Source organism: Hibiscus syriacus, unplaced genomic scaffold (assembly GCF_006381635.1).
Source record: "Hibiscus syriacus cultivar Baekdansim isolate YM2019G1 unplaced genomic scaffold, ASM638163v2 tig00110187_pilon, whole genome shotgun sequence".
NCBI lineage: Eukaryota > Viridiplantae > Streptophyta > Magnoliopsida > Malvales > Malvaceae > Hibiscus > Hibiscus syriacus.
In genome coordinates this window covers 150,414-376,721 of record NW_024062618.1, presented here as the reverse complement: position 1 = coordinate 376,721, position 226,308 = coordinate 150,414, and the positions used below count along the sequence as shown (strand labels likewise).

General features: G+C 34.3%; 30 protein-coding genes, 1 non-coding gene and 5 pseudogenes across 41 annotated transcripts; 17 read left to right on the top strand and 19 right to left on the bottom strand.

The window, feature by feature from the left end:
• Positions 1-9,063: 9,063 nt before the first annotated feature.
• Positions 9,064-11,430, top strand: LOC120217523 (elongation factor 1-alpha-like). The gene is made up of 3 exons (XM_039214610.1): positions 9,064-9,155; positions 9,680-10,161; positions 10,272-11,430. Exons 2-3 carry the CDS (start codon positions 9,700-9,702, stop codon positions 11,151-11,153), a joined length of 1,344 nt encoding a protein of 447 aa, XP_039070541.1. The 5' UTR covers positions 9,064-9,155; positions 9,680-9,699; the 3' UTR covers positions 11,154-11,430.
• A 705-nt stretch (positions 11,431-12,135) lies between these two features.
• On the bottom strand, positions 12,136-14,360 carry LOC120217522 (annotated as a pseudogene).
• A 526-nt stretch (positions 14,361-14,886) lies between these two features.
• On the top strand, positions 14,887-17,222 carry LOC120217320 (MLO-like protein 6). Its single transcript, XM_039214475.1, has 7 exons — positions 14,887-15,182; positions 16,024-16,087; positions 16,222-16,392; positions 16,467-16,502; positions 16,590-16,657; positions 16,765-16,825; positions 17,013-17,222. The coding sequence occupies exons 1-7, from the start codon at positions 14,887-14,889 to the stop codon at positions 17,220-17,222; spliced, it is 906 nt and encodes a 301-aa protein (XP_039070406.1).
• LOC120217319 (MLO-like protein 6) lies at positions 17,219-22,142 on the top strand. Its single transcript, XM_039214474.1, has 6 exons — positions 17,219-17,306; positions 20,955-20,995; positions 21,111-21,276; positions 21,393-21,435; positions 21,524-21,592; positions 21,860-22,142. Exons 1-6 carry the CDS (start codon positions 17,219-17,221, stop codon positions 22,140-22,142), a joined length of 690 nt encoding a protein of 229 aa, XP_039070405.1.
• TRNAP-AGG lies at positions 18,891-18,962 on the top strand. The gene has a single exon. It is a non-coding gene; the product is annotated as a tRNA-Pro (tRNA).
• Positions 22,143-22,762: 620 nt separating the features above from the next.
• LOC120217318 lies at positions 22,763-26,416 on the bottom strand. The gene is made up of 4 exons (XM_039214473.1): positions 23,701-26,416; positions 23,271-23,397; positions 22,892-22,993; positions 22,763-22,810 (listed from the first exon to the last, which is right to left on the bottom strand). The coding sequence occupies exons 1-4, from the start codon at positions 26,370-26,372 to the stop codon at positions 22,763-22,765; spliced, it is 2,949 nt and encodes a 982-aa protein (XP_039070404.1). The 5' UTR covers positions 26,373-26,416.
• Positions 26,417-27,226: 810 nt separating this feature from the next.
• LOC120217434 (ubiquitin-like protein 5) lies at positions 27,227-27,704 on the top strand. Its single transcript, XM_039214525.1, has one exon. It carries the CDS (start codon positions 27,317-27,319, stop codon positions 27,536-27,538), a length of 222 nt encoding a protein of 73 aa, XP_039070456.1. The 5' UTR covers positions 27,227-27,316; the 3' UTR covers positions 27,539-27,704.
• A 208-nt stretch (positions 27,705-27,912) lies between these two features.
• Positions 27,913-33,562, bottom strand: LOC120217518 (protein ENHANCED DISEASE RESISTANCE 2-like). The gene is made up of 21 exons (XM_039214604.1): positions 33,322-33,562; positions 32,256-32,330; positions 32,111-32,164; positions 31,864-31,929; positions 31,711-31,769; positions 31,503-31,633; positions 31,378-31,424; positions 31,203-31,303; positions 31,036-31,131; positions 30,896-30,960; positions 30,739-30,810; positions 30,470-30,616; positions 30,111-30,391; positions 29,944-30,007; positions 29,686-29,861; positions 29,295-29,396; positions 29,155-29,205; positions 28,923-29,066; positions 28,739-28,834; positions 28,443-28,544; positions 27,913-28,154 (listed from the first exon to the last, which is right to left on the bottom strand). The coding sequence occupies exons 1-21, from the start codon at positions 33,472-33,474 to the stop codon at positions 28,062-28,064; spliced, it is 2,175 nt and encodes a 724-aa protein (XP_039070535.1). The 5' UTR covers positions 33,475-33,562; the 3' UTR covers positions 27,913-28,061.
• Positions 33,563-37,082: 3,520 nt separating this feature from the next.
• Positions 37,083-38,204, bottom strand: LOC120217521 (molybdopterin synthase sulfur carrier subunit-like). Of its 3 annotated transcripts, none has more exons than XM_039214607.1 (2): positions 38,107-38,204; positions 37,083-37,529 (listed from the first exon to the last, which is right to left on the bottom strand). In XM_039214607.1, the coding sequence occupies exon 2, from the start codon at positions 37,481-37,483 to the stop codon at positions 37,169-37,171; it is 315 nt and encodes a 104-aa protein (XP_039070538.1). In that variant the 5' UTR covers positions 37,484-37,529; positions 38,107-38,204; the 3' UTR covers positions 37,083-37,168. The 3 variants fall into 3 exon arrangements, with proteins under 3 accessions (XP_039070538.1, XP_039070540.1, XP_039070539.1); XM_039214609.1 differs by having other exon boundaries at positions 37,083-37,526; positions 38,107-38,190; XM_039214608.1 differs by having other exon boundaries at positions 37,083-37,665; positions 38,107-38,179.
• A 1,560-nt stretch (positions 38,205-39,764) lies between these two features.
• On the bottom strand, positions 39,765-42,767 carry LOC120217520. The gene is made up of 3 exons (XM_039214606.1): positions 42,615-42,767; positions 41,297-41,301; positions 39,765-40,701 (listed from the first exon to the last, which is right to left on the bottom strand). The coding sequence occupies exon 3, from the start codon at positions 40,666-40,668 to the stop codon at positions 39,880-39,882; it is 789 nt and encodes a 262-aa protein (XP_039070537.1). The 5' UTR covers positions 40,669-40,701; positions 41,297-41,301; positions 42,615-42,767; the 3' UTR covers positions 39,765-39,879.
• A 10,569-nt stretch (positions 42,768-53,336) lies between these two features.
• LOC120217519 (tRNA pseudouridine synthase A-like) lies at positions 53,337-55,575 on the top strand. The gene is made up of 2 exons (XM_039214605.1): positions 53,337-54,832; positions 55,039-55,575. Exons 1-2 carry the CDS (start codon positions 53,409-53,411, stop codon positions 55,406-55,408), a joined length of 1,794 nt encoding a protein of 597 aa, XP_039070536.1. The 5' UTR covers positions 53,337-53,408; the 3' UTR covers positions 55,409-55,575.
• A 3,992-nt stretch (positions 55,576-59,567) lies between these two features.
• Positions 59,568-64,300, bottom strand: LOC120217517 (probable pectate lyase 13). The gene is made up of 5 exons (XM_039214602.1): positions 64,025-64,300; positions 63,028-63,708; positions 61,896-62,112; positions 60,825-61,027; positions 59,568-59,847 (listed from the first exon to the last, which is right to left on the bottom strand). The coding sequence occupies exons 1-5, from the start codon at positions 64,153-64,155 to the stop codon at positions 59,625-59,627; spliced, it is 1,455 nt and encodes a 484-aa protein (XP_039070533.1). The 5' UTR covers positions 64,156-64,300; the 3' UTR covers positions 59,568-59,624.
• Positions 64,301-66,917: 2,617 nt separating this feature from the next.
• On the top strand, positions 66,918-69,589 carry LOC120217516 (SHUGOSHIN 2-like). Its single transcript, XM_039214601.1, has 11 exons — positions 66,918-67,047; positions 67,243-67,421; positions 67,491-67,528; positions 67,647-67,755; positions 67,872-67,895; positions 68,000-68,062; positions 68,246-68,411; positions 68,496-68,547; positions 68,657-68,839; positions 68,953-69,132; positions 69,259-69,589. The coding sequence occupies exons 1-11, from the start codon at positions 66,996-66,998 to the stop codon at positions 69,572-69,574; spliced, it is 1,362 nt and encodes a 453-aa protein (XP_039070532.1). The 5' UTR covers positions 66,918-66,995; the 3' UTR covers positions 69,575-69,589.
• Positions 69,590-70,868: 1,279 nt separating this feature from the next.
• On the top strand, positions 70,869-91,449 carry LOC120217514 (annotated as a pseudogene).
• Positions 73,993-77,972, bottom strand: LOC120217515 (protein BTR1-like). The gene is made up of 8 exons (XM_039214600.1): positions 77,782-77,972; positions 76,586-76,824; positions 76,399-76,505; positions 75,145-75,338; positions 74,918-74,979; positions 74,549-74,644; positions 74,406-74,467; positions 73,993-74,311 (listed from the first exon to the last, which is right to left on the bottom strand). Exons 1-8 carry the CDS (start codon positions 77,864-77,866, stop codon positions 74,215-74,217), a joined length of 942 nt encoding a protein of 313 aa, XP_039070531.1. The 5' UTR covers positions 77,867-77,972; the 3' UTR covers positions 73,993-74,214.
• On the bottom strand, positions 79,804-81,214 carry LOC120217512 (pentatricopeptide repeat-containing protein At5g66520-like). The gene has a single exon (XM_039214598.1). It carries the CDS (start codon positions 81,124-81,126, stop codon positions 79,843-79,845), a length of 1,284 nt encoding a protein of 427 aa, XP_039070529.1. The 5' UTR covers positions 81,127-81,214; the 3' UTR covers positions 79,804-79,842.
• Positions 87,194-88,912, top strand: LOC120217511. Its single transcript, XM_039214597.1, has one exon. The coding sequence runs from the start codon at positions 87,372-87,374 to the stop codon at positions 88,839-88,841; it is 1,470 nt and encodes a 489-aa protein (XP_039070528.1). The 5' UTR covers positions 87,194-87,371; the 3' UTR covers positions 88,842-88,912.
• A 2,165-nt stretch (positions 91,450-93,614) lies between the features above and the next one.
• Positions 93,615-96,129, top strand: LOC120217513 (dnaJ protein homolog). The gene is made up of 7 exons (XM_039214599.1): positions 93,615-93,774; positions 93,862-94,048; positions 94,246-94,411; positions 94,508-94,649; positions 94,754-95,030; positions 95,135-95,333; positions 95,542-96,129. Exons 2-7 carry the CDS (start codon positions 93,899-93,901, stop codon positions 95,859-95,861), a joined length of 1,254 nt encoding a protein of 417 aa, XP_039070530.1. The 5' UTR covers positions 93,615-93,774; positions 93,862-93,898; the 3' UTR covers positions 95,862-96,129.
• Positions 96,130-96,343: 214 nt separating this feature from the next.
• Positions 96,344-97,471, bottom strand: LOC120217509 (serine/threonine-protein kinase ATM-like). Its single transcript, XM_039214596.1, has one exon. It carries the CDS (start codon positions 97,371-97,373, stop codon positions 96,564-96,566), a length of 810 nt encoding a protein of 269 aa, XP_039070527.1. The 5' UTR covers positions 97,374-97,471; the 3' UTR covers positions 96,344-96,563.
• Positions 97,472-98,077: 606 nt separating this feature from the next.
• Positions 98,078-99,584, bottom strand: LOC120217508 (serine/threonine-protein kinase ATM-like). The gene is made up of 2 exons (XM_039214595.1): positions 99,501-99,584; positions 98,078-99,402 (listed from the first exon to the last, which is right to left on the bottom strand). The coding sequence occupies exon 2, from the start codon at positions 99,201-99,203 to the stop codon at positions 98,094-98,096; it is 1,110 nt and encodes a 369-aa protein (XP_039070526.1). The 5' UTR covers positions 99,204-99,402; positions 99,501-99,584; the 3' UTR covers positions 98,078-98,093.
• Positions 99,585-101,201: 1,617 nt separating this feature from the next.
• On the bottom strand, positions 101,202-113,613 carry LOC120217507 (mitochondrial arginine transporter BAC2-like). Its single transcript, XM_039214594.1, has 7 exons — positions 113,500-113,613; positions 113,117-113,239; positions 112,926-113,001; positions 111,587-111,682; positions 103,030-103,546; positions 101,947-102,082; positions 101,202-101,440 (listed from the first exon to the last, which is right to left on the bottom strand). Exons 2-7 carry the CDS (start codon positions 113,231-113,233, stop codon positions 101,243-101,245), a joined length of 1,140 nt encoding a protein of 379 aa, XP_039070525.1. The 5' UTR covers positions 113,234-113,239; positions 113,500-113,613; the 3' UTR covers positions 101,202-101,242.
• A 1,343-nt stretch (positions 113,614-114,956) lies between these two features.
• On the bottom strand, positions 114,957-116,506 carry LOC120217471 (alpha carbonic anhydrase 7-like). Its single transcript, XM_039214558.1, has 7 exons — positions 116,427-116,506; positions 116,142-116,347; positions 115,942-116,048; positions 115,736-115,844; positions 115,484-115,642; positions 115,295-115,348; positions 114,957-115,157 (listed from the first exon to the last, which is right to left on the bottom strand). Exons 1-7 carry the CDS (start codon positions 116,500-116,502, stop codon positions 115,077-115,079), a joined length of 792 nt encoding a protein of 263 aa, XP_039070489.1. The 5' UTR covers positions 116,503-116,506; the 3' UTR covers positions 114,957-115,076.
• A 6,994-nt stretch (positions 116,507-123,500) lies between these two features.
• Positions 123,501-128,339, top strand: LOC120217506 (probable inactive leucine-rich repeat receptor-like protein kinase At3g03770). Its single transcript, XM_039214593.1, has 7 exons — positions 123,501-124,857; positions 126,511-126,641; positions 126,781-127,021; positions 127,231-127,433; positions 127,585-127,622; positions 127,758-127,869; positions 128,020-128,339. Exons 1-7 carry the CDS (start codon positions 123,501-123,503, stop codon positions 128,269-128,271), a joined length of 2,334 nt encoding a protein of 777 aa, XP_039070524.1. The 3' UTR covers positions 128,272-128,339.
• A 2,441-nt stretch (positions 128,340-130,780) lies between these two features.
• On the top strand, positions 130,781-142,860 carry LOC120217503 (pentatricopeptide repeat-containing protein At2g19280). 8 transcript variants are annotated; one of them, XM_039214586.1, is made up of 6 exons: positions 130,781-130,798; positions 130,937-133,037; positions 133,187-133,369; positions 134,172-134,284; positions 140,451-140,454; positions 142,850-142,860. In XM_039214586.1, the coding sequence occupies exon 2, from the start codon at positions 130,976-130,978 to the stop codon at positions 132,980-132,982; it is 2,007 nt and encodes a 668-aa protein (XP_039070517.1). In that variant the 5' UTR covers positions 130,781-130,798; positions 130,937-130,975; the 3' UTR covers positions 132,983-133,037; positions 133,187-133,369; positions 134,172-134,284; positions 140,451-140,454; positions 142,850-142,860. The 8 variants fall into 8 exon arrangements, with proteins under 8 accessions (XP_039070517.1, XP_039070515.1, XP_039070522.1 ...); XM_039214584.1 differs by having other exon boundaries at positions 134,140-134,284; XM_039214591.1 differs by lacking the exons at positions 140,451-140,454; positions 142,850-142,860 and adding an exon at positions 134,859-135,379 and having other exon boundaries at positions 133,187-133,235; positions 133,313-133,369.
• LOC120217505 (protein NCA1-like) lies at positions 135,972-146,432 on the top strand. The gene is made up of 7 exons (XM_039214592.1): positions 135,972-136,245; positions 136,745-136,988; positions 137,075-137,220; positions 145,421-145,508; positions 145,597-145,743; positions 146,095-146,244; positions 146,329-146,432. The coding sequence occupies exons 1-7, from the start codon at positions 135,998-136,000 to the stop codon at positions 146,407-146,409; spliced, it is 1,104 nt and encodes a 367-aa protein (XP_039070523.1). The 5' UTR covers positions 135,972-135,997; the 3' UTR covers positions 146,410-146,432.
• An 891-nt stretch (positions 146,433-147,323) lies between these two features.
• On the bottom strand, positions 147,324-148,516 carry LOC120217502 (ribonuclease 1-like). The gene is made up of 3 exons (XM_039214582.1): positions 148,164-148,516; positions 147,840-148,032; positions 147,324-147,730 (listed from the first exon to the last, which is right to left on the bottom strand). The coding sequence occupies exons 1-3, from the start codon at positions 148,434-148,436 to the stop codon at positions 147,423-147,425; spliced, it is 774 nt and encodes a 257-aa protein (XP_039070513.1). The 5' UTR covers positions 148,437-148,516; the 3' UTR covers positions 147,324-147,422.
• Positions 148,517-151,999: 3,483 nt separating this feature from the next.
• Positions 152,000-153,112, bottom strand: LOC120217501 (ribonuclease 1-like). The gene is made up of 3 exons (XM_039214581.1): positions 152,787-153,112; positions 152,499-152,691; positions 152,000-152,343 (listed from the first exon to the last, which is right to left on the bottom strand). Exons 1-3 carry the CDS (start codon positions 153,051-153,053, stop codon positions 152,030-152,032), a joined length of 774 nt encoding a protein of 257 aa, XP_039070512.1. The 5' UTR covers positions 153,054-153,112; the 3' UTR covers positions 152,000-152,029.
• A 1,784-nt stretch (positions 153,113-154,896) lies between these two features.
• Positions 154,897-159,982, bottom strand: LOC120217500. Of its 2 annotated transcripts, none has more exons than XM_039214579.1 (8): positions 159,853-159,982; positions 159,153-159,776; positions 158,693-158,766; positions 158,506-158,597; positions 157,402-157,471; positions 156,427-156,517; positions 156,288-156,341; positions 154,897-155,751 (listed from the first exon to the last, which is right to left on the bottom strand). In XM_039214579.1, exons 1-8 carry the CDS (start codon positions 159,892-159,894, stop codon positions 155,200-155,202), a joined length of 1,599 nt encoding a protein of 532 aa, XP_039070510.1. In that variant the 5' UTR covers positions 159,895-159,982; the 3' UTR covers positions 154,897-155,199. The 2 variants fall into 2 exon arrangements, with proteins under 2 accessions (XP_039070510.1, XP_039070511.1); XM_039214580.1 differs by having other exon boundaries at positions 156,288-156,338.
• A 12,168-nt stretch (positions 159,983-172,150) lies between these two features.
• On the bottom strand, positions 172,151-184,792 carry LOC120217499 (annotated as a pseudogene).
• Positions 184,793-187,867: 3,075 nt separating this feature from the next.
• LOC120217316 (clumping factor A-like) lies at positions 187,868-190,922 on the top strand. Its single transcript, XM_039214472.1, has 4 exons — positions 187,868-188,065; positions 188,505-188,930; positions 189,341-190,235; positions 190,546-190,922. The coding sequence occupies exons 1-4, from the start codon at positions 187,868-187,870 to the stop codon at positions 190,905-190,907; spliced, it is 1,881 nt and encodes a 626-aa protein (XP_039070403.1). The 3' UTR covers positions 190,908-190,922.
• Positions 190,923-194,151: 3,229 nt separating this feature from the next.
• LOC120217495 (heat shock 70 kDa protein 17-like) lies at positions 194,152-200,635 on the bottom strand. Its single transcript, XM_039214577.1, has 14 exons — positions 199,789-200,635; positions 198,801-199,033; positions 197,987-198,146; positions 197,536-197,781; positions 197,295-197,431; positions 196,626-196,965; positions 196,335-196,496; positions 195,964-196,038; positions 195,788-195,888; positions 195,606-195,675; positions 195,348-195,404; positions 195,189-195,250; positions 194,709-194,781; positions 194,152-194,624 (listed from the first exon to the last, which is right to left on the bottom strand). Exons 1-14 carry the CDS (start codon positions 200,536-200,538, stop codon positions 194,418-194,420), a joined length of 2,673 nt encoding a protein of 890 aa, XP_039070508.1. The 5' UTR covers positions 200,539-200,635; the 3' UTR covers positions 194,152-194,417.
• A 2,169-nt stretch (positions 200,636-202,804) lies between these two features.
• LOC120217496 lies at positions 202,805-205,744 on the top strand (annotated as a pseudogene).
• Positions 205,745-208,249: 2,505 nt separating this feature from the next.
• On the top strand, positions 208,250-212,080 carry LOC120217498 (annotated as a pseudogene).
• Positions 212,081-212,238: 158 nt separating this feature from the next.
• On the bottom strand, positions 212,239-215,339 carry LOC120217497. Its single transcript, XM_039214578.1, has 8 exons — positions 215,267-215,339; positions 214,363-214,485; positions 214,179-214,258; positions 214,022-214,092; positions 213,295-213,365; positions 213,122-213,203; positions 212,835-212,884; positions 212,239-212,442 (listed from the first exon to the last, which is right to left on the bottom strand). The coding sequence occupies exons 2-8, from the start codon at positions 214,471-214,473 to the stop codon at positions 212,377-212,379; spliced, it is 531 nt and encodes a 176-aa protein (XP_039070509.1). The 5' UTR covers positions 214,474-214,485; positions 215,267-215,339; the 3' UTR covers positions 212,239-212,376.
• Positions 215,340-216,681: 1,342 nt separating this feature from the next.
• Positions 216,682-221,185, top strand: LOC120217493 (transcription factor MYB33-like). The gene is made up of 4 exons (XM_039214576.1): positions 216,682-216,773; positions 217,614-218,028; positions 219,236-220,232; positions 220,578-221,185. The coding sequence occupies exons 2-4, from the start codon at positions 217,666-217,668 to the stop codon at positions 220,880-220,882; spliced, it is 1,665 nt and encodes a 554-aa protein (XP_039070507.1). The 5' UTR covers positions 216,682-216,773; positions 217,614-217,665; the 3' UTR covers positions 220,883-221,185.
• A 670-nt stretch (positions 221,186-221,855) lies between these two features.
• Positions 221,856-226,087, bottom strand: LOC120217492 (dnaJ homolog subfamily C member 2-like). Its single transcript, XM_039214575.1, has 2 exons — positions 226,023-226,087; positions 221,856-224,176 (listed from the first exon to the last, which is right to left on the bottom strand). Exon 2 carries the CDS (start codon positions 224,059-224,061, stop codon positions 222,118-222,120), a length of 1,944 nt encoding a protein of 647 aa, XP_039070506.1. The 5' UTR covers positions 224,062-224,176; positions 226,023-226,087; the 3' UTR covers positions 221,856-222,117.
• Positions 226,088-226,308: the final 221 nt, after the last annotated feature.

Below are 226,308 nucleotides of genomic sequence, written 5' to 3'. Positions count from 1 at the left end.
TTTTAATAACTAATTTTTAAATTGTTGTTGTATTTTCAGGTTTCGGATTCAAATATCATAAATATTAAGGGTTTGAGCATTTAATATCAATATACTATATTGTACTTACCTCATAAATCGGTACCAAGTCTATTAATTAATGTATTTGTAATGAACCTTAAACCCTAAAACCTAAACCCTAAACCCTAAATCCGATTATGTTATAGAGATTAAATTATGCACATGAAGGTAACATACAAATTATGCAAAATGATGTTATGTGACTCCTAAATAAATCATTCACGTACTTATACATAAACATATCAACATGCAAAATAAATATACACAACTTGTTGATTAAGACATGATTTTATCATATCTTAATGATGATTATCGACACCGTCATTGCTTTCAAACATTGACTCACCAACACAATATTTTAAGAGCTGACTTGACGACATAATGTAAACGGAGATTTGATGTACAAATACAACTAAAACGATGGTGTAACATCCGCAATACCGGGTTAGTGACCAAATTGTAAAGTTTCAGAATTTGGTGACTAAAGTAGAAGAATGAAAGAATTCAATGATTATTTGAATATATATTGAAGGTTATTTGGTAATTATTAAAGGAAATTAAGGGTATTATGGTCATTTGACCAGAAAGATTTTTTTTAAGGGTAATAAGCACGTATGAAGAAGAGTCCAGAGCATTCTTCAGTCTTCTTCTTCCTCCTCTCCACCGTGAAGCTTGGTATAAGGTAAGTGAGTCTTTAGTTGGTTAATTCTTTCGTTTTAAAGCTTGTTGATTCTTGGGATATTAAGAAAGATTAAGGAAAGCTTTAGGGGGCTTAAACCTCAAAGATTAACAAGTTATGAGAAATTAAGAAAAATGAGTTTTTAAGTGAATTTTTGATATGGAAGGAGTTAATAGATTGTGAAGTTGAATTTGACTTGTCAAGGATTAAATTAAGAGGTAGGAAGTGTTAGAATTGGAATTAGAACACTTGGAATTTGGTATGATTTTTGAATCTTATATGGAAGATAGAATTTTGAGGTTTAAGATGAAATAATGAAATAGGTTTAAGTATGTGTACTAGAGTTAAGGATGAAAAGGGGATGATATATGAAGTGTTTGAGAGGAAATGAAGTAATTTTCGGGTTGAAAATATGATTTCTGGGCAAGGGGAATCGGTACCCATTCAAGGGGAACCGATACCCCTTCAAACGAAAAGAATTTCCAGTATGTCATAGGGGAACCGATACCCCCATGGGGGGGAACGATTCCCCCTAAAGGAAAATTGGGGATATAGATTTAATAAGTTCGTTTAAATTGATAGTATCCAATTACAAGGTGTAGGTATCTAATGATGGTCTCGAAATGTACATTTATGTAGATTCTACGCATAAAGCAATTCCGAACGTTTAGCAAGTAAGATCGATCAAGGGAAAGATAAGAGATTGGATTTGGCTAGTGAGGCCAGGTGAGTGCATTAGTTTATGGTGCTAAATGGAAACAAGAGCGACAAGTCTATTTCCTATGTTAGAATGCATGAATATATGATTATACGTATATGAATGACATGAATTGTATGTATGCATGAATATATGTGTTGACATGCTTTTGAATGTAATGTTATGAGAAGTATGTGCTATAAGGTATATATATATACATATGTGAAACTGAACTATGTGACTGCATGAGAAAGATATGAGCCATATGACATGATATAGGTGAACATGAGAAAGCAAAGTATGAGATATAAACTATGTGATCATAGTAAAATATAATTATATTATTATATGATAAGTGAAATAAGCTGGATAATATTGATCTATAGGATGAAGTGAAAATAGTACACCAACTAGGGGATTGGAACATAAATGATAAGATGAACGTATAGATAAGCTAGATGGGAAAGATTCATAGGTTTAAATAAAACTATAACACATGGGTTGAATGATAGAAATTTGTGAAGTTATATGAGAAGATTATAAGAGCTATAAGAAATTGAATTAAGTAACAGATTAGATTATATATAGAAATAATAGAAGTGAGATATGTTTATAAGTCTGCCCTAGATGAATACGAAATATAAGAGTGCTATATGATTTATATTAGGATAATCTTGAGGATATATATATATATATGGATAGATATGAAATGAAATGAAATGAGTTATATGAATACCCATTATGTGATGAAATGGTGAATTACCTGAACATGTGAATATATATGTTTAAGAGAAGGCATACGATTAAGATATAAGAAATGTGACTATAAGTATATGTGTTTAAGTGATATGACTTATAAGTATTTCTATTATAATGTTACATGATATGTTATGTATGTTAAAGGAATTATGTGATGGTATAAGAATTGATAGGAAATATATATGTGAAAACAAGTATGATACGAGACAAAACTTATGACTATAAGCTACGTGAAAGTGTTCTAGGTGTTTCGATATATATATGAAGTATATGTCTTATGTGAACAAGATATGATAAGTATGTTTATATGAATAAAGGTGATTGGGTGAGAAATGATAGAAATTATATGAAAACATGACATATGTGACATGTGAATTATATGGAAATGATCTACGTGCAAGTGACTACGGGACTATGTGATCATATGAAAAGAAGCTATGTGATACGTGATATGTGAAGTGAATTACAAGTTTATGTGAATATTTGAAATGAAATAAATGATAACGCCCATGTTATGTGTCATGAGAGCTAGGGGTATAGTTGGCATGCCAAGAGTCGAGGGTTTATTCGTTCTTTAGGACATATGTATCCTTTGGAACCTGTGTGAAGTCTTGAAAGACATACTTGATCCATAGTATATGTATATGATTCTTAAGGAATTCTACGTGGTCCTTATGGACATCTTCTACGGGCACTACGGTGCAATTCTACGGGCACTTCGGTGCAATTCTACGGGCACTTCGGTGCATTTATACGAGCTGTGGTGACAGCATAGTGCACAACCTCTATAGACTCACATATCGATAGTTCTCACATATATACATGGGCTAATCCAGAGATATGAACAAATATAAGTTAGTGGTATGATAAATGCTATAGAAATTATATGATGTTGTGTGTATAGTGTTTGATTGAAAAAGTATGTGATTATATGATAACATGTGAATGATGAATTATGTGTATGTATGAATTTACTGCGATTAATCTGATATGATTCTATACGATATGAAAAATGCCTGGAATTGCTATAACATGATAGAACAGAACATGCATGTATCAATATATGTTTTAAAGTGCATTATAAGTGGTTATGCCTCACTAAGTCTTCGACTTAGCGTGTGATTGTTTCACACGTAGGTTTCGAGAAGAGTAAGGAGTGATGCGGAGCAAGACAGGTCAGTTTTCCTTACCAAAAGATCAGATCAGAAATATTTGATAAAGTATTTTTGGTTATGATAAAGTGTTGGCATGTAATAAGTCATTAAGTACGAGCACTCTGATAAAGTCTGTATTTTGTTTTAAATAAAGTTTTAAATTTCCCGGGATTTTTCTTAAGAGTCAAGGTTTGAAAAGTCAATGTGACACTTCGGACTCGTATCAGGGTCGGATACGGGTTCGGAGCAAGACAGGCCAGTTTTCCTTACCAAAAGATCAGATCAGAAATATTTGATAAAGTATGTTTTTGGTTATGTATAAAGTGTTGGCATGTAATAAGTCATTAAGTACGAGCACTCTGATAAAGTCTGTATTTTGTTTTAAATAAAGTTTTAAATTTCCCGGGATTTTTCTTAAGAGTCAAGGTTTGAAAAGTCAATGTGACACTTCGGACTCGTATCAGGGTCGGATACGGGTTGGGGGTGTTACAGATGGGATCATATTTTATCATACCCTAGTCAAGAGGTTAACATCAATATCATACAATCACCATCAGTGTCAAAATATTCGTATTTTACTCTTCTTTATTCTCATGGAAATATTTTCTTTGAAATTCACTCAAAATCGATGAAAATTCATTTAAAATTTTGATATACTAATACTTCGATCCATTCTAACGATTTTCCAACAATACTAATTTTGATAATTTCAAATTTTTAAGACTCGGTTCATTATTATCCTACTTTGGTTCATCTTTGTTATCTCCCGAAGAATATATATTGATATCTAAGTGAAGAGAATGGGAAAAGAAGAAGAAGCTTGTTATTCAGCTCATCAAGTAAAGAAGAAGAAGAAGAAGAAGAAGAAGAAGAAGAGCAAGGGGAAAGAGGGGTCATTTACATAATTTCAGGTCAAAACCCCTCAAAAACCTCTTGAAGCTAAATAGCTATGGCGGAAAATCCAAATATAGCCAAGCCAAGTAGGGAAAAATTAAACGTGGTGAGCTCCACGAAAAAAATATAGTTACTAAACACATGGAAACCCTCCTTTGCTTCAAAACCTTGATCCTCCGAGCTATTGAATATAATTGCAGGTCACTGGTTATTGTTTCTCTCTTTAAGGTTTGAGGAAAAAAACACCAACAAATATAAACTATATAAAATCATCACTGATCCAAAAAAAATATGTAAAAATCTTGTTTTGCAGTTGTTCATATCAGATGAACTTAAGCAAAGCCAGTTGTAGGCATTTCACGAGATCCTTCACTGTCATCGAAAACTCAGCTTCCATCTGCAGACGACGAGTCGACGATAATAAGTTAATTACCATGGAATATTTGAGGTTTAAGTCAAGGGTTTTAACATGTAAATCGTACAATACCTGAGCAACAATGGTTATGTCAAGAGTGGCTTGTCCGAAAGGCAATACATTGGTATTGAGCACAGAGAGATGAAGCTTTTCGACTTCGTTTAGGGGGATGCAGTTGGTCATGTGAGTTGATATCCCACATCGGTGGTGTTTGGGGAATAAGGGGTAAAGTGTGTGTATAAAAGGGGATGAGTTTCAGCAAATGAAAATTAACTCATTTTCGAGCTTGAATCGAGCTTGAAATCGAGCTTTTTAATCGAGCTTCTCAATCGAGCTTGCATCGAGTTTTTCAATCGAGCTCAAAATCGAGCTTTAATCGAGCTTGAGTCTCGAGCTTTAATCGAGCTCTTAAATTTTTTTTGAGTTCGAGCATTTTCGAGTTCGAGTCGAGTTTCAATATTTTTTTTCGAGTTCGAGTCGAGCTTGAAAATTTTAGGCTCGCGAGTTTTCGAGTCGAGTCGAGCTTACATATAAAGTTTTCGAGTTCGAGTCGAGCTCGGCAATACTCGAGCTCGACTCGGCTCGTTTACACCCCTAGTCCCAGAACTCATTTGAACGGTCATTGTCCATCACGAGATCGCAGAGAGAAAGTGTTTCTTCATAAGATTCATCACCAAAATCTTTCCAGGAATCTTTGATCTGTTGCATGGTTTTCCCAGGCTTATGATTCAACTTCCCAGCAGCTATTGAGAAAAGTACTAACAAAATCAAGAAAGATGAACATCAAAGTATAATATCACGAAAACAACGGTTGCTTTCATGAAAAAAGAAGTTATAATGGAAGAATAAGTTGAAATACACGCACATATATACACACATACACATAATGTATATATATATATTTTACTGTAATATAGTGTATATTTAGACGGCATCTAGAGAAATAAAAATAAACTAAATTTTAAAAAATAATAATAGGATGATACGCATGTATAGTATAATATAAATACAATATAAAGAGTTAATCAATATATATATATATATATATATAATATAAAGACAGGAGATAAATATTTGATAGCTTGATATTAGAGTTTTTAATCATAAAATGAATTTGAATTTCTGTTTTGTGACTGAAATATTTTTTAACGATTCCTATTTATGGGAGAGAAAGGAGAATTAAATAAATTGGATTGGAAGAGTCGTACTCGTATTAAGTCTTTATAATATCTAATATGGATTAATTAATTAATAGATCAAATATTATCGTATTGATGGTTAAAAACATTTAACAATTATATAATTTTACTTGTGGTCCGTTATTAGTAGGTATAAACAATTTATCTGAAATCGATGAGTTTTGACTCGATACGATTTTATAGGGTTTATTTTTTTTTTGTTGAAAATTTGGGTTCGAGTTGTGTTGAGTACAAGTTCTGGGTGAAAAATATCCAATCAATTCAACTTGGAAATAATAGTATAATAAGATAATTGCAATAACATCTCTCTCTATATTTTTAAGTCTATGTTTTACCTAATAAAAATGAGAATTATGTATATAAGGTCGGTTAGATCGAGTGTGAGTTTTTATCTAAAAAATTATATCAATTTTAGTAAGGTGAAACTTTCTTAAATCTGAATCGTGTCAGAGGATAAGTATAATGATATTATACTCGGATCGAATTTGGTCAAAAATCCGATCCATAATCATTCCCAATGGTTAATGAATTAAAAACTAATTTATGTATGTGTAGACATATTGTTTAGACTTCTGGAAGGTGGCTTTTTGTAGGTGAATTTTTTCCTTTCATGGGATTGAATTTCAACTTTCAAACATCAGCATTCGTCCTTTTCTTTATCTAATTTATAAAGGAAAAGGGGCTTTCCGCTTTAATATGAAAAAACAAGATGTTAATTAAGAAGATACAAGAGCAGAAAAGAAGGAATTGTTGCCTAATTTATACTAGTAATTGTTGTCTAATCAATTCGAAAGTTAGTATGTCCAAGTTCTACCATGTGTAAAATATTTTTTGTGATTTCGGATCCACATTATTATGATTTACATTTTGTCGTTGTCTAGGTTTATTTTCGTTTAAATTCAGTTATCAATCTATTCGTGTGGTGTAATGATTGATTCTAGTTGTAATCCGTCGACTGTTTTACGACTATTTTTTTGCAAGAAGTCCAAACATTTTATAACCCTTAAAAGAAGAAATGAATATGGTCAATTCAAAGTAAATTGTGAAATTCATAGTGTAATTGATGGAATTGGATGCAACATTAGAAGAGACTATTACTTCTTTGTTGATAACATGAAATGACAATGAAAGCAAATGAGTCCAAATTTCTACATTCCTAAATTTATAGACATTTTTAAGTTTGTTCCAATTTGGATATCCTTTTACCTAATATAATACGGAATAATAATTTCATGATGTAAATATAATAATACGAATCAAGTGTACTCTGTGGAAAAAGAATTGTAGTTATTCTTTGAGGACCTGAGTTCGAGCACCATAGATGTCAGGGGTGTGAGTGTTCAATGTCGAGAGGTTGAGAGCTATCTTTGAACATCTATTTTTGTGATTAAGGAATTCATCGTATGACTTGTCCATATACTTTAGAGCAAAATGGTATGATTGAACGCAAACACATACATATAGTAGAAAAATATGATTAACACTTCTCTCAAGCTTTAATACCCCTCTAATATTAGTTTTATGTTTATTTTCATTGCATTGTATATTATAAATTGGTTGCTAACTTTAGTCTTAAGAAATATCTCACCAAATGAGAGATTGTATAATCAAGTAATGACATATGACTTCTTAAAAGTATATGAATGTTTATGCTTACTATATTTACGATCGTTCAATCACCGTAAATTATAATTTCACTCAACTGTATATTTTTACGATATAATCCAATGCATCATGTATCTTGATGAGAATAATCAAATACTTATCTCTCAGAATATTATGTTTGGAAAAATATTTTCCTTTTTATATCCGTAATCATCAATCAAGAGAATTTCTCAATCAACTTTCAAATCACTAAAAATAGCGACCTTTCCTAAACCTTGCCTCTACAATGACGATATATACTATCAACACAAGTTTGATAGGCACTAGTTCTTCAAATGATAATCTTATGGCTCAACATCATGTGGCATCAAAAGCGTTTTCTTTTATACAATACGATAATTATCATCCGAATATCATAGGAAATATTCATCCTACAATCACTAATGGTAAAGTTAGGATTTTTAAATGATGTAACACTGTAACACTCATTGTCTAATCTAATTATAAATTGGGTCGAAGATATCACATTAATCGTATAAAGATATGACTTAGCCAAATCAAAACAAAATGAAGTATTCACACAGCTATATATACATGCATCATTATCATTTAAGGGGTTAATTTGCATAAGTTAACAAATATATAGGCCTAAGGACATTAAACAAACATCTAAGCACCAAAAAAGAGGGTTTTCAAGTTTTTAGAGGATGAGGATCGATATAACAAACTAAAAAATATATATCTAAACTATCCAATCCAAAAATTAAAATATATTCCCAATTACTCGTAAAATAAGACATTCAACTACCTAAATAATTAAATATCGAAATCAAAATATTTGAATACCATTATATATTGGACCATTATTTAAAGAGAATTGAAATGGGGAGCTGAAAAGAAAAAGAATACATGTTCAATCTTAAAAAATGGACAAATAAATTTGAAAAAAAAACGGAAAAAAGTACCAAACATGAACAAAAAGTTTCGAAATTAATTATTAGTTGACCATATTCCCATATATAATGGAGTAAGGGGAGGTAGGGTAGTAGGCTGCCCCTAACGTCAGGTTGAGAGCAGCTTCCGTGGAAGACCTCCGACAGTCAGAATTTATGAATTGCCCACAATTTTCCTTTAATTATAACGTAAAACCATCACCAAATGGATTGTAAAGGATCTGAGATTGGGATAATATCACATGATTATATTTGACATTTGTCAAAGTAGAGATACCAATTGTGGCAATATCCCTTTGGGATCTAATCAAACAATATTATCTAATTTATCTTATAATTTTATAATTACAATGTTATTTTTCCCTTTTTCTTTTATAAATAAAATTTAAAGATTGAACAAAACCGAATATTATTTTAATTTAGATAATAAAATCAATCAATTTAATTACTAATGTGTAAAAATTGGACCGACCGAATCCTTTGGCCTTGCAAATGATTATGAACCACAAAGAAAGGACATAACTGTCATGGAACCACAAAGAAAGGACATAACTGTCATGGAACCAAAAAGAATGGATATAACTGTCAAAATAAAATCTTAAACGAGGGTATTTTAGGAAATATGAAGATGTGCGAAACTCTGCGATTATAAAAATGAAACACCTGGCCAAATCGAAACCCTAATCAGCCGCTAGGGTTTTAGCTCCAAAGTTCAAGTCCATCTCACTTGTTTCTCAAAGGTTCGATTCTGGTATCTCAAAGCTTTCTCAATTTATTTTTACCTCTCTTTTATCTTTCAGCTCATGTTTTTGATTTCCTGATTTTGTTTGTTTCTGTTTCCTTTTTTCTAATTTGATGTATAATGATTTAATTTGAATTAAGACAACATTTTTGGTTGCTTCAGTTCGTTTGTGATTTGGATCTGTTGTATTATTGTTAGATTTATTGTAATCATTAGTAATCGAAGATCTATTTGATTATTTTCTAGAATTGTTTTGCCTTTTTCTTTAAGAACGTTGTATTGACTTTCTGATTTATGTGATATTTGCTTTTAGTATGAATAAGTGATTAATATTCTATGAAGTGGATTTTTATGAGATTTTGTTGAGATTTAATGATTTCTGATAGTCAGCCTGTATTTCAATCATTCTGTCTTTTTTAGATGTTAAACTGTGAAACTGAACTCATTGTTTTGCTGCCTAATCTATTTGTTTATTGTTTATAGAGGAGTTAGGTTTAATTTTGTTTAATAATGTTGGTGCAGATCCTAGCTGATACTGCATAATGGGTAAAGAAAAGATTCACATTAACATTGTTGTTATCGGACATGTCGACTCTGGAAAGTCAACAACCACTGGTCACTTGATCTACAAGCTTGGAGGTATTGACAAGCGTGTGATCGAAAGGTTCGAGAAGGAAGCTGCTGAAATGAACAAGAGGTCATTCAAGTATGCTTGGGTGCTCGACAAGTTGAAGGCTGAGCGCGAGCGTGGTATTACCATTGATATTGCCTTGTGGAAGTTTGAGACCAACAAATACTACTGCACCGTCATTGATGCCCCCGGACATCGTGACTTTATCAAGAACATGATCACTGGTACCTCTCAGGCTGACTGTGCTGTCCTTATCATTGACTCCACCACTGGAGGTTTTGAGGCTGGTATTTCTAAGGACGGGCAGACCCGTGAACATGCTCTGCTTGCCTTCACTCTCGGTGTGAAGCAAATGATTTGCTGTTGCAACAAGGTAGATTTTCATCTTCTTTTTAGTACAGTCTCTCATATAAGCTCATGAGTTTTTGCTTGGTTATTATTTGGTTCATTTCATTGCTAACTATTCTGTTAGCTTCCATACAGATGGATGCCACAACTCCCAAATACTCAAAGGCAAGGTATGATGAAATCGTGAAGGAAGTTTCTTCCTACTTGAAGAAGGTTGGTTATAATCCTGACAAGATTCCTTTTGTCCCCATCTCCGGATTTGAGGGTGACAACATGATTGAAAGGTCAACCAATCTTGATTGGTACAAAGGCCCGACTCTTCTTGAGGCTCTTGACCAGGTCAACGAGCCCAAAAGGCCTTTTGATAAGCCCCTTCGTCTCCCACTTCAGGATGTTTACAAGATTGGAGGTATTGGAACTGTCCCAGTGGGTCGTGTTGAAACTGGTATCCTCAAGCCTGGTATGGTTGTTACTTTTGGTCCCTCGGGATTGACCACTGAAGTCAAGTCTGTGGAAATGCACCATGAGGCACTCCAAGAGGCTCTTCCTGGAGACAATGTTGGCTTCAATGTTAAGAATGTTGCTGTCAAGGATATCAAGCGAGGATTTGTTGCCTCGAACTCGAAGGATGATCCGGCAAAGGAAGCAGCCAACTTCACCTCCCAAGTCATCATCATGAACCACCCAGGCCAAATTGGAAACGGATATGCTCCTGTCCTTGATTGCCACACTTCCCACATTGCTGTCAAGTTTTCGGAGCTCTTGACCAAAGTTGACAGACGATCTGGTAAGGAGCTCGAGAAGGAGCCGAAGTTCTTGAAGAATGGTGATGCTGGATTCGTTAAGATGATTCCCACCAAGCCCATGGTTGTGGAAACCTTTTCCGAGTACCCACCGCTCGGTCGTTTTGCTGTGAGGGACATGAGGCAGACTGTTGCAGTTGGTGTCATCAAGAGCGTGGAGAAAAAGGATCCAACTGGAGCCAAGGTGACCAAGTCCGCTGCCAAGAAGAAATGAACCGTTTGTGTTTTGGTTGATTCAACAAGCCCGCGTCATGATCACTACTGTAGAACTTTGGTTGTGTCGTTCATCAGACTTATAGTTGCGTGTTTTGATGGTGGTTGTCGTTTGAAGTCGTCACCGTCTTCTCAAGGATATTGTTCTCAGAACTGGGTTCTTGATAGGCGGTGGTGCGGCTTTAGTTTCGGAGTCTGCAGTGTGTTTTGCGTACTTTAAAAGGCGTCTTTTATGTATTGTTGTTTTCCATTATAATCATCTCAGAACTTTTAGGTTAGTCCTGGGTTCTTCCCGAATGGTTTATCTGCATTTTATATCATCTAAACTTGTTTTTCGTTTTATTAATTATTTGCATGATCCTTCTACCGTTTTACCATATTTAAGTACGCTGCTATCAATTATATATACGAAATTTCCTAGGGTGAAATCGAGTTGAGCCTAAGCTGAAGTTTTAGGCTTTTTTACGAGTTAGCCTGATTAGAGTTGTAAATTGAGATAAGAGATGATTGGGTTAAGGTTATGTTAATATTTAATTTAAATAAATTTGACTCAGTTTCAATTTAACTTGACTTTTTAGAGTCGAAATGAGATATTAAATATCTAATTTAAAAAAATAATATATATATATATATATATATATATGTATTTAAAATTTGAATTCGAATTTTAACTTCAGTTGAATTAAATATCTAATTTTAAAAAATAATATATTAAATTTATATGTATTTAAAATTTGAATTCAAATTTTCTTAAATTCGAGTTGAATTTTATCTTTTATTTTAGGTCTGAGTCAAGCTTTATAATTTGAAACTCACAAATTTTCAAGTTGAACTTAATTTTAAATTTTTTGAGTTAAGTCGGGTTTATCAATACTCAAACTACAGCCCTAAGCTTAATTGCGGTGAATATTGTAAAAGAAAAACTTTAATCATTTATAATCAAGTTTCAAGCAAATAGAACTTGAATTTGGACTACATCAAAATTAGCAAGCAGCAATAAACTGAAATTTCAACTAAAATCCATGAAGAATGTGTTTCTGTAACCAACAGGCTTATTATCCACGGACTTATCATAATCCTAAACTATATAGATCATTCGTTGTAACCATGGAACTTTCCCAAACTCCCGAGTCCTGATCCCGACCTTCTGAATGATCGACTAGAATCATAAGTTCTTCAGAGCCGACTCGTGAGTTACTTTCTGGGGTGTGAGTCTAGCCAACAAAGCCTTGTTATGGCAGTGCTCAGCATCAACGAAGTAGAAGTTCCCATTGGCTTTAAACGTCACAAATGGCCTGTTGGTCTCAGGTGGACGGATGTCGGCGATTTTGATGGTTCGTGGGACATATGTTGATAGCAAGACATCATCTCCACCTCAAAGCTGTCCGAACCGGGCTGCCACCGGATCTTGTGGATGTAAGGACTCACGAACCAGTGAAGAGCAGCCGTCGTCGTAGTACTCAGGAATATCACAAAGGATGCCACTGCACCTTTCAAAATCACATTCATATCTGGAGAAGTCATGAATGTAATGACAGGGCCTAACGATACCGAGAGGCAGCAGGTCGAAAGAGAGAGCATCTTTACTTTCTTGATTGTAGATGAAATCGGACCGTAGTAAACAACCTTGGCATCCTTCTCATCTCCGTCGTCTGTTCTCCCTTTTTGAGGACTGATGCTGATTTTACTGTCGTCCTCAGTCGTCTTAGCTTGAGAAGCCCATCTTTTTTGGACATCGAAAATGGTCGCTGCATAGTTGAGGTTCGGCTTGGCATATTGGGTGACAGACTGTGTTGCAAACCTATACGGATAAGCTACAGAAACGGAGAGAAGAATGAACAAAAGAACATGAGATTGTTGGTTTATACAATAATTGCAGAGGAAATAGCATCCGCAACAACAACGTTAACAACAAGCATGAATGAAACGTAATTTCATGAAAAAACTTGGATTCATCGAGTTACGGACGGTAACATATTATTCACAGTCCAACATCTGTTTTCCGTTCAAGTGAAATCAAGATTATTTTCTTTCTCGCAATAAAAGCCAAGTGCCGGGTTAGAAAGTTTAACCTCGAGTTGTAAAATTCTAAGCAGTAAAGAGTCCTATATGCTTAGTAGTTTACTGGTTTGGGTTTGAACAAAGAACAAAGGAAATTAAGGAAATCAAGAAACACCAAATCCCCCATCTTTTCTGATATCCGAAAAGATCGGGGATTAGATCGGACACTAGTTAAAGTGATATGGTAAGGAACATGCTACTGAAGTAGAATCCGGAAATTATAACAGGATTCAACCGTCAATGAGAGGCAAACAATCCACAGAAACAGATTCTAAACGACGTCCTGGTAGATCAAATGCCTTGGTGATGGAAAAACTAGTCATCTAATATCACGCAAGAGAATTACAAGCAAAGCACAAGTAGCTGCAAATCAGAACCGATCTCAAGCAAAGATTTTCAAGCATGGACGTATGAACGGATACGGATTTTCATGATGTGCTACATTTTCGTGTAATCATGCGAATATGCGACATTATAAGGATTCAATGATGTAAGACATTTTCGTGATATCATGCACCAGCAAGCAGATATACACAAACATAATAAGAATATACAAATATGTCAAAATCAATATATATTGTTAATCGTTGATCATATCAAAATTTATATAAATATATGATATTTAGAACACAATAATGACAAAAGAAATAACACAAACACTTGTGATGCATGTTCCATTAGATAAGCAAATCTCAGCTTCAACCCACTTCCTTTGGCCAAAAACTCATCGTGGTTTCTGAGTATTATTAACACTTAAATTGCAAATAAAAACCCAGGAAAGTTCAACAAAAAAAAAAAAGATGGCAAACCTCAACGACAACATAAAAACCCAATCTTTTTCCATTTATGTATGTGTAATTTGTTAATAAAACCCAATTCCCAAATTTCAAACAATAAAATCAGAAATAGGATTAACAAATATGGGCTTTAAGCTTTTAGACGAATGGGGATATTAGAATTAAATATTCAAACTCGACATCTAAAGGAGATGGACAAGAAACACAAAAGGGGGGGTTTCCCAAAATAAAGATAGAAAAAGAACTTGAATGGATGTTTCTCGAAATGAGTTGCTTGGATTGAGATTTTAGCAGGAGTAAGAGAGCAGTTCTCGCCATTTTCTCCAAGTTTTTGCAGAGACTGACACTGTGAAAAATCAAAAATCTAAAAGTATTCAGTTTATGAGGGATTTAGATAGTTTTATTTTATATAAAATTAAACAATATTCTGAGGCTCGAAACCATCCAGGGCACTTGGTCTAGTGGTATGTTTCTGGCGTAGGGAGCGAGAGGTCCCGAGTTCAATTCTTGGAATGCCCCCTTTCTTCTCTTTCTTGTTTTACCCTTTTAGGGTACAATTCTGTTCTCAGTCCCTCTATTTTAAAATCCATAAATTTAGTCCCCTAATTCTTTTAATTTAATAATTGAAGTCTAGTAGATAAGTGCTAAAAAAGGATAGGCTCTTTTGATGCAGAAACTGCTTCAAATTAACTAGAAGAATGTGTTAAAACACAATCAACTCATACAGACCAGTAGTTTACTACAATAAAGAAGTAATTTGATAGTATATTGCGGATGATTTTACCGCATTCACATTCCGTTCTGGTGTGTTGATAATTGTTTCGATGTGATTTGATCATGTTGACTCGATATATGTAGTCTTGGAGTTTATTGTTGATGAAACACTATCTGTTTGACTACACCTTGTCTTTGCTTTCCGGGACGAGGCTTTCTGCTGCTGCTGCTCCCCTTGCAGGGGTGGTCCGCGATGTTGCCGGTGACAACACTTCTTTAAGTCATCGACATATAGCAAATCGTCGATCCGTGCCACGTTATTATGTGCCCGGGCATCATTGCTTCGATCAAAGCAGGAGAGTTTCTGCTCTTTCTGCTAGATATTCTCTCTTATCTCCATCAACCATCATATCTTTTACCATTTCCCATGTAGTAGATCGGTTCGGATTGATCGGGAGGTTTCGAGTAAGATCTTCGATGTCACTCGAATATTGAGGCCTCAACACCGTTTGTGATCCCAAGAGCAACGTGTTCCGATGATAGGTCGAGGAAATCGAGCAAGCACTACGCCGAGAATCGATCGGACATTATATACCTATAAATCAAATATCCTAGACAAGCTCTTCCATTTTGCAACAAAAGTTTAGGAAACTGTCACTTATGGCATGTTTAGCAAAATTAATCCCAATTCCCAAATAAAACTTATTATTTGATTTAAGTGAAAGAGGAATTTATTATGTTTGATTGTTGGGATTATTTTCATATGAATTCAAAATCAAACTTTTATTTGACTACAAAATAGCAAAAAGACCCCCAACAAAAGAGTACCCAACGTCATTATCCATTACCACAAAAACCGAGAGTGTTCATGACAGAGTAGAGAAGAAAAAATAACGAAATCCTGCGCAGAGCCTTAATACATGCACAAGGACCAGCAACCATATCATTTGGATGCTACAGCCGAAGCATTCGAATAGGACAGAAAAACATGACACCAGCGCCAGAGAAAACGACACCAACACCCAGAAAATCTGCAGCAACATACAGGCGAAAACCAACCATCTCAAACCATTAGCAATGAGCAGAATCACGTCATGAAGTTTTAATGATTCGAACAACTTGAGAGTTCCGAGTGAAATCTAGTACAGAACCGCATGAACGGAGTCATTTGCTTTTAACCCAAAATCCGATCCGAAAAAAATAAGTAAACATTGAGGATTTTTAAAATAAATATTGGAAACCGGAATCTAAATATTTTATTCATTTATTTATTTTTGCTTATTGATATCTAATAAATAGATTTCTTTTCTTTTTATGGACAGGATTGAAATCTTATTTTTGGCTTCCTTTTATCCCCTTAGTTGTAGGTATAACACATATTTCATTTTATTAATTATACATATATATTTTTTATATCTGTTTTTTTTTATAAATTACGAATTCGTATAATATTAAAATTCAATAATACTTCCTTAATCGGAGCTTATTATTTCCCAGATAATTTTAATGGTGGGAACCAAGCAGCAAGTAATCATAACAAAAATGGGACTAAAGATTCAAGGAGGGAATGTGGTGAAGGGTGCACCATTGGTTGAACCGGGCGACGATCTTTTCTGGTTTGGTCGCCCGAGTTTCCTTCTTTTTCTTATTCATGTTGTTCTTTTTACGGTAATTAGAGTATCAGATTATAACATTAAAAATATATATGTAAACACAATATGTACATTGATTTTGTTGTGCAGAATGCATTTCAATTGGCCTTTCTCGTGTGGAGCACGGCAAGCTAAAAGTATAAATCCAATATTTATTTCTCAAGAAAATATTTAATTAGATTATCTAACAAGTTTCTTTCTGTTCTTTGTCAGTATGAATTTACCATAAAATCTTGTTATCATGAGAAAATCGAAGATATTATAATCATAATCTCTATGGGGTGAGTTTTTTTACTGGAAAAAAAATTACCGATAAAAATGATAAAATAACTATTGATGATTTGGAAAATAAATGAAAAATTGCCGACCCCTCCCCACCAATTTTCAGGGTAATTATACAGGTACTTTGTAGCTACGTGACTCTTCCACTCTATGCTTTGGTGAACCAGGTAAGAAATTAGATCAGTTTAACAGTTGAACAATTCATCCATTCAGAAACAGAATTAGAACCAACTATTGGGAAAGATAAATTGTTTAAGTTCATAATAAAAGAACTCGTTAATCTAAAAAATTAGAGAGATAATTAACTATTCCCACTCTATACACATCAATTTATATATTTGTAGTTGTGTGCAGATGGGAACCAACATGAGACCAACAATCTTCGATGAAAAAGTTGCTGATGCACTTAAAAACTGGCATCAAACAGCAAAGGAACAAATTAAACAAGGCAAGAATTCAGAGAATACTACCCCATTTTCGAGCAGGCCAGCAACTCCGGCACGAGGGTTGTCTCCGGTTCATCTCCTCCAATGGGACTTCGAGGCATTCCGACTTCGAGAATGACCAATGGGACCCGGCCGATTCATTTGCCAACTCTCCCACCCACCGTGATATCAATGTTCCTTCTGTCAATCGTGGTAGATTGCGGTTGGAAACGAGGGAAGTTGTGGACACGACGGTTCAAGAATCAAGCGGTTCCGAATTTGTGTTGAGGTCACCCGGCTCGGTCCGAACACAACACACGATAGACATTAGTCCATCAAATTTCTCCTTTACGAACAGATGATCGAGATCATAGATTTAAATCGATTTTAACAAGGTTCCGAATATCGAAAACAGGGAACCGGATTTTAGATAATATATAGTTTATATTAATTTATTTATTCTTTTGCTCTTTCATGTCCATCTAGTTAGAGTCAACTTTACATCATAATATGTTGAATTTGATACCATTTTTACTTGTAATATTGGAAACTTCTTTTGAAATAAAAATACAAAATATTTTTTTATTAAAAAACTATAAATAAAAATATACAATCATACTACTAAATCCAAGGGTTAGTTTGTTAAATATAAACTATATAAAAATTTATGAAAGCATAAAATTTTTATATTAATATAAATAAATCTAAAAATATAAAAAATAAAGTAAAGACATAGTTATCATATTCCTCCTACATATTTCAACAGATTTCGATCAGAGAAAGAAACTATGGAGAAGTTTTGTGTCTTAAAGTGAAACGTTAGAGTCTAGATATTCAAGAAAAAGAAAGAATAAGGACTAAAATGCTCCGAGAAGATCCATCTATTTCTCAAACATGAAATAAATAGATACATAAAAGTATATCAATATTTGTTAGAAAGGGCTTTAGAGCATTTAAAATTGCATTATGAATTTTCGGTTGTATCGTGTTTTTGATTTTGTTTAAATTTTTAGATATAGTATTTTTAACATAAATAGAAATAATTAATTCTGTTAAAAAATTTAAAAAAATATCTAAAATTACAATAAGGGTTTATAATTAGAATCGTAAACTAAACATATAATTAGGATAATACCAAATAATGTTTAACACAAAAACTAACCATTTAAGATCGTATAAGGACTAAACAAGGAAAAGAGAAAAACTCATATAAAAAAAACTTGAACAATAGGTAGACACGAAAAGATCTGACTGGTATGACAAACAAACAATGATAGGGGATTAAATTATTGAAAAACCACCTAAAAAACGTAAATCAAAGCCAAACATCGTGAGAAAACTATATACGAACACAGATTGCGTATCTAAATCTAATTCGAGAGTCCAAAACAAGGAAGATCAAAGGGATAACAAATAAGTGTCATCTTGATCAATTCTGGTGATGTCAAATCCAACCCTTAAAAAATAAACGACAGGAACGGTCAAACGAACAAAAAAATGTGAAAAAAACATATAAAAATATATTATAAAAGCGGAGAAAATCGTGCCAAAAATATAGAATTTATTAAAATTTAATAGAGATGCAATATAAAAAAATAAAGAAATACTATAGGAGAAAACTAGTATTAAGATTGGCGTCACCACTTATCAACTAAAAATAAAAAAAGAAAAATCGATCTAATACTTACCCGACCCATCCAATTCAGAGATTTAACTCTTATTTTTCTTTTCTACACCTTAGAAGCTGATGTCATTTAATCTATTATTTAAAATACTTTTATAATAATTACGTTGGCCAAAACAACAAGGGCATTTGGTCTAGTGGTATGATTCTCGCTTAGGGTGCGAGAGGTCCCGAGCTCAATTCTCGGAATGCCCCTTTAACGTTTTTTGGGTACAATTATGTTTCCAGTCCCTCTGCTTTAAATCCCATAACTTTAGTACCTTTACTCTTTTAATTTAACAATTGGGCATAAAAATTAGGTTAGGAGTATCTCCCATAATAAGTCTCTATACGGCTTGGTCTATTAGTTGGTTAATAGATCAAATAAAACAAAAATCCAATTGAACAAAACTATCAAAGGACTGAAAACATAATTAAACCTTAGAATGAATGTCTAATAGTAAACCCTTTAAAATTCCACACACTGGGTCGAAGTTAGACTTGTCTTGAAAAATCTTACTTGTTAGTATGTGAATACAAACACTTACGTTTACGAAGAATGTCTTAATTTTCAAATATATTTTCGTGTTGGTTTAGTAAAACATTGACACGTATGCTGATATTTTATTATCATGTTTATAAAATTAACAAGCTTTTCATTATTTTAAAAATATCTAATTTAATATTTAAAATATTATTTTGTCTATTAATAGATTGAACACGGTTGAAATATTTTACGATAATAACTTTTTTAATTCAATTTATTCCGTTCATAATATCAAGATTCAAATCTTTAATATTGTTTAAGAAATTTAATGTATCATCTTACTAAACTAATTAATATTAATAACAATATTATTTTAATAACAAATGTCCAATGATGCCACTTCGTATTTAATGTGTGTTCGAGACATGTACTATTTTAATATATAGACTGAAACTTTTAAATATCAAAACAGACATTTTATATGGACCACATTCGAAGATTTACTATAATTTAGGGACCATTTGCGCCATTTTCCTTTTATTTTAGAACGGGAATTACCTTGGACATGATGAACCATTTTTTCTAATTGTTTGACAAAAGCAAAGTAATTATTTTATTTAAAAATGGAAATCAACTTCACATAAATTATTGTTATTATTAATAATAATAATATTAGTTAATTGCATCATATGTCCTCAACCTATGGTCCTTATCTTAAATCAATCATTATTAATTTTTTGAATATTCTAATTTCATCCCCAAAATATGCCTCTCATTTTAAATAGTCCTCGAACTTTTGAATGTTTCAATTTCATCCTCAAACTATAAACCTCTTTCTAAATTGACCCTCAAACTTTTGAATCTTCCAATATCATCTTCAAATTCATCCAAATATGTAATTAGTTTCAACCATAGTTTAATCTAAATTTCATTTATTTTTCAAACACATAATAAGGGATTCGATTAGAATATACTGATAATTTGAGATGAAATTAAAATGTTAAAAATTTGGAGACCGTTTTATAATAAGGGCCATATATAGTATGAGAATGAAGTTAGAATGCTCAAAAGTTTGAGGACTAAATTAGAACGAGAGTTATACTTGGAGATGAAATTGAAATGTCAAAAGCTTAATGATTAATTTAGAACGTGAATCATAATTCAAGAATGTGTGATGCAATTAACTCGCATTTTATTATTTTGTGAAGCTTGTATGGGTGAGGCAAGATGGTGATGGAGGAGGTCTCACTTCCAAAGTGAGAGTGACTTTGGAAGAGTCAATCAACTCTTTTGGGAATCATTCTATGATTTTATCTTCCATATTTGAAAGAAATTCAAACTCTATAAATAACCCATTTTAGATATATAATTCTAAATACAACAATAATCTATTAAGGACTGCAAGCCAAACAACCACCAAAAGCTTCGAAATATGCATAAAAAATCAAATCAATTTATACCATGCCACCTTATCACCCTTCGCCCTAATCCCAGCTCAAATCTCTCTCTTAGACACAATCTTCGGGACGACAACAACACTTGAACTTCGCTTCTCAATGGATTTTTTTTCAAGCTCCAACTCAAAGGACCATTCATCTTAATTTATTTTATGTAGATAATGAATATTATTATGACAAATTAAAAACAAAAAATAAAAATAATTTGTTTATCTGTTTATTCTTACTGACAGCTAATAAATATTTTTCTCTTTTTATGGATAGGATCTAAATCTTATTTTTGGCTTCCTTTTATCCCCTTAATTGTAAGTACATACGTATTTTCCAATATTCGTTGTTTTTTTTCCTTTTTCAAATGGCAAATTGAAATACTATTAAATTTCTATGATACATCCTTAATCGAAGCTTATTATTTTCCAGATAATTTTAATGGTGGGAACCAAGCTGCAAGTGATCATAACAAAAATGGGCCTAAAGATTCAAGAACGAGGGAATGTGGTGAAGGGTACACCGTTGGTTGAACCGGGCGATGACCTCTTCTGGTTCGATCATCCGCGTTTTCTTCTTTTTCTCATTCACGTCGTTCTTTTACGGTAATCATGTTTTAATTTAAAAACAATTTTTATATTAAATAATAACATAAATATATATAAATACGATACAAGTATCGAATATATTTTTATTAAAATATGTAACATTTCATTATGCAGAATGCATTTCAACTGGCATTTTTCGTGTGGGGCACGGTAAACCAAAAACATAAGCCCAATGTTTGTTTCATGAGAAAATGTTTAATTAGCTCATCTAACAAACTTTTTCTTCTTTTTTTCTCGGTATGTATTTACCATAAATTCTTGCTACCATAAGAAAATCGAAGATATCATAATTAGAATCTCTATTGGGTGAGTTTCTTTTTACTGTTAAAAATTACTGATGAAACTGATCAAATAAATATTGGTGATTTGAAAAATAAATGAAAAAAATACCTATAAAATGTTTTTTCTTCAATTTTCAGCATAATTGAAAAAAGATAAGATATCATATTCAATTTTATCTTTATAAATTATTAGGTCAAAATTTTAAAAAAGTTATGAACTATTCTCACTCTCTATATAACTATGTTTCTAATGCGATCCGATCCAATCTTTATAGATCAGATTTTCGTTCAGACCGACCCGAACTTGTCCAAAAATATTATACATTAATTTATGTACTTTTAATTGTGTGCAGATGGGAACCAACATGAGACCAACAATCTTCGATGAAAAAGTTGATGATGCACTTAAAAACTGGCACCAAACAGCCAAGGAACAAACTAAACAAGGCAAGAACTCGGAGAATACAACGCCGTTTTCGAGCAGACCAGTAACTACAATGCGTGGGACGTCTCCGGTTGTCATGTCCATGGATGAGGAATTAGGGATTTCAGAAGAGCGGCATCAACCAATATGATCCTCAGCAATGGTCAAGACCCTGAAGGCAGAACCAATTCTGTTAGTACAGTCATCTGTCATATAAATAAATTCTCTAATACAACAATTATCCAACCTATATATTGCACGTGACAGACAAAGTATGACTTTTAATGAATGAATTATCAGTTTTCCGAATTGGAATCGATATCACCCGACTCGATCCGAACACAACACTCGATCGACATTAGTCCGTCAACTTTCTCCTTTACAGAAAGATGATCAAGATCATAAATTTAAATTGATTTAAACAAGGATTTCGGTGTTGACAACGAAAAATCAAATTTTAGATGATATATAATTTATATTTATTTATTCTATTGTTCTTTCTTCTCCATCTAATTAGTTTCAACTTTACATCATAATAGGTTGAATTTGAGAGCATTTTTACTTGTAATATAGGAAATTGCTTTTGAAATATTTAATTAAAACGTTATAAATAAAAAAAAATATACAACTATACTATTAACGAGTTTCAATAAAATCTAATTTTTGATACCCTGAACGAAGAAAATTGATAAAGAAAATTACCTTCATAACGAGATTCAACAAAATTCAATCCAGATTAATAAATTGAATAGCAGTGGTGCTATCAAAAAATCATATACCTCCTGTTTCTTTCTCTATTAACTTCAATATTTCCGAGATCTGTTAGGAAAAAAAAGTATGTACATAAATAAAAATAGAAAAAAGAAATTTCAAAAGGAGTTTTGAATAATGAAAATTAACCTCAAAATAGTGGTGCAAAACTGGAGAATGTTGATGAATTTTCACATAGATCTTCTTAAGTAGTTCTTTAAGATGTTCTACTTGATCACCGAGAAGATCCACCTATTTCAAATATATAAACAAATAAAAGTATATCAACTCTAGTTAGAGAGTATTTAAATTTATATAAATGTGTTTTCGGTCGTATTTTCGATTTGGTCTAATTTTATAAGTATCGATTGCTAATTGAATAGGTTAAGAATAAATTTTTATAGGTAGAGTTGTTCATGAGTTGAATGAATCGAATAGGATCAATCAAATTCTTTAGATTCGGACTAATAATTCGATCCTATTCGAGAAGATAAAAGAAAGAGGATAAAGTGAAGTTTAGGTAAATCACCTCAGCTTCAGCCATTTGTAGATTCTCACATCTCCTAATGAAAGCTTTCTTGTAAAGTGATTCCTTTTGGACATGTGAGACAGCGATTTTAGCAACTTTGTCTAGCTGACCCTTCATTTCATCCAACCTGCAAATCCAAATCGAATCGTATATTATTCGGATTCTGAGTGTGATTTTTTCTTATACGAGTTTACACCTAACACAAGTATGTTTAATTATACACTCCATGCTTCAAAGTATTACTTAAAAAAAATTGAACATACTCGTACAGGATACGTATACTGACACTCGTCCGATTCCGAGTAATGTATTATCTCAGTACGCATTGATCAGTTGATTATACTCCATATTCAAGTGATAATCAAAGATCAACAAGATTTTTGAACTAAAATATAGGAAGGAACTGCAGTTCATAGGCAAATTTAAGTACCTCAAGGCATGCCTTCCTAATCTCGTAAATGATTCGAACTCGAAACTCTGCAATGTTTGCGATGAGTCTTGAATGAAGGTTTCAAGAGATTCCTCAATGGAGGGCTTCCTGCAATCTCTGGTAGCATCGAGTGAATCTAAATTGTCTACTGTTATGCCTAACTCGGACCCTAACTCACTCAATAATGCCTTGCCATAATCCAATTGCAGCAAAGCTTTCTCAAGCTTGATACCTGTCGAATTAGTACTGTTATCTTCATAGGTAAAGAACCCGGGACGATGGTTGTGTTGATTGAACTCGAATCCGGATGCAACGTGTTGACAGCATGTACTCTGTTGCTTTGTTTCGGAATAGGCAGTTAGTATCAGGGCTTCTTCGTCTTCAAAAAACTTCACTAGGCTATCTAATATATGTGCCAAATTATCGACTGAGATCATCGAGTTGCGCGGACTTTGTTCTCGTTTTATCCGGTCGTTGGTTTTGTCTAGAGTGCAACCGTGTTTCACTGACTCAACAAGGACAAATTGGAAAATATCCTCCTTGATGAGACTCTCAAGACTAAATAAATATATTTCCATCTGATGTTCCTTGATCATATCAGCTAGGAAAGCCTTCAAAACATCATCCTTGATCGACATTGCTGCAGTTTCGAAGAATTTATCATCAGACTCAAAGTCGTGATTCGAACTCTCATCGACTTTGATCTGTTGCAGTTCGATTAATGCAGAATTGGAAGTGTTTATAATACCTCTAACAATCTCACCAAAGACAATCAAGCACAGTTCCTCACCTAAACAACTTCTAGACTTGAAAGTTTCTATGTTCTCCCTCCATTCGCCGATGATTTTCCGTAAAAGGAACGCGTATATGTCATCCCAAAGTGCTCGAAAGAAGTAATCAGGTTGTGTTGATTGCTCTAGGCTTGTGTTTTCCAAATAGAGTAATGTTTGATGATTTGCAGGTATAGAATTATGAGCAGAATCGAGATCCCATACCGTTGGCTTGGCGAACAAGGTATCATATTTCTCACTTCTGGTTTTCTCGTTCCACTCGGTTTTCATTTCCTCGATCAAGTTTTCATACATATTTTCTTTGACTGGGAAATGTATGTGATGATTGAGCATCTCCATATGAAATTCATCAACAAAACTTCGTAAAAGAGTTAAATAAGTCTCTTCCATTAGCCTGTTTTGCAGATTTGAATCCTCCATTTCTTGTTTCAGAAGCCTTATTTCACTCCATGGATCTTCATTTCTTTCTTCAGAAACTGGGGTTTTTGTAGTCACTTTTTCCCATATTTCTTCCATACTGTGAACGCCGGGATTCTCGATTTCAATTCGACCATCCATAAATGGCCTCGCCTCGGGAGGCTTTTGCATTTCATAGTCATACCTATTGTCACTAAAACAATCACCAATCCCAGGGTTCAGGTTGATTAAATTCTCCAATCTCACAATAATTTCTCGAATGCATCGTTTCAGATCGGCGATATCTTTTCCTTTCCTTGGTGGTAGCGGGCTTGATTTATCTCGAAGAATTTCTTTCGTCAACAGATTGAGCTCGTCGCTTTTTCTTCGGATTGTGGACCCGTGATTCTTTATCATCTTTGTAACAAGGCTTCCATCATCATCCTTGGTTGTAGTGGGCTTAGTCGTACTCAATTTCCTGAGATCGTGACCTCCCGAGAAACATCGTCCTCTCGGTAAACCCTTTGATTTCGAACTCTTGACTTGAGCATCATCTGGGTTACTAATGAACCGAAGCTCCTGGTTAAGGCAATTAATCTCTCGAATCACATCGGCCAAGTGTTTCTGCGACGCCAATGAGGCCTGCACCTCTTGTTTCTTCATTTCGTCTTCGAAACTCTCCCGCGAACCTTTAATCACGATTGCAGATACAGATCTTTCAATGTCCGACATCCATTGATGCTCAATGGGCCCGAGTTCGGATAAGAAAATTGCATTCTGCATCTTAGTAAAGGCAAGATCTAGTGTCTCCTTCAAAATCCCGAGATCCGATCCCATCTGCTCAATTTTCTTGTGGTTGATCACTTGATTTCTTTCTTCATCTTGGATTTGATAATTCGGCTCGAGCTGTTGTTGAATGTTCCATACCTGCTGATCAACCGAATGCTTCAACTCGCAAAATTCGTCTTCCCGGTCCCTAGTTTCGATGCTGGCTTGGCTCCCAAGAAACAACTCATTGGAACCCTCGATTTTCCTATGTTCCTTAAGATCAGCATACAATGAATCCATTCTCTTTTCACTCATCTTCAATGCCTTCTTGAGCTTCATTTCGTTGCCTGATCTCTCCGATAACTCGTTATCCTTATCCGAGATTGCCAATTCGACTTCCTTAAGTCGACGTTGAAGCCGATCCTTGATCTCCGTCAAGTCCTTGAGCAAAAATTCGTGACTGGTTTCGAAATCATAGTTACCCCTTTCTTCTTGAACAAAATTCAAACAACCTTCTAATTGCAGCACCGCGAGTTCGTAGAATTTCGATATCTCGTTCAAACATTCAAGAACACCTTTTTTTGATTTTACTTTCTGATAAGCTTTGTCCATTGATCTGTGAAGAATCTGCATCATTGTTGATTCGGTTATGGAAACTTTGATCTTATTATCAGAACTATCAACTTCAATCATATTCAAAATATGTTCCATTTCCATTGTTTTCCTAGAAAACGCTAGTTTTCCTATTTTCCCCTGGAAAATCTAACAGAAAGTAGAATTAGAAGTTGAGGATGGGATTAGTATGATACATACAAAAGATATTTAAAGGGTTACTACTAAATTGATCCCTGAATTCCACATCTTTTTGCAATTTAGTATATAAAGGATATAAAATCCCAATCAGACGTGTTAATAAGCATAGCAATTATATTATTCGAACTCGGATCATTTCGGGATCGAATTTATATATTTACCCATTTTGAAATGTTGGTTCTAAAATTTAGCTTTGGATTTATTCTTTCCATGGAATATGGATGATATAAGATCTAATGACTAATTCTGTAATGTCACACCTCACACACAAATGTACAACTTAAAATTTAGTATCTATACGTTCACTTTTTTATTTAATTTTGGTTCTTGTGAGTGTAGTCGAATGAATCGATCTAAAGTAATCTTAATCAATTAATTCAATTCATGAATATAAATATTATTTTAATTATTTTTATTTTGTTATTTTTGTTTATTAATGTTAACAGATCTGTTTTCAATAACATTGTTAAACAAATATAAATAAATATAGTTTTCAACATATATAAAAATAAAAAAAATAATTGAGCTATTTTTAACATATAATATCTGAAAGCCAACGGGACATACGAGAATGAAAGTTGAAGGGTCAAACTGATAGAAAAAAATAATGAAGGATCCTAAGTGAAAGTTTTCCTAAGTAGATGTGGTAAAGTAGGTATTAATCCATTTTTAAAATGTTAAACTAGTAAAACGCACGAAACGGCATCGTTTGCGAAACCAAAAGTCAATAATAGCGAGCGGGTAAATTATTCTCCACTAAATGCTTCGATTCTCTCATTATTTATCCAGTGTTAGCGAATTTGGGAAATAGGGTTTTCTCTTAGTTTTTCTTTCGACAAAAACCGAAGATGATCGAGGTGGTATTGAACGATCGTCTAGGCAAGAAGGTGCGCGTGAAGTGCAACGACGACGACACCATCGGAGACCTCAAGAAGCTTGTTGCGGCGCAAACCGGAACCCGAGCCGACAAGATCCGTATCCAGAAGTGGTACACGGTTTACAAGGACCATATCACCCTCAAGGATTACGAGATCCATGATGGCATGGGGCTCGAACTATACTACAATTAAAAAACTATGATTATCAGGGTTTCTATTTTATGTTATCTTTATGGTCTTTGATTGAACAAAGCTTTGATTTTCATGTATGGATGTAATATAATCGTGGATGGTGGGTTCACCTTTTTTAAGTACTGTTAATGGAATAATAAGTTTATGAATTCTGGGTTTTCTTTAGGAAAAAAATGGTGTTGAATTCAGTATGTATATATTATGAAACGCTTTTTACCGTCGAAATATTTCTTTAGAAACTGTCGGTAAAGTATTTTTACCGGCGGGTTTTCATGATTTCAAAATCCAAAGTGATTTTGGTAGGAGTACTTGTAATAAAAATAGAATTTTTATTCAGATTATAATAGATGTGAAAGAATTACATTACAAGGCTTAAAATACATGGAACGAATTATATAAACCCTACTAAACAATCAAACCAATGGATTCATATTTTCACTTTCAATTTGATTGAATGGTAAGGTAAATCAAAATTTAAAAGAATTTATACAATGGTTCGTGTTCGATTCAACCTCTTGATTAATCATGGCAACGCAACGTGAGCCTTTGATAGATCGAGATGATTAAGCCGGCATGTTCCAAGTAGGGATTCCGGTAACTCCTCCTGTGTATTACCCTGAAGAAGTTCGTGATCAACACCATCAAACAAATCTGTTACTCGGATTCGAGTGTGTAATCAATGCAATCAAACAAGTCTATGTTACTCGACACTCGTCTATGTTACTCGAACTTGAGTGAGTGTTAAATTTCATGAGAAAACAATGAGTCGAAGCAACAGAGAAATAAATTAATCAGAATAATAGCAATCTGCGAACTAATTATCTCATTGTTCTTTCGTTGCTTGCTACTCAAGTAAAGTTCACATTCTCAGATATGGAGGAAACTTCGGCCAGAGAAGCCTTACCTGTATTATGAACGCCATTTCTACAACCAAATTGTTCAGATATCCGAGAACAAGATTAGCTACGCCCCGTGCCACCGTAGAAGACCCGATATCGATTTCTGCCTGAAATTTAAATGTGTTTCAGTACGGTAATAACAAATCGAAGACTTAAGAAAACAGAAAAGAACGGAAAAAATGCATCAGTTTTTACAGAGTACAATAATTTGCAATAACATATCAGCAACTAAGACAATAACACAATCATCATTCATGTTCTATTGTACTTGATTCGAGGATTTGCCGATTCGGAAATTCACCTCCAAGTAATTTTTTCCACGAAAGTATCGAGTATCGAGAGCTTGACCAAGTAAGCAAGCTTTCTTTCCAACACTTTGTTTGACTATCCATGATCCCTGGAGAAGAAGATTATTCATTAAAACAGAGTAAAACCCCAAGGGGAATATAGGAGACTTGAAAGCTTAAATTTGAAGTTTTGCATACCTTAGAAATATATGGTATGAGCTTAAATCTCGTGTTTCTATAGACATCATCTCCATTGACAAACTTGCACAGCAATGGGTGATCTTCAATGGGGGTTTTTATCATGTAGTACAGTGCTAGTGTATACGTCGGCGATCCGGGAATCTGATGCATAATGAACGGGAGCATACAATATGATTGTAGATAAAAACCGTACTAAGTAATTGAAAAAAAATGTAAAAATCGAACGAACCTGCATGTTGATGATAAAGAAAAACTCTGGTCCACCACGTTCTGCGTATTTCTGCATGAAAATATTTCAACGAAGCTTATTTCCATCATAGATGTTTAATAACATGAAATCGGGCATTAGAAATCGGGAAATAAACCGACCTGAACGATGCCACCGACTCGGTTGCCCAGATCATCTTCTCGTTTGTCGGATATTAACCAGTCTGCCCCAACCATTTGCATCAGCGTTCCATTTGCCTTGATCTACCACGAAGAGTACAAGTTCAGAATGAAGACAGAACAAGCCAACTTTCTAGCTATGTTACTCAGATTCGAGTACTAGTATCGAATACTAATATGTGTTGACATGGATATGTTCAATGTTTTCCAAGAATTTTCATGTATTTGGAGGCGAAGAGGGTCATATCTTCATACTCGTGTCTAAATATGTATCGAACATTGTACTTCAAGAAAAAATGAAGAGCTGGACAGATGCATGCATGGATGTATATATGCATTCTTGGTGGCATATGATATGTACGTGAATGAATACCTTTCTGTTGTCTTGCAGGTAAGTTTTACCACGTATCAAAAACGAAGAAGGGTCGCCGGCTGACCAACTGCATGGTAAAGTACACGTCGGGTCCTTTTGGAGAGAGGTTCCGTAGGAGAAGACTCTGCCGTCGTCCCGAGCCACCTCTTGATACTCCGTGTAACCCTTCTTTTGATCTGCAGCATGAATAATAGTTTAGAAACATCTAAGATGCATTTGATCCATTAACTCAACTTTGGTTAGTCTAGTCGAACTCACTTGCAAAATTCTGCAATTTTCTCACTAGATGGCTTGCTGATGTTAATTTCGGCAGTGATTTGCTCTGCATGTTCGATTATGATGAAATAAAAAAACAGTTAACGAACTGTTCGAACTCGGTATGAATCGGGAAACTGAAAACTTAATATTGGGGATCAAGAAAGTACCGGAGAACTTGGTCCAGGAGACCACTCACTGTCCAAGCGATCGTAGTCTGTGAATTCATCTGCTTCAGGAACATCAAAGAACTCATCCGCTTCTTCGTTGAGGCCTAATAGACTTACGTGCCCGGGCGTTGTTTTCTCCGCCTTGTCATCTGTTAGAGCATCGTCCTCAATCTTAACATCCTCTTTTTTTGTTTGAGCCAAATGTTTATCACTTGTCCACTCCATAGACAAGCATTCAGGAAAATAGTTTCCTTGTTTCGCTTTGAACAGCTCTCGTAAGGCTGCGAATTCGAAAGTGCAATAAAACATTTTTACACCAATGAAAAAAGGAAAACTAGCGGGATCAATTAGAGGTGTACCTGCAACTCTCTCGAGCATACGAATTGTCCACGATCTAGTGGTCGGTGTTCGGAGATATATTTTCCAGAACTTCCAATCGATAGCAAGCATGTGCTTCACAAGTGACTGTTTTCCATTGTTCACCGGAGAGATAACATACCCCCCACCTATGTAATCGTCAGAGAAAACGTTAAAACCAGATAATTACAGTCATGTTTTATCATCCAAATGAAGTCTCCATAGGTTCGATTGGAAAACTTTTAAGTTCCTAATGTGAAGTATACATTACTTTTTAGATGAGCACGGACATAGCCGTTTTTAGGTGGACGCTTCTTGTGAGATGCAGAGTGGTAAAGAATCACTGCAATAACAACAACAAAACAGATATGTTAAAGCTCGAAACGAACATTTCGAATACTTCATGTGTTTTGTTTAGGATATAGTACCATATGTTCCATCATCTTCTCGTCTCCAATAGCGTTGAAGTAATAAATCTCTTCGTTTCATTCCCCTGTAACAACTGTGATCAATTCGAAATTGAAAATGTGAAATTATGTTCCAAGAAGGCATAGAAATGGAATCTAACCATGGTAGCCAATCACTATGCAACTTCTTGTGAATGATATCGGTATGACCGTCGAGGTGCTCGACGACGCTGCCGTAATAGAGGCAGAAATCCCATCTGCAAGACAGTCGGGTTAACATCTGGTTCATATATACATATAATGGAAATTAGATTTGTAGCAATCTTACTCTGATCTTGAAGGGCCAAGAGACATGATCACACGGAAAATGGCCTCTGAGGTCCCATCGACCACACCGACAGCCATTATTGCCGGAATATCATCCAAACGCTGAGAACAAGAAGTTTCTTCAGCCAAACAAAAACGAGTACAACATTCATGAATAATGTCCGAGAGCAACCTACCCTTCCACGAGAACTCACGTCTTTCGCTTCTTTGAAAAGCCGTAACCCTGCGTTAACGACATATTTCGTCAACGATGCATCGCGCTTGTGAACATGAAAATGTGATTATGAACTTAAATCCGTACCATTCTGACAACCAAATATCTTCCAAGGTGAGGGTGCAACAACATCGGATGTCATTGAATCGGCATTAACGGATGAGTGGAATGGCCAATGGACAGAGACTTTGTTGATTGTGTTCTTCGGATTAACCGATCTGTTCGTACAGGAATATCAATCATTAACGCAAACTAGCATTTCAGAACAAATCAGGAGATTATCAACTGTAATTACCTCAAAGATGACCATATCTTAGGAGAAGGCGAGACATTCTTTGAACGACATGGAGAATCCTAAAGAAAACATTGTATATTATAAGATAAGGCTTTCATCCTGAGATTCTGAGAATAACCATTGAAGTCAAATTTTAAGTTAATTGTGGTATACCGTTAATGCAGCATCCTTCAAGCAATGAATCCACCTTGCTGCTTCCTCTGAACTAGTTGCACCTAACTGTAATGTTTTGATATTAGAGAATTGCTTGCTAATAAAATATGTTACTTGTACTCGATTGTGAATGTCTGATACGGAGCCGGAGCTTTTGAATATGGTTACTTAAAGAAAAATGAAGAACCGGAGTAACATAAACAATATGTTCGACATGAAAATCGACACAGTTCATAGTTTTACTTGCCTTAAGCTGATCCTTATCATCTGAAGTACTGTAAAGGGTGAAAACGAAGCAAACCTGCATGTGGTGAACATATCATATGCGTTAAATATCGACATTGCAGCATAGAAAGGAAACATCATTTATCCTGGAAAAATACTAATCATACCTTTCTGTTAATGCTCGCCCTTCCATTGTCCGTAACCCGAATGCTCGAATTGATTACAGCACTTCGAACAGACTCCTGCACAAGAACGGTTTCGGGTTATTACACTTTGATACAATTGCTGTTACTAACTAAATGGGACCGTAATTGGTAGATTTATAGCATTTAAATTATAGAAGTCTAGTTAATCTATATAGGAAGTTACATAATCACGATTGTGGTGAAAAATGTTAGGCAGTGGTACTTGAAATTGAGCATTAATCATTTCACTATGTTATCTGGAAACTTTCTGCTCCTTCATCCATGAATCCTTTGTTATAGCTATGTTGTTTGGATTCAAGTGTCGGAAACAAGTGCCGGAGTGGACACTTCAAACAAAATGAATCGCTTCTAAGACGTACGACACGATTATTTATTACTGATATTTATTATTTATTTAATTTGTTCAGGTCATGATAACGGAAAGAATTAAAGAGAAAGGTCCTAAATTCAGTTACCAAATGAACTCAAAGCCATCTACCTTATTACAACTCCATCAGTGATCACCAAAAAACCAGTAACAGGATGAAAATTAGATTCATATGGTCACCAAAAAACCAGCCATGACATATAAAAATCCGATTTTCTTCTTCTTTTCCAACTACTAGAATGAAACTTTGATAATAAGAAAAACCATTAATAGAAATATTGGCTATGATAACAAAAAACCAACCATTTAAACAAACAAGAAACCCAGAAAATTATATTTACAAACATATATGTATATGTATATGTATAAATATGATCAAATGAACATTGGGTTCAACTTGGTTTTCAAAACCAATCACTTAAAGTTGAAATCCAGAAAGTTATACACGCAGACATACAAACATATGCGTACATGCAATTGTATAAACATGATCAAATGAACATCATGTTGCTACGTTGTGTAAAAACAATTAATCAAATTCACATGCATTTGCCTCAGTCAATCCATGAAAACCATGATTCTCATAAAACCAAGAACATAACATAATAAATAAAAATGAACAATAAAAGGGAACAATTTTTTCTTTAAAAAAAAGGTTACCTGTTTCTCATAATTGGGGATTTCTTTATAGCTCTTGAGAACATTGTTACGAAGAATGAAGTAACGTTTGCGAGAGAACTGTAAGCCAATACGATTAGAACGTATTGTATATAACCAACCCTCCATTGTTGCTTGATTCTGAGAAACACCCATTGCTTTAAATCACTAAAAAAACCAAAAAATTAAAAGAATATAATCTTCAAGAAGTCGGTTCTTCAACTTCAATGAAGAACTTTTATTGCATGGCAATTATTTTCTTTCCATTTATTTTATTTTATTTTATTTTGAATTTTTGAATGAAGAATTTGGGGAAGATGATCCTCTGATCCCAATAAATGGAATCAGAGAATCAAATTGGGAGAAAACCAGAGGGGCTTCTGAAATCTGCGAGCAATTCAATCTTTTTTATATCATTAGTTTCCGCCTGGTTTGTTAGTTTTATTTCCGAGTTTTCCCTACAATGTTGAAACTCTATTTTTAGAATGTTAACAGATCTCTTCACAATTATTAGAATATGATTATCGACATATTAATTCGAGCTTAATGCATCATCTTACTAACTTTATTATATTTTAAAAATATGATTAGTAGGTAATTTTAAATAAGCCATAATTGATAAAATTTTGTTTATTCTGTTATAATTCTATTTATATAATTTTTAAAATAATGACAATTTTAATCATAAACTTTATGCATTCAATCAATTTTATCCTAATTCAAAATAATTTAATAAATATTTAATATTTAAGAATCTTATCGATTTGATTCTCATTTTACTTTAAAATAATTTAATAAAAACCTATCAATCCAACCTCTATCAATCATTCTTCAGGAACGAGATCACAAACAGTAATGCCAATTACTCATAAAGATAAATGTGAGTCGGATTAAATTGGATTGAATATAATTTTAATTTCGTGACTTAGGAGGTCGTGTGCATCATCATTTAGCATCTATTACTGCATGTATTCAATGTGTCAACGTGATCTTCGGTTAAATATAATTTTGTAAGGATATTGAGAAATTACTTTGAGAATCACTAAATATTTGAATGTATTAAAATTTAGAAAATAAAAAAATATATAGATATTTATGCTCTTTGTGATAAGAGACGGACTCAGGATTTTAGTTCAAGAGATAAAATAAAATTAACAATAAAAAATAAAAGGGGAAAAATCAAAATAAACTAAAACTTGAAGGTTTAAGTACAATTTATCCATATACATAGTTTTGTCTCTATTTGTGATCTTTATGTTACTAATAAATTATTGTTTCTCTCATTTGTAAAGGTAGGCGAAATTAAATTGCGTTAAAGATCGTTTTTTTTGCATGTTATCTATTTCATGTTGATCTCATTTTTTATTCTTTTCTCTCTCTCAAATTCTTAATAAGTATTATCATAGTCATGATCCGAATTATTCAATTTTGAAAGACTAACATTTTTATATAAATTTTGTTAGCAATATTGGAGATAACGAAGGTGAGTTTTACTTCAACAAGTGTTCATTTAAAGAATAATTCTTAATCAATCAACAGCATTTCAACAAATATTACATAAGAATCAAAGTTGTTTAAGACTTTACCATTATACTTCAATTAATATTAGATTTTTTTTCGTAAGGTAAATATTTATTTACAATTTTTATTGACAAATTATATATGTAATCTTAGTCTTACTTAGAGGGAAGAAGAAGAATACTCCACAAAATCATATTTAAAACTTCACAAAACAATAACAAAACCCTAGGACCAACGTCTAAAACTCCATAACAATGACATACCAACTTTCGAATATAAAATAAAATAAATAAAATAAAAAAACATGAACTAACACCGCTAGAGATGGACTTGAGAGGGACGAGTGGGGTTAATCGTTCCCTAAAATTTTTAAATTCCTATATATTTTAATTCTTTTGGGATAATCTATATATTTTAGATATTATTTTTGTATTTTCTAGGTTTGTTTATTCCTAAAATTTTATAAATTTGTTCTCTTAATATAAAATCGTTCATCCGTCCTTAGAAACCATCGTATCTCTCACTAAACACAACTCCATTAATACTAAAATCCAACTTCTTTTAAATTTCGATGCTTAATTTTTATTCTTCAAAATCACTTTCTTTTAATTATTAAATTTCGAGTTCGAGAAAGATTTTGGAACTCACATCCAACTCCATCAACTATGTATAACCTTATCTCGCTAAAAGAAAGATAAAACCATTGTGTGCTACGTAGCATATGAGCTCTTGAGCTTTATAGAGGGTTAAGTTCGTATGAGCTCTTAGGCCTCTCTTGAGCTTTATTTAGATTTAAGTCCATTTTATGTGGCTATAATAAATATATAATACGTCAAAGATAATATAATACGGCGACAAAGTTATTATTTACATTCAATATTCAAATCCTATAAATAAATAAAAAGTCATATTAATTATAAATTTAGAAGATTGTTTCTTCCTTCTTAAATTTAGAACATATACTTAAATCTATTTAATTATTTATCGGATCATAAGATCTTATTTTTAAATCTAATTTTAGTAATTAAATGTATGGAGGGAAAGAACACTTTCTAAAAATTAAATATTTTCAGTCAAATCTCTCTCTTTTTTCCTCCAATTTTTACTATTTTTACACCGAAAATGCCTTAATTCGAGCTTATTCAAACACTTTAACCCCAAACGTTTTTATATATTGTATCAGAAATCAATCCAAAAAAGGGGGAAAGCATTGAAAATTCAATAAAGAAAAAGAGATGGCCTCCGAGAAAAATATGACAGTAATAGTGATTTTTGGCATAATTTTAATGGGTGGAATTTGTTCAAGTCAAAAACTTGCTGATTGTGTGAAGAACTGCATGCCTGTTTGCATGGAGGAAAAAACTGCTGTCAAAAGAGGATGCTTCAATGATTGTGAGGCTCATTGCAAAGCTAGTAAAGGAAAAGAGGAAGAACTTATCTTAATTGGCAACTCACCCGATTGATTTCCTTCTTTAATTTTTTTTAAATTATTATTGTGAGATATATTAGCAACAAATTTATCTTTTATGTTTAGAGGTCAAATTCATTCTTAATGTTTGTTTTATTTTTAATTTGATCATTTTTATGAAAAAGCTTACGTGATCGTTAGTTGATTAACGATCAACAAATATCACTTATGTGATACTCCGAGTATTTATAATTATTAACATGACAAAAAAGTAAAATATATATTCTTTGTTAATATTTAAATTCTTTGCCTCTCTCTCCTTTATAAGAAAAATATGAACATCCGTCATAATCTTCATATTTTCATAATCCGACCATTACTCGCCATGGTAGTCGTCGTGTAAAAAAGACCCTCTCTTAAATGATTTTATCTTAATCTATCTAGATATCACTGTCAAAATGAACTAATTTAGGGGTCATATATGTATAAAGATCGGGTCCAAGTCCAACTGAAATCGACGATGACGAAAACGAATGAATTTCAACAATGATCTAAAATTCAGTGTTGAAAGGGACTTCAAAAGACTTGGGGATTAGGGTTCCGTCGAAAGGAGAACAGGGTTCAATAGAAAACAATCGTTTATGATTTAAGATTTAATCGGATTTGAAGTTTATAAAAGAGTTTTAGCAACACATATTTATGTTGGCCACATTCTCATATCTAAACACTCACACACGAGTTCAAATAACATAAATATTTTAAAGAAAACGAACATCCAAGTAACATAGATTACAGTAACATCGAAAACGTTAACACAAAGACTCGAAATATTGCAGATTGAAGTGCTCCACCAAACATTATACAGTTGAAGTTTGTGTTTTTATTCTTCGAGTGCCTTTGAAAACATGAAACAGAAACTGCTTACCCGCCGCTTATAGGAGGAATAATGGCCAATTCATCTTTGTCTTTAACAACAGCCGAATCAGTTGTATATTCCTCGTTGAGAGCAAGAACAATGCAGTGGCGAATCTCGTCCAAGTTTGGGAACTTCGAAACAAGCTTGTTTAGACAATCTTGTGCAGTACTACCGGATGGAACCTCCACCGATAGCTCTGTCAACCCGGTTAAATCTCGAGCTTTGGCGAAGAACAGCACCTTTATCTGAATAGACGATCCGTCTTTGCCGACCGTTGTGGCGGCGGGAAGATTATCTTCCTTAGTTTTCACCTCCATCATGTTATCAAATGGAAGGCAGCACTCAATTTATCACAAACTGAACCTGCTGATACATCAGAAGTTTCGAACCACCATCAGTATCCGATTTTGATTTGAGGAATGGCGAATTCGAATCTAGTTCTTTGAGCACGGTTCGTAGACCAGATACTGAAGTTCAGCTAGTAACCTTGATTCATGTAATTCTAGAACATGATTACAAGTACATAAATCAGTTGAACACGTCAGATCAGAGATTCAAATTAGGTCAAAACGCATCAATATTTCCCCGATTTCGGCTTCTCTGCTGTCTGTTTTCAAATCAATTGACGATAATAACATGCTTGAGCATGGTTCATGCACCCAACAATCGATTCAAATGCTCGAGTACAGCATTAATATCTACTAGAAACGAGGAATCATGAAACACTAGAACAGAAATTACAATTACATAAATCAGATGAACATTAAAGATCAGAAATCTGAATTAACGGGTTGAAAGTGACAAGAGTAACAAGCAGTAGAATCGAAAAGAGAAAATCAATTTGTAGCAGAGTACCAGATAACACAGCGAGTCAAAACTAAGAATCCCATGAACCGAAGTAGAAATTAATCCTCAAATTAAGTTTAGGTTTTCAAGATTTTACCTTGCTTTACTGGCGCGTCGGGAAATTGAAGGAAAGAAAGAGCTGGGTCGGGCACCGGAGGAGGAGAGGGATAAAATATAGAACTTCTTCGGTGAATAAATGAGAGTACAGATAATAAAAAGCGTGACGATAATATTCGAATTGAAACTAACAATTAAAAAAAATCGTAATAATTAAATTTGAATTATTATTCAAGTTAGATTCAAGTATCAAAATATTCAATTCAAATGATAAATGAGTTTAATCCAATTTTATGTGCATGTCCTACAAAGGAAGCAATAACATTATTGATACATTTTTTTTAAAAAAACTTTTCTTTTCTGTGTGGCTCAATTTAATTGCAATTGGCAACTTTTTGGGTTTCTCTCGTCTTATGTGAGTATTGTATAAAGAAAGGGAGGGCAAAGTGTGATGTGGTTTGAATCAATCAAGTGAACGTAATTAGTACTAGTGCATAGAGCTTTGTGTCTGGGTTCTTCAAAAGGTGGTTGTATCAGCTACTATCAAATATTCTATCTCCACCATTACAGAACTGTGTTATTTGGATAAGCTCTCGGCTCGATCGGCATTACTGTAAACTTGTCTTTCCACTTATCCTATATCTGGACAGTTAACAACGCTATGGCTAGGTATACATGGAGCAAGAATGGTTTTGGGATGCATTTATCGATCGTTCCATGTTGAAGACCAGTGCCTGGGGAGGTGCGAACCACTATAGATGAACCTATTGTGACGTTTTTCAAAAATAAAACGTCACTATTGTTGCGGTTTTATTGAACGTTTTTCAAAAAAACGCCACTATTATTACCCAAAATCGAATATATCTAAAAAAATAAGGATCTTTTTATAAGAATTTGTACAGACCCCCCTGAAAACCTAGCCACGGCCTCACCAACCTGATCTTCCAAATCACTTCTCTGCAACATTGATGGCGAAGCTTGCGATCACAATTTGGCTATGATGCCAAACTGTTAAATATTTCATGAAGCCAGTTGTGAACAGGTTCGAGGGAGAAAAATTTTCTGCCATGGCTAATGTTTTCCGGGAAGATACAGTGTGAAGCATAACATGCATCGGCTCTTTAATAGGGTTCATGGTCAACTTCAACCCCATCAAACAAACTGAGAAAATCAACCCCGATCTCAATGCAGCCATTAAACCATTTCCGAGTATGCTTGCTGCTTACTATATAACCTCAGAGACTTGAACGATTAGCAGCATTGGGATTTCTTATCTACGATTAGCAGCATGTGAGAATATATGTCCAATGCGGATATATTCATTTAGAAAAACTCATCTATTTTGTGGATCTTTCAAATGTTGTACCACCACACCCATGTTCGAGGAATGAGTATCGAACATGGGTTTTGTAACTAGATTTGTTCATGGATCAAGTCAGGTCTGATTGTAACTAAAAGATTTTATACATTGTCCAAAGGTTGACTTTTGAACAAGTTTTGTAATAACAAGGGATAGGGTAAAGGTGTTGCAAATGTCAAAATTCGAATTTCATAATTGTTTGTAGCTCTCAATTTGAGATTTTAGAATAAGCATAGTTTATTTCCTCTAACGGGATGAGACACTACATCTTTTAAACTATGCTTAGAATTTGAATCTTTAACATTACAAATATTATCTCATAATGAATCTTTGCACAATTCAATCGTATTTCAAAACAAAATTAAGTTAGGACCTAACATAGGTGAATCATACCAATCCATATTAGTAAAACAGTATTTCCAAAGCTCACTTGTGTCACTACCTCCCTTGCTTTCATCCATTTTTGCCTTCAGTACCTTGCAACCATTGTTCTAATTTAGCCTCTTTGTCAGCCTTGAAATCTTCATAGTTTTCAGGCAAGAATGATAATTTTTGATGCGGAGGTTCGATGTCGTCTTTGGTTTCTTCCATTTTGTCTTCTTCGTTGACTTCATCAGCCATTTGACTCGATACAGGTAGCTCATCAGCTTCTGTATCTGGAATTGTACTGGTGCTGGTAGATGCAACCGATAACGGTGGATCTGGTTGCAGAGGCGGCTTATGGGGTTCGGTTTCCACCTGTTCCTTGGAATCAATTTGCGACCACTTAAGATTGCTTGCTTTTTGTTTTGCGGACTTGATTACAGTCGAAAAATAAGTACTGCCACCAAACTGTGCATTTCCGGAACCGGGACCCCATGACATTGGTCCCCAAGAGTTTGTTCTTCCCATCTGAAAGCTTGAAGCAGAACTTTGGATCAAACCTCTCTTTGGTTGTTTTGCGGACATTAATGTTAACGAACTCTTAATGTCTTTAATCATCTCATCTGCAATTGGGAAACCGCATTCCTTCATCGATCTCACCATGGTGATAGAATCTTCCAAGTCCTCAGTGTGTAATGTTGCTTCATGAGACTTCTCTACAACATGATCACGGAGATGGACTACATTTGGAATGGCATTCTCGGTGTGCTGTTGAATGTAGAAAAGTCCAACTGATGGTTCATTCGCTGCGAACTTGATCATATCTGCTAGGGATTCAGTTATCTTCACAAAGCCATCTACGGCGGAGAAACCATTCATCTTGTTGAAGGTGAATGGCGGTTCATCACTGAAGTTTTTCAAAAATCACAAATTGAAATGCATGTCAAGAAAGGGATGTTTTAAAAGAGAAAAACTAGGCTATCTGATCATGTCTAATATTAATATCCAACACATACCGAACATATATACGAGTATGATCCTCTGAATGAAGAAACTTAGAAAAACTCAAATCGTGTCGGATACATACCATATTTGACACTCATCCAAATTTCGTATAACAACAACAACAACAACAACAAAACACAATTCTCATATGTATGGGGTAAGGGGGAGGTAGGGTAGTAGGCTGCCCCCAACGCCAGGTTGAGAATAGCTTCCGTGAAAGACCTCCGGCAGTCAGAAAATTAAAAATATAGATAAAATGCAATGCATGTATAAATAATTACATAAATACATAGCTAAACAGTATTCATATGCAGTCATTAATATCATATGTGCTTCTGTAATGGGGAGTAATCCCTGCAAAATAATCCCTGCGAAAGAGTCTCTGCATATAGACAGAAACCTAAGACCCGGCTAAAATTAACAGAGGAAACATGATGAGAATGATACACATGAGACAACGATAGCAAGCCCAGTTCTAATCTTTCATAAATACCAATAACAGAAAAGTATAAAAAAGTAAAAGTCAAGGAAATAACTACAAATGCATTTAAAAGAAGACAAAGATGATACACCCTATAGATGTGACCCACACTACTCGACTACCCTAGTCTTAAGCCTCCATAATTTCCTATCATAGGTCATGTCTTCGGTAAGGCCTAAATCCCTCAAATCAGATCTCAAGCAGTCATCCCACTTCCGCCTTGGTCGTCCTTTCCTTCTGGCACCGTCGACTGTAATCGACTCTACCCTCCTGACCGCATCCGACGGTAGTCGCCTAAGGACGTGCCCAAACCACCGTAGTCTTCCCTCCCTCATTTTTTCGGAAACAGACATCACCCCTAAGGACATCCTAATAGCAGAGTTTGTCGTCATATCCCACAGAGTCCTACCACATGTCCATCGAAGCATTCTCATTTCTGCGGCCTCTATCCTCCTTACGTGATCCTTCTTGGGTGCCCAACATTCTGATCCATACAACAGTGCTGGTCTTATTGTCATTCTATAAAATTTTCCCTTAAGTTTTAGAGGCACCTTCTTGTCACACAAAACTCCAGTAGCAGCCCTCCACTTTAGCCATCCCGCATTTATACGGTGTGTAACGTCATCATCTACACCTCATCTTTATGTATCATAGACCCTAAGTACTTGAAACAATCCTTTGAGGGAAGAACGTGTCCTTCTATGCATACTTCTACATTTTCATCATTTTGGTTCCCACTGAAGTTTGAACATAAATACTCTGTCTTTTCAATATTGATCCTTAAACCTTTTTCTTCCAAAGCAGTCTTCCAGGTAGCCAGTCTGCTATTCAACTCAGATTTTGTTTCAGCCACTAAGACAATGTCGTCAGCGAAAAGTGATGTAAACAGAAACAGTTAGAAAAAAGTTGATCCCAAATTTGCACAATAATCATCACCACACACCTTATTCATTTAACCCTAGAACCCTAATCCCCAAACCTAATTTTGACCACAAAGTGCAGAATTTGATTTCTCAAAAGGCCCATCACTAAGCTCCTGTGGCTTCTGACTCTATGAACAAACCTTCAAATTATATCAAATCATTTCCACATAATATTTCCAGGATAATTCAATGAATTCTAGGGTTCATTTTCTTAGTAAAAGAAGAAAAATCAAATAATCAAGCACAAATATCTGCAATTTAACCAAAACAAAAACAACCCATTGAACTACAGAGACAAAAGATTTAAAAAAATCATTATAATATATACCCAAATTAAAACATCAGAAAATAACAATATCCCAGAAATCAAAACTTTAATTTCTTCAATTAAAAAGAAGGAAATTTACTTACCAGACAAAACGATTAGAAGAAAAAAAAGGAACAATCTTCAGGTTTTGATCAAAAGGAGAAAGATTAAAGTTTCAAGCTTGGAGAGTAAAGCCTCTTCTTTTTAATTATGTTATCTCTGTCCCTTACCAGTGGAGCTCTGTTGGAATTTATTTATTTTTCTTTTACTGTATAAATCCACAACGTTGTCTGAAATGAAATGAACTAACGGCATGTAAAGACATAGTTAATACATATTTTAGTCCCTGAATTTGATTATAGCCTATAGGTATCTAATTATAATTTTATTTTTTATACTAATTTATTATCTAATTAATCGAATTATGTTATTTAATTTTAATTATTAATAATTCATCAAGTGATTTTAATAATAATATAAAATGTCTAAAAAGCTTGAATTATAACAGTTATGTTTGTAGAATTATATACATTGTCAATAATTAAGAAATATTTATCTTGTAATCACCTCATATTATTCATATAAATATAATTAATTAATTAAATTTTTATATTAATATTGTCGCAACCGTCTTTCGGTTGGGCCCCGGAATTGGGCTTCGACTTAGGAAAATGGATTGGAGTCGCCACCGACCACTTTAAAACGAACTTAGGTGGGTCGGACACCATCTTACCTGATCTGCGTTGTACCAGAAATGTGTCGGGTTTGGGAGTCGGTTACGGTCAAGGAAGGATTAGCACCCTTGAACCGCCCTTTCGGTACTACGTAATTTGTCGGCTGTCTTAATTATGAAAATTTAAACTTTAAATTAAAATTTAAAAGCATTCAATTTAAATTATTTACCTTTGATCAGTTGGAATTTATCTACAAAGTTAAAAATGTTGGAGAAAATAAATAAATAAATAATAAATCAAAAGAAAGAGAAATTAATTTTTTTTAAAAAAAAAGCAAAATAAAGTAGAAATAGATAAACAAATAAAACAAATCAAATAAATGATATGGATTTAATAACACTAATTATCCATATAAAAACTGATTAATTAATTCACAAATTATAAAAAAAATATTACTCAATTGCGGAAATTAACCAGATCAATTAACACCTCAATTACCTCAATCAACACCGTAATCGTTACAACAATCATCTCAAACCATGGAATCTTAATCACATTAATTAATCAATTAAAAGCCACTTTCATTCCAAATTAACCAACCATGCACTAAAAGAATTAAGCAACGATTTTAGGCAAATTTGATTTGATAAGGAGAATCAATATTTTAATTATATTAATTCATGCCATAAAAAAACAAAGCCTTCGCATGGGAACTAATTAAGTCACATTCACTCCAAGCAAATTAGTCATGAACGGAAAAACATTAAGCCATGATTATTTAGGGCATAATTAATTAAATCAAGCCTAAATTAGGGACCTAATCGAGGCCACTCTACAGTGGAAAGATATAATTCATAGTTTACCCAAAGAAGCAAAAACATTGAATATAACTAAGAACTAAACCCTGATTTCATTTTATTCATTTTTCATTTTGGCAGCCTCCACTCTCTCAAAGTTCTCTATGATCTTCGGCCAGAACTAAAAACAACCATCATAAAATGGCATCGTCCGTCGTCACCGACCACCGCCGGCGGTGACTGCCCCAAAATCCAACTTTAAAACGTTTTTAAGCTCTGAGTGCAAATCCGAGGTTAGTTTTCAAATAAATCACACAAATACGTGTAAATCTACAAACGAAAAATTTCAACTTTTACCTTCTTCAAGCTACAAAATCATCCGTCGAACGCTGGTTTGCTTTGAGTTTTGATGTCTCGGTATTCCTTTCTCCAGATTAAAGAAAAAAAAAACTCTCTTTTCTTCTTGTTGATTCACGATCATATATTTTCTTTTTTCCAGAATTTTTGTGTGTTCTAGGTTTACTCTCTGTTGATACTCCTGATTTTCGTGTGCGATTTTCTCTTGATGCTTGTGTTCTTTCCTCTCTGAAAAAAGGCCCTCTTTTCGTATGTAACGGATGTATTTCCCTCTAATCATTCCCCCCTTTTCTTGTGATGTTTCATGCATATTTATAATGTTTAGAAGCCTTGTTCCGTTTGATTTTAGACTTCTAACGATGCCAAACTACTTGCTTGTTTGTTGGTGATATTGGTGTCGAGAAATCCGCTGCATGGGTTGTTGGATGCGTGAGGGGTCGTCGGCGGGAGATACGGCTCTTGAGGAGAGGCGACTGACCACTTCGCAACAACCCCTAATCTGTTCAGGTCTTAAATCGGGTCGGTCGAGCTTTGGACCCGATTCGCGGGTCTATTTGGCAGCTGAGCTATTGGGTCCCCAAGATGTCATCGGGTTGGATTACCCTTGTAATGAAATTGGCTTTGAGCCTGCTGCTTGTACTGTTGGACCTATAAAAGGAAAAAAAATATAAAATAAGTATAATATATTAATAATAAAAATGAAATATTAATATATTAATATATTAAGTCAGACGAAAATTAGTGTCCACAGCTGCCCCTCTTTGTCATTTTTCGTGGAACGAAAAATAGGACAAAGACAAAATAGGACAAAGACAAAGACAAAAAAAACAAATTTTCGTTCGTCGTAGAAGTTGACAAAGTTGAAATTGGCTCTGAAATTGAGAAGTTTTTGTTGACAACCAGCGGTCCCTTCGTCGTGAAGTTGAACTTGCGTTGTCTTGAGTCCAATATCATTCGCTGGGAATTTGAAATTGGCTCTGAAATTGGGAAGTTGTTTATTGACAACCAGCGGTCCCTTCGTCGTGAAGTTGAACTTGCGTTGTCATGAGTCCAATATCCTTCGCTGTGAAGTTGAAATTGGCTCTGAAATTGAGAAGTTGTTTGTTGACAACCAGCGGTCCCTTCGTCGTGAAGTTGAACTTGCGTTGTCTGGAGTCCAATATCCTTCGCTGTGAAGTTGAAATTGGCTCTGAAATTGGGAAATTGTTTATTGACAACCATCGGTCCTTCGTCGTGAAGTTGAACTTGCGTTGTCTGGAGTCCAATATTCTTCGTTGTGAAGTTGAAATTGGCTCTGAAATTGGGAAGTCGTTTGTTGACAACCAGCGGTCCCTTCGCCGTGAAGTTGAACTTGCGTTGTCTGGAGTCCAATATCCTTCGTTGTGAAGTTGAAATTGGCTCTGAAATTGAGAAGTTGTTTGTTGACAACCAGCGGTCCCTTCGTCGTGAAGTTGAACTTGCGTTGTCTTGAGTCCAATATCATTCACTGGGAATTTGAAATTGGCTCTAAAATTGGGAAGTTGTTTATTGACAGCCAGCGGTCCCTTCGTCGTGAAGTTGAACTTGCGTTGTCAGGAGTCCAATATCCTTCGCTGTGAAGTTGAAATTGGCTCTGAAATTGAGAAGTTGTTTGTTGACAACCAGCGGTCCCTTCGTCGTAAAGTTGAACTTGCGTTGTCTGGAGTCCAATATCCTTCGCTGTGAAGTTGAAATTGGCTCTGAAATTGGGAAATTGTTTATTGACAACCAGCGGTCCCTTCGTCGTGAAGTTGAACTTGAGTTGTCTGGAGTCCAATATTCTTCGTTGTGAAGTTGAAATTGGCTCTGAAATTGGGAAGTTGTTTATTGACAACCAGCGGTCCCTTCGTCGTGAAGTTGAACTTGCGTTCTCGAGCAAATTGTGTTGTTTCGAGAGAAACTTTCAATCTGTCGAGTTGGTCGAAGTGTAGCTTCTTGATGCTGAGTTAAGCAACCAACATCAATCTTTAATGGTGCTTTTGAATCGAGTATCCTTCGTCTTGAAGTTGAAACTTGACTCTAAAAGCTGCAAAAATTATGTATGTGGGAAAAAATGATGCTCTAAAATGTATGCATAAGATGCATATAACATGAATTGGTTTATATTTTATCTCTGAAAAGGCCTGGTAATTCGCATTAGGATTGAATCCCCAAAGATGCCCAAAAAAATGCCCCAATATTTCATGTTGAATCTTCAAAGATGCCCTAAATGTTCCTTATTTCTTGCTTCAGCATTGATTCTGAGCATGAGTTTTGTGTCTAAGAGTCACATGTCATTTACCAAGATCCACTCTAGAGAGAATGTCTTGTTTGAAAAAAATGTTTTTCTTTCTCTTTTAATATCAATTAAAAGAGTTCCAAAAAATGTTTAATCCCAAGTTTTAAAAATATTGCCCCTTTCACAGTTTTATAATTGAGACGAATCATAAAACTAGAGTTCATTGGATATCAAAGAATTAATTACAATGTTAATTCTTCAATAAATTATAGCTATTTGACAAGTGTCAAGATCAAAGCTATCTTTGGGAGATGGTCAAGTAAGGAAAGGATAAAAAGTCTCAGGTCATTGTGTTTGGTCAAAGGTTTTGCATTTGATGTTCAAAGGTTTGGTATTTGATGCTCAAAGGATTGATGTGGTAGCTTGCATGCTTCTCTACTAGAAGTGTTCTCTGACTCCCAACCTTCGTTGTTACACTCGGATTGTGCGATGCCTTATCAAGGAATTTGTGTGATCGCCTCAGTTGCACAATTTTTATATTCGAGCCGCCTTTTCAGGTTTTCAACTCGAATACTCCTTTGGTTTCAAGACGTTATTCAGGATTTACGTCTTGAACCCCCTTTTGTTATTTTTCTCTACCATGCATTAATTACATTGTTTTTTACAAACAAAGATTAATCCTGATGGGCAGGATGAAATCTGAAGATAGTCTCTTCTGTTTAGAAATCCATGTATGATTAGAAGGGACTTTTAAGGCACGTAATGTAGGCCAGGGTTTTTGGTTATGAAAGAAAATGATAAATAGGCCCAAACAAGTGTTTCAGGGTGTTGAACCAAGGATCAATTCATTCTGATGCCTTCAATCATGTCTTGCTCAATTTGGATTTGCTCATATGTGTTTCTCTAGATTTTCTCTGGATGTTCCATGATCTTCGAGTGAAGTGATTCAGAGATTCGAGAATGACTGTGCTTGATCAATCTCATAGTTTGAAGCTTGATGTGCCATTTGTCTTTAAGGAATCTTTGCATGTGCTTTTTTGTCCTTTTTTCTTTTTTCTTTTTGTTCTTTCTTTTTTCTTCTGTTTTCTTTTTTTTTTGCTTATTTTCTTTTTTCTTTTTTTCCTTTTTGTTCTGATTGAATCTTCGCACTTGGCATTTGGTTCACCTTTCGGTATCTCATCTGAATCAATGCCTTCACTCATGCGAGCAGATTTTCTCCACCTGGCCCCTAATGTGGAGGGTGATCCTTGGTTAGGGTTGAATCAGAAGAAAAACACTATAGGCTCAAAAGGGGACACAAGGGATATATATTTTCTCTTGTTGTGAAGGGATAAAGAAATAAAGCCGTTCATCATTTCATATATGGAAGTCCTCACAGAAGAGGTATCCCCAAGGGGATAGGTTTTTAGGATTAATTTCATTCACATGAAAACAATGTAGTTAATGCGTGAGAGAATTATTTCGAATGAATTGTTTTTTCTGCTCCTTGCTCCCAACATATCTCAATGTTCAGGCTCCCGACGAGATGCCCCAAATTGTGTCTTAGAAGAATGCTCATGTTCAAATGAACAACTCAATGCCTTGGGTTTTAATGGTAAAAAAGGGTTAATTTTGAGTCTAAAAAAAGACAGTGGTGTGATCTTATTGACTCAAAGAAAGATATGGGTGTATCAAAAAGATAAATGTAATGTTCAAGAATTTCAAAAGGAGGTAATGTCAAAATTTGGTTTTTTTTGGTAATGACCATGAGTTATTTTGGGTAAAGAATCGAGGTATTTTATTTTGGGGTTTGAGACATGATAAGAAAGGTCTAATCTTGTCACATGTCAAAAATCTATAATTCTTGAAGAATTAAAAGAATCCTTAATTCATTTAATATTCGAAGAACTAAAGATTAAAGCTCGTTCCATTGCTCCACTTTAGAAAGTAGCATAAATTCAATCGTTTAAAATATTAAGCAAACATGAAAGATCAAAGATGTTTTCTCTAAGTGCAAATGGTATATGCCATGCCCCCTTCTTCGGCAAGCGCCTTACAGTTTTCAGAGGAATGTTTGGGTCTTCTTATGTGGTAACAGCTAAGAGCTTCAACATCGTAAACCTTAGGATATGGGGACTCTTTTCTCAGATCATCCCGGCAGGCTTAGTCATACAACCAACTGATCGGGCTCACACTGTACTGATTTCAGTTTTTTTCCTTTTGATGTTACAATCTTGCTTCCATGTGGTGTCATGTGGTTAAAACCACTTCATTGAATCCTCCATGAAGAAATTTAATGTTTATGAAAATACTTTAAAATGAAATGTAGATGTAAAATGCAAAAATGCATGAAATGTTCGAGGCATTGATCCGAAAACGTGTCTGTTATTATAAATAATCTTTATTTGGACAAAAGTGTTTTATCTTTTAAGAGACAATAAACATATTTAAAGGTACATCCGGACTAAATCCTCTAGACCCCAAAACAAGTTGACTAGTCTTCTGTCTTCGTTTGTCACACCGGTCGAATACCCTGCCGAACCGCTCCGGCTTTTCTGGCTAAACCGTGCAAGTGACGAACTGTTTTTCGTACTTGTTCCAAAAGTATCGAATGACTGCATCTCTGGCTTTCATCCTTTGCTGAATCAGAAACTCCATTGAAATCCTCCATCAAATGGATTATCCGAAGTTCCTTTGCTTGTTTCTTGAATTTGTCGACAATGACTTCCAATTCAGCTATCGTTTTGCCATCTTGTTCTTCTTGTCTTTGAATGGACTCTCGAGATTAGTAACCTTTTTCTTGTCTTGCCCCTGCCACCTTTGTCAACCCATTTTTGAAAAGTTAACTTTTGATGTACTTGATTGTGGGCACCACGTCTTCTTGATAGAATGTGACACATAGTTGCCTTGCAGATTGTCCTCCTTTTCTTTTTGAGTCTTTTCTTACCATAGTCGGACCCCTACGTTCTTATCTCTTGTATTACAACCCCTTTGTCCATTAATGCAAATTATTTATGGTTAACGAACATGTTTTTTGGGGATCAACACCTCTTTTGAAATGATGCAAATGGTGAAAATAAAATAAAAGAGAACAAAAAAGGAAAAAAAAAGTTAGTGAGGTGAAAATAATAAAAACGATAAAAATGAAGTTCTACCCCACATGATATCTACCCCACATGCTTATTATTCCTACCCGGACATGATCTCTATCCCACATGCTAAACAAATCCTAACCGCATATTTGTCTAGTTCGCATGCTTTGAACAAAAGGTAAAACATGAAATAATTCAAGCAGTCTAGGGTTTGGAATGAGTTTTGGGGTAGACTCTAATTCTTCAAAGTCTCCCAGTTTAGGTTCTAAAAAACGGTACCCGAGTTCTCCTTGCTGGTGCCCCCTTGGGCTTGCCAGACCCTTAGTCCTAAACCCATCACAGGCTTGTATGGACTAAGTTGAACTCGAGAGGAAACATTCCCTTATGCCCACACGGAGAATAAATTCACACGAAGGCATAAGGTATATGTATCCCGAAGGCTACTTGCTAGGCCCGCACGGTGAATAAATTCACACGAAGGCGTCGCTTTCACCCCCACTTAAATAGGGTTTGGAGCTCGGGTATAGAGCCTTTAGATGAACAACAAGTTTGGGAAGCTGAAATCATTAGAAAACGGTCAGTACAACTATTTACTCGAAAAATAAAATCAAAGATAAATAATTGAAATCGAATAAATAAATTAAAATTTAAACTTGTAATTTTCGCTAAAAAGGACAACCAGAAATTAATTTCGGCCTGACTCACTTACCTGTCCCCAGTGGAGTCGCCAAGCTGTCACAACCGTCTTTCGGTTGGGCCCCGGAATTGGGCTTCGACTTAGGAAAATGGATTGGAGTCGCCACCGACCACTTTAAAACGAACTTAGGTGGGTCGGACACCATCTTACCTGATCTGCGTTGTACCAGAAATGTGTCGGGTTCGGGAGTCGGTTACGGTCAAGGAAGGATTAGCACCCTTGAACCGCCCTTTCGGTACTACGTAATTTGTCGGCTGTCTTAATTATGAAAATTTAAACTTTAAATTAAAATTTAAAAGCATTCAATTCAAATTATTTACCTTTGATCAGTAGGAATTTATCTACAAAGTTAAAAATGTTGGAGAAAATAAATAAATAAATAATAAATCAAAAGAAAGAGAAATTAATTTTTTTTTAAAAAAAAGCAAAATAAAGTATAAATAGATAAACAATTAAAACAAATCAAATAAATGATATGGATTTAATAACACTAATTATCCATATAAAAACTGATTAATTAATTCACAAATTATAAAAAAAATATTACTCAATTGCGGAAATTAACCAGATCAATTAACACCTCAATTACCTCAATCAACACCGTAATCGTTACAACAATCATCTCAAACCATGGAATCTTAATCACATTAATTAATCAATTAAAAGCCACTTTCATTCCAAATTAACCAACCATGCACTAAAAGAATTAAGCAACGATTTTAGGCAAATTTGATTTGATAAGGAGAATCAATATTTTAATTATATTAATTCATGCCATAAAAAAACAAAGCCTTCGCATGGGAACTAATTAAGCCACATTCACTCCAAGCAAATTAGTCATGAACGGAAAAACATTAAGCCATGATTATTTAGGGCATAATTAATTAAATCAAGCCTAAATTAGGGACCTAATCGAGGCCACTCTACAGTGGAAAGATATAATTCATAGTTTACCCAAAGAAGCAAAAACATTGAATATAACTAAGAACTAAACCCTGATTTTATTTTATTCATTTTTCATTTTGGCAGCCTCCACTCTCTCAAAGTTCTCTATGATCTTCGGCCAGAACTAAAAACAACCATCATAAAATGGCATCGTCCGTCGTCACCGACCACCGCCGGCGGTGACTGCCCCAAAATCCAACTTTAAAACGTTTTTAAGCTCTGAGTGCAAATCCGAGGTTAGTTTTCAAATAAATCACACAAATACGTGTAAATCTACAAACGAAAAATTTCAACTTTTACCTTCTTCAAGCTACAAAATCATCCGTCGAACGCTGGTTTGCTTTGAGTTTTGATGTCTCGGTATTCCTTTCTCCAGATTAAAGAAAAAAAAAAACTCTCTTTTCTTCTTGTTGATTCACGATCATATATTTTCTTTTTTCCAGAATTTTTGTGTGTTCTAGGTTTACTCTCTGTTGATACTCCTGATTTTCGTGTGCGATTTTCTCTTGATGCTTGTGTTCTTTCCTCTCTGAAAAAAGGCCCTCTTTTCGTATGTAACGGATGTATTTCCCTCTAATCATTCCCCCCTTTTCTTGTGATGTTTCATGCATATTTATAATGTTTAGAAGCCTTGTTCCGTTTGATTTTAGACTTCTAACGATGCCAAACTACTTGCTTGTTTGTTGGTGATATTGGTGTCGAGAAATCTGCTGCATGGGTCGTTGGATGCGTGAGGGGTCGTCGGCGGGAGATGCGGCTCTTGAGGAGATGCGACTGACCACTTCGCAACAACCCCTAATCTGTTCAGGTCTTAAATCGGGTCGGTCGAGCTTTGGACCCGATTCGCGGGTCTATTTGGCAGCTGAGCTATTGGGTCCCCAAGATGTCATCGGGTTGGATTACCCTTGTAATGAAATTGGCTTTGAGCCTGCTGCTTGTACTGTTGGACCTATAAAAGGAAAAAAAATATAAAATAAGTATAATATATTAATAATAAAAATGAAATATTAATATATTAATATATTAAGTCAGACGAAAATTAGTGTCCACAAATATTATTAAACTAATTAACATAAAATTTAAAGCAACTCTTTTACTGACATTTTTATCTGTTAACAAATAAATATCTAATTGATATTCACCACTCTCACTCTAAACTAATAGCATTCTTAAGAAACTTTTTAATATAAAATATGTATAAAATTTATTTGTATAATTTATCTATTTTAATATTGAGTAATTATAATATAGTATTTATTTAGAATTTTCATAATATATTGATAATATATGATTTACGGATACAATTGCTAGAATATAAATCTTTTAAGGAAAACAACATTCAATAATTATTAATGAAACCCCTTAATAAGTTTATTTTAAATTTTATAAATATATATATATATATATTATTAATTACTGAAAATTTATTAAATTTTCAAATTAATCTTTTATATTATTACAAGGAAAAAAGCTTATTAGGATTAGAAAATAAACAAAACAACCACCTTTATATAATTTATCTATTTTAATATTAAATCATTATAAGGTAAATATTTATTTAGAAATTTTTTAATCAATTGATAATATATGCTTTATAAACACAAATACTCGGATTTAAATCCTTTTAGATATCTATATTAATTACTGAAGATTAATACATTTTCAAATTAATCTTTTATGTTATTATAAGAAAAAAGTTTATTAGGGTTAGAAAATGAAACAAAACAACCACCTTTATATAATTTATCTATTTTAATATCGAATGATTATAATATAATATTTATTTAAAAATTTCTTAAACAATTAATAATGTATGCTTTATAGACATAATTATTCAAATTTAAATCATTTAAGGAATACAACCTTCATTTAACTAATGAAGCTCCTTATAAGTTTATTTTAAATTTTATCAATATATATATTATTAATTACTGAAAATTTAATAAAATTTCAAATTAATCTTTTATGTTATTATAAGGAAAAAAAGTTAATTAGGGTTAGAAAATGAAACAAAACAACCACCTTTGAGGGACTCTTAAAAAATACCATAACTTGGTGGCTCGAGTACCCCCAATAGTTGAATTGCGGCAAGTGGGGAGCTCCATCACATTAAGAACCCTATATACATGGACGCTTCGGATACCCTCGTCACCAAAATCATTTCTTCGCCGCCGCAGCAGCAGGAACCTGACCCTAAAAAGCTCAAAATGTCTACCACCAACACGTCTGACGACGAAGACGCCGTCGCCACGACAACCGACACCAAAAAACGGAGATACAAACGCCGCAAAATCGCCATGTTCTTTGCCTACTGCGGTGTCGGTTATCAAGGAATGCAAAAAAACCCAGGAGCCAAAACCATCGAAGGTGACCTCGAAGAAGCACTGTTACAATGCGGCGCTGTCCCCGAGCAAGATCGTGGTAACCCAAAACATTACGACTGGGCTCGATCGGCCCGAACCGATAAGGGCGTTAGCGCCGTGGGCCAAGTCATTTCTGGGCGGTTCTACATAGACCCGCCTGGCCTCGTTGAGCGCCTTAATCAAATACTTCCGACCCAGATTCGGATATTCGGGTATAAGCGTGCGACGGCATCTTTTAATGCAAAGAAGTTTTGTGATCGACGGCGGTATGTTTATCTTATCCCTATTTTTGCTCTTGATCCTTGTTGTCATCGAGATAGGGAAAGTGTTATGGCTACTGTAGGGTCCGGTAATGAGCTTGTTAAGTGCTTGGAATGTTCTGAAAGAGGTCGTAAAGTCATAGGTGTTATGGGCAAGCGTAGTTTTGAAACTAAGTCGACTGTAGTTCAGTCCGGCATTTCATCGAACAGTGAAGATGCAGAAAATGCAACCAAGGAAGATAACCTCATGTCCGATCTTAAAGTGGAAGTTACTGAAATGGATGATTCTGGGGTTGAGGAAGATAAGGTTTATGTAGTCAAGTCGACAGTAGTTCAATCTGACATTTCATCGAACATTGCAGATGCAGAAAACGCAATTATGGGAGATAAACTAACATCTGAGCTGAAGGAGGAGGTTACTGAAATGGATGATTCTGGGGTAGTGGGAAATGAAGTTATTGCAGCCAAGTCGACTATTGTTCAGCCTGACATTTCGTCGAACATTGGAGATGGTGAAAATACAATTAAGGAAGATAACCTGACTTCTGAACTGAATGAGGAAGTTGCCGAAATGGATGATTCTGGGTTTGTGGAAGATAAAGTTGATGTAGAAAAGAAAGAGGAAAGAAAGTTATGTTACGGTGAGGAAGAGAAGGAGAGGTTCAATAAAATATTGAATCACTATGTTGGGTCTCACAACTTCCATAACTTCACTACAAGGATGAAAGCTGAAGATCCTGCTGCACATCGATATATTGTTTCATTTCATGCGAACAAAGTTGTTACCGTGGAGGGCATTGATTTTGTCAAGTGTGAGGTTGTGGGTCAGAGCTTCATGCTTCATCAGATCCGAAAGATGATTGGTATGGCAGTTGCTGTCATGAGGAATTGCGCTCCCGAGTCTCTGATTGAAACTGCATTGCGAAAGTAAGTACCTGTCTCTCATTGCATTGCTATGCCATCCGGATTTGGGATGCTTGTTGAATTGGTATGTGTTTAGCATGATATACTCGATATTTCCTCCATAAGTGTTAAACATAGATACTTTAGAGAAAACGAGAGTCCGGATAATATAGATTATGGTTGTAAATGAATTTTCGTTTGAGGCCAATATATATCTTAATGAATTTCAGGGATGTACACATCAACGTACCGACTGCACCTGAGGTTGGTTTGTACTTGGATGAGTGCCTGTTTTCGTCTTATAACCAAAAATGGAAAGATAGTCATGCAGAATTGTCTATGAAAGCATATGAAGAAGAGGCAGAGGAATTCAAAATGAAGTTTATATACTCTCATATCGCCTCCACGGAGCGTGAGGAAGGAACCGTTGGCCTATGGTTGCATTCTCTAAACCACAGAAACAATCCCGATTTACGGGCCTGCAGCGGAGACACAATCGAAGAGAAGAAGAGTTCAAAGGTTGATGACGGTGCAGATACCATTGAAGAGAAAAGTAACATGGGGGAGAAAAGCGGAGACATACAGAGTGTGAGAGAGTAGAATCTTTACGATACGCATAGTCTCGATGAAAATCTAACTATTTTACATAATTTTTATCAAGTTATAGTTGAATGATGTTTCTGTTTCATTTGGAACTCGGTGTTTTGATTTTTTTAACTACCAACGTTTAGCGAGATCAGGTTTAAATTTGGAGATTTTCCGATCATAATTACAAGGCTGTTAAGTGTTTTGGAAGGACATGGCATAGATTCATGACATGCTGCTAACATTTGGATGGTTTTTCTGGTTTCTGGACAGCCACCCAATGAGCCGACTTGGTTTCGAGGGCACACTTTTGGTTTTTGTCGACCGCCCGTAATCCGGGTCTGTATTTTCTTCACTTGCGATCATCCATAGCAGCTTTTCAACTGAGTTACTGGACAAGTACACTTCTACCATTCTTCACCTTGCTTGGCACTTATAGTGTATACGAGAGAGAGCTATCTTTATGAAGAGAGAGGTATTTAGGATTTTGGGTGTTAGTATTGGAGATGAATATATAATTAACACGATCATGATCGGGTTTTTTCATATATTTAGAGAACCCTAAGAGTTTATATTTTTCATAATGTGTCGGACGTTAGTACTTCATAGAAGAAAAAAGTTACTCCAATTTTATCACCCATTCATTCTGCAACAGTTGTAAAAGTCGTCAACACATGAAGATGACCTTAACAATTAGGGGACGTTTGGATGGGGGAATGTGGGATTCTCCCGGGAATGGAATCCACATTTCCCCGTTTGGTTTGGCCGGGAATGTCATTCCCGGTAATGTTTTATTACCAATAGTGGATTTTTTGGGGTATATTATCGGGAATGTCATTACCTCCCTTCCCTTAGGTATTGTAACATTACCGGCGTTTTGAACTAAAATGCCCTTAAATTTTTATTTTTTTTCAAAATATCATTATTCTGTCATTGAATAATAAAAATTCTACGAAGGTTAAATTACAAATTTATCCTTAAATTATTTTAGATTTACAAAAAAAATCTATAATTAAAATTTTATATGAAGTTCAGGGGTTAAAATAAAATTTTACCCTTTCATTAAACATTTTTTTATATTTTTAATTTTGTAAAAAATTATATAAATATTATGAATTTAATTTTTTAAAGAAAATATATAAATATTTTACAACTTGTAACATTATACAAATATATAATAAGGACAATTTGGTCAAATATACATTCCAATAATCTTTTATTCATTTAACCAAACACAGTAATCTTACATTCGTGCTAAACCAACCAAACACAAAATACAACATTCCCAGTAATCCTATTCTCTGGTAATCTTTTATTCCCACTGGTAATCCTACATTCCGTAAACCAAACGCACCATTAGGGTAAAATTTATTCTAAATCCTAAAACAATGTTCTCGCATCAATATTTCTCTAATTTTTTAGAGAGAAAAAACGCAACAGAACCCTAAAAAAACGTATAATAATTGAGCCTAAATTATTTATTTCCTTCACATTGGCATGATTGAGAATTGGACTTTAGGTTATCGGCCGAAATTGAGGAAAGATATAATTGGGTCCACTTGACAACCCAAGAAAGGTTGTTTTTACCACCAACTACTTTTAGGGTGCGTTTGGTTCACGGAATGTAAGATTATCAGCGGGAATAAAAGATTATCAGTTAATAGGATTACTGGGAATGTTGTATTTTGTGTTTGGTTGGTTTAGCAAGAATGTAAGATTACCGTATTTGGTTAAAGGAATAAAAGATTATTGGAATGTATATTTGACCAAATTATCCTTATTATATATTTGTATAATATTACAAATTGTAAAATATTTATATATTTTCTTTAAAAAATTAAATTCATAATATTTATATAATTTTTTTTACAAAATTAAAAATATAAAAAAGATTTAATGAAAGGGTAAAAAAAATTAACCCATGAACTTCACATAAAATTTTAATTATATGTATTTTTTTGTAAATTTAAAATAATTTAAGGATAAATTTGTAATTTAACCTTCGTAGAATTTTTATTATTCAATGACAGAAAAATGATATTTTTGAAAAAAAAATAAAAATTTAAGGTATTTTAGTCCAAAACGCCGGTAATGTTACAATACCTAAGGGAAGGGAGGTAATGACATTCCTGATAATATACCCCAAAAAATCTACTATTGGTAATAAAACATTACCGGGAATGAGATTCTCGGCCAACCAAACATGGGAATGTGGGATTCACATCCCATGGGAATCCACAATCCTTGAACCAAACACCCCCTTAGGGGCGTTTGGATGGGGGAATGTGAGATTCCCTGGGAATTGAATCCACATTATCCCGTTTGGTTTGGCAAGGAATGTTATTTTCGGTAATGTTTTATTACTAATAGTGGATTTTTTGGAGTATATTACCGGGAATGTCATTACCTCCCTTTCCTTAGGTATTGTTGGATTACTGGCGTTTTAGACTAAAATGCCCTTAATTTTTTATTTTTTTCAAAAATATTATTCTTCTGTCATTGAATAATAAAAATTCTACAAAGGTTAAATTACAAATTTATCCTTAAATTATTTTAGATTTACAAAAAAAATCTATAATTAAAATTTTATATGAAGTTCAGGGGTTAAAATAAAATTTTACCCTTTCATTAAACATTTTTTATATTTTTAATTTTGTAAAAGAATTATATAAATATTATGAATTTAATTTTTTAAAGAAAATATATAAATACTTTATAACTTGTAATATTATACAAATATATAATTAGAATAATTTGGTCAAATATACATTTAAATAATCTTTTATTCCTTTAACCAAACACGGTAATCTTACATTCCTGCTAAATCAACCAAACTCAAAATACAACATTCTAAGTAATCTTATTCCCTGATAATCTTACATTCCCACTGATAATATTTAATTCCGTTAATTAAAGTCACCCTTAGTGGTCTATGATTGGATCCTTTTTACCCCGAAAAGGAAAACCCCATCACAATCTCCATCTTCACTCAATGCCATGCACTTCTCCACCGAAACTTTTAACAATCAAGTAAAAGGAGCCATAAGACCTCCGATATATATGAACATAAGCTAAAATTAAATCATGTCAAAAAGGTATAAGTTACTTAGTTTCGAAATTATACAAACCGAGTCTTAATTTTCCAATTTTTTTTGGTCAAATTACATTATAGATCACTTTTAATTTTGAAACTAGGTGGATTAAGCTGTGACCCGTATTTTTTTTCATTTAAATACTTCTTAAATCCTATCAATTTCAGAATTAAACGAATTATAACATGACGTCCTAGTTTTTAATTAAAAATTAAACCAGTACTCTCATTTTATTACTACTTATATTTATCTCTAAAATTTCATCGTAATTATATCCATGTACTTTTACTTGATATGAGTCTCATACCATAACCAATCCTTTCTTAGCAACTAAAGTGACAATAACAGTCTAGTAATTTTCCAACAAGGAGACATGTGCCTGTGCCTGTGCATGTGCAAAGTGTACACTACCATGATAAAACGATTAGCCAAACAAAAATCAATAAAAAGAGATGGAGTAGATATTATGAAAAAGTGCAAAGAAAATGGGATGCTACCGACTTTGATGTGGGCCCCATATCAGCCGCCCTTATGAATTCCAAATCAACCAACTCAATCTGTATAATCAATTAAATAATTTTTATATTAAAGATAATGATTAATTAATGAACTAAACTTTTTACTTATCTCAATGATATGATTAAGATGTTAAAATCTAAACCCGCATTTCTTCTTGCTCAACTATGGACGATATATGGAATTACAATTCACGTTCAAAGACTCAATATCCAGAAACTTGAAATAGAAATTGACAATGTTGAAATTGTAAAAATAGTTAATAAAATATCGAACGTTTTATAGGGTCAACCATGAAAGTCGAGAAATTAAATTTAGATTGATCAATAGAGTTCAGAATAACATCGCTAATACTTTTAACTAAGATGAGCCGTGACAAACCATTCAGAGGAACTTGGCTCCATACACCTCCTATGGCAATACTTGATATAATCCAACAAGAAGCCAGCCCTCTTACGTAATGTATCTACATGTTCTTTGCTTAAAAATAAAAATTCAATTATACGTTTTTAACAAAATTGATTTTATAAATTGATTTTAAAAAAAACTAACTAAATGAGAGAACATTTTCTTTCATTTCTTATCTTAATAATCATTGATTCCTTTTCTAGTGTGAATTTATACTACAATAATAATAATGGCAGAGCACCTTGGTTGGTGATCGAATGCAATAACAGAATAATTAGAAAAGACCAAAACATTGAAACCATTGATCGGGATGGTGGGGGCGGTGGTGCTCCACTCCCGAATATCATTCCGAAGAAGTTGCCATCACTGTCGGACCCGCCATTGCCAGTGTTGGTTGTGCCGGAGTACCCCGGAGAAGAAAAGCTCCCAGTCTCTTCCCTGTGAAAACAATTCAACATCGATAAACAAAGGTATGCATCAGATCTTTAAAGGGCGTGTCCTCGTAGTATTTGGATATAGATATTTTAGGAAAAATGAAGAATTGGAACAACGAAAAGGTAGAAGTGCATGACAGAAGCAAAGAGGGTCCACCTAGTTGTCCATATGGTCAAGCATCATACAGTAGTGCCCACACTGTCACTGTAACACATTTAAAACTAACCCACCCTACACATCTTTGCTAGCTGGAAACATCAACTTACTCACCTAAGATCAACTCTCTCCCTTTACAACTCTTCTTTATACTCGAAAACTCTCAATATCCGATAATCATACCAGTTCTTATACCAACTTTTTATATTTTCAAAGATACTTCTTGAAGTACATTGACATCGAATTTTTTATCCCTCAATCCGCATAGAGGCACTTTTGACCAAAAATGAGAAGTTAGGTTAATGTGTTCCAGAAAAAAAAATGAATAATTTATCCAACGTTAAGAGTTTTTTTTATCATTTATGGCTAGCGTGAATGGGTAACAACCTATGTGGTTAGTGAAGGCAAAAAAGACACGGGTTCCAATGGGAATCAAATGGCGAAGAAGAAAACAAAGAATGAAAGGGATACAGCCTTTGAAAAGGGAAATGAGTACCATAAAAAGAGGGACGACCTTCCCCATGCAAAGGCACACGGATTTGGACAACTGAGTATGTAATAAAGCTATGTGATTCGTTGAATGCTAGTCCTATACTCTCACAATTGGATTCACCAAACACACGCGCCATAGTGTAACTTAAATTAACACAAAGGTAGTTAAAAGTGACAGGTAATTCGGTTCAAATGGGCAAAACGATTAGTATTTTATTCAAATGGAGATTCTGATTACGATTATTTTACGATTAGTAACTTAAAAGTGACAGGTAATTCGGTTCAAATGGGCAAAAGGATTAGTATTTTATTCAAATGGAGATTCTGATTACCTGGATTCACCAAAAACGCCAGCCTTTGAAGTGAGCTGTTCAACGAGGACGGCCGATTTAGGGTCCACACTGGAAGCTTTAATGTACTGAGTCATTTTGCCAGCACCAGACGGCACAAAGTACGCTCCATTTACCATTATGTCCCCATCTGTTCTCCAGTTCCAGTCTGCCCAGTCCTCGTCTGTATCCACTCGCTTCGTCACCTGTTCATATGAAAATATACTCTTAGACTCGGGGTGTTTTCGTCAAATGTCTTCCGATTTTAATTCAAGTGTCGAGTATATGTTCCTTATAAGATACCATATTGCTGGGTTATTTTCAAGTGTCCAGTCCTTTTTAGGATCATATCTCATATCGTTCATCGTAAGCAAATATCAAACACCAATACTTTTCAATTCTATGGCATGCACAGCACAACTATTCTCAGATTGCTCTTTGTGAACTATGTTAAAATAATCATTTTTATAGATAAAATATAGTCTTAATTGAAAAAATAGAGAGATATATTATTATAATTATCTTTAAATACATAAAGAAACTTATACTATAATACTCAAATCGTAAAATTTTTACTTTAAATCCGAACTCGACCAGACTATATCCTTAAAATAACCCGATCAAACTTGATTTGAATTCAAATTAAAAAAAAATCCAATTCTATAGGATCGTATCAAAACTTGTAGAGACCGGATCACATGCTAACTTTACTCGAACCCACAAATCCTACACAATCATCAACATCCACGCGCCATCGTGGAGTGTAGACAATTACACAAGAGTGCACTTGCAGAAAAAAAAAATATAAAAAGGGTTTCACGAGACACCCACCATAAACACATTCTAAACACAAGAATAAAAAAACAATTAAAAATATTGGCCCAAAATAATATTTAAAAAACCTTAAAATCTTCTAATAAACCCTCAACTTGATATTTATACCAAAACAAATAAAGGTGTATATAGAGGTAAAATAAATGTAGGGACTTGATTTGAATAAAGTAGTGAAGTTGGAGGATATATTTAGTAATTTAGCCAAAAATGAAGCTAATGGAAAATTAAGAAAACGGATACCTCTTTAGCACTGGCGTCCCCCGGCGCAGTGTAACGATTCCCTTGGCTGTTGATGGTGGGATTACCGCTACCGCCGATGGCATACATTTTCCATGATGTGAAATCATTGTTGACCACGTGTATATACCCTCTCCTACACCTCGGCATTCTTTGCACCAGTGCTTCTCCGAACACATTGAAAGCTATCGTCACTTGCATCCCTGAATCTGGCAAATACCTAAACCAAAATGCAAAAGGAATTTAGTTTTCGATTAAGAGAAACTAGATTCGATTCCAACTCTTTAGAATCAGAAAATGACATAATTAAACTCTTTAGAGTCGGGAGGACAAAACCTCAATGTGTGCCCCTCGTTTACGGTCCCTATTTAATGCAAATTTAGACGGTGTATCATGTATACAATTGAACTTTCGGTTGCTCAAATTATAACATTATATTTAGGTTTCGACTTCAATATTCATTAGGCCATCAGATTTTAACGGCACAACGAGTGAAAAGATCTTCTCATCAAAATGATGACGTGGACAAAACAATACTGTTTTGGTGCGGCCATTGATACTCTAAACGATGTCGTTTTAGGCAACAAGTGAAAAATCAATCCTATTAAAAGAAAAAAGAGTGAAATGCAAACGTTTTCAAACCGATTTTATCCCAAAAGACGATCAATGATAGATGAAGATTCATTGTCATCGGAAGGCGAAAAAGAGCATTGTCAAAAAAAAATTGTTTTAAAGTTTAGTGGCAAAAGCTATACACCCATGAAGTTTTGTGCCTAAAACATCATTTTAGACAAAACGACGTTGTTTTTCCCATGTGATCATATAGTTCGTATTTTAACAACTCAACTGAAGTCAAAATCAAAATTTAATACTATAACTGAAACAATTGAAAATTTAATAATATATACGAACACCGGCTAAAATTCAATGGTATATGATATAATTTACCCTATTTATAAATATCTAAATCTACATTATCTATTGCAAGTTGATTCGGAACTAGATCTAACTAAATGTAGAATGGCTGCAGACTAATCATGGAGTTTTCGGTTGAAATTGATTTGATTCTAGGAAAACCTGCTCTGTGTAAAAGAAAATTTGAAAATGTATGTGCATGTGTTGAAATGGAGAGTACCTGTCATCATGTCCCAAGAGCATAACTTCATCATGATGAGAAAAATAGCTATTGCTAATGGTAATCCCAGTGGAACCCATAACAGCATCAACCAATCCATCGGTGCAGTAACTCAACGAGCAATGATCCACCCAGATTTTCTGAGACCCGAAAATTGAGATCCCATCGCCGTCCGATCTACCTCTCCGCCCCACATGCGTCGGCGACGAAGAGATGTCGGTGTTCCCCGAAGGCCTACAATGGTGGACATGGATGTTATGTATGATGACATGCGAAACATACTGCAACGTCAAACACCCGTTCCCGGTTATATGAACATTGGCGCCCCGACCATCGATGGTCTTGTAAGAGTTGAAGATGAGCTCGTGTTTCAGCTTGATGACCATGTTGGTCGAGAAAACGATCCAAAGCGGCTCGTCTTGGATGACGGCGTGCCGGAGCGTGCCCGGTTTGGGGTTAACGGTGTCGTGATCGGACGAGTCGGTGACGGTGTAGATCCGACCGTCTTTCCCGCCGAGCGTGCCTCGGGCGAAGCCGATGGAGCAGTCGGCTAAGCGTTGGCGGTTGTTGTACCAATCTGGGTCGCATCTCCAGCAATCGTCGATGGGGTTTCCGGTCTGGCATTGGTCTTTTTCGTGTACGGACAAGGCTCGTTTTCTAGATAAGGATGCATTTAAGCTCCTACAAGCAAAAATAGTGAAGATTTTTAGTAAAAACAAGGGTAAAAAACAGATTTCCCCCTAGAATCCTCAAGAAACACAATATTTTGAGCTGAAAAATCCAATTGGCAAGAACAAGAAAACACTAAAAAAGGTGGGTATTTTCCCTTCTCTTTCTGTGAAGAACACACACTGGGGAGAAGCCATTGCAGGCCAAAAGCAAAGATCTTCGATATATCCAAAAACAAAACAAAAAAAGGGTAAAGATTTGGGGTTATAAAACACTAAAATGGGTGTTTGTTTCTAAAGAAAAGCCATTTGAAATGAAATTAGCTTACCATTGAACATCAAGAGCAACAGATTCAGGGTCAGGGTGCTGATGAGGGAGGGTGAGATTGAAGGCAGCTCTTGAAAATGAAGGAATTGAAGCCAAGATGCATATCCAGAGAATGCAGGTGAAAGGGAGCATCTTGGAAGTGAAATGGAGCACCACAAATGGCAAGGAAAGTTGGAATTTTCCTTCCAGTTTTGTTTATTCTGTATAAAAGGGTACTCTTGTTTATACAATATATGCAAATTGGCTTTGCTTAGCTGATTTCTGTTCAAAAGCACGAAAACACAACTTAGGAGACTGCAAATTGTTGGAAAATGTGAAGTGATTTATAGAATAAAATAAAAGGTATAACATATTAAAAGTCATTGAATTATTCTCCAATGAAAATTTTGATCATTAAACTTTCAAAAGTTATAAAATAATTATTAAATTTATTAAAATATTACAAAATATTCACTGTAATGTTAAAATAAATGTAAAATTTAGATAAATTTAATTATAATTTTGTAATAGTTCAATAAATTTTCATATATATATTTATAATCTTTTAATAAATTTAATGATCATTTTATAATTTTAAAAAGTTTGATGGTTAAAATAATTCATTTAAACCTAATTCAGTAACCTTTGTTGTACTTCACCTCAAAATAAAGAATAATTTAAGCAAAAAGTAAAAAAAAAGATCCTTTTCTTATTTACTTTTACTGTTTTGTGTAATAGGAAAAGTTTAAACTAGCAAGAAAGGAAAAGGGAAGCTAAGCAATATGCATGCGCTGGGTGACATCTAAATTTATTTATTTATTAATCAAAGGATCATGCAATGTATTTTCTATGAGGTAAACTACACGTTTAGTACTCTAATTGTTACTTTTATTCTATTTTGATCATTTAAATATTTTTTAAAATTAATTTATAACGTTACGTTTTGATTTTATTTTAGTCACTCAAAATTAAAAACTAACAAAACTACTAACATGACATTTTTAAAAAATTAATGATGATGTGACATTATCTTATGGTAACACATCAACATCAATGTTAGTTTTTTAAAGATGAATTATTAAAAAACTAAAATATAATGTTAGCTATGGTTTTGAAATAAAAATAGTTGAGTGATTAGTACATAATAAAAGTGATAGTTGGGATACTAAATGTTTAGTTTACCCTTTTTTATAAGCTTATTCAATCGACTATTTCGTCTATTATTAGATATTAAGTTATTATATTTGATTTATTCAAATAAAATATTAGTTATAATATTATTTAAAAATATAGTTTATGAAATTGTTTTATAATATGAAGTTCTTACATTTACATATTTTTTATCAATTAGATTTTATTCATCATATTTGACATTCAACTTATGAGAATTTTTTTTACAGAACTCTATATCATCAATGTTTTATTTTGATTAAAACATTTTTTTCAAATGAAAATCATTAGTCGATCAACATATCTTATTGATTAAGACAGTTCACATATGATAAAATATCAAATTTATTGTATATTATTATTTTTTAAAATAAATCTTAACTAATCGGATACCAACATATGAAATCATTTGATTGGTATAAAATAAAAGAAATAGAAATTTGACTTTTATGAGGACTTAAACATAGACGTGTTAAGGGAAAAAAAGAAAAAAAGATTAAAATTTTTGCATACCCATTATTTTTAAGATTTTTTTTAAAATTTTGGACCCCATTCTTAACTATCTCGATCCACCACTGACCCCAAATGTGTAAGCTTCACTACTAAACCAATAGATCAAGCAATAAACTTGGTTATTTAGTTATAAGGTATAGTATATAACTCATACTAGGGTATCATTAATTAAAAAAATCAAATTATGAGTTAAAAAATAATAGTTAGAATGAAAGAAATAAAAATTTGAAGACAATAATGAAAGAAATAAAAAATGATTATGAAACATGTTCACAATGAAGAAACGTGTATAAACTTTATACATAAATCATTTAACGAATACATATTTAAAGTTTTATATAAACAAAGAGAGAATAATAATTTTTTTACGGGACAAACAAAGAAATTAAAAAGTGTGCTAAATATAAAATAGAGAAATGTAAATAATATATTAAAACTCAGCTTAAATTTCGTGAACTTATATAACAATAAATGCAAGTGAGGCGACCTTGATCCTCTAATTGTATTTGCTCGAGGCAAGACAGGCCAGGGCGGTGGCTCTTGCAATATTCTAATATTGTATGTATAAAATCAACTATCTATTTTATCCAGTTGCATGTTCTAGGAATTGTATGCACACTTCATTTATCCAAACTAGAGATGGGCCTGGTCGGTTAGATATTTTTCCTACCCGCCCGATTATTGTTTTATTTATCATTCAATTTGATTCGAGCTTAAAAGAAATTTATTCAACTCAAAATTTAACGCGACTTTTAAAGTAAAAATTTGAATTCGATCCAACAGTATATATATATATATATTTCAGGCCTAGTTAAAGAAATGGAGAAAACATATTATTGTAATTAATTTTAAATATTTAAATATATTGTACTACTATCTCGAGTCGAATTATGTATTTTTCATTCTAAATAATATAAAGACATATCACTAATATTTGAATGATCATATTTTATTTTATACACATAAATTATATATATATATATATATATATATATATATATATATATATATTAAATTTTTAATAATTTTAAAATGTTAAATTATTTTATTGATTTAAAAGTATTTTTTAACAATTAAAGCTTTATTTTCTATGGATATAATTTGGGATAACAAATAAAATATTGTATTAGATAAAGAGTTTTGAGACAGGTTCGGCTTTAGGCTCGGAAAGCCGTTGAGTGACTTGACTCTGAATTTAAACCACCACGCACTTTTACTATTTTACCCTTTATATCCCTTCCCCATTTTCTCTTCCATTTTCAATCGAGAGAGAGAGACAGCGAGAGAGGAATAGGGTTTTAGCTCGGTCTATGCAAATGGAAAATTTGACGATACTCGACACCGGAACCGCCGCCGTTGCAGGTACTTGGAAGATTGAGGGAAATCCCTTTATTCAGTTTATTTGAATGCTGGCGAAATGCTGGAATGCTGGAATTTGATTTGATACAGAGTCACCTGTTTAGCTTGATTTCCATGAACTCATGTAGAGGTTAAGAAGTTCATTTTTATGGCTTCCACCATGTAGTGGAAGATTGAGTTTGTTGAATTTCATTTCAGGTAATAAATTGAAAGGGGAGATTATGGAAAATGGGTGTTCAATGGGTAATGCATCGAGGAAAGGGCTTACTGACATTTCCAACTTAAAGCAGCAGCCTGAAGTGTTGAATCAATGTGCAAAGCTGCTGCTGCAACCTGATTCTCTTGGGACTAAAGAATTCATCGACAAGCTTCAACAGGTATAATTTGAACAGCTTATTGAATTTGTCTTTAGCTTATTGATTTTTTTTATTGAATTTGTCTTTCAGGAAAATATGATCCTGATGAAAGTTATTGCAGATCGAAAGCATCCTCTATGATTGATTGTATTTGTTTCTTTTCCTTCCCCTTCTAACCATTGCTTGCTATTATTTGTGTTTGATGACTTTCCTTTTTATGTTGTTTTTTACCTTAATTTTGGCTAGTAAAGTTATCAAATTGAGTGGGATTGAGTTACAGAAACTGAGAATCAATTTGGAGAAGTTTCAGCAACAGAACCTAAAACTTGCACAAGCAAACAGCCAGATGTTAGCGGTATCTTAGTACTTTTTTTCTGTAACTGTCTGTTTCTCAGTTTAAAACTCTTAGGGGCATATTTTGATAACATTATGATCTTCTGGTGAGGTTGATGTCCTACATTGGTTTTGCAGGAACTTAATTTAAGCAAAGATATGGTAAGTTTTCAGGACATTAAAGTTTCTTGAACTTCATCTTGCGTTGTCCTTTTGTGCTTTTGTATATTTTTGGGACTTGACCATTGAGTTCATTTTGTTTTCAGCTAAAAGCCCTTAAGCATGAGCTGGGATGTAAAAATGCTGTGCTCGAAGCAATTAAATCAGAGGTACTTTTTGTAATATCAACTCCATTTCGCTGATTATTGGTTCCTTTGTGTTTGCCACCTGAAGAAAGCTAAAAATGGGGGTTGCCCAACACCTTGAAATGAAGCATTAAATAGAAATACGTCTATATTGATTTTTCTAATCCACATCACAAGTTATTAACACATCTTTTCCATGGTTTGAAGTTTGGAACAAACAAGGGTGGCATGGAAGTTGAATCACATAAAGAAGATGGAGACGGTAAACCTTGTAATGTGAACAGGTGTAGCAAGGCAGATGAATCGCATGAAGAAGATCAAGGAGAAGATAAACATTGTAATATGAACAGGAAGCGGCAATCATACTGTCTTGGTAATTTGCTTGACAGAAACTTTAGTTGAAAGTTATTAACCGTTCATTGTGCCATCGTAATTTATCATTTTCATGCTGCTTCAGGCCCTTCTAATGTTGAACCAGTCCAAGTCAAGGAATTGGTCAAGAACAAAAGGCTTGTGTACATTTTAATTGCTTTTCGCAAATTAGTTTTCTAATAGAAGTGTATTTCTTATTCGTCAAAACTTATAAGGAAATTTATGGGTTCTTTTATGTTTTCTTAGCAGGGTGTGTTTAAGAAGGCAATCTGCTAGGAGTAAAACACAAGAACCAGAAACAACTGAAGACGTATTCGAGGTAGATGATCCAAAATTTCTTGCTTCTTCTACCAGTGATGATAAGGTTCTTGAGTGTGGCCCTTCTAATATCAAACCAGTCAAAGCCAAGGAGGGGATCGAAAACAAAAGGTTTTTGTACATTTTTTATTGCTCAGTACAAATCATTTCGTCTTCGTTAGTTTTTTAATTTGAAAACTTCATAATGACAAGGGAAATTTATGGTTTCCTTTATGTTTATCCAGCAAGTTATGTTCAAGAAGACAATCTGTTAGGCATAAATCCCAAGAACCAGAAGCAACTGAATACGTATTTGAGGTAGATAAAACGAGATTTCTTGTTTCTTCAACCAGTGATGATAAGGTGTATGAGAGTGGCCCTGATATCAAACCAGTCCAATCCAAGGAGGGGATTGGCAACAAAAGGTTTTTTTGCACATTTCTAATTGCTCAGTGCAAATCATTCTCAATCATCTTTAGTTTTATTATTATGTGAAAACTTCACAATGACAAAGGAAAAATATGTGGTTTCTTTTTTTGTTTTGATTGCAGGGCGTGTTTAAGAAGACAATCTGTTAGGTTTAAAGCACAAGAACCAGAAACGAATAAAGATGTGTTTGAGGTAGACCATACGAGATTTCTCGTTTCTTCGACCAATGATGATAAGGTGAACGAAAGTGGCCAACTGTCATCTGATGATTCATCAATCAAAAGTGAACACAACGAAGGAAATATGACAGTTTCATCTAGAACTGAAGCTCAAGAACTCAGAAGGATATCTGGGGGAAGGCCTTTACGAAGAGCAGTCGAGAAGGTCCAGTCCTACAAGGAAACGAAGCTTAATGTGAAGATGCGCAGGGAAGAGTGAGTGAGTTCATTCTCTTTGCTCTTAGTCTGAGTTTGCATCTAATTTCTGTGTACCAAAACGCGGTTGTTTCTGTATAATACGTTCATTTAAAACTGCCCTTTTTTTTTGTTGTTGTTCTGCCCACATGCCTCAAATTGTGTAACTTTTTGATACATTTGCAGGTTGAATGTGTAATAAAAACTGGGTAGGTCTTAAAAGAAATGTCCTCAAAGTAACATTGAAATCAAATCCAAACAAATCTTGGACAAATTTTCCTCAAAGTAACATTGAAATCAAATCACACAAATCCAAACAAATCTTAAACAAACCCTGTAATGACATTGAAATCTAATCACACAAAACCATTAATCATACAACGCACACAATAATAACTTAGAATCATAGATAAAGCTCACTGAAGGTTTTCGAGTATCCTTTTCCTCGAAGTAGTAGAAACGAAATGTGAAATCGTTCTCGTTTGTGAACTCCCTGAATTCGATAAGACCTCTAAACCTTTCATTTCGAGCGAAACACATATACAATCAATGAAGACAATTGAAATTAATGTTAATAAATGAAAACAAAATCATGCAATGTTAGCAATCAATGGTAATTAACGAGAATAATGGTTCATTAATTATTTAAACTACTTACTTGAATATTTTAGATCCAATTACCGACATTTGCAGTGAATAATATAGTTGCATGTAGACTCTATACACTTGAGAATTTCTTCTCGGCAACGCTGACTACAGTACGAGCAGTTAAGGTAGTCCTCAGCCTTCCTAAGAAACTGAAGATCATGATGATGTCTGTGACGATTAAAAGGCAATGTGATCCCATCCTTGATAAATGAAAATTCTCCAAAAATACAATTGGGATGAGCAGAATTATCACAGATTGAACAATAATAATACCAGAGACTTGGATCTCTTTTCCCTTCACAAATGTTACAATAACGATGCTTTGAATAATCATTATCATCATGATAGGTAAGCATAGCTGGTGTTGATCAAATTTGTGAAGAACTGAATGTAGTAATGATAAGCATTTGAAATCCAAAGTAAAACTGCACTTCCCACATCTGAATGCACCATACGAACCTGAGTAAGCGCCACAACCATTACATCGCTCGCTGCATTTGAAATCATGATATCAGCAACTTTAGCACACCTTAAGCAAACGTCGAATCCTCCAATATCGTAGAAGAAACCACTACATAATCGTTTGCACAAGTCACATAATTTGAAGATTGAGGAGTTGAGAGTGGCAGTATATCGACGAGACCAGTGGTGCTTTACTCTTGGCAACTCAGAGCAGTTTTTGTGAAGACAAAAATTACATTCTGATTCTGAACAACAATAAAGCAGAGAGACAGGTAGCATGCACCCATCACATTTTCTATCAGTTTCCTCCTCCATCTTATCTGCTAACACCAAGCAATAACCTTCATGGCTGAAATGTTCAATCTTTGTGGCTTCCCCTTCTTCACTCACCTCAATAACACGATTGATGGAAGACAGCATATATTTAGATGAACTTCCATAAAGCTCCTCACATTGGCTTTCTCGCTCAACCACCTCGTAAAATCTGTAATCCTCTAAGGCACAATTCACATGGACAATGTAATTGCAACCGGCCTTCACACAAGAGTAACTCCGACCCTCAAGTTTCACTTCATTGAAACAAATCTTGCAATATTTTCTTGTATGCTCTTGAGAACATGTATAAGACATATAGTTTCCCTCCGTGTCACAGGCATCACAAATGAATGAGCCTCGTCTCCAAAGTAAGGTAAATGGGTGCTGGTTGCGGCTTTTATCTTCAACAATGGGAATTGACCAAGCACAGAAAATATTGATCGTAAAATCGCAAAGCGAATAACAATAAAAGAATCCACAATGTTGCTTTTGGCATAGTTTGCAAAAGAGGAAACTCTCATTAGACACAAGAAAAAGAGGGTGTGTGCGATGGGAAGGGTGTTTAAATTTATTGGATCCATCAATGCATGTCTTATGAAAGATGAGAGGACAATCAACACAAATATATAATGCACCAACTAAGGGTTCATAGCAACAAGGGCAACACAAGCTTTTGTGTTCATCCATGGGATTTTGAATGAAGATCAATGGATGTGGGTGGAAAACATGTTTGGACTCTTGGTTGACCTTACTATATGAAGAAGATAAATCAGCACATTTGATGTCAAGGGAAGAGTAACAATTATCACATTCATAAAAGAACATATTACGTTTCTCCTTGCATAATGCACAACCATATACCTTATTACTAGGATTTGGCCTCTCTCGGAGAAGGAAATGTAAGTGCTTGGGATAGAGAGGGTGATTGAAAATTGACTTGGGCGCAAAGGCACTGGAGGTGATATTTGCAGAGTACACAACTATAACATGGATCTGAAATCACATCCCCACATGCTGAGCAGTAAGCTTTCCCCTCACCTTCATTGATTTGCTTTTCCACAAACACCAAGGGATGCTCATGAAAATTATGCTTAATAATCTTGCGCAGATTTCAATTCTTCCACTTCGAATTTTAACCCAAAATCATCTAAATCTTTTACTTTTAACTCCAATCATTTCCTCAAACTCACTAATACTAATAATAATCACTTATCTTCACTAATCCTCTTATAACATCCGAATTTCTCAATAATATACTTAAAACTAAAATTCATATCATTTAATCAAACATGTTATAAGTGATTTCTAACACTTCAAATCTCTTAGCTAGGATTTTGACAAATCAATTCTATCTTTAAAAATCCATTTATCAACCAATTTACAATTTCACTTCAAGACCCAAATAATTCATTCCCTAATAACTCCTTATTTAACTTAGTTTTTCTTCATTTTCAAGCTTCCTTGATCTTCTCTATCCCTTAAAACTTTAATATACCCCATAATTTAAGAAAATCAACAACTTAAAAGAAATTCACCTTAACCCCAAGAAGGCACGAACAAAGAGAAGAAGAAGAAAGTAAATCAAGTATCCAGAATTTTCCCTTCCTAATCCCCAAGAAAGGAAGGGAAAAGGGTTTTACAATATTAACTTTTGGGTAAATTAAGATATTATTCCCTTTACTTTTGAGATCTTGCAAAAAGTCATATAAATTTTGAATGCCTTACAATTTAGTCCAATAAATTTGAGATGTCACATGAATGATGACTAGTTGTTCAAACAATATATAATAATTTCTTACAACAAAGAAATTAAAGAAAAGAAAAAATAATAAAGCATTTTAACATTAATCCTAGCATGTAAGGTACCAACAAAGAGTGACTTGAACCGAAATATAAACTTGGCACTTTGGTTAAAGCATGTTGAAAATTCTCTTTTCCCTTGGTTAAAGCATTGTGTTTTGCTTATTTGCAAGGATAACCATTTTTCTTTTGTTAGAACTCTCGACACTAGGGGTGCTAATCAAGCGAGTCGGTTGCGAGTCGGTTGCGAGTCGGGTAGTGCTCAACTCATGCTTGTTAAAAAAAATTGTTACTCGACTTGACTGGTTGTTCGTTAAGCTAGTAAGATTATACAAGTAATTAATTAAGAATAAGTCTTACCAAATTTCCTAACCAATAAGAAGTTTGATATGCTAAAATATTTTAAGAATACTTTATTAAAGTCTGCTTTACTTAATTGTAAGGGTAAAGTAATCATTTTTACTTTTTTTTATTTTCTATGACTGGAGATTTTTGAAGAAGCAGATTCTCTTTTATTATTTTTTAAATTTTATAAAATATATTTTTTATATATTATATAAATATTTTGAAGAGCAATCGATGAGAAAATAAGGGTTCAATATGTTTTTAGTAATATATATATATATGTACACTCGATTATTACTATTGTTATGATGCATATATGATACAATAAGACATGGTAACCCTCACTATGTGTATGACAAACAAGATACATAGCTGTTTGTATGATTCCGAGTAATATTGCTATTGCTAATTTTGTACAATATAGATATGTATCATTAAATTTCATAAAACTCCACGTCTTAATTATTCTTTTACATAAATTCATAATTTTTATGTTCGAGTCGAGACAACGACATCATTGAAAGAAATTCAACATCAATATTACATAGTGCAACAGCTTTACTTCTTTAATGAGAGTATATACCAGTAGACCCCTTTATTAGTATTATATTTGATATGTAAACTCTATTTATTACTTATCAAATTCATGTTTTGTTTTATATAAATGCTACTTTTAGATACAAGTGAAAAATATTATTCGTTTAAGTTATTGATCGCTTCACTAACTCATTTTAGTAATTTGGATTCTCTGAATTTTTTCAAGTTAAATTTGGAGTGTTACATTAATATTTATAAATGAAGAAAGAATACAATCATCGATAAATAAACAAGCATATAATCCGATCCAATTCGAACTTGAATAAAAGGATGCTAATTCGATTTCTTGGTCAACAAAATTTTTCTTTCCCTTAAATCAGCAAATTTAGTCTGTAGTTTATGAAGAATAACTAATACGAGCTCTGCTTGATCACTAACTTTCTTGCTGCCTACGACAATACACTCAACTTTGTCGACTCATGGCATGTCAATGAATGCATATATGTTTCGGTCCGTCGGAAGACTTAACAAGAATTGTTGGTTTTTATTACTGGAAAACTAATCCATCGACCTCTCGGTGGCATTTGCTACCTTTTGCATGATCATAGACTCGGCTTGACGGATGGATCGTTGTGATCCTGTGATCGTGACTTTCCTGTAACACAAGGAAGAAGATAGAAGAGGGTACTTTTAAGAAAATGATGCTTAGCTAGTAGATTAACGCAGGACCCCCCCCCCTTTTTTTTTACCTATCTGTTGTTCCAGACATCAATTCGCCCCGATCCGATATTTTTATCATGGCCCCGCTTACCTGTAATGACAAAGTGTGCTCAAATTCAGAACATGAGCAAAATTATTGAATCAAAAAGCTATATACTTATCATTTACAGACCTGACCAATTTCCATTATATTCCTTCCACCACGACCAAGAACCAGTCCAATATGCTCGTCCGGAACACCGATCGTGATGGAGTTGTTATGATCCTCCTGAATAGACATATGAAAAATTCAGTCAAGTAAGATGTGTTTAACTACAGTGTACACATATAGCACGAGACCTTAATTTAGAACAGCAATCATCAATTGTTAAATGAACAATTCTACAAAAAGTATTATAATGATTTTGGCATAAATCATTCAAAACGAGCATTCGACTATAATCTATATTGATACCAAACTAAAACAATAAATCTATTTATGTTTTGCTTAGTAGTAAACAGTGTAAAAAGTATGGATAAAGCAAAACCGAAAGAGATGAACCTTGTGATTCGGAAACTTCCCGCCAGTCCCATTTGGTGCATAGTTCATTGAATAGTAAGTCACTGTTGAAACAGAAGGAATTATGATACATGAAAGAGAAAGATGGAATACTTAAAAAAATATGGAATAAAAGAAAACAATAGTGTTCACAGTTCATAAAACAGAGACAATTAATGCAACCGCAGGAGTCTGTTTAGACTCGGCAGCCAGATACTAAGAGAACACACCTGCATATGAAAATGGAGCATGCATAGCTTGAGAGTAATGGGGGTCTTCGCAAAGTTTGGAAAGCAACAATTCAATTGCTCGCATCTGCTCATCTAGTGTGCCAATAAGTGTCACTAGCCTATCATTCAAGCCATAAAAATTATTATCAAGTGGAGATATCTTAATGCCAGCTTGGGAGTCTTCGATAAATGACCTACAACAAAGCAAAAATAACAATAAGAACTTGCCTTATCTGTTTAAGGAAGCCAATACTCAAATAAGGGACCTATAATACTTTACTTACCATATCTTTAGGTGTTATAATGAAACAAAAAGGCAATGACAAGAGAAGCTTCTCCAAAAAAACGACGGAGAATTTATATTTATTATTTATTTATCTTTTACGCTGACATGCTTTTATCTTCATTGGGACTCTGATCAAAGTCAATTCCAGGGAAGACTTCACCATGATATAGATTTGACCTTGGTCAGGTCTTTGACAAATTAAATCTCCTGTAACTTACCACGTTTTGCCATATATGCCTGAACTACTTAGAGCATAAGCTGGTTATTAATAGGCTCATCCAAGAAATAATTAACTACGAATCTATGATGCATAAAAATTATTACTATGTCAATTACTAAACTCATTCCTATTGTCAATAATTTATCATTCCCAATGCCATCACCCCAAGTTAGCTCACAAATTTATTGTACCAACTCTTTGATTGTGAAGTTCGCAGATCATCCCCAACTTGGTCAAGTATAAGTTTTATTGTACACATTCTCACACATGACTCAATTCCAAACTGAGTGGTTTGTTCACCACTAAAGCCTACATGAATATACTATAAATCAAACACAGGTTAAATTTTTTATAAAGTTTATCCCCTGAAAATTATCAGTACAACGAAAGAATAAACTTGCATTCTTCATAAATAAGTCTGTTCAGCACGCTTCAATTTTGTAACACTACTAAAAACAATAAATTCAAGTTTCGCTGATTTCAAACTGTGAGAAGTAAAATATTAAATCAACCACAGGTTAAATTTTTTATAAAGTTTATCCCCTGAAAATTATCAGTACAACGAAAGAATAAACTTGCATTCTTCATAAATAAGTCTGTTCAGCACGCTTCAATTTTGTAACACTACTAAAAACAATAAATTCAAGTTTCGCTGATTTCAAACTGTGAGAAGTAAAATATTTCACTGGTAAATCAAAATCATGGCGATAAAAACATGAACATTAATCAGAGCAAGTAGACTTCTTACTTTATGGTAGACCCTCCCTTCCCAATTATGCTGCCACAAGAGCTATTAGGAACAATTAGCCTCACTTTTGTTCTTGGTCCAACATCATCATTATCTTCAATATTAAACTGACCACGGAAAGACAAACCTAGGTTATTATCAGAAAGAGAATTTAATAGTCAAAACTTGAAAGTCATAATAAGATCACCTCATGCAATAATTTTGCAAGGATAAGCTCCATAGCTTTGATTATGTCGTCAACTGTTCCAGAGACCATAATGATCCTGTCTGATGTTCCTGGGAAAGTTTCATGATTGCGTGACAACTGAATTCGAGCTCCTGATTTTGACTGAAATTCAGTAATTGTTGAACCACCCTTTCCAATTACAGAGCCAGCCGCTGCATTGGAGACAAGAAACCTTATATGTGCAGGCTTCTCCTCATTTCCTGACAGAAAACGAATGGGAAAAAATCATCAGTTGATTTATGGATCATAAATGCATTTTAGTTGATAATTTTTCGAAACAAACATGAATGTTTCAACAATCAGAGCAATCTCTCCCTTATAGCCAAGAAAACAAATAAGAAGAAAAACTACAATAAAAATAACAGAGATACTACACAATAGCAACTACATATCACTCCAGACAATAAGCAATTACTAATAAACAAAGAATTGCAGTAAAAGCATTAAATGCAATACACATATTGTAGCTTCAAAGCAACAGTATTGCTTATTAAGCACACCACCTTGCATTTCTGATGATATTTCAGTTAGTAATATTGTTGATCTCACATATGAAAACGTAGAAAATCAGATCTTTGCCATATTTCGAGAAGCAGAATACTAAACAAACTAGTGTAATAGGACGACCAAAGAGGGGCCAAGGTCCCTGTCTCCCCCTTTTGGCAAGTCCATAACAACTCGGATCCCTTTCACCTCATCACTTAATGTTTAAAAGCCGAAAGAGAATACAGGATGTATTATTGATGTTGTACATTTCATACCAAAATTAACTTGATGCTCTCCAAATATAAGGATACACATCAAAATAGAAATTCGAAACTCATCCCTGGTCAAGTTAAGAAAGCATTCAAGCTTAAGCTAAATACTCAGAACACATTCTTCTTCCTCTCGCTCTCCATTTTCCATTTCACACCAACCAAACATAATGCTACGGTTAGGATTTAAAATTCTATAGTAAACAACAGATATAAACTAATAAATGAAACAAAAACTCGAAATTCAAACAATTCCACAAATTAACCTTTACATTAGAAGAAAATAAATAAAAACAGAAAAATACAACTCCATGAACTCAAAAGCAGAAAAAAAATAAACAAAAAACACAGAAATGAGACAGTTCAATGAAAAGATAGAAAAAGGATCCGATCAGAAATTACCACAAGTCGGCGATTTAGGCGGCGGTGGATATCTATTTCTCGCTGCCTCCGGTGATGACACGTAAGAAGATTCCGTCGACTCCATTTCTCTCTTCCTGTTCTATTCTTTTCAGTTCGCAGCTATCTTCTTCTTTTTCGATCTGAGCTGAAAATTACCGATGTCTTCGTTATCTATATCCATGGCTCGCTGACTTTAGGCTTCTTTGATTTTAAAAAAAATAAAATTAATTAAACCATTTACGCCTAATTTGTAAAAATAATAATATTTAGATTTTTTACACAACAATATTGAATTAATTAAAATAATTATTTATGAATTTATATGAATTTATTTTAATTATATAAATATTAAATATATCAATTAAATTTTAATTTAATTATTATTTTATAAAAATTGTGATACGTAAATTTAAATATAATTATTTTTTATTTATAGATTTAGATGATTCAGATATTGTATTAAAAATATTAAAGAACTATTTGTTGGTCTAAATAGGATGAGGAGTTAAATTTTATAAATAACCTTCAAAATTAAATTTATGATACTATGAATGAAATAAACTAATTGAAAGAATCATTCCTATAACAAATCTTTGTATTATGCTATTCACTTATTCAATCATTAAATCAAATATAATAATTATATAAAATATATAAAAAAATACATAAAAAACTCAAAATAATATAATTGTCACACACATTATGAGATATAAAGTTCAATTTTAAAAGATTATTAATATATATATATATATAATAAAAGTATTGTTGTTTAAATATGAGTGATTAAATGAGTTTTAATTTAATTTAATTTAAATTCATATATAAGAAACTTAAATTTACTCTAATTATGTATTTATTATTTTACATGATGATTTTTTTTAATTTCATAATTTGACTGAAGCAAATATTTGATATTAGTGTAACTAAAAATCATAGATCTAATGCATAAACTATATTTTTAACATTTAATATAATATTTATACTATTCAAATTTTTTACAACCTATAAATTAAAAAATATTTAATTTTATGTCTTTTCACAAATGTATTTAAAATATACAATAGAATTAAACTCAATTGATATTAAACGAGTTGATTTATAAAATATTGATTGCATATTGTATTAATAGTTTATCATGACGTTTGTGAATGGAGTAAACTGGGTCAGAAGAGTCTCCCTTACTTCTACAGTACCCGATCCTGATTAACTGGTCAATAGATCGAATATTCGTGATTATACCAAAAACGTCTAATCCTCCCTATTAAATCTTATTATTATTCTCTTGTAAAATATGTCCTTACATAGGACTTTTCAATCATAAACATATACAATATGGTATATTTTATAGTATAATGTTTTTATAACATGTAAGACTATTGTAAAATAAAAATTTAATAATGATAATTAAATAATATTATATAAAAATTATTAATTTAAAAGTAATTTTATTCTAATGGATGTAATTAAAACAATGGAAATCACCTTCAAAGTTAACACAGAATTCTCACATTTGCAGACGCAAATAATAGATATAGAATAAACAACAATAATGCACGTACCTCCAATCACCCAATAAAATCAAGAGACGAAATTGTATTTATTTTATTAAAAAGACTAAAACTTCATCAATATCTAAAATTTATTAAATAAAGAATTGAAATTGATAATTAATCTCATATTAGAAACCGCAATAATCTAACAATTGATCCTAATACCTCAAGATGTTTACTATTGTTCTAGAAAGACAACACAATATCTTTGGAGACTATCCCTTCACTTCCATGTAGCTAATTTCATCTAATGTATCGCAATATAAACTATCCGAATCGGGATATTAAAATCATTAAGAGTACCAGTGATCTACATTATCATCACTCATGAAATGAGGCATCGTTTTGCTCTGTAAATGCAACTTTTAACTGTTGTCAACTCTCAAAAATGCGCTCAGGGGACGAAAACCACAGACCTCTCCTCCATTCATGATTGGTTCAACCAATGGATTAGTTTGTTTCAAGTCCGACTAACATAAATCTTAAGAAGAAACTAATTGCTTTCCAGAATTCAAGAACTCCTAATAAAACTGGAGCCCCTAGTCTTCCTCACATTTTGATTAACCATTAGTTTCCTGACTCTTTCTGCATCATCCCATTTCTCATTCAGAACATATAAATCGGATATAAGCGAATAAACGCCGCCATCGCTCTTTGGCTTTACCGTTTCCATGACTTGCTTGATCACTCGGTCAGCCATCTGAAACTGCTTATGATCCTTACAAGCAGACAGAAAGGAGCTCCAGATAACGACATTGGGTTCAATTTTCATTGTTCTGATAACCCGATAGGCTTCTTCTAGAAAACCTGCCTTGCCATACAAGTCAACCATGCAACCGTAGTGGTGAATCCTAAGCTCCAAACCATATTGTTCGATCATATTGAAATACTTGTGGCCTTCCTCTACTAAACCTTTACGCGCACATGCATTGAGAACGCCCGTGAATGTCATCTCGTTTGGCTTCACTCCCATGTCTTGCATTGCTTCGAAGATCGACAGTGCCTCGTCGCTGTAGCCATGTTGTGCGGATCCACAAATCAATGCCGTCCAAGTCATTATATTCCTTTGTTGCATAGCATTGAAAACTATACAAGCATACTTCAAAAAACCACACTTAGCATACATATTTACCAAAACCGTGCCGATTTCGACAGTCAAGTTCCACCCATTTTTAGCTACAAATGCATGGACCGATCTTCCCAACAACAATCCAAGAGAACCCATGTGAGCACAACCCGATAGAACCGATCCCACGGAAACTTCATCAGGTTGGCACCTCCCATTTGCCACCATTTCTCGAAAACAACCGAACCCACATCTCCTTTCCCTGTTATTCATAAAACCCGCAATCATTGCAGACCAAGAAGCAACATCCCTCAAAGGCATCGCCTTGAACAAGGCATACGCTTTATTCACATCCCCAGACCGCGAATACCCAGTTATCATGGTATTCCAGGTAATGATGTTTCGGTCAGGAATTTCATCGAACAATTTGCACGCGTCATCAAAACAATAAACAACGTACGCATTCAGCAAAGAAGTGGCAACATATACATGGGAAACGAAACCCAATTTCAATATATGACAATGGAGGTGGGAAATGAGGCTGGGGTTCTTCAAAGGAGCACATGACTTGAGAGTGAAGAGAATTGAGAAACTATTGAAAGGAACCGATTGGCGATGCATTCGAGTGTAAAGGTCCAAGGCTTGATGAGGAGAGGAAGCATTTTTTATGGCTAAAGTCCAAGTGTTGACAGCTCTGATGATAAGCTTTCGTGGGATTGGTTTGTGCATTGCTTTTGTTTCTTCTCACTTCCATTGATTCAGAGATTCAGGTTTCATAATCACAGTTCATGCACCACAATACAGGTAACGTTAGAATAATACAGAAGTATTAATGAAAAGATTATATTTTTTTTTATTTTTTAATATGTTTATATTTAATTTGTATTCCTTTAAAATTTTAATATTATATTTATGTTCATGTATGGTACATATAATATTTATGAATATATTCGTTTATATGTTTGTCAACATATTTATTTAGTGTTCGTCAAGATGCTTGTTTATATTTTACTGTTTATTTATATGTTCAAAAATTATACCACTAGTCTTTAAATTTATTAGGTTTCACAGTTTGAACTTTAAATTTCACCACATATTCATTTTAGTTCATACTTTCATCAAATATTTAAAATGTAAACAAAAAAAAGGAAAAAGAGAATCGGATAAATGAGTTTGTTTATGAGCATAAATGAACCGAACACATATATTTTCATGTTCGTTTGTTTATTAAATGAACATATTTTTTTTGTTTAAATTCGTTTATTTAACGTAATAAACGAATGTCATACAAATAGTTCATCGAACGCTCTATTCATTACACCCCTAAATAAATTTTTCTGATGTATGCTATGTACTTATTACTTGTATAAACCTCTATAATATTCAATTTAAATTAATTGAGTAATCAAAACAATATCCTAAAACATGTATATTTTGTAAGTAAAAAACATATCTCATAAATTTTAATTATTTAATGCAATTAAATAGACATTTCATTCAAAATAAAGAGAATATATTATCAAAATACATACCCTTTTTATAGGTTTAGGGGACAAACAACATAACACAAAATACAAACCAACAATACGAACAAATTACCTATTAAATTGACTCGGTTTGATCATCAAACGACTACATTTTACAGCAGCTTCGTCGACGAAGAAAATGCTGACCAAAGATAGAGCCGTCATGACTACAAGCATGGCTGCCATGGCAACTAAAAGTAAAGCAAACTTGTTGGGTTCTATTTGTTGTAGTAAGATTTTGAATCATTATCTAAAATTGATCTTTCTTTTTTTGTCTATGTGGACGCAGTAAAATAAAAATAACGTTAAGACACTCAATAACCTAATAAAAACACCTAAAAAATTTAATGAAACCAACATACTTGTAATTTACTTTAGAAAATTTATCATGAATCCAATAAGTTTGCTTTACTTTTGGTTGCACTGGTTGTGGTTCTTTTTAACTGCACCCACTCCAACTGTTACGGCTGCTCGTAACGAAGTTATGCCGTTATCGATCATCGTCGACGCCAATATCAGGAACCCTTTGGCCAACATTTTCTTCGTACGCAACCTGCACAAAAAACAGTGATTATTGCAGCAGCAATTGTGAAAAAGCTTACGCTTTATTTACGGTCATTCATCTTTGCGCCTAAAAGACTAAGTTGTAATGTGGGATAGTCAGCTAAATAGATGATTTGTTTGTATGTTTACGTTGGTTTTGTTATAGTAAGAGTACTTGTTTTAGTTTTATGTTGATTTGTATTATGTTTTTTCCTTTGATCATCGTTATGTGTTCTTTTTTCTCTTCTGCCTATCATAAATTTTGTAACATTGATCATCATTATACGTTTTTTTCTCCTTTTATTTGAAAGAGTTCTTTTTAATGAGGTATAAGGTGATTTTATATGATCATCTCCCTTCAATAAAAATTATATATTGTTGAGCGAAAAAATAAAATAAAATTCTTAGAGGCAATATCAAGGACATTGTTAAAATTTTTAGCAAAAAATATTACAAATTGAAGAAGTTAACATTAATGATCATAAATAATAATAAATAATAATAGTGATATAATTATTGTGTCATGATAAAATTTATTGTCTTAGATGTAATTTTACCTAAGATTTGTGTAATCATGGAAGCGAACGTTTTCGAACATCGTACAAATAAAGTGAGAAAGTAGAACTCATTTGGCATTGCTCTTTTCCTATACAGAAGGGAGAAATTGGTGTGCAAATTTTCTTATTTTTTTCACTTTTATTAATAAATTAAATTAAATTAAATCTAATTGTTTTCCAAAATAATTGGTGTGCAATTGTTTTCTTAAGGAGTCACGTACATCCGTCTTGATTGTTAGACTATTTTTTCCATTAAAAAATATTGTTATTGTTTGTGAGTTATTAAGTATGGGTAGTAAATCTAGTAGTTAATATTTTACTGTTTAAAAGTAGAGGGACTAAACAAGTAGTTTTGGGCATAAAGTTTTATTGAAGACTCGAGGGACCAATAAAGTGATTCAACCTATACTTAACGATATGCAAGTTGTTAAACCCATGCCATGAGGATCACGTGTAAGAGACGAAGACAGCAGAATATTGATGTGATAACTGATAAGAGATTATAATAAAATAACATGTAAAATAATTGTATGGATATTATGTTTCACGTGGGCAAGGAGAGCTATAATTATAACTGGAAATTGGTGATACATGTCGGCAAGATACCCTAGCATTTGGCCATTTATTTATTAAAAAGTCTTGAGTAATTATTTGGATGGTGAGAATTTAAGCCTTTGTCTCCCATGGATATGAAGCTGCAATAATTGCTGGGATTCAAGCAAATTATTGAATAATAATAATAATAATAAAGGATATAAAAGAGGAAGAAAATGTGTTCTTATCCTCGTCAAATTTACTTATTTTCATCTTCAACTTGCCCTTATTTTCACTGAAAATTTTATATAAAAAAATAGGTTTTGTTTTTCTTCAACAAATTATTGAAGAATTTCATAATTTGGAAGTTAATTTTTCAAAATCCATGAGGTAATTTGATGATGAAGAGTGATTGATAAATATCATAAATTAAGGTATAAAGGGAAGGATGAAAAATTCTATTAGATTTTTTTATTAAATTAAACAAATAGCAATTCATTACAATATTAAAAATATTAGAAATATATGTAAGCATACAAATACTTGTAAAATAATATTGCCTTAGAACATTTCTTAATGTAAAATTATTAATGACGATGTCAACATTAATATTTTTCAACATATATTTTACAATACATAACATAGTATTTAAAAATAAAAGAACGATATCTAGAATTGCCAAACTTGAGGCAAGGGTTTAAAAAAGTTTTTTTTTTTTAGAAATTCAAAATCTAATATGAATTTTACTTAGAGGGAGGAGAAGAGAGGACTAGGAAGGAATGAGAGTCTTCCTACTAGGTTTAGAACTCATAACCTAAACGAATACAAGAGAACAAAAATTAACAACTTGATTAATCGATCAAATATATTTGCCGAGGGTTTAAAAAAATTAGTACATCATATCTTGTAAAAGTGGTAAATTTTTTTTTAATTATGATGGTGTGTATACATGTGATAAAATACATTATGGCATTTGTTGTTGAAAACTGCGTATTAATAAAAATATAGGATAATTAAAAATTAGTCCCTTTATTTTTATAAAATTATAAAAAGGTCCCTGCTTGTCAAGATTGATTGTTAAACTGTTCGTTTAACTTCTCTCAATAATAGATATTGAAGATACAAATTCATATCAATAAGAGAAAATAACCTCAGTGACCAAAAATCCCAGATAATATACGATTTTGACCAATTTTTTTTGGATTTACGAAAATGACTAACAAAATCGCAATGCGATCTCTAATTCGCATTGCGATCTCCACTATCGCAAATTCGCGTTGCGATTTTCCATTTCGCGTTGCGATAGTCTACAGTTGTCTTTGCGATTTTCCAAATTCGTTGCGATAGTCTACAGTTGTCGTTGCGATTTTCCAAATTCGTTGAAAAAAAAAGATTTTGTTTCTTAAGAATTTTCTCTAAAAAGATAGTATCCGCGCGGACGTGTCGAAGACACGTATCGACACGACACGACACGACACGACACGACACGACCACGACCACGACCCGACCCGACCCGAGACGGACGGCGGCGGCGGCGCGCGAGAGTCCCCCTTGTTCTCTATCACTCAACAAGGAAGTGGGAAAGCCAAGCCTTAAATACCATTCCCAATAGTGTTTCCAATACTATGTGGGATTTGAGCATTACCAACACTTGTTCCTAATACTATGTGGGATTGAGCCTTAAATAGTGATATTATTTTTGAATGTTTTGCTTAAAATTGCAATAATCGCGATTGATTGTAGATTGACTTTTAATTATGACATATTTAATCGTATAATACTAATGCAATTGGTTGCTGATTTAGTTGTTTTAAGTTGCATGATTGTTAATTGTTTCCTGAATAATCATATTGTATTAGAAACAAGTGTTGGTAATGCTCAATCCCACGTTGTATTGGAAACACTATTGGGAATGGTATTTAAGGCTTGGCTTTCCCACTTCCTTGTTGAGTGATAGAGAACAAGGGGGACTCTCGCGCACCGCCGCCGCCGCCGTCCGTCTCGTCTGGTCTCGGGTCGTGGTCGTGGTCGTGGTAATACGTGTCTTCGACAACTGTAGACTATCGCAACGAATTTGGAAAATCGCAACGACAACTGCAGACTATCACAACTATCGCAATGCGAAATGGAAAATCGCAACGCGAATTTCAACTATCGTAACGCGAAATGGAAAATCGCAATGCGATTTTCAACTATCGCAACGCGAAATGGAAAAACGCAACGCGAAATGCAACGTGAATTTGCGATAGTGGAGATCGCAATGCGAATTAGAGATCGCATTGCGATTTTGTTGGTCATTTTCGTAAATCCAAAAAAAATTGGTCAAAATCATATATTATCTAGGATTTTTGGTCACTGATGTTATTTTCTCTATCAATAATTGGCCACACATTCATTGTAAGTACCTAAAGTGTGCATTATCTAGTAGGCTTAATATAAAAAAATAATTAAATTGTACCATTTTTTATATTTAAGTGTCTAATTTATTTTTAACTAATTTAAGTGTCTAACATTACAAACATTATTATTTTAAGTTTCTATATAGGTCATAATGGCTATTTAAAGTGTCTATTAAGTGACACATGCCACATTTATAAAATTTATAAAAATTTATTTAAAATAAAAATTTAAAAATATATTATTTTAAAAATCCTAAAGTTTTATAAAATTACAAAAGAATCCAAATTTTCTAAAATATCTCATTTCAATCCCTCTTATCTTCGTCGGCCTCTACCAACGCTCTCAACTGGTCCAATGTCGTTGGCCAAAACCCCACGGATCGAATTTATATTTTTTTAAATATTTGTATTTTTAAAAATTAAAAACAAAAAATTTAAAAAGTATAAATACGACATGTGTCACTTAATATATTTTTTTAACGTCTGTTACAGCTGATACACTTAAAATGGTAACGTTAGACATCTGGATTGATAAAAAAAATAGTATAGACACCTAAATAAGAAAAAAGAATAATTTAAACACTTATATTTATATCATTGTTGTTTAATCATTGAGGGTTTGTTCGTCGCTTAGTGAGCCAGAGACTCACAAGGACATGGTTAAGGCTGACTTAGGTGTCATTTCTACCTGGAAATCGTCTAAATGCCGCACGAATCGACTAGCAGAAGTCTAGCCCTGTGACAGGTGGTATTAGACCAGTAGCCCCGCCACAAGTGGTGTCATAACGAGTTGTTGCTGTAACAACGACTGTACAAGTCAGATTTTGTGGCAAGTAGTGACAGAGCGAGCTATTGCAGGCAGACAACGATCGCTTTATACGTGTTTGGTAGAAGTGGGTCAGAGCAAATCGGAGTGTAGAAATTGTGGATTCAACAATGATCGAGCTAGTTTTGTAACAAGAAGCATCCTAACGAGTTGAAGGAAATCGTTGTAGATTCAACGAACGATCCAAATAAGTTGTGAAAAGGGAGCGAAATGGCACAACAAAGAGGAGGTGTTCAAGTCTATCTAGTACAATATAATTAATCATGCTATGTTTTAAAGAGTTAGTGTAAACAAAATAAAGAACATTGTCTATTTTTTAAAATTTAACAGAAAGGATTAAAATAATATTATCTCTATAAATAAAATCTAAAGATTAGGATTAGAATCAGTTATAGTGGGGACTATATTTTTCAGGTACTAAACAATTTTCGGGGTTTTCAGAATCCGTTTCAGATTTGAAGTTCTAGCGACTAAACCCAGTTTCAGGTACTCTTGTTGATCTATTTTCATGCTTTTGCTGCATTTCTTATTATCTCATTAGTATCGTTAAGAATTAGATTTATAGATTTGCTAAATGTAAATTCACTCTATGAAAATGGCCCCAAATTTGAAACCCTTCATTATTTTTTCATCTGTTTTTGTTCTGTTCATAGCAATCTCTTTTAGTTTTAGCAGAACAAATTACTACAAAATCCTGCACATGAAATCAAGTCTCCCTTCTTACGATTACCCAACTTTTTTCCAATCCTTTTTGTCATTTATCCTAAAAACCCCAAAACCCAACAATTCCCGATGGTCAAATACCATTTACAGTCCCTCTCATTGTATTCTATGGATGGCTCCATTCCTTTCTGGTGGTGGGTATAGTTCAGAAGCGTGGTCGTTTGTTTTATCACTCAATGAGTACGTGAAAAATATCGAAAACCCGAGTTTTAAATTGGGTATTTATCAACATGGTGATTTAGAGTCACTAGAGTTTTGGGAGGGGTTGCCCCAAGATGTAAGAAATTTGGCAAATGAGCTGCACCAAACTGAATGTAGAAAAGATGAGACCATTGTGGTTTGCCATAGTGAGCCTGGTGCTTGGTATCCCCCACTGTTCGAAACCCTTCCTTGCCCTCCTACTGGTTATCGTGATTTCAAGTACATTATCGGTAGGATGATGTTCGAGACGGATAGATTGAGTTCGGAACATGTAAGGCGGTGTAATAGAATGGACTCCGTTTGGGTTCCTACCGAGTTTCATGTGTCTACATTTGTTCAAAGTGGCGTTGATCAATCTAAGGTTGTGAAAGTTGTGCAGCCTATTGATGTGAGGTTCTTTGATCCGTCGAAGTATGAGCCATTGGATATTGCTGTCATAGGGAATCTGGTTTTAGGTGCCAAAAACCTCGATTCGAGCCCTGGAAAGGAGTTTGTGTTCTTGAGTATCTTTAAATGGGAGTTTAGGAAAGGATGGGACGTGTTGCTTGAAGCGTACTTGAAAGAATTCTCCAAGGATGATGAGGTGGCTTTGTACTTATTGACTAATCCTTATCATTCTAGTAGTGATTTCGACAACAAGATTGTCGAGTTTGTGAAAGATTCTGATATCGAAAAGCCGGTTAATGGGTGGGCTCCTTTGTATGTCATTGATACTCATATAGCTCAAACTGATTTGCCCCGACTATACAAGGCTGCTGATGCCTTTGTTCTTTCATCAAGGGGAGAAGGTTGGGGAAGGCCTGTTGTCGAAGCCATGGCAATGTCGTTGCCGGTAATAACAACTAATTGGTCAGGGCCTACAGAGTATATGACAGCAGAGAATGGTTATCCGTTGCCAGTGGAAAGAATGAGTGACGTAACTAAAGGACCGTTTAAAGGGCACTTGTGGGCTGAACCGTCTGTTACGGAGCTTCGAGCGCTTATGAGGCAAGTGATTAGTAATGTGGAGGAGGCCAGGGATAAAGGTAGGAAAGCAAGGAAGGACATGGTCACTAGTTTTTCGCCGGAAATCGTTGCAGAGATTATCAGAGGTCATATTCATAACATACTTGACAAGCAACAAGGTGCTGTATGATCTGTAACTAGTGATTTTGCATGAGTTTATATGTTGAGCAATTAGGCTATAAAATTAGAACATTTATTTCATCTTCGTATTGTGACATTTTGACATTCCTTTGATAATTCAAACCCTGAAGAACCAAGAATTTTATCATTCGAAAGATGGATATATTAATTGTATGGCTTAATGATACATGCATGGATGGAACTAGAACTTTTAAATGATGGTATCATAATTTTAAAATAAGCTTAATATAAAAATAAAAACTATATCTTTCATTCTAAATTACTCTTTAAACTTTTGAATATTCCACTTTTATTCTTAAATTATAAATCTCATTTTATATTGGTCCTCAAACTTTTTGAATTTTTTAATTTCATCCTCAAATTCATCCAAATATGTGATTAGTTTAACCTAGGGGTGTTCATTCGGTTAAAACCGAACTAAACCGAACCGAACCGAAATACCCTTAACCGAATTAACCGATTTTTTTTATTTAACCGTTAACCGAACCGAACTTTTTTATGAAAGTATTAACCGAACCGAATAAATTTCGGTTAATTTTCGAATTAACCGAAATTTTTTATAATTTTTGAATTTAAAAACAGTTTATAATATTAAACATGCAAAATACTTCATCCGCCATCTTCAAACCCCATTATTCTATGCGAAAAAGCATGTTAAAAGACATATAAAACGTAATTTCAACATTTTGATCGACAAAACGTGCATGACATGCACCATAAACTAAAAAGTTATAGCAAAAAGACATAGAAGAACCCACCTGTCAGGCTGCCACCGAAGTTGATAAAAGCAAACCTGAAACCAAGAACAAGAGAAATGATAATAATTTACACTAGCAGTGCTGCCTCACCCATGCTATGCCTACGTGTGAAACAATATTTAAGGGAAAGAAAAAATTTAAGTGGGGGACAACATATTATGGGGTGAAAAAAATATTAAAAAATATTTAAGGGTTAATTCGGTTAATTAACCATTTTCGAACCAAATTAATCGTTAATCGAATATCTAAAAAAACATTAACCGTTAACCGACTGATCTAATTCGGTGGCCGACCGAATTAACCGAACTAATTCGGTTCGGTCGGTTAACCGAATTAGTTCGAAAATTTGAACAACCCTAGACTTTAACCTATTTTTTTAAACATATAATAACTTGGCCTAACGATTTTATTAAAGGGGATGTGATTAGAATATATTGATAGATTTGGATTAAATTAAAATATTCATAAGTTTGGGATCAAATTAGAATGAGGATCATTGTTTGGAGATGAAATTATAATAATTAAAAGTTTAAAGACCAATTTAGAATGAAGGTCATAGTTTGAGGACTTGTAATGTAATTGATTCTATTTATTCAAGAGAATAACTATTTCTATTTATTTATTAATATACACGGTTGAATTAAAACTAAAATGATATTGATATATATATATATATAATTTTCTTAACAGGACTAGAACTAAATTATAAAATTTTAAACGTGAAAAAAAATCAAATACTCCTATAAAACTTATACACGTATGTATATCCTTGTAGTTCCAAAGCAGAGCAACACAGCTTTATATTGAGTATCCCCACCACTAAGAATACCAGTTCTTCAAAGCAGCTGAATCATGGCCGATTCATCCGAGTTCTTCAAATCAATGTTAGCTCAGCTTCCTATGGAAAGCTTTTGGGACATTCCTTTGTATCAATGGGAAGGGTTCTGGTACAGATCTTATCACCTCCAAGCAACAATGGCACTCCGTTCACACTTCTCATCACGAGACGACGATATCATCTTAGCATCCTCCATGAAAACCGGCACCACATGGCTCAAAGCCCTTTGTCCATCGTCAACTCCGCCGTCGACGCCGACAACGAAAAGTTGGCCAAGACAAACGAAGACGACCACCACCACCACCCTGACCCGCTCGTCGAAAACCACCCCGCTGTCTACGTTCAGACCTTGGAAGTTCAAGTTTTCACCGCAAACCCGCCGCCGGACGTTTCTTCAATGAAGTCTCCGAGGCTCTTCCACACTCATTTGCCTTACAGGGCGTTACCGGAATCCATTAAAACCACCAACTGTAAGCTTGTTTACATAGCCAGAAACCCTAAAGACACATTGGTTTCGATGTGGCATTTCTTCAACGCACGGCGAACACCACAACAAGGTCCATACCCGTTGGATAAAGCATTCGAGTTATTCATCAATGGCGTTTCCCATTTCGGACCATTCTTCGACCACGTTTTACAGTACTGGAACCAGATCTAGAGCTTGAAATCCCCTGACAAGATGTTGTTTCTAAAGTACGAGGACCTTAAAAGAGACCCCATTGGAGAGGTTAAGAAGCTAGCTTTGTTCCTGGGAAAACCTTTTGGTAATGAGAAAGAGGCTGAAGATGTGATATGGAGGTGCAGCTTGGAGAGGTTGAAGAACTTGGAGGTGAACAAAAATGGCATCGATCCATGGGTTGGGATGCAAAACAGTGCATTTTTCAGGACTGGAATCGTTGGGGACTGGAAAAACATGCTGAGTGACGAGATGAGTGAGCGTTTGGATGAAATCACAGAGCAGAAATTCAAGGGATCTGGCCTTTGCTTTCAGATTTGAGCTCTCTTCACCATAGTACTCCATTAAATTGCTACTGTGGCTGTGGTGTTGTAGTAGCGGATGTTGTAGACTTTATCGTGTGATTTATTTTCTAAAAATAATTATATTTTTATGTTGAGGCAGTTTGCAGTGTAACATTAACTTTAAAAAAAGTAATACGATGCGGTTGTCACAGCCGTTAATTAATACTATGCTCTGCAGCTCTTCTTCCTTTTCTTTCTTTACTTTTTTTTTTCATTAGCTTCTGCAATGTAATAAAATAATTCTAAGTATATTAGAGGTCTCAGAATATCCTTTTCGTTAATAATTTTTTAAATATTATAAAATGATTATTAAATTTATCGAATAGTTATAAGATTGTATACATATTATAGCATAATAATAGATTTTGATTAGTTTAAAGACTATTTATTATAATTTGATAAATTTACTGATCATTTTATAACATCTAAAAGTTTACCGACTAAAAAGATTATTTTAATATGATTTAGTGATGTATAACTTAGTTTACCCCATAATAATTAATGTTTCTACATTTATTTTGTATTCTGCAAATCTGCTTCTTCTCATCTCAATAAAAACTAAAAGAAAGTTCACGCGTGAAATTAATTTAGTTTTAATTTTGATTAGTTTCTTCTAAGTGAAACATATATTAATTCTCGCAATAGTTGTGAAATTAAATTATTATTTTTTGAATAGTTTTAGAATATTTTTATTACGAATTTAATTATAATAAGAATCATTTTTTTTTCATTTTTAAAAAAAGTTATAACACTTATTATTATATAATGTTTCCTTGAACTGACTTTTATTATAAATCATTGTAAATTAATTATTCATAACAATGGAATTCGATAATCACTTAATTAAAAAATTGACTTCTTTTAATAATCTTGTGGATAGTAGTAAGTAGTACATTGGATTTTTTTAGTGTACATCGAATGTTTAATATGAAAATTCAGAATAAAATATAAAAATGACAATTTTTAGAAATACAAAAGTCTAATGCTGTGAATTTAGTAATTTTCTTTTCTTTTAGTATTTATAATTTTTTAGGAAGATCAATATTTGAGTGTGTTGTTATCTTTAATTTGATTGGAGATATCTCGATATTATACCCATAGAGATATATCGACACTTTAGAGATATAACTAATTGCCTTAATAGATTAGTAGTTGAAAGTGTTGATATCCTTAACATAAACATATATATCTCTATGTCTTGAAGAAAATGATAAATATCTTAAGAGACTCAACAATTGAAATGTTAATATCCTTAACATGAGCGAAGACATCCTAAAATTTTGGAGAAAATAGTTAAGTGACTCAAGAGACTCGATAGTTAAAAGTATTGTTAATCTTAACACGAGTAGAGACATCTCGATGTTATATGAACATAGACATCTAGACATAAAATGTTATCCTTAGCATAAAATGAGACATCTAGACATTCTAGAAAAAAGGTCAAATGTCTAAAATGATTATATTGAAAAATGTTAATCTCTTTAGCTTATTCCTTCTCATAACTTGCTATTGTTGACTTTTATGTATCATTCTCTTCATGTTTACTCTTTTTAAATTTTTTCGGTTCTTACGTTTCTGTCTATTACAGAGATTTTTAAGCAGGGATTACTTCCCATTTACAGACGCGCATATTGAAGACTGCATTATTAACACTGTTTAACTATGTATTTATTTATTTAACTATACATGCATTGTATTCTATCTCTATTTTTAATTTTCTGACTACCGGAGGTCTTCCACGGAAGCTGCTTTCAACCTGGCGTTGGGACAACCTACTACTCTACCTCTTTTTATCCCATTCTATATGAAAATAGGGTTTTGTTGTTGTCTTTAGCATGAATAGAGGCATCTCAATGATGTACTAACAAAGACATATTAATGTTTTGGAAAAGCTAAAAATATACAATTTAATTTATTTAATCAGTGGAAATTACATGGATGACAAGTTTGTATTTCATATTTGAAACTTGAAAGTATAATACCTAGGAATCTAACAAACACGATTTACTAATGTAAAAAATTGTTACAAAACTCTTAAGTGTGGACATTTTAGGGTCTAGAATTATAAAGTCAAAATTATGTGGACTAAATTTGAAATATAGGAATAATACAAGGACTTGGAACATATTCCGTCCATTTTGTTCTTCTTATCAAAGCTCTCAAAGCATTCCAACTTTAGATCTCAACCGTCCATTTTCCCCTATAACTCAATCTCTCGCTTCTCATCATATCTTCCTCTGTCACTAGCTGTCTCGCGTCAACGATCTTTGTGCCTCTCACGCCTCATACTCGCCGTTTGAAGATCTGTTAGTATTTTCTTTTAAAAACACTCTGATTTACTTTCTTATGATATGAATTTTCTGGGTATTTATTTTTTATCTCTTAATTTTTAGGATTTGATCTGATCAGATAAAAGTAGAAAGAAAAAGGATGTTTGGGAGAGCACCAAAGAAGAGCGATAACACCAAATACTATGAGATATTGGGAGTATCGAAAAACGCTTCCCAAGATGATCTAAAGAAGGCTTATAGAAAAGCTGCTATTAAGAACCATCCTGATAAGGGCGGCGATCCTGAAAAAGTTTGTGTTTTTTCGATTGATTATGTGTTTTTTCGAATTGGGTTTTCCTTGTTTTATTTTGATTCTCTTTTAATATGGGAGAATTACGATTGGGGTTGAGAATTTTGGGTTTTAGGGTTTGTTGGATTATGTGTTTTTTTTTTTATTGTGTAGAGTTTAGCTTTGTTTGATCATATGCATTGTATTTTGGAATTCAGTTTAAAGAGCTGGCTCAAGCTTATGAAGTGCTGAGTGATCCGGAGAAGCGTGAGATTTATGATCAGTATGGTGAGGACGCCCTTAAAGAAGGAATGGGCGGTGGTGGCGGCGGTCATGACCCGTTCGATATCTTCCAGTCGTTCTTTGGTGGAAATCCTTTTGGTGGTAAGACTTTGAATTTAAACTTGTTGATTACATTTTCGGTTGTTTTAATGTGTTCGTTTTTACTCACTTGAAGCTTGAAAATGGTTACCTGTGCAGCTGGTGGAAGCAGCAGAGGCCGAAGACAAAGAAGGGGAGAGGATGTAATCCATCCCCTCAAAGTATCGTTGGAAGATCTTTACAACGGGACGTCAAAAAAGCTCTCTCTTTCACGTAATGTAATTTGCTCCAAGTGCAAGGGGTTAGTGTTTGAATTGAGTTAATGTTTGTGGTATCGCTAATGGTTGGACTGCTTCAATCATTGTTCTATGTTTACAGAAATTGTTTTACATGAAAATTTTGCAGTAAAGGGTCTAAATCAGGTGCATCAACGAAATGTTCTGGTTGTCAAGGTTCTGGAATGAAAGTCTCCATCCGGCAGATCGGTCCTGGGATGATCCAACAAATGCAGCATCCTTGCGGTGAGTGTAAGGGTACTGGTGAGACCATCAACGACAAGGATCGTTGCCCACAATGCAAAGGTGATAAGGTTGTGCAAGATAAGAAAGTCTTGGAGGTTATTGTTGAAAAGGGTATGCAGAATGGACAGAAGATTACTTACCCGGGAGAAGCCGATGAAGCAGTATGGTTAATTTAGATCTTAAATAAAATTGCAATTTTGTAACGAATATGCTGCTTTCTAGCTGTTGCTAACTTTGGTTTGCGGGGGATTTTTCTTTTTCGCAGCCTGATACGGTCACTGGGGACATTGTATTTATCCTACAGCAGAAAGATCATCCAAAACTTAAAAGAAAGGGGGATGACTTATTTCTGGAGCATACATTGACCCTTACCGAGGCCCTTTGTGGCTTTCAGTTCATAATGACTCATTTAGATGGCAGACAACTTCTAATTAAAACACAACCTGGGGAAGTCGTTAAGCCTGGTAAGTGAGGAATTTTCTTGCCCTTACAGCTTTGTTAATTTAACAGCTGTGTTAATGGTTGTCGAGCTTGTTGATTTACAATGAACCCTCTTCATGTATAAGTAGCTCGCTATTGACCTTTGTAATATCTTTTAGTCGATAATTATATTTACAAAGGCTGTTCTAGTCGAATCTAATATGATTGTCGAGTTCTCTCTGTTTAACGTAGATCAATACAAAACAATAAACGATGAAGGAATGCCAATTTATCAGAGGCCATTTATGAGAGGTAAACTGTACATTCACTTCACCGTTGATTTCCCCGATACTTTGACCCCAGACCAGTGCAAGGCTCTAGAGGCTGTACTACCTCCAAGGTCCTCGGTCCAGCTAACTGATATGGAACTGGATGAATGTGAGGAAACAACTCTGCATGATGTTAACATGGAGGAAGAGAAGTGTAGGAAACAGGCACAAGGTCAAGAGGCCTACGAGGAAGATGAAGACATGCATGGTGGTGCACAGAGGGTACAGTGCGCTCAGCAATGATAAAACCAAACGTTGGAGACAGTGGGTGGTTTCTTTCAAGGGAAATTGCCGGCTGACCTTAAGCGAGAAGGGATCGAAATCATTCTCAAACATCGTTGTGCTTTGTTAATCAGTTTTTAGTGCAAGTTTTTGGTAACTGAAATGTTGTTATAGGTTTTGAAAACTGACACTGTTTAAGCATGCAAAGATTTATGTTTGGGACTTGACCCCTATTATTATGTAGTAATACAACCTTTTATTTCTTCTATGTTGGAATTTATTATTATTTTGTCTATTTAAATTTAGAAAATTATTTAGGATTTTGATCCCAAAATGCTTAGTAATTTCACATATGGAGGCTCATGTTTTCTTTTACTTCTTACTTTACAATTTTATTCTTACTTTACAATTTTATCATTGCTGACTACAAAGATTCTGACTACAATGGAAATCAGGTACCTTAAATGTGTCTTCCAATAGGAAAGTACATCAGAGACCACGTTTCTAGATAGAGGAACCAGGACAAGAATCGACCTTCTTCAGTAGTCCCTTAATCTCGTTCTCAAGCTTTGCCTTCGTCCCTGGAGGCAGATTATCCCCGGATTTCTCAAGCATTGATGTCATCATCTCAAGATTCTGTCTCATAAAATCAATATTAGGAGGTGCATCCCCAAAGTGAGGCACCGACACCGGACTAGTAAGATTTGCAGGCAATCGGAATCCCTACGTGCGTTTAGTAGTTACGATAGTGTCATTCTGAAGGTGATATTTTGTATGGGTTGCACCGAAAGGATTGCTCTCCTCTAAACTCCGCAATGCTTTGGCAGCATCATCACTTCGCCTAAAGATAGCCCGGGCACTACAAGAATCTTTCAATATCTGAAGCTCTGACTCCTTCAAGGATCCAAACCTGGAAAATGTTGCAACCAAAACTTCTTTTGAAGGCGTGGAAGCACCAGGGGTGAATGTCAAGAGAAGAGTGGTTGCAGGGGCTTTTCCACTTGCCCCTGCTCCATTATAATTTAAAATCATATTTGGAGTGCCTAAAATAACCTCTCCTTTCTTCCTCCTCTTCCGAGCAGGTTTTTCAGCATACGGAAAACCGTTTGCCTCCTGCAAATCTTTTATTGATGTGTTGGGTTCTGCTCCAGTTACGTTTAGATCGGGTATGTATGAAGAGGGCATAGGGCTCGGAAGGCCAGATTGTGTTTTTGGCTTCCTTCTCTTCTTCTGACCTGGCTTACTTTCAGATGCAAATGAAACAATGTTTGGTATTGTTAGAGGCAGAATGGTTGCACCAGAATCAGGCAGAACAACATTTAGTCCCTCTCTGTCACTTTGTTCAGCAATCATCTTCATGGAATGTGGGCCAACCGCTTGAAAATCTAACAAAACCGAGCCGGAGCTTGCATTATTTCCGTTTGCAACAAATGTGCTTGGAGTTATAGGATCATTTCCATTTAAATCTGGTATATTAGTAGCTTCTTTAGTCTCCTGATGGGTTTGTTTCCCGTTAGGTATGTCAGAGGCCATCGCTTCAGACGCTTTCACTGATAAGTTACATGGCAAAAAGTTGATATTCCCATCTAATTGCCCGAAAGAGAGTTAATGTTTTGATGTTGCTGAGATTGTAGGCTTCTTTTTATTTGCCTTTTATTCCTAGGAAGAGTGAGGGGCGAGGAAGTAGGTTTCGTTTGAAGTAGATCGTTCCCCGACAAGCAAGAATTCTTAACAGAATCCTCTTTCTGATTGGCCATATTCTAGCAATGCATCTCATATATGGATTCATCGTGATATGCTGAAATTCTGAATCTGGAGAAAAACCACTCAACCAGACCAAAGGTTTTACTTGCAGTTGAAAACAGGCAATCGGCAGCTAGAAAATGTAGCTCGGAAAGCAGTTCAGCAGAAGATATACCGCTGAGCTCCGGAAAAGCAGTAACATCATATCCTCCTATGAATTTTCTATACCAAGTTTTCTGGAACTTCTTTGCACTTTTGTCAGCTGAAGAAGACCCGATAAATTCATTAACCCCCTCATGAGAAACTTTCAAAGCTACAGGATCTTCTGTTTCACCTGAAACTTTACATTTCAAGTTAACATTGGGATACGACAAATACTTGCTCTTCTTACGTCCTCTCAACTCGTAGCCCGATTCATTTCTCATTCCACTGTTATCATCTCCGTTTTCGACGGAAACACATGTGCCCTGATCAGGCCTTTCAAATTGAGTGTTGCTATTCCTCACCTCATCATAAATTTTCCTCTCTCTTCCTTGAAGTCAAAGCCTGTTTACTAGAGAAAGGCCCCGAGTCCTCACCTGATATTTTGACCGAAACCCCATTCTGATTGAGCTGTATCATCTCATTCTTCATTGCATCAGATTGTTCCAACAATAATTTATATGGTATGCTGTTTTTTTCAGCATTCTCTGCATTACATGTCGTTTCCCACAGTTGATTCAAGGGCAATTGCCAATGTCCCATGGAACAGAAAAACACTGACAAGTAGCACCGTACGACAACAAACTCAAGTATATCAGGCTTTGTAACAACCTGTGCAAGAATTTTGAGTTGACAAAGAAACTTCACAGGCTCAAATAGCGCAGCAGAAAACTCCGTCAATTGACCAGATTTACACTCAGCCAAGGAAGCTCCTTCCTTGTTAGCGCAATTACTAGATAATAACTTATTTTCTTTCGAAACAAAAGAACATATCATCTCCAACTTCAGGCACTTCCCGAAATCATCCATACCCTTCTCAACTGCAGCAAGAAAGCTTCTAGCTTTATTCTTTCTAATCATCTGCTCAAAGTTCACAAAGAAAGGCTTCAACTGAGATGGGCAGCACCAAACAATATGGCTAATACCAAAGTACCCAACGAGAAAGCAGTTTTTCTCGTCACCAACCAAAGCATACTCTGGCTCCTCTGAGGGATCTACGATCTTTCCCGGCCACCAACTCAGACTTTTCGTTCTAACCCAAACAATACCACCTACATAAAACTTATATTCCGGTCCAACAGTTACTAACTCCCCCTCATTTCCGGCTTCCTTCAACTCGTACTCACTTACCATTAACCTAGTTCTGTTTACTTCAATTAGAGTTCCTGAAAAGTCCACATAAAGCGATATGCTGTCTCCAAAAACTTGTACCCTATTAACCAGATCAACTCCATTAATCCTCGAACGATCAATGTCCTTCGTCCCCTCATCCTTAACAGGTTCTACAAAGGCATTGTCCCCACTTCCGCTATCCACTTCCATACCAATTTGATCCTCTTTCATTTTATCAACTCTATCGTTCAGTAAACAGCCTTCTGCAGTCTCAATAACATTGACACCATTCTCTTTTACATCCATAGCTAAGCTATCTCCTCCAACAGCATTGCCATTTTCTTGAAGCTGAACATTAAAAATGGAGCCTAACCCATTACTACTTTCGATCAAAGTGAGCAAATCAGGATCTTCATAACCTTCCTCTAAGAATTCAAAATCTGGATTTTCGATTCTAAACTTTCTGGGGTTTTAGGGTTCTCCATTATCACTGTTCTCTAAGCATCTGATAAAGAAAATAATTCAAACGCCATTCATAAAAAAAATCTAAAACATTCTAAATGGGAAAAAAAGACCCAGAATCAAAAAGAGGATTATAAGTACCTGAGAGTAAGACAAGAGGGGAAAAAAGAACATCATGGCATTCACAGTGAGAGCTGAGTTGACGACGAGTCAAAATGATTCACACAGCCGAGTTGAAAATGAAGGTTGTTAGGCGAGTGGTAAAGAGATTTAATTAAAAAATCATAAATAAATGAGAATGAGAAAGTAGATTATGAGATTCTGAAAGAAAAAAATTGGGCAAATTTTACTGTGTATGAATGAGAAATTTCAGGAAAAATCCGTTTTTATCTAGGTTTGTAAAATTTTAAAAACAAAATTAATTGTTTTAGGGTTTTAGGGTTCTCCATTATCACTGTTCTCTAAGCATCTGATAAAGAAAATAATTCAAACGCCATTCATAAAAAAAATCTAAAACATTCTAAATGGGAAAAAAAGACCCAGAATCAAAAAGAGGATTATAAGTACCTGAGAGCAAGACAAGAGGGGAAAAAAGAACATCATGGCATTCACAGTGAGAGCTGAGTTGACGACGAGTCAAAATGATTCACACAGCCGAGTTGAAAATGAAGGTTGTTAGGCGAGTGGTAAAGAGATTTAATTAAAAAATCATAAATAAATGAGAATGAGAAAGTAGATTATGAGATTCTGAAAGAAAAAAATTGGGCAAATTTTACTGTGTATGAATGAGAAATTTCAGGAAAAATCCGTTTTTATCTAGGTTTGTAAAATTTTAAAAACAAAATTAATTGTTTTATAAGAAATTTAAAAATTTAAAAAGAATTTAAAAAATAGATTTTGATAGGTTCATTTTTATTCAAATACTACTTATTTTTAAAAAATCTTCTTAACCTTATTTAATGCATATAATTTTATTATAAAATATTATTTTAATCAATCTTAATGTATATTTTTATATTACACATTATTATAATTATTTATATATATTTATAAAGCTAAAGATATACATATTGTATACTTTGTTAATTTTTTATAATTGTTTTTAAATTCATAAAATCTTAATAATTTAATTTTTTAAATTAATTAATTATCCAAACAAAATAGTCATAAGTATTAGCATTTTGAAATGCATCATCTCAAAATCTTACCATTCTAAAATTTTCGAAAATTTCAAAATTATTCGGTTAGACCCACCTTTGATTAATTAACTTCTTGTTTGAATTATTTGTATGTTTGGATATTGTTTAAATATTTTAATTGTATTTAGAATAATATTAATAACTTTTATTACTTAATGAATTTTTCGGCAAACGGTTAATTACTTAATGAATTTAGATGTCAATAATATTTTTTTAATTATTTTTTCATATTATAAAATTATAAACCTAAATTTTACACTTTCATTAGATTAGATAATTTATATAATTTTGTCCTGTATTCTATTATATTAATTCAATGTCACATGCAAACCAACTCCGGCTTCACGGATTCGATTTCTTACCTCTTTAGTGAAAGATAGAAGTGGAGATTTAAGTTACATACACAATTATTCGAATTTAATAATTAATAATGCATACATATTCTACAGACGCATTTGTTAGAACTCGAGACTTCTAGAGAAAACGTTTCATTTTTATTGTTAAGATAATAAGTTCAGTATTGATTAACATTAAATCTCGAATTTAGGGAAAATGAAATATTGTAACATAGGTTTAAGAAACTATCTTCAAACCACCATTTCGTACTTAATTTTAACCATTCCCACCTGTGACCTGTCCTTTCCTTCCCTCTTAAATATTTTACCGATGCAGAGCTCTCGGGGATCAATTACCCGGAACAAGGTAAGCAACAGAAAAGTAATAACTTCCGACGACTGCGAACGATGCGATTCCACTACGAGCCATCCGTAACCACATACCCCGGAACAAGAGGTTTCTATCTTCAGGGTGGATGCCGACGAGTTTCTCGAATCTTTTCCCTGGTGTTTTCCACTTGAGAAGCTTTCTCTCCATTGAAATGAACTGCATGAAAAAAGTGGCTACATGAAGGCAATCGGCATGTGAGCAAGTCAAATCAAAACACCATGAATAAAGCATCGATTGCAACTACATTATTCTGAGACTTTCTTATTTTCTTGGAATACCCATGTCCGACACTCATGGAGATATGACCACCAATGTTACTCCGAATACATAATAAAATTAAAAGATCTAGTCATATCGGTGTCGAACACATGTCCGAGTCCGAGTAATATAGTATTGTAAGTTTGTAACATAACGTCTCACTTCACACTTGCTTTTCTTTCTTTTTCTTGACATTTGAGTTACATGTAGACTTTAACAATCACAATATACTGAGTTTCTAAAAAGAATGCAGTTCATACAACACAGCCGAAAGTTGAAAATAGGAACACCTTGAATACTAATTGATTATCTTCAAAGTTGATGGCAGAGGTAAAATTGGATGAGAAAAGCTTATATGCTATAACGGTCATCAAAGACAAAGTGGCACCAAATAAAAGAAATACCTTGGGTAACACTGTACATTGTGATCGACTTTTGGCTGTGTCAAAACCATGAGATGCAGCAGCAGCAACTGAACCCGAAAACCCTGCTGCAAGACTAGCAGCTACAGGGGATAGTGGACCGATTTCTTCATCATACCTTAGGGAGAAAAACAAAAGGATTTCAAATTTAGCCACATAAACAAGCATTTAAATCAAAATCCTAAAAAAGTTCAGAAAATCCTTGAAATTCATGCAACTAATTTCACATAATTCCATGTAATGCTATATTGCTATTCCATTTGAATTCTTGATTTCATGTTCGTCTTATACAACCACAGCAAAGTTGAATAGTCAAACAATCAGCAAACCTTGTGAGACTAAATACAAGGAAAACTATGTCACAAGAACTTATGATTATAAAAATCCTGTATGATGATATTCCATCTCTTGATTTCATGTTAATCTTGTACAACCACAAGCAGAACTGACAAAATAACTGGTAGATCTTGTGAGACAACAGACTAGCAAAACCACGTCACAAGAACTTCTGATTATATAAATTATCATAGAAAATAGAAACCTGAGATAGTCTTCAAATTTAACACCATATATTACATGGGAAATGTAAGACTAGCACTCACTAAAAAAGTTACAAAAAGCGTGTTAAATACTTAGTATGTAAATCAAGGTTTGAAGTTCCCAATGAGACAATGATAAACTTGAACCAATAAATTAGCGGATTTTCTGCTGTATCTGGGTCAGTATCTTTCTCTCTATTCTCCTTAGCATTATAAGTGTAGAACATAGTTACAACCTATGTTGCTCTAACTCTTCATTTTGCTTGGAGTACCCTGACAATAGTGAATACGGTATGAGGATATGACCCTCCAACTACATGGGAAAAAACTAAATTGAACATACCCATGTCAGACACATGCCGGTATCCAAAACTCATACTCAAATTTGAGTAGCATAGGTTGGAAAAATGACTAGAAGTTGCAAGCATATAATCAACTAAACAATTTGCATGCATACAATGAACTAAAAATATTCAACATGGAAACTCCATGCCCCAAATGGCAAGGAAAAGACTCAGAAAAGCACCTGGGTGGGGGATCCATCCCGGCCGCCTTCCAATTAAGCATAATTTGGTGCAAACAGTCCCAAGAAGAGAAAAATATGCCACCAAATACAGAGTCTCGAGCAACTCCCGAACGAAGGCCTCTCCAAAATGCACTCCATCCTTCCAAAGAAATTATTTCAGATGGTCTCCGGACATCATAAACTGATGGTGGCCTTCCAGACCCAGTCATCATCCAAGGGTACTCTTGTATGGCACCAACCATATTAGGGTGCTTGCTGTTTAAAATGGACAACATACCGACAGCATTGTTCAATGCCTTCATATCTGGAGTATATCCACGTAATAATCTGGAAATTGATGGCATAACAGTTTTATTCCCTGTTACTGGTGTTGCTCTTGAGATGCGAGAAGCAGAGGTAACCTGTGCACGGAGTTTAATAAGTTCAAATGGTGTGCTTGTTAGTGCCTCCACAGCACCAGCTGCAATCCCTGCCATAAGGGCCTCAGAGACATACACAAAATTGTCTTCTCGACCATCTGTGGAACAGCCACATCACAACATAATGAAGTGAACTTTGTGGATGTAATTGGGAAAAATTACAATTATACTCTTATGTTTTCCATTAACATGTAAATCTTCAAATTATGAGGAGGAAGTTACTGGGAATGGAGTGACAACAGATAGCGAACACACCATTTAAGTTACTACAGATATCAGAATATGAGATCACAAGATTATAACCATCGGGTTTCTTTATATACTCCATTCCAAAATCCTTGTCCCTATTGGACTTCCATGAAAACTAAGAATAAAATCTTCAGCTTAGATTAAAATTTTATTATAAAATTGATTTATCAAGGGTTCTAATGTCAAAAGGTAAAACAACCACAAATTTGAAACATAAAAGAAAATTATGTATTAGGTTTTTAGAAAAAAGAAAGAGGGCATAGTTTTGAAACATCAAAGAAAGGGAAAGATGGATAAATAAAATGATATGGAGGGAGCAATATTCACAGATATTTTAATATTATTAATTAGAAATGGTATAAGAATCACAGATTATCAGCTCTTGTTACAACACAGATAATGAATTGAATCCCATTCTACAATGAAGAGATGCTGATATTGAAAAATTAGTTTTCAAACATCTGCAACCATTTTAATAGATATAGTATTTACATATAACTAGCAAACTTGACACTGGAAGAAGGGGTGGAGGTGTAACATCCCAAAATACGGGATAGTGACCAAAATTGTAAAATTTCATAATATGGTGATTAAAGTATAATAGTTTAATAGTTTAATGATTTGTCAAAAATATTTCCTAAAAGTTTATTGTAATTATCTAAAGAGTTAAAGGGCAAAATGGTCATTAGACTTGAAAATATAATTAAATGATATATATATATGGATAAGGATGGAGATTTTTCCAGAAAAATCTCTTCTCTCTTTTCCTTCTTCATTTTTTTCTCTTCACGTGTGAAGCCAAGCAAAAGGTAAGTTGTCTCTTGAGTTGATTATGTGCTGAAATTTAAGTTTAGTTTTGATTATTAGATGCTAAGTAAGATTAAGGAAGGATTAATTTGCTTTAAAACAACAAAATGAAGAGTTTATGAGGATTTAAAGATTAGGAGTTTTGGAATGAAATATTGAAATAAAGTGTATATTGAGAATTGAAAGTTGAATTTGACTTGTAATCAAGTTAATTAAGGGATAGGAAGTGTTAGAATAGGAATTTGAACATGTTGCAAAACTAGTAGAATTTTTGTAATTACATAGGAATGACTATATTTGAAGTTAAAGAAGTGATTATGGAATAGAAATAAGTTTAAGTATGTGTATTAAAGTTAGGAGTATTAAGGGAGGTAAAATAGGAAGGTTAGAATTGAAAATTGATGATTTTCGAGCTTAGAATGCAATTTCTGGGCAGAGGGAACCGATACCCTATGAATGGGAATCGATTCCCCCTCTTGAACGAAAAATTCCAGATTGTTCAGGGGGTATCGATTCCCCTGGGGGGGGTATCGATTCCCCCCTAAATAAAAATTCAGAATTCAATTTATTAAACCGGTTTAAGTTATTAACATCAAGTTTAAAGTTTAGGCTTCTGATAGTTGTTTTGAAATGATATATTTATGTAGATATTGAGCCTAAACAAGTTCCGGAATAATCGAATCAAAGCAAGGCTAAGGTGAGTGCAATTTAAATTGTACTTATGTGATTGATCAAACATTGGCTTGCGATGAGTCAATGATAGAGTTACTATGGTAAGAAGTAACTTATATAATGTTATGTGATTACTCTGTATGCATTAGTACATAGAAATGGATGTTATGTTTATATGTTACATGATTTACATGCTTACATGAAAATGCAACATATGATATTAGATATGTGTTTACACATACATTTGGTATGTGATAGAAGAGAAGGAACATGTGATTATGAGATCAAGGATTACACGTATATGTAATACGTGACTGAAAAGAAACGATATGTGTTTATAAGAGTAAGAATATGAATAAGTAATGTGAACGGTCATAAATGATAATGCCCATGTTATGTGATATGAGAGCTAGGGGTATAGTTGGCATGCCAAGGGTCGAGGGTTACCTATGTTCTTCGGGACATATGGACTGTTTACCTATGTTCTTCGGGACATATGGACTGTTTACCTATGTTCTTCGGGACATATGGACTGTTTACCTATGTTCTTCGGGACATATGGACTGTTTACCTATGTTCTTCAGGACATATGGACTGTTTACCTAGGTTCTTCGGAATCTATGGACTGGTCCTTCGGGACATTGATCGAGCTGTTGTGACAGCATAGTGGTGCACAACCTCAATGTACTCACATACCTTGAGTTCTCAAAAGTATACATGGGCTAATACATGGTCTTTACAGAGAGTAAATGGACTAGGTATGTTTTGTTGTGAAGTAGTATATGTGTTCCATGGTATGTAGAGAAATGTTCGATATATGTAGTTATACGATAAAGAGGTACTAAAAGTATTTATATTATCTCAGGTTATCATGTATACTGAATTATATGCGACTCGATTGAATTCATAGATTGAATGTTTATATTTATGAGAAATGCATTATTGTTATTATGTTTTTGCTTCACTAAGTCTATGACTTAGCGTGTAAGTGATTTACACGTAGGTACTGAGAAGCAGAAGGATCAAAGCTAAGTTCAAAGTAACAACATATCTCTGCCCAAAGACCAGATCAGAAGTAAATTATACAGTATGTATTATTATGATAAATAGGTTGGCATGTAATTAAAGTAGGTAAATTAGGTATTATGCTCTGATCGAGTTTTGTAATCTTTTAAACATATATATATAAGTACAAATGCAAAGAAATGAACTGTTAAATTTTTTTATGAGTGTTATGTACAATTTACGAAAAATCACTGTAGCAGGTTACTGTATTACTGTTCATATCGTATTTCACCGTTCATAAAAACGTTTTTATCTCAAATTTTTATAGAACACACAATTGAATAATATTTGACTGTATTTTCTTAATATAAATTCAAATGTTCAGTACTTTTACAAGAGTAAAGGTTTTGAAAAATGTCAATGTGACATCTCGGACCCGTATTCAAGTCGGGTACGGGTTGGGGTGTTACATTTAATGGTATCAGAGCTACGGTTTAGCCGATTCTCGGCATAAACAAGAGTCTAGGGTGTCTTATAATGTATACATGCCAACAAAATAGTGAAAACTTCTGATCTGGTATAGTAGTGAGTATGTTGTTTTGCTAATAGAACGATATGTTTATTCTTAATAGATGTCCGGACATGATAGTTATAGAAGTCAAGCGGGAGATGATCGGCCCGCTGAGAGCAGTAATTCACCTGCCCTGGCCAGGCAAGGTGAAGAACAGACACCTTCTGGAGTGCCTGTAACTGATCAAGATGTGTTCTTTAGAACATTAGATGCGGTATTGACGCGTTATCAACCTCCTGTTACTTCAACTCCAAGAATGAATGTTGCAAAGGAGTTGAAGGGTTTAGGAGCTACAGAGTTTAAAGGTGAAGCCGAAGAAGGTCCTGTTGCTGCGGACCTTTGGCTTAATGATGTAAAAATTATGTTAGATGGACTCCGCTGTTCTAATGTAGAGAAGTTAGATGGAGTGGTCTCCTTGCTTCGTGGGCAAGCGAGAATTTGGTGGACAAATGTCACTTTGAGAATGACCAATGATCAAGTGACATGGTCTTTGTTCTTAGAAGAATTTAAGCATAAGTATATAGGGGATCAATTTATCCGTCAAATGAAGCAAGAATTTTTGAATCTGAAACAGATGAATCACACAGTGTATGAGTACGAGTGCGAGTTTAATAAGTTAAGTCGTTTTGCGGTTGAGTTGATTCCAACAGAGAAGGATGTGTGTGAGTGGTTTGTAGAGGGCTTGCACCCAAGGTTGAAAGAAATGCTAATAGTATTGAACTTGTCCTCATTTCAAGAAATAGTAAATCGTGCTAAAGCTCTAGAGAGAGCTCAGAATGAAAGGTTTGGGGATCAAAGAACCCAATCATCTAAAAGAACTGGGGCTTTATCGAGTTCTGCACCACCCAAGAGGGGTAGAGATTCTGGTACTCAGTCTCAGGCAAGGTCTGGAGGGGTAGAATCCTCCGTTAGAGAATCAAATCAGGGGAAAGTTAGACAGACCCAATCAGTAGGATTTGGTGAGGACAGAACCCAACAGAGACATTGTCAGACTTGTGGAAAATATCATGGTGGAATATGTAGGGTAGAATCCGGAGCTTGTTTCCGATGTGGTGAAATGGGACATTTTGTGAGAGATTGCCCATTGGGGAAAGGAGAACCAGTACAGTCGGAACGATCTGTTATGATACCTGGGAGAGGGAGAAGGAGAGGAAGAGGTAGGAGCCAATCTGAATCTTCTACTCAACAAGAAATACGCTCCACTGCTCGAATGTATAATATCAATACCAATGAAGATTTTGATGATCCGGAGATAATAGCAGGTATCTTTCTAGTGTGAAATAAATACATTATGATAATGATTGATTTAGGCTTGCATGTTTATATATTAGTAGTAAATTGGTGAAAGAATTGAGAATTCAATTAGAAGTTATTTATAGTAATATGACAGTGACAAATATATTAGGGTACAGTGTGTGGATAAGTAAGATATATGGAAAGTGTCCCATTATAATTCGGAGAATTTAATTTCTTACTAAATTGATGAATTGTTATTCAATGAATTTGAAGTAAGATTGGAAATAAACCAGTAGTATAATGTTAGAGGATTTATATCGTTCTGAAATAGAATAGTTTCTTTGCTGCATTGATGAAATAAGGCATAGGGGATGATTCTTATAAGGAGAATATTAAAAGATCAAATGATGCAGAATATTGTTATAGGAAAGTTTAAGAATATGTACATCAGTGATTTACATTATAGATGGATTATTGGTATGGAGTGATGGAACTAGAGGTTACTGTCTATATAATGAGTTACATTATATGGATTTTAAGAAAGGTTAAAGTAAAATTCATTGGAGATGTGTAGACAATATCTTATCTCCTGGTGCAATGAAAATTCGAGGACGAATTTTCTTAAGGGGGGAAGATTTGTAACATCCCAAAATACGGGATAGTGACCAAAATTGTAAAATTTCATAATATGGTGATTAAAGTATAATAGTTTAATAGTTTAATGATTTGTCAAAAATATTTCCTAAAAGTTTATTGTAATTATCTAAAGAGTTAAAGGGCAAAATGGTCATTAGACTTGAAAATATAATTAAATGATATATATATATGGATAAGGATGGAGATTTTTCCAGAAAAATCTCTTCTCTCTTTTCCTTCTTCATTTTTTTCTCTTCACGTGTGAAGCCAAGCAAAAGGTAAGTTGTCTCTTGAGTTGATTATGTGCTGAAATTTAAGTTTAGTTTTGATTATTAGATGCTAAGTAAGATTAAGGAAGGATTAATTTGCTTTAAAACAACAAAATGAAGAGTTTATGAGGATTTAAAGATTAGGAGTTTTGGAATGAAATATTGAAATAAAGTGTATATTGAGAATTGAAAGTTGAATTTGACTTGTAATCAAGTTAATTAAGGGATAGAAAGTGTTAGAATAGGAATTTGAACATGTTGCAAAACTAGTAGAATTTTTGTAATTACATAGGAATGACTATATTTGAAGTTAAAGAAGTGATTATGGAATAGAAATAAGTTTAAGTATGTGTATTAAAGTTAGGAGTATTAAGGGAGGTAAAATAGGAAGGTTAGAATTGAAAATTGATGATTTTCGAGCTTAGAATGCAATTTCTGGGCAGAGGGAACCGATACCCTATGAATGGGAATCGATTCCCCCTCTTGAACGAAAAATTCCAGATTGTTCAGGGGGTATCGATTCCCCTGGGGGGGGTATCGATTCCCCCCTAAATAAAAATTCAGAATTCAATTTATTAAACCGGTTTAAGTTATTAACATCAAGTTTAAAGTTTAGGCTTCTGATAGTTGTTTTGAAATGATATATTTATGTAGATATTGAGCCTAAACAAGTTCCGGAATAATCGAATCAAAGCAAGGCTAAGGTGAGTGCAATTTAAATTGTACTTATGTGATTGATCAAACATTGGCTTGCGATGAGTCAATGATAGAGTTACTATGGTAAGAAGTAACTTATATAATGTTATGTGATTACTCTGTATGCATTAGTACATAGAAATGGATGTTATGTTTATATGTTACATGATTTACATGCTTACATGAAAATGCAACATATGATATTAGATATGTGTTTACACATACATTTGGTATGTGATAGAAGAGAAGGAACATGTGATTATGAGATCAAGGATTACACGTATATGTAATACGTGACTGAAAAGAAACGATATGTGTTTATAAGAGTAAGAATATGAATAAGTAATGTGAACGGTCATAAATGATAATGCCCATGTTATGTGATATGAGAGCTAGGGGTATAGTTGGCATGCCAAGGGTCGAGGGTTACCTATGTTCTTCGGGACATATGGACTGTTTACCTATGTTCTTCGGGACATATGGACTGTTTACCTATGTTCTTCGGGACATATGGACTGTTTACCTATGTTCTTCAGGACATATGGACTGTTTACCTAGGTTCTTCGGAATCTATGGACTGGTCCTTCGGGACATTGATCGAGCTGTTGTGACAGCATAGTGGTGCACAACCTCAATGTACTCACATACCTTGAGTTCTCAAAAGTATACATGGGCTAATACATGGTCTTTACAGAGAGTAAATGGACTAGGTATGTTTTGTTGTGAAGTAGTATATGTGTTCCATGGTATGTAGAGAAATGTTCGATATATGTAGTTATACGATAAAGAGGTACTAAAAGTATTTATATTATCTCAGGTTATCATGTATACTGAATTATATGCGACTCGATTGAATTCATAGATTGAATGTTTATATTTATGAGAAATGCATTATTGTTATTATGTTTTTGCTTCACTAAGTCTATGACTTAGCGTGTAAGTGATTTACACGTAGGTACTGAGAAGCAGAAGGATCAAAGCTAAGTTCAAAGTAACAACATATCTCTGCCCAAAGACCAGATCAGAAGTAAATTATACAGTATGTATTATTATGATAAATAGGTTGGCATGTAATTAAAGTAGGTAAATTAGGTATTATGCTCTGATCGAGTTTTGTAATCTTTTAAACATATATATATAAGTACAAATGCAAAGAAATGAACTGTTAAATTTTTTTATGAGTGTTATGTACAATTTACGAAAAATCACTGTAGCAGGTTACTGTATTACTGTTCATATCGTATTTCACCGTTCATAAAAACGTTTTTATCTCAAATTTTTATAGAACACACAATTGAATAATATTTGACTGTATTTTCTTAATATAAATTCAAATGTTCAGTACTTTTACAAGAGTAAAGGTTTTGAAAAATGTCAATGTGACATCTCGGACCCGTATTCAAGTCGGGTACGGGTTGGGGTGTTACAGGAGGGGAGAAAAATATCCATGCTAGGTATAGAGGTATGTGGTTTGAGTGATAACAGTCAAGTTCGGTTTTGGAAAAAACTCAGATGTAAAACACAAACTGAAAAAGAGTTGAGATAAGGGTCACTCTGAATTGATTCAAAGGAATGGATATGAAGAAGGGCTGATTTTATTGGACGGTTTACAAGTGATTCAAAGCTGTGGTCACTCTGAAAATCAAAATAAAGGCAAAACAATAACTCATAAAAAGGCTCCTAGGTTGTTTAATTGGCATTGCACTATCATGAGCCAAAGTAAGATGTAAAAACTTTTTGATCTACTCAATATTAAAAAAAATAACGGATTAATGTCTACAATAGCCAACGCCATAATGACACCTAAGTTGTATCTTTTGTACTGACATAAATATAAGGCTTTCATGGTTTTTAAGCACCCAAATAGTGGAATATAGCAACAAACAGGTTATATCAAGAATACAACATTCAGGGAAAAATGCCTTCTAAAACAATATTAAGTAAATGACAAGAGGTGAGTAAAAGAAGAAGAAGAAAAAAGTAAATGGCAAGAATACCTTTATAGAAAGCTGTCAAAACTTCATATGTTCCAAAGCGAGCTGCCACACCGAAAATTCTCCCCCAGGCCAACCACTCAAAGCCACTGTACAAACCTATACTTTTCAAAATAAAGCAAAATTCAAAGTCCACCTAAAAGTTCGGATACTTACCACGGCATACTTCCCCATAAAAATAATGCCAAAATGAGAAAGCAAGGAAGGACCAAAAGAAGTGGGTTGGGGAGAGAGGAACTGGAAATTTTAGTTTGTATAGTAGAATGTTAAAAAATCTGAAAGGTGTCAATCAAAAGCAAAATAAGCATCCATCCTTCCAATTTGGACAGTCCCAAGACTCCATCCACTCCTTTTTCAATACTTAAAACTCTTATTTTCTATTTGATATTATTTTTGAAAAAAACAATGGCATAAAAAAGGAGAAGAAAAGAGACGCAAGAGAGCTACAATCAAACGATCTATCTTCGTTGTGGCTCTTGCATTACAAAACAGGGCTCCAAGACATGATAGATGTACACCTTATTAAATAAGGTTGCTAAAAAAGGGAGATATATTGCCTAGCACAAAGGCACCAAAGCAGACAATAGCACAACTTGTTTTGTTTCTTTCAAAGGCACCAGAGAAAACAATTTCCGAAAATTTAACTCTAATCTTTTAAGCATAACCAGCTAGATTCTCAAATTTGTCCCTGCTCTATAAATTACAGGTAAACCTTTCAACCATCTCAAATTTGTCTTCATTGTACTCTACCATTAGTTTGAATATCAACAAGACAAAAGCATGCAAAAAAAATCCATTTTGCTGCAGCTATACATTCTCCTCCGCAGTTTTGCTTCCATAAAAAGTAACAGAGAATTACCATTCTTCACAAGCTTTTCTTCATCTACCTTCCTCCCTTTGTTAACTCTCATCGTATCCAAATATATAAATAACGGGCAAATGATACATGATCTTATTTCAAATCAGCAAAGAGCATTTCTTCATTCCCCTTTTCCCTTCATTTTTATTTCTTGATGTACTCGAAAGCGGCAAGGACAAGAAGGATAAAAGTCTCCAATAAAACTTAAACGTTTGATCGCCACCCATTAATGTAAAAACTAAACATAGAAAGCAAGCACATCAAGTTTTGGAAACGAATATTCTCGCTTTCATTTCATGAAATATGCAATTTTGTATTTACTGTAAATTAAAAAAATCCAACAATCACACAACATTCCATATGTTTTGCCTAATAGCATCAAACAAACAAAACAATTAACTACCAAATAACAGTTTTACTTAAAGGTGGAAGACCAATGTTTTAAGAATAGTAAGTAAATAAAAGAGAAGCATAATGGCTTACCTGAATACCCTGACAAAGCTTGAACTCGTTTTATAACCTGAGAGGCACTTAATTGTTTACTAGAACCTGAACCAACCTGTTCACCTCAATTTTAAGTATATTATAAATAAATAGATTAATATTTTTTCCTTGAACTAGGAAAAGGGTCATAAAGAATGAAAAAAAAAGTTAATGAGAAAACTAAGGGGAACCTGGATAAGGGATTTGATGGTATCAAGAGGATAAGTAAGAGCAGTGCCAAAGACTACAGAACCTGAAGCAGCAATTGCATGGGTTGCAAACAAATGGTTCTGCAACAATTCATCCATTCCAACCTGGAAACTACAATGATTTAATATTTTCATAATTTAATTCAGAACAATAAAGAAAATAATTCGCGGCAAATGCATGTTAACTGTTCGATACAATGATTGACAGAATGATGAACTATGGAAAATAAGGACTACCCCAGAGCAAAACAAGTTAATACCCCACACGTCGCAAATGCATGTTAAGTGTTTGATAAAATGATTGACAGGCTGATTAACTAACGAAAAATAAAATACTAATTCACGATCACACGAAAGAAACATACTCGAGCCTGTGTAGCTTATTTTTCGCAATTCCTTAAGAATAGTTAAGTTGGTCGGTGGCGTTCTCAACAAATAACAGCAAAATTATATACTTGTAGATGTAGTTGTTTACCTACGAGTTTGAAGAAATATGGGAAGCAAAGGCATTAGCGTGAGAGAACAAGGTGAAAAAAAATAAACCCAAATTTCAAATCGAGGGGGAAAAACACAACTGAAATCGTAAAGGTCGAGCGTCACACAAATATGAACAGATTAACATGCAGGAATTATGAAAAATTTCCAAGTTGGGATTAAGCAGAAGAGGAATGCGGCTCTTACCTCTTAGACGGAAGTCGAAATGATTTCTTTTGAAGTATTTATAGTCTAGCTAAAATGATGTCAGTCTCATCTCGAAATAAAATAAATCAGGTAAATTACAAACTTAGTGATTGAACTATTTTATTTTTCTTATTTTATTTATTATACTTTTAATTTTTTAATTATACATTTAATTTAATTTAATTTTTCAAATAGTTTTTAAAGTATAAGATGGATGTATGATTTCACCCAATTAAATAACAAAAAAATTCAAATATTTTAAAATAACAAAGAATCAAACCAATTAAATATATATATCTTAAATCGACATATAAATAGATATGTGATTCAAATCTTTTAAAATTATTATCTAAAATTAAGACATCAAAATAACTTGTCTTTAAATCGAATATCTTAAATGATATAGGTACAGAATCATGAATGCCTACCGACTTCAATTTCATAAATTCGTTTTTCTTGAATTTGTGTTTATTACACTGCTTCTCATTTTTTTTTAAATTTTATGAATAAATTTGAGGTTTTATTTTTGAGAGAAAATTACAAGTTATATGTTGATGCTGTTCAAGAATTGTGTTACTAAATTTATTCTACAGTTTCTTAGGGTAATTTTTATTGGTTCAAAACACTGATTTAGGCTGTTGACCACAGCTTTTAGACAATATATATCGAGATAAATTGTGTTTAAATTAGATTTTGATTTTCAAATATCGAGATAATATATAATTAAAGAGATCAATTTTAAGTGTTGAAGGTATTAAATATTTATCACACATAACTGAATATCGAACTAAATTCAATTTTTTTAGTTTCAAAATGGATGCTTTAAATTTGTCTTCTTCTTCTCTTTTGAAGGGTTTTCTGTTTTTATAAATATATTTTTATAAGTGTTTGATCATGTTCACCCATAAATAATCAATGATAACTTCATTTACAAAAAAAAAATCATATTTAAAAAAATTAACGCGCTTTATTAAATAAAAATACAAAACATCGTCGTCGAGCTACTCATCAGAAGACGGTCACGACTAGAAGTAGGTTAAGTAAAAATAAATAAATAATAATAATTTAAGAGGAAAAATTACTCATGAATTTAGGGAACTATTTTTATTTTGTTTTACTTTTCACCCCATAGTTAGGGAAAGTTTAGGATTTATATATATAAAGTGGGACAACAATTATTTGGTACAATAATGTATTTTAAGCATAAAATATACACCCTTATGCCATAGAGTGTTAAAGGTTAGACATGGTTCATATGTTTTCAAGTTAAACTCGTCCTTGGATGGAGTAACACACTTCTGTCGTTCAGAGGTTGAGTTGGCCTTGAATTGTCCCTGTTTTGCTGTAGGAAAAAAAAAAGCAATTTTCAGTTCAAGGAAAGCATTACAAATTACCTATAATTAAGAAAAAATGGTTCTGAATTTTCAGTAAAATTTAATATTAATCCCCATGATTATTAATAAATTTGGAAACACTCACAGGAGGAAGTACTCTCCTTAATGCTCCAACTTCAAACCAGGTGACCTTCTTGACCTTAATCAGGATGATGCCGAAATATACAGGTTAGTAACACAAGTTCGATTTAGCTCAAAATATATATTTTTTTCTTCACCTTCATTCATATTGTTTATATCTAATTCAATAGATACGGTTAAATCGAGAAACCACCTCTTTGAAAACGGTCCAAGTCACGTTCTCGGAACACGGAGGAGTCGTAAGTGAACCGTTGTATCGATAATAACCCGAGTCCGGAAATCCAATGGTTTCCGGATTAATAAACCCTAGAGGTATGTCTTCCCTTCCAAGAAATGATATGGCGGGGAAAATCTGTTAGGAAAAATTATACAAAGTAAAACTTTATATATAATATGATATTTAGACTATTTTAATTGGAGAAATTAAAGCAAAATGTTGGCATACGCTAGCAATGAAAGGGTCAGGTAGTAGTAGGCTATAACGGTAAAGAATCCCCACAACTGCAATTTTATTTTCGTCACTACGATGAACTATGTGAACCTCCAAAGGATACCTATAATTCGTTTTATGGAAATCATTTTTTGAAATCTGTCTTCAATGAAATAAACGAATCTTAAAGTACGAGTTAAAAACATAAACAAATTTGATACCTAGTTCCATTCAAAGTGTGCTCTGAAGGTGAATGCCAGTGACAATTAACTACTTTATAGACCATTCCGTTAATGGTAATGCTTCCGGCATGCCCTAAAAACACCACCTGATGAAGACCACCATCAAAATTCGTATTCTTTTATTTATATGAGAAGAAAACATTTTGTAATGTATATAACATATAGCGTCGATAAGTTACCGCAACATCTTCGGTCCTGTTCCTCAAAACAGCTTCGGCTGGTGTATAGTTCCTTTGTAAGTCTCCCAACCGAGAACTGACTTGGACTGTTCCGATATCGATAGGAGATTGTTCTCGTCCGGCGCTGCAGGTTCCCCATTCCGGTTTGAGCGTGCCCCAACACGACGGCCCCCTCCCGGTTCCTTCATCGTAGTTAAATCCATGATCTGTCACAAACAAATTTACTTGTGATTTTCATAATTTATAAAAGAAACGCAAGGGAGTCGAGAGAGAGGCCATGTATACCCGAGCAAGCCGAGAGAAGGAGAAAAGAGTAAAGGAAAAAGGCAACGGTAAATTCTGTATTGCTAAAGAATTTCATGGTTTTGTAATTGTTTAGTTACTTGAACTTGATTATCAAAGATATTTATAAATAAGGAAACCATAGGTGCAAGTGCAGTCTATTTCGAAATATGAATGTATGTATCTAGACTAAAATGGAGACCACTGACATAGGGTATTAGGGTTCCAATTGGATTTATGTGCAATGATATAATATACGATTGTTCAAAGTTAGTACAATCCGAAATATGGACTTTATATTTAATTTAAATTATATACGATTGTAGAAAATATGAATTTTTTGATGATATGACAGAAAAAGATAAAATAATTGACATCAACATTTCAATAAGGATAAAAAATAAAAGTTCAAGGACCAGAAGTGATGCAATAAATGTTTAAGGGGATTAAATGACTAAAACGATAAAGTTGGAGGACCAAAAAGTTATTTTACCTTTCTACCTTATTAATGCTGAATTAACCAAATTTGGGTAGAGTAACTAACTAACTATGCCCAAAGCTTCTAATTACGCGTAATTGATTTTATTTTATTAATGTATTATATATATACACTGTATATAAATTAAGATGGAAAGCTATTAATTGATTTAGTCAACGTACCTTGAATGCACTTCAATTAAAACTAACAATTAGGCTTGAATTTAAGTGCATTGGATTATCAACTAGAATTCTACAGTAAATTTCATTATTAATATTTTGTTTTGATTAATCTAAATAGATCCGTGTTACGTATCTAGTTTTTGTAAGTGAATCTCCCAACATGAATTTTCTGCATACACAATAATTCGAACTCGAAACCCGCTTAAACGATATCGAACTGCTTACTATTTAAACCAATTCCGTTGATTTATATGTCATTTTTTAACTCAAATCTATTTATTTTATTATATTAAATTATATAAAGGTAGAGTTAAAAAAATCAACCAAATAACTTTAGAGAATAAAAATAATGCAAACATACATTAGTGTATACGGTGAAGAATAAGCACCATCGACACAAAATTAACTCTATCACAACTCAAGAACGACATATCTAGGATTGTGAGCATCAATCAAGATGAGAGAATCAACATGAATGTTTAAGGTAAAAGTAAATCAAAAAGGTAACCGAATAACTATCATTTGGATAGACAATAACAAATTCAACTCAGAAAAAAATATATTACAAAAGCAAGACTATAAGGTATTATAAGAGTAGACAAAAACATTCTCAATTTTGATTAAATATTAATAATTTTTATAATTATATGTTTAATCCTTATTAGTTATATATTATATTAATTTGATTTTAATTTTTATAATAAAGTTATAATTGTGATTGTTTTAAATAAATAATGGTAAAAATTAGTATTACGTACAAGTGAGGTATTTTATAATGAAAGATACATAAATATATTCTACGATGAAGAGCCATATTCTAGGGCCGACCACATCATCATGTGTTACCAAGGTGTGCCAACTATTTAAGTTGAAACGCAGACTTTTTTTTTATAATTATCTACATTTAGTTTATTAGTTAATAATAATTTGTATTTGATATTATAACGATCTTTTGTAAAAGTAGTTTTCTAAATTATGTTCGTTCAATTTATAATATCAAAATTTAATCTTTTAATTTTATTTAGGGTAAAACACACAAATGGTCCCTTGATTATAGGACGATGCTTTGTTGAGTCCCCTAATTATTAATAGTTATAAAATGGTCCTTCGACAATAGGGTTTTGTTTTGTTGAGTCCCCCGACTATTAAAAGTTATAAAATGGTCACCCGACTATTTAGTATGTTCCAAACTTGTCCTTTTACGTTAAAAATTAATGGCAGTCTGAGCTGGATGTTAACATGATGACAGAGATATGATAAAATCTAATCTTTGAATCTAAAAAAGTATCATATCTCAATTAACATGTTAACATCTAGCTCATGTTGTAGTCAATTTTTCAATGGAAAATGACGAGTTTGAAACATACTAAATAGTTGAGTTACCATTTTAAAACTTTTAATAGTCGATGGACTCAACAAAACAACACTCTATAGTCGAAGTACCATTTTATAACTATTAATAATTGAGGGACTCAACAAAGCATCATCACATAGTCGAGGAACTATTTGTATATTTTACTCTTTTATTTAAAAATTTAACATCTCATCCTAATAAATTATCTGATAATTGATTTAAAATACGACTCATTTATAATAAATATATATACAATTGCATTAATTTGATATATCATAAATAAACTATCTTTTAGTAGAAATCAAGATAGTCATTAATTTATTAGCATTGCTCGTAATCTTAAGTGAACAGTTAGGCACGTATATCTAAGCCGTAGAAGAAAAGGTAATTAAGCAAGGGCGGGAAATATTAAAACCAATAAATGATTTTTTTTAATGTAGCGATGAAAATTAATAGAGTGGCAAATGGTGCAAATTTGACCAATTTATATGTAACATGGCCATTCGATTTTTTTATTAATTTACAATGATTACAAAATAGTATCAATTCTAAATATTTTTCAATCATTTAACAATGAAAGCAAGCCAACATAACACTTGTTGTCATAATGTTCTACTAGACTTAAAAATTTTGAATTTGAGAATAGGTGGTGAAATTTGGATTTTAGATTAATAATTTGATTTGGGGTCACCATCGACCTTTAGGTTAGGTAGATTGAATATCAAAAATATTTTTTTTAATAAATTTTTAGAAAAATCATTTAAAAGATCAAAAATTAGTCTGCGTTTATACCAAATTTTCATTTTTAAGAGATCAGGAGTTGATTACGCGTGGGGAAGTATGAACACCCCCACAGCGCCCAAACTTGGTACCTAAGCGATTATACATTGTCTAAATATTGAGGATTGCAAACTCAATTATATATTTAAATTACTATCCTTTTGTTCATTCGAATTTATTTCGAATTGAGTAAAATTTGTTAAACAAAATTTGATTTAGAAAATAACTAGATTCGCTCGAATGTATTTTTAAAAGGGTGTCGTTTTAATTTGAAAGAAAGTCAACAAAGATTGTGATCCTTATTAGTTAGGATACTATCTTGTCAATTCTCCAAATTAACAAAATTGCCTTAAAATTTGTTAAAATCAAAATATGGTGACAAATAACAAATGTGATGGAGGCAACAGTTAAAAAATATGAATGAGTTTAAAGAATTAAATAATAGATTCCATATTAAAATATTTACATATTTATTTATTTATTTATCTAAAAAGGAATATTATTTAAAAGAGTGTCATTTCGCATGAACAATCATCGAGAATGCATTTTCCATGTAATTGGGAGACTTTTTCATTAATTCCTCGCACAAAATAACATTGCATTATACTTTAAATATCGAAAATAAAATAAGAATAAAACGAGATAAAATAAAATAAAACCAAAAAATAATAAAGGAATAAAACCAAGATAATAAAATAAAAAGAAACATCATGAAGCAAAAACAATCGAATATAAAAAAGGCCTTTTGTGTGAAAAATCCTCGAAGACATACTTCCCTTGTAGTTGGAAGATGTCTTCATAGATCTCCCTCACATCGAAATTTAACTTTCATAAATGTAAGAGAAATATCACGACTTATAATAAAATAAAGTTTGAATCGATATATATACATATAATATGAAGGCATGTGCAAAAATGAGCAGTGACCATAGTGGGAAAATAATAAAAAAGACAATGATTAAATGGCTGGGTTAATAAACATTAATCAAGGATCTAATAAAACATAAACAAAATAAGGACCAAACATGCTATAAATCCATAAATATTGCTATTTTTAACTAGGGGTAGTAGTATTATAAAATCAGCAAGTTCGATTTTGAATCTAAGATATAAAGAAAGCGTCAATTCTCTACTAACATAAATATGGGACTAACATGAATACTTTATAAACTAACGGCCAATATTAAAACACTGCATAAATATGATACTAAATAAATAGGGCTAGAACAAGAACAATGAAAAGTAAAGAAATTAAATATAAACATATATTTAATTTAACTCATGCACCTATATACGTAGAATTAAATATAAACATATATTTAATTTAATCGTGACTAATAACAAGATATATTAAATGCTAACCTAAATTAATACTTATATTTTAAGTACGATAAAAATAATAATGAAGCATATAAACCATTACAAGAATATATGGAAGTCTAATAATGAACTAATGCCAATAGTTAGAAATTGCAATAGAAAATAATAATTGAAAAGGAGAAATCAAATTGAGGCCCAGACTAAATATAGTGTCTACACTTATCATTATCGTAAGATGGCCCTTCACATTTTCTTATGATCCGAACGGTAAAAAGATGTATCTTGATAAAAAAAAAAACATATATCTCAAAATCATGTCGACCGATTGATCATTGCAAACGAATTGAATAACAAATTTGGCAATTTTGTGAGACATCCAAGTGTACATATAGAGAGGAGAAAAAGAGGGTCATTTCAGTGATCGGAGTTAACTAGAAGAGTTATCGAAAAATGATGATGATTCGAACGTTGGTGGTTGTTGGTTCGTGTGAAAACAACAAATTCAACTCTTGATAAATTTATAAAAATACGAGTAAGTGACAAATAAAGAGAACAAGAGAATCACACTAGTACTGTTTCGACTGGAGATGATGTCGATGACAACCGAGTTAGGCATGGACAAAGGAATGCCTAGGTTTCATTTGAGAAAGAAAAAGACAATTCAATCATTTTGCATCTTACAATTTTTATTAAATTTAAATAATAACAACGTCAGAAAATATTGTTCACATCATTCAAACTTTAACTTTCTAATAACCAAATCAAAACATAAACTGAAATTTAATATTAAAAGATAAACTGAAATAGTTCATCATGCAAAACAGCTTAGCGTTTTGTGGGCATGTTTTTGTGTCGGAAAAGGAAGAAAAAGGCAAGAGAAAGCAAACAAAAAAGAATGCCATGGAAATACTTCTCCAGCAGATCATAGCAGAGTTATAGGTTTGGCAAACTTTCTCGTGACCTATACTAATTAAAGCATAATATAATATAAATATTTAATAGAATGAGCATGATATGTAAAAATATACAATCATTATGTAAATAACACATATAAAATTTTACTATTTATATTTAAAATTTCGTAATTGTTATTATTAATAATATAATTTTCAAGATTTAAACGTGTGTTCTCCTCTTGATAATACAATATACATGACCACTATATCAAGAATTTATTGATAAACTATCGGATTTATCTCAATTCGCGAGAAAATATCAAATTTTTTTGGACAAATTTTAAATCTAATTTTAATTTTATCTAAAAGAGAGGGAAAAAGAGTCTAGACTCCAGAATCCATGTTTAAAAAAAATATAAAAGAATAATGATGAATAGTTTGACCAACTAATCAAACGTGCTTACTCGTGAAAATATTAAAAGTATCCTTATAACAATGTGTAAAAATATATGAATACGATATAAATATATGATTTTAATAAATTTATTTTATATAATTTTTAGGATTATAATATAAATTATTTGAAATGTGTTTTTTTTAACAAAATGAGATCTTTCTTCATGCTTGATAAAAAACAAATTTTGGAGTTTGTGAATCCCGTGAACTTAGGGACCCCATTGTCAAGTTTTCTTCCAATATGACACTTGGACAACGAGGCTGAACTTTTTTCTTTTTTATTTTAATATTGTTTCTTTTATTTATTAAAATTGATACTTCGGACCTTAGTAATCTTTTCATCAGTTTCCCGATACTATTGCATAAACCTTCATAGACAATCGTTTCTCTTATTGTATATTAACGTATGATCCAAATGTATATACGAGTTCCAAATAATAAAATCTAAAACGGTATTGTTAAAAAATTATTAAGCCATCTTAATACTAATAAATTATAATGTTATTTTTCTTAAATTTTTTAAATTTAAATCATTGTATTGTAGGGTGTAAAAACATTCATTATCAACTTGTTAAGAGCTTCTTAATATATAATATCTTATAATCATTCCGGACTAATAAAAAATGATGTCGTCAAATATCATGTCTTGATTTAATTCGACACGAATAAAATATACTAATACAAAATTTGATAAGAAATAAAGCAAGAGTAAATGTGAAAAATTGTGGGGAGGAGGGCATATATAGATTGTAATCATAGAAATAATCCAAAACCATTATTGAAAGAGGGAATGCTGCCCGTTTTACGTCTCTTTCTTGGGACAATAGCATGGCCCGACCAAGACAAAACCTACATGTGATTTTTTTAAATTATTTTTTCACCTTTTGGATTTTGTGTTGTTCCATTTTTACCTTGTTTATATTAATGGACTTTTGTATATTTTTCATTGTATTATTAATTATATTTTTCTTGAAATTATTATCATTCACGTGATGAAACAATGAAAATCTTATAAACTTTTTTTTTATAATGATAATACTCAAATTCATGTGAATATATATTTTTTTGTGAATTGAACATGAGATATAATTACTTTTTTACTAATGAAAAAAATTATTAAATTAAAATAGAAAATATAGATATAGAGAATGAGATAAATATTCAATCGAGATCCTAAAAACACCAAATTATATCTTAAGTAATCTTAAAATTTAAAGGTGTAATGTTAAAAATTCACATTCAACATTAGATAAAATAATCATCTCAATATATACATATTTTTAAAATATTTTGTTTTAGAACAAAATATCTATTGTTTGGGTGGAAAGCTTTAATTCATTAATGATTAACATTTGTCGTTGATACGATAAATCTTATATTTCTAAAATAGTAACTTGATATATATTATTCCATTACTTTAAACATCCGACTTGTATCACATAATTATTTTATCATGGGTATTAAGTCAAGTTATTTTGGAGAATATAAAAAAAATTATTTATAGGTACTATTATTATTATTCTGAAATATTGTTTATAGGTATTATGAATATTAATAATTTCATCGTCAACTTTATTATATATCATGCAATCTTTGTTTCCAACAACTAAAATGGCAAATCCAGTTTCAACTCACACTTATCTACTGTTGTTATCAACTTTCCTTCACAGTGTTCATCCTTCACACCAGATTCAACCATCTCAATTCAATGCCCTCAGAGAAATCCAGCAATTTCTCAATTACCCATCACTTATCAGCATCTTCAACAACACCTGGGATTTCTGCAACCTCGAACCATCGCCATTGTTCACTGTTATTTGCTACGAAGATAATGTGACCCAGCTTCATATCACCGCCAACAATGGCGATTTTCCGCCATCTTTGCCCCAGAATTTCTCCATCGACGCTTTGTTTTCCAGCATTTCTTCTTTACAGAATCTGAAAGTTCTCTCTTTGGTCTCTATAGGCTTATGGGGTCCTTTACCTGCTACTATCGGTAAGCTTTCTTCCATGGAAATACTCAATTTAAGCTCGAATTACATCAACGGCTTCATCCCTTTGGAACTTTCGTATTTGAAGAATTTGGAGACTCTTGTTCTTGATCATAATGAGTTCACTGGTCAAATTCCGAGTTGGATTAGTTCTTTTAATGATTTAGCTGTGTTGGGTTTAAGAAACAATTCACTCTTTGGGCCTCTTCCAATCTCCGTTTCAAGGTTGGAAAACCTTCGAGTTTTGGCTATGGCGGATAATCATTTGTACGGCGAAGTACCCAATCTTCAAAACTTAACAAATCTCCAAGTTCTTGATTTAAAAAACAACAAATTCGGACCAGATTTCCCAGTTTTGAATCCCAATGTCGTCACTGTTGAACTCCGAAACAACAGCTTTCAATCCAGCGTTCCATATGAAGCATTAACCTCTTATCTTCAACTTCAAAAGCTTGATATCTCCATTAACACATTCATCGGACCGTTCTCGTCATCTCTCTTCGCATTGCCGTCGATTGAATACATCGATATCTCCGATAATAAACTCACCGGAAAACTGCTACACAACACGACTTGCAATGAACACCTTGTGTTTGTTAATTTGTCTTCCAATCTTTTGACCGGTGATTTGCCGGAATGTCTGCAGCAACAAAATAATTCCGAGAAAAGGGTTGTTTCGTACGGTGGGAATTGTTTTTCCAAAGAAGAGCAAGATCAACATCCTTCGAATTTCTGCCATAACGAAGCATTGGCTGTTAAAGTTATGCCTCAGAAGTTAGAGCACGAAGAAGGTAAAGCCATGGGTGTTGTTGGGTCAAGTTTAGTGACAGGAATCGGTGGATTAACGGTGATTGTTGGTTTGAGTTACTGGGTTTTCCATAGAAGAAAGAAAGGCGCCGCCATGAAAGGAGCCTCAACAAGGTTGATAATAGAGAAACTTTCAACAGTTAACACAGTCAAGTTATTATCTGATGCAAGTAAGATCCTTATTTCATCATTTATTATGTTATAGTATATTTATTTTATAAATTATAAATTTATAATTCTTTATTAACACATAAGTGTAAATATATAATCAATAAATTATTTATAAATTTGAAGTTTTTTTTATATTTAGTTATGTTAATTATTTTTTATAAAAATATTTAAATTTTATATATTTACATAAAACATATATAATTATTATAAGTTTAATTTTAAAAATGAAAATATATATTGTATATTTATTTTAATTGATATATTTTATATATTATAATATTTAAAAAATTAAATATCATTTAAATATAAAATATAATTTAATTTATAACATTATGTTTAAAATAAGGATAAATTAAATCTTATCAATTGATCTTTAGACATTATATCGTTTATACTATTAAACTTTTAATTTTTACAATTTAACACTAAACTTTGGTTTTGACTTCAATTATGTCATTGGAATGTTAAATTTTAACGGCACGATGACATAGAAAGATCTTTTTATCATTGTGATGGCCTGGACAAAATAACGTCATTTTGATATGATTATTGATGTCCAAAATGATGTTGTTTTAAAAACTAAAATTTAGGGTGTATCAAATTTGCCACTAAAATTTAAAAAAGTTTAGTTTTAACATTAAATTCTTTCAACTGTCATTGGCATCCAATCGCTGCCCATCATCGATCATCTTTCACAGCAAGATTGATATCAAAATATTCGCATTTCAATCATCTTTTTTATTTTCCTAGGGTTGATTTTTTTATGAAATTCACTCAAAATTAAGGAAAATCCATTTAAAGGTTTGACGTCCTAATGCTTTGATCTCCTTCGATTATCGTTGATGAGAGTAGTTTTGGAATATGTTGTTCATCTTATCGAAATAATGCCTCTTACAGTAAGGATTTCTGAACAAACACCCCAAACCATTATAAATAGTAGATTTTTTTGTTTATATATATATATTTTTTTAATTTTGAATGGGTTTCATGGAAAACCAATCCTAAAAAAATAAAGAGGAGTGAAATACAAAAGTTTTGACACTAATCTTGTCACGAAAGACAACCAGTGATGGGCTGTTGATAGTGGCCGAAAAAATACAATGCTAAAAAGTCAATTGTTTAAAAGTTTAGTGGCAAAATCGATGTATTCCTAAAGTTTAGTGTCTAATGTGATTTTAGGCATCAATAGCCTCACCAAAATGATTTTGTTTTGTCCATGTCATAACATAGTTTGGATTTTAACGGTCCGGTGGTCATTTCAAAATTAAAGTATAGTGTTATAATTGGAGAAACTAAAAGTTTAATAGAATATACAATATACCGTCTAAAGTTCAGTGATATTTAATATAATTTACCTTTCAAAGAATCATGCATCTTCTCAAAAACATATTTTAACATTAACATTAAGCACATAAATCTTAAACTAAACTTTTTGAAAATATTTTTCACATTATTTTTTAGAAACCTTTTTATTATTGTTGATTGTTGTGTATTTATTACATCGACTTGAGGCGAAGATAAAATATTTTAAAATAAAATAGTTATATTGTATATTATGTCTAATTATATATTTAAATAAGAATAATTTAAGAAAAATGAAGAATTCGAAAAATACCATGTGACTTTTAGTGATCATTTTCTTGAATTTGTAGGGTACATATCAGAAACAATGAAGATGGGAGCCAACCTTCCAACTTATCGTGCCTTTGCTTTGGAAGAACTAAGAGAGGCCACTGATAATTTCACTCATTCAACCATCATTGGCGAAGGTTCACTTTCTCAGGTATACTTACATATTATTTGTCTTAATGATACTTAAAAAAAAATTCTTGGAAAAATGATACTGTTACATTAATGCATTATTGTTAGTTTCATACGATTTAGCAAGAATTATCTTTTAACTTCGATGAAAAAAATGTCAGATTTACAGAGGAAAACTTGCAGATGGAACAGCCATTGCCGTTAGATGTTTAAAGATGAGAAGAAAACACAGCCCCCCGACATTGACTCAACACATTGAGACGATCTCGAAACTCAGACATAAGCATTTGGCTAGTTGCATTGGACACTGTTTTGAATGTTGCCCTGATGATTCAAGTGTCGGCATCATATATTTGGTATTTGAATACCTTTCAAATGGCACCTTGAGAAGTTCCATCTCTGGTAAGTCACTTTCAAATGTTACTCGAGCTCAGATGTAAGTGTTAGACACGAGGATATGTGTTTGATACATATATGGTCGATTTTCGTATATGTTACTTGATGTTTGATATGTGTTAGTTACAAATTTGTCTGACAATTGTATTCGTATATCTATATCTAAATATGTATCGGACACGAAACTTGGAATGTCTAACAAAGAAGTTTTGCAGGAGTAGCAGGGCAAAGGCTTAATTGGGCACAAAGAATAGCAGGTGCAATAGGGATAGCAAAGGGGATTCAGTTCCTTCATACAGGGATGATACCTGGAGTTTTTTCAAACAATTTGAAGATTACAGATGTTTTGTTGGATCCCAATTTTCATGTCAAGATTTGCGGTTACAATCTTCCTCTTTTAGCTGAAAATGGAGGAATGGTATGTTCGTCAACCTGTTTTTCTTTTCTTTTTTTACATTTATTTTAAATTAAAAAACAAAGACATTTATGTTAAGAGAGTGTTTTAAGTGTCGGATACAAATATGTATTCGGTTATACAAGAAAACTCGCTGATAGATTAACAATTTCAGGGTGGATCCATTGGACTTAAACCAAATGTTCGAGTAAGGTACATTCTTCATTCTAAACCTTATAAATAATTATATCATGATTATGATATAATCTTTGTTTTAAGTGAATTTATTCTTAATCATCTCGGGCATGATTGAAAGAAATTTTATCACATAACTCTTAAAAATTGCAGAGCAAATGAGGAGGAAAAGGATGATATCCATGACTTTGGTGTAATCTTACTGGAAATTCTTGTTGGAAGGCCAATCATTTCCCAAAATGATGTCATGGTCGTCAAAGACATTGTGAGTTTCTTCTGTATTTTTACGATAACATTAAACACGAACGATTATACAATACAGAAAATGTAAATCGTTGAACATAGAAATTGAATTCATTTTCTATTAAATATATAAGGTTAATGGTTGGTACTATTACTGTACTTTTGTGTGCAGTTACAAGTGAGCAACAAGATGGATGATACAGCTCGAAGAAGCATTGTGGATCCAACGATTATCAAAGAATGCTCGCCGGAGTCGTTGAAGACGGTGATGGAGATATGCCTGAGATGCCTATCCAATGAATGGACCGATCGGCCTTCGATCGATGATGTCCTTTGGACTTTGCAGTTCGCTGCACAACTGCAGGATCCATGGCGACTCGATTCTCATCATGTTCATCAACAATCTGTATCATTGCCTTTATAGTTAAGATTCACACTATCATTGAACAAACTCGAATAATTTACGAGTAAAAATGTCTCATTACCGTCTTGCAACATAACTGCATATTATAATCTCGGAATCGCATTTTACTAATCAATTTAACGTTCGTGACATTATCAACTTTCTTAAAACACTACTAAGTTCACATCTACAATAACGACGATATGTCGCATACCGATCACGACATTCACCACCGCATCCGCGACTAAACCCGTGATCATGATTTCAAACTATATTCTAGTGAATTGAAGTTAGGGAAAATGGGAAAAGCTATTGTTGGTGAAGAGAAGAGAGGAGAACGTCTTGGAGTAAACTGTCTCTTTGCATGGCAGCTTTGAATTATTCAAAAATGTGACCTTTCCATCACTGTTTACATCAAATGATAACTTTCCAGGCTCTGTAATATTTGGGGGAAGACAGTCATTTGTTATCATGTAATGAAGCAGAAAACAGCAATTGCAGCAATAAAAGTAATGAAGTTCTCCTTTACTTGGCAAATTATCTTATGGAAAAGCAGTAAGAACGTGAAATTCTTAGTAAAATGCTCCTTTGATCCTTGAAGAAGCATTTTATGGAAAAGATTGCGTCTTCGGGAATGTACTTTGAATAAGCATTTTAGTTAATTTTTCTTGTGCTTGTTGCATGGTATACATATAATGCTTCAATGGAGTTTGATTGAATGTATCATCGGCTTTGCCTTTTTGTTGTATGTACTATTTTCTTTTTCAGAGAGGATTTTGATTGTTAGTTTTGGCATTAAACTGATTAGGGTGTTTTCGAGTTCGGGTCAAGGTCGGTGTAAGTATATGTCTTGCTTGCTGGGTTTTGGTTGGGTCAAATTTGACCTAAAATTTTGTACAATTACATAGCATGAAACTTTAATTTGTTTCGCTGTAAAATTTTGATTTTAGTTCAATTATACACATGAAACTTTGATTTTACTTCAGTTATACACATTATAAAAATAAATACATCCATTTATTTTTAATCTTGGATGGTAAAGTACATAAATGATCTCCGACTATATAATATTATTTTGTTGAGTCACCGAAAATTAAAAGTACAAAGTGATCCCTCGACTATAAGACGTTGCTTTGTTAAATCCCCGACTATTTTTAATCTTGGGCGTTACTTTGATTTTACTTCGGTTACACACATTTTAAAAATAAATTCATCCATTTATTTTTAATCTTGAATCCTAGACCTCCATAGGAATATCTTAATTCTTTGCAGGCCTTGGTATTTGGCAATGGTCTGCCAGATTCTGTCCTTTGCTCCTTCCTGGTATCCGGTTTGGAGATCATAAGTCGACATGACCGTGAACATGCGGTTAGGTGTCCATTTCCATCCTGGGTTATCGGTAGTTTGACGTTGCCGTGGGGGCATCGTGGCCACTAGTCTGTGCATTACATATTTCGGTAGTATTGTTTCAAGAGCTGGCCACCTCCATTGGCCACATTCATCAACCATTCCTGCAATGGTTGTAAACGGTAAGGATGATGCTGTAGCCTGGTTCTCTATATGGTTAATTATCGGACCTAAATCACTCAGCTAAGGGTCTCTCTAAAAGTATACCCATTTTCCATCTCCAACCATCCATGTTAGGTTTGATCGTACCTCCTTCCATACAGTACCGACTCTTCTCCATAATTGGGAGCTGTTCTTCCTGGAGATGTCCCCAGGTACTTTGTCTAACCACTTATACTTGTTGCGAAGTACTTGAGCGCATAAGTGGTTTGGTATGAGTACTAAGTTATAAGCAATCTTCATCAGAAATGCGTTGTTTTGTTTCTCCAAGTTCTTGAATCCTAGCCCTCCGTCCGATATAGGAGTTCGTATCGTCTCCCAAAGAACTAAATTAACACCATGTTTTTCCTCCGTTTTGGCCCATATGAATCTTTGGATAATCTTTTCGATTTCCTTACATATACCTTTCGGTAATAGCGTCGATTGCATCGAATAGCAAGGGATTGCCGATAGCACTGATTTGGCCAAGGTAATCCTTCTTGCTAGTGACAAATTCTTGACCATCCATCCTGATAGCTTGTCGCGTACTCTTTGTACCACACATTGGTAAGTAACCTCTATTATGGTTTACCCTCGATTTTTTTTTCTGATATGGCCTCTTGGGTGTGTTCTTGGATATGACTTGCATCAAGTCTGGGAGGGCTAGGTGGCAAGTTCAATGAGCCGTAACATAAAATTTTATGTCCATTCGTATTAGCGACAACATGTAACAGTAGAGTTTGGTTGTAGAAGTTAGGAGTGTGTGGGAAAATAGGTGTTAAGGACTAAATTGGGTATTTTACTAATTTAAGAAAGGGTTATCTCCCGTTACTGAGCTAAACGGAAAAGGACCAAAAAGATAAAATCGACAAGTTTGAAAGTTGAGTGATCTAAAGAGAAATATACTAATTGTCAGACAACTATTTTTGTAGTTTACTTTTTTCCTTATATTTTTAACCAAACCTAAACTATCGACCGATAATCTTCTGTTCCTCGGCCTCAGGTTCTTCTAACTCTCCCTCTCTCATTTTTCTTCAAAATTTTCAATCTTTTTTTTTTGTGAGTAAAAGTAGCTTGTTGCTTTGTCTATAGAATTATAAGAACTCATTAATTGTTGTGCATTTTTTTGCCATATTTTCAGCTCATTTATTGCTGATGAATCACAAATTCCAAGCTTTCCATGAAAGTTTCTTCTTCAATCTTCAGGAAGCTCTTATTCATCGCAAAAAGCCCATTCAGGAAGATTCCTAGTAAGAATTTGTCTTCATTTTCTTCATGTCTTTTAGAATCCCAACATTTCTGCACTCAACACTCTGAAGAATGCAACAATCCCATGAGTAGGATCAAATCCCTACTCTCAAAACGAGGCTTCGATATTAACCCTGAGAGTCTACACGCCGTTGATTTGAACGAGTCGAATTTAATTCGGATTTTGACTCATTTATTCAATGAAAGTTCGAATGCTGAGCTTGCTTTGCATTTCTTCAAGTTGTCTGAGTATTGTATTGGATCATTGCATTCGCATAAATCGGTTTGTAAAATGATACATATATTAGTTTCCGGGAACATGAACCATATAGCTGTCGATTTTATTCTGAATTTAGTCAGAGATAGTGTTAGCAAAGAAGTTTCGGTGGATGTGTTGTTGAAACTCTTTTACGAGACTTATAGTGATAGAATGGTTTTTCAAACCGTATGTAGCATGCTTGTTCATTGTTATATTAGGGAAAACAAGGTTAATTCTGCTTTTGAATTAACATGCCAAATGAAGAGTTTTGACATGTTTCCCTCGGTTGGCGTTTGTCATTCACTGCTTAGAGCGTTGTTAGGGTTGAATAAATTGGAGTTGGCGTGGGATTTTCTCGATCAAATGATGAGGCAAGGGATTCATTTGAATGTATCAATTGCTACTTTGTTTATCGACATGTACTGCAAAAAAGGCCACCTTTTATGTGCTTGGAAATTGCTGATGGACATGAAAATCAACGGGATTAAACCTGATGTTGTTGCATATACTGTCATAATCAATTCCCTTTGTAAGATGTCTTGTTTAGGAGAAGCAACTTCTATTCTGTTCAAAATAGCGAGATTGGGAGTTTCTCCGGATTCAGTTTTGGTTAGTTCCGTTGCTGAAGGTTACTGTAAAGTTGGAAGACCAATGGAAGCAATGAATGTTATAAACTTCTTTAATGTTAAACCAAATATTTTTGTTTACAATAGTTTCATCGCAAAGTTTTGTTCAGAAGGTAACATGGTAAAAGCTTCTCTGATCTTTCGAGAGATGTTTGAGTTCGGGTTGCTTCCAGATTGTGTCAGTTATACTACTATAATTGGAGGCTATTGTAAAGATCGGGACATGAATAGAGCTTTTCAATATGTTGGGAAAATGTTAAAATGTGGAATTAACCCATCTGTGACCACGTACACTTTACTCATTGACGCTTGCTGCAAATCCGAAGACTTGGAAATGGCAGAAAATTTGTTTCATGAGATGATGAAGGAAGGTTTGGTACCCGATGTTATTACATTTAACACATTAATTGATGGATATGGAAAAATGGGTCACTTACACAAGGCTTATATGTTTGTGGATATGATGAGATCAGCCGGCATTGCTCCCGATGTTACGACCTATAACATTATTATTGATAGCCTAATTAAAAGAGGATTTACGAATGAGGCGAAAGATATTCTGGATGAGCTTGTCCGAAGGGGTGTTTCTCCAGATACAATGACATTTACCAATATCATAGATGGGCTATCCAAAAAAGGGGACTTTGAGGAAGCATTTCTTGTATGGTTTTACATGACTGAATGCGATGTGAAACCTGATGTCTTGACTTGCAGTGCTTTACTTAACGGCTACTGCAGGAAAAGACGGATGGCAGAAGCTAATGCTCTGTTTGTTAGGATGCTTGATATTGGGTTGAACCCGGACCTGGTATTATACAATACTCTCATTCATGGATTTTGTGGCATCGGAGACATGGACAAGGCATGCAACTTGGTTGAAATGATGATTGGAAATGGTATCCTACCTAATAAAGTTACTCATCGAGCATTCGTCCTTGGGTTTGAGAAAAAGTGGGTCAAGAATCCTGAAGAAAGTGCAGCTTTGAAACTGCAACAACTTCTGCTGAGACATGATATCCATTTCAATGTCAATGATTGTATAACTTTTCCATAACTTTTCCTCTGAGGTGCAACACTGCCTCTGAGGATTCCCTTCAGCTGTATTAGCTGTAAGATTGTCTTCATTTCATGTTTCTTTTATTGTATGCTTGATTTAGCCAAATTAAGTTGGACTTTCCTTAGGCATTTTATTTGTCATACTTTATTGTCATTTTGGAATATTTTTCTGATTACCTGCTCAATCTATGCAATCTTACAGGTGGTATTGCTGGTATGACTTGGTCTTCTTAACAGAGCTTATCTGCAGGGTGTTAACTTTGCTAACTAGTGATCATATGACTGGACACTCATGAGTATGTGTGCTTACCAGTGGTCATATTTTCAGATATCAGATGAAGAGTTATCGGATATGAACTTGATTTTTGGCAGACCCGAGTTTAAGGTATATGTGTTCCTTATCTGTCCATTAATGCTGCTAAATCATATTATGCCATATCTATGTTGCTCTGACTCTTCTTTTTGTTTAAAGCTTCTGTGTTAAGATATTCGGACATGAATATGGGGATACAATGCTTTTAGTACACTTTAAATGCATGGAAAAACTTCAAGACAATTGAATATACCCTTGTTGGACGCATTTCTGTATCTGCACTCGCACTCAAACCCGAGTAACAGAGTTGCACATGCATGCATACATTCAATTTCCTGACCAAATAACCTTTGAATTTTCATACATCATGGAGTCTTTTGATGTTTTCATGCATGCATACACATACATATTCACATTGAATGTATTCTTTGTTCATAATTTTATCTGCTTTAGAAAACTCGAGACACCAATGAAGATTTAGTGATGAGAGTATAGTTGGCTTCAGAAATAAATCATTAGCTATTGGTTACTATCTTTGTTGCTCTAACTCTTCAGTTTTCTTCATGTTCCCATGTGTGACACATTAGGACATGAGTATGAGGATGTGAATATGGCACTTCAAATACACGAAAAACTTAAAAAAAGTTAAAGATATCTGTGTCGTATTACGGCTGCATGGCTGTACCTCACAAACCTGAGTCTGACTAATGTAGGTTACTACCTTTAATGAGGATATGAGCCAGAGGGAAAGAGAGGTTGTGGGACCCTCTTCTTAAAAACATAATCTTTTTGTAATCAGTTCTTTTTCTTTTGTACTCATGAATGCTTATAATGTAATTCAGGTAACTTCAGGGTGTTCATCTTAAAAATGCAGATGTTCTTTAAAACTTGTTGAAGATATATGGCAGCTAGTGAAAATGGTCCTTTGATTTGAACTCTCTGGTTCAAAATATGTGCTCTGAACAATGGCATTGCAAGTTCGAACTTGTGAGTTTGTTTTCCTTGCCTCTCTCTTTGAGAATTAATGCAATCTTTTTTATAAGCATGGTGGAATTCTAATTGGTACTCGTTTGATCATTTTCTGAACGTGCATATGTTGCTTATAATAATAGTTATGTTGCTCCGACCTTATTTTTCTTGAAATACTCGTCTCTAACTCATTTTAGACATGAGCATAGGGATGTGACTTTTCAAATACCCTCCAAATATATGGAAAAACTTCGAAAAAAATTGGAGATACCCATGTTGGAAACATACCTACATTCGACAATCACACTCGAGTCTGAGTAACAAGAAGATATTACTTCTAGACCCAACATCCTTTTCCATGCCAGTGGTGCTAAATCAATATCAATGAATGATTTTATACCAAATTCCTAGATGCAACATTTCTGATTCTACCATGTTGTGAAATTTAGCTTATTTCTCTTTATTCTTTTCTTCATTCTTATTTCTCAATTGGTCATCTTGGAGTTTTGGGAAAGACTAATCTAATCATGGAGGTGGTTATTTTGATTGTTTGCCGCAACTGTTTTATGCATTTTGTTTGTGTTTTGATTAGGTTTGCGGTTGCTCGAGCTCTGGTTATTTGCGGATGCAAAGACGGAAATTTCCAATGGTTGAAGGGGTTTCTTATCTTACAGTGTATGAAGACGAGAATGATTTTAATGCTAGGTTTTCGGAACATTTTATCAAGTTGTTTTAGTTAGTCTCAGATAAAGGAAAACCGAACCAGCCGACCGGTTCCGTAAGGTCGAAAATATCGATGGTATAAGGGATTTCTTATGTTACGGTACGAAGATGTGAACGATTTTCGTCCAATAAGGTTTTTGGAATGTGCTAGTGAGTACAGTTGTCTTGTTTCACCGGTGAAAATAGCCGGCGGGATCGGACGTACAGATCGGTTCAATCGGGAAGCAATGTATCTGACAGTAGGATTAATATTTGATGTATCTGATAATATACAATTCTATGTACCCGTCGATAAATTATATGATGATACAACCTCATAGAGGTAATTTCACCGTAAATGTTAGTTTGATATTACTTTTGGAAAATATTGAAGAAGAACTACTTTTTGAAATGTTTGATTTAAACTTAAAGTGTTTGAGGTTGTTGTCAAAAGTACTTTTAAGTAGGTAAATTGATGGTATAAATTGAGATAAAGAATTGATGATATAAATGAGAAATTTTGTTCAAAAATACTTTTATACAAATGGAAAAGTTAGAAATTTCAACTTTTAAAAAAATACTTGCTCTGGAAAACACTTTTTGGTATACAAAGCTACATGTATTTTGTTGCTTTGTGTTTCAAAAGTACTTTTGAAAAACAATACAAAATCGAGTTTAAGTAGATGTAAGCTATACCTGCAACCTGAACTAAGATTCAATTGATAAAATTGTACAACTTTTTTGGCAATTGAAAATGCACATTAATAAACTAAAAATTAAAAACATTTGGACCCCAAAAGAGAAAAATCCACGCTTTATGGGCCTTTATGAAATAAGAGAAAATTATTGGGATATTTATGCAAAAATAAAAGAAACATTAGAGATGTAGACATGAGCCGTTGAGACGAATACGCGTTGCAGAATAAAACGGGAGCCCTGTAAACAATACGCCGCCGTTTCCATATGCAATCCTCACCATATATGCGTTTTCTTTTTCGGCTCTTATTTTTTTAGAGGAAAAAAAAAAAGATGACCACCCCGGTTTGCCCATTCGTGAAAGCGACTCGACCGGACGACACTGGTTCTGGCAAAAAATCCAGTGTCGGCGGCAGCGAAGCGGGGAGGAAAGAATCCGGTGACACCGCCACCGTGTCTCCGAAATGCCCTTTTGGTTACGATTCCAACAATTTCAAGCTTGGTCCTCTCAGTTGTATGATCTGCCAAGCACTTCTCTTTGACTCCACCAAATGCATCCCTTGTTCTCATCTCTTTTGCAAGTAATAATCAATTATCCCCCCTTTTCTATTTCTTTATTTTTTTTGGTTTTCCCCCTTATTTAACTCCATAATTGACCCCCTTTTCTGAAATTTTCCCCTCCTTCTAATGCCATGTTACTTAGACTCGGGTGTGTTGGATTCAGTATGTCTGATGGGTATGATTTGGTTTTTTCGTGTTATTAATGTATTTGGACGGTCATTGATCCTATACTACCCATGTTGAATATGCGTTGGGCATGAGTACTTCTAAGAATCCGGGCTCCAAAGATATAATAATACCTTTGTATTCCTTTTATAATCTGTATCTCTAGGTTTAAAGGTGTGTTGGATTTGGTATGTTCAAATTGGGTATGCAATTATTATTTTTTTTTTAAAAGTTCTTTTATGTGTTAGGATGGTCTTTGATCCCATGTACCCATGTTGAAATGCTTTGGACACGGTTACTTCGTGAAAAATGGACTTCACAACATATATCTAATAACTTTTGTTTTCCTTTCAGAGTTTGTATATCTCGGTTTAAGGATTGTCCATTATGTGGAGCTGACATAGAGAAACTGGAAGCTGACACCAATCTTCAAAGCATGGTTGACAGATTTATCGAAGGGCATGCTAGGATCAAGAGAGCACATGTTGGCATCGATAATGAAGGAGAGCAAGTCTCGAATGAGAATGACAGAAAGAAGGTAATTTACGAGGATGTCTCATTGGACAGAGGAGCTTTCTTGGTGCAACAGGCCATGAGGGTAAGTCCTGTGTTTGTTGCTTTATGTCTGTACTTCTAGCTGCCTGTTTCAATTATGTGAAATTAGTGTATGCTTGCTTTATATAGGCATTCCGTGCCCAGAATATTGAAAGTGCTAAATCTAGACTCACTATGTGTGCGGAAGACATCCGAGGTCAATTAGAGAAAATGGGCAACACATCTGAGTTGTGCTCGCAGCTTGGGGCAGTTCTGGGTATGCTTGGTGACTGCTGGTATGTTCTGGGACACGATTCTCTCCTGTCTCTTTATTGCATATGTTAATTTGCAAGCATCCATTACTAAATTTGCATTCGAGGTTTTAAGATGTTTAAGCTATGCTGCTGTGATTTATAACTCTGTGACTTCTATATCTCAAGACTTGCTCTAAACTTGAATATGAGATGTGTGAATCCTTCCTTGAGCTCTTTGTTATTTTGTACCATGTTACACAGGCTTGGGTTTGTGTTGGACATGGATATGCATTTGACATGGTTTTGTTCAATTTTTCCGAGATTTTCATGTATTGGGAATTTGGGAGTCTTTAGAGGATTATATCTCCGTACCTATGTCTCGATATGCCTCGGACATTAATATTTAGAGAAAAGGAAGAGTTGGTTTAACATGCTCTAGCAAATGTTTTGTTAGGCTCATGTTTTTTCAGAAGAATCTAATGAATTTATTTTACCATGGCACTTGTATGGAAGAATATCGAACTTTCTAATGACATGATACTACATTGAAAATAAAGAAACTTCAATTTAAATTTCTGAACCGTCATCTAGTGTCCCTATCCTCTTCTTTAAAAGTTGCATGACTGGCCGAGGCCAGGAACCCGGGACCAACCTGTAATTCAACTAAGGAAAGTTGAAGCATTCAAAAGCGACTTTAAATCTTAGAAATCATTGAGCTGAAGTCCTTCTTCCTGGCCTTAAAGTATGACTGAGGGTCTTTTACGATCATGAAGGAGAATCTTTATCGACCTTTGTATCGCAGAGATTCAACGACAGTTGAGGATGTTTAAACAGTTTCTTTGTGGAAAATATAACTGTTCTGTTCAAAAAGATTGCATTTATTTAAGAGTAATGTTTTTTAGTTGGATTGTGAAATAAGTTTGGGAGTTTATTCACTTGTTATTTATATAATAGTCTTGTTTATGCGGAGAAACAGAATATTTATGTGAAGATTAGCCTAATTTTAGTCTAGGAAACACGTACGTCTACATGCAAAATAGGCACGAGACAATATGGACATGATGATACCAGAATTTCTAAAATATTAGAGCATGGATAAGATAGGGCACAACATTGATAAGTGTATTTTAGGTGATAGTACACAATAAAAATGTAGAATTGATATTTTTTTATTTAAATATTAATAAGCAAATTACTTTCTTAGTTTTTATTTTAATTTTTTGAATTTAAAAACTTGAACTTTAAAGAAACCCATTTGAAACAAATTGCTCATTGTCAATTCCATATATGGGAGAAAGATTCACCAAAAAAAAAGGAAAAAAAAAGATGTAATTGAATTGCAAAGTACAATATCACGAGAATTAGGAACATCAATTAAATGATGAGAGAGAGGGAGAGAGAAGTTGTGAGAGAAAGGGCGGAAAGTAGTTTATTTTCTTATGGGATTTGGAAGGAGTTTGTGGATAATCTTAGTCGGAGAGTGTCAAGACGTGCGTTAAGGGAAATGTTCTTAGTTCATGGTCCAGTCCAGAGAGTCTATATTCCCAAGGTAACTAGAAATCCAAAATACATATTTTCCACTTTTGCTTTTGTGCAGTTTGGAAATGAGAATGGTTTGAGAAGGGCTGTAGAAAATCTTAATGGTGCAGTCATAGATGGGAGAAGGATCACGGTTGGAGTCGCAAGATACAAGGAATCCTGTGCATGGTTAGAGCGTAGTAAAAACGATTCAAAGAAGGTCGCATGTCCGACTTCTGCAGATATATCGAATTCAAATGAGCCAGATGGTGTTCATAGAAGTTTGAGGGATGACATATCGTATAAAGATGCATTGATGTCGAACAGGAGGTCGAGGAGTGTTCTGGAGATCAAGGATACGGTCGTTGATGCTCAAAACAAGGAAAAAGTCAGGAAAAACATCATGGAGATGCATATCTCATATGAGAGCTCGAGCTGGGGTTAAAAGATCATTGACGGGGATTATTAAGCATTCTTTTGAGTTAGAGTTAGTTCATAATGCCTTAGTAAATGAAGGCTATGACGTCCAGATTGTTAGATGGGGGTATGTCTGGAACTCTTGTGTAATAGTTTTTAATTCAGCTGAAGAAATGTCAGATGCTTGGATGAAGAAGAAAGATCTTCAATTCTGGTTCGATCGTTTAGAGCCATTACTGAATGATGAGGGTGTGCCATTGGCTTTTTGCTTGGTGGAGTTATTTGGGTTACTTCTTTTATGTTGGAATGAATCTTTCCTAGAAAGTTTAGTAGGGAGATGGGGGAGGGTGGTAGATATTCTTGATGACACTAAACAGAGGGAAGATCTTACAAAGGCAAGACTTTTAATTAGGGTGGCTAGCCCTTTTGATGTTCCAGACCAGATCACTATTGGATCATATGGAATATCTTTCAAAGTAACCATGAAGATTGGATCGACGAATGATGATACTATGTTTTTTTCCACAAATCCTCCGGTGGCCAGTTCCGATGAGGGACAGTTTGGAGCCTTTACGACTGAGAAAGAAGAGGACAAGGTTGGGTCAGAATCTGAGGAAGGCTCTGCCAGATCTGTAGAAGAAAATCGTCAGAGAGTGGATAGTTGGATGGAACAGGGTGCAGCTATCGGGTTTGGTGGAGTTGGTGGGGATAGGCGGTTTCCAAGAATTTCAAAAATTGGATCAGATATTAATGGAAAGTCAGATGTTCAGAATGGGGAGATTATCAAAGTGGGTGAGTTTGCAGGTTTTGAATTGAGAGATTAAAAAATGACGGCTGATGGGTCTGAAGCCCAATCAGAAGGAGATGAGCTTTTTGGGTCTAATGTAGGAAGGATTATTCCTGCTGGGCCAAGAATTAAAATAGATAAATTTGGGAAAATGGTTCAAGATCAGGTTTTGGCTAAGTCAGGATTTTACAGTAGAGAAGAAGAGGGGAAGAGGTCAGATTCAAAGATAATAGAAAAGGATGGTTTATGAGCTAAGGATCATGAGTTAATGGTGTTAGAGCCTTTCATTGATATCTCAGGAAGTAAAGTAAAGGGTAGACTGTTTTATAAGTCTGATAGCTCGTTAAGTATCAAAAGTGTACCGTTAGAGAAAAGGAAAATCGGAAGTTACAAAAGGGTCTACAAAAGGAGTAGAGGCAGAAAATATTGGCTGGGAAGTATCTTGAATTTTTAGCCTGAGAAAGAAAATGCCTTAATCGTCAGAGACTGGAAAAATATGAATTCCAGAGGTATTCAGCTGGATAGCTTGTCAGTGGATGTAGAGTTTCAGGGTTGTGAGGATGTTAATGATGTATTGAGTTCGGGGGATAAGAGTGTGGATAGGGTGGTCGAAGGATTGCAGTCTATGGGTGATAATCATTGCTTTGAATCTGGTGTGTTTATCAGGAGAGCTAGAAGACATTTGTTAAGGGAAGCTTTAGAAAGAGTGAGCATTTCAACAGCTTCCTCTTCAGGCTTTTCTGATTTATTGGAAGAAGCTTTAGCTACGTGGGAGGTAAGTAAGCTGTTGGGGATTTCCTTTGAACAAGGACAACAAGCCTTTTTGGATAAGATTATTGTTTTGGAAAAAGGCTTGAGGATGGACAAACAGGGGGATTTTACGGGGGGTCTAGATGGTTGATTTTTCTATGATTATGTTGAAGTTATCTATAATAACATGGAATGTTAGAGGTTTGGGTAGAAGTGAGAAAAAAAAGGGTTGTTCAGAGACTAGTCTCTAAATACCATCCTCAATTTCTTTGGTTGCAGGAAACGAAACTGGAGAAGATTCAAAGGTCTTTTATGAGAAGGAACGGGTTAAATTATTTGCAAGGGGTTATTGAGTCTCCTTCGGTTGGTTCGTCAGGGGGATTACTGTTTTGTTGGGATGATAATGTATTTGAGTTGCAAAATCAGTGTACAACCAGAAGATTTATTGCTATATCGGGGAGGTTTCGGGCAAATAATTTCAGGTGCAGAATCATTAATGTGTATGGGCCCTCGGTTGAGGAAGAGAAAGAAAGTTTTTTTAAAGAGTTAAGCACGCTCATTGGAGGACATTCTGAGCCTATTTGTGTTGGAGGGGACCTTAATGTTTATCTACATGAAGATGAGAAGATTGGTAGAGCCCAAAACAGGAATTCTATAGAGATTTTCAGTCGATTTCTTCTTAATACATGTTTAATTGATTAACCATTGAGTGGAGGTAGGTTTACTTGGGGTAATAACCAAGATTCCCCGACCTATGTTAGGTTGGACAGATTTTTGGTTGATAGCCAATTCTTGGATGGTTTTCCAGATTTAACACAATCGTTGCTGCCAAGATCATTGTCAGATCATAATGCAGTGATAATTGAGAATGAAGGTGTAAATTGGGGGAAAAACCGTTTAAACTGTTTAATTACTTGATGGATGAGGCTGGATTCGAGGATTTGGTCAGTTCTTCAATTCAAGAATGTAAAGAGATACAGAGGAATGCTGGAATTTTTAACATTCTGAAAAAAACCAAAACTGCCATTAAAAATTGGGCAGGGAAGAGAGATAAGTTTCCTAGAGCTTTAATTTCAGAATTAGAATTGAAGATTCAAAAATTAGAAGTGGAGGTTCAACAACAACAAGATGGTACTCATGATGAGAAAGCAACTGAGTTGAAGGACTTAAGGTCAGAATTATGGAAGTTGCATAAGATAGAGGAGCAGATTTGGTTCCAGAATTCTAGATCCAAGTGGGTAGAAGATGGGGACAGAAATACCAGATTCTTCCATACATGTGCTTCAGTTAGGAGGAAACAAAATGCTTTTAATGCTATTAGTAGCAGGGGTAAGGTTATTCAGGACCCAAATGTTATAAAGGCCACTGTCAAAGAACACTTCTTTAAGGCGTTTAATGACAAATCGACCTTAGAAGTGAAAGATTTTGGGTTGGATTTTTCCAGTATTTCTAGTCAGCAGAGGTTAAGTTTGGAGAAAGAATTTACTGAGGAGGAAATATGGGATACTTTAAAGTCTTGTAATAGCAATAAAGCCCCGGGGCCATATGGTTTTAATTTGGGTTTTTTCAAGAGATATTGGTATGTACTTAAAGGAGAGATTATGAAGTTCTTCCTTAACTTCTATTCGGGGAAAGATTGGGATCATGGCATCAATCATACTTTTATTACTCTTATTCCTAAGGTCTCTAACAGTGTTGATCTTGATGATTATAGGCCTATAAGCTTAGTTGGTGGATTATATAAGATCCTCTCTAAGTGCCTATCGAGGAGATTGAGGAGCTGTATTTCAGACTTAATTAGCCCAACACAATTTGCCTTCACCCAAGGGAGACAAATATTGGACTGTTCTTTAATTGCGAATGAAGGAGTGGATTACTGGAGGAAAAATGGTCTTAAAGGTTGTGTTTTCAAGGCAGATTTCAAGAAAGCTTATGATTCGGTTGATTGAGACATTTTGTTTCTAGTAATGGAGAAAATGAGATTTGGTTCCAGGTGGATAGTTTGGATCAGAAAATGTGTAACCACTGCCTCAGTTTCTGTTTTAGTGAATGGAGTTCCTATTAAGGAATTTCCAATGGCTAAAGGTCTTAGGCAGGGGTGTTCACTATCACCTTTGTTGTTTAATTTTATTGGAGAACTTCTCAATCTACTAATTTTAAAGGTTGTGGCATAGGGACTGTTTTCTGGACTGGTTATAGGCAGTAATTCGGGTGCTTTCAAATTATCTCATCTACAGTTCGCGGATGATCTCATTATATTTTGTGGGGCGTCTAAGATGCAGATTTTAAATGTTAAGAGGGTGCTTAGAGTGTTTCAAGTAGTCTCTGGTTTACAGCTCAACTTGAAGAAAAGTAAACTGTTTGGTGTGAATTTGAATGAAGAAGATGTTCAACAGTGGGCTAATTCTTTCGGATGTTCTGTGGGTTGTTTTCCCTCTGAATATTTAGGATTGCCTTTGGGAGCTAGTAGAAACTCTAAAGCACTTTGGAGTCCGGTGGTGAATAATTTTTCAAATAAATTAGCTGGGTGGAAGGCTTCTTCACTGTCTTTAGCAGGAAGGTTGGTTTTAATAAAGTCGGTTCTATGTTCGCTCCCTACGTATTATTTATCTTTATTTAAGATACCAACTTCGGTACTTAAATCTCTCAACTCCATTATGTCGAATTTCTTATGGGGAGGGGGAATAGGTAAAAATAAGAACACTGGGTTAACTGGCCGATTGTGAGCAAAATTCGAGGGGGGTTTAGGTGTTCGAAATCTTATGTTCATGAATAGAGCTCTTCTAGCAAAATGGCCTTGGAGGTATGCTAATGAAAGGGGGTATGTTTGGAGGGAATTCATTTGTTCTAAATACAATATGGATCCATCTTGGTTATTGTTTGACAGCAAAGTCCCACAAAGAGTATCTTGGATTTGGAGATCGGTGGTTAAGAATCACTTTAAAGAAGATAGTATTGGCTCTAAGTTTAGAAGTTTGTTTGCTTTTCGAGTTGGAGATGGCAAGGTGATTAGGTTCTGGCAGGATAGTTGGGCTTTGGATTATCCTCTTCTAATTATTTTCCCGCGATTATTTTCCATTTCCACAAATAGAATGGGCAAACTGTTTGAATTTGGGAATTATAGCTCTTCGGGATGGAGTTGGGATGTGCAGTTTAGAAGAAATTTAAATGACTGGGAAGTAGAGCAGTGAGTGAATTTGATGAATGCTATTTCCTCTGTTTCTCTATCTATGGAGTTTGCTGATGGGGTGATTTGGAAAGGTTCTGGAGATGGGGTGTACACTATTAAATCTGGCACCAAGATTTGTTCACCCATCAATTTGGATTCGGAAGAGATATTTTTGGAAGAAGATTATTTGGAGGGGTCAGATTCCACCTAGAGTGGAGTCCTTTATGTGGCAGGTGGTGTTAGGGAAGCTGGTTGTTAGGACAGAACTTGTTAAAAGGGGTATTCAAGGAATTGTAAACATTATGTGCCCTTTTTGCAAGAGGGAGGAGGAGTCTCCCTCGCACTTGTTTTTCACTTGTTCGGTGGTGTGGTCGATTTGGAACAAATTTCTGAATTTTTGGAAGATTAAGTCTGTTTTTCATGTTAATGCTAAAATCTTCCTACTAGCTTGGGCTGATTTGAAGCCTACCTCTACAATTTGGTCTTTTATTCCTGTGGCAGTTCTGTGGACTACTTGGAAAGTTAGGAATCATATTGTGTTTGAAGGGGGAAAGTTAGATTTGGCTGAGTATTTTTTCTTAGCAAGGTTTAGACTAGCTTCTTGGTTCCTTGCTAAGTACAAAGAGGTTTCTATTCCTAAGGATTCTCTGATTTCAGATCCCTCTTTAGGGGATTTGTGCTCTCTCAATTCTAATCAACTTGTAACTATATTGCCTTGGTCTCCTCCTCCTAAAGGTTTTGTAAAGTTAAATGTGGATGCTGCTACTACAAGAGATTGGAAGTAGAGTGGGATAGGTGGTGTGTTAAAGGACTCCTCGGGTCTGACTGTAAGTTCTTTCAAGGAATCTGCTGGTCCGGGTCCTCCAACTTATATGGAATTAAAAGCTATTCATAAGGGTTTAATGTTCTATGCGAATTTACGAGAGAGGAAGGGTCGTCTCATTATCGAAAGTGACAGTAAGGTGGCTGTAGACTGGATTAAGGAAGTGGATTTAGTTCCTGATGTTTATGCTTTCTTGATTAGAGATATTGTTCACAGGTTTAACGTTTTAGAAGGTGTTGTTAGATGGGTTAATAGGACAACAAACTTAGAGGCTGATGCCTTAGCTAAAGCAGGAATTGGCTGATTCTGTGTTTTTTTGGATTGGATGTTTTTTGCTGTTTAGAGCTTATTTGGTTTTGTAGGGGTGTATTAATGGTTGTACCCTATGTAATTGTATGGTTCAATAAAATCCTAAGGCACTCTTTTCCCCCTTCCGCTGATTAAGGAGATTACTTATAAGCTCCATTAATCAAGAGGGAGATTTTTAACGAGGTCTGAAATTCTTATAAAAAAAAAAAGAAAAAAAAAAGGAAGAAAGAATGAAGGAAAAGAAAACGTGTGTTTAGGTGTGTCTTAACCATGCTTTGATTATATCCATTTTTTTGACGTGTCCTCATGATGTGTATTTCCCACGTCAGAGCCATGTCTGTGTTGGAACACTTGGACACTCTTTAGACAGAACTGTCGTAAAACTCTCATTAAGACAACTGAACATGATATCTTTGTATTTGTAAGGCAATTGTTCGAATAAATCTGAACATTCGTGTCTTTTCTGCAGTCGAGCAATGGGAGATGCCGCCAGTGCAATCAATTATTTTGAGGAGAGTGTCGAGTTCCTCACGAAATTGCCAGCTGATGATCTTGAGGTTACAGCACCATATTTGCTTGTGATGCTTCCCTTGTATTCTTCAATAACGAGGCCACCATGATAATTTCCAAACTTACTTTTTGCAGATCACGCACACACTATCTGTTTCTCTTAACAAAATCGGAGACCTTAAGTATTATGATGGAGATCTTCAAGCAGCAAGGTCGTACTACTTCCGCTCATTGGGTGTCCGCCGTGATGTCATCAAGAATCATCCTGGTGTTGCCTCACAGGTAAGCAACTTGCTTTTTTCTCTTCCTTCCTGTATGAAGGGTTATTGACATATAGCTTTCTATATTCATTAAATGTTGAAATGGGTTAACTCATCCAAAAATTTATGCAAAAAAGGTGAAGTATTAGTTTCATTCCTCAGCATCACATTTGATATATCTTTTGCCCCATCTATTTCACTGCAAAAAGTTACAAAGAGTTTCTCAGTATACTGTTTTATTGTTTTGAATTGTGGATTTACAATTGAAATCCATTGTACTGCTGGGGAAACTCCATTATTATTTCAATTAGACACTTTTGATGGAATTGAACATTGTATTGTTGTTTTTGCTCCATTGCTTTTGCATTTGCAGGTTCTGGATGTAGCCGTTTCTCTTGCAAAAGTTGCGGATGTAGACAGAACTCTCGGAAAAGAGGATGTGGCTATTGATGGATTTCAGGAAGCCATCAAATCTTTAGAATCTTTGACGCTGAAGTCTGAAGAAGCTGGTCTCGAGCCTCGGGTAAGGTTTTTTTTGTCAAACGTAAGGTTTTAAGCTATAATTAACCCCTGGAAACTGATTTCTCATGTTTGTTTCACTTTGCAGCGCCTTTCAGTGCTGGCATTCCTCAAAACTCAACTCGAAGAGAAACAATCTGAGGCAACTGCGAGTTCGGTGTCCCCTTGATGGAAAATGAGTGTAAACCAAAATGAAGGAGCCAATTTCTGTGCATACAGAAGCTCGAGTTTGCCAATTAACGATCTCCGTGTGGTTTCGGAATAGATGATCCGTGGAGGTGTGCCATAGACATAAACTAGTGAATCCTCTGAGCACGAGGAAGCAATCATGCTTGAGTTTATCTGATAAATGTCACTTTTCAACTTGAGTTTGTTTTATGTATAAAATAAGAGGCAAACAACACCTCCATTGTAGCTTGGCTTCACTTGTTTTTCAATTTTAGAACATATTATTGTTTTTAAATGTGCAAACTTTACATTGGAGGATGGGGATGAGTATATGCATACAATGGCATTACTATATTTGCTTGAGCTACAGCTTTAAAATCAACCTTTTATATATATTGTGTAAACTAAACATTTAGTATTTAAATTATCACTTTTATTTTGTTTTAATATTTAAACTTTATTTTTAAAAAACATATCTAATGTTTAATTTAGTTTTTAATTTGGTATCTTGTTGTTAAAAAATGAACGATGACACCTTAAGATAATGTTTAGCATTCCATTTGCACTAGTCTTTTATGTTTCCATGTCTTAGACGAGTTTTGTATTGGCTTGTGATCTCTTTGGGCCTCGTATCACTATTTTTAACGTTTAGCATTCCATTTGCATTAGTTTATATATTTGCAGTAACAGTACCAAACCCTAACTACCTTCCTCTATTTTATATATTATTTACAATAACAGAGCGCAATAGCAAAAATGTGCCTAACTATAGGATGTTGTTTCCATTTCCATTTGCTTCACTTGTTATTATCATACTAATTTTAACTCCCACACCAGGCACAAGTCCAAAATTGAGAGGATTAGTACGAGAAACACTTACATAGTCTTTCATTCAACATGTTAAAACTAGACTACGACATGTGAGAATACAACATAATACAAAGATATAGAATACCGGATGTAGCCGGAATTATTTCCTTATTCGATGCGATACTAGTTTTCAAGTATTCCCCGCTAGGCAGAAGCCAATAATTCCCAAGTAACATTGAGGCCAGAATTGGTAGTAATTGGTGGAGGAATCATAACAGTGCGTTGGAGAGGTGGCACTGACCTACACAGATTATCCATATCGTCGGGGCAATTTTGAAGTTGATAAGGTGGCATGGCTCTTTTGAAGCAGAAACGGATCTCCTTGAGATATAGTTGCTTGCCTTTAATTGGCATACTGCACGAGATTTGAGGATAGAATCCCACTGTCCTTTTCACGTTGTCTAATAAAGTGTCTATGTCATAAGGAGTTTGTGATGGTTGAACTCCCAAAACTGCAAGTTCAAAAATGAAAAACAATAAAATAAAATAAAAAACGAAAAACAAGGACTAATAGTAGAATTTGATCATTCTTGATCATCATCATCATCATGATTGTATCACCTTTGAGTGGGTCGTATTTGCTGTTCTCAGCAAGAATTAAGGCGCTGGTATAATAAATCAAAGGATCTCGAGGATAATCTGAGCACATTCCATGGTGCAACCACTGAATTTCCCAAAGGTCCTCATTTCTGTAACCCTTAATGAGGTCTGGCCATTTTTTCTCTAGCCTCCCTCTAATGGGTTGCAGTTCAGCCTAGGGATTTTAAATAAACAAATCAGCACAACACTTGAAACAAAAAGCAATCAAGTAATTGAACAATCAACCTAAATCACCCTTTTCATAATATTAAATATTAATACTTGAAATAGAAACTAGTAGCTTACCACAATATTAGTTGCAGGCATAGGATTGGGATTGCATTTATTAGTAAGTGGATTATAAGGAGGAACATTTTTGTCATCTTTAAATGTTGGCCATAAGCCATGGATGGTGAAGGTGTCGGGTATCGGACTCTTACAGGTTTGTGGTGCAGCGATACAGAGAGTAGTCGGCCATCTTAGACTCAGTTTATAGAACGCAAAGTCGGCGCCTTGAGCTGATACTACCAAGCTGGCCACCACAGCTGCAGCAAATGCTAATATCTGCTTCATATCCATTTTGCTTACGAGATGAAGAAGAAGAAGAAGAAGAAGATTTTATATTTAATTTGTTAATACTGAGCTTACATTTCCATTTCCATGATAGGGTTTTTATACCAACTTTTCAACCTCCTTTTTGGATAAAACAAAATTATTATAATAAACCACTATAAACAAAAGGGAAAGTAGTTAGGCACATTTTAGTTAGGCACGTTTTTGTTGTGTTGACTGTTGAAGTAGTTGTATAAAATATTACCCTATGTAACTGCATTGCAATACCATAAAATATAGGAGGTTAGCCGGCACCCACGTGTCGTGATAACGACGGAGGAGTTGTTAGGATTAAATTGGGGGGTTCAGATTGAACTGAATTCTTATCCATACCAACTTTTCAACGTCGGTTTTGGATAAAACAAAGCAAGTATTATCATTATTATAATCACTGTAAAAAAATGAAGATTCTTAGGCACATTTTTGCTGAAATTAACAAGGCTGTTATATTTATGTCAAAGATGTTATTTTTGGTTCAACTTCAAATAAGAACATGGAATCTCTAACTCACTCGAGTTTGAAATTAATGAGTATGATAGCGAAACTGTCTTACTTATTGGGTTTTCAAATTAAGCAAAAAGAAGATGTGATCTTTTTTTTAGTGTTGGCGGAAGCCATTATCAGATTTATTTACCAAGAGTCTTGATTCAACTCTGTTTAAGAAACTATGACAATAAGTGTGTATTTTCAAGTCACACCGTGACTGGAAATTGCAGGTTCATGGATAATGCCATCTTCAGTATTTATATTCAGATAGATAAATTTGTGGATTTTTTTTTTTTACCTTCTCTAATGCCATGTTGAATATTTTATCTTAACGCCACTCACATTTACTAGGTATTGGACCGGTTATTATCACCACGCTTTGAATATATATCGTTGTTGGATACCTTTTTTCTGTCAAGTAATATTGGCCCAATGCTAAAATTTGTCAATTGTTGCTTCAAAATAAGATTATACCTTAATAAGTAAATAACACCTAAAGCAAATGAAACATCATAAACATATAATATAAGCATATTGTTAAAGACAACACAACGATGCTCAAATTTGAAAAACAGCCAGTCAAGTCCTACTATAACCAAGTAAAAACCGCATCAAACACAATTTCCAATTTGCAAAAAACGAACATAGTTTCTTCGAACATATAAAACACAAGCTCGCAAGAAAACTCGAGAAGCCAGACAACGCGTCATCAAACTATCTTGACTGAAAACTCATTGAATGACTCAACCCAAACTGCTACGCAAACAAATCGAAACAGGATTGGAGAAAGAACTTCAAGGCATCAATAATCACTTACTCGATATAAAAATCCACACCTAAGATTGACCATAACAACATTCTTTTTACATACCTGACTTTATAAGGCAGTCTACCATTATATTACACTCTCTAAACACAAATAAATTTGATCTTGTTAATCTTACGGATCAGTCGATCAATCTTATTGGTCTAAATAAAGAGCTAAACATCAAATGTTCTCCGATGAAAGTAAATACATAATATAAATACAATAGAGATACACAGATAATCAGATATAGTAAAAGAAGACTTGTTAATTTATTCATTATCATACTAGTTTCAACACTCACGCCAGGCACAAGCTCAAAAATGTGAGGATTAATTAGTACGAGAAACACTTACATAAAATTTCATTCAACGTGTTAAAACTACACGATTACGACACATGAGAATACATAATACAGAGATCAAGGAATACCAGGCCTAACCAGAATTATCTCCTTATTCGATACTAATTTTCCATGTACACCCCACTAGGCCGAAGCTAATAGTTCCCAAGTAATATTGCGGCCAGAATTGGTCTTAATTGGTGTGCGTTGGGCAGGTGGTACAGACCTACACAAATTATCCATATCGTCGGGGCAATTTTGAAGCTCAGAAGGTGGCATTGCTCTTGTAAAGCAGGAACGAATCTCCTTCAGGTATAGCTATTTTTTTTTTGCCTTTCATGGGCATACTAAAATTCATACATTTGGATAATAAGCAGATAATTATTTAATTTAGATAATAAAAATCAAATTTAATACGAATAATCAAAGAAAATGAATCAATAAATAATCTATTTATATTTAAATATTATAAAAAATACAAATATACCTATTTATTTTCAATAAATAAATATTTTAAAATATACATAATATAGATGGGTTTAAAAAAAAATTGGAGCTCATATTTCAAGTGGATCGGGCTTGGAAAAATATAAAACGTAATACTTATGCATATGTCTAATCCGAACCTAATCCATAAACAACTCTAATGATAGCTAAGTTTTAGCAGTGCATGTCTCCCTAATGGATGGAGTCTTTACCACCCTCGATTTCGAACGGGACAATACAATTAGGGTGTAAGCTATGGATAATTTGTCAACAAAATATCAATGATTAGGATTTATATTTTTTTCAAGTGATGTCGAATTTATGAACTTACCTTCGAGTGGGTTGTATTTACTGTTCTCGGCGAGATTCATTGTGCTAGAAAAATAAGCGAAAGGATCTAGAGGATAATCAGATCACATTGCTTGGTGTGACCATTCGGTTTTTCAGAACAACTCGTCACGACCAGCCGTAGTACCCTTTATAAGGTTTTGCTGTAGTCTCCCTTTAATGGGTGTCAGTTTACCCTACCGAGTTTAAATAAACAAATCAGTGGGAAGAAAATCAATGAGTTCAATGAACTCACCCATTTCATATCATAGTAGTAAACAGTAATAGTTGAAAAAGAAAAAGAAAAAAGTAGCTTACAACAATATCACATGGAGCTACAGGACTGGGATTGCAGTTATTATCGATTGGATCATAAGGAGGAATAGATGTGTCATTTTTCAATGCTAGCCATAAACCATGGATGGTGAAGATTTTGGGTATTGGACTGATACTATTTTGTGGTGCAGAGATACATACAGAACTCGGCCATTTCAGACTCAGTTTATAGAACGCGAACTCAGAGCCTTGAGATGACACTACTGAGCTCGCTAGCACAGCTGCTGCGAATGCTAATAACTGCTTCATAACCATTTTGCTTACGAGATGAAGAAGCAGCAGCAGAAGATTTTGTATTTAATTTCTCAATACTAAGCTTGCATTTCCATTTCCATGCTAGGGTTTTTATACCAAAATTTCAACGTCATTTTTGGATAAAACAAACGTAATTATTATAATGATAATGACCAATATAAAAAATGAAGGTAATTAATTAGACACATTTTTGCTGTTTTCAAGTAGTTGGTATAAAGTAGGATAAAATATATAAACTGTCTCTCGATTATAGGATTTTATTTTGTTGAGATTATAATTATTAAAAATTACAAAATAATCACCTTACTATTCATATGATTCAAATTTATCATTTCCGTTAAAATAAGATATGATAAAAGTAAATACATAATATAAATATAATAGAGATAGTCCGATATAACAAAAAAGATTTGTTTATTCATTATTATGATACTAGTTTCTACTCTTACACCGGGCAAAAGCCCAAAAATAAGAGAATTATTTCCTTATTCATTACCATACTAATTTTCAAATACTTGGCCACTAGGCAGAGGAAGCCAATAGTTCCCAAGTAACATTGTGGGCAGAATTGATAGTTATTGGTGTAGGAATCTTAACAGTGCGCTGGGGTGGTTGCACTGACCTACACAGATTATCCATATCGTCGGGGCAATTTTGAAGTACAGAAGGTGGCTTGCCTCTTGTAAAGCAGAAACGAATCTCCTTCAGGTATAATTGCTTCGTGCCTTTAATTGGCATGCTGCATGAGATTTGAGGATAGAATCCCACGTTCCTTTTCACGTTTTGTATTAAAGTTTCTATGTCATGTGCAGTATCTGATGGTTTTACTCCCAAAACTGCATGTTCAACCATGAAAAATAAAATCAAATACACAGAAATTCAAGGATTAATAGTAGAACTTGGTCATTCTAACCCGAAAAGATTAGCAGAACAGTCATTTCTTTAAAAGTTGACGCTTAACGTAGAATCATGCGTGCGTCGTGATTCTTACCTTTGAGTGGATCGTATTTACTGTTCTCGGCAAGATTCAGGGCGCTAGTAAAATAAGTCAAAGGATCTTGAGGATAATCCGAGCACTTGCCGTGATTTTCCCATTCTTTTTCCCAGAAGCCCTCGTTGGTGTTGCCCTGTGCAATGGCTGGCCATTTTTTCTCTAGTCTGGGTCTAATGGATGCCAGCTTAGGCTACCGGTTTCAAATAAACAAACCAAATACAACATTAGAAACAAAAATCAATGAATTTAAACGAAGTTCAAGCGAAGAAAATAAGTATAGCTTACCACAATATTAGTTGCAGGATTGGGATTGCAGTTATTAGTAAGTGGATTATAAGGAGGAACATTTGTGCCATCTTTTAATGTTGGCCATAAGCCATGGATGGTGAAGATGTCGGGTATCGGACTCTTACAGGTTTGTGGTGCAGCGATACAGAGAGTAGTCGGCCATCTCAGACTCAGTTTATAGAACGCAAACTCAGAGCCTTCAGCTGATACCACCAAGCTCACTACCACAACTGCAGCAAAAGCTAATATCTGATTCACGAACATTTTGCTTACAATCAACACTCAGAGATGATGAAGAAGAAGAAGATTTTATATTTAACTTGTTAATACTAAGCTTGCATTTCCATTTCCATGCTAGGGTTTTTATACCATTTTTCAACCTCCTTTTTGGATAAAACAAAGATAGGTAGCTAGGCACATTTTTTCTGTGCTGAAGTTGGCGGTGTAAATTATTAAATTATGGTAAAGGGTGGATCTAAAAATATTTTTGAGTAATAGAAGTAAGATTTTATGTTATGCGACACATTTTTTTTATTTTAGAAAGATAAAAACATATTATTAATAAAAAAAATTAAAATATAAGATAATTTGAAATTTTTAGAGATGATGAATATCCCCACCAACTCTTTCAGTCTATTATTGAGCATATATTTATTAATAAAAAATTATATAAGATGAATACAAATAAAATTTATCGATAAATATTGCTAATAAAAAAATTCAAAATTCAAAATTCAAAATTCAAAATTCAAAATTCAAAAATTCAAAATTATATAAGATAATAAAATACACGAGGTGAGCTGACACCCATGTGTTTGTGATAAGGGCAGCCAAGGAATTGTGATGATAAAATTGACGAGTCATTGCTTGAGGAAAGGAAATCGTCGCACGACTCTATTGTTGTTTTTTGTGTGTAGAAATAAATAGATTTACACATGTTTATTTCTTCTCTGAATAAAGTGATGCATGTTTTGCCCACTTCTTTTAAAAACACTAAATTTCTTATAACCCAAAATCTTTAATTTCTTATAACCGAAATCTTTAATCTCCAAATCCCTAATTTCTTTTAAAGATCGAAGGTGAGACAGCGATGACGATTAGAGATTCGAATGGTAATGTAACCTCACCAACAATACGACTAGAGATTCGAATGGTAGTGTAACCTCACCAACAATGACAAACAAATAATGATTAGGTTATACTGCAAGATTTAAGGACTGTGTGTAACAATATACAAATTCAGACAATCGATGAAAGTCCACAACAAAAGAGATGCGATATGGCAACAATGACATGAAATTTAAAAATTTGAGGTTAGAGATCCAAAGATTTTTTATAATTAAAAGACTCTAAAGGAATTTTTAGAAAATTAATGATTTAAGGTATTTTTTATAATAATATTTAAAAAAAAATTATATTATATGTCAAACACTAATTGAATAATTTTTTAATTATCACTGACAATTAGACATCTTAAATGATAATTTTAAAAACGTTAAATATTTATTTGAACATAATAAACTTAAAATACGTAAAAAATAAATAAAAGTATAGTTTAAACTCTAATTTTTCAATTAAATCTACAATTAATAATACTTTTAACTTTGTTGCTGTCACCTGTTAACCGGGTATCAACTCATCAATAAAAAATAGCTAAAATATTTACACAATTTTAATCCTTTTTAATACTTAAATTTTTAATTTTTTCAAAACTATATCTAACATTTAATTTTTGTTTTATATTAATATCTCGTCGTTAAAAACTTAACACATTTAGTATTTAAACTATAGTTTTTGTCAATTTTAGTATATAAACTTTCATTTTTTTCAAAACTTAAAAATAGTTTAATATTTTTTTCAAAACTTAAAAATAATTTAGGTACTAAACGTGTTTTAGTATCTAAACTTTAAATTTTTTCAACACTTAAACTTTAGTACTAAAAAGAAACAAAAACTAAACTTTAAGTATAATTTTTAAAAAAATTAAAAGTTCAAAATACTAAAACGGATCAAAACTGATAGTTTAGATACTAAATGTATAGTTTACCGTAAATATTTTACCACTTCACCTAAAAGTATTATTCGCCCACAGTTTTAAGAAAAACAATAACATTTAATTAAAAGCTAAATTACAAAAAGGACATTGAGCACCAGAGTATGCAAAAATGTCCACTCCCTTCAGTTGTTTAAGGTCGTTTCGAAATTATACACAAAATATGCTAAGCTAAGCTATGATATGCTATCATGCACAAACATGACTAAAGGGAGCAGCATCTAGAGGAGGCGGATGTGGGGGTGTTTGCAGGGAAGAGAAGTGACCTAGTCGATGATTTCTTCCTCTTCTTCGGCATTCCTCACAATTTTCGCTTGTTTCTCCTGAACATAAAAAGCCGCTTGGTCAACTTTTGTGTCATGTTTTTCCATCTTCATCATCATTGTTGTTGTTCTTGATATCATAATCACCAGCGACGTCAACAAGACTTTGGGTCATTATGTTGTAGATTTCATTATTATCTTCCTCACCAAGCAAAGGTTTCTCGTCAATGATATCACCCTCGGACGCACCATCTTTAACAACCACGACAGGAAATTTCAACGGCTTCTCAGGCCAATCCTTAAAGAAAGAATTCATAACCATGAATCGGAAAACCAGCAACAACCGGCTTTTATCTTTCCTTATATCAGCACTAAGAAGCTTCTGCAGAAGAGTCGGACTCCTCTTGTTGAAAGAAGAGCCATCAAATGACTCCTCTGTTGGTGGCCGTTTCTTGGAAAAACGGTCCCTCTTATACAGTTTCCCTCTTTTATCATTCCTCGTTCCAAATCTTCCCCTCTTGGTTGACAGCCTGTGGTTTTCTTCCCTTCCATCCACCTTTTTCTCCGAACCTATCAGATAATGTGATGGAATTTCTGCAACTTCGACTCCTAGCTCAGCTTGCTTTGCCAAAATCTCCTTAAGTTGCTGCAGCAAAGGTTTGGATATATATTACAAGGAAATAAATAAATAAATAACAAAAAGAAGAAAGAAAGATATCAAGAAAAAACTTCAGTCATATAACTGGTAACAATGAAGCCTCAATTCAACCACCATGCACTAATTGCGACTCCCTAATTGTCTGTTTTTAGATTCTGTAAACCCATAACGGAAAACTTTAGTAATCTTTTCATCAATATTTAACATTTTTTGACATGCTTACATTGCCAATTTTCTCAAATCTTGAATACTACTACTATAACTATTACATATATCTATGTTATTTAGACCAAGTCCGAATATGTACCCGGATATGGGTGCAGGACAAGGATACTTCAGGAAAAATAGAGAGAAGGAGCGACAGAGCAGCATAGACATGTATACTTTGGACGAGACACACAACAGGCTTATAAGAGGAAAGCATCAAATGTTCGTTGACCAGATAGCATAGCACCCCTTTAAGATGAGATAGATCTTATGCAAACAAGTTCTTAACAGATCAGCAAGCAAAAAAAAAAATGTACCTCACTACGTAATTTGGCAACCTCGGTGTCTGCTACTTTTCTACTCAGTTTCTGCAGCCAGCAAAGTCAATTATCATCGAACATGTTTAAATGAAAATAAAATGAAAAAGCATTCAACAGCTAAATCCAAAATTCCAACCTTCTTTATGTTAGCTTTTGTCGGATAGAACTTCTTACGTTCTTCACACCACTGTCTTATTTCTTGCTCCGTATAAGTCAAAGCAAGTGATCTTCTCATTTATGAAAGAATTTTTGACACATCAAAGCAGAGATTAATAAGAAAGAAAGTAAGTCTAACACAAGAAAATATATGACAAATTACGTAAAATGTTAATCATAAGTGCAGGAAAAGAAGATTCTGTTGAGGATGATTTCACTAAACTGTGAACTAGAATTAGATCGGTCCCATTAGCCTTCCTGTTGGGAATTATAATCATAGAATACACGAACACTTTCATACAAGTGTTGAAATGTATGCTAGGCTATCATACATTTAAACAACTAAACTCAGAGAACTTAAAACACCAAAACGCTGTTGAATTCTAAAAGGTCTGATGTTAGCAAATGAAAACAAGTAAATTAATAGAGCATGAGCGTTCCTGTTCCATTTTCATTCAAAAAATGGGATTTCGTCCTCAGACATTTAGGGCCTTGAATAGCAGGTGTTAAATTGATCGATTATCAATAATACAACCTTATACAAGAAAGAACTTAAACACCTCATTGAAATGGGAATCAATTAAGGGTTAGGCAACCAACGGTTTTTAGCATGATTGCATAGAATGATTCTGACTGTAACGACCATTACAATATTCAAGGAATTAATAAAATTAACCATATAAAGCCCATTTATTTGAGAACTTAATGCAATCCATCCTCAGTTCTCAACTCACACCAATCCTATACCATTTAACTTCTATTCAAAGTGATCATGTAAATGCTCAACAGAATCCATTGTCCCCAATTGATACCAATAAAACACCCATGATTTATTCATGATAAACCACAGTCCGGATGCAGTATCCATCATTTGTAAAAGCAGTTTCAACTAAAAAATGCCCCCTGTTATACCACCTACAATTTTGATAGATGAGTATGAGCAAACAAAAATTACCTTCTCTTTTCCTTGGCTGGATTTGCAGAATCAGAATGAGGAAAGTAAGCTGCCCTCCCATTATCCCGTCCTGTTATTTTTATCCAAGTTTTATCAAAAGAAATAAAAGAATAAAGTAGCAAAAAAATTAAAAGAAAATGATAGGTGGAAAGGAATCCAATATCTATTTTCAAGTTGTAGTCATCAAAAAAGCAAAATTATGCATGGGAAAAGTTGTTGTCTGGCTAGTTTTTTTAAGAGTAAAAACAAATAAATTAATAAATGGTGACAAATCAGTACTTCATCTCAACCATAAATTTTTAGATATATATACATTGGCATTCAAATGTGAATTAAAATAAATCAAACAATATTTTTAATACACATTTTTTAAGTTTCCAACCAATAGGAAATAATCTAAGCTTCAGAAAAGCTTAGCTCTATTTATCGCAAAATTAAGTGATCCAAACCAAGTCTGGAATGCTTAAGGTCTTGGTTTGTTTGTGTTTCAGCATAAACTTTACACTTTTAACGACGTGCCCGTAAAACAGAAAACCTTCCATCTTTTTTTGCAATGCTAAAATAAATGTTAAAAAAAACATATTTGTCAGCCAGAAACATAAATATCAACACTAAAAGCAAATTCCATCAATCACTCTATTCACCTTGCATAACCTATTCTATTTCTTGAAACCTATGACTAGCTGGGATTTCCGGCTTAAAACCTATTCCACTATTCCAAAGAAACTATTGTATCACCCAGTTCCTGCAGTTTATTGTCAATCAGATAATTGAATTGCTAGTTAGGAAACAATCGTGATATCATATTCATTAGACCATAGATAACCAGACACTAGACTAAGAAATCAAGACTTTGGATTTGAACTCCTACTTGTCCCAGACTCGCAGTGAATCACTAATAATTTTTAAAAGATGCTTAAATCAGTTCATCTACAATTGGTTCCCTTTGAGTTACAAACCAGATAACGCGACAATTGTATTAATATTGCAAATGTCAAATAACTTCTTTTTCTCTTCTTCTTTAATCTTTTAAGTTTGATGCTTTATGACAAAAAAAGACAAATATATTTATATAAGTTAATTGAAATTCATTAAAATGTTAACCTTTTTTCTTATGTCCATTAGAAGATGCAAATGATCTCTTTGCATTATCCGCTTGATGGAACCCAGGCTGCTGGAACTTAGACTTCTGAAATCTACAAAAATTGAATTTCAGCTGTATAAAAAGCCAAAAAGATCGAGTCTTGTACAAAGAGAAGCTAGAAACCGAAAAATGTTTAAAAATACCAACCCCAATTTTGAATCCCTTTTAGCATTTCTTCCGGAAAAGTTGTTCATGTTCTGACCATTTTTACAGGGACCGCTCTTCAAGAATTGAAAAGACGTATTATTTCAAAAGCCAAAACAAAAAAAGATAAAATAGACCCATCTGATTAGTAAACTTTTGCATTAAATGATATCAAAGCAGTTTGAGAAGTTCTGTCTAGGGAAAAGAAATAGCATAAGCTATTAAGAAAAGATTCCCAACTGAAGGAGCATCTTCAATAGTAAGTAGATAATGCAAATTCTCAGAAGTCATTGAAACTTCGAAAGAATGGTATCCCTTAAAATAGATGCTTTAATCTACCGAAGGCAATCAGACTTTCTCAAACAAATTTCAGTGTTAACATTAATAAAAAAAAGGGGGAAGTATGTACTCAGCTCTAGACTCTAACACAATGTTGAAAGAATAAAGGGGTAAAAACATATACCATTGGCTTTCTGAAAGAAGGGTCTCCTTGTACTTGTGAAGCAGCTGCAGAAGACAAATTGGATGTATTAACATCGGCTAAATTTTGCTGACCCTGACTAGCATGCTGCTGCATCGGGTTTGGATGCATAAACCCGAAATGCTGATTCTGAACGGTAGTAGTAGGATTGAGACATTCCATTGCTTGACCACCAGAAACAAGATGGGAGAGATCAGGTAGTTGAACATTTAGAAGTTGGCTCAGATTCTGCAACTGATTTTGTAGAAAAAGCTGCTGTTGTTGCTGCTGCCCATTTGTGAAACCAATATTATTTTGTTGGGGGAAATTCAACCAATTTGGCTGATTTGGATTGTGCAAAGGGTTATTGAATTGAGCAGGAAGTTGTTGGAACATCGAAAGATTATTCGGGTTCGGCAAAATTGGACCAAAATGAGGAAACCCCATATTGTTATTTGGTGTAGGAAACTGCTGGTTAGCTCCATTCATGAATCCAACATTATTTAACAATGGCGTAACACTGGAAGTACTATTATTATTAAAAATACCCATTTGAGGTCGCATCATAAGCATGTTCATGTTGTTAGTGCACTGGTTTCCCACCGCAGAACTTGATTGAAATCCATTCTGTTCAATGAAAATCAAATGTCAAATTCAAAAAGACGTGAAACAAAGAAAGTAAGAGAGAGTCAAAGAAGGTTACCTGCTGGGGTTGATGGGGAAACGAATTGAAATGAGGTCTCATTAGGTTATCACTGAATACTAAAGAAACCGTCTGGAATTGCCGGCTGACGAGACACGAGAGAGAGAGATTTTGGCGGTGAAGTGTTTAGGGTTTTAGATAATTCTCAGGGTTTATGGATTTCATAAACAGTTGGGTGCCGCCAGTAGAAGGCCCAAACAACTAATTGTGCTTTATTCAAGGGTAAAAGTATTGTACAGGTCCCTGTATTATTGTAAAGATTTCATTTTAATCTCTAAATTTTATTTTATTATGATAAAATACACCAAAGGTCATTAAACCATGCTCAAATAATGTTTCGATCAATGAAATTTTACAAATTATAGAATGATCAGTAAATTTATCAAATTATTACGAAATAATCATTATTTATTCTCATTGTAATAATTGAACCAATGATTATTATTTTATAAGATCAATCTAGTTTAATAATATGGTACTAGATTAAAATATGATGTGATATATTTATCGACTTATTGTATCGTAGTTCGAGAGTTCAAACAACTTATATTTCATGAGTTAATAGTTTATGAAATTATATTGATTTAATTATAATTTAGTTAATGTTTTTGAATAATCTAGGATAATTATAATGTAATATCTTTCTTAATCATTGAAAACGTCCATACATCTTAGGGACGCAACTGTCCAAACCTGGACCTTTAATATCACTTGATATAAAGGAAGGAGAGTGCTCTTAGTTGGTCTAAAACACACGACCAACTTGATGGGAAGGAAGGAGAGTACTCTTAGTCGGTTTAGAACTCACGACCTAAAGAAATATGATGAACAACTTAACCAACATATCAAATGTACTTGCTCATAAATCATATCATTTTAAAATATTATGTTATATTTTAAATTAATGTTACATTATTTAATTAAACGTATCTCATAAAATTATCGAAAAACGATGAAATCTTGACAAAGGTAGTCCATGTGTGACGGCAGCATTTGAGCACCGATGTTTCTTGTCATCAGTGCCACCATCCTAGCGAGGATTTGGACCAGTATTCAGCACCATTGCTTTCGGGCGAAAGGCATTTGGCAGCAGATAGATTCGGAGAGTTCCTGCAAATGGATCTGAAGAGCTGAATTGTAAAGAATATTGAGCAGCCACGGTACTTACCCTTACAGGATCTGCAATGGCAGTCATTATTTGGGACATTGTGCATTAGTGATGGAACCTATGGAACCATAGAAACCTAATGTAATGATCTTTGATGTTGCTCGTGCGCATGTTGAAAGTGTTTTACATGAATGTTCGATTTGACAAAAAATTGTGTTACATTCTTTTATTATTATCAATTTAAGGTACTTACAAATGATATCATCTATTCTAAAGGCTCGTTTAAATACTTTGTGCAATCTCTGATATTCAAACCTAAAACATTTATGAATAAAAATTATTTCTTTAATTATTGAGATAATTTGGTACGTGTAAAATTATGTTAATCTCAAAGAATATAGTAATTGTTTCTTTTTATTTCTTCTGGTAAAGTATCTTTTCTAACATATATTATTATTATTATTGTTGTTGTTACAAATAAAGGGACTGATTAACAGTTGCCAATATTCCTACTTATAGACATACTATCTGAGTCAAGGATGGTTTGGATACTTGTGGGAGGCTGCAGCATAGTCGAGAGCCCTCAACAGGAGCTACTGCCGATATGAGCCATGTTGTGGAATTCGGGACCAATAACAGATTCACCTTCGAAACTATTATCTAGGTGACTAGTGTGAAAACGATTGTACTAAAAATCACCCCAAGGTATATTCCCAGGAAAGAGGAGGGGTCACAATGGTCCCTCTTAAAACCCACTTTCCTTAGACAGAAATACCAAGACAAGTAATTTTAATAGGAAAATAATTAACAACAACTATACCCGACAATAGCTATTAAATAGAGATAAAAGAGAACACCAAAATATTTCACTAATAGAGGAAATATTACAAAGAGAGAAAGAATACAAATAGCCTTTAATATAGAAGAAGGCTTATATTTGTGGGATGATTAACTAAGGAGGAGGATGGCTTTATTTATAACAAAATAATTTCCCCTCCTCCTTATACACAACCAATGTGGAACTTTGCCAAAAACCAACAAATCTCCACCTTGGCAAATTCCACACACATCTCTAAAAAAATATTTTAATTTGTAACAATATTGACCAAGTCTAAACAATGTTTAAACTTGACCGCAGTTACCACTTTTGTCAACATATCAGCAGGATTCTCAGTGGTCCGAATCTTCTGGATTATGACTCCACATTCTTCTAGAATCTCTCGTACAAAGTGATATCGAACATCGATGTGCTTCGTCCTTGCATGGTAAACCTGGTCCTTTGCTAAATGAATAGCACTCTGACTGTCACAGTGCACTTTGATGTGCTTTTGTTCCATTCCCAATTCACCAAACAACCCTTGAAGCCAAATTGCCTCCTTCACAGCCTCTGTAACTGCCATATACTCTGCCTCTGTAGTAGACAAAGCCACTGTTGACTGTAAGGTGGACTTCCAACTGACTGGTGCCTTTGCAAATGTAAACACATAACCAGTAATTGATCGACGCTTGTCCAAATCACCTGCATAGTCTGAATCACAATACCTAACTACACACTGACCGTCTTGTTTGTCCTGCTGAAAGACCAAACCAACATCTACGGTGTTCAGAATATACCGCAGAATCCATTTCACAGCTTGCCAATGCTCCTTTCCAGGATTATGCATATACCTACTCACAACCCCAACTGCCTGTGAAATATCGGGTCTCGTACACACCATTGCATACATCAAGCTACCAACAGCACTTGCATACGGAACCTTTGACATGTATTCCCGTTCTGCATCATCCTTAGGTGACATTGATGCACCGAGCTTGAAATGAGGAGCAAGAGGTGTACTAACTGGTTTTGACATCTCATTTATGCCAAAACGTTTTAGTACATTCCTTAGATATTCTTTCTGAGACAAACAAAGCCTCCCCAATTTCTTATCCCTTGATATCTCCATGCCTAGAATCTTCTTCGCTTCACTAAGATCCTTCATCTCAAACTCCCTGTTCAATTGAGTCTTTAGTTTCGCAATTTCTGTCTGACTCCTGGAAGCTATCAACATATCATCAACATAAAGAAGAAGATATATATAGGATCCGTCTTCTAGCTCGCGTAAATACACACAATGATCATATTTTCTTCTTTTGTACTTTTGCCCTATCATAAACTTGTCAAATCGCTTGTACCACTGCCTTGGAGATTGCTTCAATCCGTACAACGATTTTTCTAATTTGTACACCATCTCTTCTTTTTCAGCAACTTTGAATCCATCTGGCTGAGTCATGTAGATTTCCTCATCCAAGTCTCCATGTAAAAATGCAGTTTTTACATCCATCTGAACTAGTTCCAAATCCAACTGTGCTACCAAAGCCAACAAAATTCTGATGGAGGAATGTTTTACAACAGGAGAAAATAATTCATTATAATCAACTCCCTCCGTTTGAGCGTAGCCTTTAGCCACCAATCTTGCTTTGTAGCAGATGTTATTCTTGTCAGGAAATCCATTTTTCTTTGCATATACCCACTTGCACCCAATTGCCTTCTTTCCCTTCGGAAGACTAGCTAGTTTCCACGTCTGATTCTTTTGAAGGGATTGCATTTCTTCATTCATGGCGATCCTCCACTTTTTATGTTCTGAACTTTGAACTGCTTCATTAAAAGTGGCAGGAACGTCATCAATTGCAATTGGTGATGCAAAAGAGACCATATCAGCATAACGAGCAGGTTGTCTAATGGTCATCTTTCCCTTTCTGAGTGCAATTGATTCATGTTGTTGTGGAGGTTCTTGGGTCTGAACCTCTTCTTCATCTGAATCTTCTTCTACCATAGGAGAGTCAACATCAGTTTCTTTACTGGCTGGGACAATCTTGCTTCCTTCAAACTCCACCTGTTTGGGAGTTCCATCTGTCTGGTCTAATTTTTCTGAAGTCACCTTTCTCAACATGGTAGATTCATCAAAGGTAACATCCCTGCTGAAGATTATTTTCTTTGTTTCTGGTCACCAAAGATGATAGCCTTTCACACCAGAGGTGATCCCCATAAAGATCGCCTTCTTTGCTCTTGGATCCAGCTTTGACTCCTTAACATGGTAGTATGCAGTGGAACCAAACACATGTAAGGAATCATAATATGTAGCAGGTACTCCAAACCATTTCTCTAATAGTGTTTTACCACCAATAGCAGTCGATGGTAAGCGGTTGACAAGGTGACAAGCATAGACCAAAGCCTCAGCCCAAAATTCTTTGCCTAACCCAGCATTAGACAACATACACCGAACCTTCTCCACTAATGTCCGGTTTATACGCTCTGCCACCCCATTCTGTTGTGGTGTACCTCTGACAGTGAAGTGCCTGACAATACCTTCCTCTTCACAGACTTTCAGAAATGGATCATTTTTGTACTCTCCACCCTTGTCTGTACGGAGACGTTTGATTTTTCTGCCTGTTTGAGTCTCCATCATATTTTTCCATTTAAGGAAAAATCCTAGCACCTCATCCTTTGTCTTCATTAGATACACCCAAACTCTCCGGGAAAAATCATCAACAAAGGTGACATAATAGTATGTTCCTCCCAATGAAGTTGTCTTGAAAGGCCCCCATACATCTGAATGAACATAATCTAAAATACCTTTAGTATCATGGATTGTTGTTCCAAATTTCACCCTCGTCTTCTTCTCTTTGATGCAATGCTCACAAAAAAGTAATTTGCAAGTCCGAGCACCCTTCAATAATCCTTGATCTATGAGTAATTTCAAGGATTTTTCACCAACATGCCCCAAGCGCATATGCCATAAGACTCATGTTCATCAGTAGAAGCTGTCACTGCTGATGTCCCAACAATTGTACTACCCAGAAAGTAATACACATTGTTTCTTTTTCGGATTCCCTTAATTATCACAGTGCACCAGAGATAATCCTCATAATCCCATCTTTTACCATCACTTCTAAACCTTTTGACTCTAAGGTTCCCACAGAGATGAGATTTCTCATTAAATCTGGTACATAATGGACACCTGTTAAGGTTCTGATTGATCCATCTTGATTCCTCAAGCGAATTGAACTAATCCCAAGTGTGTCAAGAGGGGAATTATTTGCTGTGTAGACAATTCCACCTTTTAGTTATTTAAAATCAAAGAACCATTCTCTATTGGGGGTCATATGGTGGCTACAAGCTGAATCTAGCAGCCATGAACTGGAACAGCTGGTTGATGGCGTAGCAGCGAATGCGAAATCTGAATCTGCATCATCATACTCGACCACATTTGATTCTGAGACAGGCTTCCCCCTTTCAGGTTTGCCATTATTCTTTAGCCTGGGACATTCTTTCTTCCAGTGCCATTTTTCTCGACAAAAGGCACATTCATCTTTGCTCAATCTGGACTTTGACTTCGATCTCCCTCTGCTTCCTTTATTCTGACTCTTCGAATGGCCTCTAACAACAAGAGCTTCTGCTTCGACACTTGTGTTTTCTTGTTTGTCTTTCTTTCTCAATTCATAACTATACAAGGCAGCAATTACTTCACCGAGAGACACATCAACCTTCCCATGAAGCAGAGTAGTTTCAAGATACTCAAACTCATCAGGAAGTGATCCCATCAACATCAGAGCCAGATCTTCGTCTTCAAAAGTCACGTCCATATTCATCAGATCAGTCACCAGCTGATTAAAGCTAGTAATGTGATCATTCATAGTGGTACCTGGTACATAGTTGAAGCGGAACAATCTCTTTTTCATGTAGAGTTTGTTCTGACCGCTTTTCTTCAAAAATTTCTCCTCCAGTGCCTTCCACAATTTACTTGCAGAAGTTTCCTTAGAAAATGCATACTTCTGCTCTCTAGAAAGACACGATCGAATAGTACCACATGCCATTCTATTGATCCTCTTCCATTCTTTCTCCTCAACATCATCTGGTTTCTCTCCTTCAATAGCAATGTCTAGACCCTGCTGAAATAGGACATCTAGAACATCACTTTGCCGCATGCCGAAATGACTGGTGCCATCAAAAATCTCCACTGCAAATCTAACATTTGTCACAGCATTTCTTACCAAAATTGAAGATGAAGAAGCGTCTGCCATTTCTGCTACAAATTCTATTTAATAGCTGCCAATGCAGAATGTCAATTATCCCAAGGAAATTTTTTCTGATGTGGAAGATTAGCCTAAGCTGCAACCACAGAGCATACTAAAATAAACCAACAGCGCTGATACCAATTATTATGGAATTCGGGTTAATTTCCACCAATAACAGATTCACCTTCGAAACTATTATCTAGGTGACTAGTGTGAAAATGATTATACTAAAAATCACCCCAAGGTATATTCCCAGGAAAGAGGAGGGGTCACAATGGTCCCTCTTAAAACCCACTTTCCTTAGACAGAAATACCAAGACAAGTAATTTTAATAGGAAAATAATTAACAACAACTATACCCGACAATAGCTATTAAATAGAGATAAAAGAGAACACCAAAATATTTCACTAATAGAGGAAATATTACAAAGAGAGAGAATACAAATAGCCTTTAATATAGAAGAAGGCTTATATTTGTGGGATGATTAACTAAGTAGGAGGATGACTTTATTTATAACAAAAGAATTTCCCCTCCTCCTTATACACAACCAATGTGGTACCTTGCCAAAAACCAACAAGCCATAGCATCCGCCAGACCATTGGCTTCCCAGGGGGTGTGAACAACCATGATCTTCCACTGGCGAGCGAGGTAGCTTCAGATCCTTCTGAGCATCATCGTTTCGTTTATTTGAGCCGGTGTGTTGAGACGGCGAACCGCTTCTAAGTTATCCAACTCTACAATGAGGTGACGAATACCTCGATTCCACGCAAGGGCAAGAGCATCAAGCACCGTCCAAAGCTCAACTTGGAACCCAGAGCAGCGCCCAATGTTCCGAGAGTATCTCGCAACCCAAGCTCCATTCATATCACGCTGCACCCCACCCATGGAGTCTTTCAGTTTGGCCCGGTTGACTGCTCCATCAGTGTTCAGCTTGAGAAAACCATCAGGAGAGGGGTTCCAGTGAGTGGTTCTCGGAGACGAGGGGGACGAGCATGCTGCTGGTTCTTCAAATTAATGGCAGCCCAAGCTTTGGCTGACTGAATCATGGCCATCGAGGACCAAATCTGGCCACTAAACACAAAATTGTTTCTTTGTTTCCAGAGCCTCCAAGTTAAAATCCCAAACATATGTCTCCAGAGGAAGTTCGCATTGTTGAGTCCTGACTCCTAAGCTTTTAGCTAGATTCTCATGAAGCCAGACCATGAGGGGCTTGGAGAATAAAGCGGAAGCTGTATGGGCTGGTACAAGCGAATTCCAAACCAGCCGAGCTTGCGGACAGTCTCTAAGCACATGGAGAATTGACTATTATTGCGTTCCACACACCGGACAGCGAGGATCAGCCGTGAGTCCTCTTCGATTTCGTTCAACAATCGTCATAAGCCTGCTACGAATCACCAACCAGAGAAAATGACAGACTCTTTGCGGACCATCAAACCCCCAAGCAGTGTTCCAAACATTATCCCGTGTCAAAGAGCTTGGATATTCCAGGCACTGGGTTAACAAAATCCCAGTCAACTGCATGGGGTCTAGTGATTTGGTCAACAAAAACAAAATTGGCTAAAGGGCTCATCTCAGGGATCCATGCATCAAACCAGAACCTTACACGCTTACCATTTCCAACAGACCAGTTGATGTTGTCTCGGATGTAAGGCCACTCGTGAGCTAAGGATTTCCAAACGAATGAGCTAGTCTTAGCATTTAGGTACAGCGGAACCGACTCGTTGACCTTGTACTCTGATCGCATAATTTGGGCCCATAAAGTGTCGGGTTTCATAAGGAAAGTGAATCCCAATTTAGTGAGAAACGCTTCATTCTGAGCCCGAAGAGGGTGGATGCCAAGACCACCATGGGAAGGAGGTTTGCAGCAGGTTTGCCAGTTCACAAGATATGCTTTCAAAGTGTTTCTCGTGCCTCCCCAAATGAATCGCCGCACAATTTGCTCCATCCTGTCACAAACCCCTTTCGGGATGGCTATGGTTTGCATAAAATAATTAGGAATAGCCAATAAGGTTGAGTGAGCCAAAGTCACCCTACCTGCCAAAGAGAGTTTTGTAGCTACCCACCCATTCAGTTTCTTCCTAAATTTGTCGATGATGAACTCAAACGTGCTTTTTATGACTCGTTTATGGAGAAGAGGCATGCCTAGATTTGCCAAGATCAGTGGAACGCTGAAAACCGAGGGCGATAACGAGCCTGAGCGCCTCATCTTCCGTGGTATTAATAGAGAAGAACACCTTATCTTGCTGGAATTTACTTTGTGGCCTGAAAATGTGCTAAACTGATCAAGGATAGCTCCCACTAGGTTAACTTGGTCAAGGTTGGCTCTGTAAAACAAAATCAAATCGTTAGCGAAAATAAGTGTGAGATAGGTGGATCATGACGAGACAAGATCATAGGTTCCCAAAGGCCAACGGCCTTGAATAATGGATACTATGACCTAGTCTTTCCATGTATAACACAGAGATACGGGGAGAGAGGACATCCCTGACGAACACCTCTAGAAGGTTTAAACTCATCCGATAGAGATCCGTTCCATAAAATCTGCATGGAGGAAGACAAAACCAACTCCATTATTATGCGTTGGATGTTCACCGGACATCCAATATCGGCAACAGAGCCAGCGAGGAACTCACGGCCAACTCTATCATATTCTTTTTTTAAATCAACTTTTATCGCCATCCACTTGGTTTTACCCTTCTTAATTCTCATCAAGTGAACCACCTCTTGAGCCACCAGGATATTGTCAGTAATATTTCGACTGCTGCGGAGCAACGAGTTTGGGAAACACAAGTCTAAATCTGTTCGCAATTATTTTCATGATTAACTTATAAAGCACTATACATAAGCTTATTGGCCGAAAATCAGCAAAAATTTCGGGATTATCAACCTTCAGGATGAAAACAATCAAAGTCTTATTGAGCTCAGGTTTGATAGAATTACCATTAAAAATACCTTTAACCCAGGTGCAAACTGAGTCACCAACCGTTCCCCACTGATTTTTAAAAAAACATGGCATGAAGAACGTATTTTCCCGAAGCTTTTAGGGGGTTCATCTCAAACAATGCCTTTCTAATCTCGTGATCAGTGACCGCATCATTAAGTGGGTCAATGTCCGAGCTCGAAAGTTTAAGGGACACACCTATCAGAGGAAAGGTGACAGTGTGCCTCCCATCCTCATGCTATAACTTGGCAAAGAAACATGTGGCTTATGACCGAAGAGTATCATCGTCAAAACACCAGTCACCGGTGGAGATTTTCAGAGCTTGGATCCGATTCAATCTCCTGCGGGAAATGGCACGACTGTGGTAGAACTTGGTGTAGCGGTCTTCTTCCAGGATCCAGTCACTTTTGGATTTCTGTTGCCAGAGCAATTCTTCATGATCCAAGACATCCTCGAGCTTAGTCCAGACTTCCATCTCTTTGGTTGAAAGATTGTCATTACTAGTCCTGTCCATAGCCGCTTGGATAGAAGCTAATTGCCTGATAATTTTTTTTCTCTTGGATGACATGCCCATCAACGTTCTTGTTCCAAGACATAAGAGAGGTAGAGACAGAATTAATAATGCTACCTTCAGTTTGTCAGTTATCATGGATGAACTGATTAAACTGGGGGTGTTTAGTCCATCCGGCCAAGAAACAACACGGTCGCGCCCGATTCGGGAGGTCCGAGCCAAGGGAGTGTGGTAGAAAGGGTCGGTGGTCCAACTTGATGCACGGGAGGTGTTTAACGAAAGAAGACGGCTATGGCGGTCCAATTATCATTGGCTAACACCCGGTCCAAACACTCGAAGATGTTGCCTCTAGTCCACGTAAATTGAGGTCACTTAAAGCCTAAATCAAAGAGATTGTGGGAATCGATGAAATGTTGGAATAACTTGCACCCTTTACCGCTCCTGGCACCTCATCTCTTTTCATTGCTAGAGAGAATGGAGTTGAAATCTCCTGCAATGATCCAGGGAGCGCATCTGTCAATTAACATGGGATTCAAATCCCTCTAGAGGGCTCTCCTCTTCGTTTTATCGGAACTTCCATAAACAATTGTGACAAAGAGAGGAGAAGGCCAATTGCTGCCGGTAACTTTTGAAAAAACGAATTGCAAATGGAAAGCCACAATCGCAACGGAGAGAGGCATGTTCCAGAGCAACCAGATGCCCCCGGCGAAGCCAGTAGCTTCTACTCTTACAACCGCGTCCAACCGAAGCATCTTGTGAATTCTGCATTTTCGTTGTGTTCATGGTGGGATGGTTAACGTGGGTGGTAAGTTGTGGCTGTGAGGAACGTTGCATAGCGTCGTGCACGTTCAACTCGTGCACTTTCTCTTGATCGGCCAGATCATGCATGAGAGCAGGTACGTGGATGGTTTCCACACCGGAGGCCTTAACCGCTTGAATATTCGACCGTTGAGTATTATTCCTAGGTCCCACAGGTGTGGACGTAGACTTGTCCGCATGTTTTGGGTAGGTGCTTGAAGTGGAAACTCTGTTCTTCACTCCTTGATTTGCTCCAACGGGACTGATTTTCTTTCCTTTCCCATGAGGTTTCTCAGCTAGAGCTAGGAAGCAAGATTCACTTTCCATTTGAGATTTGGTATATTCCGAAGATTGATTGTTTCCAATATTCTATCGCCGGCACCTCCGTTCCATGACCATCCAGGGACCGTAGGCTTTGGCCAAAGGTTTGTCAGTCGTGGGAGTAATCGGTTTGGTGACAGTGCCTGTAGAACAGCCTGCGTAGGCAGCCAAAGCATTAGAATTATCGGTCTTCAGGGTTATGGGGGCATGAGTCTCTGGCATCGCCAAAACGACCAGAGGAGAAGCATATGAGTGGGAAGTTTTCATACTCGACTATCTGAACTTTATCTCCCACCATTACTTTAGAGACGAGCGGCTTATTGAGATTCGACGTAGACCGCAACTCTAGCAAAACGACGTCTGTTACTAGTGTCTTTATGAAAATTCAGTTTGGCCACCTTACCCACAAGACTACCGATGACTGAGAATTTTCCTCATATACATGTACTCCAGAAGGCCGGGAAATCGAACCCATGCTATAACAGTGGTGGGTGAGGTTGAGAGGTGCTGAAATTCATCGTCCACGGTTGTACTGTAAAATATTGGCCATAAACCAGCCACAGGCCTTCAATTAAGACCATGAGGAAGTCTTCATCAGATTGGAATCTAGCGAGAAGTACGCATTCTCGAGATCCATGAGTGTGAAGGGCTGCCTCAGGCGCCAGAGAGCGTAGGTTTTATTGGTGAGGGCATTCAATCCAATGTTCCTCACCAAGAGCTTCAACACTACCGTTCGAACCATACTTGCCTCCATAAGTTCGTAAGCCTTATCGGAGAATCTTATGAAAGGCAGCCCATTACATGTTCCGGTAATGATATCATCAACAGAGATGTCTCTGTCCTCTTCATCATCAACGGGGTGGTCATTACTACCGTTGGTTCCAATAGATTTACCAGACAAGGCTGAAGCATAGGACTGAGGCAACGATTCCTGTTCTCCGGTGGCCATTTCTATATCTTGTATCATTCCCTCATTTGGGGGCTCGAGTCTTACCGTTCTGGTTGTATTGGAGATAGCAGGGGGTTCCTTTGAGGTTTCGACAGAGAGGGCAGCAGAGAGTTCCGTTGAAGCCATATTGAATTGAAATTTAAATTATGATTTTTATTTAAATACTTTAATAATAAAAATAAATAATTTTTATATTTTAAAATTTATAAGCTTGCCACCGACAACTCACCAACCAAAAATAGGAAAAAAAAAGTACACAAACTTCAATTTTCAGTTTAAAAAGATTAATAATAATTAAAACTGTCGCAATTGTTACACTTAACCGCAAATCATATTATGTCCACTCCAGCAACCTATAATATCTCCAGAAAATCCTACTGCCTCCCGATTTTGCATATTCTATATAGGAAAAACAAAGCACTCTACTCCCAAATAAACCATGTATTGCTACCTCGGAGATTAGATTGCCTTATTTGCTTTCGCTTTTCGACATCCACTGTTCTAGTATCCGTATCCTGACAGAATCATGAACCAACGATGTTAGAAAATACAAAAGAATTAACAAAGAGAATGTTGCATTTCAATCTCATTTTAGATTCGTAAGTGCATGCCTGAGTTATCCATTGGGTTGCCCATTGGCACTGGCTCAGGTTCCTTTATTTCAAAAACCACGCAATCAGACATCAAGAACGTCTTAGCCACGGACGCTGCATGCTCCAAGCAACATCTAACCACCGGGAAAAAAAAAATCACAGTTCTCTGTACTGGCTCCGCTCACTTATAACTATAATCAAATTCAGATCGATAATTATATAGGAACCAACCTAGGTTGGATCGATAATTCCTGCAGACATAAGATCCTCATATTTTCCAGTGGCAGCATTGAATCCATACCTGGGGTTTTCCTCAGAGAGCACCTGAAAAATAATTATATAAAAGATGAATAACCACTGGTATTAGCAAACTACAGAAATTGGGAATATGGTGCTCATTTCAACTAGAAATGGTTATGTCTCGTACCTTTTCACTCACCACACTTCCGTTAACACCAGCATTCTTAGCAATCAATTTTAGAGGGTAACTCAGAGCTCTTTTGACAATATCTGCTCAAACCTGCAGTAAATCAAAGATATTAAGGAGATTTTTCGACAACCATGTGTGTGACAGCAAAACAATCCAAAATCCCTTGTAGATAATTTAACTTACTACAAAGTTGTCACGACGAGCCTACCTTTTCTTCATCATTGTGAAGAGAATCCTTAATAGCGTCTACTTTTGAAGCAAGTCTTAGCAAAGTACATCCACCACCAACAACAATACCCTCCTCAACAGCTGCCTGAAAATCCGTGAAATTATGCAGGTTTTTAATATACCAAAGAGAAAGAAGTACAATATGAGGCCATTGTGACAAGCTATGAGATGCGTTACCTTAGTTGCATTAAGAGAATCTTCAACTCTCAATTTCTTTTCTTTAAGCTCTGTTTCGGTTTGAGCTCCAACCTTAAAATTTCAAGAAAAACATTACGATCATAAGTAGTTATAAATCATACATAATTTCTCACGTCAAATTTCATTTTACATAATTTCTCACGTCAAATTTCATTTTACATAAACTTCATAAAATGTTTCTTCACCTAACCAGAACTTACCTGTATTACTGCAACACCACCAGATAATTTGGCAATCCTTCATTAAGTTTTCCTTTTCATAATCTTGTTCTGCAGCCTGTATTAAAGCAGTAATATTTTAGGTGTTACAAAAACAAGTCCACAAGAATGATATGTATAAACACAAGCACATGCGTGTGAATCTGTGTGTGCAGATAGGGGCATGTAACTATATTGGCATGATATTAGAAGCCAACCTCAATGAGATTTCTAATCTGTGCAACCCGTTTGTTCACTGCTTCCTGGGTGCTCCCGTCACCCACAATGGTGGTTGTATCCTTGGTAAGCACCACCTTCGAAGCGTGGCCCAAGACCTCTCTGCCGACTTTGTCCAAGGAAAGCCCAACCTCATCTCTGATTACAGTACCTGTATCACAAACGGAAGAGATCTCTCTATAACCTCAACAAAGATGTGCAACAGCACATTTCCACAAGTTGACGTGTGTGTCGTTAACGCACATCTTCGCATCTTTGAAACTTGGACCCCAATATGAGTGTCAAAAACAAGCACGTGTTCAAGACACTATATTCAAAAAAAATCAAGATTTTCATGTGTTTAAAGGGTATTTAGAGGACTATTTCCACATACCAAGTTCACATATGCGTCAGACAAGACATCTGACAGAGTTACATCAGAAAAGAGTCGAACATAAGTTCACATATTCACAAACAAGAGAGAGAGAGCAGCGGACACAGCTTAGATGATGAAATAAAATACAATTAAAAAGCATAGCAAATGGAAGTTTGGTTTTGTACATACCTCCTGTAAGAATAGCAATGTCATCAAGGTATTGACTCTTGCGCTCTCCGAGAGCAGCAATCTTCAATGCCCCTCTAAGCTTGTTCACAACCAGAGTTGCCAAGGCTTCCTGTTCGATATCTTCTGCCATTATAAGAATTGGGTATGAGCTTTTGATAGCATCTTACAAGATGTTGACAAGATCCCTTGCATTAGTTATTTTCTTATCAACAACTAGCAACTGCAACAAGAATGCACAGCACAATTGTCAACATTTCATATACGAGAATGATTTTTTGTTGGAATGAAAATTTCATCTTCATGGTGCTAACAAATATGTAACATCCTGAATCAGGGTCAGTGACTAAATTGCAAATTTTGAAAACTATATGCTCGGTTTCAAAACAAGTTAAAAGTTCAAGGATTTAAATAGAAAAATTTCAGTGTTAGATTAAATGGTAATTTTTGGAAAGTTTGAAGGGTATAATGGTAATTCCATAAGAAATATTTTTATTTCTCCTTTATATAGGAGATGGCACGTGGAAAGGGATGAAAAAAATAGAAAAGTCTGGAAGCTTTGGTTCAACCTTCTTCTTCTCTTCCCATAAGCTCCATGGCAAAGGAAAGTATAATTTCAGCTGTTTAATTTTTGGATTTATAAGTTGGTTTTGATTCTTTGGGTGTTATATAAGCTTAAGGAAAGCTTATATAAGCTTTAAACATCACAAATAGTGAATTAAAGAGGAAATTATATGAAGGGTGTAGAAATGAATTGTTAGAATAAAGAGGTTTTTGAAGTTTTAATTATGAATTTGACTTGTCATCTATGAGAATAAGAAGCTAGAAGTGTTAGAATTAAGTTTGGGTAACATGGAAAATTTGGTATGATTATTGATTTCTCTATGGAGAATAGAATTTTGAGGTTTAAGATGACATAAATGGGTATAAATTAATTTAAGTATGTATATATGAGTTAAGAGTATAAAAGGGGTTGAAATATGAAGAATTGAAGTTGGAATAGTGAATTTTCGTAGTTGAAAATGATTTCTGGGCTAGGGGGAATCGGTACCCATTCAAAGGGGTACCGATACCCTCTCAAACGAGCAAAATTCCAGAATGTCATGAGGGTATCGATACCCCCAGTAGGGTATCGATACCCCCCTAAAGGAAAATTGAAAATATGGGTTTAAGAAGTTCGTTTAAGTTGATAGTATCCAATTGCAAGGTGTAGGTATCTAATAATTGCCTTAAAATGTACATTTATGTAGATTCTGAGCATAAGGCAATTCCAGAACATTTGGCAAGTAAGATCGATCAGGGAAAAGATTAGAGATCGAGATTGACTAGTGAGCCCAGGTGAGTGCATATTCAATAGTATATGATGTGTGATGGGAATAAGACTTGCGATGAGTCTATTTCCTGAAGTGTTACATATGAATTCATGATTAAAGGCATGAGATGAAAATGAGTGTATGTATGCTTGATTATTTGAATTGATATGTTTTGTATGTGCCATGTGGTTTATGTAAAAACACGATTAAGTGTTAATGAGAGAATATAAAATAAGTTATGAAATTATAGGAATATAGAAGAAAAGTCAAGAGATGTAGGGAAATGGAAATAGATGTTTATAAAGAGTCATAGGAGAACAAATATAAGTAATATGATAATGAAATATAAGACTATGTGAATACATGGTTATGAGATAAAATATGTAATAATAGGAAAATATGATGAAAGTGAGTTCATGAGAAGTGATATGAACTAGGTAAACATGGGTAATAGTAAATGCATAATGGAAACATGAGTTGGACAAGTACATAGTGGTATGATTTATTATGAGAATTAGTATAATAAAGCTTTTTGATTTAATGAGAGTTAAGGGAACTAAATAAGATTGAATTATAGAATGAAATGGAAATAGTATATCAATTAGGAAACTTGAATATAAAGGGACGATACGAATAAGCAAGATAAGTTATATGCTAAATATCTATGGAGCTATATGAAAATATTATAATGAATATATGAAATTGAATTAAGTAAAGAGATTAAATTAGTACCTAAATAAAAATACTATTAAATGATATATGTTTAGAAATACGAAATAATTTATATAATCTAAGGGAATACAAAGAAATGGAGCATAAGGTAGATGATATGATATCAGTTATTATATACCTATATGATATATGACATCAGGTAATATGAAAGAACTCTGAAAATTGATATAAGCTATGAGAAAGTGTTCTAGGTGTTTCTATGTGTTATATGAAGCATATATGATCATATGTGAACAAGATATGATATGTATGTTTATATGAATACCTGAGAAATGATCTAAGCTATATGATATGATATATGTAATTATATGCACTTTGGGATATATGTTATATGACATGAATCTATGTGACTACGTGAGAAAGTATATAAGCTATGTGACATGTAAATGTGAATCATATGAAAATGTTCTATGCGTAATTGAACTATGTGTATATATGAATATGTGAAATGACAATGCCCATGTTAAGTGTCTTGAGAGCTAGAGGTATAGTTGGCATGCCAAGAGTCGAGGGTCTACGCGGTCCTTCGAGACATATATGTATTCCTTGGAACATGTGTGATGTCTTTTGAGACACATGCTTGATCCTTTGTATATATATATGATTCTTAAGGAATTTCTATGTGGTCTTTCGGGACAAATTCTACACGGTCCTTCGGGACAAATTTCTACGCGGCACTTCGGTGCAAAATTCTACGTGGCATTACAGTGCAATTTATACGAGTTGTGGTGACAGCATTAGTGCACAACCTCTATAGACTCACATATCCATAGTTCTCACATGTGTACATGGGCTAATAAAAAAATAACAACCATCATATTACATGTGACGTGTATGCTTTTGTGCTATGAATGATAGTGTATATAATTTATATGATGAGATGTTGATGATATGATTAAATGAGTCAAATGTTGGTTAAAATACTAGGTATAAGAGGATATGTATTAAGTGATATAAACGATAATAATATTGATAATGAAATAATGCTAAAGATGGAAATGATGAGTGATGAATATATGTGTATGTATATATGTTCTTACATGAAATGATGTATTGCATAGGTGTTATAGGAATTTGTTACATGAATAAGGGTATTAGTGATAGCAGTAAGTGTTCATGCATGACTACAAGCTATAGTTTATATTACATGTTTATTTGCCTCACTAAGTCATAGACTTAGCGTGTGATTGTTTCATACGTAGGTTGCAAAAGTAAGAAGAGTAAAGAGCAAAGTGGAGCAAGACATGTCAGTTACTTCTTACCGAAGATCAGATCAGAAAAGATGTCTTGAATTAGATGTATTTTGTATATTGAAAATAGTTGGCATGTAATTAATGTTTTGAATTGTATATACTCTGATCGGTTTTGCAAAAACATTTAAGCTCTGAATAGTTTTGGAAATCTTTTGAATAAGTTACATGTATAAAAGTTTTAAATTACTCACTATTTTATACAAGTAAACGTTTTGAAAAGTCATTGTGATACCTCGGACTCGAATCTGGGTCGGGTACGGATTGGGGGTGTTACATTTAATGGTAGCAGAGCTAAGGTTTAGTCGATTCTAGACTTAAATTGAAGGTAAAAGAGTTTTAAAATGTGTGCATGCCAACACATAGTGAAAATTTTCTGATCTGATAGTGTAAGGAGTATGTTGTTTTGCTAATAGAATAAGATTAGTTTAATATAATAGAAATCTGATCGTGATAATTTTGAAGTAGAGTGAAAGGCGATATTCCTGACTGTGATAGCTATTCACCTGCCTTGGCCAGGCAGGATGAAGAGCGGACAACTCAGGAAGTGCCTCATAAGATCAAAGGGTGATTGTAGAAAGTTTAACTCGTATTAGAATTGTGATAGAAGATTTTCACAGTTGTAAATCACGGAAGTGATGTGTAGTATTCTTATTATTTTGTGGATAAGATAGAATATGGTGAACAAGTGTCACCATAAGAAAGTTAGAAGATCTAATGATGTGGTGAGAATTGGTAGAAGAGTTCAAGAATAAGTGAATTAGTGACCAGTTCATAAGATAATTGCAATCAGTGTGATGAATTTGAAACAAAGAGATAGTAATGTGTATAAGCAAAAATGTGGATATTTTAAGGGTTCACATTTTAGATGGAAATAGTTAGCGTCGGCTAACCAGATTATATGAGGGAAAATGTATGAGAATGATAATATTTTGAGATATTGTTAGGATAAGTTAACCAAATATGAAACGGATATGGATATAGTTGTGAATCTCGAACATGTAAATTTGACGTAGTGAAGGAGATAAGAATTTGTATGGTTAAGAAAAGTAATGGATTGGATTAAAAGTTCTGCTAGAAATTATGTAAAGCAAAATTATTTTAAAAGGATCAAGTGATATATGTACTGTTTTGCAAGGGTTTAAGAATAAGTACATTGATGATTGATTTATAAGATAAAGGAAATTGTAATGCCTGAGTTTGAACCCAGGAAATTTGCATTGTGAATGAGTAAGAATGTGAGTTGAATGAGTTAAACAATTTTATATTGAGTTACTTTCGACCAGAAAGAGTGCATATGATTGGAAGAAAGGTTAAGTGATGAAGAATGTAGTCAAGATTAAAGATGATGACATGTTAAGCTAACAGAGTATGGCGTAAATTTGTAAATGGTTGTGTATTTGATTATGTAAAGGTGATGTAGTGAAAGAGTAAAAGAGTATATGTTTGAAGGAAGTCAGGGATATGTGTATTGTGATTTGAATAAGGACTTTACGAAGAATAAGATTTGTGCAAGGAGTGTTTATTATTAAGGTTATGAAGAGATGATAAAGATCAGTAATCAGAGATGAGCATAAGTAAGAGGAAAAGAGTATGTGAGCATGAAAGAAAATATATGATTTGTGTATAAGAAGATTTTGATTTTAATGGAATAAGAAAATGAAAGGATGAAGTTTAAGGAAATTAGATATGATAAAGGTTATGTTTCTTGGTCATGTAGATGTAGTCAGAGAAATAAAGAATGATTTATATGTATTAAGGAAGGTTAAGAAGTAATTAAGTGATGATGGAATAAAAGTTGGTTATTACTGCAAGGTAATTAAAGATTGATAAGGAATTTGATGAATTAATGATTTTGAGTGATAAGAACTGATGCTATTGGTTATATGATAAGTGGCATGATAGGAATGTATAAAGGAAAAAGGTAGTTGAGGAACTAAGAGAAGGAAAGATTAAGTAAAGGAAACAACATAAGAATATTAGAAGATATTTTCTTATTGTGTGTTCAGTGAAAATTCGAGGACGAATTTTCTTTAAAGGAGGGGAGAATTGTAACATCTTAAATCAGGGTCAGTGACTAAATTACAAATTTTGAAAACTATATGCTCGGTTTCGAAACAAGTTAAAAGTTCAAGGATTTAAATAGAAAAATTCAAGTGTTAGATTAAATGGTAATTTTTGGAAAGTTTGAAGGGTATAATGGTAATTCCATAAGAAAGATTTTTATTTCTCCTTTATATAGGAGATGGCACGTGGAAAGGGATGAAAAAAATAGAAAAGTCTGGAGGCTTTGGTTCAACCTTCTTCTTCTTCTCTTCCCGTAAGCTCCATGGCAAAGGTAAGTATAATTTCAGTTATTTAATTCTTGGATTTATAAGTTGGTTTTGATTCTTTGAGTGTTATATAAGCTTAAGGAAAGCTTATATAAGCTTTAAACATCACAAATAGTGAATTAAAGAGGAAATTATATGAAGGGTATAGAAATGAATTGTTAGAATAAAGAGGTTTTTGAAGTTTTAATTATGAATTTGACTTGTCATCTATGAGAAAAAGAAGCTAGAAGTGTTAGAATTAAGTTTGGGTAACATGGAAAATTTGGTATGATTATTGATTTCTATATGGAGAATAGAATTTTGAGGTTTAAGATGACATAAATGGGTATAAATTAGTTTAAGTATGTATATATGAGTTAAGAGTATAAAAGGGGTTGAAATATGAAGAATTGAAGTTGGAATAGTGAATTTTCGTAGTTGAAAATGATTTCTGGGCTAGGGGGAATCGGTACCCATTCAAAGGGGTACCGATACCCTCTCAAACGAGCAGAATTCCAGAATGTCATGAGGGTATCGATACCCCCTAAAGGAAAATTGAAAATATGAGTTTAATAAGTTCATTTAAGTTGATAGTATCCAATTGCAAGGTGTAGGTATATAATAATTGCCTTAAAATGTACATTTATGTAGATTCTGAGCATAAGGCAATTCCGGAACACTTGGCAAGTAAGATCGATCAGGGGAAAGATTAGAGATCGAGATTGACTAATGAGACCAGGTGAGTGCATATTCAATAGTATATGATGTGTGATGGGAATAAGACTTGCGATGAGTCTATTTCCTGAAGTGTTACATATGAATTCATGATTAAAGGCATGAGATGAAAATGAGTGTATGTATGCTTGATTATCTGAATTGATATGTTTTGTATGTGCCATGTGGTTTATGTAAAAACATGATTAAGTGTTAATGAGAGAATATAAAATAAGTTATGAAACTATAGGAATACAAAAGATAAGTCAAGAGATGTAAGAAAATGGAAATAGATGTTTATAAAGAGTCATAGGAGAACAATATAAGTAATATGATAATGAAATATAAGACTATGTGAATACATGATTATGAGATAAAATATGTAATAATAGGAAAATATGATGAAAGTGAGTTCATGAGGAGTGATATGAACTAGGTAAACATGGGTAATAGTATATGCATAATGGAAACATGAGTTGGACAATTACATATTGGTATGATTTATTATGAGAATTAGTATAATAGAGCTTTTTGATTTAATGAGAGTTAAGGGAACTAAATAAGATTGAAATGGAAATAGTATATCAATTAGGAAACTTGAATATAAAGGGACGATACGAATATACAAGATAAGTTATATGCTAAATATCTATGGAGCTATATGAAAATATTATAATAAATATATGAAATTGAATTAAGTAAAGAGATTAAATTAGTACCTAAATAAAAATACTATTAAATGATATATGTTTAGAAATACGACATAATTTATATAATCTAATGGAATACAAAGAAATGAAGCATAAGGTAGATGATATGATATCAGTTATTATATACCTATATGATATATGACATCAGGTAATATGAAAGAACTCTGAAAATTGATATAATCTATGAGAAAGTGTTCTAGGTATTTCTATGTGTTATATGAAACATATATGATCACATGTGAATAAGATATGATATATATGTTTATATGAATACCTGAGAAATGATCTAAGCTATATGATATGATATATGTGATTATATGCACTTTAGGATATATGTTATATGACATGGATCTATGTGACTACGTGAGAAAGTATATAAGCTATGTGACATGTAAATGTGAATCATATGAAAATGTTCTATACGTAATTGAACTATGTGTATATATGAATATGTGAAATGACAATGCCCATGTTAAGTGTCTTGAGAGCTAGAGGTATAGTTGGCATGTTAAGAGTCGAGGGTCTACGCGACCCTTCGGGACATATATGTATTCCTTGGAACATGTGTAATGTCTTTTGAGACACATGCTTGATCCTTTGTATATATATATGATTCTTAAGAAATTTCTATGTGGTCATTCGGGACAAGTTCTACGCGGTCCTTCGGGACAAATTTCTACGCGACACTTTGGTACAAAATTCTATGTGGCACTACGGTGCAATTTATACGAGCTGTGGTGACAACATTAGTGCACAACCTCTATAGACTCACATATACATAGTTCTCACATGTGTACATGGACTAATAAAGAAATAACAACCATCATATTACATGTGACGTGTATGCTTTTGTGCTATGAATGATAGTATATATAATTTATATGATGAGATGTTGATGGTATGATTAAATGAGTCAAATGTTGGTTAAAATACTAAGTATAAGAGCATATTTTTTAAGTGATATAAACGATAATAATATTGATAATGAAATAATGCTAAAGATGGAAATGATGAGTGATGAATATATGTGTGTGTATATATGTTCTTACATGAAATGATGTATTGCATAGGTGTTATAGGAATTTGTTACATGAATAAAGGTATTAGTGATAGCAGTAAGTGTTCATGCATGATTACTATTTATAGTTTATATTACATGTTTATTTGCCTCACTAAGTCATAGACTTAACGTGCGATTGTTTCACACGTAGGTTGCAGAAATAAGAAGAGTAAAAGGAAAAGTGGAGCAAAACATGTCAGTTACTTCTTACAGAAGATCAGATCAAAAAATATGTCTTGAATTAGATGTATTTTGTATATTGAAAATAATTGACATGTAATTAATGTTTTGAATTGTATATACTCTGATCGATTTTGCAAAAACATTTAAGCTCTGAATAGTTCTGGAAATCTTTTGAATAAGTTACATGTATAAAAGTTTTAAATTACTCACTATTTTATATAAGTAAACGTTTTGAAAAGTCATTGTGACACCTCGGACTCGGATCCGGGTCGAGTACGGGTTAGGGGTGTTACAATATACCTTGCAGTTCTCATATTCTACAGCCATTTTGTCACTATCAGTGACAAAATAAGGTGAAATATAACCACGATCAAATTGCATCCCTTCAACAACGTAAAGGTTATTCTCGGCACTTTTACCTTCCTCAAGGGTAACCACACCTTTTCGACCAACTTTACTCATGACATCAGCGATCATATTTCCTACTTCATAATTGTTCCCTGCACTAACAGCTGCCACATCTGCAAGTTCACTGTCTTCGACCTGCAATCAAACATCGCACAATAGAGTCGTATCAAATCTATATTACTCAAACTCTGCAGTGAGTGCCAAATAAATGTATCTGCCCGACACAATTCAATTTATTCTTAGTCACTCTATCTGGAACATTTTGAAGAGTCATTTAACCATAACCATATCTAAAAACATCTCCGGGGTTTGGTACAAAGAAAAATAAAGAATAGGAGCAATAAAACTTAAAATGGTTAACTACAAACAAAAAATAAAAAGTGGGCACGCATTAAAATTACTTCTTTCGACATAGCCTTAAGCTCAGATACTAAAGCCTTTGTGGTTTTCTCAATGCCCCTAGTGATCAAGACCGGGTTTGCGCCAGCTGCAACCACCTGAATAACAGTCAAATTAGCGTTTACAACAAATAGCAAGACAATGACTAAAACTACACTGCTCTTCACAAACCAGAACATAATGGTCAGAGGACAAAAAAAAAAGATGCACAAACCCTGACACCTTCAGCAATCAGACCTTGCGCAAGAACAACAGATGTTGTTGTTCCATCACCAGCCAAGTCATTAGTCTTAGCAGCAGCCTGTCTAACCAACTTAGCCCCAATATTCTCAACTGGGTACTCCAACTCAACCTTGAAATTGACACACACACAACAATGAATAAATAATTGATACACCATAAGGAAAAAGACAGATTCTATTCGTTATTCTGGAGAAAAATTAATTTGGTTACAAACAATGAAAATCGAACTAAAATTACATATTGTCTAAATAGGTTGTTAGAAAAGGGCAATACCTCCTTAGCCACAGTCACGCCATCATTAACAATTTTTGGAGAGCCATATTTGCTTTCAAGAACAACATTTCTACCTTTAGGTCCCCCAACCAAATCAGCAAGCTTGTTTACACCAGTCTACATCAAAACAACTTAAAAAGTAAGATTGAAAACCCATACAAAGGCCAACTCTAATTCATCAATATTTGAAACAAACAGAAGACTCACTTGCAATTTCTTTATAGCTTCACCATCCTTGTTGAAATGCAGCTCTTTTGCTGCAGAAATCTTGGGCAGTCGAGATCGTTGAAGAACATAGTTTTGACGAGTAGCGAAAGAGGTTGAAGAAATGGAAGCCAAAGATGATAACCTGCTTGAAGAAGCTAGTTTCTTATCCACGGCAGGGTTTTTTGGAGCAATGAATGAGCCAATTGAAGACATAGTAGTCAAAGTAGATGCCATTTACTCCTACGAAGCTGGAAAAAAATCATCATTATTGATGACCTTTCAATTAAATGAAAATTATTGAATTATCATTAAACAACAAGTTCCAATAATTTTATTTTTTATCTTCTAGAACTAGAATAGATTTAATATTAAAAAAATAAGGCAGAAAAATCACCACAGGACTAGTGCACTCACACATAATATATACACACACGTAAAGCATTTCTAACACTAAACACATTAACTTCACATAAAAGGAAGAACAATATACCTTAAATTAAATGTGATTTAATGAATATACAACAAAGAGTTCCAAAATGTTTATTTCTTCCAATTTCCATGATCTAGAACTCGAATCAATATAGTAAATAAACAAATCCTACCACTAAAAACTCATTATTCCTTTAAAGCATTTCAAATTCTAACCACATAAATTCAAAGACAATTAAAAAGGAAAACGGAGGAGGCATATACCTTAAACTAGTTCCAGAATGAAAGCAAAATTCTGAAACAAAAATGAAATAAATATCAGTACCATTTCTTTATAAAAATAATGAGAAAAAAATTATTGACAAGGAGAGATGGTGATGAAAGGAAAAGAGAACAACAAAGGCAGGAAAAACGATTGAGAAAAAAAGAGGCAGAGAAAGAGCGCATCAGAAGCGTAAGTGGCAGCCGGAGGTGGGCGACGGCGGCGTAAGTAAGGGGGTGAGGCTGTGATTGTGGTTGAGCCACCGTACTTACCTTGGCTTGGAAAGGCTTGAGCTGAGCACTGAGGTTTAAGCTTTGCTTTGAATTAGCAGAATGGATTGATTAAAATAACGACATTACTAACACAAACAAAAGAGTTGTTTAAGGCTAAAACTCGTGAAGATTCTATTTAATCTGGACCGTTCGACCTTTAATTTATTTGTCCATTATTCTTTTATTGGAACTGTCTAGAATATTTTTCAAAATTCTTACAAAAAAGAAAGAAAAAAACTCTGATATTAAGGGTATTTAAGTTTGTTATATTTTTAAAATACATAATGATAAATATAATATTTATATGTTTTTTATAATTTAACCCTTATTCTTTTTTAGATAAATTTGATTTTAATTTTTTAAAAAGTATAATATTAAAAAAATATCTTTAATATTTAATTGAGTAATCATTATAGCAATCTAATTCATTAATCTCTGTTGTTTGACTCAGCTCTAGCAAGGAAGATGCAGAGGTCATAGAGTAATCAGATACAAGAGACCACGTTCCAGTCCTGATAGTCGAAGATTGATCAGACGTTGAATCGAATCTCGTCGCGGAATACGGAGGTGTTAACGGCTGAGGGAGATCAATTGATCTTCTCCCAAGTACGAGAACAACTGAAGATATTATAGGCCTAACTGAAGGGTCATCTTGAACACAAAACAGTGCAATGTGATTCCATCTCAGGATTTCAAAAACCGGACAATCTCTCGGATCGGTCAACTCGTGTGCTTTGCATTGGTTCCATTGCATCTGCGTATGCTCTGGGGGCATATGTAACAGAGTCTGAATTAGTGAAAGAAGCCTTTAGGTACAAGGAAGAGATAATAAAAGAGATGATGCCTGCATATGTTAAAAGGACTTGTCCACAGTCCTGGTAAAATCCCCTGCTCCTTTTACCACTTCATATTTCTAGCATTACGATCCCCGAAGATGTGAACATCGGATTTGTTCGAAAACAACCCTTCAAACGCATATTCTCGTGCCATATATCCACTGGATGAGAGTTAACACTAAATATGCAACAGATTTAGACCCTTCTTTTCGCCTTTCGATCGGGATTTGGTTAAGGAACAAAAATGAAGTACTAGCTATGTCCCAACAACTCGATCGGTGTTGGCTTTGATCAAATAACTGCTTTTGACCTTGTAAAAGGGCCGAAACCGCCTTCTCCGAGCTTATTTTCCCAGGGAGAAGTTGTTTGTTGCATGATGAATGGTAACTAAATCAAACTGCTGCATCTCCATCAAATGAATATCCAACTCTATCAAATAAGAACTTCTCTTCCTAACAAAGGATGAATAATACAGGGAACCGATAAGAACTGCTGCGAAAACACTCCCTAACGAATGATTATTACGATCCTTCTTGTGCTTTTGCATCCCTCTTCTGCAGTTTAATTGACCAAAACTCGTACGTGAGTATGCTCGTATCGGATATATACTCGTTTCCAACACACTAGTGCATGTTCTACTTACCTCGACATTAAATAATACGGAACAAGCTCGACTCGGCCAAAAAAATTGATGTCCGAATACCACTACAATGCTGGTACCAAATGATTGCTCTTTTGTAAGAAGGGCACATTTGTGTGAGCAGTTGAGTATTGTTGAGCGCACAAATCCGGCAAACATCGAAGCATCACCTCGACAAACAAAGAGACCGTAAATTCCACGGAAGCTAACATTGCAGAAGCTGAGGTGGGAAGCTTTAGATGAAATGGAATCAATAAGAGCCGCAAGGTCGGATTTATAAGTGGGGGTGGCTTTTTCTTTTCCGGACCTAAACAACAGTGACCAGCATACAGGTAGAAAACTGGCAAGCAATGAAGTTGATGATTGTTGTGAATCATAAAGGCAAGGCTCTGGGTCTGTAATAAAAGAGAGGAAGCTTTGTTTTGTAATGCTTGAACTATCTGTCTGATGAATTTGTGTTGAAATAAACATAGGGCTTGGTTTTGTTAGAGCCACGATGTCTGACTCGAGGGATTGATTAGTCCATGAAAGCTTGCAATGGAGGTAACTTCTTCCTCGCGCTACTATGCATTATTTTTTTTACTGCATTTGTAAAACATTGAGGACATTATATTTTAATTCTATCTAATTCTTTAATTAACTTGAAATATTTATGTTCGATATTTGTACTGGACATATAAATGTGTAAATATAACTTCCAAGAATCCTCTAAATATATAAAAAAAAATTAGAATTTTTTGTGGGATTTAAGTTAGACACAAGAAAACAACCAAAATTAAGGATTAGGTTTAAATATGTTGAAGGTCTCAATACTATTTTAAATTTTATATTTAATCTTTATATATTGTTTTTTTTAATTTAAAATGGTATAATGATAAAATTATTCCTCGATATTTTCACAAATAGTTATTTTACTTTTTTTTGGAACATTTTAATTTTAACGTTTTAATTTTTGGTCAAAATAGGCCATGTTGTACGAAAATATTTAGTTGGCTAACAATCAATTCATATTATTGATGTGTCATTTTTACATGTGTTCCATTATTGACGTGACATGTACTATGTTACAAAGTGATGATATGTTATATATCACATCAATAATATGTGTTAACTGTTAGTTAATTAACAATTTCTATCAAATGAAGTATATTTTTGATAAAATATTAAAACATTAAGAAATGACATGCTTAAAAAAAAGACAAAATGATCATGTGTACAATCGTTAAAGATATTTTTTTATTATATCTACTAAAATATTAAAGATACTAAGTTCATGGACTAGTATAGAAAACATTTTAAATTTATGTATTGATTTAGAAAATTCAAATACTAAATTGGGAGAGATTGTAAGACTTACGGAGCAATTGATATATTAAATTAAAATATTAAAATATCTGAGATTGATATTTTGTGGATTTTGTCTAGTCAATTATAAATTAGATAGATAAAATTGTTCTGAATTTGATTTCGAAAAACAGAATCAAGCAAGAGACGAACAATCACAAATCTCTGTAAGTTTTTTTTTCATTTGTTTTTCCTTCGGAATTTTTCTGTTTTTGATTCCCATTGATAAAAACTAGCAATTTCATTGGTCATCTTAATCACACATTTGAAAAAATTTCGCAGGAATTTGAGTTAGGGTTTTGAAAAAAAATCACTGAATGTACAACGGAATCGGACTTACCACCCCTCGAGGGTCAGGCACCAATGGGTATATTCAGAGCAACAAATTCTTCGTAAAGCCGAAAACGAACCGGGTAACCAATTCCTACAGACCTTTCGAGGCTGATCAAGGAACCGCCGGTCTCACCACCAAGAAACCCAACAAGGAAATCCTAGAGCATGACCGCAAGCGTCAGGTTGAGCTCAAGCTTGTGATTTTGTAAGATAAACTCACTGAACAAGGTTACACTGAATCTGAGATCGCCGATAAGCTTCTAGAGGCTAGGAAAGCTCTCGAAGATGCCCAGCAAGATTAAGATGAAGAAGAAGGAGAAGTCGTACCAACGCCTACTCGTCAACAAAAGTAATTTTCTTTTAATTTTAGTTTTCTTGTATTATTATAGTGGATGATTATGGATTTTTTTGTTCGTTTATTGATTTATTTATGATCTGGAGGTTGGGGTTTCGGATAAACATACCAAGTTGATTATTAGCAATTTTTTGTTTTCTTTTATTATTGTTAATAGAGGATTATGGATTCTATTGTGTATTAATTAATCCATTCATGTTTTGGGTGTTAGGGTTTCGGATACCCAAACTCACCAGGTTGCTGCGAGGAAGGAGAAGCAGATGTAGACCTTTAGGGCTGCTCTCGGAATTGGGATTTCCGAATCTGGGCTTCCTCCTTTGCCAAGTCGCCCAAAGAATAACGACGAGCGTGAACATGCCTTTCTGAATAGAGACCCGCCTGTTTCTTCTGCATTGGATGTAGATGATCTTAAGGTGAAAGCAGACAAGAAAAAAGCTCAAGTCGTTGGAGATGAAGACTATGAGTCGCACCACCGGAAAAAGAAAAAGGATAAGAAGAGGTCTAGGCATCGTGATTCGGATACTGATACAGATAGCAGTGTAGAGCATTCGAAGAAAGCTACTCGCAAGAAGAGTCGTAAGGGTTATGATAGTGAAAGCGGTGATTCTGATGTTCATGACCATGGCAGGGAGCCGAAAAAATCAGTGAAGAAGCGTGATAGAAGCAGGCCAAATGATGTGGATGATATAAAGGTGAAATGATTATATTTAATTTAAATTCTTAATCCGAGTTGAAATTTTACAGTAGTTTTTTTGCGTTTCTGGTTAGTAAGTCGTGCAGTATGCGGTTCAGGGGTTATTGAAATATATTAATTTGCATAAATATTAATGAATAAGTAAATTAGGTAAAAAGTTCCACGTCATAAGAAACTTTGTCATAAACAAGGATCAGATTCCTTTATATTAAAGAATAAATTATATGATCACAATATTTTAAATTTCAACAAAACTGATTGATTTGTTAACTGCTTCTATGCATGAGTTCGACTTAAACTTATTGAAAGTTATGCTGTCGTTTAATCACATATGTGGACTATGTTTAATGTTAATACACTGATCTGTTTCATGTCACCCTATAATTTGTGTTTCCTTTGATATTGCAGGGTAGTGAATATGATTCTGATGCAGACAGGGTGAGAGGTTGTAAAAGAGAGATTATTAAGAAAAGTCGTCATAGGCATGATTCAAGTGAGGATTACTCTGATTCTGATGGTGGGGGGCAAAAGAAGAGAGGTGAAGTTCGAAAACAGAAGATCGAGTTGACTGGGAGGCAGAGGAGAAAGAGGGACAACATAGGTAGTGAATCTGATTATGATGCAGATAGAGCAAGAGGACGTAAAAAGGAAATAGTTGAGAGAAGTCGTAACAGACATGACTCCAGTGAGGATGACACTGATTCTGATCATGGGAGGGAAAAGAAGAGAGGTGAAGTTCATAAACGAAAGAATGAGTTGACTGTGAGCCAGAGGAGAGAGAGGGACATCAGCGGTGAATCTGATTCTGATGCGGACAGAATGAGAGATCGTAAAAAGGACACAGTTAAGAAAGGTCCTCATAGAAACGACTCAAATGAGGATGACTCTGACTCTGCTGGTAGGAGGGAAAGGAAGAAAAGTGAATCTGATTCTGATGTAGATAGAAGAAGAGATCGTAAAAAGGAAATAGTAAAGAAATATGGTCATAGGTATGATACGGAAGATGACAGTGATTCTAATAAAAGTGATGAAAAAGTAGAAAAGGGTAGGAGAGGAGCTATGAGACATGATTCTGATGATGATGAAAATTCCAATTGGTCCCATGGTAGAAGTGGCAAGGCTACAACAGCAGGAGGAAGGACTATCAGGAGATCGGTCTCTCCAAGTGATGATAGTGATGCAAGTTCTAGGGACTCTGACAAAGACAGAAGAGGACATAGAAGTGATGATGACAGTCGCGGTGTTAGAGCTAGTCTTCGATATCAAGAAGAAAAGGACTTTGCATCTTCTGCAGCCAAGAATGGTGAGAGAAAAGGAACAACACTAAATGAGGGTTATAGATTAGAGAGATTGCAGAAATCAGAGAACAGTAGGGAAATGATGAAGGGCAAGAGGAAGCTCGATGGTGAATACCTTGACGAGCAGCCAGAATCGAAGTCAAGAAGTCGAAACATAGGAAGAGACATGGAGCACAAAAGGGATAATCCTAAGGATACCAAGTTCGATTCTGAATCAGAGGCCAAAGCTTATGGGTGAAAAGATTATTTGAATGGGGATGGATATTCTAGGTGGCGGGAAAATGACCAGGATAACGATGAATAGATGGGGGAAAGATGATAAAAAGAGGACTGAATATTCTAGGTCAGTTAGGTCTGGAGGAGAGCCAGACGATGAGACTGGTAGACAACGTGGCAGACTTCAGAGTAAGATAAGCAAACCAGATAGTGAATCTAAGAGAGATGATCGGGATTATGAAGATGGGAGAGGTGGACAAAGGCATGACAAGGATGAAGAGGAACCCCAAGAGAGACAACAAGAAAGAGATGAGAGGGACCATAAATATAGAAGACGTGGAAGGGATGAGGATGAGCACCATGGAAGCCGTAGATACAGGGAAGACGATCGAAGGAATAATAGTACTGTATGGGATAACGCTCAGTCCACTGAGAGAAGATCACGTAGAGATGATCGATGATGATGGTTGTGGCAGCGGTATTTTACTGTCTGTTACTTTTGAATTGCACTTGCCATGAACACCTATGAGAAGTTCTGTTCATAGATTAAATTGCTTTGCTTCTAAAATATATAATACTTAGATTGTTGATTGTGGTTTACATCACTTTGTAATTTATACTTTCATGCTTAAGGATTGGTTGCTATATTTATGACTAATAAGGGATTTTCAGTTATTATTTTGATAATCCCAAGCAATAGAAGCTCTCCTTTCTTCCCATTCACGGAGATTATTAGACATGGGTTCTTTTCTGATTTTTCGAAAGTAAACTAAATTTTAATATGAACCGTCCCAAATAAAATAAAAAATAATAATATTCTTGTACAAACTTAATTAAAAATATTAACATATTATGATATATTATTGATTTCGAAATATCAAAATAAAATATTCTAATCAAGCCAATTCGGATTCGAATAAACTTGATAGATTTTGAAAGATTTCGACTCTTCATTTATCTTAAAGTACTCGCAACTCTTAATCTACGCATATTCGAAAACAGATACAAGGATACGATATTCCAAAGACTAATACACGAAAATCTACTTTCTCAACGAATACCACCAGCTCTCCCTGTAAATCGCCCTTAATACTAACCTCATCAAGCACAACTCCATCAGGAAGAAGACAACAGTCTACGGTTTCGACATCAAACAGCCCTGAATCCAACAGTGCTGGAATTCGATTCATTAAAAGCTTCCTTTTGGCTAATCTTTTCTCCTAAATGCACCATACCTAACCTATTCACCCATGTTAACATCTTATTGTTCAGATACACTAATTCCAGGACTGAGATTACCAAGCAGCAGCTACTAAGGAAACCGAGTCCTCGGTCTTCCCCTACCCCTTTTCTTGATAGGATTACCATGTGCATCCGGTTTCGGTCCTTGATTACCACGTGCCTCCGTCGGTGTAACCGGTTTTTGTCCTTGATTACCATGTGCATCCATCGGTGATACATTTTGGCCATTAGAAGGTTCAGCCATAAACGGCCGAATCGGTGCAGCAGTTGGATTGAGACCATTTTGGTTAGGGCTTGATCCGCTAAATGGGAAAAAGGGTGAAAACCCAGATGGGAAAGGGCCATTAGGAGATACACAAACAAAAGGAGCACTCTCGGACGGCCCCGGGAATATAGGAACCAAGGTGCGTACCGGTTTTACATCCAGAACTTGGGATTTATTGATTGAACTCGTTTGAGCAGTGTTTCCACCCATCACTCCTTCCATTCCAAAACAAAAATCTTCTCAACCAAAGTTATGCACTAAACAAATCACCAGTGTGAACCAAAATTACACAAATATCAGTCCTTTGAACCGAAAATTTCAACCTCAACCTGTTTACGCACTAAACCGAGCTCCTGAGAGAACCAAAATTACACAAAGATCACCACTTTGAACATAAAAAAAAAAATCACCCTATCTCTTCAAAAACAGGAAAACACCCACTTCAGTTCTTTATTTGTTGTAGTCAGTAAACCTAAAAAATTACACAAAATCAGCCTTTTGAACCAATAATTTTCCCTTTCTTCTTCAAAACAAGTAAACACCCACTTCATTTTTCTCCATTATTGACTGTTTATGCACTAAACCAAGCTCTTATCTGAATCAAAACTACACAAAAGATCAGCACTTTGAACCCCCCAAAAAAACCCTTTCAATAGTTTTTTCTTTCAAAAACAGTAGATACCCACTTCAGCTTTCTCAATTCTTGATTGGTATATGCACAGAATCAATGTCCTATGTCAAAGAGAAGTACAGAACAAAGAATCAAAGTCTTGAGGAAAAAATGGTTCTTTAAAACAAGAAATATCCATTTCCTTTTTCACAATCCATGATTTTTTACGCAAAAAAAAGAAAAAGGAAAAAAAGAGTGAAACAAACAAATAAATACATACATAAACAGAAAGTGTAGAGAGAAATATATCTAGGGTTATCTCTTGAAAAGGAAGCAACTATTATCAAAGTTTATCATGAAAGTAACATAAGAAAGTGTGTTTACCTAAATAAGAAGAACACGGACGTGAAGAAGACTGAACCGACTTCGAGAAATTGATGGGAATTAGGAGCTTTGTTCTAATAAGATCATAAATATACACTTACCCATGAACGTGAAAAATGGAAATAAAATTAAGAAAAATAAAAAGGTAAAAATGTGGGGGGAAATTAGGTTGAAGGGTGTAAGAACTAATTTTTTTTTTTAAAAAAAAATTAATTATATTTTTGAAAATTTTGTATTCAATTAAATTTATATATATTAGAATTTTATCAATTGATTTTTAATTAATATTAATTAATGAATTTAATAATTTTTCTAAATCAATTATTATCACATATCATATTATATTGTTCTCAAGTAACAGTTTTAAAAATTAATTATTATTTAAATAATTTTAAAAGTTATTCTAAATTTTAATAGATTTTAATTATTTTAAAAGAATCTATAATGTTTTTGATAAAAAAATCTATAATTTTAATATTAGATAATTATAATATATCACATACTAATAATCTCTCTAGAAAAAAATATTAAGATTTAATTATTAAAATTCATTAAAGAAGTTAATAATTTGATTTTGTATTTAATGACTTAATTAATTTAATTTGTTAATTTAAAATTTTGATTCCGTAGAAAATAAAAAGTTTAATTTTTTTTTAAAGAAATAGAAACTTTATACACCTTTTAAATAAAAAAAATAAATCTTATGAACCTAATTCATCATATCTTTCATAATCACATCCATCACCTTTTATCAAATTGTCTCTTCCACCACGTTGCTATTTATAAGACATATTTGGTGCACATTCAATAACTGGCCCCAAAAGGTCAAATTTTGGGTGAAAATTGTGAACCTTTTTATCAACTCATTTTTTAATAAAAATTAATTTTCAAGTAAATAATTTTATATTCTCAAAAAGTTCCTTGATTTATGCTTTTCATTTATTGTTACTTAATTGTAGTAATCAAGAGTTATAATTAAGTTTCGATTGCGTAATTATTTGGTTATATATATGAAAAAAAATGTTTACAATATTTAAATAAAAATATATTTTAAAATTTATACTGTTAATTTGTTTTGTAAATTACACGACCAGCTAAAAGTGATATTCGACAGAATTTTAAATTCGAATCTCATCATTTACAATCATAACAAAAGTTAGCGAGTGATTCAACTATCTCATTCAACCAAACAATAATAGTCCGACACAACAAAACATTTTTTTTTACCCTGACAACTTTCAACTTAATTCCCAAGATATCGAAAACCAATGATAAAATTCTCTGACATCGTTACCGGGGCAAAGCTAGACTACCAAGAAATGTTGCTTACCTTATAACGGAAGCATCATAGTTACCGACGGAGTGAACCGAAAATCCATCGGCATAACTGCCTTTCAACCACCTTGGATGCTACCATCAATCTCAAGAAACTGAAAGGCTATATATTAGTTAAATGCGTGTTAAAATGGACTATAACTCGTCGTGTGGCTCGGATTCTCCGTCAACTTTTTCATCAGTTGAGCCATCTGAGTCCCCCGCTGGCTTGTCGTTTTCAGAGGTATCCTTCTCTGGAGTTGAGTCGGAACTGGTTGTGTTCTCTGATTTGGTCTCGGTGTCGTTCTTTGCAGGCTTCTCAACTTTAGGTTTCGGCTTCAGAATTCTCTTAACGCTAGCAGCCTAAACAAAAAGCGACGTATTAACCAGGAGTTACACACGTGTAAGCAGACAAGGTGACATTATCAAATAGAACAACAGCCATACCTTGTCTTGCAAATTGAATACCTTCTCGTATACCTCTTCAGATGTAAAAACAGGCATGCTGTAACCCGACATCCTGGAGAGAAGGTTAACATGAACTTTGTCATGTTGAGCACACAAGGTTCGAAAGCAGAATTAAACAAGAGACACGCTATAGGAGGTGGGAAACATATGATTTCCTTATAGAATGCAACTAAAATATTAGGACGACAAGAGAAAAGTTATAGTATCATTAAGGGCTATGTTACTTGGACTCCGGTACGAATATCAAATATAGGTATGTGTTGGACATGGATATGTTCGATTACATTTCAAGATTTACTAGGGTCATTAGTCCACCCTATACGTATGTCCAGACTTGTACATAGGAACTTCAAGAAATGAAGAGAGGGGCACATATATATACACGCATAAAGATCCAACATCGCACTATGTTTTACGAATGCAATGACTTTGAACATAAAACCAACAGCAATAACTTACTTCTTTTGCTCTGCCTCCTTCTCATCCAACCAAGTCTTCAACTTGTCCATACTGCTCGACAACTGAAAAGCAAAAAAATATTCAAATTTTCGCCGCAGGATAAGCAAAAATCTAATTTAGAAATTATCATAAAGAGAATTTTGAAGTTAAACAAAATACCTCATCTATTCTGTCTTTCGGCAGCCAAGGTTTGTCCGTCTCCCACCCAAGAATAGTCTACACAGATACCCACAAAAATAAATATTGATATAGCAGTTAACAATATGTTTTGACTTTAGAGAATTATCAAGGCATTTATGGAATTGTGTGTCAACGAATGAAGGACATATCTATCCTCTGGCTAGATTTTTTGTACATCGGCCTATGCAAAACCTGAGATGTCTTGGAATGAATGGACATATCTAGCCTCTGACATACCTGTTGCAAGTCGGTGAGGTAATGTCGAGCAACTTCTACTGCTTCAGGTCGTGCAGTCAACTCTTTAAATCTAAACAATAGCCACAAATTGTTTCAGTCCACCATTCCTAAACCCTTCTAATGTATTTTTGTTCAGACTATATTGACACAATTAAAAAAAATCCCAAGAAAAAAGAGGATACCGGAAAAATATTGGGTCAGCTGCTGCTTTCAATGAATTTAGACGATCTTGAAACTCCGTGGCACTTGCATCTTCACCATCAGTATACAACCATTCTTGAACCTGGAAAAAAAATGCTCCATGCTTAATTTTAATCAGAGTGAACTGACAAACAATCTCTGAAAAGATGGAACTCACCTCAACAAGCTTTTTGATAACAGACTCGCGTTCATTGTTTGAAGATATTTTTTCAAAGTATTCAGATGTTTCAAGCTGGAAACAGAAAAGAAAAAAAATAAAATTTTAATACGGTACAGATTAACTAAAGTTATATTTTGTTCACCCAAAGAAAGACTGGATGACATGGACAATTGGCCACTCGTACAATACACCAGACATGGTGAAAATTAAATAAACAAGAGCATAAACAACAACAATTCCTGATTATGCAGAAAATTGAAGCAGTTTCATTTTAAATTAAAAAAGTGAACCATAATTCAAAAAATCCATCATGAAGGAAAGAAAACATAACATCTAAATAAAATTTAACAGAAAAACAAAAACCGCACCTTATCTTTCGTAGCATATATATATTCTTCAAGGTTATTTTTTAACTCTGCGGTTCTTCTTCGCTCTGCATCCTTCTTATCCAATGCTTCCAATCTACGTTTAGCATCAGCCAAAGATTCTTTTGAAAGAGGCATTCCAGGCCCTGTTGTTTTCTCCACTATCTACAATGAAAAGAAAACAGGGAAAAGGATAAGATGAAAATGCAACAATAATGAGCTAAATAAAAACATATTCTAGCAAAAGCAAGACAAATGATCACATGTAATTAAATGTTCCAACATTGTTCGCACCTTCAGTGGAATTTTAAAGGTCCTCTTCTTTAGTTTTCTTTCTGTACGAAGATCCTTTGTACTTGGTTCTTCAACAGTACCGTTTGATGCATTACTACTCCCACCATCCGACTCCAAGTTATTGATACTTTGCTCAGTAGTGCTGTTAGTAACACTGTCATCTGTAACATTGGAGGAAGCACTGGTTGCATTCTCTACGGTCAAATTCTTTTTAGGAACTTCTATCCATTCTGTTATTTGAATAACAGCATCTGCTTGATCTAAAGAAAGAATTCCACTTCTACTCAAATAGAAATGCAAATTTGTTTTGATGGGAGCAGACAGATTCCGAGATGAGTACCTACATACGGCATATAACAAAATAACTTTGCTTATTTATTGCAGAAAGAGAGACAGATTATAATAAAGAATCAAGGAGGTGTCTCCCATGAAGTAATTAATAGTATCAGAATAACAAATAAGTTTACATTTGGCACTCACCCTTCCAGACCAAAAAAGTACGAACTAATAAATCTAAAGCAAACTACAAAATAAAAAAGGTTTCTTTTCCTAAATCATTTTTATTTGTTTCAAATTACGATACCAGATTTTTGTTAATGGTCTCAAAAGCCCCTTCAATAAACCAAACCATTAATAACCCAAGTATTGAAAGATGACATAGATCCTTACTTCTCGGCTGTATCCGTTAAACCAGACACCGCATAGTGCGCAAATACAGGAGAGGAAATCCCTGGAGGTAAAAGATCTTCGCGATCATAGGCAAGTGATACTTCAAAATCTTTACTATGATTAAAGGACTTGAACATCTGTAAATGGGAAATTAGGCATTACCATTAGTAAAACTACTAAAAAAATTAGTACTCTTTTTAATCCCCACCTCTACACAGGTTCAAGCAACACATTATTTTACCTTACTGGGAAGTTTTTTCATCCTTGGAACAACCAAAAGCCTGCTTGCCACATCTTTTGAAAGATCAGACCCATCTATTTCAACGACAAAACTGTAGGAGGAACCATCTACCATCCCCAGCTTACGATTCAACTTAATTCCATCACTTAAATTTGCAGCATGCAGAGCAGAACCAAGAACAATGGCTTCATCAGCATCCAGATGTTTGTCCAGGCCTTTCCTTCCAAAATATTCCTGTAGCTTAGCCTGTTAAGGAAAATGGAAACAAGAATAAATATATTTTATACCACACTTTCGCATGTAAACAAATGAGAACCTTTTGAATAATAACAATAATAATAACTAAAGCATCTCGGTAATTTTACATGACAAAAAGAAAGCTTCTTTCTATGCATTTTTACATGATTTGTTTCTGCACATATGAAATAGTAGGAGAAAACATAGAACAAACCTGCAACTTTGGAACTCTAGTAGCACCTCCAATCAACTCCACAGCATAAATATCATCTGCTTGCAGACCTGAATGCTTAAGCACCTCTTTCACAGGTAAAAGAGATTTATCCCAAAGGTCTGCACAGAGCTCTTCAAATTTCTCACGAGTTATTGTGCTCCTGAAGGGAAGATAATTAAAAAAGAACAAAAGGCAATTTCAGATAAGCATTTGTACAAAACCTAAATATTACCACAGATTCCAGATAATGTTCCAGCTTAGTTTCTATGACTGATTGATGAAAGCATTGCATGATGCCTAGGCACCCGTTGTAGCTTAGAGTTGTTTTTTTTTTCTCTATGTTAGATAATGTTCAAATTATGAAGTTCCCATAACAATAGACAGCTAGCTGTCCACTATATTTATTTGAAAAGAAAAGGCAAAACAATTATAACTTCAAAGGACAGGATGAGAACAAATGGGTAAAGAACAATTAATAGAATTTTATTTTATTTTATTATTGTTATCATTTTTTCAAACTCCACAGAAACTATGATATTTCCTGAAGGAATGATCTAAGGTCTTGAAGGGGAAGGTCGACGAGAGGAATGCCAATTGTAAATTGTCTTATATGATATCCTGGCATTAATATGATAGAAATATGAAGAGAATACTGAAAGAAAGAAAAATAAATGTTAATTCCAGAAGAAATCATGAGCCTTTGCAGAAAATACTTGCGCAGATTCATATGCAGTCATACTCTACTTCCAGTTTTTTTTTCATGGACAAGAAGTATGCACCGTAAATTAGATAAATTAATTGAAAGGCTACATACCTGAAGTCCCGATCGTCATAGAGGGATTCAACAGATATTGGAGCAGCTGTATTCGCACTTAATATTTCTTTTGTACGCTTAACCTGTTTCTTCAACTTAGCCATTGCCTTGGGATGCTTCCTCACATCAACCCCATTTCCAACTTGTTTATTGAATTCGTCAGCAAAATGTTCCACCAGACGTAATTCCATGTTTTGACCTCCTAGGTTCGAGTCCCATCTAACATCCTTCACCTGAAAAAGATGTTAAGTGTTCATAAACATGGAAACAACAACCAGATTTGGTATAATGAGATATTAAACTGTAACCAGATCTCAATAATAGGCAACAGCCGGTTTGTCAGGGTTATCAGAAGGGTAAATGCAAAGCCCAGTTGATATCATAGGCAGAATGCAGAATGCAGAATGCAGATGCAGGACGAATACTCCTTTTGGAACAACTACCAATCAAAATGCATTTCGAAAAGTTCCCTTAGGTGGGAGGAAGGGTGAAAAAGGTTCTTGTTAAGCCGAAAAATAAGTCAGCAAGAAGGTATTGATGCGGTCATAGAAAAACCCTATAAAAAGATAACTATTCGTTTCTGATGAATTACAAAAGAATAGAATACGAGATCAGTTAGAACTTAGAAACATGAAAGATTAAAAGCAACTTAAGTTTCTAGGTTCTTGGTATTTCTAATTATAGAATTGTTATCAGAATAAATAGATCAATGATCAATCTAATTCATTGATTTAATTATAGTACCAATTATCCTCTATTAATTAACTGAATAAAGTATCAACGATCAGTCTAATTCTGTGATTTACTTGCAGATTATCAACAATCACATTTCAATTCCTATCAAATGCAGAATCCTATAACTCATTAACGTATCATCAACACTAACACCAGAAGATTTCAAGTTGGATGCTTGGCAGATTAAAGAAAAATAGCAAAAGTAAATACCATAAACTTCCTTCTTCTTTTTTTTTTTTTTTTTGCTTTTTACCTGAAATTGGTTGACAGAAACAGTTTTCCCATACTCCTTCGCATTATAGGCAGAAAAATAAACAAGAGATGCATAAGTACTACTGGAACCCATATCATAGAAAATCACATGTCTCGACTCATTCGAGAAATCTTTATCGATCCCATACTGTAATGCCGCCCCTGAATGCTCGTTTATTAGCGATATGACGTTTATTCCAGCCAATTCTGCCGCCCTCAACAACCCTTTCCTCTCCGCTTGTCCAAAATATGGCGGCACAGAGATCACCGCATCTTTAACCGTCACTTTAGAATGAAACTCCGCCAAATTCGACGCATACTTCAAAATCATCCCCATCAACTCCTCAAAAGAGTAACTAACATCGCTCGAAACTCGAATCTTGGCGGCGCCTCTAGAATCTTCTATCACATCAAACGGTAGGTACATTGAATCGGCGAATCGTTTGACTTCTTGATAGGGCTTCCCGATCATGTCACGAAGATTAGAGAACACTTTGTCGGGGTAACGAGCGACGATTCCAGCGGCTTCTTCACCAATCAAGCGAGCTTCCGATTGGAATGCGACTAAGGCCGGAGATTTCCTCTTGGACATTTCGTTGATGGCTATGGTGATCGGACTTTGGCCGGGTTTTAGATTCACGACGGCGACTTTTAGCCATTCTGACCCTAGATCTATGCTTGAAACAGCCGATTCCGACCTAATTAGGAATAATGATAGCAGGGATAAGCATGTCCCTAATCGGAATAACATACTCTTCCTCGAAAGAAATTGCTTTATTTCGGTTTTCAGAGAAAAAATGAGAGAGGACTAAAGAGACGAGTCGAAGGTTCTTGATGCGGAGAGTCAGGACTCAATGGATTTCGCGCATATGGGTTAATTGGTTATATTTATACAGTGAGCTGACGAGGGAGTTGGTTTGACGTGGAGATTATAAAGTATATCCTATTGTAATTGGACACGTGGAATAATAGACAAGTGGCGCATTTTGAGATACTCAGATGTGTTGTGCTTTGGTGTTAGTCACTTGGTCGTTTGTGGATATGGGTGTTTGCGGACATGGGTGAGTTTTCAATGAGTTGAGTTAAGCCTAGTTAAAAATATATATATGTTATTGGAGTTGAAGATTACTATTTTATGATTTTATTTTATTTTATTTTTGTTAATTGAATTAAATTTATAAAGTTTGAGTCAATTCTAATTAAACTTTTTGAGTTTATTTTAAAGTTAATCGTAAATATTTATAATGTGATGGTACTAATTGATAATCATATACGATATATATATATATATATATATATTATTTTTTCACATGCAATACATATATTATGTAGAATTGAGAGAGTCGATTAAAACTTGAAAATTAGTCTACTAATTATTAAAAGTTTTGAATTATTTAAATCATATTTTATAACTCAAATTTTATTTAATTTTTTTCTGAATAGAGTCAAATATTTTAATATCAAATCGAGTAAAAAAAGTTAATCTTTTTCGAATTGAATGGACTTAATTCGAATTCTTAACGAACCAAAATGAGGTACTTGATATTCAACTCGAGAAGTCTGTGAGATACTAAATTTTTTTTCCAAGTATTAATAAGTTCGTGAGGTAAATTATTAATAATATTAACAAAAAAAATACTTCAATATAATATTTTTATGTATTTAAGGTTTAGGTTCGATATTTTTTATTTTGTGTGAAGCTTGAAAATTTTAAGAATAATACCTTTCAAGTTGAGTCGAGCTTTAATTTTTTATTTCAAGTTCAAGTTGAGCTTGATAATTAAACTCGCAAATTTTCAATTCGAATCAAACTTAATTTTAAAAATTTTAAATCGTGTCGAACTCGACTTGTTTACGGCATATTCTCAAGAGTGTTCCGGCTTTGTTCCAACAATATAGACCCTTTTTGACCTAATAATCATAGTCCAAAGCAGTTCTGGCTCCAGAATCAGTTAACCATCGTCAGCCATCGCTGGTAACTCCTCACCTGCAGCAACCGTTTCTCCCACTCGGGTGGCTTGAGCCCACTTAATGCATGATAAACTCTATAAGCTTCTTTAGAATATATGTCGACATAAAATTATAAATAAAGAAGAGAGTTTCAATAATATCAAAAAAATCTAAAATATCGTCACAATATATAATAACCTCTATAAATTTTATTGAAATTTCAATATTTTGAGAATTTAATGTGAACATTTTTATAACTTGAGGACTTATTTAAAATATGAACTATAATTCAAGGATTCTTTTAAATTAACTATTGTTCTTTTTTTTGGAATATAAAATTAGAAGAAGAAAACTCAAAAAAAAAATCCATTGCTGGAAATTGAAACTGATCTTTTAGATGAAAACCAAACATCCTAACCAATAAACAATAACGAACTATTTGTTCAAGATTTCATTTTTTTATCGAAATTGATAAATTGATCCTTAAAAACTAAAGTAATTTAATTTCTATCAATGTTATAAGCTTAATATTTTAGTTAATTTATATAATTTTGATTAACATAACAATAAATTTAACTATAAATATTTATATATTATATCAATTTAATTTTGATTCGAAAGAATTTAATAAATTTAATCATTAATATTTATAATATATGTAAATTACGTGTTGAAATTTTTTTAGAACTGATATCAAATTATAAATGTTAAAGGTTATATTCATTACTATATCAATAAAAAATAATTAAAATTTATGAAAAAATTTAAACCCTTGATTAATTATCTTAAGTACTTACTCTTAAATTGGAAAGGACTAAATTGCTTAACTTTTCTAAGAGGATCAATTTACACAATTTTAAAATTGTAAGGATTCTAAGAGGTTCTTTTACACTAAAATAACCGCTCAAAAATAGCTTTGGCGACGGTTGAGTTTCCCTCTCTTTTTCGCCAAAGAAATCAAACCAACGCGTCAGTGACTCAGCGTAATGCATAATTAATTTCTTACTTATTCTATTTCAGGATTTAAATAGCGATTCTTGCGATTTGAATTTGACTCCAAAACAATAATGTCCGCATCTACTGTCTCGATCACCGCCAGCCCAGCGGCGGCGACGACTCGCCGGCGTTCTCTCGTCGCAGAGAAGAGGTCGAACGTCGAAGCATTGGTTGTTGATCCGAACGCTGATGGAATCAACCTTGTGGAAGACAAAACAGCTGCCCATGTCGGTCTCAGCAGAGATCTGAACCACCATTCGGGTCGTGCCGAGGTGTCAAAGGACTTGATTGCAAGCGAGAAAGGTCGTCGTGGGTCAAAATTCGAACGGCACGCTGCGGCGGTCGCGGAAAGGAGCGGTTAACAAGATCGAGAAACCTCGATGGATGACCATGGTTAGTATTTTTGTTAAGAATTTAGCGCTTTTGCTTGTTTTGGTTGGCTTAGCTCAGATTATTAGGAGATTGGCTTTGAAATCAGGGGAGGATAGTGGCGATGGGACACAAATGGGATTAAATTTGAGGGTAGGGTTGCTGAGCTTGAGAGTTTCTTGAAAACCACGCCTAATATGATTCAAGTTCAGGTAGATGTTGTTGATAAGAAAATTGAAAACAAAATTGGTGGTTTAAGGAGGGAATTGGATGAGAGAATTCAGGGTCAAACTGCGGTATTGGAGAAGTCATTGAAAATTTTGGAGGGTAAGAGTGAGGAATTAGATAAATCCTTGAGTGATTTGAAGAGTGCGGATTTGTTGACAAAGGAAGAGTTTGGAAAGATGTATGAACAAATGTTAAAAGAGAAGGGTGGTGTTGAGTCTGACAATGCAGTGAGTTTAAGTGATCTAGGAGCATATGCGAGAGAGATTGTTAAGAAAGAGATTGAGAAGCATGCATCGGATGGGCTCGGCAGGGTTGACTATGCGTTGTCTTCAGGTGGGGGAAAGGTTGTTCAGCATTCAGAACCATTTCTTGGTGGAAAGGGAATCAACTGGTTTTTGAAAAGTCCAAATGGTGTTCATAGTGATGCAGACAAGATATTGAAGCCAAGTTTTGGGGAGCCTGGGCAGTGCTTTCCATTGAAAGGAAGCAACGGGTTTGTTCAGATTAAGCTGCGCGTGGCTATTATCCCAGAGGCTATTACTCTAGAGCATGTTGCCAAGGTAATATTTTTATTATAGTTGGTTATAAAGTTGTTTGTGGTTCACTTATGCATTTGTCTTTTAATTTTATTTTATGATGATAAATCTAACAGAAATCCAGATTCTTTTTATACTGATTCTGAAGGTCCAACATTAAGATCCATAAGATGTGAATATTCAAACTTGATCTCTTGTAGCCATCCTATTTTGCCAAAATAATTTACACTTTGAACTACCTAAGCTTTGATTCAACCCTTGATCTTGCAAAACCAGTCTGCTTCTCATTCTTTCAGGAAACCTATTTCCAATAGCATCTAATAACTTTGCTAGACTTCTTATGATTAGGAGATCTATCTCAATTTGATGAAGGTAATAATTCTTATAAGTTGGATATTTATGGATCTTTTAGATATCGGGGAAAACATATGCAAGGATTGCATTAGGATCTCATATTGAATAAGGATTGGCTCGGTTCTGTTAGAACACCATCCTTCCCTGGATACTACCTCCAAAACTAATTAGGTAAATAGTTATGTCTTATGTTTGACAATTCTATGTGAATAATGAGGTTTAAGTAGTGTTTCCATTCCTTCAATGCCGGTTTCATGCAAAGAGAAATTGAGTAATAATACATTTGCTCAGGCTTGTTTGAAGATTGTGTGTCGATGAGCATATTTTTTTTTTCTATCTGTAATTGCTTTTAGTGCATGAACTAAGTGATCTCAGTGGTTAAGGGGTTTGTTGTTACCCTTGTGGTCATGGGTTCGAGCACTGCATATGCAGGGGTATGAGTGTTCATTGTCAAATGGTTGAGAGTAGATACTACCTTGAATACTAGGTTTTATATGTTTTGGCTTGAATCTCCTTTCTCTGTTCATCTAACATATAAATGCACCAATTCTTTGTTCTGATTTCTCCAACTCATATGCTCTTTATTGTGCCTTCATTCTGGTGTTGCACCAGAGGAAACAATATATGCCATCAATTATTTCTTTTGCTTCTGTTTTCTGAATACTAAAACATCTAACGTCAAGGATTTATTATTATTTATGAAAGGACCTTGCCTTGGCAAGTTTCAAATTTCGTATAACTTCCATTTGAACTATGGCCAGCAACAATAAATCAAGGGCTGATTTAAGAGTGCTCTTTCAGATTTTTATTCTCAATTGGCTTCGTTACAATTGCTTATTCTGTTGTTCCTGTACCATTTACAGAGTGTGGCATACGATAGATCAAGTGCACCCAAGGACTGCCGAGTCTCTGGCTGGCTGCAAGGCCATGACCCTGGTTCTGCTGTTGATGCCAATAAGATGTTTCTTTTGGCAGAGTTCACTTATGAACTTGAAAAGAGTAATGCTCAGACCTTTGATGTATTGGATACAGCAGGTATCGGTATTGTTGACACAGTGAGGCTGGATTTTTCTTCTAACCATGGAACCGCTTCACATACCTGCATTTACCGTTTGAGGGTGCACGGTCATGAGCCAGATTCTGTTTCAGTGGTGAAAACAGAATCGTGATCTGCACTCTTCTCGGTAATTGTTGATTTTCAATCTTCATCGAATGAAATAGTACTTAGGTCATTCTACTAACTAACAAGATACAAATTCCTTATCCTGTTAGAATTTCTTCTGGGTAGCAAATGAGCGTGAACCTATTTTTATGCTTCCACTTTCCAGTTAGGTTCTACTTGACTTAAGAACAATGATTTGATTTGTATGAACCAGAAATACATGAACTTTAGTTTCCCCGTAGGAAAAGTCATATAGAATTCCGTTTCCTAGGTTATAGTCAGAAAATCAGATTCTATGTCATACTCGTGTTTAAGGCGTTATGTATTTATAAAAATTTCGACACATTCGATTATTTATATCATATTTGTGCTATTTCTTGTCTTGCATCATGTTTAGTTTTTCTTTTTCCATGTCTAGCACTTTTGTTGGAAAAAAAAAGTTACTAGGGAGATGTAAGAAGCTTGAACTCGAATCGAAATTTTAGACTCGAAACAAGGTTCAAGCTAGACTGAATTTCACATTTAACGTTCAAGCTCGATTTTCAAGATGAAAATCAAATTACTCGAGCTCTCTTAATTAGGCATATTTAGTAGTAAAAAATGAAATCGAACTAAAGCTCGATTTATTAGAGTACTTGAATTAAGCTTGCCCAATACCTCGAGCTCACCGAGTTCGAGCCGAATACAAGTAGTTTGCAAGGATAGTGCAAAGCTTTTATGAGTTATGGATGAATGAGTTGCTGAATATTTTAGCTGTTTTTTTATAATCATCGGAATCCGACTCATTAGTCGGATCGTATATTACATAAATCCATTATAGATGGATACTGCATTTAAATACTATAATTAAAACTTTGACGATTTCTTCGCTTGTTGAACTGGATACAAAGGTTTCTTCAAAGTTTCGAGAGTTGTTATAAAATACTGTTGTACTGTATTTGTATATGTAATTGTATTATTGGCTGGATTATGATGATCGAAATCTATGATTATCTGATTATCGGTTTTATATAGTTCGAACCGGGCAATATGTTCATTTTCACTTGAATCGAATAATTTATCGATTTATTTATCTATCTTTTTATAATCAAAATCGATTACTATTAGATTGTTTGTTTTATATTAACTTATTAAATCAAATAAATTATCGATTTTCAAATAAATTGATTAAATCAATTGATTTAATGATTTTATTTTGAAAATAATTTATTGATTTTTAGGTAAGTTGATTCGATTATTTAATTTTTGATGATTAAAATATAAGTTTTTTTAGTTTAATCATTTATATTGGATCTATTAATTTATTATTTTGAATCAAATTTTGTAGAAGCTCATTATCTTATTTTGATGGCTAGGGGAGGACTGGTAATTTTATCTCATTCATCATGTACAAATTTTATTTTATATTTACTTTTAATTATCTTAAACTTAAATACCTTTTTAATTCAATTTCAATATTTTTTTATGAAATTGAATTAAATAAATATTATAAAATCTTACACAAAATAAAATTATAAAATTAAAATTTATGTATAAATTATTATGAAATTTAAAATTAAAAAATATATAAAAAAATAGTCATACGATTAAGAAGAGCAGTTTAGTGAATATAATATAAAAGAAGGAAGTAATTTTCATCTACAGTAGGGCTAGCAAATGGGTAGGTGCGGATGCAGATACCTTTTTCCTTATCCTCATATTCATATAATATTTTCTTTTCCATTACCTATCCACAACACACGACGGGTAAAATTTTAAATCAACACCCATCCACGCGGATACACTTAAATCCACCTCTACACCTACTACCAAACTGGATAACAACCGTCCATCCCGCACCATGTACTTATCCATATCTTTCTGTCAACAACCTCACATATTACAAAATGTTTATACCATAATATTTTTTGTTAAATTACAATTCATGTCTTGAACCCAACACCTATCCACTACCCACATCGGGTATGACTTTTTACATCCATACCCACCTGCTACCCGCTGAACGATGCGTATTCCAAGAAATTATACATGTTTGTCATCCCTATCTAAACTTGATCTAAAAAATTAATAGGAAAGTTCTCATACCCTACCAATTTTTGTTAGATACAACTCTATAAAGTTCTCATACCCCTCAAATTTTGCCAATAATTTTCCTGTTAAATTCATATTTTTAATCATAATTTTATTTTCTTTCTTATTTTTGTATTGATTTATTTCAGGTTATTCTTGAGTTTCTTTCTTTTTCCTCATGATTGGGGTTGGATTTTCTGGCATGACTTTGATGAATCAAGACAGAACAAACCAGCAAGCTTCAGTAAACTTCCCCTTTTTTACTTATTTACTTTGCTAAATGTTTCCAATTTATTTTGTTAATATTTTATTTTATTTTTCAATCTTTGATTGGTAAAATCTTGCATGTGAAGGGAAGAAATCAAAGAAATAAAAAGATTGAAGTTAGATTTGGTTCCTCAGGTGAGTGCTTACAGTATCAAATACATAGGATTTACCAATTATCTTAATTTTCTTCTCTTAGAAGATAGCATAGCATTTGGCACCAAAAAGAAAAGAAAAAGCAAAGAAATTGTTCTTATCATATCTCATGTGTAATATCATTATATAATTATTCGATCCAAAAATGTCGTTCTTCATAAGATAAACTCCATTCCATGTCTATAACTTTCATTATTATTTTTGTCAAAGTCAAAGATACTATTATTTTTTTCAATGGAAAAACAATTAGCATCGATTTCTTTTTCTATTTTATTTATTGGTACAAAAGAGATTCGGATTCGAGACTAGGAGAAAGGGTTTTCGATGTCGGGAATCAAAGCTCCATTTAGCTTTATTTGTATTACTTGCCTTTTCTCTTTTACTTTTTGGAAGTGAAATGCAAAAGGTGTTTGTGGATAGATTTGGAACTTTTGTGTGCTTGCATATAATAGAGATCAGAATTCGGAATAGGAAAAAGGGTTGCAGATGTCGGATTTGAAATCCAATGTTATCTCTTAAAGATGGTTACATGAACGAACTAGACTAGGTCTCGGATTCACTATCAGTTCATTATCCTCCAGGCTCCATTTAGCTTTTAGTTTTCATCTCTTGCTTTTATCTTTTTGGTTATGGAAGTAAAAATGGGAAATCCTTTTTAATATTTTATTTCCAGTATAGAGGAGGCTGCATTCCAGTCATAGTTAGGAATACGAGATTCGGATCTTAGACCCATTGTATCCTACCTCTTAAGGGTACTACATGAACTAAGTAGATCAAGTCCCGGAATTCAAAAGTTGTAACTTTTTCCATCTTTCTATTTTTTGGGATTAGAGGATAAGGTTAATCCAAGTTGCTGTGATGACAAAAGCATGTATTCGTATCAGTGGTGCGGTTATATATATAGATAGACTCAGAAAATTGCCATAGGAAAAAACAAAAAATGGCAATTTGTGGAGAATATATTATTGTCTGAAACTTTAATCTAAAGAGTAAGAATGGTAGCTTAGCTTTCACCACCACTTTTCTTGATGTCTTCTTTTTTCGTCGTTCTTTGCCTCTTATATAGTCTTGTTCTTAGTTTGAATTCGGTAGAGCGTTTGATTTCAGGGCGACAATGTTTCTTCGAAAAAGAAAGTTCTCGTTCTTTTATATGTTATAAATCATAAAGAGTTCGGGAAAACTTTTGTGTCTAATCTTTGAATCTTACTCGAATTGTTTGTTGATTTTTGTTTATTTTTGCAGAAGGACAATATGATTTACCACTTCAACCTTTGCTTTCGAGAGGCGAAAGCACAAAAGCTGCTAATGAGAATCTGTCCTTCCAGTAGTCATTAGATGATAATTTTCTTTTCTTGATCTCCAGCTTTTTGGGATAACAGACTTGCTTAATTGATTAACCAGATTTTTTTCGATATTTTGTTTGGTTTGTCAGTGTCTTCGTTGCAACATGGAATGTGGGGGGGAACTCAACCTCGATGATATTCTTCAAGTTCGTGAAGAATCAGACATTTATATGTTAGGTTAATTTTCTCAATCTCTCTTGTTTTTTGCCTTGCAATTCTTGAATTGTTGTTCAGTTCCGGGTTCTCAAACTAAAATTTTCTTCTTGGTGAATATGATTGCAAAAGAAAAAACGGAGAGATCTGCAGGAAAGTTAAGATAACTTTTTTCTCGTGATCTAAGGGGTGCTAGTGCTTGAATATATTACTTGAATTTGGGTGAGTGCCGTATACAGATGTACTATAGTTATTTTGTGATTTAGACATGAGTGTTGGGTTGGGTACATGTATAACAGTCGGAGCAACATAGCTTTGTGCTAAAGGTGGTATGAGCCAGTTGAGTTGACAAGAAAAAGATCGGTTTTGTAGGCTTTTCTTGCAAGATTTTATTATGGTTGGATATGTTTTTTTATCATGGAAATGAAATTCTTTTATTCTGAATAGTTCTTTTGGGTTGTTAGTTTTCAGGAAATCGTTCCGTTGAATGCTGGAAATGTGATTGTTATTGAAGACAACGAGCCTGCAGTGAAATGGCTCGCCTTAATAAACCAGTCACTGAACAATGTGAACTATGTGCCTTTAAGAGGATCCAAATCCATCGCTTTTCCCGGGGGCTCTCTGGTTTTTATGAAAACTTCGCTTAGAAAGGCCAGAGAGGCATTGAGGACCGAGAATAAGCGAAGGCTGAAGAGTTGCAACTGCCCTATGGACTTGGAAGGAAGAATAACATCTGTTTCCGGTGTCCACAATCTCAAACGAACGGACATGATATTTCGTCTGAAGATGACGAAGACGGCTGTAGCAATTTTTCAGTCGGTACAATGCCTATTCCTGGTGCGAACTCCATGAAGTATAGCCTTGTAGCAAGCAAACAAATGGTTGGGATTTTTCTCACGGTTTGGATGAGGAAAGAGCTTGTACAATATGTAAGCCATATGGGGATTTCCTGTGTAGGTCGCGGAATCTTCGGATGCCTTGGAAACAAAGTCAAGAACTGAAACAGCTAGAGATGCATTGTTTACTTTCATCGTTTATATATATCAACATGAACATTTGTCAATGCAGGGTTGTATTTCGGTGAGTATGCTTTTCCACAAAGCAAGCTTTTGTTTCTTGTGCAGTCATTTGGCATCTGGAAAGAAAGAAGGTGATGAACTTCGGAGGAATTCAGATGTTATAGAGATACTCTGGAACACGCAGTTTCCGAGGATCTGCAAAACATCGAACAGTAGGGTGCCAGAAAAAATTCTGGATCACGAGTAAGCATCTATGAAACTATGAACCAATGCTTTTCAGTTTTGTCAAATTCCAATCTGATTGCAGTTTTCGACATATACATTCTCGCATTAAACAACTTTGTTTCCAGAAAATTTGGCATTATTTGACATTTTTTCGTTGGTAAAATTCCGCAGTCGGGTCATATGGCTAGGAGATTTGAACTAAAGGATAGCTTTAAGCTACTCTGATACCGGAAATCTACTAAAAGAGAAAGCCTGGGATGCACTGTATAACAACGATCAGTTAATCCCTTATACCATAGAAAGAAAGAAAAAACCCAAAATGGTGGCAAATTTCGATATATAAATTCTTTATTTTCTCTGAAGTATCGTATTAGATGCATTTAGACGTGACTATGAGGGTACGATCCTCTAAATAACTAGATACATAATCGTATCCAATGCTCAATCTGAGTAAGTAAAACAGGTTCTATCATCTGTTTCTAATTGAATCCAGTATTAGTAGTCACTTATGTTACCCGTTACCTGGACTTGGGTGTTAGTGTACATATATGGGCATGCGTACGACACGAGTAAGTTCGATTTTTCTTGGTTTTTCATGTATTTGGAGGAGCCTTAGGTCTTATTCCCCCATGCTTATGTCTGTGAATATGTCAGATACGAGTACAGTGTCTAGTATTCATGTCCGACACTTTCGAATTATAAATATACTATGTCAGACAAATACCTGTACCTGGAACTGTCACTGGAGTTGGGTAACATAGACATCGATACTTTAACTGATTTAGGTCATTGATGTGTATGATAATACGAGAACAATTTGTTCATTTGAATACACAGCTGAAGATCGAAAGGGATGCCGGGTGAGTTTTCAATGGATTGAAAGAAGGAAAAATATACTTTGCACCAACTTACAATTACTCTCTTAACTCAGACATTTATGCAGGAGAAACAATTGAAACTAGAAGCAAAAGGAGAACTCCAGCTTGGTATGTGTTCGCAATCTATCAGTTTGAACCGGTTAGATTTTAGGTTGTCAGTTTAACTAAGTTAATCAATCAGTTTTAAAATAATTAAGATGTTCAACGTTAAAAATATGATCGGAGCTTTGAACTGGTCAGACCATTGATTCTCGATCAAACTGATTGGACTGGTCGGTTTAAGAATAATTTTAACATTGAACATATATTACTTTCTGCTAATTATTGATGAAACTATACGATTGGCTTGTATTCCATCCCATTTGATCTAATCGAATTTTTCATTGCAGATTCCAACTGTTTTGAGTTTTCAGGTGTGATAGAATACTATGGCGCAGAAGTGAAATGTATCAACTTTCGTATGAAAGGAAGGAATTAAGGTTTTCCAATCATCGGCCGGTTTGTTCTAGGTTTTGGGTGAGCGTTGAAGCAGTGGAGGATGGATCAAAGAAAAGATGACATTTAATTAAATATAAACAATAACAAGAAATAATTGCGGAAAAAATAGCAGATTCATGTTTAGAAATATAACAAATGTATTATACTTGGGGTTCAAGAAAAGAAATCAAAATTATATGTATGGATATTATAAGACAGAAATTAAGCAAACAAGATAAGCAAATGGCAGGAGAAAGAAGATGAACAAAGAAAAACGAAACAAAATTGCTCAGTTTTATTTATTGATAAATAAAATAAATGAATTTCTCAAAATTAAGCAGATGTCACTGAATCTGAACATGGAAAGCATTGATCGAAAGCATGTTGTTAAGTAAGTCCTTTGTGCTACTTAGAAGAGTCGACAAGCAAACATGCAAACCCTAGAACACAATGCCAACCAGGGTATGATCCCAACCTGTAATTTAGGAGATTAATCACAAAACCCAATCAACTCTCTGTGTAACTCGAACTCTAATGAAGTGTTAGATATAGGCATGTGTATGTTCAGTTTAAAAAAATTTCCATTTATTTGGTGGTTCTTGGAGAGTCACATCCTTATAACAAGTTAATAACATAGTTTCAATTTGGGCAAGAAACGGGTAAGTACGACCCAGGCAAAGTACTTGAGTTCATAGCATCACACACCTCAATATGGATTTGTTGTTTTTAGACGGGCCTTGTTATAAACAATTAGAATAAGCAAACAGAAAACCAGTGACGGAATTCGAATCCTATTGCTATCATAGAAGTAAGAAGTTGAAATTATAGAACAGGTTAGAGTTGCTAAATATTGAAAAGAATTTTTACCTGGACATAGTTGCTTGAAGAACCCCAAATTTTCCAGGACAACATTCTCCCTGCAAAATAAGGTGCTCGTAATTCAATAGGAAAACATCTGATTTTTCAAGATTTTGTTTCATTAATATTTCCCCACCATTTGTTTCACGCTAACGCTTTCTGTTCCGGTGTATTTTCGGAGTTGTCATTAAGAAACATGTATACCAACTCAAGCATGTTTAAGCAAATTGTAGTTAACAGTCAAAGAAGGTAACAGCCTAAGGCAACATTTGCCAAAAATCATAATCGTGCATTACCAAAGGGTTGCACAAGATGCTGAGATACAGAAGCAACAGGCGAGCTCCAAAACCATAAGACTAACACAATATGAATAAAGACCTGCTCGAGCAGAACATAAATCTCTTAGTGTACCAATCAAGCTAACGAACATATACAAACTTCTAGATAGCTTCGTTACATAGAGATAGACCTTTGCGACGAACAACACTTTCAAATACAAATCATATGACTGTTTCACCTCTTGGGTAAGATGTGCCTGATCTGAAAATCAAATGTTGCTTCTGTAAGTACAGGTGATATGAATAAACAACTCGGGGTTAAAAGGAAACAATAAGATTATAGCCACTGCTTGCAGAATGAAGCTTTCTTTCTTGAAATAGAAAATAAATATAGATGAAAAACAAGGAAGAATATTCAATAAAAGTTCAATTGAAGCCAGCATTTTCCTTTACTTAAACTTAGTATACTCTATACCAAAATGAAATTGATCCCATTCATCTCGCAGGATTAAATTAATCCTTACTTTCCTTGCGTGTTAAACATAACAGTATTCATATAGCAGATTCCACCCTTAATACTGTTTACAAGCCAGGTGTTACATCAAATTAGTCACTATTAAACATATGTTTGCTCGGACTCTTCATTTTTCTAAAAGTATCCATGTTCAACATTTGTATCCAACACCTAGATATGGGAACACTAACTCCAATGGCTATCCAAATACATGGAAAAACTTAAAAATATTTAACCATACCCATGTTGGATGCATACTTGTATGATACTACACCCGAGTTCAAGTAACATGAATCAAATATCCATCAATATCTGATTGTTTGAAAAAATTAAATTCATATAACTTTTGTGATGGAAAAAGTATTAAGTGATTAAGTTAAGGCTAAAAACAAAATTGGCCTCACAATTTGCAAGTTCCTTCTCCTTGGCAGCAGCCATCCTCCTAAGCTTAGCTGCTTGTGCAAATGTAGATGGCCTATGAAGCAAAATAGATGTTGTTTATCCTGTAAATGTGATTACTAAGTCGATTAAATGGAATTAACCGCTATTTAAATTACTTACTGTGAATAGGAGGCAGCCTCTTTCAGAAGCTGCTTAATCTCCCCACGAAGCTGTAGTTCCTTATCAGTTTTGGATGCTCCCTAACCATGAAAATAGAAATCTAATCAACATTGTGAAAAATAATAGGAGAATTTAGAACATTCAAATTAAACAACCATGTACGACATCAAGCGGAATTTGGTACCCTCTTCAAATCTTGGAGACGTTTGGTGGCAAATTGAAATACGAAGACAATGAAGAAGACAAAAGGACCTGCCAGTGATCTTGTTTGTTCTAGGATTTCTCCTTCTCCCATATTTCTCTTAAGCTGTTACAATGAAAATTTTGAGGGAAAAATTTTTTATTGAGGAAAACAAATCTAGGAAGCAAATTTTCCTCTCTTTTTAGCACGCCAAAATACATTTTATTTTATTCAAATCATATACAAATAATTGTTCTATTGGAAAATAAAGTCTTTGTTATTCCTGTTTATATAAGCATGTGCTTGACTAACATAATTATAACAATTATAATAGTCCCCAAGGCAATTGATGTAGATGAAATCTTCCTTGGAATACCTACAGAAATTTTACTTCAACTAAACAATAATTTTTTTGTCTTTCCTAGATCTTTCAAGGTTATTAAAAACTAACACTACGAACACTATGTACTCTGAAAGTCAGAGCTTTAACTTAAAACACCAAAATTCAGAGAGAGAAAACCATCAAAGAACATCGAAGATCATAGGATATGGAGTTAGGAATGAAACGACAAAAAAAATTAAAGAGAAATCCTAATTTCCCGTCATGATAACATGCTAACATGCATCTAATAAGTCTCACAAATCAATCAGTCATAGACAGAGGAATTCTAACCCTAAGCAAGCAAAATTATCCATAATTTCACGCATTACTCTCTTTCTATACCACCACATAAATCCCGTAAAAAAATATTACCTAATTCCAGCAGTTTTCCCAAGGTTCCCTACGAGATTGCATTAAAATTCAAACGCTAATTGCCAAAAGCCACCGAAAATTATGAAAAATAATTCATAAACAGAATTGATTAAATGATATTTTTGAAATGGAGGGAAGAAGTTGATATCTTACGCCGAGGAAGAACCGATTGCTAAATGAAAATGCAGAGCTTGCAGATATTTCCGTTTGAGCAATGGAAGCTAAAACAAAGAAAATTAATATGAGAGTTAATTGCACATGAGGTTCCCAAACTATGACCTGTATTTCAAATTAGTCATTAAACTTTAAAACATTTACTATCAGTGTCCAAACTATGATCTTATTTTAAATTAATCCCTAAACTTTAAAATATTTTATATCAAGTATCTTATTATCAATACCTTGTCATTTTGTCTTCATCACTTAACGTGTATATATTTAAAATGTTATGTATAGACACTTGAAAAAATTAATATCTAAATAATGTAGAATTCAAGAAATCTTGTGGTCAAAATTATTGATTTTGAGATGTTAAATAGAGATGGAGTGAGGGGTGTTGATGTACAGTCACAATATTAAAATTTTTAAAATTTCGTATATTTTTATTTTTTTTTATTTTCTATTGATAACATAATGTCACACATTGAATTCGTCAAATGATTTCAATGGTTAAAGAGAGTGTATAATTCTTCTTAAAAATTTTGAGTTCAAGCACATGTGTCTGCAAGTATATGTGTATTGTCAACGATTAAGAAAAATTATAAATAAATACTAACTTGTAATTACCTTAACTATTAAAAAAATCACACCTCTAAATTTATAATATAAATTTCTAAATATATATTCTTAACATAAAATCTCACGTCCTTCCTTACTATAAAAAAAATCTTAAACTCAAATAGCAATTTTCTAGAGATATAATTCATAATAATTTTTATATTAAATTCCTTTTTCCTTTCTTTTATTTTAATTTTATTATTTCTTTCAATTTTGATCCCTAAATTCAATAAAAAAAAATCAATGCAATAATCATTAATAAGGAACTTCGATTTTTTTTTAAATAAACATGAACCAACATAATTTCACTATTTTTTAAAGGGCATATTGCTATAATTTAGCCTAATTATTAATTAAGCTTAATACAAAAATATTTTCTTCATTTCCTTCTTTTGCTCCTCCATTAAGAGATCTTTTAGATTTCCCTTTCTCCTCATTTCCTTCACTATTCTTTATTGTTAATTGTTTTTAGAAGAATTATCATTCTATTTTCTCTCTCCCCAAACACAAATCCGCAAAACTCTAGAAAAGAAGAAAATAACTTAATAAAAAGATTTCCCATTTGTTTTCTTGCAAACGTTTGTTTGCTGAAGTCGATGCTTTGTTCTTTCTGTTCTCCGATCCTTTTTCTTCTAGCTCAAAAATTACGGTTAGAATTTTGATGTTTATTTATTTTTATTTCGGGGTTTGTTCTTTTGTTATTAATGATTGTAGATCAAGGAATTTATTGAAATTTTAATTAACTTTTTGGGTTGATTTTCAGATTTTTCAATTCTCGCTAATACCTCAGCTCTCAGTTCAATCAGGAACCATAATTGAGGCCATTCAAAGAAATTTTGTCTTTCGCAAAATTTACCCAAAATTTTGCGTTTTCCTGAGGCAGGTAATTGGGTTATACATTTCCTCGGAGTTTTTTTCGCTTAGTTCCCTTTTTTCTGATTCTTTATTGAAATTGGTTGATTTTGGTTAATCTAATGTAAATAAATAGCTGATGGTGCAATTATTGCAGCTTGTAGTTTATTAATGATGTAATGCTGGAGTAAATTTATGACAGAATCATAGTGCAATAAATGCATATTGGATTTTACTTTTTATCTGATCTTATTTTTGCATCATTTCTGGAAATGGGTGCTTTTAATTCGTATATATTTTTTAAAAATTATAGGTTATTTTCTTTCTAAATTAGGTTAAAGGGTTTAGTTTAACTTCCAAATATTGAAACCATTTTTCCCTTTTCTTGGAATAGAATTGGAGTTTGATACACGGTTTACATCTATGTTTGCTGCATTTTATATCCTGTGGGTAATTTTGTTCTCTGTCAACTGTTCTTAACCTTGCTATATTCCATGACTTTTTCTGTCGTTTCTGAATATGTTATCTGTAGAGAGGATGACTTTTTCTGTCGTTTATGAATCCGTTATAAGTTGAGAGATGTGGATACATTATCCCAACGATTTTTGTTTCTTTTCATAGATTTAAAAGGTTCATGTATGCTTTCATCATTTCTTCTTCTAATAGTTGAATAAAGGAGTCTGCTGGTTGATCCACTTGTAGCTTGTCACGATGCATAAAGAGCATTTATTTGGGAAACAAAATAAAGATATAAATGCACCTATGGGAGTTTTGAGTGTAATAATGAAAAAACGAGTGGAAATGGTGTTGTGTTTCCTTTGATTCTCGGTATTTTAATTTTGTGTGCCTTGCATCTTTTATCTTGTTACAGGTTTTGGATGGTTTTCACTTGTTGAAAGGGGTTTGTGTGTGATTACTAAGATATGAGTCATACAAACAATGAGACGGAAGACGGAATTCTCTCTAGGGATCAGACGGAATCGTCGTTGATTGATGATGGCAACTGTGGAGGAGGCTCAGGTGGCGGAGTTGTTCTGAAGAAAGGACCGTGGACCACCGCTGAAGATGCAATTTTGATTGAGTATGTGAAAAAGCATGGGGAAGGCAACTGGAATGCTGTTCAGAAGCACTCTGGACTATTTCGTTGTGGAAAAAGTTGCCGCTTACGTTGGGCAAATCACTTGAGGCCAAACCTGAAGAAAGGGGCATTTACTCAAGAAGAAGAGCAGCTAATCATTGAACTCCATGCAAAGATGGGAAATAAATGGGCTCGGATGGCTGCACATGTAGGTGTTCAATTACTGTGAATATAGTTTGTTTTCATGATTGGTTGAATACAGAAATTTATCGAACAAAAAAAAGGGTTAGAGTACTACATTAAGAAAACAAAGACTTTGAACACTTTCATTCGATTATAAATTAGGAGCAAGTTACATGAAGTATTATCAAGAATCTTGATAGTTGCACTTGGTTTTTTTCATTCTATTTATTCTATTTGACTTCTCATTTTAGCATGTATCCCCTATAACCAGTGAGCTAACTGGAGTTCCAAGATTAACTTATGTGATCATTGTTAAAGGCTGGACTGCTTTGATTCCGGTATCCTCAGTTTCTGATTTTTATGTTCGTTCGCACATATGAGCAATCTTATTATTGGTCTGATTGAAACCCAGGATTAAAAAAAATCCAGCTCAGCATCACAATGTTCCCTAAAATTCAAATGCTCACAAATGCTCAAGGGAGAATTGATGAGTTGTTAGAGTTGAAGGTCGGGGATAATTTATTCAAAATCTTGGTGCATTAAGTTGACCCTTCCTTCAAACCTAATTCTTGGGTCCCTGAAGATTGTGATATCTCTTTAGAACTTGTTCCTCCAATTGGACTGTGATTGTTCGACAGTTGTATTTAGAGGCGTTTTTTAGTTTGTGGTTGTAATTGTTGGTTTTTGTTTTGCTATGTTATCTTACATCTTGAGGTGTATTTTAGAAATATGGTTATTGTCTTAGGGGCTTTTTGTTTGAAGATGTAAGATTTTTAGGTGATATGGTATGTATTGGTTTTTATTCCCCTTTGAGGGTTCGGTGTTACCACTTGTACTTGGTCTTCTATTTAATAAAATATGAGGTACTCTTTTCTCCCTTCCAGTGTTCTTCAACATACTTCTAAGTATGTGGAAGAATATGAAGGGAGCTTTTAATGAGACCTCCAACTTCTATAAAAAAAAAAAAAAGCCAAAAGGAAAACTAGTTAGAGAACTAAAGGGGAAAATATAGTCATGCCTTAAACTGGATAAACCTCACCATTAGCATTATGATTTTTTATCTTAGAAGTTGAACAATAGCAATTTATGTTTTCCAAAATTCTGTGGCAACTATTCCACCTTGGAAATGCTAAACACTTGCGCAAAGCCCGTAAAAGTTTCAGTTACCAAATTTGTATTCATCTGTCTTTTAGGTGTCTGAAATTTTTTCTATGCTCTGTTATTATTTGCAGTTGCCGGGTCGTACAGATAATGAGATAAAAAATTACTGGAATACCCGGATTAAGAGACGTCAGCGTTCTGGGTTGCCTCTCTACCCTCCTGAAGTGTGTTTGCAAGCATTGCAGGAGAGTCACAGTACCGGTGCATTTAATGGAGGGGATAAAGGACATCATGATATCTTGCAGAACAACAGCTATGAGATTCCTGATGTCATATTTGACAGTTTAAAGACAAGTCAAAATGTCCTGCCTTATGTTCCTGAACTTCCTGATATATCCACAAGCATCATGTTGATGAAAGGTCTAGGTTCTCAATATTGTAGTTTCATGCCACCTACAATCCATCGCCAGAAGCGTCTTCGAGAAGCTACAACCTTTTTGCCTGGTTACACTGCTGCCGTTAAAAATGAATGCCCCTTGTTTGAGCAGTTTCAGGATGATATCTCGGACAAGGCTTCTCGATCCTTTGGGCTGCCTTTTCCGATTGAACCAGATCCTGCAACAAAAAACTCCTTTCAATTTGGTGTATTCCCAGGTAGCCATACCCTTTCAAATGGCAATTTCTCTGCTTCAGAACCTCCTTTCGAGTCTGTGAAGTTGGAGCTCCCTTCATTCCAATATCCAGAAACCGAATTAGGTAACTGGTGCACATTTTCTAGCCCGCCACCGTTACTTGAGTCTGTTGATGCTTTTATCCAGTCACCACCACCAACCAGCGGAGCAGAGTCAGATAGTCTTTCACCCCGTAATAGTGGCCTGCTAGATGCTTTACTTCATGAGGCAAAAGCTCTAAGCAGTGCAAAGAACCATACATCTGAAAAGAGTTCAAACTCGGCAACTCCCGGTGATATTGCTGAAAGTTCCACTTTCAACATTTGCGAGACAGGATGGGAAAACTGTGGTGTACCTCTTTCTCCAATGGGTCATTCAGCAACTTCACTTTTAAGCGAGTGTATCAGTGCAAGCGGCAATTCGTTGGATGGACAGCCACCTGCTGAAACCTTTACTGGTGAAAACCTCTCTAATCTGGACTTGCTAACATGATTCCATATTTTTACAAAAATGTAATCCGATATCATATTTTGATATCCAATGATATTCTTAAAAAGTAAAGTGGATTCAATATTCAATATTTATTTGAACCAAAACTGAAGTGGTTCAGATATCTGATATTCGCATATAGTATATGAAATCCACAAAAACCGGTTCTGATAGTGTTGGATACTTTTAGCTGTCCATTACTATCCCTACTTTAACTAATATTCCAAGTGTGTTGTCGAGAATTTTTGATGCTCAATATATCTCTTTTGTTTTCCAAGTGTTTAGTAACTCGATTTTGGATTTTTTTTTTCAGAATGGCATGTGAAATCAGAACCAGCTGACCATGTTTTGACCCCAGAGATAAAAAAGGAGGCTCCTATTGGGTTAGTCAATTGTTGCCCTGATACATTACTCGCTTCTAGTTGGCTTGAGCAGGGTTGTGATTTCGATAAGGACCAAACGATCATGACTGATTCCATAGCAACCCTTCTTGGTGATGGTTTTAGTGAGTACACGAATATGGCAGCTGGAACATCTATCTCAAGTCATGCATGGGGCCTTGATTCTTGTACATGGAATAATATGCCTGCTGTTTGTCAAATGTCCGAACTTCCTTGAGATCCGCTATCTCAATTGTACGAACTTGGAAGCTTCTGCTTTTCGTTTCATTCATTGCATGATTTGTTTGATGTGTGTAGTCAAGTGGACCTGATGCAGCAAAAGTTCATTTCGGGCGAGACTAATATGGTATGAGCCATGAATGTCCAGTTTGTTGTTTCTTTTCCTGTTGAACTGTTGAATGCGTATGGTGATACGTAACTCTTAGGTATACAAATGCATTCAAGGTGTTGTTAAAATTTTAGAATAATTGTGCAATTTTAGCATGGAAAAGTTCTAGTACCATGATTTTGCTGTTTGATGCAGTGTGTCTTAGCTGGTGATGATTTGTGTAAGATGACACTTATGGATGAACACCATTGTTTCAGTTCCTCTTTCTCATCCATACAAGTATTTGGTACCTTCCTCTACTAGCAGTTGCTGTTTTGATTAGTATTTCTAACAACACAACTTGCAGTTTTCGTCGTTAACTTATCAGCAAAGGTCCTCCTTTCACGATAAATATATTTGATTCTCATATTCAATAATTTTTGCAAAAAATAGTTTTATATTAAAAGTAATTTTCTTAATACTAAAAATTAAGAATATATTCATGAACTTATAGAAATGTATATATATGTTATTTCTAAAAAAAATTATCAACTGGCCAATATTTTTAACAACTAATTTTTTTCTTTTCCCCTTAATTTTTTAAGAAATTAAGTGAAATATTTGACGCATAAAATCTGACCCGACTTAATCCAGCCTATCATCAAACCTGACCGTGTCTGACCATCAGATAGTGATGAATCTTTCTGATTCTCCTGTAAATATACTTGCATACACATACATGCCTATATATAAAGTAAATATAATGATGCTCATGACATGTAAAAGACAACATATATGAATAATAATCCAATAGTATAAACTAAATTACCGATAAAGATAAATTTAATAATTTAATTAAAACAATGATTGAAACCATAAAGCATTAAAACAAAAGTAGACATTGTTATTGGAATCCATGCAAAATACTGCTGCATAGAAAACCATGGCAATGTAGGATATTTATATCAATAATTAAGCTATTTTCTGCTGAAAACATAAAGCTACGGGACCTCAATAGTATAACAGAAGCCGGAATATAGGAACTAGGGAAAAAAGGTGGGTTTCACTACAAACAGGTTGTAGCTCGAGCAAGTTCCTAGTGAAGATTTTATTGCTTCTCGGCACTGCCAGAGTTAATCATGTGACTAAGCAGTGCTTTTCTTGCTTCTGAAGCTTTCCTTCAGTAATACAAATTTCTTCTTGCATTGATTTACAGTCTTCCCTGGAACAGCGGTGGCCACTCGTTCCCAACGCTGAGGGGTTTCCTTTGGGAATGTCTTCAGAGCCTGAACCAGGGCTCTTTCTTGTACAGCTGACCAAACATCTTGTTCTGAACTTGATGAAACACCATTGCTGGAAGCCACATCAACAGGATTACTTGCAGTTTTACTTGAGTCCCCTGGGCTGCTTGTCTTCACAGCCGTGTTTTCAGTCTTTGGAGGCGTAGAAGCCCCTTGTACCTCCTCCCTAGTGGAAAGTGGAGATGCAATAGACACTGCTGGTTTCCTCTTTTCGAGAAAAGAATCGAATGCCTTGGTAGCATCAGGCTTCTGGAGGAGGACTGTTTTGGTAGCTTTCAGAATTTCTTCCACAGAACGACCTGTACCAATGAACTCTGAAATAACCTCCCACCTACGAGAAGTACCTTTTGGGTATTTCTGGGTTCCTTTTCTCAAAAGCTCAATCTCTTCTTTGGTCCAAGGTTTCTCCTTCTTCTCAAAGCTGCTTGATAGGATATTTCCATTGGACTCCACAGAACCATTCGGCTGTGACTTGTTCGTTTCATCTATTTTTTTCTCATTCGCTTTGCTATTGTATCCACGAGCATCTCTAATTATTTTAGCCCGCTCTAGTGCTTCTTTGTTATCCATTTTATCACATAAACTTCTAAGCTGCTCAATGCCAAGGGTCATACATAGGCTTTCCACATCATCCTCAGAAAGATCAAGCAAAAGTTGTGATAAAGCAGGTGCAGAAAGTGTTCGAAGGCGAGTTCTCTCTTTGCGGAGGAGCTTCTTCTCTTTCTCCTTTGTTTTTTTGTACTGTAAAGCAGCTTCAGCAGCTAGTTTCTCCTCCTCCTCTTTCCGGCGTCTCTCCTCTTCAGCAGCTCTAGCAGCTTCTTCCTCCTGCAACTGCTTTGCACGAACCTTGGCTTCTTTTTTCCTCTGTTTCTCAGCTTTCACTTCTTCCTTTCTCCCAAGTATTCTCGGGTCTCTCTTATAGGCATTGTCAACAAGTGCACGTATCCGAGCATATTCCTCCTTCCTAGCCTTCTCAGACAGTTTTGCATTCTGCCTCTCCATCCACCTTTTATGATCACGAGACTCGGCTTGTTCAAGGTCATACTCATCTGCATGTGGGAATTCCCTCCAGCTTTTAAAATTGTACCAAAAATTATAGAAATTGTCTACATCTTTTAGTGGAGTACTGTCATCTCCTAAAGTTGGGATAGGTTGGGTCACCGACCATTGGCCATTCCTCATGAAAGCTGGACCAAACACCTTGAAGAAGTCTTGTGGGGCACATTCAGTAGGAATTTCATCATCAAACTCATCAGTGGAGTCATAGATTCTTCTCTTTATAGGATCAATCAAAATCTCATATGCTTCTTGGATGGACTTGAAGTGATTCTCTATTTCATCCTTCTTCGCCTGTTTTGCAGCCTCAGTCTCCTCCGCAAGAAGAAGATTTGCGAGTTTGTCAGGATGATATCTCAAGGCAGCTTCACGATAACTTTTCCTTATCTGATCCTCAGTGGCAAGATATCTCAAATGGCTCAACCCAAGCAACGCATAATGATCTTGCTGCTTGCCATCAGCACCAGATTTCTTTTTCCCTTTGCTGCTATATGAATCAGATGATGGCATATATACATTCTCCCTATCATTACCAACTTTCTGGTCATCAACTTCCTCAGTATCCTCCTCTTCAAAACCAAGGAGTTTTAGAACAGCATTATGAAAAGCAAGGCCAGCAGGTTCATATTTTGAAGCCTTAACAGGAAGACAATTTGAAGAAACATAGAGTGGCTGTCCTTCCACAAGCTCCTGAGAATACGTTAAAAGCTGAATGCTTGTGTGGACCGCCATAAAAAATTTATGGAGGGTACACAAAACCAAACAGGATGAAAAATTAGAACCAATAACCGGGAAAAGCTTTAGCTTTTGTCTAGTCAGTACCTAATTTAACAAGTTGCCAAGCAATCTGCAAAAGTTGCAATCAGTACAGATCATGTTAAAAGGGTCACAAAAGAGATATAATATATACGCTAAAATGATGCAGCCAGCAGATAATTTCATGACATAAGCCAGTTGTCTAGGCAATCTATGGTTGACTAAAAAAACTGCTTCATTAGAGCTAGCAATGTATGATTAAAATAAAATACACTGGATAAAGTAATTCAAACCCATATATGCTAGATTTTCTTAATATTTATATCTTCAAACACAAATCCCGAAAGCTCAATCTTTTCTACAATGAAAGTAATCACCAAAGACTAGACTCATTATTCTTGTATAAAGTGCACATGACAATCCTTTTTGTTAACAGAAAAAACCTATACACTAAAAAAATTCAACAGATAAAGGAAGGAAGACACTTAACCCCGACATGTCTTTAGTGAACATATAGCTAGGCAGTATCAAAGGTTTGTGACTCAACTAAAGTCTTGACCTAATGGATTACAGGGAGGCTTTTTTGTATTGACTTAGCAAACAAATTTAAACAGAATCTCAAAACCCGTTCACTAAAGAAAACAAGTTTAAAAAGTGAATAAGCACATAGGGGAAGGAAATGACGTTGAATAGACCATTACTACCGTTCCCTTCAAAAAACCATTTTCCATGTTTCTAAACAAGAGAGAGACAGAAATCTTTTAATCAAAATTGTTAATAACAATATAGTTAGGCATCAAAAGTTTGCATTAAAATTCTTGACCTAACATATTAGGAGGGTGAATTTTTTTAAAAAATTCGTTGGTTATATTCATCAAACAATTGAATCAATTAACTTAGCAAGCCACAAGAATCAAATTCAAACAGAATCTTAAAACTAATTTACTCAAGAAGCCATGTTTAAGCAGTGAATAAGCTTGCAAAGCCTATAGCTAGGGGGAAATGGAATGAAACTGACTATCACTCCTTTTCCCTTCAAAACAATTTTTCCTCAATTTTTCCAAACAATATAAATAAAACGCTTTTAATTAATAACGAACGAAGATACAGCAAGGCATCAAAGGTTTGCAACTCAGAATTTTTTTTACCTAATTGATTACAAGGAAGCTTTTTTTTTTTAATTTTATTATCGATTGGTTATTTTCGTATAACAACACGTTTCATTAGCTTAGCAAGTTGACTGAAACGGATTAGAACAGACTCTTAAAATTAATTTACTAAAGAAGCTAGGTTTAAACAATGACTATTCTCATATTGGGGGGAGGGGGTGAATGAAACAGACCACCACTCCTTTTAGCTCAAAGACCATTTTTTTCGGTTCTTCCAAACAAGTTAAAGAAAAGGCTTTTAATAAATTAGGAACAAGGATGCAGCTAGTCATCAAAGGTTTGCAACTAAGTAGAACTCAACATAATGAATTACAAGGAAAATTCTTTCTTTGTCTTAATTATTGATTGGTTATGTTCGATCGCTTAACTAAGCAACACAAAAGAATATAACGCATTCAGATTCTTAAAACTAATTAACTAAAGAAGCCAACATTAAATGGTTAATAGGCTCCTAGGGCAAGGCGAAACAGACCATCAATTCCCGTTCCCTTCCAAACCCCAGGTTTCCATCCTTCCACAAGAGAAAGAAAAATATTTTAATCAAATACGATAAACATCTCACACCGAATCACAAATAACTTCTTTTTACCTTTCATTTTCATTATTTTCAATAACCAAACCAATTCTTTTGCAATTCGTTACAATCTAAGCTTCAAATTTCAAAAACTTGTTCCATTACAACTCTTCTTTCTTCATTCGAGTTTGAACACCAAAACAATCGGGGGTAAATCAACCCTAATAAAAATAAAGCGAAGGAAAAGGAGTTACCTTGGATTCGGCGTGGCGTGTAGACACAGAGTAGTTTTGGCGACGCGGGGTTATTGATCTGACGAAACTCAGGTATTGTAAATATATATAGGTGGTGGGGAAAAGGGAAAACGAGTTGAGTCGAATCTCGCCCGAGTACGGAACGAAAACCAGGGCACGCAGTTGAGAAGCTGGGCAAAGCCCAAAACTTTATCTTGTTCACTATTAAGCCTAATTACTAAGTATTAATGGCCCAATTTATTATTGTTTTTGGTATTATAATAATAATACATAGTATACATATTTA

Excerpts from the sequence above, each read along its gene's own strand:
- LOC120217523 (XM_039214610.1), top strand. The coding sequence starts at position 9,700 with ATGGGTAAAGAAAAGATTCACATTAACATTGTTGTTATCGGACATGTC. Across the intron at positions 10,162-10,271 it reads TGATTTGCTGTTGCAACAAG|ATGGATGCCACAACTCCCAA; the intron begins GTAGATTTTCAT and ends GCTTCCATACAG.
- LOC120217320 (XM_039214475.1), top strand. The coding sequence starts at position 14,887 with ATGAAACACTATCTGTTTGACTACACCTTGTCTTTGCTTTCCGGGACG. Across the intron at positions 16,658-16,764 it reads ATAATCATAATCTCTATGGG|GGTAATTATACAGGTACTTT; the intron begins GTGAGTTTTTTT and ends ACCAATTTTCAG. Across the intron at positions 16,826-17,012 it reads TCTATGCTTTGGTGAACCAG|ATGGGAACCAACATGAGACC; the intron begins GTAAGAAATTAG and ends AGTTGTGTGCAG.
- LOC120217319 (XM_039214474.1), top strand. The coding sequence starts at position 17,219 with ATGACCAATGGGACCCGGCCGATTCATTTGCCAACTCTCCCACCCACC. Across the intron at positions 17,307-20,954 it reads GTCAATCGTGGTAGATTGCG|GATCTAAATCTTATTTTTGG; the intron begins GTTGGAAACGAG and ends TTTTATGGATAG. Across the intron at positions 21,593-21,859 it reads ATAATTAGAATCTCTATTGG|ACCGACCCGAACTTGTCCAA; the intron begins GTGAGTTTCTTT and ends ATTTTCGTTCAG.
- LOC120217318 (XM_039214473.1), bottom strand. The coding sequence starts at position 26,372 with ATGGAAATGGAACATATTTTGAATATGATTGAAGTTGATAGTTCTGAT. Across the intron at positions 23,398-23,700 it reads TTAGGAAGGCATGCCTTGAG|GTTGGATGAAATGAAGGGTC; the intron begins GTACTTAAATTT and ends TTGGATTTGCAG. Across the intron at positions 22,994-23,270 it reads TACAAATGGCTGAAGCTGAG|GTGGATCTTCTCGGTGATCA; the intron begins GTGATTTACCTA and ends TATTTGAAATAG.
- LOC120217434 (XM_039214525.1), top strand. The coding sequence starts at position 27,317 with ATGATCGAGGTGGTATTGAACGATCGTCTAGGCAAGAAGGTGCGCGTG.
- LOC120217518 (XM_039214604.1), bottom strand. The coding sequence starts at position 33,474 with ATGGGTGTTTCTCAGAATCAAGCAACAATGGAGGGTTGGTTATATACA. Across the intron at positions 29,067-29,154 it reads TCTTTATCATCAACATGCAG|ATTCCCGGATCGCCGACGTA; the intron begins GTTCGTTCGATT and ends ATTATGCATCAG. Across the intron at positions 28,545-28,738 it reads GTGGAAAAAATTACTTGGAG|GCAGAAATCGATATCGGGTC; the intron begins GTGAATTTCCGA and ends TTTAAATTTCAG.
- LOC120217521 (XM_039214607.1), bottom strand. The coding sequence starts at position 37,483 with ATGATGGAGGTGAAAACTAAGGAAGATAATCTTCCCGCCGCCACAACG.
- LOC120217520 (XM_039214606.1), bottom strand. The coding sequence starts at position 40,668 with ATGAATGGTTTCTCCGCCGTAGATGGCTTTGTGAAGATAACTGAATCC.
- LOC120217519 (XM_039214605.1), top strand. The coding sequence starts at position 53,409 with ATGGACGCTTCGGATACCCTCGTCACCAAAATCATTTCTTCGCCGCCG. Across the intron at positions 54,833-55,038 it reads ATTGAAACTGCATTGCGAAA|GGATGTACACATCAACGTAC; the intron begins GTAAGTACCTGT and ends AATGAATTTCAG.
- LOC120217517 (XM_039214602.1), bottom strand. The coding sequence starts at position 64,155 with ATGCTCCCTTTCACCTGCATTCTCTGGATATGCATCTTGGCTTCAATT. Across the intron at positions 62,113-63,027 it reads CTCTTGGGACATGATGACAG|GTATTTGCCAGATTCAGGGA; the intron begins GTACTCTCCATT and ends ATTTTGGTTTAG. Across the intron at positions 61,028-61,895 it reads GGGACGCCAGTGCTAAAGAG|GTGACGAAGCGAGTGGATAC; the intron begins GTATCCGTTTTC and ends TCATATGAACAG.
- LOC120217516 (XM_039214601.1), top strand. The coding sequence starts at position 66,996 with ATGCAAATGGAAAATTTGACGATACTCGACACCGGAACCGCCGCCGTT. Across the intron at positions 67,529-67,646 it reads AAAGTTATTGCAGATCGAAA|TAAAGTTATCAAATTGAGTG; the intron begins GCATCCTCTATG and ends AATTTTGGCTAG. Across the intron at positions 67,756-67,871 it reads CAAACAGCCAGATGTTAGCG|GAACTTAATTTAAGCAAAGA; the intron begins GTATCTTAGTAC and ends TTGGTTTTGCAG.
- LOC120217515 (XM_039214600.1), bottom strand. The coding sequence starts at position 77,866 with ATGGAGTCGACGGAATCTTCTTACGTGTCATCACCGGAGGCAGCGAGA. Across the intron at positions 76,506-76,585 it reads TTGCAAAATTATTGCATGAG|TTTAATATTGAAGATAATGA; the intron begins GTGATCTTATTA and ends TTCCGTGGTCAG. Across the intron at positions 74,645-74,917 it reads GGAAGTTTCCGAATCACAAG|GAGGATCATAACAACTCCAT; the intron begins GTTCATCTCTTT and ends ATGTCTATTCAG.
- LOC120217512 (XM_039214598.1), bottom strand. The coding sequence starts at position 81,126 with ATGCACAAACCAATCCCACGAAAGCTTATCATCAGAGCTGTCAACACT.
- LOC120217511 (XM_039214597.1), top strand. The coding sequence starts at position 87,372 with ATGAAAATGGCCCCAAATTTGAAACCCTTCATTATTTTTTCATCTGTT.
- LOC120217513 (XM_039214599.1), top strand. The coding sequence starts at position 93,899 with ATGTTTGGGAGAGCACCAAAGAAGAGCGATAACACCAAATACTATGAG. Across the intron at positions 94,650-94,753 it reads ATTTGCTCCAAGTGCAAGGG|TAAAGGGTCTAAATCAGGTG; the intron begins GTTAGTGTTTGA and ends AAAATTTTGCAG. Across the intron at positions 95,031-95,134 it reads CGGGAGAAGCCGATGAAGCA|CCTGATACGGTCACTGGGGA; the intron begins GTATGGTTAATT and ends TCTTTTTCGCAG.
- LOC120217509 (XM_039214596.1), bottom strand. The coding sequence starts at position 97,373 with ATGGCCTCTGACATACCTAACGGGAAACAAACCCATCAGGAGACTAAA.
- LOC120217508 (XM_039214595.1), bottom strand. The coding sequence starts at position 99,203 with ATGGATGTAAAAGAGAATGGTGTCAATGTTATTGAGACTGCAGAAGGC.
- LOC120217507 (XM_039214594.1), bottom strand. The coding sequence starts at position 113,233 with ATGGATGAATTGTTGCAGAACCATTTGTTTGCAACCCATGCAATTGCT. Across the intron at positions 103,547-111,586 it reads TTTGACAGCTTTCTATAAAG|ATGGTCGAGAAGACAATTTT; the intron begins GTATTCTTGCCA and ends GCTGTTCCACAG. Across the intron at positions 101,441-101,946 it reads AATGTACAGTGTTACCCAAG|TTCATTTCAATGGAGAGAAA; the intron begins GTATTTCTTTTA and ends TTTTTCATGCAG.
- LOC120217471 (XM_039214558.1), bottom strand. The coding sequence starts at position 116,502 with ATGAAATTCTTTAGCAATACAGAATTTACCGTTGCCTTTTTCCTTTAC. Across the intron at positions 115,845-115,941 it reads CACACTTTGAATGGAACTAG|GTATCCTTTGGAGGTTCACA; the intron begins GTATCAAATTTG and ends AACGAATTATAG. Across the intron at positions 115,643-115,735 it reads CTGACCCTTTCATTGCTAGC|ATTTTCCCCGCCATATCATT; the intron begins GTATGCCAACAT and ends TTTTCCTAACAG.
- LOC120217506 (XM_039214593.1), top strand. The coding sequence starts at position 123,501 with ATGGCAAATCCAGTTTCAACTCACACTTATCTACTGTTGTTATCAACT. Across the intron at positions 126,642-126,780 it reads GCGAAGGTTCACTTTCTCAG|ATTTACAGAGGAAAACTTGC; the intron begins GTATACTTACAT and ends AAAAAATGTCAG. Across the intron at positions 127,022-127,230 it reads CTTGAGAAGTTCCATCTCTG|GAGTAGCAGGGCAAAGGCTT; the intron begins GTAAGTCACTTT and ends GAAGTTTTGCAG.
- LOC120217503 (XM_039214586.1), top strand. The coding sequence starts at position 130,976 with ATGAAAGTTTCTTCTTCAATCTTCAGGAAGCTCTTATTCATCGCAAAA.
- LOC120217505 (XM_039214592.1), top strand. The coding sequence starts at position 135,998 with ATGACCACCCCGGTTTGCCCATTCGTGAAAGCGACTCGACCGGACGAC. Across the intron at positions 136,246-136,744 it reads TGTTCTCATCTCTTTTGCAA|AGTTTGTATATCTCGGTTTA; the intron begins GTAATAATCAAT and ends TTTTCCTTTCAG. Across the intron at positions 136,989-137,074 it reads TGGTGCAACAGGCCATGAGG|GCATTCCGTGCCCAGAATAT; the intron begins GTAAGTCCTGTG and ends TGCTTTATATAG.
- LOC120217502 (XM_039214582.1), bottom strand. The coding sequence starts at position 148,436 with ATGGATATGAAGCAGATATTAGCATTTGCTGCAGCTGTGGTGGCCAGC. Across the intron at positions 148,033-148,163 it reads TGCCTGCAACTAATATTGTG|GCTGAACTGCAACCCATTAG; the intron begins GTAAGCTACTAG and ends TAAAATCCCTAG. Across the intron at positions 147,731-147,839 it reads CAAATACGACCCACTCAAAG|TTTTGGGAGTTCAACCATCA; the intron begins GTGATACAATCA and ends TTGAACTTGCAG.
- LOC120217501 (XM_039214581.1), bottom strand. The coding sequence starts at position 153,053 with ATGTTCGTGAATCAGATATTAGCTTTTGCTGCAGTTGTGGTAGTGAGC. Across the intron at positions 152,692-152,786 it reads ATCCTGCAACTAATATTGTG|CCTAAGCTGGCATCCATTAG; the intron begins GTAAGCTATACT and ends TGAAACCGGTAG. Across the intron at positions 152,344-152,498 it reads TAAATACGATCCACTCAAAG|TTTTGGGAGTAAAACCATCA; the intron begins GTAAGAATCACG and ends TTGAACATGCAG.
- LOC120217500 (XM_039214579.1), bottom strand. The coding sequence starts at position 159,894 with ATGAGACCTCATTTCAATTCGTTTCCCCATCAACCCCAGCAG. Across the intron at positions 158,767-159,152 it reads CTTCTTTCAGAAAGCCAATG|AGCGGTCCCTGTAAAAATGG; the intron begins GTATATGTTTTT and ends CAATTCTTGAAG. Across the intron at positions 155,752-156,287 it reads TTGCCAAATTACGTAGTGAG|CAACTTAAGGAGATTTTGGC; the intron begins GTACATTTTTTT and ends CCTTTGCTGCAG.
- LOC120217316 (XM_039214472.1), top strand. The coding sequence starts at position 187,868 with ATGTACAACGGAATCGGACTTACCACCCCTCGAGGGTCAGGCACCAAT. Across the intron at positions 188,931-189,340 it reads ATGATGTGGATGATATAAAG|GGTAGTGAATATGATTCTGA; the intron begins GTGAAATGATTA and ends TTGATATTGCAG. Across the intron at positions 190,236-190,545 it reads ATCTTCTGCAGCCAAGAATG|ATGATAAAAAGAGGACTGAA; the intron begins GTGAGAGAAAAG and ends GATGGGGGAAAG.
- LOC120217495 (XM_039214577.1), bottom strand. The coding sequence starts at position 200,538 with ATGTTATTCCGATTAGGGACATGCTTATCCCTGCTATCATTATTCCTA. Across the intron at positions 195,889-195,963 it reads TTATCAAAAAGCTTGTTGAG|GTTCAAGAATGGTTGTATAC; the intron begins GTGAGTTCCATC and ends TTTTTTTTCCAG. Across the intron at positions 195,251-195,347 it reads CGAAAGACAGAATAGATGAG|TTGTCGAGCAGTATGGACAA; the intron begins GTATTTTGTTTA and ends TTTGCTTTTCAG.
- LOC120217497 (XM_039214578.1), bottom strand. The coding sequence starts at position 214,473 with ATGGGAGAAGGAGAAATCCTAGAACAAACAAGATCACTGGCAGGTCCT. Across the intron at positions 214,259-214,362 it reads GTCTCCAAGATTTGAAGAGG|GGAGCATCCAAAACTGATAA; the intron begins GTACCAAATTCC and ends TTTCATGGTTAG. Across the intron at positions 213,204-213,294 it reads AAGTGTTGTTCGTCGCAAAG|GTCTTTATTCATATTGTGTT; the intron begins GTCTATCTCTAT and ends CTGCTCGAGCAG.
- LOC120217493 (XM_039214576.1), top strand. The coding sequence starts at position 217,666 with ATGAGTCATACAAACAATGAGACGGAAGACGGAATTCTCTCTAGGGAT. Across the intron at positions 218,029-219,235 it reads GGGCTCGGATGGCTGCACAT|TTGCCGGGTCGTACAGATAA; the intron begins GTAGGTGTTCAA and ends TATTATTTGCAG. Across the intron at positions 220,233-220,577 it reads ACCTGCTGAAACCTTTACTG|AATGGCATGTGAAATCAGAA; the intron begins GTGAAAACCTCT and ends TTTTTTTTTCAG.
- LOC120217492 (XM_039214575.1), bottom strand. The coding sequence starts at position 224,061 with ATGGCGGTCCACACAAGCATTCAGCTTTTAACGTATTCTCAGGAGCTT.